The sequence below is a fragment of the Pinus tabuliformis genome, chromosome 1_2, assembly GCF_031772625.1.
Source record: "Pinus tabuliformis cultivar Carrire ecotype Pingquan chromosome 1_2, CPIR1, whole genome shotgun sequence".
In the NCBI taxonomy this organism is placed as follows: domain Eukaryota; kingdom Viridiplantae; phylum Streptophyta; class Pinopsida; order Pinales; family Pinaceae; genus Pinus; species Pinus tabuliformis.
Window position 1 is genome coordinate 689,965,242 of NC_142298.1, and position 288,358 is coordinate 690,253,599.

The following is a 288,358-nucleotide window of genomic DNA, read 5'->3' on the forward strand; positions in this document are numbered from 1 at the left end:
AGGAGAACGGAATTAACAAGATTTCTTTTGAAAAATGGGTAAAACAATGATTTATAATGCATAGGTTTGTAGGTAGCACCACGTTTTAACAAAAATTTTAGTTCCCCAGCCGATTTTTACAGAGAAATCTTGGAAAAACAGGGTTTATGAGCAAGTTTTGGGTAAATCCCTGTTCTATGGACGCCTGGTGCGAAATGCAGGTAGAAGACTGAGCTGAGGGGCCGAGCTGCGGAGTGAATTCCCCTGGGTGGCGGACTGTGCAGCGAAAATGGTGTTTTGAACGTAAATAACCATGCAGACCTTGCACAGGGAAACAAAGAGAAATGGACAAAAACGACATTTAAACGACTTTTTAACAAAAATTTGATTTTGGCGGGTTTTTGGCACGCTTTGGTTGGGTGACGTCAGCATGACATCATCTTTGTCGGGTAGCGGGGGTACTGAAGGTGACTTGGCGCTGACGTGGCGGACATGGCAAACGAAACAATGACGAGGTGGCAGCTAATATGGGCAATGACGTGGGCGCTGACGTGGGCAATGATGTCAGTGGTGGGAAGGGAGAGTGGTTTATGGTTTTATCGCACCACTTTATGTACCATGGTGGTTTTGGGCCAAACGGACGCAATACAATATGGTGGCGATGCGTGGATTATGTACGGTGGGAAAACCGCCGATCTCCCGGAGCCTATCGTTCGGTCATCGGGGCGCTTCCGATATCGACGTGGATCGTCCGATGGGAAAGCCCGAATCGGACGGGTGACGGAGGGGTAAGTTGGCGGAGGTTTATGACACGGGGCCCGCCCGATATATTTATTGTTTAACAAGGTTTTTTGGGTTATAACCTTTAGTTATTGTGTTTTTGCGGGCGTGGTTATTTATTTAACCGGGTGTTAAATAAAATCCAAAGTTTATGTATGCGGAGGGGTTATTATAAGGTTCCAAGTGAACCTATAATTCCCAAATGCCATGTTTTATGGCTATAATTGCCGGGGCGGGGAATATTTAAGTATTTTTTGGGGTTTTTATATAGTTTTACATAGTATGGGAAGGGAAATATACATAGGAGTTATATAAATAGAGTTAGGATGTTAATATGAGAGGTAGGTTTACACAAAGCACTAAGTTTGGAAAGTGACTTAGGCTTTAGGGAAACAAGAAAGGAATCCAAATCATGCATTTGTAGAGACTTAGCATAAAGGAAGAAAATATTTTTACACACGAAATGTGGCTTGTTTTGGCTAAGTAAACATAGAGTTCCACTTAGTAATTTTCATGAAATGAAGTGAACTAGGACCACTGAGCAGATCTCAATGACCTTGAGGGAAGTTAGTAAATGTTCTTGAAGGAATGGGAGGGAAATTAGTCATGCTCCAACTGTTTTACAGCCATTTTTCCATGGTACCTGTGATATCCATGAGACAAGTCTTATTCAAAAAGACAAAACTGATCAAAAACTTGCTTCTGCAACACCAAACTGCCTACCCAACCTAATACACCTAACATTTTTTCTTCTTTCTCCTTGGGTGCATTTGAGCTAGCAAACCCTTTCTCTCTTTTGTTTTCTTTTAGCTGTCCTCCTATCTAAGTCCGCCTTTATCTCTTTTAGGGGCTCAGATTCAGCTGTTGAGCTCCCTTGCTTCTCTACCTAACTAGTGATCTGCCAAGCTTAAACTGTTTGAACAGACCTTATTCGCTAATGCTAAAACAAGAAATTTAAACATGAGAAGGCCAAGTTTGAGCTGTTGGGCCATCCATGAAGTGTGACAGAAGTCACTGATTGCATAACTTGAATTTGTTTGCAAAGAATAGGATAGTAGTGGCATTTTGACTAGCACACTTTCTTGGTCTTTTCTTTGGGGTTCATTTTCTTTCTTTCGTGACCAATTGATTCTTTTGCCCTTTGATTATTCTTTTAGGGCATATCCTCTTTACTTTTTTTAAATCTTTGATTTTTTGAAAATATGGAATCTTTACAGGATGGAAAAGATGATCATATTTGGCATTTCCACAGTCAATCATGAAATATGAAACTTATTGGTATAGGAACCTAACACCCCCAAATTCAAATCTTTCATCGGTGTTTCATGCAGTCTTATTGCAATCTCCAAGGCCTCTGCCTATGTTGTAATCCTCTGTTGTGACAGTGCAACCCTTAGGTGAGGCAGGAGCGAAGCCACAAACCACTCGCGGTGCTGTCCATATTTTAAGTTCATATTAGCTTCACTGATTTTACACTTCAATCTTTGATCCAATTCCCAAGGTGTCTCACCTGGTTTCATCGTGATTTTGTTGAACCCCACAATCGACCGTGCCTTGGATTTAGGCCTACTGAACTCTTTATTCAGGGCGGTCTAGATCTCTACCAACCCAGCATTTGGGTTATAATTAGAGTACTTGATGTACCAAGTTAGCGTGCAATCTTGTAAAGCACTAACCAATGTTTCCTTCTTCATGTGATCGTCTGTGATGCCCTAAGCTTCCCATTTAGCTTTTACGACAAACTAGCACTGGTCTGGGTCCTCATTTCCCAAGCCCTTAAACAAAGGCAGCTTCATTGAATTCGCCATGTTGAACTGGGGTGGAGGTGGTGGTGGTGTGGGTAAAGCCACAAGTGGTGATGGTGGTGAAGGTGGAGGTGGTAGTCACAGTAAAACTCGTTTTATCAACTGAACTTCACTTCGCAGAGAAGCCTACGCTACTCCCTCTTCATCACTCAAAGGAGGGGAAATCAGTGGGTTATATTCAGGACCCTTTCTTTCTTCGTTCCTGTAAGACATTCCACTTCGTGTAGCTTCAAACATCAAGGTAGCTGCATAACCCATTTTTCACACAACAACATCTTAATCTAAGTGTTTAAAGACTTCAAGTACTTACCTCACGGACCTTTGAAAAAACGCCGCTCTGCCTCGCTGTAACTGATTGAGGTATCGACCGCAAATTCTGTCAAAAAACACCCTATGATACGATCGAGCCAATGATTGACAACGCGGGTGATCTTATCCTCAGAGGCTTCCAATCTCTGTACTAACTCTGGGGTCCAGACAATAGGACCGCCAAGTGGTGGGCTCCAGTATTGTAGCAATAATGCTACAACTCCTGGAGCTTCCTTCTCTAATTTTATCAACCCGGTAGTTCGTAACAAACTTGGAAGCGACGGTGCTGTATGCACAAGTACTAGTTCTTGTCGTAGCTGTCACTTGGTCAGCTGGCAGAAGTCCGCTAGGGCTCAAGCCAACTTCTATATGCTCTCAGAAGAAGCTTTTTAAGTGATGAACGAAAGCTATCTCAAAGGAAATTAACCTACTTTGCAAGAATGAACTGAAAGCCAACAAAACATGGAAACCCTAGTAAACCCTAATCTCACCAGCTTAATCCTTACGATGCAATGGTGGGAATGCAACTTCTAAAAATGATGCCATTACTTCTAATGAGATGAGATGCATGAGTCTAAACTACTTTCATCTGAAGAGAACATGTTTTTTTATTTTTGCTCAAGTTGTTGGAGTTATTATGACTGTGCTTCTTACTGGGTCTTGACTGTGCAGGGGTAGATCAAGGGGAGGAAGGCTTGGAAAAGGTCAGGAAGGCTTAGAGAGGGTCTAAGGGATCCCTAGCATCATTCCACAGAAGTTCACAAGGTTCAGATGCCTCGCAACCGTGTTTGCAAGCTTCTACAGGATGTCTGCAGGGGATTCTACAGGAAGTTCAGGATTTCTACAGGAAGTCTGCTAACTTCTACAGGATGTTCTGCAATAGGATTTTTGGGTGATGGATGGGTGAATGAGCTGTATGGGTAGATAGGGAGGATGAGAGGGGAACTTGTGGTGGCTTATGGACAGAGAGATGAGATGGAGAGGGGGTGTGTAAAGCTGGTTGATCTAGAGGAGGTTAGAGGCAATGGAAGGCCGAAAAGATAAAACAACGTGGATGATAGAAGAGTTGGGAGGCAAATGATCGAACTGGGAGGTAAGTAGATGGCTTAGGCACGGCTCAAGAGGATAAGGGAATGATAGAGTGGTGCTGCGCAGTGTAAATGAAACAAATCACCCGTATCTTGCACAAAACCGAAATGTCATCAGCCTACTCTAACTGTTTTATTAGAAACCAAAGAACAACAATGTAGTTTAAAGAGAAATCGTGCATGGTGCTGAAACAAAGAGTTATTTCTCAAGATCTAAATGCATGGACACTTCTACCAATGGAAATATTACTTTAAAGCTTGCATGAACATGTAAAACTGCGTTTTTTTGGTGGTTGGCACGGTCTACACTCCCAATCTCTAAACAGAGGTGGAAGTGAGTGTACAATCAACCTTTTCTTGGAACTCTGATGAATTCTAATCCTCCTACTCTAATCTAAACTGCTGAAAGCACTTTATCCATAAAACTAACCTACTTAATCACATCAAGAAATTCGAATCAGCAAACTGTGTTTTCCAAGTGCATGTCAAGGCAAAGAAATGAAATGCTGAAAGGAAAGACAAGTAACAATACAAAGAAAGGAGGCCTATTGCTCTCAGGTTGGGCCCAAACCTGAGAGCTATAGCTCCTCTAAGAACTCAGAATTGAACTCAAATCTGCCTGCCTTTTATTAAAAGATCATAGTCAAAAGTCTAACAACATGCCAAAAATGGCTTACAAAGAGCAAAAACAGAGCTATCAGCTCGTAGTCTAGGATAAATAACAAAGTTTTCAAAAGCTTCCATCGAAGGCTACAGCCTCAATATTTATACATTATGAGGGCCAAGCTGGCCTCCTAAATTAGTGGGGCTTGGCTGTCCAACTAAAAGTAAACTGTTGTTCCTTTAGAATCCGTTGGCTGCCTTCTAGCTCGGTGGTGATAGCTGTTGGAGCTCGGAGTTGGGGTGGAGATCACGAGGAAGGTCATTCAAGGCTGTGGACAACCTTCCTACAAAACCGCAATGCCACCTTGGCTATCTCCTTGCCCTCATCTGCGTGGTTTTGCTCTATTTAATGTCAAAAAACATGAAATAAACATGTATTAGCCACATAGGCATAATGACTGCCCTCCTTCCTACAAATAACATGAATATACTAAGAAATGATGCATAAGTGATAAAAAATGAAGGGTTGAGCAAGGTAAGTAGGCCAAATGAGCACAAAATGTTACCAAAATTTGGGGCTCATCATCACCCCCCAGCTAAAATATTTGCTCATCCTTGAGCAACTAGTCCAGCTCTTCATCCTTCATTGCCTTTACTGCCACCCTTACATCCCAAGCCTCTGTAGTAGTGTCCTCCTTGCTGATATGGAGCCCAGCCTTTCTGTTCACCTCTTCCCACTGTTCATTATCATCTTTCTCTGTGATGCCTTCCATCAATCCTAGCAGCAGTGGTGGGCTTAGCTTAAGGCCAATCCAACTAGCCTGGAGGTTTTGCATGGATTTCTTATAGAGGGCCACCCGTACTAGAGCTTCCCTCATCCGAGTTGGGGTATGATACTCTCGGATTTTCAGACTGTGGGCCAATGTATTCCATCTGCGGGTGCATGCTTGGACAACGTTTTCTCCTAACAGTCTCTCCATGTCCTCAAAATGAGCTATGGCTTGGGCCTGCTGATCCATATATCTCAATGAAGCTTGAGGGCCAGTGGACAAATGTTGGTGTGCCGAGATTAGTGCAACTGGATCCCCTGGTTCTGGTCTGATGAGCAATGGCTCATTCAGCTCTCGGTTCATGACCGCTTTGGCTTCTGCTGCTCTTTTGTCCTCATGGTTCAGCCATGAGGCAAATGCCATTAATTGCATATCTCCCAAGGCCGTATTGGGATCCCATGAAACTACATTAGGCAGGGCCAGATTATGGAGGTAGAACTCCGCTAATTTGGCCTTATCCTCTGATGAACTAGTACTGCATACTTCAGTGAATTGCTGCGGGTCTTGGAGCTGAGAGATACCTCTTTGCGCCAAGGTATTGATTTGAAATTGCAGCCATTGGTCTTTCAAGTACAGGCCATAGGATTTGGCCGGCTGTCTGCATTGGATAGCATCCATGGCCCAACTGGCCATGCAGGGCAATTGTGCCTCTTTCTGCTGCAGCTGTTGTTTGAGAGCTTGCACCTCAATTTGTGCTTGCTGCTCTGCTTCCTATAGATGTGTGGTTGGCTCTCCAAGGCCAGTGTTCAGTTCCTTTTTGCCTTGCTGTTCTGCTGTGGTGTCATTGGAGGGTGTACCTGTTCCTGTCCTCAGCTCCTGTAGCTGCAATCTAAGCTTTTCGTTTTCTTCCTGTAGGAACACTCTTTGTCAATTTGCCACGTGTTTAGCCATGGCTAATTCACTTCTGGCCTCCTTAAGTTGCTCTTGCAAGGGGCCTATGTCCGCCACACCCTTTGACTTGGCTATTTTCATCCACGTGTGCGTACGTACTCTCTCTTCCTCCAATGCAAAGAACAGTGGCATAGTGAATTTCTAAGGTATAATTTTGCCAGCCTCTAAGAAGTTGTAATATGAACTCAGACTTGGCTGAGGGCTAGGCTCTGGAATGTGCTCTTTTTCTACTTCTCTTGTTGGCTCTACTTCGCCCTCCCTCAGTGGTGATAAGGGTGCTTCTCCTTCCATTCTCTCTGTTTATTTAAGCTTGGCTAAGGTTTCCTGTAGAGCATCCTCAGCATCCTGTAGCCGAGCTTTTGTAGTCAATTGGTCTAACCTTTCTTTCCAAATAGTTTTCTTTGGGCTCCCCCTCTCATAGGTGACTGATATCCTTGAGGGGGACCTCTTCTTGGGCGAAGTAGGGGCATCATCTATAGTGATTGGGCTGCTGGACGGAGGCTGTGGCTTGCCCGTCTTTATTCTCACACTTCTCCTAGCTTTAAAATATAGAGGGGTCTCCCTCTTTCTCTTCTCCTTTGGCTTAGGAGGTGTGCTGAGGGTAGCCAGCACAGCTGCTGCCTCCCTTGCAAGAATGTCAACTTTCTTCTCCTTGGGTTTCACTTTTTCAGGGCTTCCTGTAGAAGACCCTGTTTTAGTTAATTTCGGGCTTCCTGTAGAAGCCGGTTTCGGTTTTCCTGTAGAAACAGGTGTCACCGCTTTGGTTTGTTTTGCTGCATGAGTTTTACTTTTTGACTTGGTTGCGGTTGCTGTCGAGGCACTTTTGCTGATGTGGACCTTCTCAGCCTTGTCCACTCTGCTTTGCAATCTTTTCTCTCTGGCTGTCAACATGGGTGTGTCATCCTTCTCTTTGGCACCCTTTTTCTCTTGTTTCTTCTTTTGCTCTTTCTTCTGCTCCGTGGTCGTGGTCTTCTGGCCTTTGTCTTTCTTCCCTGCGGGCACGGACTCCTTCTCCTCACTGCTAGATGAACCGAGCTCTTCGGTCAGCATCTTTATATCACCATCCTTGGTCAAATTTCTGAAGGCTTCCCATGAGAGAGGAACCTTGTATGTGTGGAGCGCATCCTCCACGAGGAGTTTGATGAGTCCATGGTGGGCTACCTAGTCTGGTGTGCCTTCTTTCAACTTGGTGGCACACTCAATCAGAGACTGTAGTAGAAAGTAGGGGAGACTGAGTTTGTTTTCTACAGGTAGGTCCATCTGATGCCTTAATTCCGTGAGTAACCGAAAATGGTACCCGTATACAATGCTAAACCGACCTTCGCAGGTGATGTACTTCATAATCTGCAGGCTAACTTCACTCCACAGTGGCAGTAAGCTGGTTCTACGAACCTCATTTTTATCTTCTGAGAATTCCTCCTCTCGTGGAAAGAACTCTTTTTTAGCCTGTTGGCCCAATTTTCTTTCTTCTTTATCCCATGGTAACCCCATTGGGAGCTCAGTAACTCGGCTGATAAATTGTGGGGTGAGTCTGAGACTCAAACCCCTGAAGTTGACGGTGGCCAATGTTTTGGATTTCGGCCTCAGAGCTTGCAAAAACTCCTCTGCCACCTCGTCGTCATAGCCCTGCAATTTGTCACAGAATGATATCCATTGCGCTTGCGTGAACAACTCCACCACCTCAGGATTTTCTCTTAGCTTTGTGGAGTCGGTTGGTTCCCTTCTGATGAACCCACCCGGCATGGTGAAAAACCGCTGCGTTAACTGGAGGTGGCGGGTGCGGAAGAAAATTGGCTTACTGGGACAGAGCGTAGAATTACGCCTCTGCCACGCATACAATTCACAAAACTTATCTCCCGACGACCTTAACACGGCTTAACTATAACTCACATCCTGTAGGACGACAATTCATGCAACAACAGACAATACTTGCAATTTTTTCACGACCAGACTGTAGAACGTCGACTCTGCCACCCTCGAAACCAATTGCATGGAAGGTTCAGGCTTACCTTGTTAATCCGCCACCTTTTGATGTGAGGAACCCAATTTCATGTAGAAACAACTTTCCTGTAGAAGCAGCGCGCGAATTCCAGAGGATACTGCAGTGGGTCTGCGCTCTCTGTGCTGCTTAACAGGCATTCGAACGGCCAAAGACTTGGAGTGTCGAGCTGCAGAGGGATCCGGATGATCACTCGACTTTCAAACGGTGAATGATAAATGCGTGGGGTGGCAATCTAGCTGATTAGATTTGAATTTGGCGGAATCCGTGGCGCGGGGGTGAGCTGTCCCTGCCGGACCGTTGGACGACGTCACTCCATCATTCGTCTGCGAGTTCCCTTACCACCGCATCATTCCCCGCAGATCCGCCGCCGTCACTTCTGTTAAAACTCGTTTTTCCCGACTGGATGGCTCTCACGTGTGCACTGCCCGTTCCTTTTTGCCACGACCACCGTTCAAACATCCGACTAGACCACTGACTAGTCAACGTGGCCAGTCGAATGGCCATACGACCGCTCAACCCATTCACTTCATACTTCGCAAACATTTTCAAAGTAAAATTCATGCAATTCGACGGAAGAAAGGGTCGAGGCACTTACCTGTGCGGCCGCGACACGATTCTTCAGGCTTTTGGATGATGATGAGTCGATTTGTTTGCTGTTGCGTGATTGCACAGGTTCGGAGGTTCCTCTTTACATGCCGCTGACGATGAATTTGATGCTTCGGCTGCATGCGCCCGCGTGATCCTTGCATGTTGCAGGCGGTGGAATGGTGTGCACTCTAGTTGGCTTAACTGCTACGGGACTCCTGCAGGATGTCCTGTAGCAGTTTTTCCTCCTCGGGTGCATGCTGCACAGTGAAGACGGTGGCCCCACGATCATGGTCTAATGAGCTCATGGATAGCTGGGATGGATATGGTATGGCATCTCGGCGTTTTTTCATTTAAAAAAATTTCTTTCTCTTGATAACTCAATGATCTGCTTTGATGGTGCAGGTATCTTCATTGCATGTCAACAGGGGTGGTAGAAAGAGGTGACAGCAGTGTGTGAGGGCGAAACAGGTAGCTTGCATGCGTCCATATCAGACCTTGGTCGTTAGATCTCCTCATATAATGAATTCTGGGCCGTCCCGAATTTCTACAGGAAGTTTCCTGTAGAAATACAGAACTTCCTGTAGAAAGTTTGCACCTTCCTGTAGAAAGTCTGCACCTTCCTATAGAAAGTCTGCATCTTCCTGTAGAAGACTTAAGCTGTGATGAAATCGTGCCCATACCTTGGAGAGGATGAGTATTCTTGGAGGAGGTGCTGGTGAGGTCTCCTGGCAGCATGATAAGGATCCTTGACTTTGAGTTGAGGGACCTCCTCTCCTTCATAGAACACCTGCAACCTGCATGCATTTCCACATTATAAACTTGCTGTCCCTGTCTTTTTTTCTTATTGTTTTTTTTTTTTTCTTTTTTTTTTGAAAGATAGCAGGGGCGCCTCAATGAGGTTTTCACCCTTGCCATCTGCCTTAAGCGCCTCAGAGAGGTTTTCACTTAAGGATCTTTTTCAAATTTCTCTCTTTTTTTTTTTGAAAGACAATAGGGGCGCCTCAGTGAGGTTTTCACCCCTACCACTTGCCTTGGGAGCCTCAGAGAGGTTTTCACCCAAGGATCTTTATTTTTTATTTTTTATTTTTTATTTTTTTAGATATTTCAGGGTATGCCCAAAGCAGAGGCAGAACCCTTCTCTATGACCACCACTGATTTCTCCATAGTTTTGATGAACTCTTGTCTTGAGAGAGGTTTCCTGTAGATCTTCAGTCGATGCCCATTGACAAGCATGGGGATGGACTCCTCATCAATGGTCCGAATAAGAACAGATCCATTGTCGTGACATTTTTCCACTGCATATGGTCCGAACCATCTGGTTCTCAGCTTCCCCTTGAAATATTTGTGCCTGGAGTCATACAACAATGCACAATCTCCTGGCTGGAATTGCTTGTCATTGAGGTGTTGGTCATGCCACACCTTTCTCTGAAGTTGAACCACTTCTGAGTGAAGGAGGGCCTGCATTCGGTGCTCGTCCAGTCCATTCAGCTGCAGTAACCTTTCTTGTTGTGCATGGTTGAGATATAGGTCCAGCTGAGCTGCCATCCTCAAAGTGTTGTATTCAAATTCAATGGACAACAAAGCTTTCTTCCCATAGACCAGCTCATAAGGTGTGAAGCCGGTGGTGGTCTTCCAGGTGGTGTTGTAAGCCCATGTGGCCTCAACCAGGCGATCTGCCCAATCTTTCCTACTGCTGCTCACCACCTTAGTCAAAATCCCTTCCAATGCTCTGTTGGTGACCTCCACTTGCCCATTTGCCTATGGATGATAGAGGGTGGAGGTCCTATGCTTGATTTTGTGATGAGCTAGTAGGTCTGCAATTAAGTTGGATGTGAACTGGCTCCCTTGATCGGTGACTAGCTCTCTTGGGTAGCCAAATTTGTAGAAGATGTTCTCTCTTAAGAACTCGGCCACCTTTTCTTCTGTTGCTGCTTTGATTGCCTTAGTTTCCGCCCACTTTGTCAGGTAGTCAGTGCACACAATGATGTAAGACCTTTGCCTCGAAGGTGGGTTAATTGGACCCACAAAGTCCATACCCCACTTCTCAAATGGCTCAAGAGTCACTTGAGGTTGGAGAGGCATCTCATCCCTTTGAGTCAGTTTCCCCATTCTTTGGCATCGGTCACATTGGCTGATATACCTTCTGACATCTTGATGAAGTGTGGGGCAATAGTAGCCTGCCTGCAGGATTTTGAAGGCAGTCCTTTTTGCTGCAAAATGTCCTCCACAAGGCCCATCATGACAGGTGAGGAGGATATCAAAGACTTCCTCCTCCCTTACACAATGCCTTAAGATCTGATCAGGGCCAAGCTTGAACAGGTTGCCCTCGATCCAAGTGAATGAGGCACTTTTTCTGATGATTTTGCTCTTCTCTCTTGAAGATAGGTGCGGAGGGAACTGTGCTGAAACAAGGTAGTTTGCTATATCAACAAACCATGGAGAGAGTACTGAGATAGCAAACAGATGTTCATCGGGCATCTGGTCATCCACTGTTCCATCCTCACCTGCAGATAAATCCAATCTAGATAAAAAGTCAGCAACAACATTTTCTTTACCTGGTTTGTCAACAATGGTCAAATCAAACTGCTGCAACAAAAGTAACCATCTAATAATACGAGCATTCACATATGGTTTATTCATTAAATATATAATTGCAGCATGATCAGTATATACAAATGTTTGATACCCAGTGATATAATGTTGGAACTTGTTCAGTGCATGGACCACAGCCAAGAATTCTTTCTCGGTTACAGTGTAATTCAGTTCTGCTTTGGACAAGTTTTTGCTGACAAAGTAAATGGCATACGGAAGTTTTTGTTCCACTTGTCCTAAGGCTGCCCCTATGGCTTTGTTCGAGGCATCAGTGTGGATGTGGAAAGGTAGGGCCCAGTTGGGACCTCTCAAGATCAGGGTAGACACCAACTTGTCCTTTAATTCATTCAAAGCCCTCTGACATTCGTCAGTCCATTTAAACTCCACATCTTTTGCCAACAAACCAAACAATGGTGAGGCTAGCTTGCTGAAGTCTTTAATGAATCTCCTGTAATACCCCGCTAATCCTAAGAAACTCCGAACATCCCTTACCTTTTGGGGAGGTGGAACCTTCTTGATGAGAGCAATTTTGTTAGGATCCACCTGTAACCCTTGGCAAGAAATGGTGTGGCCTAGCACGGTCCCTTCAGTCATCAGGAACTCACATTTTTCAAGACTAAGGGACAGGTTCATCTCAATGCATTTGGTTAGGACTTTTCCCAGATTGGACAATGCTTTCTGGAAGTGGGACCCATAAGGAGTGAAGTCATCCATATAGATTTCCACCACATCATGGACCAGCTCCGAGGAGATGCTCAAGACAGCTCTCTAGAAGGTAGCAGGAGCATTGCATAGCCCAAAGGGAAGAACTCTGTAGGCAAAGGTACCTCAAGGACAAGTGAAGGTGGTCTTATCTTGGTCTTCCGGGCTGATTTGGATTTGGTTGTACCCGCTAAACCCATCTAGGAAAGAGAAGAACTTCTTTCCTGCCAGTCCATCCAACACTTGATCTATGAAAGGTAGAGGGAAATAGTATTTCTTGGTAGCTTTGTTCAGTTCTCGGTAGTCCACACAGATTCTCCACTTCCCATTTTTATTGGGAACCAACACTAGAGGGGACACCCATTCGCTATCTGAGATGGGGTAAATGAATCCGGCATCCAACAGTTTCTGCAATTCTTCCTTGACAATGTCCTTAAGGGCTGGGTTCATTCTCCTCTGGGGTTGCCTAACCGGTTTACAATCTTCCTTGATGTAAATGTGATGGGTATAGACTGAAGGATGGACTCCTTTCATCTCCTTATAGCTCCAAGAAAAAGCATCTAGATGACTGGCCAGCAGACTACACAGCTCCTTTTCCTGGGAAGGAGATAAGGAGGAGCTGATCTTTAACGTTCTCTCAGGGCTGAACTCCACATTCTTGACTCTGGGAGTGACCGGGTTGGTTGCACAAAGGTCCACTAAGGTGCTAGCTTGGGCATCCTCCACCAATTCCTCTAAGGTCAGTGCACTAGGAGGTGGATTCTGGATCAAGGTCTCAATCAAATCATCCTCGGTTTGGGGGTCTCCCCTAGTGGTGTCTAAGGTACACAAAGGTGCTGAGTACACCTCATCTTCTTCTCCTTCTTCTAACCAAAGTGGTAAGTCATGCTCTAAGGAGGGTTGGGCAGGAGGGTATAGGACTAGCTGCTTGGACATAGGACCATTTTTGATGGTCATGTTTCCTGCACGGCAACTTATGTAAGCATCTGCAGTGGCTAACCAAGGCCTTCCCAAAATGAGAGGGTATCCAGTAAGCTTTGCCTTTGGTTGCAGAACCAAGAAATCTGCAGGGTATTCCCAAGAGTCGACAGAGACCAAGACATCCTCCACAATCCCTTCAGGAGTCACAGTGGAGCGATCTGCTAGTTCTAGGACTGTCGAGGTCTTCCTCAAGGAACCCTGAAGGTTGAGTTTGAGCATGGTATCCCTGGTCATCACATTAATGGCAGCCCCCAGATCAATCAAAGTGTGAGGTATAATGGTGCCATTGATGTGGACATCTACTACAGGACTCCCAGGATCTAGGTACTTTGGGCAGATGACTTGTCCTAGCATAAGGTCAGACAGTTGTCCTATGACATTGATGGTTGAAGCATCTCTCTTTCGCCTGCCTGGGTGTTTGAAACACTTTTCCTTAACCAGTTTGTTGTATATTGGCACATCCTTGATGGCTTGGAGAAGTGGTATTTTCACACACAACTGCTTGAGCTCTCCCAGAAGCTCATCCTCCTCTGGGTTGGGTTGTGTGGTGGCTGTTAATCTCTCAGGAAAGGGTGGAATAGCCTTTGGTTCACTTTCCTGTTTGTCTTCCTCGTCCTCTGGGGGAGGAGGTTGGCGATCCGGAAGAGTCTTTCCAGATCGAAGATTGATCTCCTGGATCTCCACAGCATAGGTAGGGCATGATGTTTCCTTAGTGTATACCTGCTGGGCCTGTCTGTTGTTGGGGTTCGGGTTCAGTTGAGCAGGCATTTGAGGTTGCCTTGGAGGAGCAGGAGGTAATGGTTGAGGTTGAACTGGTGGTGGAGGCAAAATGGCGGGAGGAGTGTTGTACTGGGGCCTCCACCCCGGCTGAGGTGCATTCCACTGAGGCTGTGGCTGGGCATGTGAGTGATATGAATGAGTAGTGGGTTGAGTAGGGTACTGAGGTGGATAAGACCATGGAGGAGGCATAGACCATGAAGGATGGTCTAGGTCTAGGTCCTTGTGGCCTCCTTTGGTTCAGGAAATAGAGAGGTTCAGTGGGGGCTTCTGTCCCTTGGTACATGGCTTTAAGCCCATGTAAGGTTGGACATTGATTTGTGGGATGGTCCTCCTCACAAACGAAACATACCTCAACCGAATGTAATGGGCATTCGTTCTTAGGGTGTCTCCTTGTACATCTAGGGCAAAATATAGCCAAAGCCCTCTCAGCTTCTTCCTTCTTCTACTGGATCCTGAATATGTCAAGTTGCACGGCAATGGTCTGTCTCACCTCACTCTTGAGATCTTATAATTGATTTGCAAACTCATGTTTGGAGAAAGGAATGCTAGCAGAGAGGAGGTTTCCTCTACCTCGTTTCTGGGCTGCCCTAGAGTGGTTCCTAAACACAGTCTTGATGTCCTCATAAGGCAGTTGGTAAATATCTCCTCCAGCTAACATGTGAAGGGTATCTAAGAGGTCTTCAGGGACTCCTCGGAGCAGGACCAACTTGAGGGATTCAGGGTCAAGTGTGCACCTGGCCCGTTTATAGCTAAGTTGGAACCTTTCCTCATAATCCTCTAAGGACTCATCATTTCCCATGGTCATCTGAAAGATTTCTCCCTTGGTTTCCTTGGACCTACAGTAGTCCCAGTACTTGGTATTGAAAGCTTGCTGCATCTAAGCCCAAGTGGTGATACTATTCCCAGGTAAGCCCATGAACCAACGTAATGCTGCATCCTTAAGAGTTGAAGGGAAGAGTTTCAGCTTCTGCTCATCTTCAGTATAGTCATAGGTTCGACAAAGGACAACAAACTCAAACAGGAAGGTATCAGGATCTTCAGTAGTCAGTCCATGGAAGTGAGGTAAAGCGGAGGGGCTAATGTTCTTCATTTTCATGTCTCCATTGGTTTCTCGGATGGGGAAGGCACCTTCTATTCTCTCATCTTCTCCTCTATTGTCAGCCATATCTTCAGATGGGATGGTGTCTAATTCTTCTTCTGCTATAGGATCTTCGTATATCTCAGGAGGCTCACCTATAGGTTCTTCTAGATCACTGTCAGCGAAGAAGAGAGAAGGGTGACTCAGTGATGTGGTGGGGGTGTTGGGTAAGAATTTGCCTGTTTTATCTCAATTCCTACGAGGCATGAAATGGAAAGAATTTTTTGATTGCTTTTGTTTTTTTTTTTTCTTCTTTGGTACCTGCAAAAACTGAAACAGATTGATCTACAACTAACTATCTTGCTGAAATAAAAATGCAGAATCGAAATGAAAGCAGGAAAGAACTAATCTACTTTTCTCAAATGGAATTGCAGGAATGGAAATGCTAGTCTACGCTTGCAGAATTGAAATGCTAATCTACGCTTGCAAAATTGAAATTGCGGAATTGAAATGCTAATATATGAAAGCAGGAAATGTCTATGCTACTTTTGCAGAATGGAAATGAAATAAACTACTTGGCAGAAGGCGAGAGTAGGAAAATAGAAGAAAAGCAACAATTACTAATACTCTGACGCTTCCCCGGCAACAGCGCCAAAAAGATGGTGGGCTCCAGTATTGTAGCAATAATGCTACAACTCCTGGAGCTTCCTTCTCTAATTTTATCAACCCGATAGTTCGTAACAAACTTGGAAGCGACGGTGCTGTATGCACAAGTACTAGCTCTTGTTGCAGCTGTCACTTGGTCAGCTGGCACAAGTCCGCTAGGGCTCAAGCCAACTTCTATATGCTCTCAGAAGAAGCTTTTTAAGTGATGAACGAAAGCTATCTCAAAGGAAATTAACCTACTTTGCAAGAATGAACTGAAAGCCAACAAAACATGGAAACCCTAGTAAACCCTAATCTGACCAGCTTAATCCTTACGATGCAATGGTGGGAATGCAACTTCTAAAAATGATACCATTACTTCTAATGAGATGAGATGCATGAGTCTAAACTACTTTCATCTGAAGAGAACATGTTTTTGTATTTTTGCTCTAGTTGTTGGAGTTATTATGATTATGCTTCTTACTGGGTCTTGACTGTGCAGGGGTAGATCAAGGGGAGGAAGGCTTGGAAAAGGTCAGGAAGGCTCAGAGAGGGTCTAAGGGATCCCTAGCATCATTCCACAGAAGTTCAAAAGGTTCAGATGCTTCGCAACCGTGTTTGCAAGCTTCTACAGGATGTCTGCAGGGGATTCTACAGGAAGTTCAGGATTTCTACAGGAAGTTTGCTAACTTCTATAGGATGTTCTGCAATGGAATTTTTGGGTGATGGATGGGTGAATGAGCTGTATGGGTAGATAGGGAGGATGAGAGGGGAGCTTGTGATGGCTTATGGACAGAGAGATGAGATGGAGAGGGGGTGTGTAAAGCTGGTTGATCTAGAGGAGGTTAGAGGCAATGGAAGGCCGAAAAGATAAAACAACGTGGATGATAGAAGAGTTGGGAGGCAAATGATCGAACTGGGAGGTAAGTAGATGGCTTAGGCACGACTCAGGAGGATAAGGGAATGATAGAGTGGTGCTGCGCAGTGTAAATGAAACAAATCACCCGTATCTTGCACAAAACCGAAATGTCATCAACCTACTCTAACTGTTTTATTAGAAACCAAAGAACAACAATGTAGTTTAGAGAGAAATCGTGCATGGTGCTGAAACAAAGAGTTATTGCTCAAGATCTAAATGCATGGACACTTCTACCAATGGAAATATTACTTTAAAGCTTGCATGAACATGTAAAACTGCATTTTTTTGGTGGTTGGCACGGTCTACACTCCCAATCTCTAAACAGAGGTGGAAGTGAGTGTACAATCAACCTTTTCTTGGAACTCTGATGAATTCTAATCCTCCTACTCTAATCTAAACTGCTGAAAGCACTTTATCCATAAAACTAACCTACTTAATCACATCAAGAAATTCGAATCAACAAACTGTGTTTTCCCAGTGCATGTCAAGGCAAAGAAATGAAATGCTGAAAGGAAAGACAAGTAACAATACAAAGAAAGGAGGCCTATTGCTCTCAGGTTGGGCCCAAACCTGAGAGCTATAACTCCTCTAAGAACTCAGAATTGAACTCAAATCTGCCTGCCTTTTATTAAAAGATCATAGTCAAAAGTCTAACAACAGGCCAAAAATGGCTTACAAAGAGCAAAAACAGAGCTATCAGCTCGTAGTCTAGGATAAGTAACAAAGTTCTGAAAAGCTTCCATCGAAGGCTACATCCTCAATATTTATACATTATGAGGGCCAAGTTGGCCTCCTAAATTAGTGGGGCTTGGCTGTCCAACTAAAAGTAAACTGTTGTTCCTTTAGAATCCGTTGGCTGCCTTCTAGCTCGGTGGTGATAGCTGTTGGAGCTCGGAGTTGGGGTGGAGATCACGAGGAAGGTCATTCAAGGCTGTGGACAACCTTCCTACAAAACCGCAATGCCACCTTGGCTGTCTCCTTGCCCTCATCTGCGTGGTTTTGCTCTATTTAATGTCAAAAAACCTGAAATAAACATGTACTAGCCACATAGGCATAATGACTGCCCTCCTTCCTACAAATAACATGAATATACTAAGAAATGATGCATAAGTGATAAAAAATGAAGGGTTGAGCAAGGTAAGTAGGCCAAATGAGCCCAAAATGTTACCAAAATTTGGGGCTCATCATCAAGCCTCCACCTTCCTTAGCTATCTGCTAGCTTCACGATCCACTTGTATAACTCAATTGGAAATGAACAGAAGAAGATCTCGTGGATTTGTGTATACAGGTACCTGTCTAGCCACTGTTCCTTTGTCAGCCATGGATTTCTGTTCTCCTACATCGCACATTCGTGGATCTTCCTATCCAACTAGTCTTCGACCTATTTCTTAGTTGGATTCCAGTGATATGATATCACACATCTCTCATGCAGATTCTGGTCCCGACAATGGAACCTTTTTTTGGCTTTGTGGGCCCTGACCCTAGTTCAGCATTAGTCAACCAAATAAATCCCTACACTACTGGCCCTTTTGGCATTTGCCTGCGGAGTGTGGATCGAAGTCTCACTCGAAGAAGTATGGGGGGATTCTGGAACCAAGTTTCCCCACTCTGAGATGGTTGTGATGTCGGTTTATACCCTCTGCCCCTACTTTCGCTGAGGTCACTAAGCCTTAGGGTTCTATCAATATACCCTTTATTCTGCCCTTTAGTACCTCTGCAAAGGTGTATGATTGACCTTCGCATAGCCCTAACCCATGGTCCAGGTACTTTCACGTAGCTATGACAATGTATTGTATAGGTTCCCAAGTTATCTCAAGTGTTTTCCTTATCTTACTAGTCAATCATAGTTAGTGTCGCGTAAACTGATATCCTTACTGGCGTTCAATTAACAGATATAATCACATACATTCATGCATCAAATAAACATTGTAAATTAAACCCAAAATGCAATATAATCAGATGCATTAACAAAGACTAAATACATAGTAATTTCAGAATATTTCTCTATATTGATATCTTCCAGTTTAATACAAACTTTATCCGCCCTGCGCACACAGCTGTAGGGGTCCGCGCACTCAGCTATGAACTTCCACTCTAGGCCTCTATGCACTTAGCTGCAAAGCCTCTACTTATGCTAAGACCCGAAAACACTTAGAATTCTCTGCCAAAACTCCAATACTTTCTTCTTTACAACTACTTAGAGCTTACTTAGCTCTTTTTTATACAATCCCGTCGTTCACGGACCATGGGTAGATATTTACAGCCGGCTTGACACTTTACAAAATAAGGGCGGACAACCCTTTATGACTCTTGACACCTTCGCGCTCTGCGACCATAAAATGCGAAGACTTTACAATTTTATTACAAAATTGACCCAAAATATGGGATTTTAGCCCCAAAACTGCTCTTGGGGGAACCCGTTCCCAACATCCAGTTGCCAACGAGAGGAGTCTCCATGGGTTTACAACTCTCCATACAAAATCTTTTTAGTATCTCATTAGCATACTTTCCTTGAGATATAAATAACTCCTCATCTCCCTACCATACCTCCATGCCAAGAAAGTAATGCATGAGCCCCATGTCTTTCATCTCAAAATCTCTTGCAAGGTCCTCCTTGCAAGATTTGATGAGCTTCTCGTCACCTGTCAGTATGAAATCATCAACATAAAGTAAAATGATCAACAAATTACCTTTCACCACAATGTGGTACAGGTTCACATCCACTTCACTTTTCGTGAAGCCCAACCCAATGATGTAGCTATCTATCCTGGTGTACCAAGCACATGGTGCTTGCTTCAGCCCATACAATGATCTCTTGAGTCGGCACACATGTGACTCACGGTCTAAGGTTTCAAAACCTTCGGGTTGCTCAATGTACACCTCTTCCTCAATCATGCCATTGAGGAAGGCAGTCTTCACATCTATCTGATGGATCTTCCAACCCATCTATGCTGATAATGACAATATAGATCTGATTGACAAGTACCTTGTAACAGGTGCAAAGGTCTCATCATAGTCAATCCCCTCTACCTGTGAAAAGCCAAGGGCCACAAATATAGCCTTATGCTTCTCCAAAATACCATCTGCAGCTTGCTTTACCTTGTAAATCCAACAGGAGATCACAACTGACTTGTCCTCTGGTCTCGAGACCACATCCCAAAAACTGTTTTTAACTATGGAGTCATACTCTTCCATCATTGCATCAACCCAAACCAGAAGCTACACTGCTCCCTGAAAGGAAGATGGTTTTGTCACAAAACATGCACCCATAAGTTCCATGTATCCAGTTTACCTCTCAAGTGACCTCATCTGTCTACACTGAGAAGTGGGTGCTCCCACATTCCCCCGTGCATCATTCAACAATGTGTCAACCTCTCTAGTGCGCTTTCATTCCTCTCTAGAAGACTCTGCCTAAGTGGATGTCTCCACTCTCCGAACCTCTGCATGTGGCTGCTCGACATCAATTTGAGGCCCCTCAATCCTAGGAGCTAAAATATCCTCATTCGCATGTAGCTCAAGCTCCCTCTCAAGGGAAACTCGCATGGCCTTCTCCTCATTGAATCTGATATCCCTTCGAACCACTGTCATCTAACTAGTCGGAATGTACACTTGATAATTGTGAAGTGTATCAATGTACCCCACAAATATTCCCAACTCTATTGTTCGCTCAAGCTTCTTTGATGCATCTTTGGTCACATGGCAATATATCGATGACCCAAAAATCCTGAAGTAACCAACATCTATCCTGTTATCGGAATAAGCCTCCTCTAGTGTCTGCATCTCAAGTATCCAATGTGGGCTACAATTATGAACAGAAACCGCTGTGTTGCATGCCTCAACCCACAAGTGTAATTGTAGTCCCTGATCTTGCAACTTTGCCCTTTCTGCCCCTAATATACTCCTGTTCTTCCTCTCAGCAACTCCATTTTGTTGAGGGTTATGGGGTGCTGTCAACTCTCATTTAATCACTTCCGCTGCATAGAAGTTCTTAAACTCATTGGAGACATACTCACCATCGTTATCACTTTGTATGGCTTTAACCTTCTTGCTAGAATCTTTCTCTACCAATGCTTTGAACTCAAAAAACTTTGTGAAAGTTTGATCCTTTTTCTGCATAAAAAATATCCAACATTTACGAGAATAGTCATCAACAAATATAACATAATACTTGTGTTTGGCCATGCATGCTGTCGAGAATGGTCCACACACATCTGAATGGACTCTATCTAGAATAGACTCTACTCAACTATCTCTGTCTCCAAAGGAAGACTTGGTGTATTTTCCCAAAGTACAACCCTTGCGTGTATCAACTTGCTCAAGCATACCTTTGGGAAGACTGATAGAGATCTGCTGCAATATCTTCAAAGCCCCATGATGCAAGTGGCCCAATCGCCTGTGCCACAAATCACCAACTTCTTGGCTCTCCATCTTTTCTGCTATTGAACTCAAAGCAACACACTCCTCTACCTCTAGCTTATAGAGATTCTTAACTTGAATCCTTATCTTCTTTACTTTCCCTGTGGCTATGTCTCTAAGGAACGCCTTTCCTTTTGAGAAGATCACATCATAGCCTCTATCCCTAAGCATGGAAATGGATACCAAGTTCTTCTTCAGCTCGGGTACATTCATAACATTCTTCAAGGCGAATGGAGCCCCATGCTCCCTCTGAAAAGTAATAGTGCCCAATCTAGTAACACTATACTTACCATCGTCACCCATCTTGATATGCATATAGAGATCTTTCTCCTCCAGGTCACTGAATAAATCTTTGTCTCCAGTCATTTGGAACGAAGCTCCACTATCTAAGTACCATACACTTCCCATCATTGATGACGCCATGCATGAAATGAGGGAAAAGTCCAATTCGAATTGAGAGGCCAAATCCTCATCTGCTGCTCCTCTTGAGAACTTCTCCTTGGAATTCTTGAGTGGACAATTTGTAGAAAAATGGCCCATCTTATGAAAATGAAAGCATTTAACTTTCATCATATATTTCTTCTTACCTCCATGATAAGAATCTGATTTGGAATGGGAATTTTTACCTTTTCCATTCCTCGACTTAATCGCTAAGGCACAGTTCTCTTCATCATCAGTGTTTTATGAAGAGCCATCCCTGGTGTTCCTCCTGATCTCATCCTGCATAAAATCAGACCATATTTGTTCCCAATATTGCAGCTTATCCCAACCATTGACAGAGTTCTGATAACTATGCCAATTCTTTGGGAGTCCAAGAAGATCAAGACTCACCATATCCTCCTCAGCAACCGTGATTCCAACACTTCCAATTCCATCACGACATTGAGTGAACTTGGTTAAGTATTTTGGAATCATCTCGCCTTTCTCCATTTTGATTTTACAAAGTTTATCCTTCAATGCCAACTTCCTTTGATCACTGCTATTCTGATACAAGTCTGTCAATTTTTTTCCACATAGCATGCGGGGTTTCCTTCCCATGTAGACTCGGGACAATGTGGTCTCGAACTCCCTCAAGGATTATCCGCCTTGCATTTGCCACACACTTCTTCCATTCGACCAAGTTATATGCATTTGTAGATGCTGGCTTAGGAATTTTCTATGCAACAAATTCCTTCAAGCCATTGTCCTCCAACACAACCTCCATCATGTCCCTCCAGGCTATAATATTCGAGTTGCCTTCCAAGGCATACTCAAACCGAAACCCATAGAATGCCATTTTCCGATCCTGAAGTATGTATAGCAAATTCGACTTTCACCTATAACCCAGAAAATCAAAACTTTGAAATCTCCTTTAGCATATTTTTCTCAGCACCGATACCATGTATAAAATCCTATAGATTCACAAGCTCATGTAATCTACTAAAACAAGAGACAAGAATCTACTTCTACTCTTTACAGCAGAATCACATAAAGATTGAGCAAAACAATAATCGATAAAGGAAGAGAATAAAAGGCACATAACGCAATAAATATCCGGGGAAGGTGACAACTCGAAACCCCACTATTTGCATTGTATTAATCGAAAAATCAAGTAGTTTATCACTGAGTGCTAACACCAACGTTTATCATCCCTGTTGTCACTTTTTGAAAACAAATTTCTAGTTGTACCAAGAATACCAAAGGAACATAGAAGTTTGTAGCCACCTTCCAAGCCACAAAAGCTCTCAGATCTAAATCAAACCCTCTCCATTGCATAGTGCTTGGAAATAGCTTTCCAGTAGTATGTGGAAGTCTGAAAATGGAATTCTGGATCAGAAGATAAGGCCTGTTGAAGTTACCCTTTGAAAGCCAGAAAACAAAGAGAAAAAGACCATAAGTAAGGGCTCATCGCAAATCGCATATCGTAGGTCTGGGAGTTCATCACAATCTTAAATAGGCGGCTTTTATAAAGTAGCAACAAGGCATGCAGTGAAATCAACGATCAATTGATCACTGATATCGCAAATCGGGCATATCGGCGGGACCAGGCTTATCAGCAATCGACAGGCTGTGTGAGTTCATCGAAATTGACAGATCAGCGGGGGTACCACTTTAAAACCTTTCAATATCACGATTTTGCAATAATAGTGTAAAGCATCGAAAGGGATGAGAAAATAATTAACAAAGAAAAGAAAAGAAAAACCAAGGGCAGGCGGCCCCTTTCTCTCTCCTTTAGGGGGGGCATGTAGCGGAATATCGCTGGTCCCACATATTAGGATTCTCCAAGATTGGCGATCAACGATGTTGAATGGGACTTGGGTTAAATAGGCCGCGATTTGGGGAAGCGCCGATATAATGTTAAATCGTTGGGGAAGGTCGAAAACCTTTAACAAAGAAAATAAATGCAAAAACAGGGACAAACGAGCCTTTTTCTCTCTCCTCCAGGGGACCACATGGCAGAATATCATTGGTCCTTATGAATCCACATGGCAGCTAATGTCATCCTAATGTGGCAGTATGGAGCTGACGTAGCGGTACAGAAGACACGTGTCACGCAGATTCGACATTTTGGGGGTCCAATGGGAGCATTTATGGGTGACAAATGTCAACACTTAGAGGGTGCACATGAAAGTGATGATGGCACCCATTGCAAATCCCATATTGACGATCAAACAATTCAAGGCCCTCCTACATTGTAGTCCCTCCAAGCTTGCAATTGCAATATGCGGGGGATTTTCTTGGATGCAAAATTTTATTTGTCATATCTTATGAAGACTTCGCATTCGAGTAGTCATCCTGCACTATGAAAAGAGGTGAAGGGGTCTATCTCTCCTGTATTGCAATTACGATGCCTTCGGTGGACCTGACCTCGCAGATCAACGATCACAGTGGTCAAGAGGAAATATAAAGGGCAAACATCAGAAATGACTGAAGTGCGAGATTTCACGTATTAAAGGAAAAAGGCCCCTGATTAGGCTTTTAAAGGCTCTAAGGCCTTCGGGCTAAGAACCTGGTATAAGCCCCCGGTCATATAAAGAAAATTACAGAAAGGGGCCGAAGTAAAGGGGGCTAAAAGGGATTGGGACTCGCATGTTTCACAATGTTTTAAGTGATAAAGGCCAACACTGGAAACTCCTCCATATTACACCATGAGCGCATCACCAAGCATATTAGGGCATTGATAACGTAGGACGGGACTTTAAAGGCGTGATGGGTTGGCAGCTGTGGCTTTTAAGAAAACAGGTGGTGCATTCAAACCTGACATGAGCTAATATAGAAAGGCTCATTGTGATATAGAATCAAGGTCGATGCTGGCATTAGTGAAAAGGGACTTATTAGCTTGAGAGGATTTAATTATCAGGAATGGTGTCCCATACAGAGGGAAGATGAAGTACCGCCCAAGGGTCTCCTGTTTCAATATTCCTACATGAAACTGATGGCGCCGACTCCCAACTTTAAAAGATGAATAGTTCAAGTAGTAATGGCTGAAGCGATGGGAGTCAGATGAGTAACATAGGAGACCAGATTGCGAGCACAATCCAACCTGAAGTAGAGACGATCACGGGGATGGGGATGGAGATATATTCTTATCATGTTCATTTGGTTTTGACTTGTTGGTTGTCTTGTAATGTGCCTCCCTTCAATGAGGCAATTAATTCTGTAACGTTTTTGGGACCCATGCGATCCCTAGTTGATAGATCTAGTCAATCTAACAGCTGAGACTCGGCCGAAGATAATTTTAATGTAATGAATGTTCAACGCTCCCCCTCTCTAGATAAATAGGGGGAAGCAACACTTCATGTTATTTTCAGAGTGTATAACTTCATAATACAAATCTTTCAGAATATGAAGAGATGGTGGTGATTCCCCCTTCAAGTATTAAAATATGTTATCCCTATGTTAAAACCCATTATGTTTATGTTTCTTCTCTGAATTCATGCGATCATAACAGCTAGAAATATTTCAAGCTTCATGACATATTCATTTGTATTGATATGTTAATGCATGTGCTTGTAGGTTTCTCACAGATTCATTTGTATCGACAATGCTAATGCATGTGCTTGTATGGATTATTGAAATTATAACTTTAAATATGCACTACACGAATCATAGTATTCAGTCCCTCTCTTATCCATTACATCTACCTATAACTCAAATAAGTATAGAAATTATTAATGCCTCGAGCTCTGTGTGTTAAGTGTAGAATTTTTTATTCTTTAAGCTTTATATGATGAGTTTCTCTTTCTCTTTATCCTCTCTCATTTTCTCTACAAAATATTATTAAACTGTAAGTCCTTAAACGACTCGGCCTCCATTGTTTCATGCATATATTTCTGCGATTTGTACATGTGAATAAATACCCAAGATCCATGTCTTACTCCTTTAGATGAATGAAATAACCCATTCTCTTCAATATATATATATATATATAAACTATATTTAAGGTCTTCCTTTACTGAGAATCATTTGAGACACTCCATATAAGATGTGCCCATGAACTGGTCTTGTAAGCAATCTGAGGCTGTCTTTGGGAGCGCCAACATCTTTTGGTGTCGTTGCCGGGGAGCTTATTGAAGGATTTTTTTCTTGGGATACGAAAAATTGAACACTCTTTGTGTAGTGAGAAAAAACGTTCTGATTGCATCCACATCACCTTTGCGACTCCACAACCCCCCATTATCATTTATCATACTGGATTTTAAGAAGCCCTAAACTCACTCAGATACCTCTCAGCAGAAAGCCCCATTTGTGTCTGACCCACAGAAAATAATTTTCAGGAAAGTCTAGAAGGAGAAAAATCCTACTGCCAGCACTACCATCTCATCAGTCTTTGAAGCCTCCTCATCTAGCTCTCAAACTGTTGTTACTCACTAGTCAAGAAGTAATCCTAAAACCCTTACATACCATGCTTTCAGTCCAGTCACTCCAATCACTGTGGTTGTGGCCCATGTTCCTCTGGAAAATCTCAGTCCCCCTCTATTAATCCAGATGGCTCTTTCAGGTCTTTTTCTAAATACATATGCCCCTCTTAATTTACTTCAGCCCCTAAGTGCTATGCCCCAACACTACCTAAAGCTTTTGCCTAGGTTCAATGGGGAGGATGATAACATTGCACAGAAACATATCGAAATATTCTATGCTTTTGATGAGAATATTAATGTGGAATAGCTGGATGTGGTCATGAGACTTTTTGTACAATCCCTAGATGGAGAAGATGGAAAATGGTTTAAAGCCTTACCCAAAACCTCCATCACTACCTGGGAGGAATTGGAAAATTATTTCACACAAAAATGGGGTGAAAAGAGAAATCATGAGTACCTCTTCACATAGTTTAACGCTATAAGGAAGAAGCCCAAAGAGGATATCTGAGAATTTATCAAAAGGTTCAATAAGCAGTATAATAACCTACCAGTTGAGATAAAGCCTCCTCCAGCAGCTGCTCAAGTAGTTTTTTTGGGAGCCTTTGAATTCGACTTTGGTTTTACTCTAAGGGAAAGGAAGTCCCTCACTTTAGATGAAATCCAGAGTGATGCTCTTGAGGTGGAAGAAAATCTCACGTCAGCCAAGAAGTTAAGAGGAAAGCAAGGACCTACTGAAAATAAAAGAGGGAAAGAAGAGGCATCATCCTCTGGTCGAGATAGAGAATCACCAGACCTGAAGTTGGATGAACTGGAAAAAGTCATCAGGGGTTTATCATAGAAGGTTTGAAAGATTGAAATTAAGAACAAGAGCCTCTCCAAGTAGAATGCTCAAGTCAACAACCGGAGTTACAACCCATAGTATAGAAGACCTCCATTGTAAATAATTCCAAGGGAGAGAAAGGACCAACTCGACCAAATCCCTCATCCTCTATATTTAGAAGATGATCCCGATGAACAATCATTGGATACACACGAGATGCATGGAAACCTGTATTATGCTTTCTCCGAAGAAGAACATGAGAATATGGCTCACTAGGAGGCCAGTCATGATAAAGAAGCAACAAAAGATGAGAAAGATATACGTTATTATTGCAAACAATTTCAATTTTCATGCAAGCACAACCACAACATAAGTATGATCTAAGATCTTCAAAGAAGAGGTCAAGATAACTAGAACAACAAGAGGGAACTTCTCCCCAAGTTATTCCTCCAGTACTAGAGAAAGGGAAAGGTAAGCTAAATATTGATCTTCCAAGATAAAAGTCTCCTCTAATAAGGAAAGCAATAGTTCAAAGGGACACATAGAAAAAGAGGCACCAGTTCTGCAAAAAACTATCAGCGGTAAGGAAGAAGGAGCAGAGCTAGGAGGTACAGAAAAAGTTCAACCTACATTCAATCTTCAGAGCGAGCTTGAAAAGGTAAAGATTAATGTTCCTTTAATTGAGCTTCTAAAGAAGCCTATGTATAAAGCTCAAGTCTCTCAATTCATGCATCCATCCACCTCAGCACCAAACCATGATAGTTTAAACCTTCAAGAGGAGAGGCCAATGGTTGTTTTTGGGCCACATGTGGAATAAATTGATCCTTCTACTACACCCTTCTATGTGACTCTGGTAATCCATGACCCCTTGTTGTACAATTTCATGTTGAATTTCGGAGCCACACAACCTCATGCCCCTAGTGGTGATGGAACAACTGGGCTTGCAGATCATTGGGCCCTACAAGGACCTGTACTCCTTTGAATCTAAGATTGTCAAATGATTGGGAATGATAAAGGATCTGGTGGTAAACCTGGCTCAGATCCCTCTGAAGAGCATAGTAATGGACATAGTATTGGCAGATGTTCCCCCTCGATTCGACATGCTCTTATCTAGATCTTGGGGTTCCAAGGTGGGGGGCTCTATCAAGTTAGATTTGACTTACACCACTATTCCCACTTTTGGAGGCAAGAAAAGGAGGCTGTACATAGAATTGAGGTTTGTAAAAACTGCGACCTCAGCTAAAGCCTAAGAAAATTCCCTAATGCATGGGAAAGAAAGTGACCTCTCCTGCATATTCCTAGAGAAATATGAAACCTTCTTAGAGGAAACATCAGTACACCTAACAAGGTAGTTAGAGCACCAACATACAAATAAAAATGAATTATAGAAAGTATAATTCGATAAAGTAAACTAAAAAAAGGGAAATAGAGTTGGAATATTGTTGGTATCTCGGGAGGGTAGCTTGATACCCCTCTCTTTTAATCTGGAGTTTGAGGTGACCAATAACGTGGTGGAGTATGAAGCTTTTCTCCTTGGGTTACAAATGGAAATAAATATGAATATTGTATGCCTAACGGTCTATGGAGACTCTGAGCTAGTCGTAAGGTAGATCAGAAATCAACACCAGACCAAACACCCTAGACTAAGGAAGTACCAGAATGAAGTGTGGGATCTAATTGATAATTTCTTCCTGGCCTTTAATATCCATTTTCTGCCCAGTGAAGGAAATAGGATGGATGAATCCATTGCCGTAGCAGTGAGCAGTTTTAGGCCCCCTCAAAATCCGCTCCTCAGATATGAGGTAGAATTCAGACATAGACCCTCAATACCTGATAATGTCAAGCAGTGGCAGGTATCCGAGGATGACGAGCAAGTGAAACGATTCATAGAAGTCGTTGGGGAGTTTGCCCACTACACCATTGATCAAGAAGAATAAGAAGTAGATCAAGAAGCCACTTTGTGGAAATACATAGTGGTTGGGCACAAAATTTTACAACTAAAAGAGAATACCATCCATCGTGGACTCGTTCCACTGGAAACACTTATTAATAAGGATGGCATAGTCTCTAAAATAATGGCTCTAGAGATGGACGATCAAGTAGAAGAATGCAACATCAGTTAAGAGGATGAACCCCAAATGATTAGGCCATCAAAAGGAATCACCTTGCAATACAAACGAAGGTACTTAAATCTATTCAAAATTTACAAAGATGTTTTTGCTTGGTCTTATGAATATTTGAAAGCATTTGATACGAACATCATACAACACAACATTCCTTTGAAGAGCGGAATAAAACCATGCAAGTAGAAACTCAGAAAGATAAATCCGCTCTTACTCCCCTCCATTAAAAAGGAGGTAAGGAAGCTACTACAAAAAAAGATCATAGTACCTTTAAGATACTTTGAGTGGGTAGCTAATTTGGTCCATGTCCGGAAAAATAATGGAGAGATAAGGTTATGTGTAGATTTTCAAAAACTAAACAGGGCACCATTGAAAGAAAACTACCCACTACCCAAGATGGATAATATATTGCAGAAGTTGGTTGGCTCAGCCAGAATGTCCATGATGGATGGGTTCTCTGGAGAAAACCAAGTGGCAGTCCACCTTGAGGATCAGGAAAATACTACTTTCACCACCCCGTGGGGAACATTCATGTATGTTCACTTGCCTTTTGGGCTAATAAATGCAGGGGCCACATTTTAGAGAGCTTTGGAAATAGTCTTCGTAGGGGAGCAAGCCAAATTCATGGTGGTATCTTGGACGACATCATAGTCTTTTCCAACACCGATGAAGAGCACATCCTCCACTTAAATCTCACCTTTGAGAAATGCATGAGGTATGGTCTCTCTCTGAATTCTAAGAAATATCAGTTTTCCCTAAGTGAGGGGAAGCTACTTGGACACCTAGTAACATAGAAAGGAGTAAAGATCGATCCCGAATGAGTCAAAGCCATCAGCCATATTCCCCTCCCCAGAAATAAGAAAGAGGTTCAATCCTTTCTAGGGAGAATAAATTTCTTGAGGAGGTTCATACCCAACTATGCAAAAATTGTCAAGGGTATTACGGACATGCTTAAGAAGGAAAATGAAGTCAAGTGGAGCCCTTCCCCTCGAGATTCATTCATTATAATTAAAGAATCTTTGGTTGAAGCTGCAGTACTAGTCAAACCTAACTATTCAACGCCTTTATACATATGTTCTTTCACCTCCCACATACTATTGTTGCAGTTCTGCTACAGAAAAATAAGGATGGTTATGAACAGCCCATCACTTTCTTCAACCAAGTCCTAAGGGATGTTGAGTTGAAATATAACATATTGGAGAAACAAGCCTATGCACTAGTCAAGGATTTGAAGGCATTTCGTATGTATGTGCTGCAATCAGAAATGACAACGTTTGTCCCAAAGACAATAGTCAAGGACATCCTAGTGCAAGGAGATAATGAAGGAAAAAGGGGTAGGTGGATAGCTAATATACAAGAATATGAGCTAGAAAAAAATCCTACCAATCTCATAAAAGGCCAAGGGTTGGCGAAGGTTTTATCCGAATATAATTGCCAATCTTTAGGATAAACTTGATCATAGAGGAAGGTAGACCAGAGGATCATCAGAGCAGAATTAAAACATCTGAGCACAAAATCTATGCCAAATATGAGGGATCACCCTGGTATAATAGCATCGTTCATTATCTCTTATTCTTGAAGTGCTTGCTAGGGCTGGATAAACCCAAATACCAAACTCTAAGACTACAAGTGCATAAATACATCATATTGAATGGCCTACTCTATTGGAAGGACCCGACGAGTGTATTGTTGTTATGTTTGGTGGAGGGTAAAACCCATAAGGTGATTTAGGATTTTCATAAAGGAGTTTGTGGAGGACACTACAGTTGGAAGACACATAAAATCCTCAAGGAGGGATTCTATTGGCCTACATTATTTGGAAATTTTCATTCTAAGGTCAGGTCATGCTAGAAGTGCCAAGTGTTTGCTGAGAGGAAAAATCTTTCTCCTCTTCCCCTGATACTAGTATATGTGGAAGAACTTTCCAGATAGTGGGGACTAGATTTGATAGGAGAAATAAACCCACCATCTAGTGGCCAACACAAGTGATATTGACAAATACATATTATTTCACCAAGTGGGTAGAGGCCATCCTAGCCAGCAATGCTACAAACCTAGTGGTAATCAAATTTATGGAGGAGAACATATTGTCTCGTTTTGGTTGTCCCTGCAAAATTATCACTGATAAGACTTAGGTCTTCAAATCTGCCAAGTTCACTAGCTTTCTCCATAAGTTCAATATCATCATCAGGCACTCCACTACCTACTATCCTCAATGTAATGGCTTGGTTGAGTCCTCCAACAAAATTGTGGTGAGGGTGCTGAAAAATGCAATCGCCGAAAATAAGAGGAATAGGGACTCCCAATTGAAGTTTTCCCTATGGGCCAACTGGGTAACACCGAAACGATCCATGGGGAAATCAATTTTTGAGCTAGTGTATGGTAAGGCAATAGTCTTCCTGATCTAATTAGCGATGCCGGTGGCAAGGTTACTATAAGAAGTAGAGGAAGAGCCAAGTTCCTTAACGCAAAGGATAAATTGATCGGTCGAGCTTCATGAGAATAGAGAATAGGTGGGGGATAAATTGCCAAATTACCAACAAAATATGAAATATATGTTTGACAAGAAGGCTAAGGATCAACCACTTCAACCAGGAGATTTAGTTCTCCGGTGGGACTTACAACGGGAAGAAAAAGACAAACATGGAAAATTTGATCTACTATGGTACGACCCCTTCAAGATTGCAAAAGAGAGAGGAATTAATACATACCTACTTGAAAACTTGGATGGACAATCATTGGAACTGCCAGTAAATGGTAAATTCCTCCAATTTTATTTTCAAAATTAGAGGTACCTGTCTTGCACGCATTGTAAATATCGGTATGTCACTATTGTAATTATTATATGAAATTTCCAGTTTATTATAAAAATTATACTTTCACGAAAATTATGTTTTGTTTAGAAGAGACTCCTTGCCCAAAGAAGTAGTTTATAATGTGCAGGTTCTCAACAATTTTCTAGCAAGGCACTGTCCCCAGGTGGAGCCAATGTTGTCACCTTCTGAAAACAGAGTTCTAGTTGAGCCAATAATACCAAAGGAACATAGAATTTTGTGGGCACCTTCCAAGCCACATAAGCTCTCATAGCTAAATCATACCCTCTCCATTATATAGTGCTAGAAAGAGCTTTCCAATGGTATGTGGAAGTCCAAAAATATACTTCTGGATCAGAAGTTAAGGCACGTTGAAGTTACCCTTTGAAAGCTATAAAACAAAGAGAAAAATACCATAAGTAAGGGCTCATCGAAAATCACATTTCAGAGGTCTGGGAGTTCATTGCAATCTTAAATTGACAACTTTTCTGAAGTTGTAACAGTGCATGCAATGAAATTAGTGATGAACCGATTGCCAATATCGCAAATCGGGCATATTGGCGGGACCAAGCTTATTGGCGAGCCCTGAGAGTTCATCAAAATCAGCGGATCAATGGGGGTGCCACTATAAAACCTTGTAATATCACGATTTTGCGATAATAGTGTAAAGCACCAAAATGGCTAAGAAAAATATTAACAAAGAAAAGCAAGGAAAAACCAAGGTGAGGCGGCTCATTTCTCTCTCCTCCAGGGGGGAGGACGTGGTGGAATATGGTTGGTCCCATATATCAGAATTCTTGCAGATCGATGATCGAGGATGTTGAATGGGACTGGGGTTAAATAGGACGCGATGTTGGGAATTGATGATATAATGTTAAATCACCGGGGAAGGCTGGAAACCTTTAACAAAGAAAATCAACACAAAAAACAGGGGTAGGCGAGCCTTTTTCTCTCTCCTCCAGGGGGCTACGTGGTGAAATATCATTGGTCCTTATGAATCCACATGGCAGCTAACGTCATCCTGACGTGGTGGCATGGAAGTCACGTGTCACACAGATTCGGTATTTTGGGTGTCCTATGGGGGATTTTTTGGGTGACATGTGTCACCACTCATAGGGTGACACATGGCAGTGATGATGTCACCCATTGCAAATCACATATCGACGAACGCACAATTGAAGACCCTCCTCCACCGTACTCCCTACAGGCTTGCGATTGCGATATGTAGGGGATCCTCCCTGATGTGATATTTTATTTATCATATCTTATGAAGACTTCACGTTCAGACAATTGGTGTGCCCTATGAAAAGAAGTGAAGGGGTCTATCTCTCCTGTATTGAGATTGTGATGCCTTCGGTGGGACCAACCTCGCAGATCGACGATCGGAGGGGTCAAGAGGAAACATAAAGGGAAAACATCGGAAATTGCCGAAGTGCGGAATTTCACATATTAAAGGAAAAAGGTCCCCAGATAGGCTTTTAAAGGCTTTAAAGCCTTCACTCTAAGCACTTGGTTCAAGCCCCCAATCATATGAATAAAATTACAGAAAGGGGCTGAAGTAAATGGGGCTAAAGGGGATCAGGACTCACATGTTTTGCAACGTTTTAAGTGATAAAGGCCAGCACTGTAAACTCCTCCAGATTACACCATGAGCGCATCACCAGGCATGTCAGGGGGCCGATAGTGGAGGACAAGACTTTAAAGGCATGATGGGTCGACAATTGTTACTTTTAGGAAAACAGGTGGTGCATTGAAACCTGTCATGGGCTGATCTAGAAAGGCCCATTGTGACACGGAATCAGGGTCAACGCTAACAGGAGTGAAAAGGGACATAGTAGCTTGGGAGGATTTAATTATCAAGCATGTGTCCCATACAGAGGGAAGTCGAAGTACCGCCCAAGGGTCTCCTGTTTTAGTACTTCTGCATGAAACTGATAGCGCCCACTCCCATCTTTAAAAGATGAATAGTTCAACAAGTAAAGGTTGAAGCGATGGGAGTCATCTGAGTAACATAAGAGGATGGACCGTGAGCACAATCCAACCTGAAGAAACGGAGATCACACAAATGGGCGCGAAGATATCTTCTTATCATGTTCATTTGATTTTGAATTGTTTGTTGTCTTGTAATATGCCTCCCTTCAATGAGGGAATTAATTATGTAATGTTTTTGGGACATAGAGCCATCCCCAGCCGAGACAGCTAGTGAATCTGACGGCTGAGACTCGGTCGAAGATATTTTTTATGTAATGAATGTTCAATGCTCCCCCTCTCTATATAAATAGGGGGAAAAAACACTTCAGAAAGGTTCAAAAATCCTAAAGAAAACTCTACATGTTATTTTCAGACTGTATAACTTCATAATATAGACATTTCAGAATATTAATAAATGGTGGTGATTCCCCCTTCAAGTATTAGAGTATGTTATCCCTCTCTTAAAACCCATTATGTTCATGTTTCTTCTCTGAATTCATGGAATCATAGCTGCTAGAAATATTTCAAGATTCATCAAAGATTCATTTGTATCGATATGTTAATGCATATGCCTATAATCTTCTCACAGATTCATTTATATCAACATTGTTAATGAATGTGTCTATATGAATTATTCAAATTATATCTTTAAATCTGTGCTACATGAAACATAGCATTCAATACCTCTCTTATCCATTGCATCTACATGTAACTCAAATAAGTAAAGAAATTCTTAATGCCTCAAGCTCTGTGTGTTAAGCGTAGAATTCTTGATGCTTTAAGTTCTATGTGATGAGTTGCTCTTTCTCTTTATTCTCTCTCATTTTCTCTACAAAAGCTTATTAAAATCTAAGTCCTTGAACCACTAGGCCTCCACTGTTTCATGCATATATTTATGTGATTTGTACATGTGAAGAAATACTCGAGATCCATGTCTTACTCCTTTTGAATAAACCATTTGTGAGGTCTCCCTTTACTGAATCATTTGAGACACTTCAAATCTAGATGTGCCCAAGCACTAGACTTGTAAGAAATCTGAGGCTGTCTTTAGGAGAGACAACATCTTCTGGCACCATTGACAGGGAGCTTATTGAAGGAATTCCCCCTGGGATATGAAAAATTGAACACTCTTTCTGTAGGTGAGCAAAGAAATCTTGATTGCATCCACATAATCTTGGCGACTCCACAACCCCCCATTATCATTTATCATCTTGGCTTTTAAGAAGCCCCACACTCACTGAGATACCTTTTAGCAGAGAGCCCCAATTGTATCTAACCCAAAGAAAATAATTTTTAGGAAAGTTCTGAAGGAGAAACATCCTACTTCCTGCACTACCATCTAATCAGTCTTGATGCCTCCTCATCAAAATCTCAACCTGCGATTACTCACTACTCAGGAATTACTCCTAAAACCCTTACATACCCTGTTTTTAGTCCAATCACTCCAACCACTATGGTTGTGGCCCAAGTTTCTCAGGCAAATATAAGTCCCCCTCCATTAATTCAGATGGACCTTCTGAGGTTTTTGCTAAATAAATATGCCCCTCTTAATTTACCTCAACCCCTAAGTGTTATGCCCCAAGGCTACCTAAATCTTCTAGCTAGGTTCAATGGGGAGGATGATAACATTGCATAGAGACATATCTAAATCTTCTGTTCTTTTGCTAAGAATCTTAATGTGGAACAATTGGATGTGGTCATAAGAATTTTTGTACAATCCCTAGATGGAGAATCCAGAAAATGGTTTAAAGCCTTACCTAATGCCTCCATCACTACCTGGGAGGAACTGGAAAATTATTTCACACAAAAGTGGGGTGAAAAGAGAAATAATGAGAACCTCCTCACAAAGTTTAATGCTATAAGGAAGAAGCCCAAAGAGGATATCTCATACTTTATCAAAAGGTTCAATAAGCAATACAATAACCTGCTGGGTGAGATAAAGCCTCCTCCAGCAGCTGCTCGAGTAGTCTTTTTGGGACCATTTGAACCCAACTTTGGTTTTAATCTTAGGGAAAGGAAGTCCCTCACTTTAGATGAACTCCAAATACATGCTCTTGAGGTGGAAGAAAATCTCACCTCAACCAGGAGGTTAAGAGGAAAGCATGAACCTACTGAAAATAAAAGAGGGAAAGAAGAGGCATCCTCTTGTGGTCGAGATAGAGAATCACCAAACCTGAAGTTGGATGAACTGGAAAAACTCATCAGAAGTTTATCACAGAAGGTTGGAAAGATTGAAATTGAGAACAAGATCCTCTCCAAGAAGAATGCTCAAGTAAAAAACTAGTGTTACAACCCACAATATATAAGGCCTCCATTGCAAACACTGCCAAGGGATAGAAAGGAACAACTCGACCAGATCCTCCATCCTCTATATTTAGAAGATGATCCCGATGAACAATCATCAGATACACACGAGATGAAGGTAAACTTGTATTCTAATTTATTCAAAGAAGAACATGAGAATATGGCTCACCAGGAGGGCAGTCATGATAAAGAAGCAACAACAAATGAGGAAGATATAGATTATTATTGTAAACAGATTGTGAGTTTCATGCAAGCACAACCACAACTTAAGTATGATCTAAGATCTTCAAATAAGAGGTCAAGAGAACCAAAACAACAAGAGGGAATTGCTCCCGAAGTTATTCCTCCAGTACTAGAGAAAGGGAAAGGTAAGCTAAATCCCGACCCTTACAAGATAAAATTATCCTTTAATAAGGAAAGCAATAGTTCAGAGGGACACACAGAAAAAACTGCCAATGGTAAGGAAGAAGGAGCAGAGCTAGGAGGTATAGAAAAAGGTCACCCCACATTCAATCTTTAGAGGGAGTTTGAAAAGGTAAAGATTCATGTTCCTATGATTGAGATTCTAATGGAGCCTACGTACAAAGCTCAAGTCTCTCAATTCATGCATCCATCAACCTCAGAACCAAATCATGTTAGTTTAAACCTTAAAGAGGAGAGGCCAATAGTTATTTTTGGGCCGCATGTGTAAGAACTTGATCCTTCTACTGCACCCTTTTACGTGACTCTGGTAATCCATGACCTCTTGTTGCACAATTTCATGTTGGATTCTGGAGCCTCACACAACCTCATGCTCCTAGTGGTGATGGAATAGTTGGGCTTGCAGATCACCAGGCCTTACAAGGCCCTGCACTCCTTTGATTCTAAGAGGGTCAAATGCTTGGGAATGATAAAGGATCTGGTGGTAAAGCTGGATTAGATTGCTGTGAAAAGTGTGGTAATGGACATAGTAGTGGCAAACATTCCCCCTTGTTTAGGCATGCTCTTATCTAGATCTTGGGGTTCCAAGGTGGGGGGATCTATCAAGTTAGATCTAACTTATGCCACTATTCCCAATTTTGGAGGTGAGTAAAGGAGGTTGTACAATGAATCTAGGTTTGTAAAATCTGTGAACTCAGCTAAAGGCTAAGAAATTTTCCCAGTGGATGGGAAAGAAAGTGACCTCTCCTGCTTATTCCTAGAGGAAGATGAGACCTTCTTAAAGGAAACATCAGTACACCTAACAAGGCAGTTAGAGCACCAGTGCACAAATGAAAATGAAGTGTGGAAATTATATTTCGATGGAGCAAATTAAAAAGAGGGAAATGGAGCTGGAATATTGTTGGTATCTTTGGAGGGTAGCGTGATACCCATCTCTTTCAAGCTGGAGTTTGAGGCGACCAACAACGTAGCGGAGTATGAATATTTTCTCCTTGGGTTACAAATGACAAAAAATATGAATATTGAATGCCTAACGGTCTATGGAGACTCTGAGCTCATCGTAAGGCAGATCATAAATCAATTCCAAGCCAAACACCCCAGACTGAGGACATACTAGAATGAAGTGTGGGATATAATCGATAATTTGTTCCTAGCCTTAAATATCCAATATTTGTCCAGGGAAGGAGAAAACATCGCTGACTCCCTTGTCGTAGCAATGAGTAGTTTTAGGTCCCATCAAGATCTGCTCCTCATATATGAGGTAGAAGTCAGAGACAGACCCTCAATACCTGATAATGTCAAGCACTGGCAGGTATTCGAGGATGACAAGCAAGTGAAACGATTCATAGAACTCATTGGGGAGTTCACCCACTCCACCATTGATCAAGAAGAAGAAGAAGCAGATCAAGAAGCTACTTCGTGGAAAGACACAGTGGCTGGGTGCAAAATTTGCAACTGAAAGGGAATGACATCCCTCGTGGACTGGTCCTACTAGAAAGAATTTTTAATAAGGATGATGTAGTATCCAAACCAATGGCTCCAGAGTTGGACGATCAAGTAGAATATTACGACATCGGTTCAGAGGAGGAACCCCAAATGATCAGGCTATCAAAAGTAATTGCCTTGCAATACAAACAAAGGTACTTAAATCTATTCAAAATTTATAATATGTTTTTTCTTGGTCTTATGAAGATTTGAAAGAATTTGATACTAACATCATACATCACAAGATTCATTTAAAGAGCAGAATAAAACCATGCAAGAAGATACTCACACAGATAAATCTGCTTTCACTCCCATCCATTGAAAAGGAGGTAAGGAAGATGCTACAGGCAAAGATCATAGTACCTTTAAGATACTCTGAGTGGGTAGCTAATTTGGTCCCTTTTCGGAGAAAGAACGAAGAGATAAGGCTATGTGTAGATTTTCGTAATCTAAATAGGGAATCGTTGAAAGGAAACTACCCGCTTCCCAAGATGGATAATATATTGCAAAAGGTGGCTGGGTCAGCGAGAATGTCCATGATGGATGGGTTCTTTGGATACAATCAAGTGGCAGTCCACCTTGAGGATCAGAAAAATACTGCTTTCACCACCCCGTGGGGAACATTCATGTATTCTCGCATGCATTTCGAGATGATAAATGCAGGGGCCACACTTCAGAGAGCTATGGACATAGATTTTGTAGGGGAATAAAACAAATTCATGGTGGTTTACTTTGACAACATCACAGGCTTTTCCAAGATTGATGAAGAGCACATCCTCCACTTAAAACTCACCTTTGAGAAATGCAGGAGGTATGGTATCTATCTCAATCCTAAGAAATCTAAGTTCGCCCCGAGTGAGGGGAAGTTAATTGGACACATAGTACCAAAGGAAGGAGTAAAGATCAATCCTGAACGAGTCAAAGCCATTAGCCATATTCCCCTCCCCAGAAATAAGAAAGAGGTTCAAGCCTTTCTGGGGAGAATAAATTTCTGGAGGAGGTTCATACCCAACTACGTAGAAATTGTCAAGGGTGTTACAGACAAGCTTAAGAAGGAAAATGAAGTCAAGTGGAGCCTTGCCCCCCAAGATTCATTCATTAGAATTAAACAAGATTTGGTAGAAACTCCAATACTATTCAACCCTGACTATACAACGCCTTTCTACATCTTTTCTTTCACCTCTCCACATACTATTGTTGCAATGCTGCTACAGAAAAATAAGGATGGTTATGAAAAACCCATCGCCTTCTTCAGCCAAGTATTATGGGATGTTGAGCTGAAATATAACATATTGGAGAAACAAGCCTATGCACTAGTCAAGGATTTGAAGGCATTTCGTATGTATGTGCTGCAAGTGGAAATCACAACATTTGTCCCAACGACAGCAGTCAAGGACATCTTGGTGCAAGGAGACAACGAAGGAAAAAGGGGTAGGTGGATAGCTAAGATACAAGAATATGAGCTAGACACAAATCCTACCAAGCTCATAAAATTCCAGAGGTTGGCCAAAGTTTTATTCGAATCTAATTGCCAAGATTTAGGGATAAACCTGATCACAGATGAAGGCAGACCAGAGGATCATCAGAGTGGAATTAAAACATCTGAGCAGAAAATCTATGCCAAATATGAGGGATCACCCTAGTATAAGAACATCATTCATTATCTCTTATTCCTAAGGTTCCTGTTGGGGTTGGATAAACCCAAAAACTGAACTCTGAGACTGGAAGCGCAGAAATACATCATATCCAATGGCTTATTCTACTGGAAGGACCCGACATGAGTATTTTTGTTATGTTTGGTGGAGGGTGAAACCCATAAGCTGATTGAGGATTTTCATGGAGGATTTTGTGGAGGACACTATAGCTCGAAGACCACAACACATAAAATCCTCAAGGAAGGATTCTATTGGCCTACACTATTTGGGAATGTTCATTCCTAGGCTAGGTCGTGCCAGAAGTTCCAAGTGTTTGCTGGGAGGAAAAATATTTCTCCTCTCCTCTGGATTCCATTACATGTGGAATAACCTTTCAGATAGTGGGGACCAGATTTATTACGAGAAATAAACCCACAATCCAGTGGCCAACACAAGTGGATATTGACGGGCATAGATTATTTCACCAAGTGGGCAGAGGCCATCCTAGCTAGAAATGCTACAGACGAAGTGGTAATAAAATCTATGGAGAACATATTGTCTCGTTTTGGTTGTCCCTTCAAAATTATTACTGATAAGGCTTAGGGCTTCAAATTCGCCAAGTTCACCAACTTCTTCCATAAGTTCAATATCATCACTGAGCACTCCACTACTTGCTATCCTCAAGGTAATGGCTTGGCTAAGTCCTCCAACAAAACTGTGGTGAGGGTGTTTTGAAAAAGACCATCACCAAAAATAAGAGGAACTAGGACTCCCAACTAAAGTTTTCCCTATGGGCCAACTTGGTAACACCTAAACGATCCATGGAGAAATCACCTTTTGAGCTAGTGTATGGTAAGGAAACAGTCTTCTCGATCCAATTAGCGATGCTAGTGGCAAGGTTACTACAAGAATCAGAGGAAAAGGCAAGTACCTTAACGCGAAGGATAAATCAGCTAAGCTTCATGAGAATAGAGAACAGGTGGGGGAAAATTTTTCAAATTACCAACAAAAGATGAAATCCATGTTTGACAAAAAGGTTAAGGATCTACTGCTTCAATCGGGAGATTTATATCTTCGGTGGGACATCTGACAGGAAGAAAAAGGAAACATGGAAAATTTGATCCGCTATGGTTCAACCCCTTCAAGATTGCAGAAGAGAGAGGAAATAACACATACCTGCTTGAAAAATTGGATGGAGAATCATTGGAACTACTGGTAAATGGTCAATTCCTCAAGTTTTATTTTCAAAGTTAGAGGTACCTGTCTTGCACTCATTGTAAATATCAGTGTGTGTATTGTAATTGTTATATGAAATTTCTAGTTTATGTTAAAAATTCTACTTTCACGAGAATTATATTTTCTTTAGAAGAGACTCCATGCCCAAAGAAGTAGTTCACAGTGTGTAGGTTCTCAACACATTTCTAGCAAGGCATTGGCCCCATGTGGAGCCAATGTTGTCATCTTCTGAAAACAGAGTTCCAGTTGTACCAAGAATACTAAAGGAACATATAATTTTTCAGCTACCATCCAAGCCATATAATCTCTCAGAGAAAAATATGATCCTCTACATTTCATAGTGCTCGGAAAGAGCTTTCCAACGGTATGTGGAAGTTCGAAAATGGACTTCTAGATTAGAAGTTAAGGCTTGTTGAGGTTACCCTTTTAAAGCCAAAAAACAAAAAGCAAAAGACCATAAGTAAGGGCTCATCACCAATCGCATATCGGAGGTCCGGGAGTTCATCGCAATTGCAATCAATAACTTTTTTGAGGTAGCAATAGGGCATGCAGCGAAATCAGTGATCAACCGAAAGCCGATATCGCAAATTGGGCATATCAGAGGGACTAGGCTTGTTGGCAATTGGCGGGCCCAAGGAGTTCATCGAAAGTGGTGGATCAACCGGGGTACCACTCTAAAAGATTGCAATATCGCGGTTTTGCGATAATAGTGTAAGGCGCTGAAAGGGATCAGAAAAAGATTAACAAAGAAAAGAAAGGAAAAACCAAGGGCAGGCAACCCCTTTCTCTCTCCTCAAGGGGGGGCATGTGGCAGAATATGGTTGGTCCCACATATAAGACTTCTTGCAGATCGGTGACCGACGATGTTGAACGGGACTAGGGTTAAATAGGCCGCGATGTGGGGAACCGCCTATATAATGTTAAATTGTTGGGGAAGGCCAAAACCCTTCAACAAATAAAATTAACGCAAAAACAGGGATAGGCGAACCTTTTTCTCTCTCCTCGAGGGGGGCATATGGCAGAATATCATTGGTGCTTATGAATCCACATGGAAGCTGATGTCATCCTGACATGGCAGTATGGAAGACATGTGTCATACAAGTTCAACATTTTGGGGGTCCTATGGGGGCATTTCTGGGTGACATGTGTCACCACTCATAGGATGACACATGGCAGTGATGACATCACCCATCGCAAATCACATATCAGTGATTGCACAATTCAAGGTCCTCCTCCACCATAGTCCCTCCAGGCCTGTGATTGCGATATGCGAGGGATTCTCCCAGATATGATATTTTATTTGTCATATCTTATGAAGACTTCGCGTCCGAATAGTTGGCCTGCATTATTAAAAGTGATGAAGGGGTCTATCTCTCCCGTATTGCGATTGTGATACCTTTGGTGGGCCCGACCCCCGCAGGTCGACGATTGCAGAGGTCAAGAGGAAATATAAAGGGAAAACATCGGAAATCACCGAAGTGTAGGATTTCATGTATTAAAGGAGAAAGGCCGCTAGACAAGATTTTAAAGGCTCTAACGCCTTTGGGCTAAGCACCTGGTTCAAGCCCCCAGTCATATGAAGAAAATTACAGAAAGGGGCCGAAGTAAAGGGGGCTAAAGGGGATCGGGACCCGCATGTTTTGCAACATTTTAAGTGATAAAGGCCAACACTGAAAAATCCTCCATATTACACCATGAGCACATCACCAGGCATATTAGGGTGCCAATAGTGTAGGATAGGAATTGAAAGGTGTGATGGGTCAGCAGCTGTGGCTTTTAAGAAAATAGGTGGTGCATTCAAACCCGACATGGGCTACTCTAGAAAGGCCTATTGTGACACGGAATCAGGGTTGTCGCTGACAAGAGTGAAAGGGGGCTTAGTAGCTCAGGAGGATTTAATTATCAGACATGGTGTCCCATAGAGAGGGAAGATGAAGTACCTCCTAAGGGTCTCATGTTTCAGTACTGCTACATGAAACAGATGGCACCCACTCCAAGCTTTAAAATATGAATAGTTCAAGAAGTAAAGGCCGAAGGGAAAAGAGTCAACTGAGTAACACAGGAGGCCTGACCGTGAGCACAATCCAACTTGAAGTGGTGGCGATCACAAGGATGTGTTATCACTCAAAATTTTCTCTAGAAGTTATTAGAAGAAAGAAAATGAACGAGGTAACCACAAACCAACTTTTGGGCATAGGCTCTAGCCAACCTATGCTCAGAGAGAGCTCTCTTTGTGTGATTTGGCTTTGTTTGCTCGGATTTCACGATAGTTATGAATGTTCATGGGGTTTTTTGATTTTTATTGAAGATTGGTTGGTGGGATCCTTAAGCAGATGGATAGAATGATGTCTTTAGACCATTAGGCTATGGAGTTAATAGAAGGGAAACAGAACTGGATCAACTCACTAAAGGGAATGTTCAAAGGGCAAGATAGTAGAGTAGAGTGCAGGTCTTTGGGACAGAGGGGTGAAATGGTTTGAATTGGGGTGAGACAACAATTCAGAATTCTCAAACTGGGACTTAAATGAGGAACAAAGGGCAATAAAAAACAAAGGGAAATTAAAAATCCTTTTCTATAGATTATAAAGAGACAACCTAAACTAAGGAGAAATTAAGAATTCCTTAACTTAGATATCAGTAGAAATCATTTATATGTCTAACTATTAAAATAGAGTGTAATTAAACAAATTTTGAGGTAATATTCAAGTTATAGCATACAATTATTTCAGAAATACATTAAAGATTGTAGAAAAACTTTAAGAAAGATAACAACAACATGAGAAAATACTTGTTTGCACTTCGCTTAACACATGATTCCTTTGAAATATCTTGTCTTTATTCATCAATCCAGCTTGCTGGTTCAGTCAATGATCCAATAGATTTATAGTTTTTTGATCAAGAAGTCTATAGAAATGTCTAGGAATCCACCCTATATACTTCGAATTGTGAAGTATTTATACAAAAGTTTTATTACAAAATATCTCAGACTAACTTGATATTTAATCTAGGAAATAAAAATATCTTCTCGTAAGAAGATAGAGACAACTATTGAATTGCTTTTATGCTGTCCCATTTATTGTGCTACTACTGGCCTTTATGGTTTGGTTTTAGCCCTTTATGCTCTTTGTTGTTTGGACTTTCACGTTGGAAGATTCATTCACATCAGGTTTTCATCTGATACTCGTTTACACTGATACTCTTTGACTTTGATGGCCTGTCAATATCGTTTACTGTGTTTTTTCCTTTACTGTAGATTTTAACTATTTACTGTATGTTTCAACAGTAAATTATTTAGTTTTTATGCGTATCAGCATCTGGTAGTGGATATTGGTCAAGTTTCTGTATGTTTTATCTGTTTGTTTTCTAACAAGATTCTCTGTCTGGTTCCTCTGTTTTGACAATCAATGTTTCTGTGTGAATGTTTTCTTCTCTGTTCGGTGTATAATTGTGTTCCTTTTCTGAATACAGGTTTTTAAATTAGTTTCCTGTTGATTCTTGGAGTAAACAAGATTTGTGACTAGTACCAAAACTATTTATCCAAGCTCTGGTCTTTTGCAAAATACAACAATTTGTCAATAAAACACAGGCTGGCAGGAAAGGCAATTGATGGCTTTTTTGCACAGGGATGTCTGAGGAAGGAGTCGTGGCAATGTTTTGAAAGAAATTGGAGGTCAAATTGTGTTGCTGAGGTTCAGGGTGGCGTCGAAGGGTTTGATAGGTTTTACTGTGAAATGGGCAAAATGAATGAAAACGAGGTTTTTCAAGGTTTAATGGGAAAACTTTTAAATTTGGCGTGGAAATTCATATTATGAACAGTAGGTGGTTTATCGGGTTGAGTGGGAAGGCAGTAATGGAGGCCGTCGCATCGCTTATGAGGCGAAGGCGGTATTTAGGAGGGGTCACCCAATTTACTCCAATGCTTGACACGTAGCCTTTGGGGTTCGGGGGAAACTGCTTTATCGGGCGGGTAACGATTGGCCATTGGGCGCAGCCGATATGGCTGTGGAATGTCAAATGAGGGGCACAATGACTAGACAAAAATCAAGTGAGGGAGGTGCACGGGTGATAAAAGCATGGGATTTGGGGGGGCCCAGAGCTTTAATCATTGGCGGTTTGTGATTATTTAAGACTTTAATCACGGGTTTAATCAATCGGGTGGGGCTTAATGAAGGTTTAACTTAACTCCGGGTAAAGGTCGAGCGTCAGGTGAGCCCGATATGGGTGTGCATCGGCATATTTGGGCGCAGATGATCGGATGGTAGTCCGACGATGAAATAGCATGGACGAGATGGGGAAAAAGTTTAGGGGGCCCGAGACTTTAATCACAAGTGGTTTATAGGTTAACTAAGGGATTAAATTGATCGGAAGGGTTTTAATGAAATGGGACCATGGGTTTAACTAGAGGGATTTTCATAACTTTGCCGAGGGTTGGTGAGTTAAGAGGGGTTCGTCGGGATATGGGGGAATTGTATAGTTTCTATTAAAACTAAAGGTTGGGGGTATTTACTTATGAGATTTAATTAATATACGAGAAAAGGTTTTATAGGGGAATTATATAATAAAATTAAAAATTAATATGAAATGTGATGGGCGGAGTGGATATCCCCCTAAGCATAATGTAAAGTGTAATGTTTTTTCATACACTTTATACTTAAGATAAAATGTTTTTTTTTGGTTTTTTGGGTGAAATAGGATTTACATGGGAGTTTTCACTTTTCCTAGGCAAATGAAGTTTCTTCTTAGGAAAAAGGGTGCTATTAGGAAAATGAATGGGGAATGAATTTTATGAAGGGGATTCTAGCACTTGATATCCATAAGTCATTAAGCCAAGGGTCCGGTCCCACCAAAAGTCAGAGAAATGCTCTGAGCCTCTTTGACTTGAAGGATTTGAAGAGCTAGAATATACTTGTGGATAGGAAATTAGTAAGTAAAGCGGAACAGTGAATGAGGGGGAGTTAATCACATTAACTTGAAAACCTTTGCTTTTTCCTTCATAACTGATCATACATGTTGAAATATGTGTCTAAGCATGATGCATGTGTTTTGATCCAATCAACTTTGAACTTCCACAACCTTTCTTCTACTTACCAATTTCTTACCCTAACATGTTTTCTTCATTTCTTTGGGTGCATTTAGGCTAGCAAACCATTATCTTATATTTTCTTTTATAAACCAAACTATCTATTTCTAACCTTATATCATCCAAGGGCTTAGGTTAAGCATATGAGATCCTTTTATTTTCTCTACCTATTTATGATCTGCCAAGATTAAATTGTTTGGTCAGATTTTATTCTCTAACTATAAACATAAAATTCAACGCATGAAGTAACCAAGATTAAACAATTTGATTACCTTGGATTGTGGCATGAATAACACGCTGCACACAATCATTATTATGCATAAAAGTATATAGCGGTGGCATTTAGACTTACACAATTTCATGGTCTATTTTTGTTTTTTGGGTTCATATATTTTCATTTTTTGACCTTCTCTTATTCTTTTTGTCCTTTGGTTTTTCTTTTAGGACATACCCTCTTTACATTTTTTATTTTTTTAATATGGAAAACATTTGCAGAAAGAAAAGGTATGTACAATATTACAAGGCTTAACCTTAGTAATTCAAAATTATGACTCCTATTGGTATAGGAACCTAACAGTGGCTCCACTTGGGGATGGAATTTCTTTGTGAAATGTCAAGAACTTTAAGGATCAGTAGCCTTTGAATTGTTGCTGATGTTGCCTTGCAAAGTGTCCCTGTATAGATCTGCATTATTGATAATTATGAAGGTGAATCTTTTAAAGCTTAGGGCCTTTTCTTCGGGCTTCAACTTCAAATATCACCATCCATTCCAAACTGAAAATTTGAAAATAGAATACGTACAAATGGGAAATGAAAAGTAGTAACTTGGTTCAAAGTAATGTTTTAGCATTCGACCATTCATTAGCCCACCTTCTACATTTGTACCATCAATTTCTCTCAAGAAGAAACCATTATTTTCTCAGTAAGTATAAATGACATAGGGACCTTTCCATAGGAAATCAAATTTCCCATGTTTTCCTTTATCCTCCTTCCTTGATTTCCACTTGAGCACTTTTTCACCAATGTAGAAATCTTCAGCTTTGGTTCTCTTATCAAAAATCTTTTTAATCTTTTCCTACACAACTTGAGACTTGACATAGACCTCTTCTCTGGTTTGTTGTAGATGAATAGTTTGGTTGATTCTTCTTTGGATACTATTTGGTTCAATCTGCAGTTCTTGAAGTATCTTCATTACTGGTACTCCCAAAGAGGATGGAAAGATAGATTCCATTCCATAAACTAGTTGATAGGGAGAAGTACCAATTGATTTCTTAGTAGTCAATCTATCTGCCCATAAGGCATTGACTAGCTTTTTATTCCAAGTTTTCTTATTATCCTCTAGTAACTTCTTGATGATGTTTACTAGGCTTTTGTTTGAGGATTCTGCCAGTCCATTACCTTGAGGGTAATATGCTATGGAATGGCTAAGGGTGATATGGTATTTATTGTAGAAATCTATCATTTGTTTGGATTTAAAGGTTGCTGCATTATCAGTAATGAGCTTAATCGGACATTCAAATATTGATAGTATATTGGTTTCAAGGAAGGTTATGATAACAGTGTCTGTGGCTTGCCTTGAAGGTATGGCCTCTATCCATTTTGTGAAGTAGTTTATGGCTGTGAGGATCCATTTGTGCTGGGCAGAGGAGGGTGGGTGAATTTCACCAATGAAGTCTAAACCCAATTGTTGAAAAGGTATTTCAGCGGAGATTGGCTTGAGGGGTAAAGGTAAGAGCTTTTTATTCCCATCAAAAATTTGACATTTGTGACAGAAGGTGACATATTTTTTGACAACAACAAACAAGGTAGGCCAGTAGAAACCAACTCTAAGGATTTTATTTGCAGTGTTCTTCCAGTAAAGGTGTCCTCCACAGTCACCTGCATGAAATTCTTCCAAAACTTTGTTAGATTCATCATTTAATAAGAAATTGAGAAGAATACCTTCATGATCTCTCCAAAACAAAACATTGTCTAATATACAAAATCTTAAGGATTTCATTTTCAAAAATCTGCTTTTAGTCCTAGATAATTCAAGAGGAGCTTGTAAATTCAGTAAAACGTAAATAATATCAGCATACCAAGGTGATTCAAGAAAGGCCTGGATGATTAGTGGAGTCACCATCTCCTCTTCATTATCTATTGCTGCAATAAAATTTATATCCAAGGCCTGACAGATCGATTCAGCTATGAGCTTGGATAAACCTTGGCCCTTAATTAACTTAGTAGGTTTTATTTCTATATCATACTCTAAAATAGTAGCAATCCACTTTCCCCTCTTTCCATCAGGACCATCTTGAGTTAGGATGTTTTTAACTATTGAATTGGGAACATAGGCTACTATATGAGAATATAAGATGTATACCCTAAAATCCTTAATGGATTTGACTAAAGCCAAGGCTTGTTTTTCCATTATGTTATATTTCAAGGGGGCATCTCTTAGGGCTTTGCTAGAGAAAGAAATGGGTTATTCATAGCCATGGTCATTTTGCTGCAATAGAACAACAACTATTGTGTGCTCGGAAGCAAAGGAAAACAAGATGAAATCTCTATCAAATTTAGGACTGATTAATACAAGTGTTTTAGTTAAGGCAAATTTGATGTCTTCAAAGGATTTTTTAGCCTCAACAGTCCATTTTATGGTGGAGTCTTTTTACAGCATGTTGTTTAGTGATCTAATTAACTCTGCTAGATTACATATAAATCTTCTAAGAAAATTAATTTTTCCTAAGAAAGCTTGTAAATCTCTAATGTTCCCGGGGTGTCTTATTTGCAAGATGGCTTCTATTTTCGCAGGGTCTATTCTTATACCATCTTTTGAAATTATGTGATCTAACAACTTTGCTTCTTCTAACCCAAACATGGAATTTTTGGGGTTTTAGGAGATTCCAAATTTCCTGCATTTAATAAAAAATTGCCTTAGATGATCCAAATGTTGATTGTCAGATTTTGAAAATACAGTAATATCATTTAGATATATCACAAAGAAATCATGAATTTCTTTTGCAAATGCTATATCAATAGCCCTCTGGAAAATGGCTCCTGCATTCATTAGCCCAAAAGGCATTTTCTCATACATAAATGTGCCCCAAGGAGTAGTAAAGGTAGTTTTGGGTTGGTCGTCTCGATGAACCAAGATTTGATTGTAACCAGAGAACCCATCCAACAATGAGATTCTAGTTGATCCAACTACTCTCTGTAAAATGTGGTCCATTTTGGGGAGAGGGTAATTGTCTTTTAGTGACACTTTGTTGAGGTTTCTGAGATCCACACAAAGTTTGATCTCACCAGTTTTCTTTCTAGTTGGCACCACGTTTGAGACCTAATTAAAAAATCTGATTGGTGCAATTATTTTGACATCACACATCCTCTGAATTTCTTTTTCAATTGCAGGTAATAAGACATGATTAATCCTTCTAAGTTTTTGTTTGAAAGGCTTTTGATTTTCTTTAATAGGAATTGTGTGCTGGATGATGTTGGTGTCATAGGATTTAAGGTCCTCATAACTCCAAGCAAAGACATCCCGAAATTCTTTCAACAACTCAATGTATTTCACTTTTTCAGTTGGGGGTAATGATTTCGAAAGTTTGATCAGTTTAGGATTTTCATCAGTGCCTATATTACATTCCTCTATATCAGACCTTAAAGGTTCCATTTTAGGTTTCCTAGGAACATCATTTGAATCAAATAAATCTTCTAGAGGGGTTAATCCCTTTGGTAAGAAGTTATCCTTGAGATTAATTACTTTGGTTTCTTCACTGATTATTTCATCAATCTCAATTTTCTCTAAGTTATCTACATCTGATTTGGTAAATTTAGTTGGGTTAAATCTATCTAGTTCGTCACCTTCTATCTCATTTATTTCTATCTTATCCTTAGTGTCAGGATCTATTGATGTATCAGTATCTATATTGTTATTTACAAACTCTTCTTCTGAAATTAAAAAGTTATTTATCTATTTATCATTAGAAAATATTTGCCAATTCTTCAAATTATCTAGAATTGCAGGTTTGTGCCTAACTTCAGTAGTGTACTGATGGTTAGGCTGGAAGGGTAATTTGGAGGTGCTGGCAAACATTGCTAAACTATGGGCTTGCAAGTTATGTTTTCTAGGGATTACTACAAGCTTTGTTTCTAGGAGAGTGTTAAGTATTTCTATGATAGTGTCCTGATAACAACTTAATCTAAGGTCTTTTGTCATATATGCAACATCAATATGTTTTACAATTAGTTCAGATTCTCCCATGATAGAAACTCTTTTAGCTCGTAGATTCCCAACTAACTTAAGACCTAAAATTAATGCTTCATATTCGGCCATATTAATGGTACATTTAAAATTCAATCTATATGCACGACCTTTTGAGTAATTATTTTCCAAATTATATATCCACACTCCTGCTCCTGCTCTTAACCTATTGACTCATCCATCAAATTCTAAATGACATAATATCTCATGATCATAATTTACACTATTTGGTGCAACAACATTTTCATCATTTACAGCAATTTGACCTTCTCGTTCATTGAACAGTTCTGTAGTTTGGTTAGTTTCATTTTGTGTAGAAACTGCAATTTATTTTGGTTTTGCATTAGTACTATCTAAAAGTTTTTCTTGTGTTTGATCAAAATTATACAAGATAAAAGAATCGATATCTGAGTGTATGGAGCAGATGGGAAAGTTTTGAGGCCGATCCTGGCTACTTACCATATATTTCATTAAGGTTTCTCGGCATAGTTTCTTAGGTTGTCCAAAAACAGAGATTGTTGCATATGACATATCTAGTTGTAGAGATCTCTGAAGTTTGGCTCCCCATGATCTGGATAACAACATGACATACTTTGGTGGGATGTCAACGACTACAATATCCATAAGGATGCTTTTGGCAGGATATTGGACTAAAGTGACACACAGGTCTTTAATCAATCCTAGACACTTTACCTGACTAGAGTAAAATGAAAATAAGTCTTTGTAAGGCCTTGTAATGTCTAAGCTCAATTTCTCTATTACTGATTTGGGCATTAAATTGTGGGAGGACCCAGTATCCAACATTTCATCGTGTAGAATTTTTTTATGGATACTAAGGCTCATGTAAAAAGGTGGAACTCCTTCTAATGGTTTTCCATTAACATAAGGACCAAATATGAGTTTTGGTTGGTCATCAAACAAGTTAACCGAATCCTTATTTTCAACAATGTTTAGGGTCTGGTTTATCTGTGATTTATAAGTTTCATTCTTGATTAGTTCTGTTAAAGGAACTAAAATCTTTAGCTTTACTATCTCTGTTCCCAAATTGAATGGAAAAGAGAATTTTTTTGTTTGAAGGTTTTGAATTTTCGCAGCAGGGATTTGAGTAGGCTTGTCTTCTTTTTATTTATTGGGGATCTCCTTATGTGGATTTTCAAATCTGATGTTTTGAGGTTTTCTAATGGCTCTGGAATTGAAGTGGATGGTTGATTAGCAGAAGGTTGATTAGAGGTTATATCTACAATTGTGGGGCTAGAAGGATTTAGGTTTTGCATAAGGAGAATTTGGAGGATTTTTGAAACAGGGGCTTCTTTTATTTTCTTGGGTTGATTTTGTGTTGTTTTCTTAGTTTGGTTAGGGCATCAACATTCTTTTTGCTTCTTAGATTATACTGTTTATGAACTTCAAAGATGTTAGAGTCATATCCTTGTTTTTAATCAAATGATTCCTCAGACTGTACTTGTAATTGTTGCAGCATATACAATTCCTACTCATCTTGGTTTAGAAAAACAACGTCCTCATCATTTATTCCCATTAGGTTAATTTGTGTATCTTGCTCTAGATCTTTCGGATGGGATGTCTCTGCAAAATTTTCTTGAAAAGGAGGCCTAATGTTCTGATCTGGTCCATTTTTCCCAATGTTTTGTTTGTTTCTGAAATTTGGGTTTCTAACTGGAGGTGCTTGTTGGTTATCCCATTTGGGTTTCCTTTCCATGTTCTCTATTCTATTCATTAGTATTTCCATACTTTTTGGCTAAATTATCTATTTTAATGTGAGATGGTGAAGTTTCATCCTTTGCAGTTCCTCTCCTTTCATTTCTAACTCTAGCCCTTTTAGCTAACAAATTAGCTTCTACACTAACAGCTACAATTTGCATTTCTTCTAATGTTGGGGGTTTCTTTCCATAAGTTGGTATGCCATATTTGTGTCAAAACCATAAGGGAACTTTATTAACGCTAAGTCAGGTGGGGGTCTAAGGTTAACTGGGATTGCATTATATATATCATTGAATCTAGTGCAATAATCCTGAATAGTTTCATTAGGTCCTCTTCTAATATTCTCATATTCTGAAAGGATTTGTAAGGGATTATTTTTCTTTTCCCACCTATCAATAAATAATCTTTGGAAATTTTCTAGGTCTGCTATGTGGTTGGCAGGAAAGGCTTTAAACCACTTCTTGACATCATGAGTCAAAGTTTGGGCAAAGAGTCTCATCTGGACATCGGCTTCATCTAGTTCATGTAGTCCAAAAAAATCAGACATCTTGTTTACATGTTGCTAGGTAGTGTACTGACTAGTAGCATCAAACAGGAAAATGTTACTCTGATAATCTACAGGCATAGCATGAAGTTGGGCAGGTGAAACAAGAGGAGCATATATGTTTTCCATTGTTATAAGTTGGGAGGGGCTAAGATGTGGGGTTGAGGTACTTGGAAATAATGCAGTAGTGGATGAAGAACCAGAACTAGTAGGTCATGAATGAGTAATGATAGGTTGGTGAGGGAGTGAAGCTATAAATGGTGGTGAAGAATGGACTTCAGAAGGTATTATTATTGAAGTTGAAGGGAATAATGGTGAACTCAAAGTAGTGGACAATTGTTCAGAAAGCTCCGGGGTAGTGGTAGTGTTAATGGATGATTGTGGAGATTTCAGAATGTATTCATTAATTGATTTGTTGGCCTGTTGGACTTCAAGGTCTGCGATAAAATCAAGATCTAAAACAGTTTCATCGATTTCACTTTCAGATTTTGTTCTAAATAATGAAAGATCAAATAGCACATCAAAGGGAATTTCTTCTAAAAATAACCACTCATCAGGACATGAATTAGCTTTAACTAATGGTAATTTGCTAACTAAAATTTCTTCTTTTTTAGATTTTCTTGAAATTAGGTTGGGATTATCAACCACTGGGGCAGGGTTTGGATCTGGATTAGCCCTAGTAAAATGAGTCTTCTTGGAAGTCAGAATTTCAAAATTTTTAATTTCTTTTGTGAGATTTTTTCAAAATAACTTCTAACAAACGATTTTAACAGGCTCAAAATATAGAATTACAATTTTCTTAAAGCTTTATTAGGACCGAGGAGTTGTTGGTTCCCAAGTGGAGTCGCCACTATGTTATCACTCAAAATTTTCTCTAGAAGTAATTAGAAGAAATAAAATGATCGAGGTAACCACAAACGAACTTTTGGGCATAGGCTCTAGCCAACCTATGCTCAGAGAGGGATCTCTCTGTGTGATTTAGCTTTGTTTGTTGGGATTTTAGGCTAGTTATGAATGTTCAGGGGGTTTTTTTATTTGTATTGAAGATTGGGTGCTGGGATCCTTAAAGCAGATGGATAGAATGATGTCTTTAGACCATTAGGCTATGGAGTCAACAGAAGGGCAGCAGAACTGGATCAAATCACTAAAGGGAATGTTCAAAGGGCAAGATAGCAGAGTAGAGTGCAGGTCTTTGGGCCAGGGGGGTGAAATGTTTTGAATCAGGGTGAGAGAACAATTAAGAATTCTCAGATAGGGACTTAAACGAGGAAAAGAGGGTAATCGGAAACAAAGGGAAATTAAGAACCCTTTGCTATAGATTATAAAGAGGAAACCTAAACTAAGGAGCAATTAAGAATTATTTAACTTAGATATCAGTAGGAAACATTTATATGCCTAACTGTTAAAACAGAGTGTAATTAAACAAATTTTGAGATAATTTTCAAGTTATAGCATATAGTTTCAGAAATAAATTAAATATTGTGGAAAAACTTTAAGAAAGATAACAACAACATGAGAAAATACTTGTCTGCACTTCTCTCAACACATGAATCCTTTGAAATATCTTGTCTTTATTCATCAATCCGGCTTGCTAGCTCAATCAATGATCCAATAGCTTTACAGTCTTTTGATCAAGAAGTCTATAGAAATGTCTAGAAATCCACCTTGCATACTTTGAATTGTGAAGTATTTATACAAAAGTTTTATTACAAAATATCTCAAACTAACTTGAGATTTAATCTAGGAAATAAAAATATCTTATGGCAAGAAGATAGAGACAACTATTGAACTGCTTTCATGTGTTAGAAATTATATATTACGGAGCAATGGAACACATAAAATATTGCAGAAATATAAACATAGAGAACGCATAAAACAAGAGAGACACAAATATACGTGGTTCACCCAGTTTGGGCTACGTCCACCCCGAACAGCCAGTCCTTCCTTTATATTATCCAGCAAAATGAAGAGACACAACCTACAGAAAATCCGCTGTAATATTCTCTGTTTTCTCTCATAGTCTCACCTCTTAGTTTCTCGCTCACAGAATACACATCTATATATCTCAGCCTCCAATACAATACCCTCATACAAAAAGAGGGGTTGCCTTCTAGGGCAAAAAACCCTAAACTAAACACAAGTTCTACCGTCAGATCATCTGCCTAATGAACGGCCCAGATTGACTAGAAATTACTATACTTTTACAAGGAAATTTTACATTTGTTTTTAGCTTCGGGGGCGCTGCCCCCGAGCCCCCGTCGAGGGACCGCTGGCCCCCGAACCCCCCAGCTGGGGGGGGATTAGCTGCCCCGGACCCCCCCGCAGCCCCCGCGTGGAGGGGTGTACAAACTTCCTAGGGTATATATCCGGCTGAAACAAAGACCTCTGAACAATCATGCTCCACACAACAATCTCCCACTTGGAGAATGATTGTAGAAACTCCACCACTGCTTCATTTTCTGGACAATGCCTCCTCTTTGGACCTGGCTGTTCATCATCTTCATCGTCATCCTTGAAGACCAATTGAAACTGAGCATATTCCCAGTTTCTCCCTGGTTACAACTTTTGTTAGCATATCTGCAGGATTCTGGCTAGTGTGTATCTTTTCCAGCTTCAACTCTCCATCTTCCAACACTGATCGTATGAAATGGTACTTGAGTTGTATGTGTTTAGTCCTGGAATGAAATGCTGAGTTCTTTGCAAGATGAATGGCACTTTGGCTATCACTATATAACGTGCCCTTATCATGCTCCTTACCCAATTCACCCATAAACCTTTTTAACCAAATCATTTCTTTACTAGCCTCTGTAGCAGCAACATACTCTGCTTTTGTTGTTGAAAGTGCAAAAACACTTTGGATTTTTGAAACCCAACTGACAGCTGTTCCTCCAACAGTAAATACATATCCTGTAGTGCTCCTCCTGTTATCTCTGTCACCTCCCATATCTGCATCAACGTATCCCTGTAGAGAAATTTTTGCACCACCAAAGCATAATGCTTGATTTGTGGTACCTTTCAAATATTTGAGAATCCATTTCACTGCCATCCAATGTTCCTTTCCTGGATTGTTCATGTACCTGCTTACAACTCCCACTGCATGTGCAATATCAGGCCTTGTGCAGACCATTGCATACATTAAGCTTCCAACTGCTGATGCATATGGAACTTTAGACATATAATCCATGTCTTCTTGGGTCTTTGGGCACAGTTCCTTGCTAAGTTTGAAATGGCTAACAAAAGGTGTACTAACTGGTTTTGCATTGTGCAAGTTAAATCTTTTCAACACCTTTTGTATGTACTCATTCTGAGACAATGTTAATTTACGATTTTTCCTGTCTCTAGTTATTCTCATACCAAGGATTTGTTTTGCAGCTCCCAAATCCTTCATTGCAAATGAATTTGCCAATTTTCTTTTGAGAACATTTATTTCCATCATGTTAGATCCTGCAACAAGCATGTCATCTACATACAATAACAATATAATATAGCTGCCATCATTTTGATTTTTCAAATAAACACAATGATCAGAGTGACATCTAGTATAACCTTGTTCAGACATAAACTTGTCAAATTTTAGATACCACTGCCTTGGAGCCTGTTTTAAGCCATACAAGCTCTTCTTCAACCTGCACACTAGTTTCTCCTTCCCTTTCACCTCATATCCTTGTGGCTGCTGCATATATATCTCTTCCTCCAAATCCCCATGGAGAAAGGTTGTCTTTACATCTAACTGCTCAAGATGCAAATCTTCAGCTGCTACAAGACTTAAAATAGTTTTGATTGAAGTCATTTTAACAACAGGAGAAAATATTTCATCAAAATCAATACCTTTCTTCTGTGCAAACCCCTTCACCACAAGTCTAGCTTTGTACCTCTGTTTTCCTCCATCTTCTTCCTTCAGCCTGTAAACCCATTTGTTCTTCAATGTAGTTTTTTCTGCAGGCAACCTGACTAAATCCCAAGTCTGGTTATGCATTAAGGATTCCATCTCTTCTTCCATGGCTACCTCCCACTTCTTCCTGCTTTCAACCTGCATTGCTTCTTCATAACATTCGGGTTCACCAGAATCAGTCAACAATAAATAATATAATGAAGGAGAGTATCGTTCAGGGGGTCTACTTATCCTGGTAGATCTTCTAACACCACTTTTAGGTGTTTGGGGTGCCTGTTGCTATTGTGGTGGTTGCTGTTGTTGATTATTATTATTTTCAGGCACCTTTACCTTTTCACTAATTTCATCAAGAACTGCGTATTCCTTGTTTTCTTTTTCCTGCAACTGATTCTTATACAAGACCTTTTCATTGAATATTACATCTCTGCTCCTAATGATTTTGTGATTTTCGTAATCATATTGCGATAACCAAAATCATTAACACCATATCCAATAAAGGTACATTTCTTTGACTTTGCCTCAAGCTTTGTTCTATTTTCTTTATCAATATGGACAAAGGCCTCACAACCAAAAGGCTTTAAAAAAGAGTAGTTTACCTTTTTACCTGTCCATGCTTCCTCTGGAACGCCACCATCCAAGGAACTTGAAGGCCCTCTGTTTATTAGATAAACAACAGTATCTATAGCATCTGCCCAAAACTGTAAAGGCAATCCTGCATGCAATCTCATGCACCTTGCATGCTCCATGATTGTTCTGTTCATCCTTTCTGACACACCATTTTCTTGTGGTGTTCTTGGAACTGTCTTCTCTCTGCGAATTCCATGCTCTAAACAGTGCCTATCAAACTCTTTGCTGCAATATTCACCTCCATTGTCTGATCTAAGACACTTCAATTTCTTTCCTGTCTCAATCTCAACCAAAGCTTTCCATTTCTTGAAAGTATCAAATACATCAGATTTATTCTTAATACAATAAATCAAAGTTTTTCTAGTTGCATCATCAATAAAAGTAACATAATAACGAGAGCCACCGAGAGATGATACCTGAGCAGGTCCCCATACATCTGTATGCACAAGCTCTAATTTTTCATTCTTCTTTTCTTTCCCAACTCTGAGAAATCTGACTCTCTTCTGTTTTCCATAAATACAATTCTCACAGAAGTCCAAATCAACATTCTTCAAACCTGGCAACAAATTCCTTGAGTGAAGACTCTTCATCCCCTTTTCACTCATGTGTCCGAGCCTATGATGCCATAATGCTGCATCTGCTCCTTTGGAAGTTAAAGCATTAACAGAGTTAGAAATACCATTCATAAATACAATGTACCAACCTTTTCGCCTTTTGTTATTACCAGGGCTCCTTTGGTGACCTTCCAAGCTTTATCTGTGAAAGTTGTCACACAACCTTCACCGCCTAACTGCCCTGTTGAAATCAGATTTTTCTTTAGATCTGGAACATGCCTTACCTCCTTTAATAGCCATTGGTTTCCATTCTGCTGTTTTACAAGAACCTTACCCATTCCAACGATTTTACAGGGTTTATCATCACCTAGACGAACTTGTCCAAAATCTCCTTGAACATAGTCATGAAAGTATTTCTTATCAGGTGTGGCATGGAATGAAGCCCCTGAATCTACCACCCAGGAATCAGTAATATTTTCAAAAGAAAGAACCAAAGAATCTTGTAACACCTCACCTGTCACATTTGCTTCATGATTGTTTTCTTGCTGTGCATCTCCTTCTTTTCCCTTTCAAGATCTACAATATTTCTTTAGGTGTCCTTTCTTTCCACATTTCCAACACACTATCCCCGATCTGGACTTGGATCTGCCTTTCCTTGATTTACTGCGATATCCTAAGCTCTTTCTTCTTTCCATTTTTCTTCCTCTAGACTCTGCACTCAAAGCATTTCCCGATGTCTCACCGGAGCTTTTCCGTCGCATTTCCTCGCTAAGGATAGCACTGACAACATCATCAAACTTTAAAGTACTAGATCCAGAAACGGAGTTACTAATGGCCATTACCAAACCATTCCAACTTTCTGGTAATGAGCACAAGAATAACAGAGCTCTAACTTCATCATCAAAGTTTACCCCTACAAAACTTAACTGACTTGTAACTGTATTAAAATCATTTAAATGGTCTGCAACAGATCCACCTTTCGACATGTTCATATTAAATAACCGTTTCATAAGAAATACCTTGTTTGAGGCCGAGGGTTTTTCATATAGTTTCGCAGCGTCTGAATCAAACCCTCTGTCGTGGTTTCCTTCGAAATGTTGAAGGCGACTGACGCAGCAAGGCAGAGCCGTATTTTTCCGAGTGCCTTTCTATCGAGAAGGTTCCGTTCTTCGTCTGTCATACTCGTCGGCATATTTGATTTTCCGCCCAATGGTAGGTATAGATCTTTCTGATACAGATAATCTTCCATCTGCATCTTCCACAACGAGAAGTTTTTGCCGTTAAATTTCTCGACCCTAAACTTACCATCTTCCACCATTGCTCCCACTTGAACCAGGAACCCTTCTTTCCTGCGAGTTTATCAGCCAAATAGACCTTTGGCTCTGATACCAGTTGTTAGAAATTATATATTACGGAGCAATGGAACACATAAAATATTGCAGAAATATAAACACAGAGAACGCATAAAGCAAGAGATACACAGATATACATGGTTCACCCAGTTTGGGCTACGTCCACCCCGAACAGCCAGTCCTTCTTTCTATTATCCAGCAAAATGAAGAGACACAACCTACAGCAAATCCGCTGTAATATCCTCTGTTTTCTCTCACAGTCTCACCTCTCAGTTTCTCGCTCACAGAATACACATCTATATATCTCAGCCTTCAATAAAATACCCTCATACAAAGAGAGGGGTTGCCTTCTAGGGAAAAAAACCCTAAACTAAACATAAGTTCTACCATCAGATCATCTGCCTAATGAACGGCCCAGATTGACTAGAAATTACTATACTTTTACAAGGCAATTTTACATTTGTTTTTAGCTTCGGGGGCACTGCCCCTGAGTCCTCGCTGGGGAACCGCTTGCCCCTGGACCCCCCAGCCGGGGGGGATCGGCCCCCCCGGACCCCCGCGGGGGGGACAAGTCCCCCTCGCACCCCCTCGCATGGAGGGGTGTACAAAATTCCTAGGGTATACATCCAGCTGAAACAAAGACCTCTGAACAATCATGCTCCACACACAACATCATGGTGTCCCATTTATTGTGGTACTGCTGGCCTTTATGGTTTGGTCTTAGCCCTTTATGCTCTTTATTGTTTGGAATTTCTCACTGGAAGCTTAATTCACTTCAAGCTTTCATCTGATACTCTTTTACACTGATACTCTTTGACTTTGATAACCTGTCAATATCCTTTACTATGTTTTTGCCTTTACTGTACACTTTAACTATTTACTGTGTGTTTCAATAGTAAATTATTTAGTTTTCATGCGTATAAACATCTGGTAGTGGATATTGGTCTAGTTTCTGTATGTTTTATCTGCTTGTCTTCTAACTGCATGCTCTATTTGGTTCCTTTGTTTTCATAGTCAATGTTTCTGTGTGAATGCTTTCTTCTCTATTCGGTTGTGTTCTTCTTTTGAATATAGGTTTTTAAATTGGTTTCCTGTCGAGTCTTGGAGTAAACGAGTTTTGTGACTAGTATCAAAACTATTTATCCAAGCTCTGGTCTTCTGCAAAATACAACAATTTCTCAATAAAACACAGGTTGACGGGAAAGGCAATTGATGGATTTTTTGCACAGGGATGTCTGGGGAAGGAGTTGTGGCAATGTTTTGAAAGGAATCAGAGGTTGAATTGTGTTGGATAGGTTCAGGGTGGCACCAAAGGGTTTGATAGGTTTTACTGTGAAACGGGAAAAAGAAATAAAAACGAGGGTTTTCAAGGTTTAACGAGTAACTTTTTAAATTTGGTATGGAAATTATTATTATGAACAATAGGTGGTTTATCGGGTTGAGTAGGGAGGCGGCATTGGAGGCTGTCGCACTGCTTATGAGGTGAAGATGGTATTTAGGAGGGGTCACCCTATCTACTCCAGCACCTGACACGTAGCCTTTGGGGTTCAAGGGAAAACCTCTTTATCAGGCAGGTAACGATCGACCATTGGGTGTGGCCGATATGGCTGTGGACCGTCAGATGAGGGGGACGATGATTGGATGACAATCAGGTGAGGGAGGTGCGTGGGTAATAAAAGCGTGGGCTTCGGGGGGGCCCAGATCTTTAATCCTCAGCGGTTTGTGATTATTTAAGACTTTAATCACATGGTTAATCGATCAGGCGGGGCTTAATGAAGGTTTAACTTAACTTCGGGTAAAAGTCAGGTGTTGGGTGAGCCCGATATGGCTGTGCATTGTCGGATTTGGGTGCAGATGGTCAGACGGTAATTGGGTGGTGAAATAGCACAGATGGGATGGGGAAAAGGTTTAGGGGGCCCAAGGCTTTAATCACAAGTGGTTTATAGGTTAAATAAGGGATTAAACTGATTGAAAGAGTTTTAATGAAGTGGGACCATGGGTTTAACCAGAGGGATTTTATTAACTTTACCGAGGGTTGGTGAGTTAAGAGGGGTTCATCGGGATATGGGGGAATTGTATAGTTTTTATTAAAACTAAGGGTTGGGGGTATTTACTTATGGGATTTAATTAATATACGAGAAAATGTTTTTTTGGGGAATTATATAATAAAATTAAAAATTAATATGAAATGTGATGGGAAGAGTGGATATCCCCCTAAGCATAATGTAAAGTGTAATGTTTGTGCATATGATTTATACTTAAGATAAAATGTTTTGTGGGTTTTTTGGGTGAAATAGGATTTACATGGAGGTTTTCATTTTTCCTAGGAAAATGATATTTATCCTTAGGAAAAGGGTTTTTATTAGGGAAATGAAGGGGGAATGAATTTTATGAAGGAGATTCTAGCACTTGATGTCCGTAAGTCATTAAGACGAGGATCCGGTCCCACCAAAAGTTAGAGAAATGCTTTGAGCCTCTTTGACTTGAAGAATTTGAAGAGCTAGAATATAATTGTGGATAGGAAATTACTAAGTAAAGGGGAAATGTGAATGAAGGGGAGTTAATCACATTAACTTGCAAACCTTTTCTTTTGCCTTCATAACTGATCATACATGTTGAAATATGTGTCTAAGCATGATGCATGTGTTTTTATCTAATTAACTTTGAACTTCCGCAACCTTTCTTCTACTTATCCATTTCTTACCCTAACATATTTTCTTCATTTCTTTGGGTGCATTTAGGCTAGAAAACACTTATCTTATATTTTCTTTTATAAAACAAACCATCTATTTCTAACCTTATATCATCCAAGGGCTCAGATTAATCTTATGAGCTCCTTTTATTTTCTTTACCTATCTATGATCTGCCAAGATTAAACTGTTTAGTGAGATTTTATTCTTTAACTATAAACATAAAATTTAAAGCATGAAGTAACCAAGATTAAACAATTTGATTACCCTGGATTGTGGCATGAATAAAATGCTATGCACAATCATTATTATGCATAAAAGTAAATAGTAGTGGCATTTAGACTTGCACACTTTCATGGTCTATTTTTGTTTTCGAGGTTCATATATTTTCATTTTTTGACCTTCTTTTATTCTTTTTCTCCTTTGATTTTTCTTTTAGGACATACCCTCTTTACATTTTTTATTTTTTAATATGGAAAACATTTGCAGAAAGTAAAGGTATGTACAATATTACAAAGTTTAACCTTAGTCATTCAAAATTATGACTCCTATTGCTATAGGAACCTAACAGGATGGGCGCAGAGATATTTTCTTATCATGTTCATTTGATTTTGACTTGTTTGTTTTCTTGTAATGTGCCTCCCTTCAATGAGGCAATTAATTATGTAATCTTTTTGGGACACAGAGCCATCCCTGGCCGAAACAGCTAGTCAATCTGACAGCTAAGGCTTGGCCAAAGATATTTTTAATGTAATAAATATCCAGCACTCCCCCTCTCTAGATAAATAGGGGGAAGCAACACTTCACAAAGGTTCAGAAATCCTAAAGAAAACTCTACATGTTATTTGCAGACAGTAGAAATTCATAATACAGATATTTCAGAATATGAATAAATGGTAGTGATTCCCCCTTCAAGTATTACATTATGTTATCCCTTTGTTAAAACCCATTATGCTCATGTTTCTTCTCTGAATTCATGCAATCATAGCTGCTAGAAATATTTCAACCTTCATCACATATTCATTTGTATCGATAAGTTAATTCATGTGCCTGTAATTTTCTCACAGATTCATTTGTATCGAAATTGTTAATGCATGTTCCTGTATGGATTATTGAAATTATATCTTTAAATTTGTGCTACATGAATCATAGCATTCAGTCTCTCTCTTATCCATTACATATACCCGTAACTCAAATACGTACAGAAATTATTAATGCCTCAAGCTCTGTGTGTTAAGTGTATAGTTCTTGATGCTTTAAGCTCTATGTGATGTGTTTCTCTTTCTCCTTATCCTCTCTCATTTTCTCTACAAAAGCTTATTAAACTATAAGTCATTGAACCGATCGACCTCCACTATTTCATGAATATATTTATGCAACTTCTACATGTGAAGAAATATCCGAGATCCATGTCTTACTCTTTTAGATGAATGAAACAACCTATATATATATATATATATATAAAAGAGATGAATGAAACAACCTATATATATATATATATATATATATCTATATATATATATATATATGAGGTCTCCCTTTACTGAGAAACATTTGAGACACTCTAAATATAGATTTGCCCTTGCACTGGTCTTGTAAGCAATCCGAGGATGTCTCTGGGAGAGAAAACATCTTATGGCACCATTTACAGGTAGCTTATTGAAGGATTCCCCCCTAGGATATGACAAATTGAACACTTTTTGTGCAGGAGAGAAAAGACGTTCTGATTTCATCCACATAACCTTGGAGACTCCACAACTCCCCATTATCATTTATCATCCTGGATTTTAAGAAGCCCCACACTCATTCAGATACCTCTCAGAAGAAAGCCCCATTTGTATCTGACCCAGAGAAAATAATTTCCAGTAAAGTATGGAAGGAGAAAACTCCTACTGCCTGCAATACCATCTCATTAGTCTTCGATGCCTCCTCATCTAGCTCTCAACCTGCTGTTACTCACTACTCAGGAATTACTCCTAAAACCCTTCCATATCATGCTTTCAGTCCAGTCACTCCAACCACTGTGGTTTTGGCCCAATTTCCTTAGGAAAATCTCAATCCCCCTCCATTAATCTAGATGGCTCCTCCAGGTTTTTTGCTAAATAAATATGCACCTCTTAATTTACCTCAACCCCTAAGTGCTATGCCCCAAGACTAACTAAATATTCTGCTTAGGTTCAATGGGGAGGATGATAACACAATAGAGAGACATATCTAAATATTTTGTGCTTTTGATGAGAATATTAATGTGGAAAAATTGGATGTGGTCATGAGACTTTTTATACAATCCCTAGATGGGGAAGCCATAAAATGGTTTAAAGCCTTATCCAATGCCTCCATCACTACCTGGGAGGAACTGGAAAATTATTTCCTCCTCATAGAGTTTAATGCTATAAGGAAGAAGCCCAAAGAGGATATCTCAGAATTTATCAAAAGGTTCAATAATAAGTACAATAACCTACCTGGTGAGATAAAGTCTCCTCCAACTGCTGCTTGAGTAGTTTTTTTGGGACCTTTTGAACCCAACTTTGGTTTTACTCTAAGGGAAAGGATGTCCCTCACTTTAGATGAACTCAAAATCGATTCTCTTGAGGTGGAAGAAAATCTCACCTCAGTCGGGAAGTTAAGAGGAAAGCAGGAACTTACTAAAAATAAAAGAGGGAAAGAAGAGGCATCCTCCTCTAGTTGAGATAGAGAATCACTAGACCTGAAGTTGGATGAAATTGAAAAAAAATCATCATGAGCTTACCATAGAAGGTTGGAAATCTTGAAATTGAGAACAAGAGCCTCTCCAAGCAGAATTATCAAGTTAACAACTAGGGTTAGAACCCATAGTATAGAAGGCCTCCATTGGAAATACTCCCAAGGGAGAGAAAGGAACATCTCGATGAGATCCCTCATCCTCTATATTTAGAATATGATCCTGATGAACAATCATCGGATACACATGAGATGTAGGGAAAACTGTATTCTTCTTTATTTGAATAAGAACATGAGAATATGGCTCACCAGGAGGGAAGACATGATAAATAAGTAGCAATATATGAGGAAGATATATATTATTAATGAAAGCATTTTGCAAATTTCATGGAAGCAAAACCATAACGTAAGTATGATCTAAGATCTTCAAAGAAGAGTTCAAGAGAACTAGAACAACAAGAGGGAATTTCTCCCCAAGTTATGCCTCCAACACTAGAGAAAGGGAAAGGTAAGCTAAATCCTGACCCTTCCAAGATAAAAGTATCTTCTAATAAGGAAAGCAATAATTCAAAGGGACACACAAAAAAGGAGGCACCAGTTTTGCAAAAAACTGCGAGTGGTAAGGAAGAAGGAGCAAAGCCAGGAGGTATAGAAAAAGGTAAACCCACATTCAATCTTCAGAGGGAGCTTGAAAAGGTAAAGATTATTATTCCTCTGATTGAGCTTCTAAATCAGCCTACATATAAAGCTCAAGTATCTCAATTCATGCATCCATTCAACTGAACACCAAACTATGATAGTTTGAACCTTCAAGAGGAGAGGCCAATGGTTGTTTTTGGGCCGCATGTGGAAGAAATTGATCTTTCTACTGCACCCTTCTACTTGAATCTTGTAATCGATGACCTTTTATTGCACAATTTCATGTTGGAATCCAGATCTTCACACAACCTCATTCCCCTAGTGGTGATGGAACAACCGGGCTTGTAGATCACCAGGATCTACAAGGACATGTACTCCTTTGACTCTAAGAGGGTCAAATTCTTGGGAAGGATAAAAGATCTAGTGGTAAACCTGGCTTAGATCTCTGTGAAGAGCATGGTAATGGACATAGTAGTGGCAGAAATTCCCCCTTGGTTCGATATACTCTTATCTAGATCTTGGGGTTCCAAGGTGGGGGGCTCTATCAAGTTAGATCCGACTTACGCCATTATTCCCACTTTTGGAGGCGAGCAAAGGAGGCTATACAGGGAATCCAGGTTTGTAAAAACTGTGACCTCAGCTAAAGGCTTAGAAAATTTCCCAGTGCATCGGAAAGAAAGTGACCACTCCTGCCTATTGCTAGAGGAATATGAGACCTTCTTAGAGGAAACTTCAATACACCTAACAAGGTAGTTAGAGCACCAGCACACAAATGAAAATGAAGTATGGAAATTATACTTCGACAGAGAAAACTCAAAAGAGGGAAACGGCGCTGGATTATTTTTGGTATCTCCGGAGGGCAGCCTGATACCCCTCTATTTCAAGCTGGAGTTTGAGGTGACCAACAACATGGCAGAGTATGAAGCTTTTCTCATTGGGTTACAAATGACAAAAGATATGAAAATTGAATGCCTAATGGTTTATGGAGACTCTGAGGTGGTCATAAGGTAGATGAGAAATCATTGCCAGGCCAAACACCCCAGACTGAGGACGTACTAGAATGAAGTGTGGGATCTAATTGATAATTTCTTCCTGGCCTTTAATATCCAATTTCTACCCAGGGAAGGAAACAATATGGTTGACTCCCTCGCCGTAGCAGTGAGCAGTTTCAGGCCCCCTCAAAATCTTCTCCTCAAATATGAGGTAGAAGTCAAACACAAACCCTCAATACTTGATAATGTCAAGAACTGGTAGGTATTCGAGGATGATGAGCAAGTGAAACGATTCATAGAAGTCGTTGGGGAGTTTGCCCAATCCACCATTGATCAAGAAGAAGAAGAAGAAGATCAAAAATCCACTTCCTGGAAAGACACAGTGGATGGGCATAAAATTTTGCAACTAAAAGGGAATACTATCCCTCACAGACTGATCCTGCTGGAAAGGATTTTTGATAAGGACGATGTAATATCCAAACCAATGGCTTTGGAGATTTAAAATCAAGTAGAAGATTTTAACATTGGTTTAGAGGAGTAACCCTAGATGATTAGGCTATCAAAAGGAATCCCCTTGCAATACAAACAAAGGTACTTAAATCTATTCAAGATTTACAAAGATGTTTTTTCTTGGTCTTGAAATCATTTGATACTAACATCATACAACACAAGATTCCTTTGAAGAGTGGAATAAAACCATGCAAGAAGAAACTTAGAAAGATAAATCCGCTCTTACTCCCCTCCATTGAAAAGGAGGTAAGGAAGCTGCTACAAGATCATAGTACCTTTAAGATACTCTGAGTAGGTAGATAATTTGGTCCCTATCTGGAAAAAAAACGGAGAGATAAGGCTATGTGTATATTTTCAGAATCTAAACAGGGCATCGTTGAAAGAGAACTACCCGCTGCCCAAGATGGATAATATATTGCAGAAGGTGGTTGGCTCAGCCAGAATTTCCATGATGGACGGGTTCTCTGGATACAACCAAGTGGTAGTCCACCCTGAGGATCAGAAAAATACTTCTTTCACCATCCCGTGGGGAACATTCATGTATGCTCGCATGCCTTTCAGGATGATAAATGCATGGGCCACATTTCAGAGAGCTATGGACATAAATTTTGTAGGGGAGAAATACAAATTCGTGGTGGTCTACTTGGAAGACATCACAGTATTTTCCAAGACTGATGAAGAGCACATCCTCCACTTAAAGCTCACCTTTGAGAAATGCAGGAGGTATGGTCTCTCCCTGAATCCTAAGAAATCTCAGTTCGCCCTGAGTGAGGGAAAGCTACTTGGACACATAGTAGCATAGGAAGGAGCAAATATTGATCCTGAACAAGTCAAAGTCGTCAACCATATCCCCCTCCCCATAAATAACAAATACTTTCAAGCATTTCTAGGGAGAATAAATTTCTTGAGGAGGTTCATACCCAACTATGTAGAAATTGTCAAGGGTATTATAGACATGATTAAGAAGGAAAATTAAGTCAAGTGGCTCCATGCCCCCCGATATTCGTTCATTAGAATTAAAGAGGATTTGGATGAAGCCCTGGTACTAGTCAGCCCCGACTATTGAGTGCCTTTCTACATATTTTCTTTCGCCTCTCCACATAATATTGTTGCAGTGCTACTACAAAAAAATAAGGATGGTTATGAATATCTCATCACCTTCTTCAGCAAAGTCCCAAGGGATGTTGAGCTGAAATATAAAATATTGGAGAAACAAGCCTATACACTAGTCAAGGATTTGAAGGCATTTTATGTATGTGCTGTAATCGAAAATCACAACATTTGTCCCAACGACAATAGTTAAGGACATCGTAGTGCAAGGAGACATAGAAGGAAAAAGGGGTAGGTGGATAGTTAAGATACAAGAATATGAGCTAGACATAAATCCTGCCAAGCTCATAAAAGGCGAGTGGTTGGCCAAGTTTTATCCGAATCTAATTGCCAAGCTTTAGGATAAACCCGATCACAGAGGAAGGCAAACCAGAGGATCATCAGAGCGGAATTAAAACATATGAGAAGAAAATATATGCCAAATATGAGAGAGCACCCTGGTATAAGAAAATTGTTCATTATCTCTTATTCTTGAGATGCCTGCTGGGGCTGGATAAACCCAAATACTGAACTGTGAGACTACAAGCATAGAAATACGTCATATCCAATGGCCTACTCTACTGGAAGGACCCGACGGTGGTATTGCTATTATGTTTGGTGGAGGGTGAAACCCATAAGGTGATTGAGGATTTTCACCAAGGAGTTTGTGGAGGACACTATAGCTGGAAGACCACAACACATAAAATCCTCAAGGCAAGATTCTACTGGCCTGCACTATTTGGGAATGTTCATTCCCAGGTCAAGTCGTGCCAGAAGTGCCAAGTGTTTGCTGAGAGGTAGACGCTTTCTCTTATCCCCTTGATTCCAGTACATGTGGAAGAACCTTTCGGACATCGGGGACTAGGTTTCATATTAGAAATAAACCCACCATACAATGGCCAACACAAGTGGATATTGACGACCATGGATTATTTCACCAAGTGGGCAGAGGCCATCCCATCCAGAAATGATACAGACGCAATGGTAATCAAATTTATGGAGGAGAACATATTGTCTCGTTTTGATTGTCCCTTCAAAATTATCACTGATAAGGCTTAGGTCTTCAATATTCCAAGTTCACCAGTTTCTTCCATAAGCTCAATCTCATCATCGAGCACTCCAATACCTACTATCCTCAAGGTAATGGCTTGGCTGAGTCCTCCAACAAAACTATGGTGAGGGTGCTGAAAAAGACCATCGCCAAAATTCAAAGGAACTGAGACTCCCAACTAAAGTTTGCCCTATGAGCCAATTGGGTAACACCTAAATGATCCAATCTTCCTGATCCAATTAGCGATGCCTATGGCAAGGTTACTACAAGAAGCATAGGAAGATCCAAGTTCCTTAACATGAAGGATAAATCAACTAGTCGAGCTTCATGAGAATAGAGAATAGGTGGTGGCCAAATTATCAAATTACCAACAAAAGATAAAATCCCTATTTGACAAGAAGGCTAAGGAATGACCGCCTCAACCAGGAGATTTAGTTCTCTGGTGGGACATCCAACGGGAAGAAAAAGGAAAACATGGAAAATTTGATCTGCTATGGTTCAAACCCTTCAAGATTGTAGACGAGAGAAAATAACAGATAATTACAACATAAATTAGATGGAGAATCGTTGGAACTATCAGTAAATGGTCAGTTCCTCAAATTTTATTTTCAAAATTAGAGGTACCTGTCTTGCACTCATTGGAAATATCGGTGTGTGTATTGTAATTGTCGTATGAAATTTCTAGTTTATGTTAAAAATTATACTTTCACGATAATTATCTTTTGTTTAGAAGATAGTTCATGCCCAAAGGAGTAGTTTATAGTGTGCAGGTTCTCAACACCTTTCTAGCAAGGCACTATCCCCAGGTGGAGCCAATTTTGTCACCTTCTGAAAACAGAGTTTTAGTTGTACCAAAAATACCAAGGAACATAGAATATTTCAGCCACCTTCTAGGCCACAGAAGCTCTCAGAGCTAAATCAGACCCTCTCCATTGAATAGTGCTTGGAAAGAAATTTCCAACGGTATGTTGAAGTATGAAAATGGACTTTTGGATTAGAAGCTAAGGCTTGTTGAAGTTATCCTTTGAAAGCTGGAAAAAAAAGAGAAAAATACCATAAGTAAGGGCTCATCACAAATCGCTTATCGGTGGTCCGAGAGTTCATCACAATAAAAAATCAGCGGCTTTTCCAAAGTAGCAACAGGGAATGCAGTGAAATCAACGGTTAGCTGATTTTTGATATCAAAAATCATGCATATCGAAAGTTCATCAAAATCGGCGGATTAGCGGGGTACCACTCTAAAACCTTGCAATATCGTGATTTTGCGATAATAGTGTAAAGCGTAGAAAGGGCTGAGAAAAATATTAACAAAGAAAAGTAAGGAAAAACCAAGGGCAGGCGGCCCCTTTCTCTCTCCTCTAAGGGGCACATGGAGGAATATGGTTGGTCCCACATATCATACTTCTTGCAGATCGATGATCGACGATGTTGAACGGGACTAGGGTTAAATAGGCTGCTATGTGGGGAAGCACTGATATAATGTTAAATCGTCGGTGAAGGCCGGAAACATTTAACAAAGAAAATCAACGCAAAAACAGGGACACGCGAGCCTTTTTCTCTCTCCTTCAGGGGGCCACATGGAGGAATATCATTGGTCCTTATGAATCCACATGGAAACTGATGTCATCTTGACGTGGCAGTATGGAGCTGATGTGGCAGTACGGAAGACACGTGTCACGCAAATTCGACATTTTGGGGGTCCTATGGGGGCATTTCTGGGTGACATGTGTCACCACTCACAGGGTGACATGTGGTAGTGATGACATCACACATCACGAATCACATATTGGTGATTGCACAATTCAAGCCCTCCTCCACTATAGTCCCTCCAGACCTGCGATTGCGATATGCGGGGGATTCTCCTAGATGCAATATTTTATTTGTCATATCTTATGAAGACTTCGCGTCCAGACATTCGGCCTATGCTATGAAAAGAGGTGAAGGGGCCCATCTCTCCTATATTTTGATTATGATGCCTTTGGTGGGCCCAACCCCGCAGATTGACGATCGCAGAGGTCAAGGGAAAATATAAAGGGAAAACATTGGAAATTGTCAAAGTACGGGATTTCACGTATTAAAGGAAAAATGTCCCCATACAGGCTCTTAAAGGCTCTAACGCCTTCGGGCTAAGCACGTGGTTCAAGCCCTCGGTCATCTGAAGAAAATTATAGAAAAGGGCCAAAGTAAATGGGGCTATAGGGCATCAAGACTCACATGTTTCACAACATTTTAAGTGATAAATTCGAGCACTAGAAACTCCTCCATATTACACCATTAGCACATCACCAGGTATATCAGGGTGCCGATAGTGTAGGATAGGACTTTAAAGGTGTGATGGGTCGACAACTGTGGCTTTTAAGAAAATAGGTGGTGCATTCAAACCTGACATGGGATGATTTAGAAAGTCCCATTGTGACAGGGAATCAAGATTGACACTGACAGGAGTGAAAAGGGACTTAGTAGCTCGGGAGGATTTAATTATCAGGCATGGTGTCCATTACAGAAGGAAGATGAAGTATTGCCCAAGGGTCTCCTATTTCAGTACTACTGCATGAAACTAATGGTGCCCACTCCCAGCTTTAAAAGATGAATAGTTCAAGTAGTACGATGCGAGTCAGTTGAGTAACATAAGAGGCCAGACCATGAGCACAATCCAACCTCAACCAGCAGTGATCACAGGGATGGGCGCGAAGATATGCTCTTATCATGTTCATTTGATTTTTACTTGTTTTTTGTCCTATAATGTGCCTCCCTTCAATGAGGCAATTAATTCTATAATGTTTTTGGGACACAGATCCATCCCCATCCGAGACAGCTAGTCAATCTAACAATTGAGACTCGGCTAAAGATATTTTTAATGTAATGAATTTTCAATGCTCCCCTTCTCCAGATAAATAGGGGGGAGAAACACTTCACAAAGGTTCAAAAATCCTAAACAAAACTATACATATTATTTTCAGATAGTATAACTTCATAATATAGATCTTTCAGAATATGAAGAAATGGTGGTGATTCCTCCTTCAAGTATTACAATATGTTATCCCTCTGTTAAAACCCATTATGTTCATGTTTCTTCTCTGAATTCATGCAATCATAGCTGTTAGAAATATTTCAAGCTTCATCACAGATTCATTTGTATCGATATGTTAATGCATGTGTGTTGGGATGAGGTCCCCTGGGTCAATTTTAGGGAAAAAGACCTATTTTTGATGTAAAAAGATGTAAAGTCTCCGCAAGTTGTGGTCGTGGAGCACGTAGCTAGTTAAGAGTCAAAAAGGGTTTTTACCCTCCTTTATGTAAACTTGAGTCAGTTTTTGAGATCTACCCATGGTCGCGGACCATGGAATTATATAAAAAGGGTGTGTCTTAGAGAGTCTAAGGCACAATGTATATAGTCTATGGGTATGGAAAGAGAAGTTTAACACAAAAGTAGAAGTCTTAGAGGAGGAAGAGGCTCTGCAGTTGAGTGCGCAAAGGCCTAGAGTAGTGTCCACAACTGAGTGTGTGGACCCCTGCAGTTGAGTGCGCAGGGAAGGATTGAGTCTATAAACTTACACTAGATATCAATAAAGAAGATCATTACAAAAATTCCTATGTTTATCTCTTTACTTCCGTTATGTATGATTACGATATATGCTGTGATGAATAATTCCTTTACGAAATATCAATGTATTGATACGCGGTTTTACTTGATATGTACTATTATCTGAATGCAATTGATGTTAAGTGTTTACGTAGAGATATTAATGCTTTCTATTAAAGTATCAAAAAACTTGGGTAGATCTGAGTGAATACCAATCTAAAGGTAATATAAGACACACGTAAGTAGATAATCTGCCTATTCAGGGTCTGCAAAAGCTAGTAGTAAACCTTCGTGAAGGTCTAAGAGCCAATTAAAGGAAGTTATAGTGATAAGCCTTAGAGGCTTATAGATCTGTGCAGAGGCAGATCCAGACCTCAAGAAGACATCACACTCATCTATGGGTGCAGAAACTTGGTTCCAACATCCCCCCATACTGCATCGGGTGAGATTTCAGTCTACGCATCGCAAATTGATGCCGAAAGGGCTAGTGGTGTAGGGATTTGTTTGGCACAATTAAACTCTGAACCTAGGTCAAGACCCTCTAAGCCAACAAATGGTTTCGTTGCCAGGATTGGGATCTGCATAAAGAGATGTGTGATGTCACATCACTGGAATCTGACCAAAAAGGAAATTGAGGATTGGCTGGATAGAAAGATCCACGAATTCACGGTGCAGGAGAACAAGAATCCACGCCTGTCAAAAGAATAGTGGTTGGACAGATACTTATACATAGAGGTACATGAAATTTTCTTCTGCACATTCCCGATCGAATTATACGTGTGGATAACTAAATTTGTAGATGACCAAGGGAGGTGGAAGCTTGATGCTCCAATAGTGTGGACTCCAAAACTAGTGCGGAGGTTGGAAGCTTCTGAAGATAAGATCGCACACGTTGTTGACCATTGCCTTGATTGTGTTGTAGGAGGATTTGTGACAAAGTTCGTGGTTGACACCTTAGTTAGTTACAACGAAGCTGATCGACACTTCTTCAAGGGATCACGAGATAAGCATTTGAAATATTTGAATACCTGGATTAAGATGTTGTGTGTGAGAAATGAGTTATGCCATTAGCTTGATGTTTGGAGCTATGTGAAGTGGGAAGCTCTTCAGGGATAGGGGAAGAACAGGACCTGAATATAGCCTGTTGATTGCACCTCCTGTGAGCGACGATGAGGAAGCAAGACAATATTCACCGCAGAGCGCTGTCAAGTTGATAAGACCAAGTTTTTCATGAAAACATCATTCGTCCACACCACCTCCACCTTCACCTCTATAGCATACACATTTTCCCACACTGCCACCACCACTGCCGCCGTTCAACATGTCGAATACAATGAATTTGCTAGTTTTTGAAGGTTTAGGAAGTGAGGATCCGGATCAGTTTTGGTTTGTTGCGAAGGCTGTGTGGACAACACAATAGATTACAGATGATAACATAAAGAAAGCGCAATTGGTTACCGTGCTGTAAGATCGTGCGCTGACATGGTACACTAAATACTACACTGATAGTCTGTTGGCATCATTGGCAGACACTCAGGCTGCTTTGAACAAATAATTCGATAAGCCTAAGTCTGCCTCACAGTCAGTAATCAGATTTAAGAAAATCATGATGAATCCCAATGAAACGCCATGGGAGCTCGATCAAAGGTTGAAGTGCAAAATCCGTGAAGCTAATATGAATCTCTCAGATAGTAAGCACTACAATTGGTTTATAGTTGCACTCCTACCCCACTTAAGGATTGCTTTATCTCAGAAAAATATAAGAAATCAAGCGGAAGCTCTAGAAATCACGATGAGATTGCATGAGACACCTATTCAGGACGTGTCTTTGGGAGTCCAACAAATTCACTCGCAGTTGTAGAACCTCTGTCTGGGGTTGCAGAGCTTGAAAAGAGAAAAGGAGACCATGGCAGAGGTGCACGAAGAAGTCTGGTGCCTCAAGTGTAAAAGCTAGGGGCATGATAAAGATCATTTCCCTGTCTTCATGAACTACATAACAAGAGGATCGCTGATGCCCCTAAGATAGAATCTCCAATAGGACCCAGTATGGGGCCCACGCTATGGTGCGCCATTTGTGAAGTAGCCGAAAAACATGTCACAGATAATTGTCATTTGTTACAAAAGTTTGTATAGACACAACAATAGTTATTCTGCGAGTTCTGCAAATCAGTAGGCCACGATGAGCGCCACTGTCAGAGCTATGAATTAATGATGGAGAGGATTCCTATGTATCGAATGCAAGGGGAAACTCAGGCTCTGGATCACAGTGATGGGGGAATCCATGGAGGATATCAAGGGCGCAGATAAGGCCGATGAGGAGGAGGACCTGGTATGGGTCGGGGGCAGGTCATTTGTTACAATTGCGAGATGCCAGGACACTATGTGCGGGAGTGTACGAATCATACATGCTTGTCATGTCAATACTACACGTAGTTTGAGCATACAATCAAAGAATGTCCTGTGTTGATGGCTAAGATGCAGGAGAAGAAGGCACAACCTCAACATCCTACCCAAAAACTATAGATGATGAGGGCCAAGCCCCGCGAAGAGGTCTCGAATGTAAATATCATGCTACGAAGCGAAATCTCGATGGGTGATGATAAGGGAAAACAACCTGAAGAAGGTGGATGGGTTCGCAAGGTCCCAGAAAAAGAGACTAGTTTTGATTTGGAGCGTGTAAAGGAGACATTCCTGGAGGCAAAGAAAAGCTTCACTGTGGCCTCTACCTCAAGAAGCCAGAATAAATTGTCAGAAATCAGTGCACCTAAGAGTGACCCATCTGTGCTTAACACCTTCTTGGAGGCTTGTATGAAGCTATTGTGCAATAGAAAGGCTGTAAAATGGCTACAAGCGCTGATAAATAAGTGCGTGGGTAAGGAAAATTCTCTTGATGGACCTTGCGTAGTCAGAAAGATTGATAAGCATAAGGCAAGAACAGGGCGCTAGATGAGGTTTACCACGCAAATATGAGACTATAAGATGGAACAAGTTATTTTGAATTTGGGGTCTGACGCGAATGTATTGCCTAAACAAACCTGGGAAAGAATGGGGAGACCTATGTTGCAGTGGTCTTCAATTCAACTGAGGATGGAAAACCAGCAAAAGATTATACCCATGGGACGATTGCAGGGAGTTACCGTAGATATCGAAGGTGCAAGCGTGCTGGTTGATTTTGAAGTGATAGAAAGTGTTGATGAAAGCAATCCATACCCCATGCTCCTTAGAATTGATTGGGATATTGACATGAATGGGGTCATCAATCTGAAGAAGCAGATGATGTTTTTTGAGAGGAAATCTCTTTGTGTTGTAGTGCCATTGGACCCTGCAGAAGGACTGCGCTATGCGGAACTAGTCTGCGACTATGAAGAATGTGGTGATGATTTAGTTCAAATCTACAAAATAATGGTGTGAGACCAGGATTGGATTAATCCAATGGGTGATGGGTGAATTGCATGGGACCGTGAATTCTCCTGTACGTCGGATTCGGATGAAAAGTTGGAACATTGGAAGAATAGGTTGCAAGAAGTATCTACATTGCACTGCAACATGATGACTAAATTGATGCATTTTGTGTCCTCAAAGGTAAGAAATGTGCCTTATTATGATGTATTAACTGATGTTGATAAATTTTTGGATGATTTTGAAAGAGAAGTAATAGAGGATTATCTCTTCCAAGCATTGGATTGGGAACTACGCGCTACGCCTGCATGGTGGTGCACACAAAGACAACTTTGATAAATGGCACAATTACAGGAGGATGATGAGGATGCTATTTGGTCATCCTAAAGTACGGTTAACAGAGAAATATGATGGGAGAAATGATATGCATGATCATTTAGCTAAATGGACTGAAGCCTATGGGACAAAGTCACAGCCAGAGTGGGTGCATTTATTCTGTCACACTCTGGATGTAATCCCTATGAATTGGTATTTGGAAACGGAACTCTGCCACGACACCGCAGAGTGGGATATCTTGAAACAAGGATTCTTGATGACCTTCACTTTTGAATATTGGTTTGAAAGAATTGTTGAAGCTCTACAGGAGGTTAAAGTAGCAATATTTTGAATTCCGCAGGATCCGTTAGAATTAGTTTAGCCAGATTGGAGAACCCAATTGTAGCATGCGCTGGAATGCTATAATGTGACTGTTGAAGGGGAGGACGAGGATCCAAGGAATGTCAATATCCTAGAAGCGGAAGGTCACTGCGAGGTCGAAGGTCCGTAGATAGAGAACCCATATATCATCGCTTTGCTAAAAATTTAGGTAGGTAAACATTGGTATTGAAGCAGAGCCTAAATTCACAAAGATCGGGGATTATTGGGATGATGCCACAGTGGATAAAGTTGCTGAGCTACTACGCGAGTACCATGATATTTTTCCTACAAATTTTTTGGACATAAAAGGCATCGTAGGCAACTTGGGAATGATGAAAATAACTTTGAAGCTGGATGCAAAGCCCGTCAAGCAGAGACCATATCGCCTTAATCCCAAATACAAGGAAAAATTTCGCTTGGAATTAGACAAGATGCTTGCGGCTGGTATTATTGAACCAGTGGAGGAATATGATTGGGTGAGCCCAATGGTAGTTTAGGAAAATAAGCAACAAGATGAAATAAGGATTTGCGTAGATTTGAGAAAGCTTAACGATGCCTATGTTCATGATCCTTTCCTGACACCGTTTATAGATGAGGTATTGGAAAATGTTGGAGGGCAGGAGGCCTACTCATTTACTAAAGGGTTCTCTGGATACCACCAGATCAAGACCACACTAGAAGGCAGGAATAAAACAACCTTCACGACGGAATGGGAGTGTTTTCAATATACGATGATTCCCTTTGGACTCAAGAATGCGCCTACGATATTCTCGCGCATAGTCATCGCGGCGTTCAAAGAGTTTATTCAAAAATTCTTGGAGGTATATTTCGATGACTGGAGAGTATTTGGGTTGGTAAAACGCAATGTAGCCAGTCTGCGATTAATGTTGGATACATGTCGAAGGTATCATATCGTGCTGAAACTAAAGAAGTGCTTATTTTGTGTCCCCTTTGGAATCCTGCTAGGTCATGTGGTGAGCAAGCAAGGACTAATGGTGGAACCGGTTACGATGGCAGTAATAATCAATTTGCAAGCCCTGCGGAGTGTCAAAAAGTTGTGCACGATGTTGGGCCATACGGGATACTATCGAAAGTTCATCAAAGATTATGCTCAGATTACCGTGCCTATGGAAAATATATTGAAGAATGTTACGAAACCAGCTCACAAAAAGATAGAAAAGATAGATCAACGCCTTAGAATTCAGCCTCTTTGAGGGGGCAACCTCCTTTACATTACATAAATGAACAATTCTTGGATGATACAAATGAAAATACCTCCTTTCTATATATAGGAGTCTAAGAGGTCATAATATAATCAAAGCCGACATAACAATAATAATGTAAGGGCATAATAATAACAATAGTGGGCTTCTATGGGGCACAATAGTAACAATATGGGAACTACATGGGTACATCAATATAATAAGGGGGTTGCACTAATAACAATAAGGGGTTACACTAGTAGTATAGGGGCCTAACATGCCCCTCTCCTTCAAAAAGTGTTGTCCTCAATGCTTGAGTAGTTCTTGATGCTTCTGTATAAAATTCTTGTCCTCCCATGAGGAATCTTCAGCGGGTAAGTTCTTCCACTTGATGAGATACTCTGAAATTAATCGATTTCATAGCTATCGAGTTCTTGTTTCTGTGACTGCTCTAGGTTTCAATATAATTTTTCCTTCCTCTTGAATTTATGGCAATATTGTTTGAATTGGGATCTTTTGCAACTTTTGAATAAGTGGCCATACTTCTTCGTCCTTCTTCCATTCATCCCTTGCTTCGTTTATCCAATCTGGTTGGATAATAGAAATAGCACAAAACAATGCTTCCACATCCTCATCCTTTCTTGAGAGTGCATCTGCAACAAAATTTTCCTTCCATTTTCTATAGATGATGTCAAAGTCATAACCCAACATATTTGTGACACATTTTTGCTGTTCTTCTAAAGATAATAGTTTTTCTAAAAAGTATTTAAGACTATCATGACCCATTTTTACCTTGAAGTGTCTTCCCATTCGGTAAGGTCACCATTTCTTAAGTGCATGTAATATTGCCAACATTTCCTTCTCATAAATAGCTTGCTTGAGATGTAGAAATAAAAATACCCAATAACCTACATCAAAACATTTTTCACTACGATGTTGATCTACCTGTTGTTTCGTTCAATTTTGCACTAAAGTGGCGTTATCCTTTAAAAGTTGGAGAACTTGTTGTTGATGCTTGATGTGATCTTTCACTGCTTGAACCTTTTTCTTCTTGATATGTCCTTCTATCTTTAGAGTTTGAGGAGTGGTAATTTCTTCCAATATTTTACAAGATATGGTCGGATTCATTTCTTGATGCTCGATGTGATCTTTCACTTCTTGAACATTTTTTTACTTGATATGTCCTTCTATCTTGATAGTTTGAGGTGTGGTAATTCCAACGAATGAATTACAAGATATGGTTGGATTCATTTCTTCTTTCTCGTTGTGATCTTTCACTTCTTGCACCTTTTTTTTCTTGATATGTCCTTCTATCTTGAGAGTTTGAGGAGTGGTAATTCTTGCCAATGCTTTACAAGATATGGTTTGATTAATTTCTTCTTTCTCTGGGGTTGGGTCCTAGTGTATATCCTCTTCTTTTGATGTTTCTTGATCCTTTTCTTCCTCCTCTTCATACTCTATGTAAAATAATTTCTTCTCAGCACACTTATGACCTTTAGTGCATTTGCTATCACAATTGTAACAAAGCCCTTTTTTCTCTTTTTTCTTCCAATTGTTGTGGTGTAACCCTTGTAGGTTGTGGAAGGCTAGGAGAATCAACACTTCCATCTTTATAGTTTTGAGGGGTAGACTTCCTTGTTGCCATAATTTTACTTTCCACTAAGTAACAACGCCCTTTTGCTCTTTCCAATTGTTGTGGTGTTGCTCTAAAGAAGGTGTTTCTCTTTGTATCCTCATAATGTGCTATCATTTTCTCCGTGAAAATTGACCACGTAACAAGATTTTTACGAGAACAAAGCCCTTTATACCATAAAAATTGATCTGGTTCTAAATATGAAGATGCAATACATACCTTTTGTAACATTGGTACACCATGTAGATCAAAATATTGCTCCATTTGAAGTATCCAATTTACCAGATCCTTGCCATCAAACTTCCTCATATCGCCTTTTCTTGATTTTTAGGAGCTTGATATTGAAATGACTATAACTATGTAATTTCGGCTGTTCTAGTTCTGAAATTGTGACCTGTAGTAGCACTCTGTGTCCTCTTTCCAATGCCACTAGTTTGATTGAATTTTAGATTCTCCAAGAAATAGTTATGCACAGTCTCCCAAGATGACCTGATTATATACCTTTTCAGAAGAGCGAACTTGTAGGAAGTTCCACGTGTCACTGTTTCAACCTTAGGATTTGAAAAATATATACAGGAAACTATAGTCTGTCCTCTTTATGTAACTTATGAAATTTCAATCTGATGCTAAAAAAAGTTATGACTATTTTCCCCATGTCACCTATTTGGAATGTAATTCAAGAGTATGCAAAAAGACCGACTTCCTCAGATCATATCTCTACAAATATTGCGCGAAAAGATTTGAAATTTGGACTCAAATTTCAACGTGATTTCTTCTCAAATGGGTTTTCTTTGTAGCATCTGAAACGTCCCAGAAAAAAATTATAGTGCAAATTCCACGATGACCTGTTTGGAGCAGCGAAACCCTAAAATTCAAAGCTTTGATACCAAATGTTATGAAAGCAGCTCACAAAAAGATAGAAAAGATAGATCAATGCCTTAGAATTCAGCCTCTTCGAGGGGGCAACCTCCTTTACATTACATAAATGAACAATTCTTGGATGATACAAATGAAAATACCTCCTTTCTATATATAGGAGTCTAAGGGGTCATAATATAATCAGAGCCGACATAACAATAATAATGTAAGGGCATAATAATAACAATAGTAGGCTTTTATGGGGCACAATAGTAACAATATGGGCACTACATGGGTACATCAATATAATAAGGGGGTTGTACTAATAACAATAAGGGGTTACACTAGTAGTATAGGGGCCTAACAAAGAAGGATGCTACGTTTTGTTTGAGTGAAGAATGTCAGCACAGTTTAGCTGTATTAAAAGAAAAGATGGTCACCACACGGATATTGGTCTTCTCGGATTGGAAGAAGGAATTCTACGTACATGTTGATGCCTCGTGTATTGCACTCGGAGCAGTACTGACATAGGTTGTGGAAGGAGAGATCGATCATCCTATCACATTTGCAAGCAGGAAATTGTCGAAAGAAGAGAAGAATTACTCAATGATAGAGTGTAAAGGATTGGATATGGTGTACGCGCTCCAAAATTTCAGACACTATTTGTTGAGCAGACATTTCAAGATGTATACAGACCATTTTGCATTGAAGTACCTAGTCAATAAGCCTGTGTTGGGGGGAAGATATGCTGGTGGTTGTTGTTGTTTCAGGAATACGATTTTGAAGTCATTGTCAAGCCTAGAAGGTTGAATGCAAGACCTGACCACTTGTCACGCATTGAAATGGGGGAGGAGCCTACTAATTTGGAGGAAGGGCTGCCTGATGCGCAAATCTTCATGGTGCGCATAGCAGACAACTATTTTATGGATATTATCTAGTTCTTAACTATTGAGACGACCCTAGAAGAATACACCAGCCAACAAAAGGAGTTAGTAGTGTGGCGACAGACTTCTCAGTTGCAGGACATTTGTATAAGATGGGCGCTGATGAGATACTACGACGATATGTGCTAGAGTTTGAACAAAATAAAATTTTAGCGGAATCTCATGGAGAGGCTGTAGGAGGGCATTATGCAGGGAAAGCGACAATGCAAAAGATTTTGTGTGCCGGTTTATGGTGGCCTAAGCCGCATAAAGATTCTAAAGCATATTGTAGGGTGTGTGACGCATGTCAAATAACGGGAAGGCCATCGTAGAGGGATGAGTTGCCTCTGAACCCTCAGGTATTATTGCAACCATTTAAGAAATGGGCTATTGACTTTGTGGGGCTGATTCAGCCCCCAGGCAAGAAGACGGGGGCACGCTACATCATCACTGCGAAAAAAACGCTGACTAGATGGGCGGAGGCACGACCGGTGAAGGATTATATAGGGGCTACGACTGCAAAGTTCCTATTTGAATATGTTATAACCAGGTTTGGTTGCCCAAAGGTGTTGATGAGTGATCGTGGTACACACTTCCTCAATGAAACGATCATCGTGCTGACAGAAGAGTTTCAAGTGTATCATCAGAAGAGTATGCCTTATCACCCTCAAGCGAATGGAACAGTTGAGGCCTTAAATAACATATTGGAGAATGCGTCGACAAATATTTTCAACACGCAATGGAATGATTGGGGCATGCGCGTACCAATAGTGCTGTGGAAATATAGGACTACTTGCAAAAAGATGACAATTCAGACACCTTTTTGGTTGGTCTATGGTGTAGAAGCTGTGATGCCCAAGGAGTATATCATGCCTAGTCTATGCATAGCAAATTTCACAGGAATGGCAGATCGTGGAGCCTTGGAAGAGTGGCTTTCACAGCTAGAAGAAATCGAAGAAGATAGATTCCTGATTGGATTCCATCAGCAGCTTCAGAAGGGATGTGAAAAAGCTTGGCACGATCGTCATATCAAGATGCACACATTCAAGGTAAATGATTTAGTTTTATTATATGATATTAAGTTCGATAAATTTATAGGAAAGTTTCAAATGCACTAACTGGGGCCATGTGTTATCAAAGGAATTACAGATTGTGGCATAATTCAGCTCGCTAAGTTGAATGGAGAACTATTTCTGGGAAGAGTGAATGGGAGCTGATTGAAGATGTATACGAGGGATTTGGCCCAATGACTACATGACAGTAGCACAGTCTTAGTGATCCAGGTAGTTGCAAGGGAGCGCAGGACTATAAACTACACTGCCCGATTGTAGGATCCACATGCTAGAGGGGCTGCGCTTCAAAGGGTGATGTCATAGTGTCAGGAGTGGCACAGAGGAAGTTGCGCTATGGGGAGAGATACTACACAACATGGCTAGAAAGTGACCGTTGGGGTCACTGTTCATGAGGTGACAACTCAAAGACGTTTAAGAGGAGCGGATGACCAAACTTTAAGGCTGAAATCTTTGGAGATTTGCCGCTAAATCAACATTTGTGAACGCATTTTGGGGGGAACGATCAAATTTGAATTCAAATTGGCCTATAAATTACACGTGCTAGAAAACACTTTTCATTCTGAGAATTTTTGAGCTGTGTTTTCTATTGCTGATGAACCCTTAGGTTTATGCAGAATTGATCGCAAGCTCATTGTTTTCTACCCTACCCAGGCATACCCAATAGTTCATTAGCAACATTATGTCCAGACCAGGAGAGACAGTAAGTATCGGAGGAACCATTGCCTCTGAAGGAGCCACCCACAACGTAGTAATCATGGAGGCTTTGGCTATTGTGCCTATGTTTTCAAGGTCACCTAGGCCAAATCCTACATCAATGCGTGAACCCAGAAGCCGAAGAAAGATAGGGAGAAGAGGTCGGTGCCAGTGTGGGAGTCACTGCGGAAACACTCTACTACCCAGGCATAGAGGGAGGACAAACAACCTGCGAAGGTTGTTGATTTAGAGGGCGAAGAACGCACGAAGCATATAGATGTCGAGGGTGTAGTGTCCATCTCAAAGTTTCTGAAGTATATTCTTCCGCGCAAAGGAAAGGAAAATGTCACCAAGGACCCGGACGCAGACAGATTTGGTATTCACATGCCTCTACTACCAGACAAGATCCCCTTTGAAGGTCTGCGCCTGACAAGGGTTCCCCTTTTGAAGATGGAGGGCTAGGACTTGGTGGATCATGAGAGGTTCCCCCACCTTACGACGACAAATTACATGAAACGAGTATTCTACAAGGAATCTAGTGTCACTGCGTTGGAGCCAGTTGAGTGGATTCATGGGGTGAATTAATCAGGGTCGTTGAACCTACTGTGGGTGCCCCACTATCACCACTCCAAAATCAACATTATCTGCATCAAGAAACTACTGGTGTTATTACATGATGGGTTTTTATGGCTTGGCACGTCGATCCCCATCATGGATATGCTGATCCACTGGATCACGCTCCTGCCAACTAAAGGCTTGAATCCAGCTAAGGAGATTGGCGAAAAATAAAATGAGTGAGCTTTGGCAGAAAGGATGAATGAAAAATTTGCGCTCATCAAGAAGCTGCGCAGGTACTCCATCACGTCCATCAGTGACCCCGCGGTAAAAATTGCTACATAGATATTAGTCAGGAAATTTATGAGGAAATGCTATGCGGACGAGGTTCCATCACTCGTGATCTTGTTAACTGCACAGTGCGTGCAGTTTAACTGGTCGCGCTACTTATGCAGTGAGTTCCTCACGATTTGTTGCGAGGCACAGGATGATAGCAAAACATTCCACTACACGTGGTTGCTACCTTCTATTGTGTTGGTCGCGTGGGAGCTGCTGGAGGATAGTTAGTTTCCTCCCGTGGAGAATATTTGCTGGAGGCCACATAATTTTCCTCCCTTTCGGCGATGAAGGACCCCGCGCGGGTCACAGAGTCAAATATTTTCTCGGTTTTGATGGACGCAAGCATTCATATGGCCATCAAATAGTAGCCACAGTTGTCCCTAACCATGTTTGAGTAGTTGTCGGAGTACACGGAGTTCAAGGCCGACTTCCACCGCATCTATATCAGGGCACGGAAGGATCGACAACAGAAGTGTTTTGATCTTCCTTATCTTTCCACAAATGATGCTATTAAGGAAGTCGTTAAGCATTGGCTAACATATTGGCACATTCCATCCGATCTGGTTGTAGGAACCAACAGAAGTACAGGAAAAGAGAAGAAGGATGCAAGGAAACTAGCGGTGCAAAATTTGGTCGCACAACGAAGAAAAGAGGCTGAGGAGAAGGCCCAACTAGAAAAGGAGCGCTCTAAAAAGAAGGAGGCCGAGCAGGAGCAACACAACTCCGAGCGAAGTGATAAATCCCCTTTGCCCTAGACATAGGAAGAAGAGCAGTTAGAGCAGGGCGATGGAGGTGATGCGGGGGAGACCCTCCCTTTTCGAGTAAAGAGTTACAGAGAAAAGTAGCAGGAAGGATCTCGAAAGAAGACTAAGGTGACCAAGCCATTGCTGGATCCCATTATGTTAATGGAGGGCGATCTCGAAGAGAGCAGAGATAAGGTACATGACACTACCTCTGAACTATTGCAACAATTCAAGAAATAGTATATACAGTGCTAGGACTTGTGTAGAAGGATTTGTGCAAGCTGTAGATCTAGACCAGCAGGACAGAGGTGGGCGCAGGATAGGTGAGCACTGCACAAATGAGCTTGGCCCTGGGGATGAGCCAAGCTACAACAATGGTCAAATCTGTGGATCTCGGGATAGTCGTGCCACCAGAAGGATCCTTGACTGCGGAAGCGACCGACGACAAGATCATTGTCAGTGCTCTGAAGAGCATCATTCTGAACATTGCAGAGCTCCCTAATGGATATCTTCATACGTTGCAGACAAGTATTACAATGGAGTTACGAGCGCAGGAGAAGCACGTTCTCAGTCTAATCAATGAATACAAGGCAAGAAATGAACAAATGTTTGTCGAAAAAACGGAGGCCTTGAAGGCTAGGGACACCGTTTAGGCACAAAGTTCTGAGTTGGCAGCTGTGGTTGCAGAAGCATGTAGAACAGTGTCGAAGTTGCAAATACCGGAGGAAGCACTGCCAAAAGCCAAGATCATAAAATTAGCTGTGGGCGTCCACGATGCCAAGGCAGAGGTGGCCAAAGTTCAGTTCGAACTAAACATGAAGATCATGGAGATGGAACTTAAGTCCCAGCCTTCGACTCCACTAGAAGTGAGGGAACAACGCGAAGCTTCTGTCAAGGAAGGGTTAGCGACGATGGATACCGCAGTCGGGGACTGCACAAACTTGTTTGAGCAGGCCATGGAGTTGGTGACGATGCTACAAGAAGATCCTAACCTATAGAGGTTGAAAACAGAAAACCGCGAGCTTCAGAACTAGTACAATGAAGTAAGGGCGATGTCGCATACAGTGGCTACAGCGCAGCGCCTCACTAAGTTGTAGGAGGGAAAGTAACTTCTTGCACGGGTAGAAGCAATGCAGAAAAGGGAAGCAGTCCTTAAGGCATGGTTGGATCCTTTAGAATAATCCTACCGAGTCTCCACCAACATACAGGACAAGCTGATGAACTTTCAGCTGATGCAACATAATATCAAGTGAGTCGGAGAAGGACCAACCATAGAGCAGTTGGTTGAATAGGTGCAGCAGGCAGCCACGCAGAGCGCGGCTAAAGCAGTAGTATTGCAAGTGGAGCTGGGGGATCTTCGCGCCAGCTGAGTGACTCGAGGGCGAGTCATGATCTTTGTGTTGGGGGCATGTTCGGATGAGGTCCCCTGGGTCAGTTTTGTGGCAAAAGGCCAAGTTTTGATGTAAAAAGATGTAAAGTCTCTGCAAGTTGTGGTCGTGGAGCGTGTAGCTAGTTAAGAGTCAAAAAGGGTTTTTACCCTCCTTTATGTAAACTTGAGTTGGTTTTAGAAATCTACCCATGGTTCGTGGAAGATGGAATTGTATAAAAAGGGTGTGTCTTAGAGAGTCTAAGGCATAGTGAATATAGTCTATGGGTATGGTAAGAGAAGCTTAGCGAAAAAGTAGAAGTCTTAGAGGAGGAAGAGGCTCTGCAACTGAGTGCGCAGAGGCCTAGAGTAGTGTCCACAGCTGAGTGCGCGGACCCCTACAACTGAGTGCACGGGGAAGGATTAAGTCTATAAACTTACACTGAAGATCAATAAAGAATATTATTACAGAAATTCCTGTGTTTATCTCTTTACTTCTGTTATGTGTGATTGCAATATATGCTGTGATGAATAATGCATTTATGAAATATCAATGTATTGATGCACGATTTTACTTCATATGTACTGTTATCTGAATGCAATTGACGTTAAGTGTTTATGTGGAGATATTAACACTTTCTGTTAAAGTATCAAACACTTGAGTAGATTCGAGTGAATACCAATATAAAGGTAATATAAGACACGTGTAAGTAGATAATCTTCCTGTTCAAGGTCCGAAAAAGCCATTCGAAAACCTTCGTGAAGGTCTAAGAGCCGATTAAGGGAAGTTATAGTGATAAGCCTTAGAGGCTTATTGATTTGTGCGAAGGTAGATCCAGACCTCAAGAAGACATCACACTCATCTCTGGGTGCGGAAACTTGGTTCTAGCATCCCCCCATACTACTTCGGGTGAGACTTCATTCTGCACACCATGGATTGATGTCGAAAGGGCCAGTGGTGTAGGGATTTGTTTGGCACACTTAAACTCTGAACCTGGGTTAGGACCCTCTAAGCCAACAATGTGCCTGTAATTTTCTCACAGATTAATTTGTATCGACATTGTTAATGCATGTGCCCGTATGGATTATTGAAATTATATCTTTAAATATGCACTACATGAATCCTAGCATTCAGTCCCTCTCTTATCCATTACATCTACCTATAACTGAAATAAGTATAGAAATTATTAATGCCTCAAGCTCTGTGTGTTAATTGTAGAATTATTGATGCTTTAAACTCTGTGTGATGAGTTTCTCTTTCTCCTTATCCTCTCTCATTTTCTCTACAAAAGCTTATTAAACTGTAAGTCCTTAAACCACTCGGCCTCCAGTGTTTCATGCATATATTTCTGTGATATGTACATGTGAAGAAATACTTGAGATCCATGTATTACTCCTTTAGATGAATGAACTAACCCATTCTCTTATATATATATGTAAACTATATGTGAGGGCTCCCTTTACTGAGAATCATTTGAGACACTCCAAATGTAGATGTGCCTAGGCTCTAGTCTCGTAAGAAATCTGAGGTTGTCTCTCGGAGTGAAAAAAATCCCCAAGGCTACACTCAGTGTTTATTAGTCCTAAATCATACCCGAGTGTGTCAGTTTGACCTATGTTTTGTCAACCCAAAAAGCTTCCTAGTGTTTTATCAACCCTAAAGCTAGACATTTCTAAGGTGTTTATGTATGAGCAAGCCTTTATATCTTTCTCAACCCAATTAGCACCTAAGTGTCACAATTCCACTGAACACTCTCTTGAAATCAAGTCATAGGCACACACACAATCCTCAACAAACATAGGGACTCCATACCATAAGCGCATAACACAGGCTTAGAGAAACATTAAATCTTTTAGGGAAATTCATGACCATTGCCAAACTCAAGCTATATGTTCTCCTACTTCATGCGGTCGTTGTTTGTCTTACTCGATTAGTTTTTTCCTCCTTTTTTGATGAGGTGCTCAAGTTTATGCCCAAAAATCAAAGTGTCATAATTTTTTTCAAACTCAGCTTCAGATCGAAGAGCTCATCATTCTGGATCCAATGGTGTGAACGACACTCAAATCCGAGCTCGTATGCAAAAGTTAGAGCAAGTAAAATTTCAAGTTTAACTTATCTAAATGGCAGGATTAAATGACATAGCAAAGGTCCCAACGAATGAGGAGGCGCCAAGTGGCAGGCTTCCATTGGGCCTCGCGTATCACATATCACAGTTTACAAGTTGATTGGGATAAGAATCAGCCCCTAGGAAGTGCCGATTGCGATTTACGATATTGCATATTGCAATCACAGGAAAGGAGGAGTTATAGAATCGACCCCCGGCATAGTCAAGATTGCAATGCGATATATCACAATCGCATATTACACCCAGTACCCGTCGATACCGCTGATTATGTTATGCGTCGATTTCTGATTGCGATGAGCGATAGTCTGCCCAGATGTGAGATGTTATGAATTCTAGTTTATACTTTCATCGGGTCTGCGGTATTGCTATCGCAATATTCCACAGTGTTAACAAGACCTTCAGCTCACCAAACCTCACCAATTGTGAAATGCGATAAGTTCTCACATGCGATACATTTATGAGCCACAATTTAATTTCCCATTGGGTCTACGATATCACAATCACAAATTGCCGATTTCTCTTCACACACCATAAGAGCCCGCAACACTTGCTGATTGCGATTTGTGATATGGCTAATAGGTTATGGCCTGCAGCATGGCCAAATTATTTCTCAGTTAGTGGATTTTGGAGTGAATATGTGGGATTATGTCAGGTTTGGATCAATTTGTGGAACAAATAGTGGGAGAAATAGGAGAAGTCATAATTTATTCAGTCCTTATCCAAATTGGATGCAAAAAGAGGCTAGATCACCATTTTAGAGTATTGTGAACTCATTGAGATAGGATTCAGAGGAATTTGAGCATTGTAAACACACTTTCATTGTAATTTTGAGCATAATAGAGAGGACCAAGCATTGGAAGCTAGACTAAGGAGATGTAGCCTAGGAGTGGTGAACTCATCATCAAATCTCTATGTTATGTGTTGTGTGTGGTATTTTGATGTTCTTTGCTATTATTTTGTTGATGTTCATCATATGTTTTATGTTAAATTGTTTATAACATTTACATAAGAAACTCTCATGGTAATCAATTAATTAAGCAAACATGGTGAATCCTTAAGCACTTGATAAGAAAATGATAAGCATCTTGGGTTTTATATTGAATGGGGAATTAGCACAACATTAATAATTTGCTCCATTTCAGATCAAGTTGGTATTGGAGCACTAGTTTTTGCTTACTAATTTTCTTTGTGAAAGAAGGATTTAATTGTTTGCAAGTTTGTGTCATGCTAACAAGGTTAAAACCCAAAAGAGGAGAAGGGAAACTAGTTGAAAGCCCTATAGTTGTCGCATGGGGAAGAAGAGCAAGGTTGCCAAATTACTCTACACCATTACATCCTCAAGTTGCAGAAGTTGCAGTTGAGTCTTTAGAGAGTATGTCTCATGGAGGAGAACCTACCATAACAGAAGATGAGAAGACCTTTAGAAAGGATTTATTTGATATGACAGAGATGGTGAACGTCCTTTATGAAGAGAGGAATAGAAGATTGTAAAGAGAAAGTTCCAACATCCCAAAGGAGAAGGCTCTTCAGAAGGAAGTAATGGAAAACGAGGTAATGGGAATGGAGACAAGTCTCCACCATCTTCTTCATCTTCTACTTCACAAGCATCTTCACACTCTTCCACTAATACAACCCTTACTCATTCTCATCATCATTGTGCAAAAGGAACTGGTAAAACACTTTTTCTAAAGCTTGATGTTAAATTCGAGTTGCCTATGTACAATGGATAAGTTAATGCAGAAAAGTTGGATATCTAGATTCGTCAGTTGGAGGTTTATTGTAGAATTCAAAACCTTCAAGAGGATGATATAAAAATTTAGTTGGCTTCATTGAGAATGGAAACACTTGTATGGTGGGAAGCAAGGACTCAAGATGAGATCAAAAAACATGGTAAGATCTCTATTACCTGGTCTGATTTCATTGCGGCTATAAAAAGACAATTCTACCCTTTAGCCCATAAGAAAAAAGCTATCATGGATTGGAAAAATTTCAGACAGTTAAAAGGTCAAAATGTGCAAGAGTATACTTAAGAGTTTAGGAGAAGAGCTCTTATGCTAGGAGTAGACTTGCAGTCACAAGATACTTTGCTAAAATATATAGGAGGTTTACATATCTATATTCGACATACCATTCTTAAGTTTAATCCCACGAATCTTGATGAGGTCTCTGTTCAAGCTACACACCTCGAAGAAAGAGGGACAAATGTACAAGAAGAAGGTAAGAAGAAGCATTCCAGAGTGGTGGAAAAAGAGATAATTTCAAGGGAAAGCAAAAGAAAAATTCCTCTGTTAAGAAAGAAGGGGAGAAACCTGTGTGTAAGAATTGTTCTAAAGACGGTCATGATGAAGCACATTCCTGGAAGCTTCATCCTGAATCAAGACCAAAGAAATTTAACAATAAAGGGAAACATAAGACAAACATTGTTGTACAACAAGACTTGGATTTTGACTTAGGTGATGAATAAATATTGCGGTCATAGTCACTAAGGGAAAATCTATGGCAAAAGAAAGCAAAGAGGAATCCATGGCAAGCACCAATGCAAAAAATATTTTTAATAATGCTTCAAATGAGGAAAAAATAATTGATTTGTTCCATATCCAAGTTATTAAAGACACACCAGGATTTATATGATGTTTGATGATGGATCTAAGGAAAATTTAATTTCTACAGACTTGGTCAAGAAACTGAATCTGGAAACCATGCCTCGTAATAAAATGTATCCATTAGGCTGGATAACCAAGGATGAAAATCTTTAGGTCACAAGGAAATGCGTTTTTAGGTTTTCTATTACTCGCAATTTCGTTGATGAAGTCGAATTAGATGTAGTGCCACTGGATATTTTTGGAATTGTGTTGGGAAGCTCATATCTGTATGACAGGAAAGTCGTTTTCCATAGATTTGAGAACAAATATAAATTGTTCAAAGATATAGTGTAGTATATTGTGGGAGCCCATCATAGGAAGCTTAATTTGTCCTTGGGAAGGGCAGGGAAAATTAAGTGACTTGTCAATTCCAACAAGAGTCTCGTGCTCCTTATGATCAAGCAGAAGAATGAGATGGAGCATGAATCCTTTGAAGGATGTGATGTGAAGTTGAAAGCTAAATTGGTTGATCTAGTCAATCAATATGGAGACACGTTTCAAGAATCAAAGGGATTGCCAACTAAAAGGGTAATTCAGCACGAAATTCAACGACAACAAGATTGTCAACTCCCAAACATCGGTATGTAATGAATGTCAATTCTGGAAAGTTAAGAAATTAAAAAAAAAAGTCTAGGAATTGTTAAATAAATGTGTAAGTCATCCCTCTACTTCGCCATGTGGTTAACCAATTGTTTTGTACTCAAGAAATATGGAACCTGGTGCACGTGTGTAGATTATCGAGCTTTGAACAAAATTACCATAAATAATCGATATCCACTACCCAGAATAGATGATTTGCTAGATCAGTTAAAGAATGAAAAATATTTCACTAAATTAGACCTGAGAAGTGGATATCATCAAATTAGAGTAGCTGAGGAAGATATTTGGAAGACTGCTTTTAAAACCAAATAGGGATCGTTTGAGTGGCTAGTTATTCCTTTCAGTCTTTGCAACACTCCAACTACATTCATGAGAGTTATGAATGATGTTTTAAGATACTTTCTTGATGAGTTTGTAATTTTCTATTCAGATGATATTTTGATATTCAACAAATCATGAGAAGAACATGTCAAGCATGTGAGGAAAGTGTTGGATGTCTTGAAAAAATAACTATTATTTCTGAAGATGTCTAAATGTGAATTCGGGAAAATTTCTTTAGTGTATTTGGGCAACATAGTTGGAGGAGGTGAGCTGAAGAGTGAGCCCTCTAAAGTTTCGGTCATTGTTAATTGGCCAATACCCAAATCAGTCACAGAAGTAAGGATTTTTTTGGGAGCAGGGAAATATTGGAGGAAGTTCATTGCCAATTTCTCTTCCATAGTGGCTCCACTACATGCTTTGACTAGCGTAAAGGTTGTCTTCCAGTGGGGAGGAAAACAACAAAAAACATTCGATGCTTTAAAACAAAATATCAGTTCAGCCCCAGTTTTAACATTTCCATATTTGAAACAACCATTTTGAAATACAAATAGATGGAAGTGACTACTCCATGGGTACAGTTCTTTTACAACATGGTAAGCCCATTTCATTTCATTCTGAGATTTTTAATGGTGTTGTTATTAACTATCCTACATATGATAAAAAGATTTATGCATTGGTGCAAAGTGTGAAGAAATGGAAGCATTACTTGATGGGTAAAGAAACCATTATTCACATCGATCATCAACTTTTGCAATATCTACAATCTCAAACAAAATTGCAGCAATCAAGGCACTTTCGTTGGATGGGATTCTTACGGCAATTCCACTTGGTAATCAGGTACAAGAAAGGTATTTATAACAAATTTGTTGATATGCTTTCTAGATTGGTTGTTAATGTAGCCATTTTACTCAAGAATAATTATGTTTTACCTGAAAATTATGTTGAAAATACGTAAATGATGCTGAATTTCAAGAGTTATATTCAAACTTGAGTCAAGGCCACCAAGTTGATGAATTAGACTACCATGTACATGATAATCTATTGTATCATTTCGGAAAAATTTGTGTTCCAAAGGGAGAGAGAGTAAATGTCATAGGGGAAGCGCACACTTCTCTTATTGCTAGACATTTCAGTGTAAGTAAAAAATGGCGAATCTTCAAAGGTATTTCCACTGGCCTCGTATGATTGAAAGTGTGTCATGTTTTATCAAAGGTCGTTCATTGTGTGTAGTCAGTAAGCCTAGTAATAGGAAACTAGGATTGTACATGTCACTTTCAGTGCCTTCATGTCCATGGGAGAGTGTTCCTATGGATTTTGTAAGAGGTCTTCCTTTATCAAGAAAAGGGCATGATTATTTGTACATAGTTGTGGATAGGTTCAGTAAGATGTGCATATTAATGACTTTTCAAAAACAAATTACAACTGAAAAAAAAATTCAACATTTCTTTCAAAATTTGTGGGTTCATTTTGGACTACCTACTTATGTTGTAAGTGATCACGATTCCTGATTTGTTGGGAATTTTTGGTCATGTTTATGGAACTTGATGGACACCAAGTTGAAGAAAAGTATAGCCTTCCATCCGCAAAAATATGGTCAAACTGAAGTGGTTAACAGGATATTTATTCATTTGCTAAGAGGATATTGCAACAAACATCCTAAGTTGTGGGATGAACAATTGCATTAAATTCAGCATGCCTACAACCGAGAAAAACACTCTTCTACTCTAAGTTTTCCTTTTGAGGAATGTCTTGGTTATTTGCCTACATCACCTTTGGATTTCATCTTTGAGAGGGATATAGCTTTAGATGGACAAAGCGACATAGATAGACCAAATAAATTCATTAAGAAAATTTAAATGATTCATCAAACAGTTCAAGAACAACTAGAAAAGAGTCAAGGCAAGTATAAGGAAAGACATAATAAGCATCGTGTGGATCATCATTTTAAAGTAGGTGATGAAGTTTGGCTATACATTAGCAAGGAAAGGCTACAAGGTGAAGGTAAAAAGCTGAAACCAATCTGTTATGGTCCATTTAAAATTTTGGAAAAGATTGGTAATAATGCTTTCAAGCTTGATTTGCCTTCATATATGCAAATTTATTCTGTTGTTAATGTTGAAAATTTGAGATTGTATGAGCCTACTTTGATTGAAGATCAAAGAGAAAGTGTACAAATTCCATCAATTGAAGATTTTCTCCAGAATTTCTTGATGGGCTCCAGCAAGACACCATACTTGACAGAAGAACGAGGTCATCAAAGAGGGGAAATTTTGATTATCTTTGAGTGGGTATCAAAGGTACAAATCCATCAAAGGCCAAATGGATTGAAGAGGGGAAGGTGAGGGAAAAATACCCTCATCTATTCAATATCTGAATATAATCTTTTGGGGTCCAAAAGACTTCCAGTGGGGAGGAGTGATCAAGTGCTCAAGTTTATACTCAAAAATCAAAGTGTTAGAAATTTTTCACGAGGAGCTTTAGATTGAAGAGCTCATCATTCTGAATCCAACGGTGTGAACGAAACTCAAATCCGAGCTCGTATGAAAAGGTTAGAGCAAGTTAAAGTTCAAGTTTGACTTGTCTACATGGCAGGATTGGATGACGTGGCAAAGGTACCAGCGAATGAGGAGGTGCCAAGTGGAAGGCTACCATTGGCCCTCGCATATCGCATATCACAGTTCGCAGGCAGGTCGGGTTAAGAATCGGCCCCCAAGCAGTGCCGATTGCAATTTACAATAACACATATCACAATCGCAGGAAAGGAGGAGATATAGAATTGACCCCCGACACAGTTAGGGTCGCGATATGGTATATAGCAATTGCATGTCGCACCCAGTACCCGCTGATACTACCGATTATGTTTTGCACCAATTTTCAATTGCGATGAGCAATAGATTGCCTAGATGTGAGATGTTATGAATAGTAGTTTATACTCTCGTCGGGTCCGCGATATCACTATCGTAGCATTCCGCCATGTTAACAAGACCTTCAACCCACCAAACCTCATCAATTGCAAAATGCAATAAGTTCCCAGATGCAATACGTTTATGAGCCACCATTTAAGTTCCCATCGGGTCTACGATATCGCAATCACAAATCGCTCATTTCTCTTCACAGACCATAAGAGCCCACAACACTTGCCGATTATGATTTGCGATATGGTTGATAGGTTATGGCCCATGTCGTGACCAAATTCTCACTCAAGTGGAGCGAATTTGTGGGATTATGTCGGTTTTGGAGCAATTTATGGAAAAAATAGTGGGAGAACTAGGAGAAGTCATAACTTCTTCAGTTCTTATCCAAATTGGATGCAAAAAGAGGCTAGATAGCCATTTTTTAGTATTCTAAACTCATTGAGACAAGTTTCAGAGGCATTTGAGCATTGTAAACACATTTTTGTTGTAATTTTGAGCATAATAAAGAGACCCAAGCATTGGAAGCTGGATGAAGGAGACATAGCCCAAGAGGGGTGAACTCATCAAATATTTGTGTTGTGTTTTGTATTTGTATGTTCTTTGTTGTTATTTTGCCGTTGTTCAACATATGTTTTATGTTAAATTGTTTATAACATTTACATAAGAAGCTCTCATGGGATTCAATTAATTAAGAAAACATGTTGAATCTTTAAAAACTTGATAAGCAAATGATAAGAATCTTGGGTTTTATTTTGAATGGGGAATTAGCACAACATTACTAATCTACTCCATTTTAGATAATTTTCTCTTTTGCGCTCTATGTATGCAAATGTATTATCATAAAGACCTCTTTTCCCCATCGTCCTATTGTGTGTTGTCCATGTTAACATGATTTATGACAATAAGGCTATATAGCCCCTTCCATACTTAGGCAGTCCATACCCCCACTGTCACCCTTTTTCCTCTTTTCCTTTTTTGACATGTTGATCAATCTAACATGAATTGTAGGGATAAGGACCTTAGGTATCATCCTCCACTCAAGAATCCCATTCCCTCACTTTAATGTTTGCACAATAGTGCCATAACTTCGACAGGGAGATAGGTGGTGGAATAAGCACAAAGGCTTTACAAGCAACTCCTCCGCCTTAGTCCTCTAAATATGTGTCCACTTCCTACAGCCAATCAAAATTTATAATTTCATATTTATTTACATGAATTTATAATTCATATTAATTTTCAAAAGAGGGATTAGCAAAGGGGTTGTTACAAAAGGGGCATGACATCATCATTTAGAGGCTTATGACCCACACATGTGGGTCTTTTGTGCCATAGTTTTACATTGAGCAAGTGGTTGGCTTGTAACCCTATAATTATCTTATTTTTACTCATTGTCAAACTTGTTGAGGGGATTCTGAGACTAATATTAAGTAAGGGTAGACGTAATATAAATAAAGGTCACCAAATTTCTCATTTCATCATCACTTGTGGACTATTTTGACCTCCTTAGATATTTTGGCCTAGCTCTTGTAGCCTATTTCTCTTATGGAGATGTGATCTTTGTGGATATTTTTGCTATTGGAGACTAGCCCTTGTTGTGGAGACGTCACTTTGGGATAATGAAAGATTGATCATGGATATCTTGAGATTATTTATGTTGAGTATCTTTTAATGGTTATTGCATGCAAAGTATTTGCTACGGTTTTTTATGTTCTTGTTCAATTGTATATATTTATATGAATTTTTCGTTAAATATTGGATACTTTAATGAGATAATCTTGGAAATCCATTGAGGGCCTACTTGAGATATTTCCTCTTGATCTTATCCCCTCACAAAGTGATAGTTAGGTTTTTGAAAGTAGAAAACTAGGTTTCCCCCTTACTCCCTTCTAGGGTTTGATATCTCCATAATGATTTTTCCCTTAGAATCCATCACCCAAGAGGTAGGCATTGGTTTCCACATGATGGTTAAAAAAATAAAAAATAAAAAAAAATGTCTTTCTTTTCTTCTCTTCCTAAACTTCCGAACCTAAAATTTTGTAGCACCCTCCTCCCACATCTACCCAAGTAACCAACCAACTGGGGTAAACACATGACAAGAAGTTACTATGATATGAATCGACTCCTTATGTGTTAGTTAAGGAAGTGGAACCGACAAAAACACACCATACAGACCTTCAACATTAGCAACAAAACTCCGAAGAGCCATCCCAACCACTCAGGTAACCAACCCTTGGGTCCTACTGAGTTTCTAGACTATTAAACCCCCATACACTCCCATGTTATGGAGAAAAAACATGCATCTAGGACGCTCCAGACTCACCCACAACATGGGTATGCATGCACTTGGGGACTTTTTTGCCCAGTGTTGAGCCCACGTCTCTGAGATTTTAGCCACTTTTTCATGCCCAAAGCCCAGAACTGAAAGATAATACAGAATAATGATACAAATGAAATTACTTAAACAAGGAACTAACTGGACCCCTACTAGCCATGAAAAATGTTTCGTCAAACATGTCAAAAATATGTAATCTACAAGTTTAAACAATATATCTGAGCATAGGGGTCTCGTACTCATATGACAATCACTAAGAAGAATTGATTCCTCAAAGCATTAGCTACAGTTGCATCCATTAGGCCATTGATACATTGTTCATTATTTTACAAGTAAAAACATGATGAGAGCTATACATAACCATTGTCATAATACAAGTTCACTATAACACCCTCCTCCCACATCTACCTAAGTAACCATGGCAACCGGGGTAAACATGAGACGAGAGCCTACTATGATCATATTCGACTTCCTATGTAACATTAAGGAAGTGGAATTGATAGAAACATCACACACAGTCATCTAACATCATTAACAAAACCCTTACGTGATAAGTCAGCCACTCAGACAACCTGTCCCTAGGTCACACTGTTGTTCTGGATCTCTTAGGCCATAGCCACACTCATGCTATGGGAAAGGGAGTGACCAACAAACTAAAATCGCTCTCACAGGATTGCCTGCTAGCAAACATGGACCAAAATTTTCAGTTCTATGCCAACAACCCCGAGATTTAAGCCATTTTTTGAGGACTAGAGCCCAGGCCACTGCCCAGAATGGAGTGATAGCATAGAATCAGTAAAAATACAGGGAAACAATGGTGCAAAAGAAATAAGATGAACAAGATCATAACCAGACCCCTACTAGACATGATAGGCATTTTGTAAAACATATCATCAACATGTAACCTACAGGTGTAAACAACATAATTAAGTGTAGGGATCTCATACTTATCCGAGAATATCTATGAACCATTGTTCCCTCATCTCATTTGTTTCATTATCCTCTATTAGGTCATAGACACATTATCCATTCATATACAAGTAAAAACATGTTGAGAGCCATACATAGTTGTTGTCATAAAATGTACATATAACCAACATAATAGGAACAAAAATACCATAAACATATCAGCCATCAAAATCCACATATACATCGATAAATTTACACATGAAAATCAAGGGAATGAATTTATCATTAATGAATGCAATGAACCAAATGGAGATGGACTACAACGTTCCACCTGACCATAGATTGGCTAAGCCAAGTCTCACTTCAGCCAATCAACCCTGTGCCATATTCCAAGCATGAATGTGGGACTCATTGAACACATCTAAAACAACAATCAACATGGATGCCACTAGAGTTCTCCACCTACACCATGAGGAATTTGAGTACCTCTTAGTCTCTCAGGATTTACTCTGCATCCACAATCTGATCCACGGATCACTAGGCCCTACATCGAGACATATTGTCCATGCTTTACTGTGTGTTGTAGTGTTTTCTTCTCAAAGAAGTACGAAAAGAACCCACTTAAGATTGTGGATGACAAACAATTTCAACAATATGAATGGCTGCTAAAAATTGTAGATTTGTAGCAACTGATAGAAACAAAACTTGGCTCTGTAAGGCTATGACTGGCTGTGTCTGGCTGTATGGCTATGTCAGTTACTTATGTGCATCTTGTATGGCTCAGGCGTATGACCCTCAAAAGGTGAATTGCATATAACAAGCAGTAGTAAATCGCTCTTGTTGTGAAGGTATCGCTAACATAGCTATGGTCGCATGCGCATAGCCTTCATTCACTGCACATAGTGCCTTCCCGGGGTATGGGGGAAACCTCCTCTATCGGGCATGTTGTTAAGGGGGACTTCTCCTCACTCGGGTAAGGTGTATCGAAAGGGGACTTCTCCTCTCTCTGGTCTGGCAGTGCGGACTTCCCTTTCGATCAGCAGGCGGGTAGTTTTGTGATTCAAAGTGTCGATCATAGTGCCGTGTGCCATCCCTGCCGTGTGCCGTGCCGGGGCTGTTTCGACGCGGTCTGTTGGAAACTTGGCTCTATCTAATCAGTTGGAGAACTTGGGGGACATCTCTCCTCATCTGGTGGCGGTAAGGATGCGCAAGCAGGCTCGACCATAAGGGAGAGGACTTGACTCTCCTCTGGTCTGGCGGTGCGGACTTATCTTATTTAGATCGAGCCCCTTTAGGGGGCTCGACTGATAAGGATGCGTAAGCAGGCTCGACTGTTAAGGAGAGGACCTTTAGGTGCTCGATCATAAGGATGCGTAAGCAGGCTCGACTGTTAAGGAGAGGACCTTTAGGTACTCGACTGTTAAGGACCCTTTAGGGGGCTCGACTGATAAGGAGAGGAGAGGGAGAGGAGAGGACCCTTTAGGGGGCTCGACTGATAAGGAGAGGAGAGGTACGTTAGTGACTTTTTTAGTTACTTATTTGAGAGGGGCCACCCAATAAGTAAATTGAAACGTAGTTGCTTGCTTTCAAAGGTAGGATCGACCGCGTCAGGTCAGGTGGGTGAATCTTACGGTTAAAGCATTGTGATGGAGAGGAGATCATTAAGAAGATAGAGGAGGATAAGACACACATTCCACTACAGCCACCCACTAAGCATAGAGTAGTAGATCTAGCACTCATTTCCTATGACCTTCCATCCTTCCCACCACAAGTAAAGTCTCATAAAAATATTCTTATGATTGTATTACCTAGGCGGCCATCTAGAGTAGCAAGACTCATATAGTGTAAGATAATGATCGAGGTTTAGGGCCAGTGAGGCTAGCATGTAGATGATTTTGCATTATTAAGATAGGAAGGGATACTAGAGGCCATGTGATGGAGTCAGATATCTATATATAGTGCAAAAGCAATTGAGAGAGGTGCTTCTTAACTAGGATATAGAGTCACACATGTTAGATTTTCATAGGATGCGCAAGCAGGCCCTTTTTTTGACTTATTTGAGAGCCCAATAAGTAAATTGAAAAGAGAAAAGGCGCCTACTTATTGAGAATTTATCCTACTTCCGGTAAAGGAAAGACCCTTGGATGAAGGACACTCCGTATTCCAGCGGGAACTAGAGGAAAGACCCGGTTCCGTGGGCGTTAAGGATTGGATGGAAAGACTCTTGAGAGCCTGAGGAAAGGCCCGAGGATCCATTGCTTCTATAGATCCATTCCACTAATCCAGCTCAAGTTATTGGAAGGACTCCAGCGTGGTCCCCATCCCAGCGACTAATGCCTGGTTCCGTACATATTGATAAGAAAGTAAGAACTTGAATATGAATGTAGGGGCAACTCTAAAGGATCCATTCTCTTTTCACCCTTTAGTAGATTTGTGAATTAGCAGCTTATATTGGAGCGGTAGGTAACTGACTCTGGTTAGGAATGGCGCAAAAAATAGGGCCTTAGGGCATCGATCGTACCCTATATATCGTATACAAATAGATATATCTCATTATCAAAGCCCTAAAGCAAGCACTTGAGCTAGCCGTAAGAGCGCGGCAAAGCAAGCCTTCCTCGATTGAAGCATGGGTCGCATGCAACCAAGCCCTGCCTTACATGCCCCACCCCCTTGCACACGCTACAGTTTCCAACCCATTGACCTCCATCAAACCAGTGCCCTACATGTTCAACTGCAATCAAAGGAAGCACCATCAAGGCTGTTGACATTCACTAGGCCAAGCAACGCTTCAACGCAAAAGGGACTTCCAATATACCAATTCAATGGCAGGGAAGGAGGGTCTCCATCACATCAAGGAAGCATTTCAGCTTGTTATTCTAGCACATTTCTTTGCTAACCTTACTTCACCTTCCTACCTACCTTCTGACATTCAATGGAACGAAGCACATTCATTAACGCCCATTTAGGCTCTTGACATTCACTAGGCCAAGCAACGCTGTCAAGGCACCATTTTGACCCTTAGCAAAATTCAATTGCAGGGCAGGGGAACAGGAAATTCTATCCCATCAAAGCAAGCGGATCGGGTGAAACGAACAGGCATTCTCAAAGCGGGTGTTATAAAAGCCGCCAAAGTCCGTATCTATGCCACAATCATAGTTAAACAACAAAATTAAAGAGTAATAACTCCAATCATCCAATGGAAATCATATATGTAAAGAATAATTTTATTATAAAACCTGTGAAGAGAACAGATAAATGTTATCATTCCCCCTCTATGGGATGGGTTCTTGGCTATCCTCAAATGTCTTCATCTTGTGTAGAGTCTCTCTCCTCTATAATGTGAAAACCCAACAAAAATATGGTGTGTGACAGTGAAAATAATTAGAGTTACAACAATGAGTGCAACGATGAAAATAATCAAAAGTGAATAATGAATGGAAAACCCTTCTATTTATAACAAAATATTGAGTTATCTTAGAATAATGAGTCATAATAAAATATTATTGATCCCATTCTTGGAATAACCACCTGGAATATTTTATTATATTTTTTAGGAGGGAAAAAGTATTTAAACGTTTATTTAGAAATAATAAATAAATAAATGATATATTTATCATCTCAAGGAATTAGTTATTGAATAATAAACAAATAATGACTTATTTAATTATTCCTAAGGGATTTAGTCAAATTTGACAAAGAATAATAATTAATTAGTGATTAATTAATTATTCTTAGAGAAAAATGAGATAATTAGTGATTTATCTGTTTATTTTTCATGATTGGATCAAATTTGACAAGGAATAATAATAAAACAATGGTTTAATTAATTATTCCTAAAAGAAAATCAAATAAATAGTGATTTTTTTTTAATTATTCTTCATGGGTTTAACTATAAATTACTTAACAAAGGTGGTTTATGAAGTAATTTGTCACAGTGAAAGAAATTTTACTATGATAAAATTGGCTTTACACGGTGTACTTCGATCTATCTAGTAAATTAGACTAGATGATCAATTTTTTGGTGTTAACACCGTGCCTCCCATCCCGGGACCACTATGCCCAATGGAGAGAAAATCTACCTCTTTGCTTTACTGTATATCCTTCCATTCAATGGTAAGGATTCCTAGGCCCACCAAGGCACACAATTTGGCATTACCGCAACCCATAGTCTGGTTCAGGGGTTACTAGGTCAGTGGCTTCGTGATCGTTAGTCTGTTCCAGAGACCACTCAAACCATGTGTTTATCAATTCAGAGAACCACCCCACTCAACTTCGAATCCAATCTGGCCATCCCACATAAACTGAATGAGAGAACCCATCTCATCAAAGCTATGAGGAAATGGCAAGGCTAGGTTGAAAATACTGTCACACCTGGAAAAACCCATGCCATGGTAGAAAAGAAACACATGCAATTCCATGCATGCCAAATATAGCAAGGAAAATACACATATAAGTTGATACCTATAATGAAACCTGTTGTAGTTTCTTGATCCTACCTTTCCCTGCTTGATCTTTTACTTCCTCTTGCCTTCTTTTCCTTTCTTACTCCAATGCTAAAATCCTCCAAGAAACCCTAAGTGTCAAGAGTATGAGAGAGAGAGAGAATAATGAGAGAGCTCCAAAACTCAACTGACAAAATGTTACCAACTGATCCTAAAAAGACTTTTTATGAATGAGGCCTCTATTTTCTTCATTTTCCATTATTTTCCTCCATTTTTCTCCTCACATGCAACCTATAACATTTCAACTCCCTTTTCTCCTAATTTCCATTATTTTCATAAATAAATGTGCCAAAAATGCTATTTTTCCTTTCCAAATCTTCAGCCATTGTCTTTGCCAATTTCCTTAGCCATAAACAACCAAATGAACTCCCCTAGGATGTTTTTCCCAACATTCAGCTTAGAATAAGTGTCCCATCGATCGTGGTTATTGTTTTTAACTTTTATTACATGGAATTTTCACTAGGGTTGTTACATAACCCTCCCCCTTGTAGGACACCATCCTTGGTGTTCAAACACACATATGCCTTATCAACCTACTGAAATAAGACATACTACTCATGTAGCTTTATAACACAAATCGATGTAGTATTTACAATGAAATAACTGCTAAAAAAACATCATGACAACATGATATGATACCGCATAGTGGATCTTTATAACACATATCATCGTGATATTTACATCCATATACATTTGTACATATAGAAAAATCACCAAAATATATACCAAAACATATAGCAAATCATATACCAAAATATATATCAAAACATATTCTAAACACCATATCTAATCATATATCGAAACATCATATAGCATATATTAATCACCATAAAGCATATACCAAATCACCATAAAGCATATACCAAACAACCATAAATCATATACCAAACCACCATATCAAATCTACTTTGCCTCAACTGGAAAACAAGGAAGGATACATAGCTCGCATTTGATACGCCATCTCCCATGTAGCTTCATTGGGCCCAAAGTGCTTCCATTGCACTTTAACTTGCTCGATTGCTTAGTTTTGGAGCATGATAACCTTTTTATGCAATATACACTAAAGCTCCTGTTGGAATTATCCATCTAATTCCACCTACAATACAAACCAGTCAATCACATGATCAACATCCTTAACATACTTCTTAAGCAACGATACATGGAAAACATCACAAACTTTCATTATCGGAGGCAATGCAAGTCGATAGGCTATTGGCCCAATCCTCTCAATGATACTGAAGGGTCCACAAAACCATGGTGCTAGCTTAGCACATGATCTAATCCACAAGGATCTCTTCTTTGGTTTGATACGCAAGTACACCTGTTCCCCAACTTGGAAGTCCTTAAAAAACCTATTCCTATCTACATATCTTTTCTGCCTATCCTGTGCTACCATAAGACTTTTCTTAATCACCTGCATCTCCCGCTCCATGTCTGACAGCATATCTGGTCCAATCAATACGTTGCTAACCAGATCACTCCAGCTAATGGGAGTGTTACAACTTTGCCAATGCAATTCCTCAAAAGGACTCATCCTCAATGACTCTTGATAACTATTGTTGAATGCGAACTCTACGAAGGGGAGATAATCTTCCTGCTTCCATTGCTGATGCATCACATACATCCTCAACATGTCCTCCAATATCTTGTTGACCCTCTTTGTTTGTCCATTTGACTGCAGATGATAATTTGTGTTGAAGGCCAACTTTGTGCCCAAACCCACAAAAAAATCCTTCCAAAACTTGGAAGTGAACTTCACATCCCTGTCTGACACTATATTCTTTGGAACACCATGCAGTATAACCACATCCCTGATGAATACCTAGGCCACATCGCTAGATGAGAATGTAGCCTTCACTAGAATCATGATGTTTCACTATCTTCAGAAACTCTGTGATGAAATCCATGGAAATGACCTCCCATTTCCACTTTGGGATCATGATTGGCTCTAGTAGTCCACCTAGATGTTTACACCCTTCTTTCTCTTGCTGATATTCAAAACACATTGCCACAAACTATGCTACATCCCTCTTCAAATTCGACCAATATTAGAATTTCTTCACTGCTGTTAGGTTCTTCTGATAACCTAGGTGACCAAAATATGGTTTCGCATGAAACTCCCTCAAGCTCACCTTCTTGAGCTCATCGTTGTCTGGCACATATATTTTGTCTCAGAACCTAACCAATCCATCTCTTGTAAGACAATAATCCATACCCTGTGCACCTGCACTTGTACTTGTACCTATACTTCCATCTGTACATGTACCACTACATGTACCCGTACACACACCTGTACCTGTACCTATAATATCACATGTACCTGTACCAACACCCTGCTACAACCTATGCACAATATCCATATACTTGACATCTTGTTGACTTGCCTGCAAAATCCTATCCTGTAAGTCTATCCCATAGGAGCTCATAGTTGCCAAGTGATGTACCTGTACCCGTCTGCTAACAGCATCTACCACCCTGTTCTCTTTACCTTTGATGTATCTGATATCAAAATCAAACTCACTGATCGTGGCCAACAATCTAGCTTATCTAGCGTTCAGATTCGGTTCAAACAAATACCTCAACCCAATATGATCACTCGTAAGTAAAAACCTCCTACCAAGAAGATAGTGTCTCAACATATTCAATGCATGTATGATCGCTGCTAACTCAAGATCATGTGTTGAGTAGCTCTTTTTGTGCTCATTTAGTTTCTGGGATTCATAGCATACCCCCTGTCCATCTTGCATAAGGACTACACCAAGCCCTCTCTTGTAAGCATCAGTGCATACCACAAACTCTTTGTCCATATCTGCAATCTGTAGCACTGGTCCATGTGTCAATGATTCCTTAAGTTGCTTAAAGCTAGCCTCACACTCCTCTCTCCATTCAAACTTCTTTCCTTTTCTTTGCAATGATTTGATGGGATAAGAAATCTATGATAAATTTCTAATAAACCTCCTATAATAACCAACCAAACCCATGAAATATCTCACCTCATCCACAATCTTAGGAGCTACCCATTCTATGATGGCTCTTATCTTCTTTGGATCTACTGCAATGCCCTCCTTGGAGACAACATGGCCCATGTAGCCTACCTCACTCTAAAAAAAACTACACTTGTTGAGCTTAGCATACAACTGATGCTCCCTCAACAACCTCAACATTATTGCTAAATGCTTCGTATGATCTTCCTCATTTTTATAATATACAAGTATATCATCAATGAACAAAATAACAAACTTATCCAAATATGGACGCAACACACTATTCATCAAACACAAGAATGTAGATGGAGAATTAGTTAAGCTAATTTGGACAACAACAAACTCATAATGCCCATATCTGGTCCTGAACGCAGTCTTGTAAATTCCATCCTCTTTAATGTTTACTTGATGGTATCCAAATCTCAAATCAATCTTCTAGAACATTGCTTCTCCCTTTCGCTGATCGAACAAGTCATCACTCCTAGGCAAAGGGTACATGTTCTTGATAGTCACTTTTTTCAACTGCCTGTAGTCAATGCATAATCTGGGAGTAACTTATTTCTTCCTCAGAAACAAGACTGGTGCACCCCAAGGTGATACACTTGGCCTAATGTATCTCTTGTCCAAAATTTCCTTCAACTACAACTTTAACTCAACCAACTCAAGTGTGCTCATCCTATAAGTTACTTTTGATGTTGGAGTTGCCCCTGGCACTAACTCAATAGAAAAGTCTACCTCCCTATGAGGTGGCAACTCTGTAATGTCCTTAGGGAATACATCTTTGAACTACTATAAAACTAGATACCTGTTCAACACATCTTCATCCTTAGCCTCCTTACTCTTATCACTAGTAATATGTACTACAAATAGCTTGCACCCCTTCTTGCAACTACACTTTGCTTACATAGTTGTAACCATCCTAACAAATGTGGCTTTCTTCTTACCCTGTAATACTCTTGGTTCGCCATTTTCATCAATGCAGTCAATAGCTTTATCATAGCAGTCTATGTTATGAAACCAGCTCAAGAAAAGATAGAAAAGATAGATCAACGCCTTAGAATTCAGCCTCTTCGAGGGGGCAACCTCCTTTACATTACATAAATGAACAATTCTTGGATGATACAAATGACAAAACCTCCTTTCTATATATAGGAGTCTAAGGAGTCACAATATAATCCAGCGGACCTAACAATAATAATATAAAGCCACAAAAATAACAATAGAGGGATTCTATGGGGCACAGAAATAACAATATGGGGGTAATAGGGGCACAACAATATAAATAAGGGGTATAACTACAATAGTAATGGGGTAATCACTAGTATTATAGGGACCCAACATGCCCCTCTCCTTCAAAAAAGTGTTGTCCTCAACGCTTGAGTAGTTCTGGATACTTCTGCATAAAATTCTCATCCTCCCATGTGGAATCTTCAGTGGATAAGTTCTTCCACTTGATAAGATACTCTGAAATTGATCGATTTCGTAGCTGTCGAGTTCTTGTTTCTGTGACTGCTTCCGGTTCCAATATAATTTTTCCTTCCTCGTCAAGTTCTGGCAATATTGTTTGAATTGGGAGCTTGTCACCTATAACCTTCTTTAAACATGAAACATGGAAAACTGGGTGCAATCGAGAAGCTGCAGGAAGCTCCAATTTGTATGCCATAGTACCAATCTTTTGCAACACCTTGTACGGACCATAATACTTTGGTGATAATTTATTATCCTTCTTAGCTTGCTTTAGGGACATTTGCTTATATGGTTGTAGCCGTAGGAATACCCAATCACCTACATCAAAACTTCTTTCACTGCGATGTTGATCTGCCTGTTGTTTCATTCTATTTTGTGCCAACACGAGGTTATCCTTTAAGAGTTGGAGGACTTGTTGTTGATGTTCGATGTGATGTTCCACTGCCTGAACCTTAGAATTTTCTCTTAAATATGATGTGATGGATGGTGGTTGATACCCATAAAGTGCCATAAATGGGGTCATTTTTGTTGCTGTATGGAAGGAAGTGTTATACCACCATTCAGCCAGAGGCAACCATTTGACCCATTGTGTCTGTTTATCAGATACAAAGCAACGAAGATATCCTTCCAAACATTTGTTTACTATCTCAGTTTGCCCATCAGATTGAGGATGATAAGATGAGCTATGAGCTAACTGAGTACCAAGACAAGAAAATAATTCTGTCCAAAAATTTCCAGTGAAAATGGGATCTCTGTCACTTACAATAATCTTTGGGTTTCCATGTAGCTTTTGAACTGTTTCCATAAATGCAGTAGAAACTGTACTGGCTTTAAATGGATGTGATAATGCACAAAAGTGTGCATACTTGGTAAGTCTGTCAACTACCACCATGATGACACTCTTTCCCTCAGACTTGGGTAAACCTGTGATAAAATCCATTGAAACCTCCTCCCAACGTTGGCTTGGAATGGATAAAGGTTGTAATAGACCCGATGTCTTAATTGTTTCAACTTTATTTTGCTGGCAAACCAAACATTCCGCCACAAACTTTTGAATATCTGATTTAAGGCCATCCCAAAAAAAATCCTTCTTAACCCTGTGGTAAGTTTTTAAAAATCCTGAGTGCCCTCCTAAGGGAGAAGTGTGCAATTCCATAAGAATCTTTTGTTTTAGCTGGGAATTCTTACAGAGGTATAAGCGATCTTTGTACCATAACGAATCATTTTGCCAGCTAAATGTATCAGAAGTACTGGAATCTTGTTGTAGCTTTCGAATAAGTGCCCACACTTCTTCGTCATTCTTCCATTCCTCCCTTGCTTCGTTTATCCAATCTGGTTGGATAATAGAAATGGCACACAACAATGCTTCCACATCCTCATCCTTTCTTGAGAGTGCATCTGCCACCACATTTTGCTTCCCTTTTTTGTAGATGATTTCAAAGTCATAACCCAACATCTTTGTGACCCACTTTTGTTGCTCTTCAGAGGATAATCTTTGTTCTAAAAAGTATTTAAGGCTATCATGATCCGTTTTTACCTTGAAGTGTCTTCCCATTAGGTAGGGTCGCCATTTCTTAAGTGCATGGAGTATTGCCAACATTTCCTTCTCATAAATAGCTTTGCTTAAAAACTTTCCCTTGATTGGACGACTTTCAAAAGCAATGGGTCTTTCATCTTGCATTAGAACAACACCAATTCCATTTCCTGAAGCATCACATTCCACAATAAAGGTTTTTGTGAAGTCCGGTGTAGCTAAGACCGGTGCTTGGCACATTGCCTCTTTAAGATGTTCAAAGGCCTTTGTTGCTTCCGGAGTCCATGAAAATGAATCTTTCTTCAATAATGTTGTTAGAGGTGCTGCTATTCTCCCATAATTCTTAACAAACTTGCGATAATACCCTGTCAACCCAAGAAATCCTCGCAGATGCTTTATGGATGTGGGGATTTTCCATTCCTTAATGGCTTTAATTTTGCTAGGGTCTACCTTAACTCCTTCATGAGATACAATATGACCCAAATATTCCACCTCCTGGACTCCAAAGAAACATTTGGATCTTTTTGCATATAATTGTTTCTCCTCCAATAGTTGTAGCACCCTGTCAACATGTTCAACATGATCCTTCCAAGACTTGCTGTAGATTAGTATATCATCAAAAAATACTAACACAAATTTTCTAAGGAATGGTTTGAAAATTGAATTCATCAAACCTTGAAATGTTGAAGGTGCATTGGTAAGGCCAAAAGGCATGACCAAAAATTCATAATGACCCTCATGAGTTCTAAATGCTGTTTTCGGAATGTCTTCAATCTTCATTCTGATTTGATGATATCCCGAACGAAGATCCAACTTGGTGAAGTAAATTGATCCATGCAATTCATCCAGTAATTCATCAATAACAGGAATGGGGAACTTATCTTTAATAGTGAGCTTGTTGAGCTCCCTATAATCCGGACACATGCGCCATGATCCATCCTTCTTGTGCACCAATACTACTGGAGCTGAGAAAGAACTTTGACTCGGTTGAATTATACCAGCCTCTAGCATTTCTGCAACCATACGTTCAATTTCACTTTTTTGGACATAGGGATATCTGTACGGCCTGATGTTTGGAGGAACACTTCCTGGAATCAGATGAATAGCATGATCATGATCACGCATAGGTGGGAGACCCTTGGGAGTCTCAAATACCTTGGAATGATTGTCCAAGACTTTTTGGAGATCTGGAGAAATAGATGATTCCAATGTGGAAACATCTAGCGAGCATAATTGTGCAATTACACCTCTTTGCTCCTTTTTTAGAAGCTTTGTCATACCATTAGAGCTGATTATCTTTCCTGGTTTCCCTGCAATACCCCTTAATTCAACTTCCTTTCCTTCCGTAGAAAATTTGATGAAAAGTTCTTGAAAATTAAAAGCTATTGTACCCAAGGATTGTAGCCATTGGACTCCTAGTACAACATCAGCACCTCCCATTGGAATGGAAAGCATTGGGCTAGTCAATACATATTCTCCCATGGATAGCTTGATATTATGGCACTTTCCAGAGCAATTTATTGTTCCTCCATTTGCAATCATCACTTGACACTCTGGTGCTGGATATAGGAAGCAATTCAATTCTTTTGCTACCCTACAATGAATAAAATTGTGGGTGCTTCCTGAATCAATCAACACTATTACCTTTTTCTTCTTGATTTGTCCTTCTATCTTGATGGTTTGAGGAGTGGTAATTCCTGCCAATGCATTACAAGATATGGTCGGATTTATTTTTTCTTCATCTAGGCTTTGTTCCTGGAGTATATCTTCTTCTTTTGACCTTTCTTGCTCCTTTTCTTCTTCCTCTTCACAATCTATGTAAAATAATTTCTTCTCAGCACACTTATGACCTTTAGTGTATTTGCTATCACAACTGTAACAAAGCCCTTTTGCTCTTTTTTCTTCCAATTGTTGTGGTGTCAACCTTATAGGTTGTGGAAGACTAGGGGCAACAACACTTCCGTCTTTATAGTTGTGAGTGGTATGCTTCCTAGTTGCCATAATTTTTCTTTCCATTTTTCTTGCTAACCTGAATGCCTTCTCTAATGAATCAGGTTCCCAAAGGCGAACATCATGTTGGATATTATCCTTTAAAGACCCTATGAACACATCAATCCTATGCTCCTCTGGAATATCTTTTACCCTTATGTTCAATTTTTGGAACTCCTCAATGTGCTCCATTACTGAACCCTTTTGTTTGAGACTTATCAATTGGCTAAAAAAAGTGTTGCTTTTTGTATCTTCATAATGTGCTATCAATTCTTCCGTAAAAATTGCCCAAGTAATAAATTGTTTACGAGAACAAAGCCATTGATACCATACAAACTGATTTGGTTCCAAATATACAGTTGCCATACGTACCTTTTGTGTGTTTTGCACATTATTGAGATCGAAGAATTGCTCCATTTGTAATATCCATGTTGCGGGATCCTTGCCATCAAACTTCCTCATATCGATTTTTGGAATATGGTGATTCTTCGATCCAACATTTGCGTCTATGGAATCATGATTAACATTTCTTTTGTTCTCATCATGAGTTTCCTTTACTACCTTGTCACCATTAGTGACCCTTTCTTGTAGCAACTTCTTCAATTCTTCCATGTCTGTCTTCAAATCTATCTTCAAATCTGCCATGTCTCTCTTCAAATCTGTCTTCGACTCATCCATCTTAGCTTCCATGCCCTTTATCTTAGATTCCACACCATTTACCTTAGATTCCACTCCACTTATCTTAACTTCCACGCCATTTATCTTAGCATCTGTTAACTTTTGTGAGCGTGACATTTGTTGCACTTGTTCTTGTAATTTTGATATATCATGTAGCATTTCTTCCTCTTCTTCATGAGTCATGCTAGAGCTTTCAGGTTCCTTACTAGGTGTTTGCATTTTCTTTCCTCGGGGCATCAGTTACCGATAATAATGCTTTACTATGCCCTTTGAATTCCGTTAAACCAAGCTTACACAAAAATTTAAAAAAAAACTACACACCTTTTTTTCACTTTATAGAAGCCTGATATTGAATCTGATGTATCTCTATAATTTTAGATCATCTAGTTCTGAAATTGCTACCTGTAGTAGCCTTCTGCATCCTCTTTCCAATGCCACAAGTCTGAGCCAAAATTGGATTCTCCAAGGAAGAGTTATGTGAAATCTCCCACAGTGACTTGCTTTTAGACTGGTTCAGTAGAGTGAACTTGTACGACGTGCCACGAGTCACTGTTTCAACCTTTGAATCTGAAACACACACACAAGAAACTACAGTCCGTCCTCTTTCTGTACCTTCTTACGAAATTTCAATCCGATCCCTAGAGAGAAAGTTATGACGATTTTCCCCAGGTCACCTGTTTTGAATGTAATTCAGGAGTCTGCAAAAAGACCAACTTCCTCAGATCATATCTCCGCAAATATCGCGTGAAAAGCTCTGAAATTTGGACCCAAGGTTCAGCGCGATTTCTTCTCAAATGGGTTTTTTTTGCGACTTCTGAAACGTCACAAAAAAAAGTTATAGCGAAAATTCCACGATGACCTGTTTGGAGCAGCGAAACCCTAGAATCCAAAGCTCTGATACCAAATGTTATGAAACCAGCTCAAGAAAAGATAGAAAAGATAGATCAACGCCTTAGAATTCAGCCTCTTCGAGGGGGCAACCTCCTTTACATTACATAAATGAACAATTCTTGGATGATACAAATGACAAAACCTCCTTTCTATATATAGGAGTCTAAGGAGTCACAATATAATCCAGCCGACCTAACAATAATAATATAAAGCCACAAAAATAACAATAGAGGGATTCTATGGGGCACAGAAATAACAATATGGGGGTAATAGGGGCACAAAAATATAAATAAGGGGTATAACTACAATAGTAATGGGGTAATCACTAGTATTATAGGGACCCAACAGTCTACCTTGGTTCTATGAAGATAAAACCAATCCATGCCCAACAACATATTGTATGATACCAATGGTAACACATTTATATGTGTTGCGATAGGCATACTGTTGGGTCTAAAATGCGGATGCAAATTATAGTTTCATTTACTATCAATCAGGGTAAGTAAACTTCGAGGATCATCCAATATATATGGATTTAGAGACAAACTAAACTAAGCTAGGTGAAGAAATTCCAAAGCTCCCTTACATAAGGTTTTTCATTGGGATCTCCAACACCTATTTAGTCATTTAACAAAATGAAATCTAAAAGTTAAAAGACATTATGACAAGTGTAAGAAATATTGAAGCTCCCTTACAGGAGACTATTCATTAATATTTCTAACTATCTTAATAAATAAATTAAGAAATGAAGGCATTTAAACATAATTCAAATTGATTACAGGAAATATTAAAGCTCTCTTACAAGAGACTATTCATTTATATTTCTAGCATCAAAATATTTAAACTAATGAAATTAAAAACATAAATTAAAGATTAATATACCAAAACAACTATGCAAGTGAGGCAATGGGGGCCCTCCATAGATCCACAAGCACACCTAGAAAGAAGTCAAATGTAGAAGAAAATCCAATCCACTTTATTTATCATCAATTGCAAATTGCAATTACAAGCTCCAAGTTCTACATTCCAAGAGATTCTAAATCTCCATTATAATGATCCTAAAATCTACAATTATAAATGAAGGACTAAGTTTCTAAATTCTAAAAAATTAAGATTACAAATGAAGGAGATACCACTCCTATTTATTCAACAACATGAGCTAACAAACTCATAATGATAATCCACTATTCCCTCCTTTGATCCACGTATTTCTCAACCAATGGTGACACATAATCCTATCCTCCATGATCTTCTCCATGAGGTCCATGATCTTATCTATGAGGTCCATGCTCTCCTCAAATTCGAATTTGAACATAGAGTGCCACATAAGGGTGCCTTAGAAGCTTCCTTTGTACCTACACATGTCAAAAAACTTGTTCTAATTGTTAGGTATAAGTATATGGATATTATTTTCTAAAGTTTAAACACAAATTCTCTTAAAAATACTAAGAATTAATAATGTTTTGGAAAACACAATGATAACCCATTTAATGATGAAAGTGAAGCTAATGTGATAACATGGTGGTGGAATAGTTGTGAGAAAATGTGTGAATGGAGAGAAAGTGGATGTATTTTAAGGATAATTCTTAGGCCCAACACATACCGTTCAAGTCAAATTCACAAGCTCTTACTCAATGACAAACTCGCTTGTTTGTAACTGTATCCAACTACACTAACCAAGACTCTCCATGCAATTCCTTACTCAAACCACACTTATCCACCAAGTCAAGACTAACATAGCTATAATTAGATCCATGGTCAATCAAAATAGAAATAATTTGATCACAAAGCTTACCATCCATCTCAATGATAGATGTCTGGTGTTATTCCTACTTGTTATCCACTGCTGCATATATACGTAGAACACTATGACCAACATTCCCAACATTCTGCTCCTCCTATGCACTGTATATCTTATGCCTTCCACCCCGATGTTGCGGACAATCTCTCCTAAGGTGTTCCTCACTACATGTCCAACACTCCAATCGACCAGTGCCATTACGTTTATGATGTTGCGGCTATGACCCATGTATATGTCTAGATGCTTTAAAATTCTTTTGCGGTGCCATATTTTCTTTCCCATCTGTATGTTGAGGCCTTGTTCTCTTAGGTTGTCATTTACCTCTACCTTTGTCTTTTCCCTTCCATCCATGCTGAGATTCATTCTTACACTTTCACTATTCATAACAATGCTTCAATTTCCCAATGACTTCCTCAAGTGACCGAGGCTCATCATACTCAATCCGATCTCTAAATGCTAATGAAAAACCACTAACAAATATTTGAACTTTATCCTTCGCATCACTAAGATATGGTACATACCTCAATAGCTACAAAAATTTGGTCATATACTCTTCATCTGTCATTGATCCCAACTTTAGTTTAGAGAATTATTTAGCCTTAATGTCGTAGTACCTCTCTGACAAGTATTTCTTACTGAAAATCCTCTTGAATTCCCGCCAACTCAAGCCATCCATCCTAATATCTCTGACTCTCTTAGCATCTTCCCACCAAATGTTTGCTTTAACTTTCAAGATGGAGATAGCTATTCTATCCTTCATGTTATATTTGTACTCATGCAACTCAAAGAATTTGTTCATCCCAATTCTCCAAGCCTCTGCATCTTCCGGCTTCTTCACATCTCCATCAAAAGTAGGTGCTTTTACTTTCTTGAATTCATCTGGCAAGTATCCCCTATAATTCCTCCTATAAGGATGATAGCAATGACAATCATGATGTCTATTAGAACCAAAACTAGAATAGTACCTGTACTCATCACCTCTCTTATCTGGAGTGTCCAACAACATGCCATCTCTCACTGTGTCAGATCTATCCAACCTGTGTCTACCAGGAGACCTACTACCATATGCCCCATTAGTTCCATCCTCATGTCCATGTCTGATCTGAAGCGACCCTTGTCATTGTAATTCCGACAAACTCTGAGGAAATATAGCATTAACCTCTACCTGCTTCTATTGTGCCTGTATGATCTGGTCATTATCTACCTTACAACTCCTTATCTCTTCCTTTAGGCTCCTCAGTGTAACTTCCAAATCGAAAGGATTTCCAACACCATACTACTCTTCAGATTCATAGGGAGAGTCTTTGTAGTCAACCATCTTGCTAGCCATTTGATATTTCTTCCTGCAATGCATAATATGTCAGGTAAACCAAATCACAATAAACTAATGCACCTTAGTATAGCTCGAGAATGATACCTTGTCTGTAAGATTACCAAATCAGCGTGATACATGTATAACATAATCATAACAACATATAGACATACACAAATAAATGTATTGACACATAAACATCACTCTAGTTAGGGTCCAGTCATCAATGCAAGGCCATATCAACAATGCATGCTATGACTTCATGCATGACAACAACCATTACTCTATTGTATACACTACCACATGCAACCAACAATATGCATAAGCAATGCCTAATCAACTACACATACGCATAAACACATGTAGTCGGACATAAGTGATCAATTATTGTAATCAACTTACAAGACTGGTACATGTAATCAACATATTCAAGAATGTAACCTAACATACAAAGATATAACTAGGCAACATAAAATAACCATGTAAGCGACATATAATCCATATGCAACCTGTCACATACTCATGAAAAATACATTCTGAAATATGAATATAAAATACTCCATATCAACCATAGTACAACCATAATCAATGATCAAGCTAATCTAACAAGCACATGAAATGCAAGTGTAAGAAACACACATGCAACTGACATGCATGCATGACCAACACACATCGCCCATCCAGTTCAAGAGTTAAACCATGCTCTAATGCCACTCTGTAACACCCTCCTCCCACATCTACCCAAGTAACCATTCCAACCAGGGTAAACATGAGATGAGAGGCTACTATGATCATATTTGACCTCCTATGTAACCTTAAGGAAGTGTAATTAACAGAAACATCACACACAATCATCCAACATCATCAACAGAAATATCAGGGAACAAGTCAGCCACTCAAACAACATGGCCTTGGGTCCCACTATTTTTCTGGATCTCTTGGGCCATAGTCACTCTCATGATATGGGAAAGGGAGTGACCAAAAACCTAAATTCTCTCTCACAGGCTTGCCTACCATTGACCAGGGACCAAAATTGTCAGTTATGTGCCAGTGACCCGAGGATTTAAGCCCCTTTTCCAGACCCAGATCCCAGGCCACTGCTCAGAATGGAGTGATAGCTTAGAATTAGTAAAAATACAAGGAAATGATGATGCAAAAGCAATAAATTGAACAAGACCATAATGAGACTCCTACTAGCCATGACAGACATTTTATAAAACATATTGTCAACATGTAACCTACATGTGTAAACAACAGAATTACGTGTAGGGATATCATACTTATCTGAGAATCCCTATGAACCATTGTTCCATCATGTCAATTGTTGCATTATCCTATATTAAGTCATAGACACATTATCCATTCATATACCAGTAAAAACAAGTTGAGAGCCATACACAACTGTTATCATAAAATGTTCATATAGCCAGCATAATAGGAACAAAAATGCCATAAACATATCATCCATCAAAATACACATATACGTAAATACATTTACATGAAAATCAAGGGAATGAATCTTATTAATGAATGAACTGAACCAATTGGAGATGGGACTACCACGTTTCACCCAAACATATATTGGTTGAGCTAAGTCTCTCTTCAGCCAATCAGCCCCATGCCATATTCTAAGCATGAATGTGGGAATCGTAGAACACATCAAAAGCACCAATCAACATGGATGCCACCGGAGTTCTCTGCCTACACCATGAGGAATTTGAGTGCTTCCTAGTCTCTCAAACTTTACCATGCATCCACAGTGTGATCTAAGGATCACTAGGCCCTACACCGAGACATACTCTCCAAGATTTATCGTGCCTCCCATATCAGGACCACTAGGCCCAACAGAGAGAAAATCCACCTCTTGGCTTTACCATATATCCTGCCATTCACCGGCAAGGATTCCTAGGCTCACTGAGGCACACAGTCCGGCTTTACTACAACCCATAATCCGATTCAAGGATTACTAGGCCAGTGGATTCATGATCCCCAGTCTGGTTTAGGGACCACTCAGACCATGTGTTTGTCAATTTAGAGATCAACCCCACTCAACTTTCAATCTAATCCGACCATCCCTTATAAATCGAATAAGAGAACCCATCTCATTAAAGCTATAAGGAAATGGCAAGGCTAGGCTAAAAATATTGTCACACCTGGAAAAATCCATGCCATGGTAGAAAAGAAACAGATGCAATCCCATGCATGCCAAATCTAGCAAGGAAAATACACATGCAAGTTGAAATCTACAATGAAGCCTATTGTTGCTCCTTGATCCTACCTTTCCCTACTCGATCTTTGCTTCCTCTTGCCTTCTTTTCTTTTCTTACTCCAATGCCAAAGTTCTCCAAGAAACTTTAAGTGTCAAGAGTATGAGAGAGAGAGAGAGAGAGAATAACGAGAGAGCTCCAAAATTCAACTAACAAAAGGTTACCAACTAATCCTTAGAAGCCTTTTTATGAATGAGGCCTCTATTTTCTTCATTATCCATTATTTTCCTTTATTTTCCTCCTCACATTCAACCTGTGACCTTTCACCTCCTTTTTCTCCTAATTTCCATTGTTTTCATAAATAAATGTGCCAAAAATTCCATTTTTCCTTTCCAAAGTCTTATCCATTTCCTTTTTGTTATAGCTCCAAATACCACCTTATGTATTTGTGATGCTTGGTTTATGGCCTAGGGCAACCCCTCCTTCCAGAATTGGTCCAAATATTCAAAAAACAATGTTTTACTTCCTGTACACGACTTTGCCCTATATTAAACACATGTACATGTGGGTCAGTCTATACCCAACCTGCGTATATGTCTTAAAACACATTAAAAAAATTAAATTTACTTAATTATGGGCGGAGATCACAGGTTTTACCTATTGATTACCTATTAGTGCTCGTGGCCCAACTGTTCCCAACTATTTCCCAACTAAAAAACTACTTTGGGAGAAGTATAAAAAGACTTCAATGTGAAGGCCTTAAGGAGGAGAGAAAATAGAGAACTACTCTATTGAGATTATCCCCTGACCAAGTCTGAAGATCCCCGTGCTTTAAGCACTTCCCCAAGTTCAGGAAACCCTTGTTTCCTTAAGAGTTGATATCCTTTCACTTGTGGGAGATATCCTTGTGTTGGTTATGGAAGGAGCCTTTTGAAGACCGGGATTGGACGAAATTGGAGGATGGTTCCTCTTGGAGCCGGAAGAGAAAGACTTAGGTGAACTCTTTCTATGTTTTGATTATAGTTATCTGTAATAAAAGAAACACTGTCTTGTTCCTGATATCAACTTTGTTCATGCATATGATGTTATTGTTATGGTTTATGTATGAATGACTATTTCAATGTATAACTAATCATCCATTTATATGCTATAAAGTTGATTTCACTATAATGCTTTATCTATATGATGTTGTGTGTCTTTGAATTGGTTGTTTTGCAAGTTCAAAGATCGAGAGGAGTTGCAGAGGGTTTGAACCTTGATTGGAACTCCCCGAATGAAGGACCCCCGGGTATGTACATCCTCACATAGTTTTCTCGTTTAAGCATTTTGCCTGAGTTATTTGCTTGTTTCTTGTTGTGGATTACTCATGCTCTGCTAGTGTTCTGACCCAAAGCCCTAGGGGACTTTATCCCTTAACTGAATTGGCGACTCTGCTAGGGAAAATAACCTTGTTGTTCCTAGTTTGGGTTATTTTATGCCAATTAGGGCTCAACTTTCAGTTTGCTTGCTGTGATTGTATTGTCTGCTCCTATAGGAACTCAGACTTCAGGTCTGATCCTTTTCATTAGGCCTCATTTTTTTTTTCTTATAAACTTTTATATACGCACCTTTGTCAGGTTACAGAAGCATATACATGCTAGTTTCTCTAAACTGAAGCCAGGTATACGCGGGTTTCCTTTGGATGAAACGCGTCTACACGCAGCTGTGTAGAGACAGTCACATATACATTTGTTTTGCATGATTTTTTCAAGTCTGTTTATCTAGAAAGTTTTTTTTTGGCCTGTTTGCTTCCTGAGTGGTCAATTTCTGCTTTCAGATTTTAGTTTTTCAGTGAGCCTACTATTTCGAGTTCTCTCTTGCTACGAAGAGTTTTTGGTCTTCGTTTGCTTTATAGTGAGTGTTATCATTTGTGTTTGAACACAAAAGGCTTCTTTTAGAGGCTCTTGATTGTTCTGGTTTTCCAGAACAAAAGATTGTTTGCAATCTTTGTGTCAAACTTCATTTTTATGGTTTGCTTGCTTTGCTTCCCGTTAAGGTTGTGGCCATTCACTTCTTCTTGCTTTTCGAAAGTTGTTGTTGACAAATTTGAAAGTGTGCTTTTCCTGATTTCTTGATCAGTGTCTTTAACCTCTTTTTGCTGCTTTTGGGATCATTTAGTGCATCTTGAAACATCTATTTTGTTAAGTTTTCATTCGTGTTGAATTGACAAACTTGCAAAGTTTCCTGGTGGCTTGCTTTCAATCTTTGAGTCTTTCGTAGCATTTTGAGTACTTTTGAAAAGTTGCTTTTATTGCTTTTTTCAAAAAGAAAAGTCCTTCAAAAACATTGTTTTTGCTTTCTTTACCGAATTTGTGTTTGGTTTCTTTTGGTTTTTGAAAGTGATTTGAGATCTTTGTGTTTATTCCTTCTTGTTTCGGGAAAGATTTTGTGTTCAAAATTTTCATTCCTTTCAAAACACTTAAGTTGGATTATAAAACAAATTACTTTCATTTTCTTTTTAGAGTAATCTAGAATTTTTGCATCATCATGTACATCTTGCATTAGGGTAGTTTTCATTATTAGAGCATCAATAGTTTTTTAGTTTTTGTGAGTGTGGAGTCCATTGCAAGGAAAAAAAGGTTTATTGCTTTAATAGAAGTTTCTTAGAACCCAAGTAGAAGTTGATTTTCATTGAATAACAAACAAGTGCATTGCATATAAGTTAGTTTTTCATTAATTTCTTTTGCATCTAAGAACACCATCAGTTTCACTTCTGTATTGTCCCTTTGACTTAAAAAGAACAGCCACTTAAAATCAAGTGCTAATAAAATAAACTAGAACTTTTTATATTGTCAATAAGTATACCAACAAGTTTTAGGTTATTTAGGGCCTTGGATTAGGCGAGAGGAAAGTAAACTCTCCAAGGTCACTCCAAATTGTCAAACATAGAAGTATGAATAGAGAGTGAAAATCCAATAGTGTTAGGGAGACCGGGAAAACTCCATGACTGGGAGTTAAGCATGAGGGTTTTTGAAGATAAGGACGAGAGATACCCCCTCTCTTACTTGTTGGATCTTACCTCATGACTGTTCTGCCCGACTTCTGATACGAGTTGGTATCTTTAGTTGCCTATCCTAGGGATCTACATAGGTGGTTGTGGAGGGAACCTCATGACACCTGAGGTTGATGTTGCATCACTTTCAACGGTACTTCTGGAGGGCACCCTTGCAAAGCTTGGGGGCTTGCACTGTCAAAGGCTGTTGTTTAGAGGTCAGTGTAACTTCCTTTGATACCTTCACTAGTAGACCTGGGGCGTAATTACCCCAGTCTATTTTCAGAGGGCCCTTATTATTCACTTTCTTGTATTTTGGTGTTCGGTCGTAATCACCCAGAGTGGAAATACTTGAAAGTTGTTTGACTGCTTAATTCTTTTAAGGACATTTTTAGTGTGTGTTCTGTGCTTCTAGTTGGCCTAGCTTTCAATTTCTCAATTCTTTAAGTAGATCTTATTAAATAATTCAAAGTGGCTGACCGTTTGCTTAGACGGTCTCGAAGACTTCGTGGGCTTTCACCTGCAAGTCCAGAGCCTTCTTCCAAAAGGCGTAGGAGTGATACTACTAGTGGGTTTCACCCAGTGGCAGCCGACGCATCAGGGATTAATCCTCCGCTTGGGGGCAGTAGTGTACAAGATAGGCCTGGTACTACCACAGAACCAGAGAGGAACACCCTAGTTCTTTCTCGAGTTCTCTTCCAGTTAGAATATAATATTGAGGTAGAAGAACTCTCAGAGCTGTTAGCAGTTCCGAATTCTCCTCTGCCTTCTGATCATCCAGACGTAGTGTTATACGTTGGGACTCCGACACATAGATATTCAAGTCCAGGTCCACACATGCACATCTCTTCGATAACCACTGCTAGGAGCATGGCACCCACCACAAGTGCTACAAGTATGCAGACTCCTATATCAGTACAAGGGGGAGGAACCATTTCTATCCCTTCTACATCTTTATTTGGGTCTACTGCTGGCAAATCCTTGTTTAGGTCTACTTCCATTCCGTCAACGAGTGGAAGTCCCCAAGCGCATGCATCCAGTTTTGGATTATTCCCTTTTAGTATGCCTTCTCTAGGTATTCCTTCAGTTCCATCAAGTGTACCTTTAACTACCTCCACATCCATGATGAGTGGATCAGCATCTTTTTAGGGTTTTCCTTTTGGAAGTGGTCATATACCATATTCCAATCCGATGATAGGATCTATGCCTTTTTCTTTCACGAGTCAAGGCAGCAATCCCTTTCAGGGTTGAAATAATCCTGCAGTTAGTGGCACAGGAGCTAGGAATTTGTTTTTCAGACAACAAGGGAATATGTCGTACTCCTCGGTCAGTTCATTTCGAAGTTTTCCACCCTTGGCTAATGCATGGAATCCTTACCAAGGGTTGTCCACTCCTTATAATAATTTGTTAGGGGGGAAATTTGTAGGTTACGAAGGTGTTTTGGCTGGAGTTGGTCAAAATCCGAGTTTTGTTGGACCATAAGGCTCACCTTTTGGCTCAGCAAGTTCTACTAGTTACTTCGGACAACCTGGTGCCTTTCAAAATCCAGGCCATTCTTTTTAGACTTTCAGGAACCCCGACCAATCTGGGTGGAATCCCTAAGGTCCTCCGAGACTTCCATTTTTGGCCACATTCAATCTGCTAGACTTGACTAAGTTAATGAACGATCCAATCAGATACAATCCGGCTTGGCCTTCGGTCCCAACCAAAATTCCGTCGGATATTCCAAAATTCAAAGGGAAGAGTGGGGAAGACTCGGGAATTCATGTAACCACATTCAAAGCTAAAATTCCACCTGAATTCCATCTCAAATGGTTTTTAAAATCATTACAACCCGAGATCTCCAAGGATGTTTCTATGTCCGAAGTATATTCCAAAGAGCAGGCTATCTTCCGTGCCCAGCAGTTAGAACTGATATATTCCCAGTCTGGGACTCTTCAGAAGATCTTGCCTGATGCTCCTAGATCCACGTTTGATATAGCCAAACTGAAGCCAGGCCTGCATGCTGATGGTATTGTTGGATCGATTGATGCAAATGCGGTGAACCTTCTGAGCTAATTGCAACAATTTTCTATACAGAATTCTTCTTCTAATTAGGTTGCACCGTCTACTACTCCACCTTCTCAACCTTCTTCTGTAAATGTCATTCAGGCTTCTAACCCCAAAGGAAATCAAAATTCCGAGGGGAAGAAGAAGGGATGAGGAAAAATGAAGAATCATAATGGGAAGGGTAATGCGAACAATCCCGGCAATGTTGCTAGTGAGGGTGGAAATGAGTATAAGAAGAAAGTTAAGTTTCCATGTAAGTTATGCAGTGGAGACCATTTGAATCATCTCTGCCCGAAAATTCAAGATGCTCATCGCTTGTTAGGGCAGCAAGGGTCTTCTAGCTCCCAGGCTATCTTAACTAATCCTTTCCCCCAAGGGCAACAGTTGCTTGCTGGTGTGAATTCAAACCCTGGTACCTCTGCTGGGGGCAACCAGGAGGGGGACCATTCCTCAAATGTTTTCATGATGGGTTTTCACATCAATGTGGCCACACAATCACGTGATTATGGTGAAGCAGAACATCCAAGGATAAATTTGTTCCCAGAACTACGAACCCACTTCATATTGAGCGACCCTTTGTCGAGTCTATACCTCAAATACCGAAAGGTTCCACCAAGAACGCTACTATTAACCCTAACGCTAGGACAACCCAAAACTACTCCATTGTAGAAGATCTGGCTTAGAGTCCAAGCACGATGTCTGCTTTAGAGGTACTCCAGTTGTGTCTAGCTCAAAGAAGTTCTTTGCTTTCGGTAATGGAGGTAGTAGATCCGAATAATTCTTTAGCTCTCACTTTTGATATGAACAATGTCAAAAAGAGACTTCCTCATCATATGGCTTTCCAGATAAAGTCTACTTACTGGAAAACTAATATTTTTGAACAGTTATAGATGAGGGAGATTCCACATGCGTAATGTCTATGTCATGTTGGAAGGCCATTAGATCGCCTTTGGCTGTTCCTTCACCTGCTCTTCTGATAGCATTTGACGGTCATTATCATAGGCCACATGGGATCATTCCAACCTTTCCTATATGTGTTGGAGGAAAGGTCGTTAACGTCAAATTAGAAATCGTTGATGCTAACCTAGATTACAATATCCTCTTAGGACAGAATTGGATTTATGAAATGGATGCTGTCATTTCGTCTCTGTTTCGAGTCCTTTTTTTTTCTCATCAGGGGAAAATTGTTAAGGTTGATCAATTGGATTATTCTTTAGCTGACCCCCAGGCAACTTCAGATTCTATTGTTCTGATGGTGGATAACACCCGTCAACCTGTAGAGAATCTAGGAGTCGGGATGTACTCTTCCTTGATGGGTGTATTTGATCTTCCCCCTCCTACAGCTAGAATCAATACAATTTCATCCTCCAAGGAGCCTTTATGGAAAGAGTTTGTTCGAACTCACTATTTTTCGAATCCTTGGACCTTACCTTCATCTACGACCATATCAGATGAAGGGAAGGTGGGTGGAATAGAATCTCCTATATCTTCAGTAGAGCTTAGATATGAATTTATAGATAACTCTGCCGACAACCATCCGACTCCTTTTTTAGAGGAGAATTTAGATGGTGATGTGGCTCCTACTTGGACCCTCAACTCCAATTCTACTTTGGATTGCTTAGATAAAGTTTTTCCATTTGACGAAGCAATATTCAAAGCAATGATGGCTGTAGATCGACCATCGGAAGATTTACATCATCGTCCATATTTTCGTCCTCCTTTGCATGAAGGCGAATCTAGGTCCTCCAATCTGCTTACTAGCGATGTTTGTACAGTTCCTTTGGCTCCAACATAGTTCTCTGTCGGAGGTAATATATTGATTGGCTCAATGACTATACCTATAAACATTGCTAGGAACAAGATGGCAGACCCCCCTAATGGGCTCTACCTCAAGAGGCATTTTGCTTAGGTTACGGCCGAGCAATGGCTTCTTTGTATATTTTGTGTTTTTGTACATATCTTATTGGGAGTTTTCATGATATCGACACTTTTTGATTTTCTTTGGCAGGTGTTGATGGATGACTTGGTCTATTTCAGATTCATTGATGGTGTTAGTCGGCACACTCGGAACCTTGCTTCTGTAGCTTGGGTGACTTATTATCCAACTGGTCAGTTGATGGTATCAAGGGGAGTATGTATTGGTCCAGCATCAAATAATATGGCCGTGTATACTGTCATCATTAATTTACTATCCGAAGCTATTTCTTATGGAATCGATTCGTTGGTAGTCTATCTTGATTCACAATTGGTAGTGTCACAATTGAATAACATCTATCGAGTTCGGGATCCTTGTTTATATCGCCAATATTTGAGAGTGAGGGTGTTGCAAAGATCATTTGTTTATATTACTTATTTGCCCATTCCACGATCTGATAATTCATTAGCAGCTTTTATCGTTAATCAAGCTTTAGATTGGCACATCATTCATTCATCAAGATAAAATCAAACATCAAAAAGTCGAAACTGTATATATATATATATATATATAGATATAGATATATCATAAAATCGCCCGTGTTTACATAAAGTGTGTCAAAAATAATATACAAAATCAAGACTAAAATGCCCATAATCATGTCCAGTACATCTAATGACCCGGCTCAGGATGAGTGGCTAAGTATGTGACCACTGCTTTGGCCACACGCTGAAAAAGGAAAATCCAGTCGCGTGGCACTTCTACCACGCGGCATTACATATCCTCTGGTAGATCTTCTATAGCTTCCATTGGTACCCGGTGGGTCAATATCACCAAGTTTCGCTGGACTGCGTATAAGACTCTCTCAGTCTCTGCAGCTGCCTCTTCGGTACCTCTTCCGTGACGCCTGTGTCGCAGAAATCCATCTGGTCGTACTAGACTCACATCTGGAACATGATCATTATATCAGTCATTTAATCCCATCAAAAATATCTTTAAGTTCATTTTCATATTTTAAAAACACATAAAAATCATAAAAAATGACAAAACTTTAAGAAATGGTTACCTATCTCTCCCCATGTTGCGTCTGGTGGCAATGCCAGATCTAGATCTCCCCTGAAATCCATGCCAACATAGGGATAGTCATCTACAACAATGATTTGCTGCTCCCACTAGGAGAAGAAATCATCGTCAAAAGCAGTTCGCGGTACGTCTCCGCCTCCTAGGCATTTCATCAGGTCGGCCCACCTGCCCATTCGTGGATCTCGCAGGCTATTGATAGGAAGTAATACTTTGGGACGTAACCCTGAAACCTTCTTGAAGAAGAAGGAGCACAAAATGGTTCTGTATCCAAAGTTCTTGGTCTGTCCTTTTTGAATGGAGGATAGTTGACTCTTCATATTGGTCAGAAGAGGTGTACACCAGTGGAACACAATAGTGAGACAATCTACAGCCAAGCTCATGGATAGTCATGATGCTTGGTGCAATGAGGCTGATCCATTTACCCTGGCTATGGTGAATAGAATGATCCTCAAGGATAAACTCTCTACATGTTTGATTGGAATTTGGCTTCCAATCTTCTCCAGATGCCCCAGACAATATATATGCACATAGTCTTCCACTAAAAGACTACCTCGTGATCGTCCTGTCGAATGCACCACTTCTCCCCACTGGGAGAGTCCAGTAATAAAGTAAATATTTTCTATCTCTATCCTTAAAGGCATTTGATCAATAATGAACGCATCATCTTCGATACTCCAGTAATGGATCAACATTTCAAGCAAGCAGGTGTTTGCCTTCATATTTGACATTTTGAAATTTTTTAATAAACCGCATCCTCTCAAGGCATCCAAGGCCTGTTGATCATTCATAACCTCATCATCAACAGTAGCATGCTCCCTTTCCCTCCAGGTGATTGTCATCCTGAAAGAAAATCAAGTTTAACCGTTAGATTTTTATGTTTTAATTTCAAACCGCGTATACACGGGTCTAGTTCATACACAGTCGCATGTAGGGCCTGTGTATATGCGGGTTTCTCATAACCAACCAATGTATACGCCACATTGGAATTTTTGACATAATTTCCAATGGTAAAAACTCAATTTAAATTTCTAAAAACAATCACAAATTGATGCAAGCTAGATTTGGGGGTTACCTGGTGATTTTGAGACAATTTGAACGGTCGAATTCTTTAAGGGGCAAGATTTCTTCTTTTTCTCCACAGTTTTTGCTCTCACCACAAATGGTAACAATGGTGAGTCAAAAAGCTATTTTATAAGCTTTGAAAATGTCAAATTTTTTCAAAACTTGATTTTGTTTTGTCTCATGTATCTTTTAACTTGGGAGCTTGAAGTGTTGGGAATGGATTGTTTTTCATGACATTTTGGATGCTTTTTCGAAAATTTCAAGTTAGTTCCATGACTGCTGACCCATCATGGCAGGTATCGTTTACTCATTGGCATATAGGTTAGGGAATCCATTTTTCTGTTGCATTTTGCATACTAGCCTCCATTTGTCGATACAATTGCCATAGGGTCGATCCCATCGTGTTATGATTCGTAAACCATCTTCACTCGCCCATTTTTTAAATCATGACACGATGTTAGAGCCATCCTTTTCATGGGAATCGTAGTTAGCACCTTACTGACATTGGTTGCCCATGCTGCTTCATTGAGTAGGCTCGGGAGTCCTCTCTAGTTCCGCCATGACTTGTGCATTGAAGACTCATTCCTCTTTGCTTCTTCGCTTCGTTTTGTCCTTATACCTTAGAGGCTCCTTTGTGTTGAGTTGTAGTGCTGCATTTCATTTTGACCATTTGCATCTTTTGGCCTTGAGCTGGCTTCACTTGGACTCGTGTTTAAGCCACTTTTTGACCATGTCTTTGCAAAAGTCAAACTTGCAATCCCTTAGCTTCTGCAACTTGACACACCTTTAGACCCGTGGAAGGAACATCCCTTTGAGTATCCTTGACCAGTTTCGCCTCCCTACATTGAGCATAGGAATGTTCCCATCCCAGGAACTAGATCATTTGTTTCATTGACACTCATTCTTTCCACTGTATTATAGAATTCTTTTATTCTTTTTCCAACTTAAATAAAAAGACAAAAAAATTATATATTCCAAAAATAGCGGGAACGGGACAACATTTCCATTTATTGTTGGCAGCTAGAGTCAGTCATGTCGCCCTTGAACAAAGCACTCAAAAGAAAGTCTCTCCTCCATTTGGGTGGGATTTAGTTTGACTTAGGTAAGCCTTAACCTCGTTATTGAGTTAGTTCTCCTCCGATTGGTTATCACTTCTAATCATATGGAGAGTTCGTTCGTGCCTCCTGCATGACGAACTTATACAGAGTCATCATATGCTACCACATGGTCATCATTGAGTTATGCTTTTGTTCAAGGGAAGTAAGCCTGATTCAACCTCTCTACGGTATCTCTTGACCTATTTTTCAGTCGGCCATCCCTGGTTGTCAGTGTCTTGTCTATCATCACATCAGTTATATTGGTCCTTTACTCGTGCCGGTTTGAGAATGTCCCCATTGACTTCTTGCTGGTGGGTCTTGTCCTTATCGACGACAACATCTTGCTCTAAGGATAGGCATAGAGCCGCACCCTGGCCCTATTTTCATTATTGATAGGTCACCTTGTGCTCAACATCGATCGATATCATGGGTCTTTGACTGAGTGGTTTCCCTTGTGTTCGACATCAACTTTCATTATCACACATTGGGATTTGTGCAGTGCCTTGGTTTCCATTTAACCCTATTGGTGGATTCCTCGTCTCTGTGTCATCTTTCATTATTGGTTGGTTCAGAGGGTTTCTATCGTGCGCTAGCTACATATTGTGTATGCCGGAAACATGCTTCGGTTGGGTTACTACATCTTTTTCATTCGATTCCTTCCACATTATTGGCCTATAGGTTACACTTGCACTAGATTGATGAAGGATGCCTTAATGCCTTCCTTCTAGAGGATCTTTCCCTATTGACTACTACTCATTGCTCTGGGGCAAAGGTATAGAGTCCATTTGGGAGTACCATGGGGTTTGCAGTCATTAGTGGTAGATCCTTCGCTATCAACAGTGGGAAACCATCATTTTCTCATTATTGATAGTTTCTTACAGGTGTTCGACTTCAGCACATCTATTCACACTTGTTAGATTGTACTGGGTACCTTGACTCTCATTATCATTATCGGTGAGTAGTCTCGCGTTTGTTAATGGTATACATCAATGATCGGTAATCAAACTATTTCTCACATAGTCGACTTCAGATCATTTATTCCCATTGTGTAGAAATCTACCATGGCAGTCAGTGAAGACCTCGAATTGCATCAACATTCTTTGGTTCACTTGTTAGTTGCTCCAGTTGCTGCTAGTTGACACCATTCCACATTATATGTTGTAGTCTTTCACAATGACATCTTATATGCTGGCATCCGAGTTGCGATGTAGTACCATCTTATTCCATCATGTTCATTTGGTACTATTGGGATCAGTTTTTGAGATCAGTGGTCAGCTCCATCCTTCAGCTTCATTGATCATCATCTTATATGTGATATTCATACATGTACTTGTTTGATTGTGATCAGATGATCCATTATGTACTTTCAGTTCCTTATACTTGTATACACAGTGGATCCGCTTGTACTTGATGTGCAGACATGCTTTACTTTCTCTGAGCATGGGTATCCCTGCCTCAGACAATTGTTTCTTTCTGATCTTCTTTTGCTGGCTTGGCAGGTTGAAATCTGGTGAAGTCCTTCCTGGTTTTTGACAGGTTTCCTTTCCGTATACTTAATACATTTCGACTATCATGTTCCCCTTCTAACCTCACATATTAGGGGGCAACTGTTATAGCTCCAAATACCACCTTATGTATTTGTGATTCTTGGTTTATGGCCTAGGGCAACCCCTCATTCCAGACTTGGTCCAAATATTCAAAAAACAGTGTTTTACTCCTTGTATGTGACTTTGCCTGTATTAAACGCGTGTACACGCGGGTCAATCTATACCCAACCCATGTATGTCTTAAAAAAAATAAATTTCCTTAATTATGGGCGGAGATCATGAGTTTTACCTATTGATTACCTATTAGTGCTCGTGGCCAACTATACCCAACTATTTCCCAACTAAAAAACTACTTTGGGAGAAGTATAAAAAGACTTCAATGGGAAGGCCTTAAGGTGGAGAGAAAATAGAGAATTACTCTGCTGAGATTATCCCTTGATCAAGTCTGAAGATCCCTGTGCTTCAAGCACTTCCCCAAGTTCAGGAAACCCTTGTTTCCTTGAGAGTTGATATCCTTTCACTTGTGGGAGATATCATTGTGTTGGTTATGGAAGGAGCCTTTTGAAGACAGGGACTGGACAGACCTGGAGGATGGTTCCACTTGGAGCTGGAAGAGGAAGACTTAGGTGAACTCTTTCTATGTTTTGATTATAGTTATCTGCAATAAAACAAACATAGTCTTGTTCCTGATATCAACTTTGTTCATGCATCTGATGTTATTGTTATGGTTTATGTATGAATGACTATTTCAATGTATAACTAACATCCATTTATATGCTATAAAGTTGATTTCACTATAATGCTTTATCTATATGCTGTTGTGTGTCTTTGAATTGATTGTTTTGTAGGTTCAAAGACTGAGAGGAGTTGCAGAGGGTTTGAACCCCGACTGGAACTACCAGAATGAAGGACCCCCAGGTATGTACATCCTCGCATGGTTTGCTCGTTTAAGCATTTTTTCTGAGTTATTTGCTTGTTTCTTGTTGTGGATTACTCATGCTCTGCTAGGGTTCTGACCCAAAGACCTAGGGGACTTTATCCCTTAACACTTTTCCAATTTCCTTAGCCATAAACAACCAAATGAACACCCCCTAGGATGTCTTGCCCAACATTCAGCTTGGGATAAGTGTCCCATCGACTGTGGTTATTTTTTTTAACTTTTATTACATGGAATTTTCACTAGCGATGTTACATTCACAACCAACATAATAGAAACATAAATACCAAGGAAACATCAACCATATCATCTACATATAAAATTGTACAATACTCATTAGGTACAAGGAGAAATAACCTCATATTAATGATGCAAAGGACAACCAGTTGTGGGACATCCACGAACCACATGACCATTGACATGATTGAGCCAAATATCTATTCAACTAGTCACCCACATGCCATATTCCAAGCATGAATGTGGGATCTCATAAAATACATCACTGAAATCCATCTAGGGCTTCCAGAGGGAAAAGTACCTCAACCCATCAAACAACAATTCCACCTCATGGTCGGACATCACAAAGCCATCATCAGATTGGTCTCTAACCAAGCCTTCCAAGACTCTAGAGCATTTTTTCCAACCAAGGCTTCCAGGACTAGTAACTCAACCCACAATTGTCATCAGGATTCTAGAGCATTTGTCAAATCAGGGCTTCCAAGACTAGTAACTCAACCCACCAAAGGTTTCTAGAGAAATTTTCTAACCAAGGCTTCAAAGACTAGTAACTCAAACCAAGTTGTTACAGGGCTTCCACAGTGTTTTTCCAACCAAGGCTTCCAGGAACGAATAACTCAACCCAAGCTAAAGGAATCATTAGAACCAATTAGAAAAATGAAGAAATGAACCCACAACACCATGGATATCTAGGAGATGGCAAGGCTAGGAAAATACACTGTCAATCTAGGGAATCCTCCATGTCAATGATGGATCATGACCAATAAACCACATGCATATGACATGCATGCCAAAACTAGTGAGGAAAACATACATGCAACTCTGCACCTGTAAGAAAAACCCATTGCAGTAGACGAGCCCGATTTCCTCTTGTGCTTTCCTTCTCTTCCTTTTCCTTCTTACATGAAAATACCAAGTATGCCACACTCTCCAAGAGTGGTCGAAGAAAGATCTAAGTGTCCAAGAGTATGAGAGAGAGAGAGAATAGAGAGAGAGAGCTCCAAAATTGAACTGGAAAAAGTCTGTGAATTGATTCTCAGAAACCTTTTTATTAATGAGGCCTCTATTTTCTTCATTTTCCATTATTTTCCTTCATTTTCCTCCTCACATGCAACCTGTGAGCTTTCACCTCCCTTTTCTCCTAATTTCCATTATTTTCATAAATAAATGTGACAAAATGCCATTTTTCCTTTCCAAAGCTTTTTCCATTGCCTTTTTCAATTTCCTTAGCCATTAATCAATCACAATGATCCCCATCACTATGTTTTTTCCCAACATTCAACGTGGAATAAGCATCCCATCAACCATGGCTATTATTTTGCCTTTATTAACTTTTATTACATGGAATTTTCACCAAGGGTGTTACAAATTTCAAGCCCTTTAAGGCAATCCTCTAGGGATAGTTTTTTAGATGGAGTTCAATGAGGGCCTAGCTGTTGACTTGATTTGACATAATTTCACTTTGCTAAGCGTTAAACATCAAAATCTAGCAATTTTGATTATTGAAATTGCTTCCTTAGGGCTGCTATGATTAACCCTAGGCAATTCTAAGGCTAGAAAAGCCTTAATTTTACACTAAGGCTTCAACTTAGGGTCACTTGAAGGTTTGTGGCTCCTATTGTTGATTATATCATTATAACAAGATTTTTCTCTCTCGTGCATGCCTTGTTGTGCTAATTCTGAGTCATACATCAAAACCCTTGGTTACAAGTTCTTTATAAGCTACTTATAAGGTATGGTATTCCTTGTCTAGTGAAATTGAGCCTTGTGCTTAACCTGAGTATCTTGGGAAAGCCTATTTAATCACCTCTATAGATTCATTTGAGGGTACACTTCTCCTTGTTACATAGAATTGAGCCTTGTTCTTAGTCTGAGTACCTTGTTTTAGCCTATTCAATTGTCACCTTTAAACCCTACACCAAGAATATCCTTTAGGTAACCTAAACTGAGAAGCCTCATGTGTGGAAAATTTCCAGTAAAGAGCAGTGAGTGTACTTTTGAGGTGATAGTGGCATCCACCTCATCATTGTCTCTTGGTCTAACTCTCATCTTGTGAGGCCTCTCATAAGACCCGCTAGATATTGAAGCAACATTTTGGGTGCCATTACTAGGGACGATTTGAGTCAACCTCCTTGCTATATGACATATTAGCTTCATTTTCTTGATTGATATTATCCTATAGACAAGGATATATCCACTCCTTTTGATCTAGGAGGCTCTAGGAGACCTCAAAAATCAAAGCGCTCAAAATTTAAGGGAAACAATTCCATGTCAAAGAGCTCAATGAGAGGATTTGAACACAACTTGAATCACATCAAATAGAGTTTGTATGCAAAAGATATGGTAGCCTAAATTTCATGGAAAACAATAAAAAGGAGTCGGTAGAGCTACCATGTGGTAGCACCAGAGAGTGCCACATGGCACAACATGGAGGTGACGTGGTAATGTCTGAGCATGACACATGGAATTATGTAGCTAACAAGGTGGCATTGACTGTGTAGCAGTGGACCGATTGGGTGTTGACACGTGCCCATTAAGAAAGTGCCATGTGGCACCTCATAATGGGCTAGACAGTTCATAGGTCAAAATTCATTCACAGTTGGAGACCATGGGGATTTAACCCTTAACTTATGCAAAAACATTTCAACACCCACCCAATGGGGCATGTGACTATTTATTATATTTGTGGCACAAAGTTGTATTTATGTTATTTTTGAACTACCATGCCAAAAGGAGGGGAGGCCCATCGGCTTGACCCAGGAACCTTCACGCAAAAACCAAGACCAATGATCATTAAGGTTAGACACGCCAACGAACATGCCACATTATGAATGGTGATTGGGCCATGATGCACATGGATGAGGTCATACTATATTAGGTTCGATGGTTAATACAGGTTGGAATGACATATTGGAAAGGCCATACTAAGATATGGCTTGAAAAAATACACCATATATATAATAAATGGTATGGTTATAACACGTCTGCCAAATAAATGTCATACCAATTATAATGTTGGGATATAATATGGTCATGCCATGGGTTAGAACTTTACGCCATTTTGATTATACGTGCCAATGAACTTGGTTGTAAATTCTGCCCACCAAATTTATTTAACCTTTGTTTATTCATCTACCAAGGGGGGTTATGTAGGAGGGGGGTGTGCCCATCCTCGAGCATGTTTTACGAGTCTGGTCTACAATTAATGTACAGGTTCAATCTGCTTGGCATAATTTTCGAGACGGAGGAGCCCAGAGGGGTCCTGAGGTGATGGTGACAGAAGCATATGGTGTTTATAGTCATTCTTCATGATTTTTCAAGACAAGTTCACTGGTGCATACATAATTTGGATCTAAGCAAAGGATATGCAGGCTAATGGTTAAAGCCCATATGTTTCATTAATGCTTGGCACAAATTTTTAGATAGAGATGCACTTTTCAGAAGTTGGCTGTGTTTACAATCAAAAGTTGCAGAATGGTGAGACAAACCTACTAGTGTTGTGTTTGTTGAGTTTTGATCAGCAAATCTGAGGGTTCATGGTTAAATCCCACATGTGTCATTAATTCTTGGCACAAATTGCAAGACAAAGCTGCACTTTTCAAAATTTGATCGTGTTTACAATCAAAAGTCATAGAATAACAAGGCATACCTATTGGTGCTATTTTTGTTGAGTTTTGAGCATTCCATTGAGCATTTTGGCATGGAAACTAATGTAAGTCTCATTTATTATTGATTCTCCCTCTTACAAGAAAACTTGTACTTTCAAATTTTGTATGGTATTTCTATGCTGCAACAAGGAAACGAGATTTGAATCATTGTAGAGGACCCTTTGTTTGAGCATGTTCACACAAACCAAGGTCATGTGACACTGAAAAGGTGATTTTTCCACTTGAAGTGAGAGTTTGGGAGAATGTCCCTTTGAAGGAGAGACATTGCTACTTGAAGTGATCATTTATTAATTTTGTATGGTTGAAGTAGAACATCTTGAAGGAGAGACTTGCCATTTGAAGTGAGAGTTCAACCTTTTTGTATCGTCAAAGGGGACTGTCTCTTTAAAGGAGAGACATTGCCACTTGAAGTGAGAGTTCATTCCTTTTGTATTGACAAATAAGAGCATCTCTTTGAAGAAGAGATAATGAAGCATGTACACAGGTGAATTCCATTGGTGATCTCTTATCTTATGTGATTGATCTCTTGTCTCATGTTTTTGCATGCATATTATTTCTAAAATTATGATCATTAAATGCATTAAGTAATTAATTTGGGGACTATCAACACATTGAAAATTTTAATTGGATTAAAGCCTATAAATGCAATCAAATGAAAAGATCATTATTAAAAATCGGGTCTTGTTTAAGGGGATTTCAACCAGAGCAAGTTTGGGATCAGTTTCCCTTCAGATCCAGATCAATTTTGGTATTAGAGTGGTATTCTTTGATGTGAATTCTGAGTGTAGATTATCACCAGAGTTAATCTCAAAGAGGGTGAAGGAAAAATTAATACATTCAACCCTGAGATTGAATGTGAAACTTGCAGAAAAAAAATTTGAGAATGACAAAGTCCAAAAAGAGAATGAGAAGGATTTCCACAAAGCTTTCTACTAGATACCAAACATGGTAGAAAAATTTTTTACAAATTATCAAAAGAGAATGACAGAGAAGAAAAAGAAAAAGGAAGCTAAAACAGAGGACAATGATTTAATGAACCAAGCAAATTGAGGAGACCCTCTTGAATCTCCATCTCCATCTTCAAGTTCAATTTTTTCTTCTTCCTCTCATTCTCATCATTCAAATGGTCATTAGAAAATGTTCCTAAAAAATCATTATTAAAATTAGATGTAAAATTAGGACCTGATATATTGAGATGGTGGAAGAATCACGCTGGAATCAAAAGGTGTGTCCTAGCTTAAATGCGATGTTCATTTCTTTAATTCTGAAATCCACTAAATCGGAAGACCCTAAGGTTTTCAACCCATCTCACTTTGCAATGTCACTTATAAGGTCATAACCACGATGATTGTCAAATTCCTAAAACCTATGGTTCCTCTTGTAATCTCCCTTGAGAAAACAAGTTTCATGGAATTTCTACAAATTATTGATGGATTTTTCACCTCCCAAGAGATTGTGCACTCTCTCAAATCCTAGAAACTCCTGAGTATGATGATCAAATTAGACCTCTCCAAGGCCTATGACCGTATAAGCTGGGAATACCTAAACAAGGTCCTCAAGGATTTTGGGTTCAATCAGAGGTGGATTAACTGGTTTTATGCTTTAGTGTCCTCCCCTTTGTTCTCCATTTTTCTCAATGGCTCCCCCTCTCATACTTTTAACCCCTTGCGTGGATTGCGCCAGGGCGATCCCCTCTACCCGTTCCTCTTTATTATTGCTGCTGAATGTTTGGGCCGATACTTAGAGACTGAAGCTAGAAACTCCCAGATAAAAGCATTGAGGCTATGTGGAAATGACCTCCTCATTACCCACCAACAGTTCGTAGATGATATTATGCACTATTGCCATGTGTCATTGTGCGAAGCCCACCGCATCAAAGAGGTTCTCCTCATTTTCATGGAGACATCGAGACAATGATTAACAATGACAAATCATGCATTTTATTTTTCAACACCCCTGGGAACATTCAGTTATATCTTGCTTAGGTTCTTGGGTTTGGTATTGGATATTTAAATTCCAAGTTTATGGGAATTCCCTTGACAATGAAATCTTTAAAGACATCATGTTGGCAATTCCTGCTCCTAAAAATCACTGGGAAACTCAGCAGCTGGGCTTTCCAGTGGCTAAATTTGGTGGGCCGGACAATCCTTCTTAAAGTTGTTCTACAATCTATTCCAATCTATTAGCTCTAAGGGATGGCCATGATAAAACCTCCTATGCAAAGATGGTGGAAACATTCAAGAAGTTCTTATGGGGAGGGGCTTAACAAATTAAGAAATGGGCACTGGTATCTTGGCCCAACTTAACGAAGCACAAGATGGAAGGAGGCCTTGGCCTACGAGATCCATATATCCTAAACCAAGTAATGGGGGCTAGGATATGGTGGAGTTGGATGGGAGGCGAGCTAGATCTCTGGAAACAAATATGGATGTGCAAATACAACATGATTTCTAGAAAAAATATTTCTTAACATACCGGGATCCCACAAAAGAGTTGGCTATCTGGAATATGGCAGTCCAAAACAAGGACCTTATTCAACAACACGTCTTCTTGGAAATCAAGAATGGGAAACTGACATTGTTCTAGAAAGATTCCTGGTAGCAACGGGATAAGATTTTGGGAAGACAAGACTTAAGGGATCTCTTTATACACAAGAATGAGAGGAATTTTTATATGGTGGAACAATTCTGGAAAACATACCAAGCTAGGGAAGGTTGGAGGATATGGAAGGAGAAATCGGACTGGCCACAAGCCCTGAAATTTGTTCAATGGAGCCAACTAGACAAGGAATTAGACTCAAGAAAGATAACTATCCTAAATGGACCAGATATCCTCAGGTGGGGCTACAATACCAAAGGGGCCTTTACAATCAAGGAGGCTTATGATCTAAGAGAAAGTTGCGATCTAGGAGGCCAGAACCTGATTTGGAAGAGGACATGGAAAGGGGGGTGGTGGCCAAAAGTAGCCTATTTTCTTTGGCTCGTATGCAAAGGTCGCATTCTTGCTCGGGATTATCTCCAAAGACGGGGTTTTTATGGGTTGTCACTCTGAAAGATTCACAATAAGCATAACGAGGATCTAAAACACATTCATAACACTTGTCCATATGTTGAACAATAATGGAGGTAGATGGAGATCCCTTCAGAAGAATAGATCGGGACACACAAATTATTCAAGAAATCATCCCTTTATGGATAACAAACATTTTCTCTAGCCCGATCATCAAAAGGGCATGGGGGCTAGCCCTATGAATAACACTTTGGATGATCTGAAAAGATCAGAATCATCGAATATTTAAGGATAATATTCCCCCCTAAGAGGTTGTATGGGAAGGGATCTTACAAAACATTAGGGAAACAATTCTGGTAGAGAAGTGGCATATAGAGGACTGGCATACCCCCCCATGAGGCTATAATTATGTAGAGATTGAGCACATAACTGACAATGATAGCCTAGTCCTATTGGAAATTCACATTGAGGGGAGAAGATTTTCTCAACTACTTCACCACCCCCATGGATGGATTTATGAAGTTGAGCTTCGACGGAGCTTCAAAGGGGAACATGGGTCCAATAGGCCTGGGAGGACTATTCCGATACCCAACAACCAACACCACTATTATCTACGCAGACCATTGTGGGTATGCTAGAAATAACGAAGTAGAATTTGCGGCTATCAAATAAGGCCTACAAATTGCAATCAAAATGAGGTACAAGAATATTTTAGTGGAGGGAGATTCTAGGCTTGTAATCAAATCGGTGAAAATATTAAATCAAGGAACTAAATGGGAAAATCTCAGCCACAGAACAACAAGGTTAATCCAGGAGATAGGAGACCTCCTCATCCACTTCAACTATATAATGACTAACTAGGTAAGAATGGATTGTAACAGAGCAACAAAATTCCTTGCAAATTGGGGTTGTAGTCCTCAGAATGCACATTTGGAGAAAATATGGTTGGGTCAACCAGGGGAAAAATGGATCTAACCCTTGAATGAGATCCTAGAGCATGACTGGATACATAACTCCTAGGACATACAGACCCCCAATCAGGGTGTGAGCTGTCAGATAGTGCCATCAAGGCCGTCATCATGTTAAGGTCATAGTGGAACGTTGCCACCACCTCTCACACACTTGAAGCATAGGGAGTGGTGGCCTTCGATATGCTTAACGCTATAGGAATTAAGGAATGTGACATAAGTAATTAGTAAATTTTATCGACGATGGTGAAGGCTAGAAGGGACAAGGTTGGAAAGAACAAAGGTACTAAAGGCATGTCTGGAATAGAGGCTTCGGAAGGGACAATGGCTCCTTCGACTCCAAATGTTGGTTACCAGGTATGTTAACTGACTTTTCCTTCACTACACCATGATTCCCTGTGTTTGGTTTGATAATTGGAGTATGTATGGGGGCACTAGGTTTGTGGGAGAGAGTATCTTAGGTTGGGAGAGAAGCATGGTGTTGAGAGTCTGCTAGAATAATCTCAGCTCCATGCGTTCCTCCTTGGTGTCAATCCATTATGGGATTTACCTCTCTTGCATGGTGCTTATCGGGTTTGGTGGGGAGGGGATTAGTCCATGGGATTACTTTTGTCTTGTATGCATGGAAATTCTAGGGGTTGGGGGCTATGAGTTTGTTAATTTCTATGTTGGGGTGAAAGTTTGTTTCTTAGTTTGCTATGTGGGTTCTGAGGATAATTGGCAGAGATGGCTCCAGAGGGAAGGTGCCAAGTACCTGTGGAAAGATTATAGTGGGGAGGTGGTTGTGGGTAGGAGTATTTTGATGTCTAGGAAGTGGAATGAATTGAGTGTTGTCCAAGCCAGCATTGACCGGAGGAGGGGAGGTCAGGAGGCAAGCATAGCTTGGGTGAGGGGCCTCTTGAAGCCTAGGGTTAGCTTTCGTGCTATAGTGCTAGTCAGGGCAAGGCTAAAAAGGTGATGATTTATGAGGGATGGGAGAATGGTCAGACAGAGGTGGGTAAGGGAGGTGCGTGACTTGAAACCCGTCAACTTGGATACCAAGCTATAGATTTTGTAGTTGGCCAGCTACTAGCACCTTACTCCCAAGCCTGAGGTCGAGGCATTTGCAAGGGCATGGCCATGTTGGGGTGTCTGCTGGGGCATAGTCACCAGGGTGTGGGTCATGGTCAAGCTAGGTGGGGGATCTTGCATTTTGGGGGTTACACAAATGAACCAAGGGTGACAGAGTTTATGAAAAGGAAAAGCTTTCAGGTGTTGGAATTACCAAGCGTAATGCTACGAAAATTATGGTTGCTTGTTCCCATAGAAGGTCTTAAAAACGATAAACATTCTCGGATAGGAAGAGCACCGAGACTAGTTTTGATCCATCCTTAGGCGTTGGCTAGCAAGTACCATGACAGGGCGACAATGGGTAGAATGAAAAAAGATAAAGGTCGTGGAAATTGTCCACAGAGGGTCAACGCAAAGGCAGAACCGAGCACCTCAGGTAAATGTCAAGGTAGAAAAACAATGGCCAACCTACTAGGTGAAGTGAAAACAACATAAAAGGAGGGCACCCAAGTGGAGATAAAGCGACTGATAGTAGAATGGGAGGAAGACATCAACCGATAAGTGAGCATGGATGAAGTTGACTTGGAGGACTGGAAGCTCCTAGTTCCAGATTCAGGAAACACTAGAGGAAGAGGGACTTAATATAAATAGACCCTTCATATTTACTGGCTGATGAAATGCCTCCTCAGCAAGGCCATGGAGAAAATTTGGATGATTGTTGTCTAGGATTCTTAAAATTTAAACAATAATTTCAGAAGTTACAATTTCAATTGCATAAATAGGATGGTCACCTTGGACACATGTTGAGACATTTCCCTTACCTATTCTCGCAGACAGAGATGCTAGGCTCCAAAGTGAAAGATCTAGCCTCGATCGCTTCGGCCTTCATTGAGATGGATGGATAAAAAACTTGTTTTCAGTTAATTTTGATTAAGTTTTTCATGCATATAGATTTTAATTTCAAGTTTGCAGTCATATATATATATATATATATATATATATATAGATATATATATATATATATATATATATATATATATATATACATATATATATATATACATATATATATACATACATATATATATATATATATATATATATATATATATATATTATATATATATATATATATATATATACATATATATATGTATATATATATGTATATATATATATATGTACATATATATATGTATATATATATATATATATATATATATATATATATATATATATATATATATATATATATATATATATATATATATATATGAAAATAGAATATGGATGTGGACATGACAATCAGACTTATCTAGCTTGGATAGATAGATTTAATATTTTTTGTTATGGTATGGTTTATCATGTGGTCAGGTGGTCAACGGACTTGGTTTCTCGACGGGCAAGTTGAGACCACCTAACCTGTCTCTATGTGGTTACAACTTGTGTATTTTATAATGAAAAAGAAGGATCTACCAAGCATAAAAGAAAAAAAAATTTAGATGTAAAATTTGATTTTTACATGTTTAGTAGAGAAGTTAATGCAAATAAATTGAACAATTGGATTAGACAAATTGAATCTTATTTCCATGTACATGATCTGAAATGGATCAGATTAGTAATGCTGTGCTAATTCCCTATTCAGAATAAAACCGAAGATGTTTGTCATTTTCTTATCAAGTGCTTAAGGATTCACCATATTTGCTTAATTAACTGATTCCCATGAGACTTTCTTATGTAATACATATGCTGAACATCAGCAAAATAACAACAAAGAACATCAAAATACAATACACAAAACAAATATTTGATGAGGAGTTCACCCCTCCCGGGCTACGTCTCCTTGGTCCAACTTTCAATGCTTGGGCCTCTCTATTATGCTCAAAATTACAACAAAACTGTGTTTACAATGGGACAACTTCAACAAATATGATGACACCTTCAAAAAACCAAAAAATTAGATTTTGGGCAAGAGAAAACCTAATTTTTAAAAAAATTCTAGGAACTCCGTAGGCCAACAATATCAACCAGTGCACATGTGCTAGTTGTTGAGGTAATAAATGTGCATATCGACACTCTGTTGATGAATATAAACCACACAGATCTAGGAAGTCCAATAAAAAATAAAAAGAAAGCAATCAAAACAAAGGATCTGAAAGATCATAAATTTGTTAACACTCATATCTAGCTAAACCAAAAAGAAAGGAAGTCAAAGCCAAGAAAAGAGAAGAGAACAGTAACGTTCCCTAGTACGGTTGTGAATTTGTTAGGTGGATAAATCCCTCTTGCTCACATGAGCGATCTCCATAGATCCTAAAGGAAACTAGAAACAAATAGACAATTGAATAACTCTTTTCCTAAGCTTACTTCGTTTGAATTGTAAATACAAGAGAAGGAGAATAAGCCTCTTACCTATTTGCGAAATTCTTGATGAAGATCCTTGCTATATCTTGATGTAGCTTCTTAATGCTCGAAAAGACCTACAACCACATACATAAGAAAGATTAAACGCATATTTAGCATAACAATTCAAACAAGCTTATCCTAATGATCAAGGAGATTAGAAATTGAAATCATGTTAATGAATATCAAAAGAGACATAAATCATTCATCTTTTTAGTAAGACAAAAAAATGGAAAAAATGATTCATTTGTATTAATTCAATGATAAGGAAGGCCTTATAACCTCTGCCTTGATATCACGAGGTTCCTCCAAATTTCCCCCAAACCTCTCCTTAGATGGTAATCCTTTGAATCTAAATCCAACAACATAAGTGTATCTTCTCTGAACTCTCTAATCCCTCTAACCTGTAGTCAATTTATAGACCAAGAAGAATAAGTTTCAGATCCAAAAGAGAAGGATGAGATTCTCTAATTGGGGGATTACAGTTCCTTGATGAGAGGGAATTAGCTCCATGATCTGAGGGGTATGGCTCGAATAGGCATGACCTCAGAAGCTTTTAGTTGGGATATATTTGCCCAATAATTCTTCTGGAATTCAGTTTTAATTTTTACTTTCCTTTGAGTTCAATGCGCAGTGTATAATGGAAGACAACACATATTTCTGCATAGATTTCAAGGATAGAAATTGCACATGTGTGGAAACTGACTAGGAAAAACCCGCAGGTCATACTTAACATGTCATAAAGCCTATTTTACCCAAAATTCACATGTTCTTCAAGGGTTTTTTATTGTTTGAGCTCTAAGGGAGTGCAATGGGATATGTTTCTAGATGGTGAGAGATCCATTTCACTAGTTAAGTGTCATGGTGAACAAATGACATGTAACACCAATGTCACAATATGAGGAAAATTGTCTGAATATGAAAGTCAATCATGATCAATGATGGTTCAATGTCACATTGTGGTAAAAACTGTTTCAATGTGAAAATAAACAATGGTGAACTATGTTTATTTTAGGGTTTATAATATTTATCCTAGTGTTTATATATATTGGGTTTATAATATTAATCCCTTGGGTTAAATATTATTCCCTTGGGTTTATAATCCCTTGGAGTTTTAGAATTAATCCCATAGGTTTATAATATCAATCCCTTGGGTTTATTAATCTAAGGGTTCTTATTCCTAGGGTATAATATTATTCGTCAGGTTTAATTCGAGGGTTTAATCATGGTCAACCATGGTTCAATGTCACATTGTGGCAAAGCTTGTCTCAATATGAAAATCAATCATGGTCAACCATCATCAACCATGGTCAACCATATCTATTTTACCCTTTATAATATTTATCATTGGGTTTATATACCTTGGTTTATAATATTTATCTTAGGGTTTATCGTAGGATTTTATCAATATGAAAATCAATCATGGTCAACTATGGTGAATCATGGTCAACCATGATCAACCATGGTCAAAATTGGTCAAACATGGTTGATCGTTGCCAATTATGGCCAATCATGGTTAACCATAGCAAACAATGGTCTAACATCACATTGTGACATTGGACCATTGGTCAATCATGGTCCAACGTCGACCATTGGTCAATAATGGTCCAACGTTGCATTGTGAGAATGATTATTTCAATATGAAAATCAACCATGCTCCAATGACGCATTGTGATAAAGATTGTCTCGATATGAAAATCAGTCATGGTTAACCATGGTCCAACATCACGTTGTGACAACGATTGTCTCAATATGAAAATCAACCATGGCTAACCATTGTAAACCATGTTTATTTTAGGGTTTATAATATTTGTCTTAGGGTTTATATTCCTTGGGTTTATAATATTAATCCTTGGGTTTAATATTATTCACTTGGGTTTATAATCCCTTGGGATTTTAGTATTAATTCCTTGGGTTTATAATATCAATCCATTGGGTTTATTAATCTAAGGGTTCATATTCCTAGGGTAACATATTATTCATAAGGTATATAATATTAATCCTATGGTTTAATATAAATCCCTTGGGTTTATAACCATGGTCCAATATCACATTGTGACAAATATTTTCTCAATATGCAAATCAACCATGGTCCAATGTCACATTGTGACAAAGATTGTCTCTATATGAATATCATTGATGGTCAACCATGGTTCAACATTACATTGTGGCAAAGATTGACTCAACGTAAAAATCAACCATTGTTAACCATGCTTATTTTAGGGTTTTTAATATTTATCATGGGGTTTATATACCTTGGGTTTATAATATTAATCCCTTGGATTTATAATCCTTTCGGGTTTTACAGTGAATCCCTTGGGTTTATAATATCAATCCCTTGGGTTTATTCATTTAAGGTTCTTAATCCTTGTGTTCAATCATGGTCAACCATGGTCCAACATCACATTATGACATAGATTGTCTCAATATGAAAATTAACGATGGTCAATCATGGTCAACCATGCTTATTTTAAGGTTTATATACCTTCAGTATATATAATATTAATCCATTGGGTTTAATATTATTCCCTTAGGTTTATAATCCGTTGGGCTTTTTAATCTAAATGTTCATATTATTAGGGTATAATTTATTGATAGGGTTTATAATATTAATCCTAGGGCATAATATAAATCTCTTGGGTTCTTAGTATTAATCCTTTGAGTTTTTAATATGCAATCCTTGAGTTTTCTCAATATTTATTATATTATTCATAATATCAATAATATTATATTCATAATAATAATAATATTATCATCATATTATTATAATAAAATATGATAATATAATATATCATATTGGTTTTAGTGGACTTTAATCATCATCATCATAATATAACAATTATTATTATAAATATTATAATATTATAATATAATATAATAATAAGTATTACAAATATTATAATGAATGAGTTTAGGCTTTTTTGATCCATATTACATTATAAGAAAAAAATTCCATAATGATGACATCTTGTCCTCACGATGAACCACACTGGTTGGTTTGAAATGCGTAAGCATAATTTTACTTGATGTGATTATTTCTGAATTTTTTTTCTTATAATGAAATATTATAATATAATGTATAAATTTAGGCATGGCCCATTTTTTTTAATATTGAGAAGATATTTATATGATTATTGGCCAAAACAAAATCAATAATATAATATGATAATAATGATTACAAATATAATAATTAACTAGTTTAGGCTTTTGTGATCCATATTGCATTATAAGAAAAAAAGTCTCATATTGGTTAATCTTGTGGTGATGATGACCACGAAACGAATGAGCATAATTCTACTTGATGTGATTATTTCCAAAAAATTTCTTATAATGAAATATTATAATATAATGTATAAATTTAAGCATGATTTTTTTATTATTATTATTGAAAAGATATATTATAATTATTGCCCAAAAAAAGCATGATTTTTTTATTATTATATAATAATATTTATATAATTATTGCAAAAATAATAATAATATAATAATAATAATTAAAATAATAATAATAATTTTTATTAATATCATTGTATTAGTTAATTTATAATCTTATCTTTTGCATACAACCATTATTTCTGGGTATTTCTAAGAGCATGATTTAAGATGTAGGTAGTGCTACTTTATTTCTAATATTATCTTTTTTAATGTTATTATTTTATTTTTTAATCATAAATCCAAATTATTTATGGCTAAGGGCATGATTCAAGATCTAGGTAAAAGACGAACGGCTAGCCTTTGATTTGAGATTATTCCAACACCACCTCATATAGCCAAGCAAGAAAACGATTGATCTCACCATAGTTCTTTTGGATTCCATTACAAGCTAGTTGGAATACTTCAAACTTCCCTTTGGCTCAGCAGTTATAATATCAAGCTAATGGGATTAACAATCTTTACTAATATTCCTTGCTAATGTCAAATCTGAATAAAAAAACGACAACTAAGTTCTTCTTTGCAGAGATCATAAAAAATTTAACTCGTCATTTCTATTTTGTCTTGACGGTGATTATATTTGTTAGATCTAAGACTTTTGTGATCCATAATGTAGAAGAAAATATTTCGGTGATGATTAGATTTGTTGGTTCAAAACTGTCCACAAATATGAATTTATTTTGATATGATTATCACCAAAGACATGTCTCAAAAACATTTATTTTTATTAAGAGCCAGTGCCCTGAAAAATGTAATCAACGTTACGAGGTGCGTCTGTAGAGTACGGGTTGCCAGTCGCTATCAAATTACGGGTGCCTCTGAGGAAGGAGCCCACGCCTCTCCATTTTGGGATCGCCCTCGCTGGGTTTTGTGCCTCTTCAACCCTCCTTGAGGGTGATATTTTATTTTTTATGTATTTATTTCTTTAAATAAAATATGTGAATATGATGTTTTCAGAATTTAATTTATATCAAATAAATAATTATTAGGTGGATGGTAGAGATTTAACCTCCACACAATATTCTAGAATATGCATAGTAGTATACACAAATCAAAGGTCAAGATTTATCTCCAAAGTAGTAGTATTACACATGTGACTCTTGTACTTCCACATAGTTGCATTTTGTCATTTTCTTGAAAATACATATTTATATCCACAAATGTTGTGGCAACATGATAACTTATATGAATATTGAGATGACACATTGACAAGACATGACTTGAAACTGAGGACATAGAATTTATGGTGATGTGTCAATGCCAAGCTTCTCTTCTTGCTGTTATATTTGTGTCTTCATGATATATGCTACATGTTCTTCCTATTTATCCTCCAAAAGTCTTGAAGATATGGAGTCTTCTATGTGATCTAGATATTCCAACTTCTTTCGAAGCCTAGTGTCCCTTCATCTACGTATTTAGTGATTGTCCTGTTTTACAGTCTTCTTGACTGTCACCTTGCATAATATCCTTCTCCTTCTTTCTGAGCATCATCCTGTGATGTTAAAAAATGGTACCTACAAATGAAATTCACTAAGAAAAGATGGCATCAGTTCGGAAATATCCTAGTCTAACTTTCTTCTTGAGAATCACTATTTGGCCTAGAACTGAGTACTGGACAGGGAGAAAGGCTCAGGGATTACACAGTGCACAGTTACAGAGGAGAGGAGTAAGGGAATGATGATTATGACTGTGCAATTCATAGTAAATGGAGGCCTAAGAAGCAAGATTCCACAGTTGAGGGAGCTAAGGAGACAACAGTGAGAGCTTGCTCACTGAAACTACACAGGGCGCAGTTCTGGGAGACAAGGAGGGACAAGACTATGAAATTGGGCAAGTCAGTGAGATAGTAATGAAGGCTTGCTCACTATGAATGTGAAATGCGTAGTTTTGGGAGGCTAGTGACTGATGATTGTGTAGTTGAGCAAGTCAAATAGCTAGAAAGGAAAGGCTTGTTCACTGTGATTACACAATTCACAGTTCAAGGGAGACACTAAGCCACTGGATTACGCATTTACACATTTCAGAGAGATAGAGAGTTAGAATGTTGACTGAAACTGCGCAATGCACAGTGAAAGACTGATTAAGAGGAAAGATTGCACAGTTTATGAGGTTAGGAAGGCCTGACTTAGAACTGTGACTGTGCAATACACAGTTCTTGAGGGAATGATAAGCCTTTTATGGTTTGAAACTGCATAATGCGCAGTTCAAGGAGACAGTTTGGGAGGAGGTTAACTGAAGAAGGATTAATTACAAAAATGACTAAGTGTGGGATCCAAGAGGTGAGATATGGAACCAAAACATGACTTGAACATGACCACACACTTGAAAATTACTAAGCACTTGAAAATGAGGCATTCACCACCCAAAATTAACATGTCCTCATCGAAATGACAACAAGACAACACTTACCTCCAAGTGCGACACTTAAGATACACTTTGAGACATAAGTGATGACATTAATGAAACAATGCTCAAGACTTGGGGAATGTATCTAATGCATGTAGGTATGATGGATAGAACATAGTAGTCCATGAGAATGCATCAGAGCTACCCTTCATGAATATACTAATGACTCCCTTTTACTAGGTGAATTACTTGCCTTACCAAAAGGTGATAGTAAGAAAAAGTAAAATGACATGTGAAAATGCTAACACAAGTGAAAGAGACACATATTATAGCAAATATAACACAAAAGTGTCACTTTTAAAAGTCAAAAGCAAGCAAAAATGAAAATCAAAAACATGAAAGTGGCACTTATGAAAGCAAAGGTGTGTAAAAGCGGCAGTGGGGAAAAATCACGTGATAAAAGAACAATTGCAATGAAAGTGAGGGGGATTATCAATGGAGAGTCCGTACTAATGATCAACATAGGTTGACCATTGTGTAGGCACTATTTTTATGGACTGCCATATGCCTGTTCAAGCTTGCGTAAAGGAAGTGTGCTTATTAATTCATCAAGGACTGAGCATGTGTGAGAAAGTGACTTTGACACTTAGAGTCTGAGAAGAAGGCTTAAACACTTAATAAAACATCAATTGATAATGAAGTGACTATACAATGACAGATTGTAAGATCCTTAGTAGGCTCAAAAATTCAAGTGTAAGAAAAATATTGGAGGGTTTTGATCGCAACGTCACCAAAATTGCATGTGATATTAATAAGCCATGGTATTGACCCATCATCACAGTATTAAATTTTAAAAATATATATTAACCCAACTATTTATTGGTAAGGTGATAATATTTTGTAAAAATTTTCATGTACATTATGTAATTAAATGTTTCCATTGTTGAAATTAACTTTGTAGGTTTACATTTCATCATAGAAAAGCAAATCTATATTCAACATATGATGAAAGCAATATATCTACTAATGAGTTATAAAATTTAGTTGTGTTCTTTGTAAATCAATGCATCATCTCTCTATAAATCATTGCCTATATGATGTTAATCTGAAGGTGAAGGCTTTTTCTTTAGGCGTTCTTCATGCAATCCCTATAAAAGAGAAAAACGCTTGGTGTACAACAAGCTCAGGCTTGTAAGGTTGGGAAGCTCAACAAAGTTGAATGACTTACCTTAGGTTCAGAGACTTTGAAAGAGTTGTTCTCCAATGAAATAAACTTGATAAATAATGGAAATGTTCACTTATTATTCCTATCAATAGAGATTATATCAATGAAGCAACAACATGTTTTGTAACAATTCCATTAGAAACAAAGGGAGACGCCTAAGTACTAGAATAAAAATTGATAGATCTAGGTATATCTCTCATTAAAAACCATAAATATCATTAACAGAGGTAGTCACTATACGATAAAGAGTTTCATCATCAGATAATAGGCTATAGACAATACTCAAGTGACATTTGGATTTCCTAGTAAGATGAGATGGCAAGTATATAAAATCTTTTCCTATGTTATATTTGAAACTAAGGTTGGAATATAGGTAGGAGCCCTAAAAAATAGGCACATAATTAAGGGTATTCTTTCCAAGTTTTGTTTCACCCAACTTGAATGAGGTAGGTAGTTTATATCATAGGAAACCAATATTTACTGTGTTAGGTTAGAGGTGAAAAAAATCTCCCTCTCCACCTAGTTGATTTTTATATAATCGAACCACATGAAATATCTTAAATAAATTTAGATTTATATAAACAAATAGATAAAAATATGATGAAGAAGGTGGTATAAAAACATTCACCATCACCAAATTGGTTATTTAGATCCAAAGAGTTAAAGTTTAATAAATGTCCTAGTTAATACCCCAACTAATGCATTCATTATACTTACAAAGAAATATAACGTAGTATATTTCAAAATAAAAATTAACTATTTAAATAGTTTCTAAGACTAATATCTCAATGTCAACAATATCATTTAAAATCACAATATTCGTGCACACAGAAAAACATAAAATCTTTCCCTAATTTAAACTTTAAATAATGAGAAAGAAAACTTGAATAAATCCCTAATTTAATATTTCCCTATTAATATGAATTCATTACTAACCATTCCTACTAAAAAAGAAAAATAGTAACACACACACACACCCTAAAATCCTTTCCAACCATTTGTTAATAGGAGATGGTTACTATGTTGACCCAAGTTCCAAGGTTTCATTATGGAAATGGGGTATAAAAATTTCAATCTTTTCAACTAATTTAAAACCTTGATTTATCATTACTATTGTGTTTGTCTCATCAAGATGATTTAGGTGATATAAAAACTTGCTTCAATCCGACCTCCGAATTGAAAGTCATAACTAATTGAGTTCAAACAAATCAGAAGGTGCCATGTTTCCCTTATGCCACATGGCATCCACATGGCAGTCCTAATCAACCTCTCAACGCCACTTGGATTGTGCATTAGTTGCGTATATATTTATTTATTTATTTAACCATCCAACCCATTCACGCTCACCTTATATTAAAATATGCATTTATACGGTTATTCGATAGGCATCAATTGATGGCAACATTACCATTACCTGGGCTTTGTACCCATCCCTTTCCATTCATACATTCAAAGTTTTCTCCAAGGGTGGCCTTTCAGGCTGACCTGTAAGGTGGGTCTACCCTCACACCAATGGTTATAATGTCAGGCTTACATGTGTGCCACCATATCCCAGGCTTACGTCATCCTGCTCCCTTCAAAGCTTATTTCACCTTTTAACTTTCGGGAACAGGGATCTCTGGGCCTATGTGCATTGTGGTCCCACACCTATCTACATAGTCGTTGCTCAATATTCATACCACTCTTTCTCCTACCATGATAACCCAACCCTATGTCATCCTAAGCATCTCCTCCAGAGCTCCTTTGGATTTCCTTCAGGGAGAGTCTTCTAGGATGAGTTGTCCCATGGGGACCTTTCACTTTGAAGCTCCACCAATTACTAGATCTTTCATTTCCAACTCTTCCTGGGCTTGCATCATCCAAAGTGTTATCCTTTGTGTGCGACTTTATATGGCTTCCAAGATGAAACCCTTTGGGATTACTTCATATTCTGGATTTCTTGTGAGCCATCGATCTTCTAGTGCTCAATCTTAGCTACTTGATTATGCGACGCCCAATCTTGGCCATTGGCTATGGTTATTATATGTCAAACAATTGGACTAAGATAAGGTTGTGTATTAACGATAGGCATCCATATAACGTTCCATCCCATACACCTTCTCACGCTATAATGATATAAGTTTGGGCTACGATACAATAATGGAATCCTATTGCACTGACACATAAGTATGCCTGGTCGAGGCTTTGGTAGTACTGTCTAAAGCATGGATCACAAAAGTTGCTTAGAGATGACTACCAAAATCTTGATCATGGTTTGGCCATATTTTTTCTATAAGAGTTTGGACCTGTGGCAAAGTTTGATTCTTTCTCTTGGGGTCCTATGAAGCATGCACAATGTTATTGATCCGGATTTAGACAGGAACACAATAAAATACAGAGATAACCATAAACACAAATATGCAGCGGAAATAATACTTCATTTCATTACTGTAAAATACCGAAATATGCTTACAATAGAAATGGAAATAAACCAGCTAGGGCGATCGTAGCTTATCTCTGAGAAGAGATGTGGCGGCTACATGCCTCTGAACTGTTGTGAACTGTGTTACAATGAGGCTCGAAGGCCTATTTATTGTTGAGAAACAATGGAAAACCCTTCACATCCCGAAACCTAACCCTAGAAGATGAAACGCCAAATTGTGGGCCCCGTTTGGGTAAATTGGTACATCAATTTCCCGGGGTCGTAACTTTGGCATACGATCTCCGTTTGACGCGTACGATAGCTCGTTAGAAAGATCTATCCGAGTACTACCACTTTGGGAGGCAAAATCGGTCCATGGACCCATGTTGCCCCAGATTCCCAAAAAAACGTCGTTTAGGGCCTCAAAACGGCTCCGGAAGTTTAGGACCCGAAAAACTGCTAAAAATAGTAAACTGTGCTACAATTTAGGAAACTGAAAAAGCTGAAAGAGACAGTTGTGGGGGTCCAAATGGGATAGGTGGGTGGCCACCAACATCCACTTGGATCATTCCTCCCCCCTTAGGAAGCAATGGTCCCCATTGCGTTGAGTTCCTCCCTGAGATGAGGAAGCTTCTGCTGAGCTGGGTCTCTGGTGAGCTGTTCTGCAATCTCTGATGTGTCCAAAAATGGTGGAAAGCATGGTCGACAATGGTCCATATTGAACACTCGGTGCAAGCGAAGGAATGGAGGAATGTTGTGCTTCAAAGCATTGTTGCCCGTAGCCTTGGTACTGGTGTAAGGACCATGTCGGAGTGGTCTGAGTTTCTGATGGGTTTTGGTAAGGTGCTCCCTCTGCAGATGTAACCAAACTTTGTCACCCACCTGAAACTTGTGTGGTACCCCTGTGGGTGAGGAGAAGTTGTTCCTGTGTCTTGTCATGACTGTATCCCTTTGCTGCTGCTGCTGCATGGAGGAACCCTTCGCGGGGGTCATAGATGTGATGGCAATCTTCCCCTTACTTTGGGAGTGAACCAAACAGATGAATTTCCTGGTCTGTGAGATGAGCTTGCTGCCTTTCTTAGCGGTGATCAAAGATGTGGCGGTAGGTGGGGCTACCTCCGGTATCCTGTATAATGAATTATTCAAAGAAATAATGACAGCACGAGGCCTGGACTCATACACAACATGTCGCCTCCACAAGTATGGTTGGCCTAGTAATACATCACAAACATCCAGAGGTATAACATCACACAATACCTCGTCTGTGAAGGGCTTGATGCTGTAGGGAAGGTGACACTACTGGCGAACTTTGAGATCTCGTCCTTCATGAAGCCACCCAATACTGTACGGTTGTGGGTGTGGTGTAGTCGGTAGGCCCAACCGCTTCACGACCTCTGCTGAGACGAGGTTCTTTTGGCTGCCACTATCGACAATGAATTGTAGCGGCGAACCCTTCACCCACATCTGTGAGTGGAAAAGACGCTCCCCTTCCTCTGGATTTTCGGGCTCATCTTTCTGGATCTTGGCGGTGGCAACAACGGCGCTGGGATCCGCATCAATGATCTGCTTCCCTTTTCCATTCCCCTTGTCGGGTTCTGGCTCAAGGTCGGAACATGCATCTGATTCGGAAGCCTTCAACTCAGCCACCAGCGACTGCTTGGTCCGACACTCACTTGTGTTATGAGTGGGACTCTTGTGGAACTCACACCACTTCCCTGTGTCCTTCTTCGGCTTCATGGTGTTGTTCTTTTCTTGCGGCTTCGACGGGTTGTCTTGGGTCACCCCGCCTTGGCTTTGTCCTTTGGGCTTCGGATTTGCAGATCCAAAGTCTCGCTTCTTCTGTTTGAAATTTTGCTCGATTTTGACAGCGTATCGGTATGTTGTGCCGAGTGAGGAGATGTTCAAGAACCCCATCTCTTCCTGGATGTATCTGTGTAGGCAGCCACGGTATTTGAGTACTAGATGCAGCTCAGTATCTTTGATACCTAACTGTGTGCGAAGGGTATGAAAAATGTTTGTGAACTCCGGCACATCTTGGTCTCGTCCCTGCCGCAGTGTGGTCCATTTGATGTATTTGTCCTCATAGCTTCTGACAGGGTAGTACTGCTCCTTGATGGCATCCTGGAAGTCATTCCAAGTGGGTGCGGCTGAAAATAGGGAGCCTGTACTTTCATCCTTCTGCTCGCAGTAGGTTTCCCACCAGTCCTTGACGTGGGGGGCTGCTTTGAGAAGAGCGAAAAAAATCTTTTCCCGACTTGAAAATTCATGAACAGAAAAATACCCATCTAGCAGATTTAACCATTTATCTACGGCATCTGCGTCTATTTTACCCTCGAAGATGGGGATTTCAAAATTCACTTGTACCTTAAATGATGTGGCGTTTCCAGAGTTGCTATTGGAAGCCGATGCGTCGCCTCTGGGTAGCCGCTGAAGGATCTGCGCAAAGCTATCCATCATAGCGTTCCTTTGCCGCTCAAGGGCTTCTTCGAGCGAGATTTTGATAGGATCTCCTGCCCCCCGTCTTTCTTCTCATCCGCCATGGGAGGCCGTCGGGATTTTCGAGGCTGGTCTTGCAAAGGTTCGACCAGTTCAAGCCCTAACTCCTTATATCCTGACCTCGTTGGGGACATGCAAAGAAAAACAGAGAAAAAGCAGACCACTCTGATACCACTGATCCGGATTTAGACAGGAACGCAATAAAATACAGAGATAACCATAAACACAGATTTACAATGGAAATAATACTTCATTTCATTACTGTAAAATACCGAAATATGTTTAAAATAGTAATGAAAATAAACCAACTAGGGCGATGGTAGCTAATCTCTGAGAAGAGATGTGGTCGCTACATGCCTCTGAATTGTAAAGGCTACATTGTGGCGGACAAACTGTCCTTTTACAAAATGTGACTTGTTACTTATAGTATTTTTCAGTTACAATACCACGGGTCAATTCCATGGGTGAATGAATACCATGGGTGGATTTTACAATACCACGGGCGGATGCCATTTACAATACCATGGGTAAATTCCATGGGTCGATGAATAATATGGGTGGATGAGTACCATGGGTGGATTTTACAATACCACGGGCGGATGCCATTTACAATACCATGGGTAAATTCCATGGGTCGATGAATAATATGGGTGGATGAGTACCATGGGTTGATGCCATTTTCCATTCGAATCTTAGGTCCTCCCCCAAGATTCGAATGGAAAATGGCATCAACCCATGGTACTCATCCACCCATATTATTCATCGACCCATGGAATTTACCCATGGTATTGTAAATGGCATTCGCCCGTGGTATTGTAAAATCCACCCATGGTACTCATCCACCCATATTATTCATCGACCCATGGAATTTACCCATGGTATTGTAAATGGCATCCGCCCGTGGTATTGTAAAATCCACCCATGGTATTCATTCACCCATGGAATTGACCCGTGGTATTGTAACTGAAAAATACTATAAGTAACAAGTCACATTTTGTAAAAGGATAGTTTGTCCGCCACAATGTAGCCTTTACAGTTCAGAGGCATGTAGCAACCACATCTCTTCTCAGAGATAAGCTACCATCGCCCTAGCTGGTTTATTTTCATTACTATTTTAAATAAAAGTTTCTTTGTGGTTTTTGTTTATTGGGCATTCTCCTTTTTATTTTTCTTCTGGCAATTTCAATTTTTTTCAGATCTTGGGGTCTTTCCCCCAAGATCCATTTCAATCTTTTAGATCGTGGGGGCCTCCCCCCAAGATCCGGATCAGTTATCCCTCTAGAGCTTTCTACAAGAATACCATCTTAGGGTGTTATCCCTCTAGAGTAAATTTTCAATGAGATAACATAGGGACTTGCTCCCTACTATAGGGTGGACCAATATTGGATAATAAACGAACAAAATATCATGAAATTATTAACAAATTATGGAGCTCCATTGATTGAGAAAATCTAGGAATATGTTCCCTCTCATTTAATGGATATTTCTAGTGTTGGGAACTAGATCCACTATTTGGTGGATTTTGGAGGTGGAAACCTTCCTCCTTTCAAGGAAAATGCTTCCTAATCACTTTGTATAAGTAAAATTTCAAATTTCCCTCTAGAGGCATGTAATTTTTAGTCTTCTTGTAGAGAAAACTTGTTATTTAGCAACTCCACTTTCATTTCTAACAGGAATGTACTTGGATTTATTTAAATAATGTAGTTTGGTGCAATTTTTAGCTTCTAAAGTTTGGTTTCCTTCATAGGACTCTGAGTATCCTTAGGCTTGGCCATCCCAAGAGCCTCAGAGCCCTCTTGTACAATTTATTTATTTCCCTTGAATGTTTTTTTCACTTGCATATCTTATTTTTGCATTTACTATTCATGCTTCTTTTATTCTAGGTTACATTGGTTAAATGATTGAAGTGAGTCTTTTTGTAAGTTATTTATAGATTCTCAAGCATGATGCATCCTTAGAATTGTTGGCATTATGATACGGGTTTTGTTCTTGATGGCAACTCACACAGATGACAGTTCATAATGCAACAATTTAACAATAAATGATTACAGATCAGACTCCAGAGATTGAAGAAAGAGAGTGGTTTAAGAAGTATACGTTGGTTCACTTTTTCCAAGCAGCATATACACGCGGGCTAACAAAAAAAAATAAGCGTATACATATACACACACTTTCACAGAAGGAAAAGTGCGTATGGGATGAAAAATCAAGGTTTTGGTTCAAGGTATTCGTCTGAGGTATTTGGTCCAACATATTTGGTCCGAGGTATTGGTACGAGGTATTTGGTCTGAGGTATTTGGTCCTAAATGGTTTTGGTCTGAGGTATTGAGAAAGGCCTAAAACTATATAAGGAGGAGAAGATCATTAGGCCAAGGTGTGCAAGTATTGAATATCTGATTAAGTGTTAGATCAAATATGCAGGTTATGGGTTTTTTATGCTTTGCTTGAACTGAACTAAGGATGCGCCTATGTGTTGATGATGGATGATGGATCAGGATCTTAATGAATAAAATGAATTATCATTATGTGGTTTGATCATGGATAGTATAGATCTGAATACTGATGCATGTTTTATTTTGTAAATGTTATGATCTCGGTATGACTAAAGTCTCGAATAGCTGTGAAGTTTTTAAGTTAGTATTTGCAGATTTGTACGCTGGCTCACTTTGATAAAAGAACGTATACACGCTGGTTTGACACATCGAAGTAGCTTATACAGTATGAAATATGATGTTTGAAGTTGCAGTTGGTTATGGTCGTTGACGCAGAGTTTTGGGTTCTGCTTTGTGTTTTGGTGATAGTGTTTTGAATGTTCAGATTGATTGATTGTGATTTACTTCAGTAATGATGGGTTTTCAATGATTGATTGATTTAGTTTTGGTTGATTTAGAGATTGATGATTGAGTTCCAGTGATTGGTTGATGCAGATATATTTGATGGTTTTATTGCAGTTGTGATTGATTTTGAGCTTCAATGTTGTTGATGGGTCCAGTATGAAAATTAGATTAAAAGAGGCCTTTAGATTATGGTGGCATGTTCCAGGAGTATCCAGTTTGAAAATTTATGAAACATGGTCCCTAGAGGAATAGAGAAGGTCATAGCCTTCTATAGTTCGGTGCCTATGTACTGGTAAAAATATCGGCCATTACAAGATCCAGGGGGTTAGAGCTCCCTTCCAGTAGCAACTAGAAAATGAGTGAAGGTTAGAGCCTTCTGTAGGCTGGCGCCTAAGTACAAGTAAATGGATCGCTAATACAAGAGCCAGGGGGTTGGAGCTCCCTTCCAGTAGCAGCTGGAAAATGAGTGAAGGTTGGAGCCTTCTATAGGCCAGCGCCTACGTACTAGTAAGTGGATCATCTAGTACAAGAGTTATGGGGTTGTAGCTCCCTTCCAGTAGAAGCTGGAGAACGAGAGAAGGTTGTAGCCTTCTGTAGGTGGGTTTCTATGTACTTGTATGATTCTGCACCAGTACAAGATTGTAAATAGGATTTTCTTATATTCAAAGAAGATAGCAGTAGGTAGTTTTTGTCCCGTATTGGGTTTCCACCTTAAATCTTGGTGTTCATGTGTGTTTCTTATGTGTGATGGTTTATTCTGTTATTACTGCACATGTTTACTTTTTATATGGTTAATGAAGTACTGATGTATGATCAACATATGATGAATTAATTGAATCATTAGTCTGCTAGATATACGTTGGTTGCTTTAAAAACAGTTGCGTGCACACATGAGTTACCTTCATTGAAGTAGCGTATACAAATCTGAGTAAGAAATGAAAAAGTTATTGATTTTATAAATACTAATTCACCCCCCCAGTATTATTTCCAACAAGAATAACACTGAAAATTCATATACATCATTGATCTATTTGGATTGGTCTACTAGTTCAAAAATCTAGAATCTCTGGAAACCCCTTGTAGCAAAATAGCGGTAATTTTCTGTTATCTTTTAGAATGTGTTAATGAGCTTCATTTTATTTTACTCCTCTTGTATTGGGTCATAAAAAATTCAATTTAATATATTTTTTTTTACCTCATGTCATTTTCACTTGATTAGGTTAGGCATTTGGTAGGTTAACTATCTTAGTAGTTCTTGAATTTCCAATTTTTAGAGTAGTAATTTTCTACTTTTTTTAGCATGTGTTAGCAAGGGTATTTTGGAGTGATTCCAATTGGAATGGAGTCCTAATATATCCTAATTAATAAAAAAAACATCCCATCCCATTTTCATTTGATTTAATTATGCATTTGGCAAGTTATCTCACTCTTGTATCAAAACAAGGCCTCCTCTAGCACCTCTTATAGCACTCCTCTAACATGTCTAAAATTGACCATATTTTCTCCAAAAGATTGTTTTTTGTCTCTTAGGATTGAATCATGAACCCTAGGATCTGAATCCATGATTGAGTAAGACCAAAATACCTCTTTAGCCTTGCCTCTTCTAGATTTCAATTCACCTATGCAGTTTGGATTAGTGGACAGGTTCATGACTTGAAGAGAATAATGATGATTTCATGATTACTTTATGAAGAACCTTGTGAAATCAATTTAAAAAGTATATCTTGAGTGTAGTGATTGAAAAATTATTTAATTCTTTTCATACATCTTAAGTTGTGGTTTCCATTTCCAACATTGTTATTTCTATTGCATAAAATAGGATTCCTTTTGATGTACCATTTACATTCTGAAAATAGGTTAATGTGTACATTTCTATAAATAGGATTAGCATTTACATTCATGCAAAGTAGAATAGCCTTTCCTTTCTTCAAAAGTAACTAGGATTTCCTCTCTGAAAAAGTAATTGGGTTTCCTTTTTGCAAATAGAGTAACATTTCCATTTTTAGCATTAGTTTAAGCTTGGATGTCATGGAATTCACTTCATTGCATCATATCAATGAAAGAAGGACACATTTCATGTTGCACATATAGTTATGACACTTCTTAAGTTTGTAAAAACACCGAGTTGATAATTTAAGTTGGTAGCCATAGGAGTTGCAACATTCTTGATGAAATACTGAGGCTCATCACTTTTTGGTGTCGTTGTCAGTGGGGTGTCAAAGTATACATTTTTATTCCATATTTTATTAATTTATTTTACATTCTAAAAGAACAAAAAAAATCATTATGCATATTTCATTCCATTGCATTAACATTTTTATTCAAAAAATTAAAAAATATAAACAAAAATATACTTATCCAACACCAAACCCCCCCATTTGATCACGTGGTGCAGAAAGAACCACGTCACCATCCACTTTTGCAGGTAGAAGAAGAAGTTGTGTTAGAGAACGTAGAAAAATAGGATGGAGATGATGACAATTAAGAAGATCCTCTTAGATTTCCCATTCAAGATATTGATATCAATGTTCATATGAAGAACATCCCTACATCTTTCCTTCCAACTTCCATGGTATGAGATTATAGGATCCGAAAACATTTCTCTTTGAATTTGAAATCCTTTGCAGATCTTATGGTTACTTACCAAACACTCAAAAATTGAGATTGTTTCCTACAACATTGAAGGATAGAGCTCTTAAATGGTTCATGAGTTTAGGAACTAATTCAATAAGAACATGGAATGATATGAAAAAGATACTTTTAGAAAAATATAAAGATCATGATCTTAAAGAAGAAATATTTAGAATGAATCCAAAAGAAGACAAGAGCCTTGAGGATCTCATAGGCAGATTTATGTATAATGTTAAGAGGGAAAAAATACATCATTTAGGGTTTGACACACTAAAAAACCTCTTACTTAGAACAATTATGGATGAGAGGATTGATCTCTTTGATCTCATGAGTAGAGGTGATGTATACCAATTATCATTTGAATAAATTTGTGAAACATGCAAGTGCATCTCAAGAGGAAGGGAAGTGGTAAGTAAATCAACATCAATATCGGTAAGTCAACATGGAATTCAAAATTTTCTTGATACCTTTAAATACAAAAATCTTGCCAATCTAAGTGAACAAGTAGAAATGTTAAGAATGCAAAATGAGAAAAAAGAGGATGTTGATATTTTTGTTATCCATACAAAATCACATGCTACTAAATATTTCCCATCATTAACAAGGTTGAAGGAAGCTTACCAACATGACAATGGAGCAATTCAATCACCAAAGTAGCTATATTATGTAGCTCAAAGAAGACCATGGAAGCCTAGTCAACCTAATATGATGCAAGAACCTAATTCACAATTTATGGGTTATTCACGTCCATCTCAAAGTAATTGGAACACACCCTTTCCTTGGAAAACTCGGCCATATCAACCCCAAAACAATCTTGGCAACAAGGTTGGAAAGAATGTTATGGGATAAATCCACAATATCCTCAATGTTTTCCTCAATATCCTCCATACCCAACTCCATGTTATCCCTACCATCCACCTCCACCACAACCACAACCCTAACCACATTCATCTCAAAGATCCACTCCCACTCAACTACCTATACGACCATTTCCAAACCCAAACAATGAATTAACTCAACCCACTTGCAATGCTAAGGTACAAAACTTCCAAAAAACTCCTCTTGATCTAAATGGTATTCATATTAGCTCGGGAAGAGTATTGCAAAAAAGAGATTTTCCTAATGTATCAAATTTTATGGAGACCAACTATTGGAGCCTGAGATTGGGGAGTTTTTGTTATGCTTACCATCATATCCTTTACGTGTGCAAGGGACTAATCAGAAAGAAGTAGAAGATTTGAATGCACAAAAAACGAATACATGAAGAATGATCTAGGTGAGCAAGCAAACCAAGGGCATCAAAACTATATTGAAGTTTTGTTCTAGAAAATCAACAAGATGGAGCATCACTCTCTTATTCAATAGTGCTTGATATCAACAAGTTCAAATAATTTGGCCTCTAATATTTAGGTACATGTCAAAGCATATGTTTCCAACATACACATGATTTTATCTGTTATCTTGTTATGCACATGGCTCCATTGGAAGTATTCCTACACTTGACAAAGATTTTGTCTTTTATCAAGTAGAGTAGGATAGAAAAAAGAAATAAAAAATGGAAAAAAAGAGAAAAAAAAAAGAAAGAAAAAATCTGAGGTGAAAACCTCCTTTGATGTGCCTAGATTGGCTCACTAATTGAAAATGTCCTTGAGGTGGTTAGTGGGTTGGAAAGAAAATAGAAAAATATCCTTGGTTAATACCTCCTTTGCGGCGACTAGGAAGACCTATTAGTTGAAAACTTCATTGACAGAGGTAGTAGGCCTAAAGAATAAAATGAAAAAAAAAAGAGAAAAAATGGAAAAAACATGAAAAAAATAAATTGTTTTTCAATTTGAATATATATGTTTTCATGTAGGTACTCCTCCCCTAAATAAGGAAAATAAATAGGTTAGCGCCATAAAAGGAAAAAATAAATAAATGAGTAATGAGGTAAGCAAAAAGTAAAAAAGAATCAACCGTGGACTTCTTACCTTCTATGAAAAATGTTCAAGAAGGACCAAGGACACATAAATCCATCACCCTCATCCATTTCCAACATCCACCCATTATTTCCAATCATTTCCCATTCATTTTCCTCGCTGTCCTAAAATATAACAAGAAGGTTTTGTTTTGCTATAGGAGGCCAAAATACACAGGTCAAAAATTGTTTCTACCATATCTCAAAAACCATGCATTCATTGGCCGAGCTATTTCATGGAGATATGAATATGGATTGTGGTAACACGTTCAAGGAATTTCAGTAAATTTCGGCGCACATTTTTTGAGAAATTGACCTTCATCACATACAACTATTTTTAATTTTTATCAAGATTTGTACATATGTTCACCAATATTTTTTTAAGGAAAAATACATAATGATGATGCAACATGCTTACCAAATTTCAGGTCAATCCAATCTACCGCTTGAGAGATATGGATAAAACAATTCTGTTATAGGAGCATTCCAAAATTGCTACATGAGTGACTACAATTTCTACAGGAGCGTGATTGGAATGGAAAAAGGGTTCATATCTTATGTTTTTCATCTAGTAACAAGAGTAGGGGTCCACCATAGCTTCATAATTCATTTTCCACGCCACTTGACCTCTTCTCCACTCCCATTTTCATCCTTTTCCATGAAAATAACCCATTTTCACCCCTTCTTTCATTACTTTCACCACAAAGAAGCTTCTAATCCATCTCCATGATTTTAACATGAATTATCAGAGTTTTTGGATGCATTTTGTGAAGTTTATGATGATCATAGAGAGGTTTATGTGACTTCTATAGGAAATAATCCAGATTGGTAGCAGTTTGCATAAGCCCTCTAAAACCACAATAAAAAGCACTTGTAAGCATCAAAATGAATAATTTACCATCATGAAGAATTGAGGATTCATCTCCTTGATATTGGGCATCCAAAAACCTTTTGCAATGCTACTACAGGGTCATTGTTCATCTCCAACAACAACCTTTGATCCATGGTGACGCTTATATTTTGATCAAAAAAATGAAAATATTCCATTCAATGGAAAAAAATTGATGAAGGTGACATTTTGTACCCCAGAGGGAATTTCAACAGTCACATCAACCTTTTAGCCACTACATCTAGGTTCCAACAATAACATCAGGAAGAGTTCCAATAATATATCAGGCTCCAACAATCATATTAGTGTTCCAATGGTCACATCAATAGATCCAATAGTTGCATCAATAGCTCCAACATCACCTGCAAAAACACACCTACGGGAAGGCTTACGTATGAAATCCTCTAAAGATTTCCTATGACCTTATTTTAGCTTGATAAACGTTGCAAGTGTATGAAGGAAAATGATTTTTTAATAACCAAAATGAGTAGCTTAACAACCTTGACCTTATCTAGCAAATAACTTCACCTTTCCACCAACACACCCACATGCGTGGGAGAGGAACAAGACAAAAGTGAAGAGGACTTGAGACAGTGGGTTGTAATCATTTAGTAGTGATGGATGACAAGGAAAGTGAAGGGGTAAGTGAGGGCCAACTCAGTTAAACTAAAAGTACTCTGAGTTTATTTTTCATGCAATGAAGAAAGAGAAAAAAATTGAAAAAATAATAAGAAAAAAAAAAAGGTGGACCCACCACCTCTTCGCATGAAAATATTAGTTACTACAGGATTTGGGTTGCGTGCAACAAGAAGAAAAAGAACCACTATAGGATCAATAGGGACTGCTATGGGAGAAACATGAAATGCTCCAAGAAGGGGCAACCACATAAAAATGGAGAGAAGAAGACCTCCAAGAACTTTAGGAGCCTGATCCATGACTTCACCTTGGATCATACCACAAATTCATTGAGGTTGGGAGAATTATACCCACCAAATTTTCAATACCACTCTTTTTTGAGTTGGAAAGGGAAATAGGCAGAACTCATAGATGGATGAAAATTTCAAAATCCAAGAAGGTAGAATATGTGGAACTCATGGAGAAAAAAGTGCAACAAATGGGTAAGGAATTGGATGACATGAGGCTAAAAGAAGTAGTCATGAAGGAGAAGTTGTAGAGGCTTAGAGAGGAACTATAGGAAAAGGAGGCACAACTTGCCTGTTAAAAATAGTAGCAATAAATTAATTCCTTGATTTGTGCCTTAATTCAAGGAGTCAAATTCGAGTTCCTTCTTGTGCATGCTCAAGTTCCAAAAATTTAGGAGTTTCCCTAAAAATTAGGAGTCCATGAGGCAATTAAATCATGTGTTGAAGTTGAAGGTCGAGTTTTATTTTCTAGTGAGTTAAATTGGGAATTGAATGCTTAAGTGGAGTTGGCTTCCTAAATTTTAGGAGGATCCATTTAACTAGTTTTGTTGACTTTTGTTAAGTTACTAGAAAAGCTCCATTTCAATTCCTTAAATATAAAACTCACTAATTTTAACCATTCGAATTACCCTTAAAAGGAGGAATGAAGGCACAATTTTAATCATTGTTTTGGTGAGCACAAATTTGTGAGAGCAAGCAATAGGAAGCATGCATTTGTGCGTGGATCTTGTGAGAGGAAGAGTGTGCAAGAGAAGATTGTGCATAGGTTGATAAAGGAAACACAGATCAATAGTCTTGCAAGTGTTTCAAGCTTATATCAAGCAAGAAAGACAAGTGTGTCTTTCAAATTGAAACAATTTCATTTTGTAAGAGATTATTTGCTCAATTTTTGCTATCAATAAAATTTTTATCAAGCAGAGGGCTTTCCCCAGTTGGGTTCCCTAGTAAAAAAATTGTGCCTTCAATTGTGTGACTTTGTTTTATTTATGTTCCTAATTCCACTAAAAATTGAGTAGAGAAATTATGTGTTTGTAAGAAAAGAAATTTTTTTTTTCAGATTGTTTATAACAACATATCAAAATTTTCTGGAAATTCTACATTTCCAACATGGAAATTTTGTCTATGAAGTCCATCAAATGCAAGAAACCATCGAAATAATATTCCATTGAGTTAAGGAAGGGAATTTCATGAAGATACTTCTGAGGAAAAAATAAGAACAACATGGCAAGAATTTGGATAGGTTTTCGAGAGGATGAGCAACAGTTTTAGTAAGGGGTATGATGGGCCTCCAAATTAGACAAAAATTAAGGCCCGTCTAACTTTTCTTAGGCACATGAAGGCTATTTTAAACCTCTCCTTCTACACTTAATACTTTTTTTTATACTTAATATTTTCTTAGGAAGGTTTATAGATAATTTCATATTATAAGCCTAATATTATTTATTTTTGTAGAATACTGAGAGAATATGGAGTAAATTATGAATGATATAATATAGGGATGTGCTCCCTACTATAGGATGGACCAATATTTGATAATAAATGAACAAAATATAATGAAATTATTGAAAAATTATTGAGCTCCACTGATTGAGAAAATCTAGGAATGTGTTCCTTCTCATTTGATGCAGATTCCTAGAGTTGGGAACCAAATCCACTATTTGAGGGATTTCGGAGGGGAGAGATTCCTCCTTTAGAGGATAATGCTTACTCATCACTTTGTGTAAGTACCAATTCGAATTTCTCTCTAGGGGCATGTATTTCTTAGTCTTCTTGTCGAGAAAACTTGTTATTTAACAACTCCACTTTCATTTCTAGCAGGAATGTACTTCGATTGATTCAAATAATGAAGTTTGTTGCCATTTTTAGCTTCCAAAGATTGGTTTCCTTCATAGTAATTTGTGTATCCTTGGGCTTGGTCATCTAAAAAGCCTAAGATCCCTCTTGTACAATTTCTTTATTTCCTTTGAATGTTCGTTTAACTTGCATCTATTATTTCTGCATTTACTATTCATGCTTATTTTGTTGTAGGTTACATTGGTTATGTTATTGAAGTGATTTGTTTTGAAGATTATTTACAAACTCACAAGCATTATGCATCCTTATAATAGATTTTAAAATTTATATTCATCATTGAGGTAGTTGGATGTGTCTACTAGTTCACAAATCTAGAATTTCTAGAAACCCCTTGTAGCAAAATAATAGTGATTTTATGCTATTCTCTAGAATGTGTTAATGAGATTAATTTGATTTGATTCCACCTTTATTGGGTAATACAAACATTCAAGTTAATAACAAAATTTACTCCATGGAATTTTCACTTTATTAGGTTAGGCATTTGGTAGGTTAACAAGCTCACTAGTTCTTGAATTTGTAGCTTTTAGAGTAGTAATTTTCTGCTATTTTTTTAGCACATGTTAATAGGGGAATTTTGGATTTATTCCAATTGTAATGGAGTCCTAAGACACCGTACTTAATAAAAAAAATCATCCCATTTTCATTTTATTTACTTGGAAATTCGGCAAGTTATCTCACTCCTGTAGAAAAATTGGGTCTCTTGTAGCACCTCATGTAGCACTCCTATTACATGTCTAAATTTAAAAAAAAAAATCTCCAAAATATTTGTTTTTGTCTCCTATTTCCACCTATTTCCTTGCACAATCCTTGAGGAAATTATCCCATAAAAATAGGAGAATTCCTTATTTCCTTGGGGAAATCTTGAAGGAATTGACAACCTGCTCCAATGCAAAATGTGTACACTCAACTAATATACAATTGACAATTACTGTTGGTTTGAGGGGGCTTAACCCAGGTTCAGAATGTGTTGTACACCAACAAAACCCCCAATTACTGGCCCTTTCAGCAACGACCCACAAGTAGATCACGGTATCACCTGAAGAAGTTATGGGAGGTTGCAGAACCAATTTTCTACAACTAAAGGGATATCCGCACAGTTGTGCCATGTATTTACTTCTACTTTACATTGATATTCTAACTTTGCATGCATAAGGACTTCATGAAGATGAAAAATTTAACAAATTCATATTAAACCCATAAAATCTAACAAATAATTGTATATCTTATAGTTCTTTGCACAATTCTATGAAAATCATGCATAACCAGATACACAACAATAGACAATAAACACATAAAGAGATGCAACACTTCGCCAAAACTTTCTTATTTATTAATAATGATATTCAATACATGCTCCTTCCTAACCTGTGCCCCTAGTTGCAGGTGGTCTACGCACTCAGATGCAGACTCTTCAAGGCCTCTACACACTAAGCTATGGAGCCTTCCCCAAAATACGGACAAAAGTCAGAGAATACGAACAATTTACGATTCTCTCATGATGATATATTAAAAATTATTACATCTCCTTATATACATTACATCATTACAAAAACCATGGTCCATATACCACTTCAACAAAACCATGACTAATACCCGAAACCCATTACAAAATAAGGGGCTTTGACCCACCCTAAAGCCCCTAAAACATTGCGCAATGAATATAACTTCGTCAGCTCCACACGCTCCACTCCTCAAAATACAGAGTATTTGACCCAAAACTTGGACGAAGTTGGGCTGCACACAACAAGCCCCCAACACTCACCTGTGACTCGTCCCAAGTCACTCATCTTTGGTTCCCTTGATCTTTGTTGCAATTTCATTGTATACTACATTATACTATTGGACCATTTCTGCTAGTTTCTTCTCATGCTTACGCGTTTCCTCGAGAAATTCCTCTGTGGTTGGGCCAACAACATTTTGCAGTATCTTTGCCTCCATTTTCTTTAATTCTTTGAGCCTGTCATCCACTACCTGAGACAGTTTGAGCACCTCATCTTGCCATGGTTGAGTCCTTGCTTGTAATATTTTCTCCTTCCTCTGAAGCTCATCTATCTACTTTTGGAGGTTCTTCCCTTCCGTAATGTTGGTGAGTCTCTGCAAGACTGGTAAGATCTTTACAACTTCCAGGATCTCGTCGCACTGATTCTGCTTCACCTGTAATTCTTCCTCGATTTTCTGGATGTTTGGATCCTCCTGCAGTGAGGTCCAAATATGCATCATGTCATCCAATAGCTTCCTGTAGTCTGCCAATGTGTCAGAGATTCCTTTGAATGCTGACTTTAAATCTTTCTATCTATGCTACCATACTTCTAATGGCATGGCTGTTTGCAACCTTATTTGCAACTCTGATATCTGCACTTCACAATAAAATTTGAACTTCGCCAATGTATTCTTCGATTTCACAACCTTTTTTGCTGGTGGTTCCTCATCACCAATCTTCACATCTGGGACTCTGCTACAACTCTCTTGGATGGATTTTTCCAAGTGATTTTGTCATTGAATTACATCATCTCTATGCTTAGCCACCTCCTCCAGCTGCTTCTTCAGTGCAACTTTCTCCTTTTTCGCCTGCATTGTCATCGTTGAGGTTCGTTGCTCTTGCTCCTTCAACTCGGTTGTTAAACTTTGATCGAATTCATGTACCATTTCAATGGGCAGTGCAACAATATTTATGCTGAAATTATTTCATAATTTATCTCACTCTTTTCCCCCTAGTGAGTACTAGTGAAGTGCCCCAACTGGAACATGCACAATTCTAATGCCAAATTGTGTTTCTATTCTTTGTTCTATCTGTAGTGACTGATCTCTTTGTTCTGGTTATTTTGCTACTTGCGGAAATGCCTACAGCTCTGCAATGCCTTTCTATACTTCAGTCAAGATCATTCTATATCAATCATCAATTTTGTCCTAGGTCTCTATCGTGATCGCCTGAACCTTCTCTCTGATCTTGTCGATGTCCCCATCAATTAGGACAAGTGTTTCTACGCCCTTGGACTTAACTGTGTTTTCCTTTTTCCTCTTACCTCCGGGAGTTGTGTTTCTCCTTCTGAAAATTAAAGGTGACTCCTCAAATACTCCTACATCACTAAGGGGTTCCTCATGCTCTTGCTATGTTTCCTCTGTTTCCACCTCTGCATCCTTTCCTCTTGTAACTGCATCCTACGAGATACCCTTCTTTGTTCCAACTGATCCACCAAGTGGAGTCATCCATTCTTTCAGCCATTGCTATACTAGGGTGAGATTATCATCTTCAGTTACTAAGTATGGCAATGGGTGCCATGTCTCATTTTGGTCCTTTTTCACCTTCACATAAGCTTCGTGGAAGTCTACTTTGAAATCTACAATGTGACAATACTGCTTATAAAATCTAGGTGACAACCTTGGATGCTAATTCACCACCATGTGTAGATCCATTGCCATCACCACAAAGAAAAACCTATTTTCTCTTACGCACGTTGACTCCTTAGTAAACCAGAGGGAGGCATACCTCACTGCCTCACAAACATAATCTCGACATATGTAAACTGTGAGTCTTTTGGTTCCTTCCACACGATCATCGCGATGAGTATTAACAACCAAGCATAGTGGAATGGCTTCCCTTCTTCCTGTGCTTCCCTGTAGTTTATAAAAAATTCCTCGCATAGATATGAAGCCCAATTAAACTAGACTCTTGCGCAGCCAAAGATATCAATAACAACATAAATGAATACAGAAAGGTACACAATATTTCACACAATTCAGTAAAAAACATGCATAACGATATCAATAACAACGGAAATGAATACATAAAGGTACACAATATTTCGCCAAAATTTCTTCTTTATTAATAATGATCTTGAGTACATGCTCCTTTCTAACTTGTGCACCCAGCTGCAAGTGGTCGGGGCATTCAACTGCAGACTCTTCAAGGCCTCCCCGCACTTAGTTGCGGAGTCTTCCTCAAAATACAGACATAAGACAGAGAATACGAGCAATATATGCTTCTATCATGATGATATCTTACAATGTATTACATCTCCTTATATACATTACATCATTAAAAAAAACCATGGTCCATATACCCTGGATTCAAGAAAACCATGACTAATACCCGAAACCCGTTACAAAATAAGGGGCTTTGACCCACCCTAAAGCCCCTAAAACACCGCACGATGAATATAACTTCATCGACTCCCGCGCACTTTGCTCCTCAAAATGCGGAGTCTTTGACTCAAAAGTTGGAAGAAGTTGGGCTGTGCCCAACAATTATAATGTGCCTTTTCCTCCACTCCTACTAGGGAATTCAAATTACGTGCATGACTGGGACTATTTTTTGTAAATTGATCAATTAACTTAGATATCAGTGAGTTAAAAATTGTTATAACCACTTAATTTAACTCCTGCTGACTCCACTAAAGACTAGAACTCAACTAACTCAGTTTAACTAACAATAACTTGACTAGATTGCTATATTTGAGCAATCAACCCATGCACAACTCTACTTCTAGCGTACAAACTCAAATTTACTAATTTAACTAGGAGACAAAGTTATGTCACTCCAACTAACTGCAATCGAAGTCATCCTGCTGATGTGGAAAATCAAATTTCTCCATTTGACTAAGGCACAAGGCAAATGAAGTCTTTTCTTGCTACAATTTTAACAGGTTTATCATAGGGTTTTCTTAATATGAAAACCAATCATGGTCAACCATGGTGAATCACGGTCAACCATGGTGAATCACGATCAACCATGATCAACCATGGTCAAGCATGGTCAACATTGGTCAAACATGGTGGACCATTATCAATTATAGTCAATCATGGTTAACCATGGTCAACAATCATCCAATGTCACATTCTGACGTTGGACCATTGGTCAATCATGGTTGACCATGGTCAACCATGGTCCAATGTCACATTGTGACAAAGATTGTCTCAATATGAAAATCAATCATGGTCAACCATCGTCAACCATGGTATAGCATCACATTGTGATAAAGATTTTCTATTTACGAAAATCAACCACGGTCCAATGTCGCAGTATGACGTAGATTGTCTCAATATGAAAATCAACCATGATCCAATGTCGCATTGTGATAAAGATTATATCAATATGAAAATAAACGATGGTCAACCATGGTCAATCATGGTGAACCATGTTTATTTTATGGTTTATGTTACACAAAAATATCATCACCGTGATTATTTGCAGTCAATATGGGTCTATCATCACTTGTACTATCCTCCTAAGCAAGTCTAGAACCACAGCTCTTCAAATCAAGCTTTGGAAGTGGGAGAAAGACATTAGAAATCAATGTAACTCTGGTTTCGCACTTTCTCCCATGGTCACCTGCGGTCCCGCACCTTCTGTGTACAAAAGCTGCGTACCTACCCGCTCTGTTCCTAACGGTGCAGGTGCGGACCCCTGTGAAAGTCAAAAGGCAGAGTTTTTATCTTAAAAAACTCACTTTGGGTTAATTCTAGAGTTTTCTAGAAGGAATTTTGACGTGGATTGTTCGCTCTGAGGTGGTTCATGCATCCCAAAAGAGAAGGAGCTAATCCCTTGACTAAAGGAGCTATCCCTTTGAAGGAGGGCTTTATCGCTTTGAAGGAGGACCTAGTAACTTCCCTCCATTGCACTATAAATACAGGCATTGGGGTGAGGACTAGGGGGGTTAGAAGCTGAACATTTTGAGGGTAAATGCTGGTGAAATCAAGACTCTTTGGTTGAGCTTGAGAGGAAGGATTACATACCTCTTGGTTCCATTGGAGAGTGAGTGAAGCTTGTCAAAGTAGAGGAGACATCTTGTTGGACCCTGGGAGGAGCTTGTACAATGTCAAGGAAAAGGTTGTAAAGTTCTTCTTCTTTTGAATTAATACAATCAAAATCATTTTTCTCAACAAGTATCTTATGTTATTTGTTTCATGGACTCCTTGACTTTCATGTTAAATATGTTTCATGCAATTAGTTTTTCAATTGGTTTTTCAGGTGCTATTTAATTTGTTTGCCTTGTTTGTGTTTGCAGATTCGCGAAGAGGAGCTCATTTGGATCGAAAGAGCGAGGGCATCCACAAGCTTGCGTTGGACCAAAGGTAGGCCTTAGAAACCTTTGTTTGCTATTGTTTATTGAAGCATATTTAGAGAAAGATAGTGTCTGGTTGGTTTGCTTGTTGTTAGGTCTTCTTTAGATTCTAGGAAGGTCTATCTTGTCCGCAAGATCAACCCATTCCGCGCGACAGTTTATAATATTTATCTTAGGGCTTATATACCATGGTACAATGTCGCATTGTGAAAAAAATTGTATCAATATGAAAATCAACCATGGTCAACCATGTTTATTTTAGGGTTTATAATATTTATCTTAGGGTTTATGTACGATGGTTTATAATATTAACCCCTTGGGTTTAATATTATTCCCTTTAGTTTATAATCCCTTGGGGTTTTAAAATTAATCCCTTGGGTTTATTAATCTAAGGGTCCATATTCCTAAGGTATAATATTATTCATAAGGTTTAATCCTAGGGTTTAATCATGGTCAACCATGGTCTAATGTCACATTGTGATAAATATTGCCTCAATATGAAAGTCAACTATGGTCCAACATCGCATTAAGACAAAGATGATCGCATTATGAAAATCAGTCATGGTTAACCATGGTCTGACGTCGCAGTGTGATAATGATTGTATCAATATGAAAATCAACCATGGTCAACCATGTTTATTTTACGGTTTATAATATTTATCATAGGGTTTATATATCTTGGTTTATAATATTTATCTGAGGGTTTATCGTAGGATTTTCTCAATATGAAAATCAATCATGGTCAACCATGGTAAACCATGGTCAATCATGGTCAAGAATGATCAAGCAAGGGCAATCACAGTCAACGTTGGTCCAACATAGTCAACCATTATCAATTATGGTCAATCATGATTAACCATCATCAACAATGGTCCAACGTCACATTGTGATGTTGGACCATTGGTCAATCATAGTCAATCATGGTTAACCATAGTGCAACATCACATTGCAAGAAAGATGGTCTCAATATGAAAATAAACCATGGTTAACCATGGTCGACCATGGTCAAATGACACATTGTGACAAAGATTATCTCGGGATTAAAATCAATCAAGGTCAACCATGGTCCAACATCGCATTGTGACAAATATTGTCTCAATATGAAAATCAACCATGGTCAACCATGTTCATTTTAGGGTTTATAATATTTATCCTAGTGTTTATATATCTTGGTTTTATAATATTAATCCCTTGGGTTGAATATTATTCCCTTTGGTTTATAATCCCTTGGGGTTTTAGTATTAATCCCTTAGGTTTATAATATCAATCCCTTGGGTTTATTAATATAAGGGTTCATATTCCTATGATATTATATTATTCATATGGTTTATAATATCAATCCTAGGGTTTAATATATTTCCCTTGGGTTTATAGTAATGGTCAACTATGATAAACCATGGTCCAACATCACATTGTAAAAAATATTTTATCAAAATGAAAATCAACCATGCTTCAATGTCACATTGTGACAAAGATTATCTCTATATGGAAATCAACCATGGTTCAATGTCACATTCTGGCAAACATTGTCTCAATATGAAAATAAATCATGGTCAACCATGTTCATTTTAGGGTTTATAATATTTATCTTAGTGTTGATATACCTTGGGTTTATAATATTAATCCCTTGGGTTAAATATTATTCTCTTGTGTTTATAATCCCTTGGGGTTTTAGAATTAATCCCTTGGGTTTATTAATCTGATGGTTCTTATTCCTACGGTATAATATTATTCACAGGGTTTAATCATGGTCAACCATGATCCAAAGTCATATTGTGACAAAGATGGTCTCAATATAAAAATCAGTCACGGTCAACCATGGTCCAACATCACATTGTGACAAAGATTGTATCAATATAAAAATCAACCATGGTCAACCACAGTCACCATGGCACGCCTTTTGTTTGGTTGGGTTAGGTAGACATTCCTTTCATTCGTGAATACCTATTTGGAAATGGTACCTTTTTTTTGTAAGTGAAGAAATGGTGCCAGGCGCAGGTTCTTAGGCGTATATAATTCTGCTCTAGAATTAAACCACAAGACTTGTAAAAACCAAACTTTTAAGCTAAACAGTTACACCACAGTCTTTGGAGACCGAACCTTTAAGCTAAACAGTTACACCAGTCTTTGGAGACATTGCAGAGTGTTTTGCGCCTTGTCTTTGAAGACCGAACCTTTAAGCTAAAAAATTACACCACAGTCTTTGGAGAAGTTACAAAGTGTTTTGCGCCTTTGGTAGACATGCAACGTCTTTTATTTCGCCAACTTATGGTACAAATTTTGTTTATTTTTTTGGGTCCCTCCATCTTGGAAATTATAGAGATCATATAACTCTTTCTGTATGGGAGATGTTCTCTATGTAGAGATAAAAAAAACTCTATATGTGTGGGAGAGGTTCGCTTCCAGAAATCAAAAAACTCTTCGTGTGCGAGAGAGATTATCTTTACATAGAAAAATCATTTTCCTATTGAAATTTGAGAATTTTAAATATCATTAATCTTATATACATTAAATCTCAATATTTATTAAAATTTAATTTAATTAAAAAATACTCTAAATAATACTTTAATAATACTATATAAATATAAATTAAATACCTTTATATAACCTATATAATTATTATTAGATATATTTGTAATTATTTTAGTTAAATAAAAATCCCACCGTTCAACAAGATATTATAAATCACAAGGAGAATCACGATATTAAGAATCACATGGGCATAAAGCATTCCCAACATAATTATTGTCATAAAAAATGATCATCCATCTCATTTATCGGAAGTCATTAAAAACATAAAATTTGTGGACAATTTTTTAATAATCGGATTGAGTAATGTATTCTACTGTTATAATAATAATAATGACCATAAATCAATTTTATTTATGGGATAACCATTTTTTATATTTTCTTTTCAATTTTAACATATTATATAAAAGTTAAAATAATACTGTTATGATAATAATTATCATTATCATATAAATCAATTTTATTTAGTGAGATAACCATTTTTGATATTTTTTATTTTTATTTTTAACATATTATATAAAAATCAACATATTACATAGAAGTTAAAATCATAGTAATTATCATATTAACCATAAATCCGATAACCATTTTTGACATTCTCCTTTTAATTTTAACATATTACATAAAAGTTAAAATTATGGTAATTATCATAATGACTATAAATCAATTTTATTTAGTTGGATAACCATTTTTGGTATTCTCTTTTTATTTTTAACATACTACATAAAAGTTAACATATTACATAAAAGTTAAAATCATAGCATATTATTGTCGTGTTTTATTTAAAAATAAATATTGGTATAATTATTTAAGTAAAAGGGATTTATATATATATGGATGGATTTTTATTCCTATTTTAAAGTTAAGAAGGTATATATATATGTTTAAGTTATTTTTTTAATTATTTTAACATTTTATCAAAGTTATTAGTTTTAAATTTAATTATTTTCTTATTATTACATTATATTTATTAGTTCTAAGTTATAGAAGTGTTTTAATAGTTTTTTTGAGTGTTCTTTCTCTAGAGTTTCTAAATATGTCATAATCAAAAACTAATAAGATCATGTTACACTGATTTCTAGATGTCAAGGCCTAGTTATATCTTTAACTTTTCTTGATTTTCATGTCATTTCTATCTTTTTCTCAACCTATTATTAAATAATTTGTACCCTAAGTATTATTTTCACATTAATATTATTTTACTAAAATATCTCAATCTTAAATTGTTCTTTTGTAAAGTTAAAAATTAGTCAAAATATAAGCAAATGTCATTAACATAAATTTAGAAATATAATATAATATCCTGTCCAATATAATATAATATAATATCTTATATTAAATGTATAGTATTTATTAACGAGATATTCAAGTTAAAAAAAAAAAAAATTGTTACAATTTCAATGTTTATTATTAATTTTACATTGTTTTAACATAGTTTATTGTTTTATATTTTAGTATTTTAAGGTATATTTTTCATCGTTTTCATATGAAATCTAGAATAAATTAGTTGGAAATATAAGTTTGAGTGGTGTAATTTGCACAATTTAGTATTCTATGAGCTTTTTTGACACGTCGAAAATACAATTTAAACAATAAAAATCTACATTCTCACCAAAAATTATATTCTCAAATTTCAATTAAAAGTACCATAAAATAATTAGAGAGTGTCATATTTTAATTGTAATAATATTTATATTATAATTAGCAGTGAACCATAATACAAGTCTATGCTTTATTTCAAAATGTTAGTAAAATCATTGTTTTTAAAAATTAAGCAAATGCTAATTAAATAAATTATAATTTTATTAAAAATTAATAATAACTATAACCTTTTAATTTTAAATACTTTTTGAGAATTTAGAAGTGTTAAAATCATAGCATATGTTTTTTGACATTGATCATTTTTTGATATCACTATAAGAAATGATTATTTCTATGTGCCCATATGGTTACCAAACTATAACTTGGATTTGTATCTCAAACATATCATAAAACATGCTTCCTCATGGAAGTTAGTGTCATTATAACTCTTAATTACTATAGTATGTTAGTTGTCCTATAACATAGGATTTGTTCTATGTATCTTTGTGATCACCAAAAACTATATCTTAAATTTGTGTCTCAAGTATATCACAAACCATGCTCAACCATAGAAGTTAGTGCCATTTAAAAATCCCAGTTAGTATTTTATGTTAGATGTAAAAAAATAGAAATATAATTTTAAAAGTAGGTTAAAAAATCACTATAAATATAGATTTTTTTTGCATAGTAGTAGTATTATTTGTATCCTAGTTACAATAAGTTTTTCTATTGATTACACATAATAAGAAGGTGTTAAGCAACAACGGTACATATTACAACGCCCATGACTGAGTCTAGTTTCTCTGCATATTTATTATATTTATCGAGGGAATAATAGCCTCGCTGCATATTATAGTTGTGGAGATGTTTAATTAAACGCCCGTGATTGCATCTGGTTTCTCTCTAGCAAAACGTGAGGGAGATTTATTAGCTCGATAGGCCTTCTTTTGGATCAGTTAGTCGTCTACACTTTCATTTTCTGATTGACATTTGGAATAGTTGTGCACCAATATTTCTACGCTTAATTAATCGCACCATATTTATGCCATAGTTTCAGGGATGCCACGATAGAGGCAACCACATCAAAAATTTCGTTGAACTCCATTCACTCTACTTTTTTGTGCACATGGTTGTAAAAAAAACATGCACCAGGTTGCATTTATTTGAAGCAACAATGAAGATTCCAATATGGTAGCCGGAGCCAGATGCATAGCACTGAAGGTGGATACCCTTCACTGCGAGACACTGAGGTACAATTCTTATCTCTATATATACAATGTTTCTTCATTGATGCTTAGGACTAGTGCCTGCAACAGGTTCCATGTTTCTTTATTTTCAAAACATGAAGCCAATAATAGAAATGGCATTGGTAGTAGTAATATTAATGGTGACGTACCTATGGAATCTCGCCTAAAAGTCTACGAATGGCAGAGATCATGTGCTATTATGAATAACCAACTGTAACTTTGGGAAAAGGAAGCTGAGGCAGGGCCATACTTGAAGGCATTGGTTCGTTCATATGGTGCAGAGTCTAATCATTCCATGGGTTCCAAAGATATGGTGGCACTACCCCAAATTCTCTCGATATTGGATGAAACAGTATCTGCGTGTAATCTGCCATTTCCCATTGATGACACTAAATCAAATGTTCTTAATACTCATTTTGATCAGTATGGAGCTTTCTCTACAAACAACATGGCGGCAAATTCTATGCAATTGCGGGGAGTATCCACATATTGTGGCCATATGAAAATGAAAAACCTTTGTAGGGAAGGAACTCCTGCATCATCGGACTTCACAGGTTTAGTGCTTCCGATTTCTCAAAATAAATTCAAGTCCTCCCATAATCATAATGGGTATTCACATGTAAACCTCACAGGAATCGACAATCCACAGATATTTACCAGTGAAAGTTCAGAAGTAGGAAATTCTAGAAGGACATTTCATATTCCATCTGAGAGTCACAAAGGAAATGGTATCCCAAATATATCAATTATAACGAATGGGGGTTCAAGTCTTATTTATTTCAACAAACAAAGTAACACAACTTTATTGCAGCATGTAAATGCTTAAGCAAGATAACTATTTGGGAAAAATTATTGTTTTTTCTCCGCACCTGTGTTGAGGCTAATGGGGAAAAGTGTACCAGTTCAAGAAAAGTGTGGAAATGAAGAATGAATGGTAACAGACAATAGAGACAACATAAATTTCTTCCATCTAACACAGGCTTGTTCACAAAATCATTTCGGTTGGTTTCGCTCACCAGGGGTAACAAAGAGGATTCAAAAGGAAAAACTTTATGGCACTGGAAGAGTGTTTATAAGTTCGGAATCCATTCAATATTGCATTTATATGAATGGAAAAACCCTGAATTCAATAAAATCTATACCTCTTGTTCCAAAGTTTGGGCCTTCTGGGCATTATACCCAAAGTGGCTCTCTGGAATTTCTATGCCTTGTTCCACAGTCAACAACAATTCTGAGGTTGCTCTGGAAGGGACCAAATCTACCTTGAGAGGTACACTATTGTCTGACAAAAAAAGGAAGAAGGAGTTGGGATGTACAAATTCTTATAACAATGGCAATCCACAAATTTTCTTTGCCAACCCTCTTGCTCGATAGAGTACGAAGGTTGTAAAAGGGTCAAGTTCTACAAAAGGCTTAAGATCATATAGGTTAACACCCATGTTTATGCATCCAAAAGGAAACCACATATATTCTCGAGAGAGTTTCCTTGAGAATAGGCACCATCGCTTCCAATCCTCTTGGGGGTTAAGACCTAATCCCCAACAAAAATTAAAAATATAGGCAGAGAAAGAGAACAGACCGAAAGTGAACATAGAAAATGAGTAATATGCTTTCTGTGGAAAAAAGGCTTCCAATTTAGAAATATGCACACTGAATCAAAACTCAACTGAAATCTATGTAGATGTCGAAGAGGATAGATACAGTTTTTGTTATGAATATTTCACTTTATTTCTTAGAGATCTTGGACATGGCAAAAGAAAGAGAGATATGGCAATCCAAAAAGGGAAAAAATGTCGGAGAACCATAAAGAAAAAGCACATGCAGGGATTCATCAATCAGAAGGATGGTTATGTTGGTGATCCTACCAAAAAAAATGTGGACAATTTTGATTATTGGGGCAGGAATTTACTTCTGTCAAAAAATTGTTGGAAACATTGTGATCACCAAAAACTATATCTTAAATTTGTGTCCCAAGTATATCAAAGACCATGCTCAACCATAGAAGTTAGTTCCATTTTAAAATCCTAGTTAGTATTTTATGTTAGATGTAAAAAAATAGAAATATATTTCTAAAAAGTAGGTTAAAAAATCACTACGAATATAGATTTTTTTGTTGCATAGTAGTAGTATTATTTTTATCCTAGTTACAATAAGTTTTGCTATCAATTACGCATAATAAGTAGGTATTAAGCAACAACGTTGCATATTAGACTTGTTTTAGTTGTGGAGACGTTTAATTAAACGCCCATGACTGCGTCTTGTTTCTCTCTAGCAAAACTTGAAAGAGATTTACTATATTAATCGAGGGAATAATAGCCTCGCTGCATATTTTTTTTTCTGAATTTGTCTACTCCTATATTGATACAAAAATATGGTTACAGAGAGGCAGAGGCCTCGAGAGTTCTAGCCCATGAGACGGCATGCTTACAAAAATCGCTTGAGAAATTGACCAGAAGACCTGCATAATGACTTGCTTTGAGACTTGAGATAACTGGAAACAGTAACTGAAGACCTGGACAAATTGAAAGGAACAGCGCAGCCACTACCAAGACAGTGACCAAAGAAACAGGAGATTGCCGCCCACGCAGGGGAAACCGACAAGTCAAAAATTGAAAAAAACCTGATTCTGAGAACTAAAAACATGAAATGACTATGAATCCGGAATGGATTGAGAAACTTCTTTCAGCAGTTGAACAAAAACCAGAATGTGCAGACCTGTTCAGTCTTCATGCAATGTTGGAGGCGATTCTTCAACAATGCGGCAGCCGAATTGGTCTGGGTCTTCAAACTCAGAGGGTAATAGCCTTGCTGCATATTATTGTTGTGGAGATTTTTAATTAAACACCCATGACTGCGTCTGTTATCTATCTAGCAAAACGTGAGGGAGATTTATTAGGTCGATAGGCCTTCTTTTGAATCAGTTAGTCGTCTACACTTTCATTTTCTGATTAACATTTGGAATAGTTTTGCACCAATATTTTTACGCCTAATTAATTGCACCATATTTATGCCAAAGTTTCACGAATGCCATGATAGAGGCAGCCACATCAAACATTTTGCTGAACTCCCTTCACTCTACTTCTTTGTTGTGCACATGGTTGAAAAAGAAAAAAAAGATACATCAGGTTGCATTTATTTGAAGCAATAATGACAATTCCAAGATGGTAGCCGGAGCCAGATGCATAGCACTGAAGGTGGATACCCTTCACAGAGAGACACTGAGGTACAATTCTTATCTCTGTAGATACAATGTTTCTTCCTCGATGCTTAGGACCAGTGCCTACAAAAGGCTCCATGTTTCTGTATTTTCAAAACATGAAGACAACAATAGAAATGGCATTGGTAGTAGTAATATTAATGGTGACGTACCTATGGAAGCTCACCTAAAAGTATATGAATGGTATAGATCTCGTGCTATTATGAATAACCAACTATAACTTTGGGCAAAGGAAGCCGAGGTGGGGCTAGACTTGAAGGCGCTGGTTCATTCAGATGGTGTAGAGTCTAATCGTTCTGTGGGTTCCAAAGATATGGTGGCACTGCCCCGACCGATCTCGATATCGGGAGAAACAGTATTTGCATGTAATCTACCATTTCACATTGATGGCACTAAATCATACTCTTTGTGATGAGTATGGAGCTTTCTCTACAAACAACATGGAAGTAGATTCTATGTAGTTGCGGGGAGTATCCACATATTGTGGCCATATGAAAATGAAAAACCTTTGCAGGGAAGGAACCCCTGCATCATCAGACTTCACAGGTTCAGTGCTTCCAATTTCTCAAAATAAATTCAAGTCCTCCCTTAATCATAATGGGTATTCACATGTAAATCTCACAGGAAATGACAATCCACAGATCTTTACCAGTGAAAGTTCAGAAGTAGGAAATTCTAGCAAAACATTTCATATTCCATTTGAGAGTCATACAGGAAATGGCATCCCAAATATATCAATTAGAATGGATGGGGGTTCAAGTCTTATTTATTTCAACAAACAAAGTAACTCGACTTTATTGCAGCAGGTAAATGCTCAAGCAAGACAACCATTTGGGAGGAATTATTGTTTTTGCACTGCACTTGTGCTGAGGCTAATGGGGAAAGGTGTACCAATTCAAGAAAAGTGTGGAAATGAAGAAAGAATGGTAACAGAAAGTAGAGACAACATAAATTTCTTCCATCTATCACAGGCTTATTCAAAAATTCATTTCGGTTGGTTTCACTCACCAGGGGTAACAAAAAGGATTCAAAAGGAAACACTTTCTCGCATTGGAAGATTGTTTATAGGTTCAGAATCCATTCAATATAACATTTATAAGAATGGACAAACCCCAAATTCAATAAAATCTATACCTCCTGTTCCAAAGTTTGGGCCTTCTGGGCATTATACCCCCAAGTGGCTCTCTGGAATTTCTATGCCTTGTTCCACAATCAACAACAATGCTGAGGTTGCTCTAGAAGGGACCAAATCTACCTTGAGAGGTACACTGTTGTCTGAAAAAAAAAGGAAGAAGGAGTTGGAATGTACAAATTATTATAACAATGGTAATCCACAAATTCTCTTTGCCAACCCTCTTGCTCATCAGAGTATGAAGGTTGTAAAAGGGTCAAGTTATATAAAAGGATTAAGATCATATAGGTTATCACCCATGTCTATGCAACGAAAAGGAAACCACAGATCTGCTCTAGAGAGTTTCCTTGAGAATAGGCACCATTGTTTCCAATCCTCTTGGGGGTTGAGACCTAATCCCCAACAAAAAGTAACAATATAGGCAGAGAAAGCAAATGGACTAAAAGTGAACATAGAAAATGAGTAATCTGCTTTCTGTGGGAAAAAGGATTCCAATTTAGAAATATGCACATTGAATCAGAACTTAACTAAAATCAGTGTAGATGTCGAAGAGGACGGATACAGTTTTTGTTATGAAGATTTCACTTTATTTCGTAGAGATATTGGACATGGCAAAAGAAAGAGAGATATGGCAATCCAAAAAGGGAAAATATGTCAAAGAACCATAAAGAAAAAACACATGCAGGAATTCATCAATCAGAAGGATGGTTATGTTGGTGATCCTGCCAAAACAAATGTGGACAATTTGGATTATTGGGGCAGGAATTTACTTCTGTCAAAAAACTGATTGGAAACATTACTTCAAAATTTTCAAGTTTGTTTTCCAAAACATCAAAGGACTTGTGGTTAGCTAATCCAACTTCACACTACATTCGACTATGGATGATTACCATAGTCTCACAATATTCAATCTTATGCGTTTTTCTTCTATAGTATTGTGCTCATGTTGGACTTCATTAAATACCAATTCGATGTTTCTTCAAGCATGCCAACATGTATAAATGCATGGATCTTGTTTTGAATAACAAACAGAATATGCTTGTAGACAACCATTTTGTAAACAATCATTTATGTATGTTATTTACAGTCAACAAATTTAATTCCTTATATGTATGTAGGTATGAAGTATCTTGTTGAACTGAATTAATTGATATGGAAAACAGAATATTTTTCAAGAGCCTAAAGTAAGGCTCTAACGCTTCTCAAGATGTAAACTCCATCCAGTATTGTGCTCCATATCTTATCATTTAGAGACGTTCGACTGAATTTTCTTCCGTGATGCTGACATCGCCTGACCAAATAAAGTAAAAGATGATTGCATATCTTGACAAACGATCATATAAAGAATGTATTCCAAAGTTTTTTCTAAATTGTTCAATGACAAGCTCAGTGTGAATATTTTATTTTATTTTATTCATTAACATGTCTATGTTATTTTTAGTCTATGCCATTTTGGAGAAGAGACAGTCATGACTATTAACTGTTTGTTTTAATAATAAAATATCTTACCGCTTATATTATTCAAAAGAATTTAAGGTTTTCATTTTATTAGTAATGTTTTATCACATGTTCTGAAAAGCATCAGTTTACAAATTTAAATTTACAAGGAAAAACATTAGTTTACGAATTTAAATTTACAAGGAGAAGCCTTATGCACATACCTCGAACGGAAATAAATCAACTGTACCTCATAGAATATTATTTATATATTTAAAAATATCATAATTTTTTAATTTAGTTTACTTTTTTCTTTTAAATAGAGTGTGTTTTTAATCAACTTATCCTGAAATTGTGATGAAGTAGTCTAACTTATAGACAAAATAGTCTTTTTCACGAGTTAAAAATTTTACGCAAAATAGTGAGGCATAAATGGATTTAACACCTTGAAAAACCCTTTTTTTCTATAAGTTAAACTACAACAATTATGATATTTTAAGAATTTTCAAAACCTTTTGTCATAAAACTTATAAAATTTTAAATTATGACATTTTACGAATTGTAGAAACTTTTTTCATAAAACTTATGAAATTTTAAATTATGACATTTTAGAAAGGAGTTGCCTTTAGTGCGACTTTTTTGAAGCTTTTCTGGTGGGTTTTTCCTGTTTAATTTCTTTAAAATCTGGCAAGAAATTATTGAAATCACAAGTTTCATAGAAATCCCTGCACAATCTAAGTGCCCTAAGGGTTTTCGAGGAAGGTGAATCCATATATACAGTCAAAAAACCAGTTTAAATAACACAAATAAGGATTTCACCTCAATTTTTTCCCCCTGATTCCGGCACCAGAAAATCTAAAAAATTGCACTAAAGACAACTCCTTTTAGAAATTATCAGAACCTTGTGTCATAAACTTATGAAATTTTTATTTTATTTTATTAGTTAATTTTTTTAAATAAATCAAATTAGAATTCTAATATTAAAAATTTTAATTTGCTAAATTAAAATTACTAGCATTTTCATAAAATATATTAATTTTTTTCTTGGATTTAAAATTTAAAAAAAAATGTAAAATTATTATCTTATTTTTAAATATATTTTTTTATTTATTTATAAAAACATTAAACTTTGATATAAAAAATTACTAATGAAATTATTAAAATAAAGATAGTCAAAATTTTCATATTCATATGGATGATAATATAGGAATAGATTTATATTGAATTTAATATTGTTATTGTTATGATTATAGGAGATAAATGAAAGGTTTTTTTTTAAGATATAAATTGTGTGAATGTGCTGAAATTAATCATATTTCATGTTATGTTAAGAACTACATTATCATTTTCAATGGTTATTTTCCTTTATTTTTTTCAATATATCTATATCCTAACACTTATTTCACAGATTTCCATAGGATTTTTTTGTTCTTTAGGTAGGGTGGAGTGTCCACCTTAAACATAAGATGAGTGGACTATACACTCTAATGCCATATGAACAAGTGTCATATGAAATGAGTTATAGTTTTTTGGCATATAGTATTGATAAGCCATGATATTGGCTAATGGTATTGTAATAAAGTCTATTTAGTGTTATAATTTTGTTAATTTTATGTCTTTCTTATTCAGCTGTCATAATTGTTCTCATCTTGTTGTTATTGTACTCAGATAAGTTGATGACAACCAGAACAATCATAAACTAACACCAAAATCTTTTGAAAATGCTAAAAGTCATCTTTTAGTTTCCAATACTTTGGTAGTAATCAACAACATTTAGAGAGAAAATACTTCACCTGCTACACTAGCAAAACATTGGAATAACAAATTTGTAACCCTAAATTAAACAAAATTAGAATATGGAATTGTCAAATTAACAAAAATGAGAAGATAAAGTTGTCAAATTAACCAAAACTATAAGATTAAATAATTTCCATGATAAATGGGTTTGTCCTCCTATTTTATCAAATCTGAATATGCTAATAAAACCCAAAAATATCATAAACTAAAATTATCATCATTTCAAAAATGATGATAGGCTTATTGAAATTTCTAATATTTGAAAAATACCTGAAATTCCTTCCCATAACCCTTTCCATGACCTTGTATCCATGGAAAGAAACAAAAAAATCAAAATTGAATTTAAGATAATATAAGGGGAAATGGCCATTGAACATATGGTTATGTGGGATATCCTATGAAATTAAATTGTGTTTCCATGATGGCTTTGACATGTATATCAAAACCCTTTAGACCACCTAAGGCATATCTCTTATAGATTATTCACTATCACAAGTATAATTCTAATCGTGAGTAATTTTTTCCACTCGTCTTACTTCTTTTGATATCAGGTAACTATAGCTAGAAGTGCTCTTTTAGTGCTTTCTTTGGGGAAGTAGGGTGTGTTCAAGAGAATATATTTGTAGGAACTTCAATTCATTTTTTTCCCTCCATCGTTTATATGTTTATAAATTGAACGTTTACTTGTTTATCTATTCATGTTATCATTCAATAATGCTCGAAAAAAAACCTCGAAATTTGATTATCTTACTCTATTTCTATCGATATTTGATGTTACAATAACGTATATTTTGACAAGACTCTTGTTCAATAATTCCAAAATATGTATGCTTACCCCTTCAAAATTTACATAGACTACATATCATCATGTGTAGCTATTATCCATGTTTGCTTTGTATATCTCATTTTATGTTGTTAAACTTGTATTTGAGCTATTAAGTTGTTTATATTTATATGTAAATCATAGTTTGATTTTCAATCAATAAACATCAACTTTGTGATTAAGATCATGGAGCCTCTCAAGCACAAGTCCAAAATATTTCTATTATATCAAACTGAAAAACAAATTCTTATATTGCCGTCAAACACAAGTTCTAAGGAAAAATTCTAGATAGAACCAAATATTGAAATGACATGTTGAAAAAACCCCTTGCATTCTCCGGGCTGATTTCCCTTAAAAACCATGCCTCCCAGATCTACCTGACAAGCACATAGATCTTCCTCCTAGTATTCACTATAACTCGTCCACTCAGGGTTACAGGTAGTCCTCAGCCTTGTAGCTCTGATACCATGTTAAAAATAGAAGAATTAAATTAATTGAATTGAACCTCAACAGCTCACAAGTGTGGAACACCACTTGGAGACTGCCTCTGTAGAACACGCTCTACAATTACAATCATTACATGAGAAATATACAATTCACACATAATTAGGGAAGTTGAAAAAACACCCTATAAATCAGGAACAAACTCCTAACCTAATGTTCGGTTGAACTGTCACTCCATTAATACATTTCATCATTAATCTTAACACTCCCTGTTAATGGAGAAATGGATTCACAAATACGCCTAACACTTCCCTAAATAATTAAAACTTGATTCTACCAAGAGGTTTGGTAAACATATCAGTTGCATTGTCACAACTATTATAATACTCAATATGGATTTCTTTTGACTGAACTTTCTCCCTGACAAAATGAAACTGTGTATCGATATGCTTTGTGTTCTTATGAAATACTAGATTATTTGCAAGTTTGATGGAGCTTTGGTTGTCGCATTTGATCACTGTTGCAACATTCTATTCTTCTCCAGCATCAAGGAGAAGCCTCCTCAACCAAACTTCTTCACATTTTTCTGCACACATAGCTTGATATTCAGCTTCTACAGAAGACAAGGATATTGTGCTCCGCTTTTTGTTGCTCCATGTAATGACCCCAGATCCAATGCTAAATGCATAGCCTGTTATGGATCATATACCATCTACCTTTCCAGCCCAATCGAAGTCTGAAATACCTGTGAATTTAACATCACATGAATCAGTGTAAACAATACCAAAATGTAGGGTTCTCTGGAGATACGTTAAAACACGTTTGGCTACAACCCAATGGCTCTCAAGGGGCTTTGACATAAATTGGCTCAATGCACTGACAGCATAAGCCAAATCTGGCCTAGTTGTAGTCAAGTAAATTAGACTCCCAACCAGCTGTCTATACAACGTCGCATCTTCATCCTTAGATCCATCATCATTCTGAAGTTTTACATTATGTTGTAAAGGCACTGCTGCAGCTTTGCACTGATCCATTCTGAACTTTTCCTGTAAGCTCCTAACATACTTACTCTGTGACAAAAAAGTTTGTCTAGAATCCCTCCAGACTTCCAGACCCAAATAGTAATGTAGCTCTCCAAGTTCTTTCATCTCAAAGACTTGTGGCATCTGCTCCTTGATTTATTTAATGAGATTATCAACATTCCCTGTAATGATTGGATCATCTACATATAAAGAAATCAAAACAATCCTTCCCTCTTTATCAAACATGGTATAAAGATTAAAGATCATTTTTACTTCTTTTGTAACCATGTTGCAGGAAAAATGAATCAATTTTTTCATACGATGACCTGGGTGCCTTTTTTAGTCCATACAACACTGTCTTCAACCTACAGACTAAATATTATTTACCCTATTTGACAAACCCCTTAGGTTTCACTAAGTAGACTTCTTCTTTTAAGTCCCCATTTAAAAAATCAGATTTAACATCTAGCTGGTGAATCATCCAATGGTGTTTGGTAGCTAAAGAAATTATCATTATGATTATGTTTAGTTTAGCTACAGGGGAAAATGTTTCATCATAATCTATGCCTTCTTGCTATGAATACCCCTTTGCAACCAACCTAGCTTTATATTTATCTATGCTCCCATCTGATTTAAATTTAGGCTTATACAACCATTTTCATCCTATGGGTTGTTTTCCTTCAAGTAGTTTAACTAAATCCCAAGTTTTGTTTTTGAGGATTGACTCATATTCCTCTTCCATAGCAGCCCTCCATTCACTATATTGACTGGCTTCTTTATAACTAGAGGGTTCAACAACATTCATCATACTAGTTATAAAAGCATTTTCCCTATATCTTGCTAGCAACTGAACATTCCTACTTGATCTCCTGAGTGGTGGGGTAGCTTCAAACCTTGTCTAATCATCCTTTTGTGGACTTGGCTTGACAACTACATCATCTTCTTCCCCTTCCTGTTGTTGCTGCTGCTCATTGTTGTCACCTAATTCATCACTTCCTTCTTCCACCAACAAGGGCATGTGCCATTCTTCATTAGCACTCTCATGGCTTCCATCATTAACCTTCTCATGAAACACTACATCTCTGCTTGCAAAAACTTTATGAGTAGAGGGATTAAACAATTTGTAAGCCTTAAATTATGTACAATACCCAACAAAAATACATTTGATGGCCTTTGAATCCAGTTTATTTCTATCTTCCTTTAGGACATGAGCAAAGGCTTTAGAACCAAAAACTCTCAAATGCTTAATTATAGGCTTATAGCCAAATAAAGCTTCAAAAGGAGTTTTGAAATCTAAACTTCTTGTTGGACTCCTATTCTTTAGATATATTGCATTATTAATTGCTTCAACCCAAAACCCATTAGAAAGATTCTTACCTTTTAACATACTGCAAGCACACTCCACAAGGGTTTTGTTCTTCCTCTCTGCAATCTTGTTCTATTGATGAGTGTGGGGTATTGTAAATTGTTGTTCTATCCCATGATATTTACAGTATTTGAGGACACAAGCTTTCTTGTACTGTCCCCCTTGGTCCAACTAGAGAATCCTGATGCATTTACCTGTCTGCTTTTCAACCATACTTCTGAAATCCTTGAAGTATTCAAAAGTGTGACTCTTCTTCCTAAGGAAATACACCCAAGTAAATATAGTACAATAATCAATAAACAATAAAAAAATAGTATGCACCACCTAATGACCTTGTCTGCATAGGCCCGCATAAATCTATGTGTACCAGCTCGAGTATATCTCTCCTCCTTTTATCAACATTCATAGGAAATTCATCTCTGTGCATCTTTCCAAGTGCACATGCATCACAATCAATATGGATAGGCTTTAAAATAGGAATACCTTTGACCATACCTCTTTTCTATAATAGCAGCAGATCATTGAAGCTAATATGGCTGAATCTCTAATTCCATAAGTCCACTGTAGTCATGGCAGATGATGTTAATGCCTAATGTGGTGCACTTTTGACATTTAGCTTGTACAATCCTCCCACACGAATACTTGATGCAATAGGCTTCATACGATCCAACAGGTCTTTAATAACACAATATGATTTATAAAATTCTACCTTGAGATTTTGATCAGTTATCGTAGAGACAGAGATCAGATTCTTTTTTATCCCAGGTACATACATTACATTATGAATATGTCTAATATTTCCATCAGGAAAAACGATAGGAATATTACCACAACCTTTAATTTGGCACCCTCTATCATCGCCAAGATAGATGTTTGCTCCACTGCTAGTCTCTTTGAAGTATTCAAACCACTGTTTGTTCCCTCTCATGTGGATTGATGCACTTGAGTTCACAAACTAGGTATCTACTTCATCATCCTTAGCCAAAAACATCGAGTCATATATGAACAATCTCAGGTTCTCACTCTGTTCCTCAACAGCAAAATGACCTGGATGTTGTTTGTGTCTCTTCCGGCCTTCATCAGACTTCTTCTTCATGCAATATTTGGCTATATGGTAGGTTCTACTACAATAAAAACATTTGGTTGCAGAGTCATTTCTATTGAAAGACGTACCTTGAGGTGGGCTCATATTTCTCTATGGGGTTGCATTGCTCTTTTGTGCTGCATTTGGCTTTTCTCTGAAGGGCTTCTTCTTCGCCATTAAGGCCATATCTGAACTCTGAGTGTTATGGGTCAGTCGCCTTTCCTCCTCTTGCATGAGGATCCCTGTCAATTCTTCAAACACGGGGGCTTTTTCTCTTGCATTCAAGCTAGTGATGAACATATGATACTCGTCAGTCATACCATTCATGGTAATCATGACCAAATTTGTATCTGACACAACTTCATCGATGTCACCTAGCTTATTCTTGAGCTCCTTGATTTGTGAAATAAATGCTCCAATAAATTATTTTTGTTGTAGATCACACGTAGGGTTGAATTCCTCAATGTAGTACTTCTTTTTTCTACCCAAATCTTTTCTCCATACCCGTTTACAAAACTTCTCCATAACAAAACTCTTTAGCTCCTTGCTATTTGTGAAACAGACATTAAGTTAAATAGTCAATTTTTACATCCATATATAATTTTATTTCATCCATATTTTTTTTCTTTCACTCATATTTTTATTAAAAATAATTCTAAACCTTTTCTCTCTCTGCAATTCTCCTGTAAACCATTGTATTAAAGACCTTAAAGAACTTTTGTTTTTATTGTGAAGCACGAAAGAATGTCAACAAAATATTAAGTTTTATAAAAATTGAATTTGTGTGAATTGAATTTAAGGGTTTTGTGCCTCTTCTACCCTCGTTACGGGTGATGTTTTCTTTTTTATATATTTAATTCTTTAAATAAAATATGTTAAGAGAATATTTTTCTTGTTATTTGTGGAGATAATAATTTTCTCATAAAATGGGCATATTTACAGAGTTTTGACTTATGCAACATCAAAATTAATTAAAAAAACAAACTCATCAAATTTCTATTTAAAATATTATTTTATTTTCAAAAACAGCTGTTTCAAATATTAACTAAATATATCCTTTATTTTAAATATTAAAAATATAATTATTTTTATAAAAAAAATTAACGCGAATATTAATTGAATATATTCTCATGCAAAATGTAATTGCCTATTAAAAGAGTTTCAAACTATTTATAAGCATTTTAAACTAGTAAGGTATATTAATGTTGTTGATGTCCCAGCAACCCAATATATTCTCATGCGAAAAAAAATGCTCTCGATGTCTCAACAAAACCATAAAACTAACAAACAATGCCCATAGTGTTTAGAAAAGCTAAATTGAAAATTCAATCATAAAAATTCGATTTATTCAGTAAGTTTAATTGTTATCAAATTTTGTTTCATATATTTTATGAGACATGTATTTAGATAGAAATGTATTTAGATCCTTCCGTGAGAGATATATTTATTAAAATAAATAATAATAATAATAGAGATGAAAAAGAATACATAAATTTATTGTTTACTTATTCATTATTTATACTTATATATAATTTTGAATTTTGAATTTTATTTTAGAAGTATATATTTATAATTTAGTTAATATTATTAAGATTTTTAGTAAAAAGATTAATTGAGTTTAATTTAAATAGTAGGGAGAAATGTTGTTATTTTCTTTATCAAAGTTTAATTTTAAAACACGATATATTTAATTTATATTGAGTATTTATGGAATGGTTTATTGAATTTTAAAATGTGACATTTGGAGCTCATAATATATATTTATTGTAATGGTTTCGAGCTTGTTGAGGTTTTTATAAAAATTACAAAGTTCCATTTTTATGCCATTAGGCATGTATATTTTTGAATAGAGCTTCTAGAATTTTAATTTAATTATCAATAATTACCTATGCTTATAGACATGTCTATTTTACAATATCGTCTAAAGAATTTAATTTAATTATCAATAAATAATTATTAGGTGGTGTTGTAGCGGCTACAACCACCTTCCAAAATTTTGCTTTAGCTTTATTTGGAGCCTCCCTACCAACTTTTCGTAGCACCTTGTTTTGCTTTGTCAAGTACACAAGCTTCAATGTTTTTCTTGCACAAAGGTAGCATGTCGATCACATCTTCATGCATTCCCCTCACAAGTTATTCATCCAAACTTGGTCAAGCTGCAGGCTGAGCAACTTCGCCAAGAAATTGCACATTTCTGGAGGGCAACCAACCTTCCCTCCAGAAATTGCACAATCTTGTCTGGCATCCTACTCGGCTCTAGAATTACGCAATTCTTCCAGTCAACCCTCATAATGAATATTGTGCAATTTTCCCCAGCAGGGCTTCTCAGGCTAGAATTTGCACAAATCTAGGCAGCAGTCATGTGCTCTGCCCAGAAATTGTGCAAATCTCATGTGCAGCCAGCTCAGCTCCTAGCCAGAAATGTGCATTTCCTTCAAGCAGTTGAGCAGCTTCATGCATGAGCAATTGGGTTGACAAGTTCCACCCGGGACCAAGGAAACTTGACTTGCGTGCATGGCTTCCTTTTTCTCGGAATAGCAAAAGGCAACATGCAAAAGGCATCCCATGATTCATGGAGCTATTTTTAGCAGCTAGAGGTGTGGAGTAGGTAAATATCCTCTATTGACATAGGTGATCCCTCTAGCCCTAGATTGGGCTAGCCGCAAACAAAACAACCTAATGAAAACTTCCTTAAACTAGAATCGAATAAGAGGGCCTACCTCTTAGAACGCTACCATAAGAAGGTCGCGGTAACTAAACATACCATTTGGTTGTTGAACTAGTTAAGGTGTGTTGGAAAAGTCGTAACCTGATGGAATCATCGATTAGCGAGTTTGATGTGCACCAAAGATGATAAGTCATAACATGATTTGATGGGTTGTCTCCCGATTTACCTTCAAATTTCTGAATGACATTGGGTAACTTTGTAGGGATTGTCGGCCAAAATGGTAGATAAAAAATGGGATGATTTATTAACTGAGATAGATTCGGTAAGTTAAAAGTTGCAATAAATGGTAACTGACAGTTAGGATATTGTTGCGAGTATTGATAACCTTGAGGGACGAGTCATGTTCCTGGAGAATGATACCTAGGATATCCTGGAATAGCCTGAGCAGTTGGAATTTTCATACCTCCTGGATATCTAGGATGAGCCATACCAAATTGTGGTTGAATTGGTACTTGAAAAGTATGACCAGGGTATGGTTGATTCTAGAAAGGAGGACCCTGACCCATTTGACCTTGGATAAACTATCCCTGAAAGGGTTGAATCTGCAAAGGTTGACCTTGGAAGAATTGATTTTGAAAAGGTTGGCCTTGAAAAAAATTGACTCTGGGGTTGACCTTGAAAATCCTGCCCTTGAAATGGTGTTTGCATATATGGTATACTAGGATGTACCACAAGAATTTGGGGTATAAATTGAATCGTAGAAATAGTTTGATAAACAGATGCCCGAGGAATAGTCTAAGTAGTTGGCTACATTGTTACTTGAGAAGTAATTGGAACAGTTACTTGTGATACTCCTGGGATGGGAGTTTGTGGTGAACTCAAAACTGGATTTTGAATAGAAGTTTACACAACAGACTGAACCAGAGTTTGTGGAGTACTTGGGACAGATTTCTAGAGCGATTATTGAACAAGTGTTGATGGATTACTCTGAACAAGTTGTTGGACTTGTATAGGAATACCTTGAATAGGCATTTGCTAAATAGGTTTTCCAATAGGTGGAAAGGTTGATAAATTGGAACTTGAGGAGAAACTTGGATTGGTTCTTGATTAGATGAAGGATTCCAGGTTGTGTTCAACCCAGGACACAAAGTACCAACAATGGGTTGTGATACAATAGGTTTACCTAAACCGACTTGAGCAATTTGACGATAAGGTGGATAATTTACGGTAGGAGGTTTCCCCCAAGGCAGGTAATAACCGTTTGTTGGGTTGATTTGAGGATTACCTACATTGTCAGAAATCATATGTATATATTGATGAGATGTCAAACCCTAAAGTGTAGGATCAGTTATATCAGTTGACATAGTTGAAGGTTGAATTAAGGGAGAAGCTCTTGAATATGTCCCAGAAAGAGATTGATATCTAGGAGGGACTGATGAGTCACCATATAAAGTTGATTATGGAGGAGTAGGAAAAATAGAATTATCTGATGACATGGCTCCAGAAATCATTCTAGACAAATCTATGTATGGTACAGTAGAATAAGGAGTAGTGTATTGTGGAATGCCTTGACCTAAAAAGTTACAGGGCATAAAATACCAAGGGTCAGGTTGAAAAGAAGAAAATAGAATTTCATGAATATCTATTTGATCATCGGTAAAAACTAGCATATGAGGCCATTCTTCCTCTTCGTCTGAGATAATTTCTTCAATGCTAATAAGACCAGGAGGTAGACTATCGGTAATAAGTAGTTTTACTCGAGGTAAAGGTGGTGGACTAGGAGTAGGGGCTAAAGCAGCTGAAGCTGACTCGGGTTCAGAAACATCAGACATAGGTTCTTCAATATTTGGTTCAGTCAATTCTAAATCCAAATTCTCTTTAGTATCTAATTATGTTCGAATAAGTTAAGTAATTATTGGATCAGTTACTTCTAAGTGTGATTCTAGTGTTTTAGGTTGAGAAAATTCAGATTTTATTACTTCAAGTCCTAGAATAGTAGATATTTATGGTTGATTCAATTAAGTTCTTGTTACATCAGATTCTAAAATAGTATAAGTTTCAGGTTCATCTGTAGTCCTAAATCCTTTTGATTTTTATCTTTCAGCTTCTATATTTTCTAACTGACTCGATGTATATTCAGGGGGTTGACCAAGCAGTCTATGTGATTGTCTCGGTAATTCAGACACGATGAAATCTTAAATTAGTAATTCACACAATATCAAAACCACACCTAAAGTCTTTAAAAAGTAAAAAATAAACAAAGTAACATGTGCTAACAAATCTAGGGATTCAAACCAGACAAACTAACTCCTCACAGAGATCAATAATTACTAGTTGGTGATGAAATCCAACGTCGTAGAGATCAAAGTGAAACATTTTATAAATATGAGTGATTGGAACTAGTTACACTGACAACCTTCTTAATGAAATGATATGGGGTAATTAACTTCACTTGTGCCATCTCGAGTGAACATTACCCTCCAAACAGTCCAACTGAGTTTAGCAAAAGTTTGTTCAAGGTACAACAGGAACTTCCCTCTATCGTCACCTCGGGTAATGATCTTAGGATTATAGTCATTAAAGTTACCAACTACAACAATTCTTCCTAGGGTAACAATCGTAAATCAGACGTACACGCAAGGGAAGAGTAACAAAGCTCAATCCCCTTGAAATCTCCTCATTGTGGTTAATTGGAGGTTTACTTTCAAGTGAACCCAAGTACCTTTTTGCACCATTGCAATACATGCAAATTGATCTATCACAACCAATGGAGTGGGTATGATCACTTCTCCAGGTCTTACATGATGTCGTGCTTAACTCATGTGTTAGAAGAGCTTCCTAGAGAAAAACTGAAATAATTGGGTTTATCTCCCTATCGCAAGATTCTATTGTTTGTCTATAGCTTTGGAAAGTTTACTCACTTTAATATTCCAAATCCCTAAAACTTAAGCTATTGTAGGTGGTAAAAGCCCTAAAAATTGTAAAATTGTAATTAATTGTTATTAACGCTCACAGTTATCAAGTGGTTATTTACTCAATAGGTAATGGGAGTGAAACTTATGATATTAAGACTCGACTCGAAATTCTAATGCAATCGAACATGCAATTTGTAATCTGATATTCAATGAAATCCTAATTATGGGAATGTAGGAGTTTCTTTGATTTTCTTGAAATGAAATGAAAAACTCAAAACTTCACTTAAAATTCTTTTCACAAGCAAGCCAATTTCACTTTGATGTAATCAAGATGCAGAAATAAACTAAGATTTGAAATTTTCCCAAGAGAACAAACAAACACAAAATGTCATTTATCATTAATCACTCGAAATTTTCAAAACACACAGAAGCCAATCAAGAGTTTGGAATTTTTTTCCCCTAATGAATACTTTAACGTAATGATTCCTAAAGTGCAATTATGAAAGACTTCAAAGTTGAAAAGAAATTATTTCCCTTTTATTCTTCATCAATGAAAGCAACTCTTCACAAAAAATCTAATTCCTCAGAAACCCTAATTTGCAATTAAACAAAGAAGTTTATCACAAAAAGTAGGATTAAGTAATGATCTGGTGTATTTGACAAAAAAAAGACAGGAAACTAGTGATCTTGAGCACAACCTATCTCTTTCTAACCAATCAACAAACAAGCCAAACAAAACCCTAATCAATTTTGCAAAAGGGATTGATTCCAAAAAAGACTTCACAAAATCACTCAAACAAGTTCAAAAAAGGTATTGGACAACTGCAACAAATATGATGACACCTTTAGAAAAGAAAAAAGGAAAAAAAGAATAAATAAATAAATCAGATTTTGGGCAAGAGAAAACCTAATTTTTCAAAAAATTCTAGGAACTCCGTAGGCCAACAATATCAAACAGTGCACATGTGTTAGTTGTTGAGGCAATAACTGTGCATATCTACACTCTGTTGATGAATAGAAACCACGCAGATCTGTGAAGCCCAATAAAAAATAAAAAGAAAGCAATAAAAAAAAAGGATCTGAAAGATCATAAATTTGTTAACACTCAGATCTAGCTAAACAAAAAAGAAAGGAAATCAAAGCCAAGAAAAGAGAAGAGAACAGTAACGTTCCCTAGTATGGTTGTGAATTTGTTAGGTGGATAAATCCCTCTTGCTCACATGGGCGATCTCCATAGATCCTAAAGGAAACTAGAAACAAATAAACAATTGAATAACTCTTTTCCTAAGATTACTTCATTTGAATTATAAATACAAGAGAAGGAGAATAAGCCTCTTACCTATTTGTGAAATTATTGATGAAGATCCTTGCTCTGTCTTGATGTAGCTTCTCAATACTTGAAAAGACCTACAATCATAGACATAAGAAAGATCAAAGGCATATTCAACATAACAATTCAAACAAGCTTATCCTAATGATTAAGGATATTAGAAATTGAAATCGTTTAATGAATATAGAGACATAAATCATTCATCTTTTTAGTAATATAATAAAATGGAAAAAACGATTCATTTGTATTAATTCAATGATAAGGAAGAGTCTTATAACCTCTGCCTTGATGTCATGAGGTTCCTCCCAAATGCCTCCAAACCTCTCCTTAGATGGTAAGCCTTCCAATCTAATCCAACAACATAAGTGTATCTTCTCTGAACTCTCTAATCCCTCTAACCTATAGTCAATTTATAGACCAAGAAGAATACGTTTTAGATAAAAAAGAGAAGGATGAGATTCTATAATTGGGGGATTACGGTTCCTTGATGAGAGAGAATTAGCTCCATGATCTGAGGGGTATGGCTCGAATAGGTATAACCTCAGAAGCTTTCAGTTGGGATATATTCGCCCAACAATGCTTCTAAAATTCAGTTTTATTTTTTACTTTCCTTTTAGTTCACTGCGCAGTGTATAATGGAAGACAACACATATTTCTGCGTAGACTTCAGGGATAGAAACTGCACATGTGCGGAAACTGACTAGGAAAAGTGTGCAGGTCATACTTAACAAGTCATAAAGCCTATTTTACCCAAAATTCATATGTTCTTCAAGGGTTTTTTATTGTTTGACCTCTAAGGGAGTGCAATGAGACATGTTTCTAGATGGTGAAAGATCTATTTCACTAGTTAAGTGTCATGGTGAACAAATGACATGTAACACCAATGTCACAATATGAGGAAAATTGTCTGAATATGAAAATCAATCATGATCAACGATGGTTCAATGTCGCATTGTGGCAAAAATTGTTTCAATGTGAAAATCAAACATGGTGAACTATGTTTATTTTAGGGTTTATAATATTTATCCTAGTGTTTATATATCTTGGGTTTATAATATTAATCCCTTGGGTTAAATATTATTCCCTCGGGTTTATAATCCCTTGGAGTTTTAGAATTAATCCCATAGGTTTATAATATCAATCCCTTGGGTTTATTAATCTAAAGGTTCTTATTCCTAGGGTATAATATTATTCGTAAGGTTTAATCTGAGGGTTTAATCATGGTCAACCATGGTTCAATGTCACATTGTGACAAAGATTGTTTCATTATGAAAATAAATCATGGTCAACCATCATCAACCATGGTCAACCATGTTTATTTTACCCTTTATAATATTTATCATTGGGTTTATATACCTTGATTTATAATATTTATCTTAGGGTTTATCGTAGGATTTTCTCGATATGAAAATCAATCATGGTCAACATTGGTCAAACATGGTTGATCATTGTCAATTATGGCCAATCATGGTTAACCATAGTGAACAATGGTCTAATGTCACATTGTGACGTTGGACCATTGATCAATCATGGTCCAACATCACATTGTGAGAATGATTGTTTCAATATGAAAATCAACCATGCTCCAATGACGCATTGTGATAAAGATTGTCTCAATATGAAAATCAGTCATGGTCAACCATGGTCCAACGTCACATTGTGACAAAGATTGTCTCAATATGAAAATCAACCATGGCTAACCATTGTAAACCATGTTTATTTTAGGGTTTATAATATTTGTCTTAGGGTTTATATTCCTTGGGTTTATGATATTAATCCCTTGGGTTTATAACCATGATCAACCATGGTCCAACATCACATTGTGACAAATATTTTCTCAATATGAAAATCAACCTTGGTCCAATGTCACATTGTGACAAATATTGTCTCTATATGAAAATCAATGATGGTCAACCATGGTTCAGCGTCACATTGTGGCAAAGATTGACTCAATGTAAAAATCAGCCATAGTTAACCATGCTTATTTTAGAGTTTATAATATTTATCATGGGGTTTATATACCTTGGGTTTATAATATTAATCCCTTGGATTTATAATCTCTTCGGGTTTTAGAGTTAATCCCTTGGGTTTATAATATCAATCCCTTGGGTTTATTCATCTAAGGTTCTTAATCCTTGTGCTTAATCATGGTCAACCATGGTCCAACGTCGCATTGTGACATAGGTTGTCTCAATATGAAAATCAACGATGAGCAATCATGGTCAACCAAGTTTATTTTAGGGGTTATAATATTTATCTTAGGGTTTATATACCTTGAGTTTATAATATTAATCCTAGGGCATAATATAAATCTCTTGGGTTCTCAATATTAATCCTTTGAGTTTTTAATATTCAATCCTCGAGTTTTCTCAATATTTATTATATTATTCATAATATCAATAATATTATATTCATAATAATAATATTATTATTATCATATTATTATAATACTGGTTGGTTTGAAACGGGTAAGCATTATTTTACTTGATGTGATTATTTCTGAATTTTTTTCCTTATAATGAAATATTATAATATAATGTATAAATTTAGGCATGGCCCATTTTTTTTAATATTGAGAAGATATTTATATGATTATTGGCAAAAAAAAATCAACAATATAATATAATAATAATTATTAAAAATATAATAATTAACTAGTTTAGGCTTCTGTGATCCATATTGCATTATAAGAAAAAAAATTTCATATTGGTTCATCTTGTGGTCACAATGACCACAAAACTAGTGAGCATAATTCTACTTGATGTGATTATTTCCAAAAAAATTCTTATAATGAAATATTATAATATAATGTATAAATTTAGGCATGATTTTTTTTTAATTATTATTGAAAAGATATTTATATAATTATTGTCAAAAAAAACCAATAATATAATATAATAATAACTATTACAAATATAATAATAATTATTTATTAATATGATTGTATTAGTTAATTTATAATCTTATCTTTTGCACAAGCCATTTTGCATAAAGCCATTATTTCTGGGTATTTCTAAGAGCATGATTTAAGATGTAGGTACTGCTACTTTATTTATAATATTATTTTTTTAATATAATTATTTTATTTTTTAAACATAAAACCAAATTATTTAAGGCTAAAGGCATGATTCAAGATCTTGGTAAAAGATGGACGGCTACCCTTTGATTTGAGATTATTCCAACACCATTTAAAATTATTCCACCACCACCGCATATAGCCCAGCAAGAAAACGAACGATTGAGCTCACCATAGTTCTTTTGGATTCCATTACATAGATTTTATTAGAATTCAGTAATTAGAATAACACGCTAGTTAGAATACTTCAAACTTCCCTTTGGGTCAGCGGTTAGAATATCAAGCTAATGGGACAAACAATCTTTACTAATATTCCATAGTTCTTTTGGATTCCATTACATAGATTTTATTAGAATAACAAGCTAGTTGGAATACTTCAAACTTCCCTTTGGGTCAGCACTTAGAATATCAAGCTAATGGGATTAACAATCTTTACTAGTATTCCTTGCCAATGACAAATCTAATAAAAAACGACAACTAAGTTCTTTTTTTGTTTTTGGTAAAAAACAAAGGAGTTGTTTACAGAGATGGAGGAATTGTTCTGACGCTGAAAAGTGATGTAAAAAATTTAAAAAAAAAAATTGTTTTGATGATGAAAATGGATTCAGCACCATAAAAACATTATAGACAACTCAGCTGCCTGTGTCGTCGGCAAAAAAACAAAAAAATCAAAAGACTCCGATTGAGTATTGAAAAATGAAAAATGAAACGTAACTGTCAATCGCAGGATAGGTTTTCTGCCTTCGATTTTGATTAATAAGGTAGACTCCGAGTGAGTATTAAAAAAAGGAAACGTAACTGTCAAGTGCAGGATAGGTTTGCTGCATTCGATATTGATATTAAGGTATTGGGAAAAACGGGTTATTTCAGGCTTTCGATCTCAAGCTTTTGTCATCTATATTGTTTTTTGGAATTATTCACCCGTCAACTAATGGGTTTACTAATATGCTTTGCTTTATGTGGCACATTTATATATATTATATGTCAAGTTCCCTGTGTCGTCAGCCCAGAAAAGAAAAGTCGCCTCCCTTTCGTATGTCGTCAGCCAAAAAACTCAAGCTAGTCTATACTATTTTTTGGAATTGACTTTCTGGGTCATCTATACCAGGCTGTCAACAGCGCAGGCTTTAATGTTCTTTCTCGATAGCTACGAAATCAACATCGGAGACGATATCTCTGCTGCAATACACCACGCAATTGAGCAGAGTCGCATATTCATTATCGTATTTTCCTGCAATTTCGCAGAATCCGCGTGGTGCCTGAAAGAAGCCGCGCTTATCGTGCGCCGACTTCAGAGGAATGGGACACAAAGCGAACGGGCCATCGTCATTCCTGTACTTTATGACGTTACTCCATCGCAAGTTCGGCATCCCCATCATTCTCATGGCAGTCCATTTGCTGAGGCATTCCAAGAACATGAAAGGCGTGGGAAATACAGGCAACAAGAAATCGATGAATGGTCTCCCTACAATCTCTCATCGCCGTGGTCCGTCTTTGCAGGAAGACTGCAACGGGTCTGCTTTCATCTGCCATTTTTAATTTATGCTTAAATTCTTATTATTTTTATATAACGATACGTCTAACCTTAAATCCTTTTCTATGTGCATGTATGAGACAGTGCTGGTGTGACACTTATTTATTTATTAATAGAGTTGTATTTTGTAACGTTTCTTTGAAGTTTTTTTAGTGGATTTTTCCAGTCTAATTTTTCTAAAATTTTATAAGAATTTATTGAACTCACAAGTTTGATGGGTAACCTCTGCACAATAAAAGTGCACTAGGTTTTTCATGATGATAAATCTATATATACAATCAAAAAACAAGTTTAGATAATACAAATCAAGATTTCATCACAATTTTTTAGCAGAAAATTCCAAAAAATCACACTAAAAACAACTCCTTTATTAATAAGCTTATATTTTTGTTTAGTCTTATGCATATGGTTTAACTGTTAGGTTAAGTTAGGTTGGAAAGTTTAGGTTAAATTGGAAAGTTTAGTCATCTGCCATTTTTAATTTATGCTTAAATTCTTATTAATCTTATATAAGGATACGTCTATGCTTAAATCCTTACATTTTCCTATTTGCATGTATGAGGCAGTGCTGGTGTGACCCTTATTAGTCCCTACAATCTGGCAATGGCCAGCGACGATAGTGATCGATTTCGATGAGTTAACATTAGTTCGCCCAAAATATTTAGTAAGTTTTTAGGCATCGATGTGCTATGTCATTTGCAGACCATATTCTAATTTTTTTCGTGGTCTTATTTAGCCTCTTCCCGAGGCGGAGGGGTGATAATCTTATGTTATTTTCGGTTTGTGTTTTTCATATTTCGAAATTGTTTCAAACTATAGACTAATGCTAGCATTAGTCTAGCAATATTAAATGCTAGCCCAGTTTGGAAATGCTAGGGAAGATAAAGTTTCCATAAGCCATTTCTTAATCACTGAAGTTGCGACATGTTCGTGCGGTGTGGCTGAAGTTGCCACATGTTAATGTGGTGTCATCTACGGAACGGGAGCTATCTTCACATTATCCAGGGTACTTGCTTGCAGAGCCTTCCTTCTTAACCAGTAACCCAGGTTCCAGGGCAGAAGAGAGCTGTGAAGCAGAAGCAGCACAATAGGGAGAGCTATGAAGCAACGGGAGCTATCTTCGCATTATCCAGGGTACTTGCCTGCAGAGCCTTCCTTCTTAACCAGTAACCCAGGTTGTCCCTGATGCGGCTAATTGGGGCAGAAAACTGTCTCCCTCTCCATCTCTTCTTGCTTCTTATTAGCCTTAAGGGTATCGAGCCTTAGAAACTCCTGTTGTAGCTCTTCATGATGGCAGTATCACTACTCGAGGGCGAGATTTCTGTGCAAAGGGCGTAGTTCAGTGATGTTTACGTCATTTCATGAAAATTCGCGGCGACATCAAGGTAATCTCCACAGGCTTTATTAGGTATATAATTGTTTCTTTTTAAATTTAGAAAATGTTCTGATTGCAATACAAACTAAGGGTTACAAGTAGTGCTATTCAGTACTAGTTACTTGGTGCCATTATTTAGATTGCATGCAGACAGAGTCAATTTCTTGAATTCCTACTGCTGGACTTGCTCTTGCTACTTTTCCCTCAAAGTAAAAGGCAGATAGAGTCGGTTTCTTAATTCCTGCTCCTGGACTTGCTCTGTGTATATCGTACAGGCATAGACTTCATGCAATTACTGTAACAAGAATTATATTTCATATTAAAATGCACAAATATATTTCATATTAAAATCTGCATTTGAAGTGCAGCGATACAACAAAGTTCAAAAATCTGTACTGATTCTCTTTGACATTGATTTAACAATGGAATGCATAGATAGAGTCAATGCCAATAATTCGTTTAGATAAAACATCTTAAATGAACATGAAATTTACGAATACAAATTTCTATAATTCTTAATTACACGAGTCTTCTGTTAACTAAAAATACACTGGTTCTTTTTATTTGTGATTTTGGCCATTGGCCTTAGTCTGACAATTGACATGGTACCCCAGGACAAGAGCCAAATTCTTGACAAGAAAAGTTATTTTATTTTATGTGGCTTTAGTGTTTTCTTTGGGACTATGCTTTGATGCATTGTTCACAGAAACATTTAACACAACAATCTTTGAATTCCTAAGAGAGAGATTGACTATATCATGCACGATAATGGATTTTTTTTTTCCACAAGAAAAAAACACACCATCTTTTATTAATAAAACAAAAGATAGTTACAATTGCATGGTTCTGAGACCCAAATTTCTAGTTACAGAGCAGATTGAATAAAACAAAAGATAGTTACAATTGCATGATTCTGAGACCAAAGTTCTGGTTACAGAGCAGATTGAGCGAATAGATCTATTAGAACTTGGTCATCACTAAATAACTGTGGCTAAATGGTACCCAAAATAAGATTACATAATAGATGTATATTTTATCTGCTATTGCTAAATAACTGTAAAAGATTAACTGTTCATTTCCAAGACCTAAAATAGCAGGAAAAAAAAACAAAAAATAACCTTACTCCTGGGAGTAGACTGGCAGGAGAAAAACACCACTCTTTAGAGGATGACCTGGCAGGGATATCCTCTTGAATTGCTCTGGTAGTGTGTTGATACATTTAATTCTCCCCAATGACTATTGTTGCATATTAGATGAATCTCCATTATCTGCCATGTTTTTTGAGGGTTCTTTTTATAATAGAATTGTTTTAGTCATCTGAGAGAAGAAAAGCTCCACTTAAATCCTCTAGTCTTGTAACATCTGCAAAGAAGATAAAGAACAAGACTACCTTCAAGCTTTTATAAGCAGCACTGTGGAAGCCTAGCAAGATCTGAGAAGTCACACTAGCTGAAGAGCAAGGCCTCAAGTCTCAAAGATGAATTCCACACTTACATGGAAAGTAGATTGGCAAAGCTGGGTATCTTAGATTAAACACTCAGTCAACATGCCTTTGCTCGCCTTGCTAATTAAGACACAAGATAGGTATTGTCATTGGAGTTTATTCAGCTCAGGAGTCCAGGGATATTTGTTAAGGTTGACTCTTATTTTTCATCTTGGTAACCTGAACTCTTTATTTTTGACAATTTCTAAACCCAAACCCATAATTATATTATGGTTTATTAATGAAAATACAAAAACACAGTGTGCGTGAGGGTGAAAATGCATATCAAATGCACGATTCTTCCATGCGGTCGAAGGATTTCTGGAAAATTGATGATTGTTTTGAAAAGTTTTTGTTTTATTTTTTACTAGGGTTTTGATGGCCCTTCGGGTTTACAATTTATAAGGCTATGTCATGTTGTGTTTCATTGTCTCTCTTCTTTGTAGGTGGATCAAACTTCTCATATGAATTATGTCTGCGGATCAAACTTCTCAAGTTAATTACATCTTCAGATTTCCTAGGACACATGTGCTAGCCATTGTCCAGAACCCCTTTTTGAAATCTTCGGCCCTCATCAATGGCACATGCTCTGATATGTTTGCTGAGGGTTCTTGTGGAAGAGTATTGAAATTACTTATGGTTATATGAATCTTTTGGTAGATCTGATGAGAAGACAAGGGTTTCTGGTATTTTTGGTTTCTTCATAAAGGGTGTCGTTGGGTTTCAATTTGCAAGATTATTTTCCCTGGAAAAATGCTGGTAGCACGGATCTGTAGTTGTTCTCCATATTACTCAATTATCACGATGATTTTCCTCTGAAATACTCTTTGGTGAATTTGAATTTTCAATGTTAGATTTTGCTGGTGATAAATCTAACAACACTAATGGTTACAGGGGTTTGATTTGTCATTTCTGAAATCTAATCATCTTTGCCAAAATCTGAGGAACGAGGTTTTTTTTCAAGGCCCTTCTACCACGAATCCTTCATAAGAGAATGAATTATATAGAGGCATAATAATTGAAATCGATTCCTGATTCCGTGAGTTGAAATTGTTTGAAGCAGATTGTCCATTGAAACTCCCATCTCCATCTTTGTCTATTGAATATCTCCAGCTCTTGTTTCTCAATAAGTCTGAACATTATATTGACCTCAGAGCTTACTGTTTTAATATCACAAGTGGCTACCTAGAGTGTACATTGCCCCTCAGAAAATAGAAAGGAAGCAATGTACAATTTTGTGTTGTCATGCCTCAGTAGCAAACTTAGAAGCACCATTACTTGAGAAGACCGAGCTTTTCTTTGGGTATCTGTGATATTTATCTTTAGATTAGGAGGCTCTACCAGTTTCTTCTCTTCAAGTTGTGATCCTAGGTCTGAAGCTTCACCAATAGCACTAATAGCTAAAGACCTTGACACAGGACAGAAACCTTGTGTGACAGATCCTTGACGATTTGTTGATGTTGTAAGAGTAACACTGATTTCATGACATTGACTTATGCGTGACTGTAACAATGATAGCAATGAGCATCCTATTGATTGGTTGTATATCAGTGAGAAAATAACTTGTAATCAGATATGCCAATCAAGAACAAAGAACTGGCTGAAGGTTGAACACTTTCCCTGAGTGTGGACAACCAAAGAAGAACCTCGTGAGTAAGCCCCAACTGAATCATGGAATTCGAAAAGGATGAATAAAAAATAGCTGCCAATTTTCATCTTCTACCAAATCCCCCATTCTTATTATAGATGTCTTCGCAACTCCAATTTCTGGTAGGACTTTGCGATTTCTTAAACTTACAACAAGTCTTGAGTTGGAGTGGTGGGTTAGCAGCAACAAACCAAATTCTTCCATCAACTGGGAACCATCTCTCCAAACTTCATCCAGAAATAAAGCAAACCTCTGAGTCTGCAATCTCTGACTCAACCACATCTTTGCATATTCATCACCGTCATTTCTATCTAATTCTATCTTTGTAAGCGTGGCTATTTGCATACACAGTTCATTTCTAAGATTGTAAAAGATGGATTATTGGAAACAGTGAGCCAAAGCAATAAGTCATCTCTGAAGAGATTTCTCACCTTTGGACTGTGGAAGACTGATATGTTTGCTGAGGGTTCTTGTGGAAGAGTATTGAAATTACTTACGATTATACGAATCTTTTGGTAGATCTGACGAGAAGACAAGGGTTCCTGGTATTTTTGGTTTCTTCATAAATGGTGTTGTTGGGTTTTCAATTTGCAAGATTATTTTCCCTAGAAAAACGCTGGTAGCACGGATCTGTAGTTGTTCTCCATATTACTCAATTATCACGATGATTTTCCTCTGAAATACTCTTTGGTGAATTTTAATTTTCAGTGTTAGATTTTGCTGGTGATAAATCTAACAACACCGATGGTTACAGGTGTTTGATTTGTCATTTCTGAAATCTAATCATATTTGACAAAATCTCAGGAACGAGGCTTCTTTCAAGGTCCGTCTACCACGAATCCTTCATCAGAGAATGAATTATATAGAGGCATAATAATTGAAATCGATTCCTGATTCCGTGAGCTGAAATTGTTTGAAGCAGATTGTCCATTGAAACTTCCATCTCCATCTTTGTCTATTGAATATCTCCAGCTCTTGTTTCTCAATAAGTCTGAGCATTATATTGACCTCAGAGCTCACTGTTTTAATATCACAAGTGGCTACTCAGAGTGTACATTGCCCCTCAGAAAATAGAAAGGAAGCAATGTACAATTTTGTGTTGTCATGCCTCAATAGCAAACTTAGAAGCACCATTACTTGAGAAGACCGAGCTTTTCTTTGGGTATCTGTGATATTTATCTTTAGATTAGGAGGCTCTACCAGTGACTTCTCTTCAAGTTGTGATCCTAGGTCTGAAGCTTCACCAATAGCACTAATAGCTAAAGTCCTTGACATAGGACAGAAACCTTGTGTGATAGATCCTTGACGATTTGTTGATGTTGTAAGAGTAACACTGATTGCATGACATTGACTTATGTGTGACTGTAACAATGATAGCAATGAGCATCCTATTGATTGGTTGTATATCAGTGAGAAAATAACTTGTAATCAGATATGCCAATCAAGAACAAAGAACTGGCTGAAGGTTGAACACTTTCCCTGAGTGTGGACAACCGAAGAAGAACCTCGTGAGTAAGCCCCAACTGAATCATGGAATTCGAAAAGGATGAATAAAAAATAGCTTCTAGTTTTCCTCTTCTACCAAATCCCCCATTCTTATTATAGATGTCTCCGCAACTCCAATTTCTGACAGGACTTTGCAATTTCTTGAACTTACAACAAGTCTCAAGTTGGAGTGGTGGGTTAGCAGCAACAAACCAAATTCTTCCATCAACTGGGAACCATCTCTCCAAACTTCATCCAGAAATAAAGAAAACCTCTAAGTCTGCAATCTCTGACTCAACCACATCTTTGCATATTCATCACGGTCATTTCTATCTAATTCTATCTTTGTAAGCGTGGCTATTTGCATACATAGTTCATTTCTAAGATTGTAAAAGATGGATTATTGGAAACAGTGAGCCAAAGCAATAAGTCATCTCTGAAGAGATTTCTCACCTTTGGACTGTGGAAGACTGATATGTTTGCTGAGGGTTCTTGTGGAAGAGTATTGAAATTACTTACGGTTATATGAATCTTTTGGTAGATCTGACGAGAAGACAAGGGTTTCTGGTATTTTTGGTTTCTTCATAAAGGGTGTCGTTGGGTTTCAATTTGCAAGATTATTTCCCTGGAAAAATGTTGGTAACACGGATCTGTATTTGTTCTCCATATTACTCAATTATCACGATTATTTTCCTTTGAAATACTCTTTGGTGAATTTGAATTTTCAGTGTTAGATTTTGCTAGTGATAAATCTAACAACACTGATGGTTACAGGTGTTTGATTTGTCATTTCTGAAATCTAATCATCTTTGCCAAAATCTGAGGAACGAGGTTTTTTTCAAGGTCCTTCTACCACGAATCCTTCATCAGAGAATGAATTATATAGAGGCATAATAATTGAAATCGATTCCTGATTCCGTAAGCTGAAATTTTTCACATCGAAGCTGATGCAAGTTGGTTCTTAATTGAGCAATAAGAACCTTTTCCGTCCACATAATGCTAGCTCCAATGTCATGTTTCACATCCAAGTTGATGCTAGTTGGTTTTAGTTGAGCAATAAGAACCTTTTCCCTCCAAAGAATGCTAGTTCCAATGAACTCTTAGATCACACATAGTGTTGAATTCCTCAATGTAGTACTTCTTCTTTCTACCCAACTCTTTTCCCCATACTAGCTCCAATGAACTCTTAGATTAGACGTAGCGTTGAATTCCTCAATGTAGTACTTCTTCTTTCTATCCAATTCTTTTCCCTATATGGATTTACAAAATTTCTCCATAACAAAATTCTTTAGCTCCTTGCTATGTGTGAAACATACATTAAGTTAAATATTCTATTTTTTCATCCATATATAATTTTATTTCATCCATATTTTTTTCCTACTCATATTATTTTCATTAAAAATAATATTAAACCATATTAAACCTTTTCACTATATGTAATTTTCCCATTGTATTAAAAACTTTACTTTTATTGTGAAGCATGAAGAATTAAATTTATGTGTGAATTGAATTTAAAGGTTTTGTGTGTCTTCAACCTTCCTTACGGGTGATGTTTTCTTTTTTATATATTTATTTCTTTAAATAAAATATGTGAGTAAGTTAAAAGAATATTTTTCTGGTTATTTGTGGAGATAATAATTTTCTCATAAGACGTGGATTTTAACTGAGTTTTGATTTATGCAATATTAAAACTAATCAAAAAAAACCAACTCATCAAATTTTTATTTAAAAAATTATTTTATTTTCAAAAACATTTATTTCAAATATTAACTAAATATATCCTTTATTTTAAATATTAAAAATATAATTATTTTTTATAAAAAAATTAACGCCAATATTAATTTGTTATATTCTCATGCAAAATGTAATTTCCTTTATTATTAGTCCCTGCCGGGGACTATAAGCGATCGATAGATCGCTGACTTTGGGTTGACCGCGGCGATATTGGGAAATATTTGGGCGTTTTCCTAAGTGAGAATAAGGTTTACGGGCCGGAATGGAATGGGGGTCTTATTACACGCTTCGCATGGATCGAGGCGAATCGGAGGTGGCGCGTGTGAGGGGCACGTGGTTGCATGCGCTGTGGTCATCTGATCGCTCACCAGGTGTCCGTCCTCGAGATTGGGGAATGTTGCGGCACTGTTTTACTGTCTTTGCGGCATTTGGGTTGGTATTGTTACTTGCTTGTTCGGCTGTGCAGTCTGTGCGATGGTTGCTCTGCGGTAGAGTTGCGCCCGGGTGATGTTATTTGCAGTCTGTGGGTTTTTTCGTCTGCGGTGGAGCTCCTGCCTGCTGGGTGTGCGTTTGGTAAGTTCGGCTAAGTTAATGGCATTCTGGTTGAATACTGAGGGTGTGTGTTCTGGTTAAATACTGAGGGTTTCTCTTACCTGCATGCAAGAGTCCATGGTTATTTGAGCATTATAAGTTAATGGCATTCTGGTTGAATACTGAGGGTTTGTCTTAGCTGTGGTCGGCATGCGCTGTGGTGATCTCATCGGCGGCCAGCTGTTCCTCTTCGAGATGCTGGAAAGTTCGGCTTGGGTTTTACTGTCTTCGCGGCCTTTGGGTTTTACTGTCTTCGCGGCGTTTGGGTTGGTATTGTTACTTGCTTGTTTAGCTCTGCAGTCTGTGCAATTTTTCGTCTGCGGTGGAGTTCCTGCCTGCTCAGGTGTTGTTACTTGCTTGTTTAGCTCTGTAGTCTGTGCGATTTTTCGGCTGCGGTGGGGTTCCTGTCTGCTCGGTGTGACTTTGGTAAGTGGTTTCTGTTACCTGCATGCAAGAGTGCATTGCTATTTGGGTTTTACCCTGTTGGGGGCCTTTGGGTTATTATGATTGCTTGGTTGTTTAGCTGTGCGGTCTGTGCGATTTTTCGTTTCTATTTGTTCTATTGTCTGTGGTGAAAACACAATGCGGTTGCTGCGTGCTGTGTTAGCTGCATGCAAGAGTCCATGGTTATTTGAGCATTATAAGTTAATGGCATTCTGGTTTAATTCTGGGGGTTTGTCTAGCTGCATGGGTTTTATGCAAATTTGGGTAAATGTCTACGGGAAGCTATGATTGTTAGCTGTATTGTTTAGAGGTTAAGTGCGGCTACTGCATCATAAATTAATGGCATTTGGATTATTATTGTGAATTCTGAGGGTTTGTCTTCTGGTTGAATATTGAGGTTTTCTCTTACATGCATGCAAGAGTCCATGGTTATTTGAGCATTATAAGTTAATGGCATTCTGGTTGAATACTGAGGGTTTGTCTTAGCTGTGGTCGGCATGCACTGTGGTGGTCTCATCGGCAGCCAGCTGTTGCTCCTCGAGATGCTGGAAAGTTCGGCTTGGGATTTAGTGTCTTCGCGGACTTTGGGTTTTACTGTGTTCGCGGGCTTTGGATTGGTATTGTTAGTTGCTTGTTTACCTCTGCAGTCTGTGCAATTTTTCGTCTGCGGTGGAGTTCCTGGCTGCTCGGGTATTGTTCCTTGCTTCTTTAGCTCTGCAGTCTGTGCGATTTTTCGTCTGCGGTGGGGTTCCTGGCTGCTCGGGTATTGTTCCTTGCTTGTTTAGCTGTGCAGTCTGTGCGATTTTTCGTCTGCGGTGGGGTTCCTGCCTGCTCGGTGTGGCTTTGGTAAGTTCGCCTGTATGGCATTCTGGTTAAATACTAAGAATTTCTGTTACGTGCATGCAAGAGTTCATGGTTATTTGGGTTTTACCCTGTTCACGGCCTTTGGGTTGTTATTGATACTTGGTTCTTTGGCTCTGCGGTTTGTGCGATTCTTCCTTTCTATTTGTTGTATTGTCTGCGATGAAAACAGAATGCGGTTCCTGCCTTTTCTGAGGGTTGCTGTTACCTGGATGCAAGAGTACATGGTTATTTGAGCATTACAAGTTAATGGAATTCTGGTTGAATACTGAGGACTTGTCTTAGGTGCATGGGTTTTATGGAAATTTCAGTAAATGTCTGCGTGAAGCTGTGATTCTTAGTTGTATTGTTTACAGATTAAGTTCGGCTATTGCATTATAAGTTAATCGCATTTGGATTATTATTGTTAGTTGGTTGTTTAGCTCTACGGTCTCTGCGATTTTTCCTTTGTATTTGTTGTATTGTCTGTCGTGAAAACACAATGGGGTTGCTGCGTGCTCGGTTAACTCTGTCGCAAACGTTTGGTTGCGGTTCTGTTATTCCAGGTGCGACTTGTATCCCGCAACTTTCTGCTGTCGCTTTGATAAGTTCGGCCAGTGCATTATAAGTTAATGGCATTCTGGTTAAATACTGACTGTTTCTGTTACTTGCATGCAAGATTCCATGGTTATTTGAGCATTATAAGTTAATGGCATTCTGGTTGAATACTGAGAGTTTGTCTTAGTTGCATGGGTTTTATAGAAATTTGGGTAAATGTCTGCGTGAAACTGTGATTCTTGGTCGTATTGTTTAGAGGTTAAGTTTGGCTACTGCATTATAAGTTAACGACATTCTGGTTAAATACTGAGGGTTTCTGTTAGCTGCATGCAACAGTCCATGGTTATTTGAGCATTATGAGTTAATGGCATTGTCGTTGAATACTGAGGATTTTGTGTGCAGACTTCGTTAACCAATTTCGTCATTTGCACATTTTCTCATGGTACTGGCATAGGCTGGCTTGTGCATGCATATGGTCTGGACGAGAAGGAGTTCGAACGCTCGGCTTCATTGCAGGTACGGTGTTATTCTACTAATTTCCTTTTGTGAATAAGTTAAACCTTAGATTAAAATGTCATGTTAGCTAGTTATAACCACATTGATTCTGATATGATGTTTAACTGCCTTGTTCTCCTTACAGAGAAAAAATTGTTTTATTATGAAAACAAAATTACATTTATTATATATGTTTCTGCATTTCACAGATATCCTTAAGCATAGGAAGTGATAAAAGTATTGCTAGCAACATATCTTGTTTCATAAACAGTTTCCAAAAATGTCAATATGACAGGCCTGTCATAGTCATTCTAACATATATCGGAGCTTTGAAACGAGTTTTATCTGATAAGAAATTAGCTGCTAGATATGTCCATAAACAGTCCCATAAAAAAAAATAGATATAGGGATATGGTTAAGCATAGGAAGTGATAAAACTATGGGTGAGAAGATATGTTGCTTGATAACCAGTTTTCAAAAATGTCAATATGACAGCGTTTCATGGTCATTCTGACATACATCACAGGTTTGAAACCAGTTTTGTCTCATAAAGAATTAGGTCCTGGATATGTTCATAAACAGTGCCATAAAAAATTATAGATGTAGATATTGACATTTAAAAGACATTGCATCAGCTCTCCTTCCACTCTCTGTTGAATGGGCCAAGCCCATGCTACCAAGTATAATCTTGCTTTTGACAGTCCATCAGTTTCCATGTTGCTGTCTTTGTAAACATGTTCAAACATGATGTGTTAAATACTCTGTTTAAGCAAGTCAAATCTCCTGAAATATAGGTTGAAGTTTATAATTATCCAATCGATTTGTTCCATTCATCCGATTCATCACAGTTTGTGAATCATCAAAGATCTGTAATTTTTGCGAATCTTCTTTCACATGCCACAATTGCCAACAGTCTTGTGACAATTTGCTTAGGCAGATTGTTGCTGTGTTTGCCAAAGCCGTCCTTTGAACATATTACATGTTCATCATTTATATGGATTGTACCTGCAGTGTCTGATAATATTGGATGTTGTTGAGAAGCGTTATGGAAGTATGCTTATGCACTACTCGTATCTGGTTCAGTTTCCAAAAATGTCGATATGACAGCGCTATCATAGTCATTCTAGCATATATGGGAGCTTTGAAGCGAGTTTTATCTAATAAGAAATTAGCTGGTAGATATGTCCATAAACAGTCCCATGAAAAAATATAGATATAGGGATATGCTTAAGCATAGGAAGTGATAAAAGTATGGCTGAGAAGATATGTTGCTTCATAACCAGTTTTCAAAAATGTCAATATGGCGACCCTGTCATGGTCATTCTGATAGGCTGATAACGAATAGCAGGAAACTTTTTGCCTTGGTATATGTTAGAGTTGCAACCTAACATAAATCACAGACAATACTTTTTATATTTTGACAGTTGAATTGGTGCAGCACTTATCTAAAACTCATAAATAGGTTCATGCTCAATTTATTTGACAAATGCAATTGACAATGGTGTTAGCTTTCAGAAATATTCTTAAAGTTCTGTTGCATTTGTTCATTTTTTCTTTCCATTGCTTCCTTTTGTTAACTTCATTTTCTGTTTCGATTGTTCCCTTTTGTTTACTTGCAGAAATATTCTTAGAATTATGCTCCATTTTTTTCATTATGTCTTTGCATTGTTTGCATTTCCAATTTCTTTGTTATTTACAAACAATGGCGTATCTTTTTAATATACATACATTTTTTTCAAAACAGTCACATTCAGTTTTTGCTAACTTCATTAATTTTTTTTGCAAAGCTGTACAAGACAATTGCAAAAGCCACCTCTGGTAAGCAATTGCAAATGATGGAACAAATAATAGATGTTGACAATTACAGATCCAGATTGCAATGCATTTTGCCTGAAAACATTGATATTGTATTAAAAAGAAATGGTCTTTTCAGACTAAACGCATTTTCATATACTGTAGGAGATTGTCTATTTGACTCATTCGAAATGCTTCTGCATTTTCGTTATACTTCAAATGAATTGCGAAATGGGTTAATAGACCACTTTCTTTTTTGCTTAAAGAACAATGACGTTGAAGTAATACAATCATATCAATATGAACTAGCACCTGAGTTCCTATACGAGTTACATGGTGTTAATGATATTGGTACATATCTTCATAAAATGCGTTATTCTGCATCTACAAATATAAACGAATCTGAACGAGGTTTATGGGGTGATACCTTTTGCATACGTTGGTTAGCTAAATGGCTAGATATATCAATTGCAATTTGGTCATTGACAAGAAAAACGAGATATTTGCTCTTCAATCAACATGAAAATGCAATTCCATATTGCATTCTCTTTCATGATGCAAATCCTGTTAGTGGTCATTATGAACCATTGGTTTACCAAAAGTTTTCAATTTGCATTTGCAATGAGTCTAATATCTACCTATCACCTATTTGCAAAGATGTTGAAAGCAATTGGATGCAGATTGCAAATAATATGCTTTTAAATGGACTGACAATTGCAAAGCAAGTGACATATAATTGTGGTGACAGTCTCTTTAATGCAATTTTCTATTTAGTAGCAACAGAATTCAATGCAGAGTCTTTGCGACTTTACATTGTGCAATCTTTTTGCAATGCAGTTATGCATAAGAATCAAGAAGCATTGCATTGTTTACAGCAATACCTGGTAGTTGATGCAATACACTATACAATGAATAGCAATTGGCAACAATATTTGATAAATATGGCAATGCCATATGAAAAAGGACAAGTGGAAGGCGGACCATTTTGCCTGCAATGGATATCTGTCATATTCAAAGTCAATATCCAAGTATGGTCCTCTGTTACTAATAGCTTTGTCAACTACAGTTGCGCTTATTCAAGATGCAATGATATTGTTAACATCTTGTCATTCATGACAAATACATCGCATATTCACTATCATCCAATGATACAAGAATATGTTCACAATTCTCAACAATTGTCCATGGAAACAAATGATGTTTGTAATCAATTGCATCATGGGCATGTACTAGAAAAAGAGCAATGTATATCTCAAGTACATTTTAGCAATAATATTGCATTTGAGATAGCATCTCATTTAGAGCAAATGCAACCAACTAAGGATTGTAGGCTGAATTATCACAAGCTAAAGCAATTCATACGTGCAAAACGCAAATGCAATGACAAATGCAAAAAACCATTTTCTAATAAGAAGTCAAAAAAGAAAAATGCAATACAAATTTATATCGAAAAAGTCGAAGACACACCTAGGAATATATGTGCAGTTTGCAACAAATTGCATTTTGCAAAAAATATTAGGTTCTTCACTACATATTTGCAAGAAAAGCATATGGATTTGACGTTGAACAATAGGAGCTTTAACAATGAAAACATATGTGTTTCTTGCAAGAAAGCACTTGACAATGGAAAGCTGCCACAATTTGCAATTTGGAAAGCTGTTCACAATTCTCAACAATTGTCCATGGAAACAAATGATGTTTGTAATCAATTGCATCATGAGCATGTACTAGAAAAAGAGCAATGTATATCTCAAGTACATTTTAGCAATAATATTGCATTTGAGATAGCATGTCATTTAGAGCAAATGCAACCAACTAAGGATTGTAGGCTGAATTATCACAAGCTAAAGCAATTCATACGTGCAAAATGCAAATGCAATGACAAATGCAAAAAACCATTTTCTAATAAGAAGTCAAAAAAGAAAAATGCAATACAAATTTATATCGAAAAAGTCGAAGACACGCCTAGGAATATATGTGCAGTTTGCAACAAATTGCATTTTGCAAAAAATATTAGGTTCTTCACTACAGATTTGCAAGAAAAGCACATGGATTTGACGTTGAACAATAGGAGCTTTAACAATGAAAACATATGTGTTTCTTGCAAGAAAGCACTCGACAATGGAAAGCTGCCACAATTTGCAACGCCCGAACAAATAAGACGTAACATTTCATTGCCAACTGTAAATATACTTTCAGAGCTAGAAGAAAGACTTGTGTCATTGAGAATTGCATTTGCACAAATCAGACAATGGGGACATAGACGGTCACAAATTGGCTTAACGGGATCAATTATCAATGTACCAGTTCATATGGACATTGTGCAAAAAGCATTACCACAATATCTAAATGATACAATGACAATTGCAGTTGCATTGAAAAGAAGATTGCAATACAAAAATGCATACCAAACAGGCAAAGTACATCCCACTATTGTCATGAAGGCATTGAACGAACTATGTTCTAGAAGTCTTTATAAAGCTAGCAACATTTGTATAAATGAGAATTGGGCCCATGTTTTACAAGAGGATAATGAATACATTGTACAAAATTCAAACAGTGACAATGAAAGTGATACAGATAGTGATGCAAATAATGAAGCACCTACTGAAACATTGGTGCATGGATTAATAGAATCACAACGCATCTACGATCTGCAAGACAAGATTATTGAAGTCGCCCCTGCTGAAGGACAACGACCATTAGGCATCTTCAAGGACAAATATGCAGAAGAAATGAACTTTCCAACATTATTTTATGGCGATGCACGTGATCATGACATCACAAATAGGTTTACTTACCAAAAAATTGTCCAATGGGAATTGTTACAAGCAAATGGTGACTTCCAATATCATACAACAAATTTGTTTTTCAAGACAATGCGAATAATAATTGATAAAGTGCTTTCTTGCATATGGGTGCGAATAAGAAAGGGACAACTAAAAGGCAGGAAAATATTAGCAAAAGATGTCAAGTATCGAGCAAATTTGGAAAAGTTATTGAAATCTGACATTGGATACATAGATTTCAAAAACATTCGCATATCTTCTGACCATTTGGAACAAATTAGGAAAAACATATTTGCAATGATACGACAACTAGGCCCTCCAACTTTCTTTGTGACATTCACAAGTGCAGAACATCGATGGAAACCATTAGTAGATACACTTGTCACATTGTTTAGAAATAAAGACAAAAGAAGTGCTATTGATATATTAGAAGATGATGACATTGACTACCTTATAAGAAAATATCCAGTCACATGTAGCCAATACTATAGACATAGAATTAATGCTATAAAGCGATTGATATCTCAAGATACTACATTCTTTGGAAAAATATCTGATTACTATTTTGTAACAGAATTCCAAAATAGAGGAACTGAACATGAACATGGACTGTTATGGATAGAGAATGCTCCAATATATGGAAAAGAAAGCAACTCAGAAATTGAGAAGTTTGTTGACAATTACATCACTTGTAATACAAATCATTTGGAGCCAGATGTTGCTAAATTGCATAAACATCGCCATACAAAAAGTTGTAAGAAGCGAAAAAATTCAAATTGCAGATACAACTTCCCCATGCCACCAATGAAATCAACAATGATCATTGAACCAACCAATGCAAAAAATACAAAAGTTGTAGAGAAATCAATATCGTTTTTTGCATTCTTGGGGCAAACAAACTACAATGATTCAACAACACATGACGATTTCCTCCTAGAAATAGGATTGCTACAAAATGAGTACATAGAGCTATTGCAACATACAGTAAAGCAACCAACAATTTTCTTGAAACGAAAACCTTCTCACATTTGGAATAACAGTTTTGCAAACAATATCCCTGCTTTATGGAATGCAAATACAGATGCACAATTTGTGCTGAATGCATATGCTGCAGCATCATATTGCAGTTCATATATGGCCAAAATTGACAAGTCTATGACAAATGCATTTAGAAGAATACGGAAAGAGCATCAAAAAGATGAAATTGATGCTATGCAAATGATTCGTAAACTTGGAAATACATTACTCAATCTACAACAAATGTCAGCTCAACAAGCAGTGCATATAGCACTTTCATTGCCATTGAATTCTAGTTCAAGGGAATGCATATTTGTCAACACGTCTCTAGTTGATGAACGCACGTTTATGCTTAAACCACCTATTCTTTTGAAACAAGAACCTGATGATTCAGAAGATGTTATGTGCCATTCCATTGTTGACTACTACATTGGACGACCAAGTTCCATTAGCAAAATTTTCCTTGCTGAATTTGTATCAAATTACAAGAAAAATGGCAAACCGATATCTAAAAGGAAAAAACCAAATGTTATACGATTTGTCAAATATAACAAACACAATGATATTGAAAACTTTTGTCGAGAGAAATTATTGTTATATGTGCCATTTGAAAATTGTGAAGATACATTGAAACAAGAATTGGCTACATGGCTCTCTGCATATACATTACATGAAAAAACAATTCAAGTTAATGAAGCCAAATTTACATATAACATCAATCCAACATGGGGTGATTTAGAGACTGCAACAAATGAGCAAATTAGTTCTTTGAGTGCTAACGAAATGAATATGCAAAATCAAGAGAACAATTCGCATTATGAGGAATATGATTTGCAATCGGACTTGCAATTTCCAAAACAATTTGAAATGAAGAAAAAAATCAATCTTGGATTTCAAATTACTGCCCATCCATTTTTAATGGAGAACAATGAATATTACAAACTTAGAAGAATCTTGAACAAAGAACAACAAGCAATTGTAAAAGACATTGCAATTAAAAAAAAAAAAACCCCAAGGAACCAATTTACCTTTTTATTACAGGTGGAGCAGGTGTAGGTAAAATGCTCACAGCAAAAGCAATTTTCCAAATGCTTATACGAATTTATGATTCACAAAACAGAACTGATCCTATGAAACCAAAAGGTCTAATATTAGCATACACAGGAAAAGCTGCATATAATGCAGGTGGAACAACAATCCATTCTGCATTGCTAATGCCTTTTAACAAGTCTCAACTGTTCTCGCTGAGCAAAGAAGTATTGGACAACTTATCAAAGCTATATCAAGAATTGCAAGTAGCTTTCATAGATGAGATCTCGATGATTGGAAGTCGGTTCTTATATTCTATTGACAATAGACTCAGAAACATAAAACATGTCCAAACAAAATACTTTGGGAACATTGACATTATATTTTGTGGTGATTTCTATCAAGCTCAACCTATCCAAGACTCTCTTATTTTTGAACAACCAACAATCAACAATCAAACAATAACACATGATTTCTGGAAGGATAATGTCAAGTGCTTCCAATTGCATATGACAATGCGACAAACAAATAAGAGATTCATATCAGTGTTAAATAGAATGCGAACAAATTGTCAAACATCTGAAGATATAACATACATGAATACAAGTTGCATGCGCCCTGTACCAAATGATCCAACATTTCCCTACTTATTTTACAAAAACAAAGATGTTGCAATGCATAACAAGAAAATGTTGATGCTAATGCCTGGCAAAGAAATTTTGATTCATGCAATTGACGAAAATCAAGAGAATAACGACAATTTCACAGCTCATCAACATACAGCTATTTTTCCACCACAGCTTTTGATAAAGTTGAACATGTTAGTTGAAATGTATGCTTGCAATTATGATGCAGCAGATGGGCTAGTGAATGGTGCAGATGGAATAGTTAAAGCATATACCCATACAAATAAGGTCGATGTTCTATGGATTAAGTTCCATGACCTTAACATTGGTCATCGACAATCTAGAAAACTAGGTCATTTGTACACTTCAGAGATAGCGCATGACTGGACACCAATATTGCGAATATCAAAACCAATGCCTATGACATCAAAGATGGCACCATTGAAAATACGAAAACAATTTCCAATTCACCTTGCATGTGCACGCACAATACATAGATCACAAGGCTTAACCTTGGATAGACTTGCATTCGACCCTACTGGAGTACAAGTGCATGGTCTAGTATACACAGCACTGTCACGTGTCAGAAACATAGAATCATTGTATTTGCTTAATCCTCTTAAACATAGCAACTTCAAGGTCAAGCAAAAAGTAAATTCTGAAATGCAACGTTTGCAAACCACTGCAAAATGGCAACTAGAATATGACTGTTCATCAATACAGTCATTGCGGTCCATCTTTATTCTTTCATTGAACACTCGCAACCTTCGTTCGCATCTTATTGACATATGCAATGACTATGACACAATGCAATCTGATATCTTGTGCTTACAAGAAACACATATGTTGCTGTCTATGCAAAATGAATACTTCAAAAATTTCAATTGCATCTCAAGTTGCATTAAGCATGGAGTAATGATATTGATAAAGAAAAATATCATTATCCTTGAACATACCCATTTTGAAGACTGCTTTGTAGAAGCATTGTTTGCAAAAATAAAAGTTCACACATTGCAAATTGCAATACTCAATATATATGCATCGCCACATGCAAACCTAAACAATATCCTCAACGTCATTGGAAAAGCCTTATACCAGTTAGATCTGAACAATATCACAGTTATACTAGGGGACTTCAATATTGATATGGTGCATTGCAATCAAAAAACAAACCAACTAGAAACCTACATGCAAAACAACAATCTTCATTTCCTAGTTGACAAAAGTAATAGCATGCACAAATCATTGATTGACCATGTTTGGGCAAATCTAGGCAATATAAAGTATAGAATTTTCGTATTGGATGCATATTGGTCTGACCATGATGTACTATCTCTTGTCCTTGACCTATGATATACACATGAAACAGTTTACAAAATTCCAAATTTTGGCATTTTTGCAATACTTCATTGGTTTTACCATACCTATTTTACTAAAGCAAACTACAATATCTTTTTGTGGTAAACGACGTGATAACAGGATACATACTATGCATTCTATTCTACATTTAGATATATGGCATTCTGTATTGATCAATGCAACTTGTTCCAAAGACAACCTTTTCAATTAACCAACACAACTATCCTACCATAAATTTGCAGATATGACCTCATCTATTTATGCATGCAGATTCTGCTTGTAAAACCCTTTTCAATTGAACAGAATGACCAAGAAAAAAGAACAACAACATGCAACATAAACAAACAGAGTATATTCTTTTTGCCCTTCCTCTTCTATGGATCTTGTCTTTTTGTTCAAGTTTACTTTTATATGTTCTTTTGACTTGTACTAAATATGTCTTGCTATTCTATAACATAGCATAAATCTTGAGAAAGGAAATGAAACAATTGAAGAAATAGAATGCATAAGCCAATTAGAAAGCGCAAACGAACCACTTGTTTTCCAAAGGTATGTCTATGAGAACCACACAAAAATGGTAATCTGTATTTAGAATATTAATGTCTGCTATATATGCATTCTATTTTTAGTTTTTACATATGTATGGTTCTATGCTTTTAATGTTCTTGTTCAGTTTTTACTTCTGCTTTGCACTAAATATATGTTACTATTCTATAACATAGCCTAAATCTTCAGAGACGAAATGAAACAGTTGAAGAAATAGAATGCATAACACAATTAGAAAGGGCAAGCCAACCACTTGTTTTGCAAAGGTATGTCTATGACAACTATACAAATATGCTGATTTGTATTTAGAATAATAATGTTCAGCAAGACATGTTTATGACAACTATACAAATATGCCAATTTGTATTTACAATGTTAATGTTTAGTATATATCCATTCTATCTTTACACATGTATGGTTCTATGCTTTTAATGTTGCTTGTTAACTGTTTACTTCTATATGCTCTTTGAAACCGAACTAAATATATGTTCCTATTCTATAACATAGCATAAATGCTGAAAAAGGAAAACAAAAAACTGAAGAAATAGACCACATAAGTCAATTAGGAAAGGCAAACCAACCACTTGCTTTGAAAAGGTATGTATGACAACTATACACATATGCTATTTTCTATTTAAAATATTAATGTTTACTATATATATCTCCTCTTTTTACATATCTATATTTAAATGTATATATGTCAGATTAGTGTTTGCTATATATATCTTCTCTTTTTCCATATCTATATTTAAATGTATATAAATTAGAAAATCTTGGACGAGTGAAGAAAGCACTAGTAGTAAGTTCCCCCAAACAATGCAGCAAGAAGACATGTACAGGTTACATATCAGAATTTCTTTATTGATTGCTTATCACAAAATACATGTGATAATATCCACACCATATTGAACCATGCGTTTGCTTGTGTTAGTCCAACTCAAACAATCAGAGCCAAACTTCATTCAACAAACGTGCAAAATGATACATCAAAAAGGTATGCATATGAAACACAATCCTCTAATCTATTTCTAGTTATTCAGTCTTTAGGAGAAACATAGTATTCTACAAATGTTTATAGCAATTTCTAACTAGGCAATTTTAATAGGCAAAAACAGATACTGCCAATTAAAGTATCGATTGAAGATCTCAATAGTCGTAAAACTGGGCAGCTATTTGTTGGAGACATAATGGTTGTCTATAGTGCATTCCTTGATAAAGCAAATAAATCACGTCAAGTATTGCGAGCTGATTTGACAGATGATCAAGGAATGATGACTATAACGTTGAGTGTACCTGCACATTTGGTCGAGCGACATGAACACAAAATTTTGCAAGGCAACAACATCTCAATTACAAACTTCAGGATATTGCCTAAAAGTGTTTATGATCGCGGTGACTGTGACAAAATAATATTGCTTACTGAATCAAGTATCATAGAAACTGTAGCTGAAGTTTGCAAAGAATATCATTTCATTCCCAATACAACCATTAGGCAATTTGCAAACAAAAAAGAAATGTACCCAATTGGCACAATCGCTGCTGCCGTTACACTTGCCAAACGAGTTGGATTGCATTACATACTCCATATCAAAGACGGAGATTCTGAAGACGACAATGCAACTGTATGTATTCAGATGTTATTTATTCTTAATTGTCAGTAAATAACATGCATCACTTCAATAGATAGTTGTTCTAATTTGTCCATAGTTTTTGTAATTTGTCTTCTGCAATTGCAATCTTTCAATGCATACAAACAATGTAGTTGCATATTACTTCTTGTATTTCTCAATACATAGCAATTTCTGTTCTGCAGTTGCAACTCTTTGACACATATGAACAATTTTTCGTTTCAATCGAAAAACAATTGCAAAAAGGACACCTTCCGCTGATTCTTTTCAAAAATTTAACAAAAAAGGTAAACACCACAGAAACAATATTCAGAGCATCAAAGTCAACGTTCATGACTGAACTGAACACAGATGCACTCAACAACCTCACAAAACTAACTACATCTACCCATGCTATAAGTATAGCAATAATAATGTTTTTGCCGCATTTGCATTTGGCATGTAATAATCAAAATTAACGTTTGAATGTTTTATAAACAAGTCGAAGGTATTCTGACCACAACAAATCCATATTCAACTCCTTTCGAACCTGTTTGTGGAATTTGTAACTGTCCAGTGAATTCATCCATAGCAATATCCAATGGAACAATTTTCTGTTCACAATGCAATGATAATTGCCCTTTCGTCTACAAGCATTGTATAAATGCTGTAATAGAATCCATTACAAATAACTTTGTCCAATGCATTATCAGGGAGCCCTTATTACATGACTTGCTTCCTGATTTAAAATCAATGTCATATGAGACATATTTGCAACAAAAAGCTACCACTGTTTACATTTTACGTGACTTCAAAATTCAGAGCAAGTTCACACTAAATGAAGATGACGAACTATTACATGTCAACTAACAAATGGAAGGTACATCAACATATGCCTTAACATGTTTTCTCTCAAATATGTCCTCTCTTCAATTTACAGTGTTATCTTTTTGTTCTAACTAACCATTTGATATACAGATTACAAAATCCAGGAGCATGGCAGCCTTCAGATCCATAACAAATGCAAAAGTAATATGGCCATGTTTCTTCATATTATGCTGTCACGATAATACAAGTATTTGACTTGCAATTTTGAGTCATTTACAAACATAATGTAACGCAACAGTTGATTTTGAGTCATTTACAAAGATTTTGTGTTTGTAATGTTTCTGTTTCTGTTCTCTATCTCAAAAAAGGCTACAAAGTCTTTATCCATATGTGTTTGTAATGTTTCTGTTTCTGTTCTCTATCTCAAATGGAACACATTCTGCATCATGCTTCAAGCTTGACAACGAGAGATTGTCTTGTCAGCTTTTGTATCTATATTTTTGTCGCATTTTAAAAACTGCCATGTTTCGTTTAAACTATATCATTGAATATAGCAAATGCAACATCAGTTGAGCAATAATTTTGTATGTACAGCTGCTGACTGCAAACAGCAAAGATTCCATAGATTGATTAAATGACAAATCGTATATTGAATCAGCTAGTCATTTCTGTCTGCTCGTATGTTATGGCTGAATGCTAGGTTAGTTTTTGTTTCTTGCATAGTGTAGCTAACGGTTCAGGAAACAGACGTAGAAAGTCTTTATACATGTCTATTTGTATTGTTTCTGTTATCTTGTATTTGAGATCGAAGGCATTCTACAACATGCTTGAAGCTAGACTTTATAAATAGCATCAAACTATATGCACTTTAAAATGAATATATGTTGTTTGAAAATGCAATTATGGCATAATGCATTTGGTATTATTACTCCTTACCTGGGGCTATATGCAATCGATCAATTGCTAACTGTTACTTGATATGCATGATTTTTCATTATAATAGCATTATAACCTTAACCCAAATGAAAGTTTTGGGCTCGAAAGGTTTTGTTTTATATTACCTATGTTTCTGTTTACTGTTGGCTGTACAATTTGCTTAAATTTTTTCCATGTTGCTAAACACATCTGATTCAAAGTCAAATGTACAGTTATATTTTTGAAACAAATGCTCCAGGATAACTGCTTTGCATAAAATCTGGTAACATTACGAGGAAACAATTTATCCCACAGACCATGTGAATATGCCATATATCTGGAGACTGCTAACATGATTTGCAGTTTACAATCTGAACAATGCTCACATGGTTTCCAATCTACAACGGACAAAGGACACAATGGCTAATGTACATTTCTGGTAGCTTCCACTCATTCCATTGGTATTCTTCCTCGGAGTCAATGCTGAAATTCAAATGAGTAAGTTTATCTGAACCCATTTCATTTTTTACATCATTTGAAATCGAAACCTTATTTCAGAAGTCTATGGCTTTGTAGGTTCATGCTTTTGATCTCTCCTTGTGCAATGCCATGTTTAACTAGTTAGCATGAATATGGAATTTGTATTTGCTGTTGGTGGAGTTCCTGTTCTGCTTGTCTAGCTTGACATTATTTTGAAATCTTGTTGTCTAATTAGCAGCACTGTTGCAATGACTTCTGAAATGAAACACAGAACAACTGCCAATATTAGAATATTACCTCACAAAAGGCAAGTAGAATCTGCAACTATTTCATGGTCTTTCTGTTTGCAACTATTTCAGGTTTTTTTGGCAAATACCATATCCAGACATCTTTGTTTCATTTATCAATCAAAATATTATTAAATGCAAAATTGAGTTGAGATGTTTTAGGTTACACTTCCATGTTATTTCAGTTTTGCATAATTTGACTACTGTTTTGACTCAACAAGTTTATATGCATCAGCAAATGCTTTTGATGATATAAAATGTGTGGGGTTGTTAATATGCCATGATTATTCTCACTTGAGAAGGTTTATTCCACCCATTTCCACCATTCTTCATCATGACATTTATTATAATTTATCATTTAAATCCATTTTATAAATAATTTATGCTCTCATGGATGAATGTTATTTATTCTCTTTTATTTTTAATAAATTGATTATTATGCATTAATTTATCAATGATAGTTCTAATAAGTTGGTTGTAACATCATTCGCCATTCTTAGCCTCCAAAGTAACTTCCAGATTGAAGATTTGATTTTTAAATCAGCCAACTCAGAAATTCGCTGGTTTAAGGAGTGACAGTTTTGCGGTTAAGATTCTGAGCAAATAAAGACGAATTTGGAAAATCCGGAACATGGGTTTTGTCCAGAACGGGCCCAATTATCTTTTTAAAGAACAGTTTGCCCAAATTCGGCTTGTACAGGGAGAAACGCAGGGTTCTTTGAACACGATTTTCTGGGATTTGTTGTTGCGGCCGCCCTCCAAATCTTAGCTGCAAACCTAAATCCGCCTTGTTCTTGTTGATCAATGGGTTGGAATCAACCTAAATTTGTAAGAGAAATCATGATTGTAATTATCTATACTCTGATCTTTCTCTATTTAATGAAACCCAAGATCAGAGACGGGGGAGATTGGAGAGAGACGTGATGATGGAAGAATGATAGAGAAATGATGGACAACGGTGGTGGATTATTCATGCTGTAGCTTTTGCTGTTGTAATGATTCCAATTGGCTGATTAATAAATGAATTGGGAATTGCTGTTCATTCTTCTTATTCTGAAGTGATCCCGCAGCATCCGCTGGCGGCTAAGGGCCCAGCCTATGGCGGAATACGCTGCTACTACTGTATAGTATCTTCTTTTGTTTTATGCGTGGTTTGCTATCTTTATTGTTCAGTAATCTGATGCATGAATGCTATGTGATCATTAATTCATTAATGTTCTTTCCGAATTCCTTGTGGCGATTCTGCGTTATATCATTAAGTCTTTTCCAGAATTGATTGCATGGTATCAATCTGAATCGGGTATTTCTGTTACAGAGCTTTTGTATTAAACATTACCATCATAAGATTTATTTGAAGTTATGATTATTGGAATCCGGAAGTAATATTGTATTTGGAAACATAGTTCTCATCTCAGATTACTATCTTAGTGTGTTGAATGTATATATGATTGTTGTTCTATTAGTGTGTTTTGTATATATGATAACTGTTGTTCCATAATTCATTTGTGAATATCGCCTCATAAAGTAAATTGCTTTTGAAGATTGTTATTTCATTGCAAAATGTGAGTTTGGTTCAAGTTTACTTTTGACTCGCGAGATTTAGTTCTTTTGATTGCTGTTTCATTTGCTGCTATTCTATTTCCATTTCGCTGTCCCATTTTACTTTCTGCTGATTTATTTACTTGCCTTTGTTGCTTTGGTGTGGGAGGAGGATCAAGGCTGTCGTGAGACACAGCAGACGCTATTATGCTCCCAGAACCATGATCCATACTCTAATTCCTTTTCCTTCATCGATTTCTAGAGGAATGAGTTATTGCTACCATATCCTCGATTGATGGTTGTTTGAATGAATGATTTAGTTTAGAACATTTCAGTTTCTTGCTATCCCAATTAGATTTCTTTTTCAAGCATTCATTTACTTTTGGGTTTTAAGCACTATACTGCGAAACATTACTCTTAAGAAAATAGCCGCCTCAGACAGAGTACACTCTTGGAATAAAAAGTCGTCCCTGGGTTGATAATTAATGTGAAGGTAATTAGGAGTTCGAAAGACACCTTTTTATCGCTCCACATTTTGGCGCCGTTGCCGGGGAAGAGTGTAGCCATTTCTAAAGAGTAGTGTGAATCTGATGAGTGCCTGCTAGGGAAGAGTTGGATCTTAAAAACGGAAGGTAAGAACCTGCGTAAGGAGCATGTAAAAGCCCTGCTCCACCGTCCACTTTCCAGCAGGACTCTTAAAGAACCTAGGGTAGAAATAGATGTTTGAATTTTTGTGAATGATTAGAAAAAAAGATAGGAATTTAAAAAAAAATGAATCACATGATCTCACGCAAGTGGTGATGTAAGCACCACCCATTTCACTAACTAATTGCCAGGAACATTTGAAGAAGGAGCCTCGAAGAAACACATGAAGAACATCTTCTATTATGGTAAGAAATGGCTCACGTTTCTACTTTTGAATTTCCTATCAAAGATCTAGGAGTGACACAAATGCACATAATTCCCCCATCTTTACCAAATTTTCATGGTTTAGCAAATGAAGATCCACATACATTTATGTTTGAGTTTGAAATACTTTGTAGAGGATATGATTATTGTACTAATGATCAAAGATTGAAAGTGTTTCCTCTTACTCTAAAAGGAGCAGCTCTCCGATGGTTCATGAGCCTAGGTGGGAATTGCATCCAATCATGGGAGGACATGAAGAACATATTCTTGAAGAAGTACCAAGACTATTGCAAATCCAATGAAGATATTTTCTATATGATACAAGGGGAAGATGAAATTTTGGAGGACTATGTAGATCGATTTCATTATAACCTTCAAAAATCAAAATATAAGCATTTGGAAAAAGAGATCTTAAAAACACGCCTTCTTAAAGGAATCAAAGATAAATGTTTAGAAACCCTAAATCTGATAGGAAAAGGTGATGTTTTTCAGTTATCATATGATGATGTTTGTGAGTTGTGCATAAGGTATTCAAGAGGAATCTCCAAGGCTGGTAAGAATTTTAGAGATGTTTGTTTTTCCTTTTCCAAATATGCTACAAGAATAGGAGACATAAGAGCTGAAATCGAAGCTTTATTTGAAAATTTTAAATTGGATTTTATTAGCTCTTTAAAAGAAAAATTGGATGTTTTGCAGGTTCATAAAAATGAAGAATTTGATGAAGTGTTTTGTTCTCATGACCGAAAGGAGCATCTCATAGATACTCACTCTTCCTTATCTATGATGGAAGTGGCATATCAAAGAGGTAAGGAAGCTGCAACAAGGTCAAAACCACAGAAATCATGGCCTACAAGTATGGTTCAAAACACTTTTTCTCCATCGTCATACTTGCATAATCCATTATGGAATGCTAATGTGTTAGGGCGGCCATGTCAATATAACCACCTATCTTGTTTACAAGTTGGGCATGGTTCATCTTATGATGGCATGACTACTCTCCCTCATCTTGTAGCACAAGCACATTCTCCATATTCTCCACCAGCTCTTTCACAACACCTTGCGTGCCCATTCACACAACCCAATCAGCCACATCATCAAAATGCTCCTGCTCAACTAATTTCACACCCTCACCATAATAAACCAGTACAACATGCTTACAATGTTGAGCTGGAAAATTTACCCACCCTTCCCACCCATTCTATCTCACATGTGTTATTAGAAAAAACCTACAATGAGATTCAAAATGTTTCAAATGCAAAAATTGTAGAAGCTATGGAAGAAAATGAGGTTTCTTTTACTAGGCATCAACAAGCTATTTTAAAAGCTCAAGAACTTCATGATATGATGGCTATGCAAGATCAAAAAAGTAATGCATACATTGAAGATTGGTTTCACTCCATCATTTATTTGCAACATCACTCCATGCTTCAACAATTTTTGATACCATTTTTTCAAGGGAAGCCACCTTCTCATACCCTAATTTTCATTAATATGCATTTTTCAAATTTGGGTATGTGCATACGTGAAGCCGTGTTTCGAAAATGGCTTCACTGGAAGTATTCATACACGTAGTCATTTTTCAAATCAAAATAGGTTAGTGTAGAAAATAAAATAAAACAAAATAAAGACATAAATAAGTGCATTTTGTTTTTCCATGTAAAACTAGAGTTTTTTGCAACATGCTATGCAAATCAACATCGGTGATAAATTTTTTATAATTTGTGTTTGTAGATGAATCATAATGGAAATAATAAGTTCTACAAACACTCATTTTCATTTTTATCACCAATTTAAAAAAAAAATGCTTGAATTTCATTTTTTTGGCTTGCGGGCTTGATGAACTTTCTGGAAAAACAGTCGGGACAGTCATGTTTTGAGGGACCAAAAGTGAATATTTTTAAAACCTGTTTCTACCCTAAGTATCCCTTGATGTCTACTTTCTAACCCAATTTGAATCACTCAATTTGGATTTGAAACGGAAAAGTTAGAACCAAAACATTGACCGGTTATCTAGCGGGCAGCTCAGGAACAGAGTTGGGACAGTCAGTTTTTGGAGGCCTAAATGACCATATTTTTAAAACCTGTTTCTACCCTAGGTAGCCCTTGATGTCTACTTTCCAATCCAATTTGAATCACTCAATTTGGATTTGAAACGAAAAAGTTAGAGCCAAAACATTGACCGGTTATCTAGCGGGCAGCTCAGGAACAGAGTTGGGACAGTCAGTTTTTGGAGGCCTAAATGACCATATTTTTAAAACCTGTTTCTATCCTAAGTAGCCCTTGATGTCTACTTTCCAATACAATTTGAATCACTCAATTTGGATTTGAAACGAAAAAGTTAGAGCCAAAACATTGACCGGATGTCTAGCGGGTAGCTCAGGAACAGAGTTGGGACAGTCAGTTTTTGGAGGCCTAAATGAATGAATTTTTAAAACCTGTTTCTATGGTAGATTCCCCTATGAATCTAGTTTACAATGCAATTGGAATCACTCATTTTCGATATCGTATGGGGAAGTTATGATCAAAATACTGACTGTCTATCGTAAATCAGCACCCTTAAAACTATGTCTTTCCGGCTGTTCCTTACAATATTTGACCTATCAATTCTTCTTGTCTTCAAAACCTGTTTCTATTGGAGATCAATAAATGAATCTATTTTAATTTCCAATTTGAATCATTTGAATCCGACATCAAACGAAAAAGTTATGCTTGAAATATCAACTGTTGGTCTAAGCCGGGTAATTGAAAATGACTCTATTATGCAGGTTGTTCTAAACAAATTTGACATATCATATCATTGAGTTTTTAAAACCTGTTTCTATTGGAGATAAACCTTTGAATTAGCTCTCATTTGGCTTTGGAATCACTCAATTTGGACGAAAAACAAAGAAGTTGTGATTAAAACACTGCTGGTTAGTATGGTCGACGACTGCTCTCCCGCAGGTACCAAATAAATTTTACTTTGTTATTTTCTCTATGGATTTGTTATACAGAGTAACTACTTGTTGTTTTTTGCATAATTCTTGGATTAGGGGAGCCCGCGCACCTCTCTTTCTCCATGATTGAATGTTTTATTGCAGGTAGACACTCGTTTTTTTGCAGGTCCTGGGAAAATAAAGAAGGTCAACTTATGGACGAGTGATTTTTCAAAGAAATTTTTATAAAACAAAGGAATTTTATCCAAATCATTACCCAACGGATTCATAATAGAACAAATGAAGAATTGATTTCAATTTCAAGATTCATGTCTTGTTACTACTGCCAAAACATTTTTTCAAAAAGATCATTTTTTCAATAATATCATAGCTGTTGTAACTTAATTTACATATTGTTTTTTAAATAACATGTTGTTTCTTTTCTAATTTCTTTTATATTTTGTGTTTCAGGTGTTGCTTCATTCAAACTGTGACCCATCCTCAACTTCAATACAGCGAACAGCTAATTCATTCTTTGCATGCTTGCATTTTATGGTTGTATATTTTGCTGTTCCTTTTCTGAAGGAACAGCATTTGTGTGCATTTTTGTCGTTCCTGCTGTTCCTTTTTCAAAGGGACATCATTTTCGTTTTGCTATTTATTTTCTAAAGGAATAGCACTTTTTGGTTCAGCCATTCATTTTGTTGTTCCTTTTTCACAGTTCATTTTGTTGTTCCTTTTCGAAATGGAACAACACTTTTTGCACTTTCACATTTTGCTGTTCCTTTTCGAAATGGAACAGCGCTTTTTGCACTTTTCCATTTTGCTGTTCCTTTTCGAAATGGAACAACACTTTTTGGCACTTTTCCATTTTGTTGTTCCTTTTCGAAATGGAACAGCACTTTTTGGCACTTTTCCATTTTGCTGTTCCTTTTCGAAATGGAACAGCACTTTTTGCACTTTCACATTTTGCTGTTCCTTTTCGAAATGGAACAACACTTTTTGCACTTTTCCATTTTGCTGTTCCTTTTCGAAATGGAACAACACTTTTTGCACTTTTCCATTTTGCTGTTTCTTTTCGAAATGGAACAGCACTTTTTGGCACTTTTCCATTTTGTTGTTCCTTTTCGAAATGGAACAGCATTTTTTGCACTTTCACATTTTGCTGTTCCTTTTCGAAATGGAACAGCACTTTTTGCACTTTTCCATTTTGCTGTTCCTTTTCGAAATGGAACAACACTTTTTGGCACTTTTCCATTTTGCTGTTCCTTTTCGAAATGGAACAGCACTTTTTGGCACTTTCACATTTTTGCTGTTCCTTTTCGAAATGGAACAGCACTTTTTGCACTTTTACATTTTGTTGTTCCTTTTCGAAATGGAACAGCACTTCTGCACTTTCACGTTGGGTGTGTTTTTGCTGTTCCTTTTTCAAAAAGAACAGCATTTGGTGTGTTTTTTCTGTTCCTTTTTCAAAAGGAACAGCACTTTGAGTTTTTTGTTGTTCCTTTTTCAAAAAGAACAGCAGTTTGAGTTTTTTGCTGTTCCTTTTTCAAAAGGAACAGCAGTTTGAGTTTTTTGCTGTTCCTTTTTCAAAAGGAACAGCAGTTTGAGTTTTTTGCTGTTCCTTTTTCAAAAGAAACAACAGTTTGAGTTTTTGCTCTTCCTTTTTCAAAAGGAACAGCAGTTTGAGTTTTTGTTGTTCCTTTTTCAAAAGGAACAGCAGTTCGTGTTTTTGCTGTTCCTTTTTCAAAAGGAACAGCAGTTCGAGTTTTTGCTTGCATGGATTCTTCTCTTTCAAAAGGAACGACATTTGCATTTTCGCGTTTTCTGTGTGTATTTTTGTTTTTTGGTGTGCATTTTCTTTGATGTTCCCTACACGGAACACCACTTTTTGAGTGTTTTTGCTGTTCATTCAAAAAAGCAACACTTTGAGAATATTTTTGAGGGCAACCCTTTCCTTTCTCTTGTGGGATTATTCATAGTTCAGCTCAACCACATTCTCCTGATTCTCTTTCATGACATGAAGTACACTACTTTTATGAGGACAGGAATTATGGATTCTTTTGAAGCAAAGTTAATATTATTCACGTTATGATCTTTAAAAGGACAGCTCTTTGATGATAGATTCTTTTTAAAAGGGACACAATTATTTATATATTCCTTTACTGTATTGTTTTCTGCTGTACATGATACTGATTGATCATCTTAATACCATGCTGGTTCCACCCTTCCTGGTTATAATCTTCTCTATCTATAATAAATGAGATTATGGGTATATTTTTTTTATATTGACATGTTCAACTTCTTCCGCCATCCCTGCTCTTAAGGAGTACTGAGCCTCCCTCTTTTTATCATAAAAATGTGTAATAATAACAAAATTTTGTTCGCAGATGGAGGATAGGGGGTCTCATTACGAGCCAGCCTACCATGTTCATAAGGCTGTAACAAAGTGACATTCCCATTATGGCCACCACACCAGGGTTATGATCCATTGGATAACCAAATTATCCTTGGAACAGGAGGTCTCATCACGAGCCGGCCTGATCACTTTTGCTACCTCCTAGTGAATGGCAGTGTGGTTATCTGGTTACCACGCCAGCACACTGATCTCTTTTGTAGAACAACACTAAAACTCTCCATTTATAAATTGAGGATCCTGGCTCATATGGGTTAAAAAGCAACCCTGTCGAGGCTATGGACGCCTGCTGGCAGCAGCGGCTCTGCTTAGGGTATTGAAGTTATATCTTTTCGTCAATTATTATTATAATACCCTTTTCTTATTTTCTTTTTATCAGAGAAGTTATTTCCTTAACTTTTTCCCTGTTTTGAACCTTTATGCATGAGCAATTGTTTTATGATCAACCGCATCATTTTCAGCTAGAATACTATCAGCAAAGCATCTTTTTAGCATATTGTTGTCCTTTTTCGTTTTGTATAAACTATCATCAATCCAAAGCGTCCTATCTCTTATTCATAACTCTCTTTACACACTTTGCTCTCAATATCACCATAATTTCACCGTCCTATCATTAATACGTGTACTCTGCTTCACTTATTGATATATTGTTCATTCCATTGCCTTGCCGTCCGCACCACCCCTCTCATATGCTTTATGGTTATGGAACCCTTTTTTTCAATTGGAGGGGGGAATGTATGCATTATGGAATTGCATGCGATATGATTACTACACTTTGCCATACCTTGTTGATTTGACAACATATTACTATTGCATGTATACATAAGTTTTTCTAATTGCAATTTTGCATGCATTTTATCTGTTGCTATTCAAAGCTAACACTATGGATTCAAGAACATTGTATGCAAAATAGTACTTTGTTTACAGGAGAACAACAAGTATGAGCAGAATTCTATTCGTAGCATGACCACACTATTGCACTTCACAGTAGAGGCTCGCGAACGTGAACAATTCTTCAGACATGATGTGCTTCTCTGGATTCCACCTTTTGCATCACTTTCAGCACCAACTCTATCTACATCAGCTTCCACAACTGTCAGTCCATATATGTCATTCCACATTTTTTTGGAGGTAAAACTTGAGGTAAAATTGCATAGTTTTCTAATTTATTATAAATTTAGGAGAATCTAATGCAAATCTATTTTGAGCATTATTTGTCATCCTTCATTCCACATCTTTACCACTTCCCCTTTTTCAGTAGCATGTCATTTTCGAGTGTGGGGGAGTGTTCTTTTCATTCATTTCTTTCTTATACCCACGTCATTCATATTCTTTATCATCCATTGCTATTCTTATCCACTCTCAACACCTCCCTTATTTCATGTTGTTTTACACCAAGCATAGGATTCAACAGCTGGTAGCAACCACCTCTATTTGTTTTCTCGCATCGCATGAGGACATGCTAATTTTTCAGAGAGGGGGAGGAATCGCTACACATGATGGATGTTTCCTATTTCCTTTCTCATTTAAGGCATGCAATTTCAGTCATACAATTTCAGTGTAGAAATTGATTTCCCATATTTTCAAAAACTATGAACTCAATTCTTGTGATCTCTAGGAAACACAAACATACTATTAAAATACACATACCTAGATAATTTCAAGAAATATTGGTTCATAAAATTTGGGAAATCATGAACTCTCACCTACAGCCATTTTGTTTATATCCCATGATCCGTGCATCAAAACGATTTGATTTTTGGATCATAGAGACATTCATGTATTGTAAATTTACTTGCAACATTTCAACAAAATCTGGTTTGTAGTTTTGAGAAAATGCTTAATGAAGTTTGCTGTTATCTATATCATATTTTGCTGCAACTTCATACATATAGTTGAATGTCAATGTAAAAATTGTTATGCCTTCATCAAGATTACTAAAAGTGAAGGAATAATTCATTTGTTCTATCCATTTCATGAGCTGAGAGGAACATATTTTTTATTGCTTGGTTAACACATGGTTTTTGTCTTTGGGTTGCATGAGGACATGCAATATATTCAGTTTTCGTTGCATGAGGACATGCAACATATTGAGTGTGGGGGTGTGTGGGGTCGTTAATATGCCATGATTATTCTCACTTGAGAAGGTTTATTCCACCCATTTCCACCATTCTTCATCATGACATTTATTATAATTTATCATTTAAATCCATTTTATAAATAATTTATGCTCTCATGGATGAATGTTATTTATTCTCTTTTATTTTTAATAAATTGATTATTATGCATTAATTTATCAATGATAGTTCTAATAAGTTGGTTGTAACATCATTCGCCATTCTTAGCCTCCAAAGTAACTTCCAGATTGAAGATTTGATTTTTAAATCAGCCAACTCAGAAATTCGTTGGTTTAAGGAGTGACAGTTTTGCGGTTAAGATTCTGAGCAAATGAAGACGAATTTGGAAAATCCGGAACATGGGTTTTGTCCAGAACGGGCCCAATTATCTTTTTAAAGAACAGTTTGCCCAAATTCGGCTTGTACAGGGAGAAACGCAGGGTTCTTTGAACACGATTTTCTGGGATTTGCTGTTGCGGCCGCCCTCCAAATCTTAGCTGCAAACCTAAATCCGCCTTGTTCTTGTTGATCAATGGGTTGGAATCAACCTAAATTTGTAAGAGAAATCATGATTGTAATTATCTATACTCTGATCTTTCTCTATTTAATGAAACCCAAGATCAGAGACGGGGGAGATTGGAGAGAGACGTGATGATGGAAGAATGATAGAGAAATGATGGACAACGGTGGTGGATTATTCATGCTGTAGCTTTTGCTGTTGTAATGATTCCAATTGGCTGATTAATAAATGAATTGGGAATTGCTGTTCATTCTTCTTATTCTGAAGTGATCCCGCAGCATCCGCTGGCGGCTAAGGGCCCAGCCTATGGCGGAATACGCTGCTACTACTGTATAGTATCTTCTTTTGTTTTATGCGTGGTTTGCTATCTTTATTGTTCAGTAATCTGATGCATGAATGCTATGTGATCATTAATTCATTAATGTTCTTTCCGAATTCCTTGTGGCGATTCTGCGTTATATCATTAAGTCTTTTCCAGAATTGATTGCATGGTATCAATCTGAATCGGGTATTTCTGTTACAGAGCTTTTGTATTAAACATTACCATCATAAGATTTATTTGAAGTTATGATTATTGGAATCCGGAAGTAATATTGTATTTGGAAACATAGTTCTCATCTCAGATTACTATCTTAGTGTGTTGAATGTATATATGATTGTTGTTCTATTAGTGTGTTTTGTATATATGATAACTGTTGTTCCATAATTCATTTGTGAATATCGCCTCATAAAGTAAATTGCTTTTGAAGATTGTTATTTCATTGCAAAATGTGAGTTTGGTTCAAGTTTACTTTTGACTCGCGAGATTTAGTTCTTTTGATTGCTGTTTCATTTGCTGCTGTTCTATTTCCATTTCGCTGTTCCATTTTACTTTCTGCTGATTTATTTACTTGCCTTTGTTGCTTTGGTGTGGGAGGAGGATCAAGGCTGTCGTGAGACACAGCAGACGCTATTATGCTCCCAGAACCATGATCCATACTCTAATTCCTTTTCCTTCATCGATTTCTAGAGGAATGAGTTATTGCTACCATATCCTCGATTGATGGTTGTTTGAATGAATGATTTAGTTTAGAACATTTCAGTTTCTTGCTATCCCAATTAGATTTCTTTTTCAAGCATTCATTTACTTTTGGGTTTTAAGCACTATACTGCGAAACATTACTCTTAAGAAAATAGCCGCCTCAGACAGAGTACACTCTTGGAATAAAAAGTCGTCCCTGGGTTGATAATTAATGTGAAGGTAATTAGGAGTTCGAAAGACACCTTTTTATCGCTCCACAAAATGCAATTCGCGACAGAGCATGATGATGATGTCACTCGTGAGAGGTACACAACATTTGCACAATTTTGTCAATTGCTGCTATCATACTGCTTTTGCTGATCACTATTTCTGTACTAATGTCCTTGGCATTGTATATCACCTTTGGCAGTGTAACAGCAACTGGTCAGCTTATCACAACAACTGCAGTTGAAGTTGTAACATCTGAATGCACAGTTGCAGCCGTTGTAGGAAAGTCTGGAAGTGATCTTGTTAAAATTCAGCACTTAAGCTACTACAAAGAACCATAAATTTCTGCAAATTCCTTGGCATCCCCTTCAACTGAAATTTTTGATACATGCAAAGTTGGAATGAAGTGCTGTCATTGCTGACAAAATCAGATTGTATTGACAGAATGTCAAAATGTTTCAACACAAATCCTATGTTCTTAAATGATCATCTTGTATCTAAACATTCATCTAGTCAAATGTTGTATTAATTATTAGTCAATAAAAATTGCCATTGGCAATTTTTATTTTGTCTCTATGACTGTTGACTCATTATGCTAATGTTTAATGCATTAATTATTAGCCAACAAAAATTGGCATTGGCAGTTTTTATTTTGTCTTTATGGCGCTTGATTCAGTATGCTAATGTTTAATAAATTGGCATCTTTATCTGTTATAGATTTGATTTTATGCAGAAAACCAATGTTATAATTCAATTTGAACAAGTTCCATAAATATAAATTACTATCTGCTATATTTAGTTACTTGAAATCATTTATCTAATATTTGGGTTTGTTTCTTTCTAATATTTGATAGCCATGTTGCTCATGCTTTATCATCATTTACTATTTTCTATCTACTATATTTAGTTACTTGATTGGCCCATGCCTTAGCATCACAACGATGTTAATTATGATAAACACTTTTTACTATTATTAATCATGATACACATGTCAATTATAATTAAATTTCAATATCTCTGATCCAATATAAAAATATTCTTATTATTTATTTTTATTTAATTCTAATATCACACTCTATCTTTAATGTTTAAACAAATAATGCATTTTATAATTTAAATTAGCCATATAATATTAAATACTGCTTATCCATTCATATTTAATTATAACTATTAAACTATTTATAGTTTTAACTAACTATAAATTTCCTATAATATTTTTATTATTCAGTATTCATAATGCAAAGTTTACACTTCCAATCACAAAGAAATAAAATTCCTTGAATAAAAAGATTCCCACATTGAAATGAACTCTTATCTATTTTTTAAAACACTATTAACTGAATATGACTTTCATAATTTATAACATGTAACATTTCTCCTAGTTGTGTTAACATGCAATAATTAGCTTATACCAAGGCAAGCCTTTCTTGTCACCACTTATAAAGTTTAATAACATAATAACTTTTATAAAATCAAGCTGCAAAAACATTATTTCTAACTAAAAAATAGAGTAATTTGAAGTGCTATAGTCAATCTCCATTTTTTTATTATTTTCAATTATCTCAATTTTCGTCATTCTATATGTCATCATACTTCCTATGCCTATGCTATTAAACTATAGCCCCTTATTAAGATAATCACAAAATAGAAAAACAACTATGTTTAATGGCATCTGTTTATCTGTGATGTAAGTCCTTTCACAACACCAAAAGATAATGAATATTTTCTTGCAGATCATGATTTGTTTATTTTAGTTTTTAATTTATAAAATAAACTTATCAAAATTGCTTTGCTATTGTACTTAGATCCAATATTTACTACCCCAAAGATATAAAAAAGACAAAAAGTCATGTCCTTTTGCATCACAACAAATTATTAATTATATGCAACAAATTACTAATTAGAAATTAGATACAAGGTCTATTCTCTTTGCTGATTTGTAATTGGAGAAATTTAAAATTCACACTAAAGTTATGATAAACAATATTTTAGAATAAATATATCTTTTGTTCTCTTGACCATGAAATAATTCGCCAATCATTGACATTAACCTGAATGGTATCGCTTATGTCCAAACATGTTACTAGATATCTAATCTTTCAATCATGGGTCCAAGACTCCATAATTTTTAAATGCTTACGTTCTTCTTTGACTTCCGACAATCGTTTATCTAAATATTGAACACTCTCCACCACGGATTTAATTATCAAATTTATACTCATAATAATGTTTATTTGCTGATTATCATTTTATGAATATTTCCATAATATTCAAATCTAAAAAAATAACAAAATTCTATCTTTTATGCACCATTAAAATACATAAGTTACTTTAACACTCTTTAATTCTTCATACGCATTATTATTACCTTTTATACTTTTTCCCCGTCAAAGTTTCCATGATTCAATCTTAAATTTTATCACATTTTAATTATTAATCTACACATTTTCTAAATCATGACACATTGAAATATTACATCTAAAACTAATCTTACATTTATCACAATTTTTATTTAACCAACTCAAATTTCATTATATTTTATTGTTTGCATAAAGTCAAAAAGTCCATACAACAATTTGCTATTCAATTCACTAAACCTTAATAAAAGTAAACATGCCTAAAACATACTTGTACTGCAAACACGCTCTGATGATAATGCAAACTATATACAAGTTAAATCTCAACCGGTAGGGACTAGCGCCACCACAGTGGCTCCTTGTTAAAATAAGTTTCAAACTATTTATAGGCATTTTAAACCAGAGCGTTATAAAAGAGTAAGGCATATTAATGTCCCGGCAACCCAATATATTCTGATGCGAAAAAAAATATTCTTGAGGCCTCAACAAAACCATAAAACTAATAAACAATGTCCATAGTGTTTAGAAAAGATAAATTGTAAATCCATTCATAAAAAATCGATTTATTTAATAAGTTTAATTGTTATCAAATTTTGTTCATATAATCTATGATAAGTATATTTACGAGAGATATGTTTACTTATGGAAATAAATAATAATAATAATAACGGAAATGAAAAGGAGTATTATATAAATTTATTAATTATTTATATATATAATTTTAGATTTTTAATTTTATTTTAGAAGTATATTTATAATTTAGTTAATATTATTAAGATTTTTATTAAAAATATCAATTGAATTTAGTTTAGGTAGTAGGAAGAAATGTTGTTATTCTCTTTATTCAAATTCAATTTTAAAACATGACATATCTAATTTATATTGAGTATTTATTGAACGGTTTATTGAATTTTAGAATGTGACATTTAGAGTGTATAATGCATATTTATTGTAATGGCTTCGTGCCTTGTTGAGGTTTCTATAAAAACTATAAAGTTGCATTTTTATGCCATTAGGCATGTCTATTTTTTAATAGATTTTTTATAATTTTAATTTAGTTATCAATAATTATCTACGCTGATACACATGTCTATTTTACAATATGGTCTAAAGAATTTAATTTAATTATCAATAAATAATTATTAGGTGGATCATAGAAATTTAACCTCCACACAATATTCCATAATATTCATAGCAGTATACACATTTCAAAAGTCAAGATTTATCTCCAAAGTAGTAGTATTCCCTTTTTTCTCGTTTAATTAAATTGGTTAGTTAAAAATATGTCATATAAACAAGTATCAAATCTGTCAACCAAGGGGGTCTCCCCCATGTGAAGTCCCAATTGGATCTCACACCGTTTGGAGTAGGAGCCCCATCCGAAGTATCGACCTAGCCATCATAACTCTAAGTTTTGCCTTGACTGCAATGAATAACATAAGCAATTATACACATATCCTTTGAAATTAGCAACTAAGTTGACATTGCGAACCACAAATTGCAATGTGTAAATAGAGACTTTCACGAAAGTGGAGATGAGAGTGAGTCTCTGGGAGGAAATTAATAGTACTATCCCAAGAGAGGCACACGAGAGAAAGGAAAGATTCGTTAGTTATATCGCAAAATAATTCACATAGACACAACAATCATTAAAGCAAATACAACACACATTCAACAAGATAAGTACCGATTGATGGTGTTGGACCCACCAACATTCAGGGGATCTCCCCGGTATGAAGTCCCAATTAGACCTCACACCTTTGGTGTAGAAATATCATTTAGTATAAAGGCACAATTGCCAAATCCTTAAATGTTTTCCTTGGCTCTAGCTGTCAGTACAAGAGAGGGATGCAATGGTGTCTTCGAAAAGCAAGGGGGGTGTGTCTGATGAGTGTTTAGTTGTAACTGTGTTAAGTTTCTTCTACTATGGAGGGGAACAAAAGTGAGCCCCTAAGGGAGAGGTAATAGTACCACCCAAGAAAAGACACACATGAATCAAAAAGATTTGTCTGAGATCCAGCGAAATAGTCCATAGCGGATGTGATGGTCATTACAATCAATAAATGAGAAAGATTTGTATAGTATCCCATGGAATAGTCCTCAAGGATGGGACAACATTAAAAACCATTATAACACATTCTCAATAAGATAAGCACTAAAAAAACCAAAATAGTTCAACTATATTAACACCTGTGAAAGAAAACATGAAATACAAGCATCCGCAGAATAGTCTCACAAACATTCATAGTCCATGAATGAAGAATGCGATGGCCTTAAAGACTTCTGTTATTAAGTAAAATTTCCAAGACACATGTTTACAATGTACGTCACTAACCCCAATAATGGGACATTGGAGCCACTCCTTTCTCCTCAAAGAACTACCTAATCTCTCTAATGCCTTGCGGGAGGAGCCAAGGTGAAAAGTCATTTTCTCATATAATCAGGGAGTATATATAACCAAGGGTGACTCTTTGACTACCCTCATAACCATTTGACTTCCTACAAATTTTCAACCTATGTGACTCTTTATATTCCATATGTTTCCTTTGGACTTCCACTTTACAATACATTTGAATACAATATACATGGTCCACAATAGTGATGTGGCATATGACCACTCATGACATGATACTACTAACATAGACTGCGTGATGATATGGAAATGTCAAGTCAATGTTGCTACTAACTATTGGATGTCTTCTTGGATATGCTTTCTCTTCACCTCCACATGGCTTGGTGATGCAGAATCTTCAATGATATTTAGTCTTGGATGGTGGTTTCAAACTTGTGTCCCTTCACTTCCTCTCGATTGATCCACTTGTGAGTTCAACTACAAGAGATTTTTTAGGCACGATTACCTCCTTCTCCTTCTCCATCATCTTGGCATGACATGATAGTGTACCTATTCCTGCAATTCACTCATGACAAGATGACATCAATACAAAAAACCCCTAGTATAAGATGATGCATTCTAATCCATCAATTGAGCCCATGACAAGTGACGGGTCGAGGAGAGAGACTTAGTGACTGTACATTGCACAGTTCCAGCATTTAGGGGGAGAGCTTGAGCTTTGAGAGTATGCAGTGTGGAGCTCAGTGAGGCCTAAGGATAAGACTACGTAGTTTTTGGAGACAGTGGGGTCAATGCTAAGGGAAACGACACTGGAAAAGCCAACTGTGTAGTTTAGATGTCAAGGGAGGTTGGGCTTTTGCGCATTGCGCAGTTCCAACAGCCAAGGGGAAATGTTGAGGGTTGAAGATGTGAAATGTGTAGTTCAAGGCAGGCTGGGTGACATAACTACCCAAATCTGGGGGTCAAGGTTGAAGGTTGGGAGTTGAGCACAAGAATTGCGTAGAGCAACAGCCCTGGGAGACAAGGACTGTGCATTGTGCAGTTCTAAGTAGCAGGGTCACATCTTAGAGGGTTGAGACAGTGCAGTTCACAATTCAGTTGGGGCCCAATGAAGCTAAGTTACTCAGTCGAGAAGATTTTCCAAAAATGGCTAAGTGTGGGATAGGTAATGAATTGTGATGAACTTTGACTATGATCACACCCTTAGCTTACTTTGACGAAACAAAAATATATATCATTGAAAAAAATGAACAAATCATTTCCCTCTGTGTGAGTACATCACGACAATATATGACAAGTGCAACACTTAATATGGGCTTTAGGACGACTGTGACAACACTTGTGCAACATAGCTCAAGACTTGGTGTATGGATGTGAAATATGTTTACATGGTTAGTACAACTCATATACACAAAGACTAACCATCAAAATCATTAGAATAGGATTACAAACATTGCATGAAAACCAAACATGCCAAAAGACTACAGTTAACCCAACATGCAAAAGGGATCAAAGAATTGTAAGAGAACTCATGAAATGAGATCTAATGTTTGCAAAAACAATGTAAAATACCAAGGAAGGCTTCAAAATTGAGTGTAAGCCAAAATTTTGGAGGGTTTTGCAGCAACTACAACACTTGTCAATACACTGGTTGGACTCCCGGCTCTCTGTCTTCGTTAAATTCTTTTGTGCAGGGCCTTGGTTCTTCAGGGAGTATTAATTCATCATGCAGATTACTTTGGCCTTCCCACTTACCGCATAGATAAAAATGGTCTCCTCTATACCTTCTCAGTTGAGCACAACATAAGATTCAATATAATTAGAATGTTTCGAGTTGGGAAGGGTAGTGTAGCTCACGAGCTTAAGATTTTCAGAGTATAATTTTTCATCTTTGGTGTTGCTCTGCTGCTAGCAAGCCTAGATAGTACCCCAGTATCACATGTGCCGAAATATGTTGTTAAGATGAAGAGACGATCAAGACCTTGGGTAGAGGCTTACATCACTCAGCCTTGTTTCTTCTTCCAAGCTGCATATATTATTTTTCGAAGACAACTCATCAAGATGATCCTTTTATGACAGAGTTCCACATTGTGCTTATCAGTGGATACGATCCTCCTACCTCTTTGTTGAGAAATCACTCTGACAGAGCTACTGAGTGTGGGAATGCCGGACTCAAGACATGCTTTTAGATTTTAACATATGTGGTTGTATCAGGTTTCTCGTAGTCCTGAAGCCCTAATCCTCTCTCTCTCTTTTTCAACACGAAAATTCTAAAGTATTTCGGCCATAATCATAATCTCAGATCTCACACTTTAGGGGGAATCTATTATATAGGAAAATGGCCTCCTCATCAGCGCAAAGGAGAAAGACAATTTGACTTAAGGATTTACCAAGTTTGCAATCCTATTTTCTAGGGTAACGCTTCCCAGGAACTAGCAAGATGAGTTATAACGCTCCCCATACATGCACTAGGGGTGTTAGTCCCTAGGTTAACTCTCTGTGTTTCCTTAGGGGAAGCATTAGTCAACTTTTGTGAGGTTCTGGAGGTCAAAGGAGTGGGTTGACTAAATAATATCCCACTTTTTACTGATATGTCAGCCCAAAAATCAGGAAACATCCATCTTCGACCTATTTGAGGGTTGACCAGTTACATGCTTTGCCTTCACTGGCCAGTTGGTCCAACGCGATCACCTACTTCTGCGGGAAGGTCTCCGTGCTCTCTTGGCCATACAAGTGACATGCAAAGATGACCAAGTATCGATACACCTAACATGTTGGGTTGTGTTATATTCTTTCCATGACTATCCCACATAGTTAACTCAGGGGTTAGAGGGGGGGCTCCGCCCCCCCTTTGTTGCACCGATTGCGTAGCGAGGGTGTCACAGGGGGGTTTGAGGGCGGTGGGTAGGCCCCCTCTACGGGATCTGGGGTAGCGTCCCGAGGGAATTTTTTTGGACCCTATATTAGGTTGGGCACAATTACCTATGGTTTTGTGCATGGTTTTCACACATGGTTTTGGACGCAATGGTTTTTGGTCCATGGTTTTGGACGCAATGGTTTTCGGTCCATGGTATTGGATGCTTTGACATGTATAAATATGTATTGTAACATTGAAAGGAACATAATGAAAAATCAAGCTGGTAGTCCCAGTTTTGGGATCTAGGGGAAAATCTCTGTGTATATGTGTTTTCTGTGTTATGCTCTCGCATTGTTTATTTTCGGTGTTTTAGAATTCGTATGCAGGTAATTTCTGTACGGGGTTAAAACCTACATTTGGTATCAAAGTTGTTTTGGCTTCAAGGGGATGCCTTTGTTGCTGAGAGCTTTCACTCAGGCCTATGGTAGACCCTGTTTAGTGGGAGATCTGCGAGATCGATTCTGGTGGTGAAATAAGATGGCGAGTAGTGGAAAGATAGAGGTCAAGAAATTTAATGGTTAGAGTTTTAAGTTGTGGAAAATCAAGATGGAGGATCTGTTGGTGGATAAAGATCAGTTGATCACGGTATATCCGGGTAGTAAACCAACGAGAGTGTCCGATGAAGAATGGAAGAAATTGGATTGGAAGGCAAAGAGCACAATACGATTGTGTGTCTCAGATTCAATATTGTTGAATGTATCAGGGGCAGCTACGACTAAGGCTTTATGGGAAAGTTAGGGACTTTGTAACAATCTAAGTCTCTGGTGAATAAATTGTTCCTACAAAAAAAATTGTATAACCTAAGGATGAAAGATGGAGACTCGGTGACAGAGCATCTGAACGCATTTAATACTGTGGTAAGTCAGTTATTATCTATTGATATTAAAATTTTAGATGAAGATAAGTGCATCAGTTTGTTGTGTTCTCTACCAGATTCATGGGATAGTCTAGTTATTGCAATAGGTAGCAATGCAACTGCCTTGCAGTTTGATGAAATAGTCTCATCCTTGTTGACGGAGGAGATGAGATGGAAAAATATGGAGAGCCAGAATGGTGATGCCTTGTCTGTATGAGGATGGTCCCAGAACAGAAAAAAAAATAATTCATCGAGTGGGAGATCTAAATCTAGAGGAAAACCTGTAAAGGTAGTGTTCTGGAAATGCGGAAAGGAAGGGCACTAAAAAGGGACTGTAAATATAAAAATCCTGACAAAGGAAAGGGATCTGATGATGCTCCTTCTGCAGAGGCGAAAACCATCTCAGATAAAGGTGGGGATGTGTACTTGGCTTCTTTAAGTACAAATGTAGATCATGAGGCATGGTTGATTGACTCAGGTACATCCTTTCACTTCACTCCCCATAGAGAGTGGTTCTGCGAGTATGAGAAATATGATGGTGGTGATGTATTCTTCGGGGATGAAAGGAAGGCTAGAATCGTTGGTCGTTGAAAAGTAAAGTTGAATTTGCAAGGTGGAAGGGTTAAAACACTTCCAAGTGTTTTGCATATTCCTGCATTGGCCAGAAATCTGATTTCCGTAAGCAAGCTGGATGTTGCAGGTGTAAAAACAATGTTCGAGAAGGATACCTGCAAGATGGTTCGGGGAGCACTGGTATTGATGCAGGGAGTTCGGATTGGAGCTTTGTACAAGCTGTAAGGTAGCATTGTTGTTGATGGGTGCAACAGTTCTGTGGTTCCTGAAAGTGGAGCAGAAAATCTAGTGGTCTCTGGAGAGAAGACCATGTTGTGGCATCAAAGGTTTGGACTTATTAGAGAGAAGGGCCTTTGAATACTTCATGGTAAAAGTATGGTAGAAGGTATGAGTAATATCTCTCTGGATTTTGATTTCTGTGAAAATTGTGTATATGGGAAGCAGAATCGGGTGAGTTTCCCCTCTGGTAGTAAGAGGGCGAAACATATATTAGAACTTGTGCACAGTGATGTGTTTGGGCCTGTGAAAGTTACATCACATTATTATTTAGGGCTAAGGGCGTGATTCAAGATCTTGGTAAAAGACAGATGACTAGCCTTTGATTTGAGATTATTCCAACACCACTACATATAGCCAAGCAAGAAAACGATTGAGCTCACCATAGTTCTTTTGGATTCCATTACATAGATTTTATTAGAATTCAATAATTAGAATAACAAGCTAGTTGGAATACTTCAAACTTCCCTTTGGGTCAACAGTTAGAATATCAAGCTAATGGGATTAACAATCTTTACTAATATTCCATAATTCTTTTGGATTCTATTACATAGATTTTATTAGAATAACAAGCTAGTTTGAATACTTCAAACTTCCCTTTGGGTCAACAGTTAGAATATCAAGCTAATGGGATTAACAATCTTTACTAGTATTCCTTGCCAATGACAAATCTGAATAAAAAAATGACAACTAAGTTCTTTTTTTGTTTTCGGGTAAAAAACAAAGGAGTTGTTTACAGAGGTGGAAGAATTGCTCTGACGCTGAAAAGTGGTGTAAAAAAATAAAAAAAAAAATTGTTTTGATAATGGAAATGCATTCATCACCATCAAAAACATTATAGACACCTAAACTTGTGAAATTTAAGAGCTTTTACTTGAATTTACGAAAATCTTTGCCAAATTTTTAAAAAATATAACATAAATTTATGAGAAAAAAACCATAATTTTTGGGCTACTGCAAAAAGAAAAACTCAGCTACTTGTGTCGTCGGCAAAAAAATGAATACCTGGGTAGACATTCCTTTCATTCGTGAATACCTGTTTGGAAATGGTACTTTTTTTTTTGTAAGTGAAGAAATGGTGCCAGGCGCAGGTTCTTAGGCGTATATAATTTTGCTCTAGAATTAAACCACAAGACTTGTAAAAACCAAACTTTTAAGCTAAACAATTACACCATAGTCTTTGGAGACCGAACCTTTAAGCTAAACAGTTACACCAGTCTTTGGAGACATTGCAGAGTGTTTTGCGCCTTGTCTTTGAAGACCGAACCTTTAAGCTAAAAAATTACACCACAGTCTTTGGAGACGTTGCAGAGTGTTTTGTGCCTTTGGTAGACTTGCAGCGTCTTTTATTTCGCCAACTTATGATAAAAATTTTGTTTATTTTTTTGGGTCCCTCCATCTTGGAAATTATAGAGATCATATAACTCTTTCTGTATGGGAGATGTTCTCTTTGTAGAGATTAAAAAAAACTCTATATGTGTGGGAGGTTCGCTTCACAGAAATCAGAAAACTCTTTGTGTGTGAGAGAGATTATCTTTACATAGAAAAATCATTTTCCTATTGAAATTTGAGAATTTTAAATATCATTAATCTTATATACATTAAATCTCAATATTTATTAAAATTTAATTTAATTAAAAAATACTCTAAATAATACTTTAATAATACTATATAAATTTAAATTAAATACCTTTAAATAACCTATATAATTATTATTAAATATATTTGTAATTATTTTAGTTAATTAAAAATCCCAACGTTCAACAAAATATTAAGAATCACAAAAAGAATCACGATATTAAGAATCACATGAGCATAAAGCTTTCCCAACATAATTATTGTCATAAAAAATGATCATCCATCTCATTTATCGGAAGTCATTAAAAACATAAAATTTGAGGACAATTTTTTAATAATGGGATTGAGTAATGTATTTCACTGTTATGATAATAATAATGACCATGAATCAATTTTATTTAGTGGGATAACCATTTTTGATATTTTCTTTTTATTTTTAACATATTATATAAAAATTAAAATAATACTGTTATGATAATAATTATCATATAAATCAATTTTAAAATAATACTGTTATGATAATAATTATCATATAAATCAATTTTATTGAGTGGGATAACCATTTTTGATATTTTTTATTTTTATTTTTAACATATTATATAAAAGTTAACATATTACATAGAAGTTAAAATCATAGTAATTATCATAATAACCATAAATCCATTTTATTTATTGAGATAACCATTTTTGACATTCTCCTTTTAATTTTAACATATTACATAAAAGTTAAAATTATAGTAATTATCATAATGACTATAAATCAATTTTATTTAGTTGGATAACCATTTTTGATATTCTCTTTTTATTTTTAAAATCATAGCATTTTATTGTTGTGTTTTATTTAAAAATAAATATTGCTATAATTATTTAAGTAAAAGGGGTTTATATATATATATATATATATATATATATATATATATATTTTAGGATTTTTATTCTTATTTTAAATATTGCTATAATTATTTAAGTAAAAGGGGTTTATATATATATATATATATATATATATATATATATATATATATATTAATTAGGATTTTTATTCTAATTTTAAAGTTAAGAAGGTATATATGTGATTGTTATATATATATATATAACAATAAAAATGTTTAAGTTATTTTTTAAATTTTTTTAATATTTTATCAAAGTTATTAAGTTATTTTTTTAATTATTTTAACATTTTATCAAAGTTATTAGTTTTAAATTTAATTATTTTCTTATTGTTACATTATATTTATTAGCTCTAAGTTATAGAAGTGTTGTAATAGTTTTTCTAAGTCTTCTTTCTTTCCCTAGAGTTTCTAAATATGTCATAATAAACTAATAAGATCATGTTATAGTGATTTCTAGATGTCAAGGCGTAGTTATATCCTTAACTTTTCTTGATTTTCATGTCATTTCTATCTTTTTCTCAACATATTATTAAATATTAAATAATTTGTACCCTAAGTATTATTTTCACGTTAATATTATTTTACTAAAATATCTCAATCTTAAATTGTTCTTTTGTAAAGTTAAAAATTAGTCAAAATATAAGCAAATGTCATTAACATAAATTTAGAAATATAATATAATATCCTATCCAATATAATATAATAGAATAGAATATCTTATATTAAATGTATAGTATTTATTAACGAGATCTTCAAGTTAAAAAAAAAAAATAAAAAAAATAAATAAATAAATTGTTACAATTTCAATGTTTATTATTAATTTTACATTGTTTTAACATAGTTTATTGTTTTATATTTTAGTATTTTAAGGTATATTTTCATCATTTTTATATGAAATCTAGAATAAATTAGTTGGAAATATAATTTTGAGTGGTGTAGTTTGCACAATTTAGTGTTCTATGAGTTTTTTTGACACTTCAAAAATACAATTTAAACAATAAAAATCTACATTCTCACCAAAAATTATATTCTCAAATTTCAATTAAAAATACCATAAAATAATTAGAGAGTGTCATATTTTAATTGTAATAATATTTATATTATAATTAACAGTTAACCATAATACAAGTCTATGCTTTATTTTAAAATGTTAGTAAAATCATTATTTTTTAAAAATTAAGCCAATGCTAATTAAATAAATTATAATTTTATTAAAAATTAATAATAACTATAATTTTTTAATTTTAAATACTTTTTGAGAATTTAGAAGTGTTAAAATCATAGCATATGTTTTTTGACATTGATCATTTTTGGATATCACTATAAGAAATGATTATTTCTATGTGCCCATATGGTTACCAAAACTATAACTTGGATTTAAATCGCAAACATATCATAAAACATGCTTCCTCGTGCAAGTTAGTGTCATTATAACTCTTAATTACTATAGTATGTTAGTTGCCCTACAACATAGGATTTGTTCTATGTATCTTTGTGATCACCAAAAACTATATCTTAAATTTGTGTCCCAAGTATATCACAAACTATGCTCAACCATAGAAGTTAGTGCCATTTAAAAATCCCAGTGAGTATTTTATGTTAGATGTAAAAAAATAGAAATATAATTTTAAAAAGTAGGTTAAAAATCACTATAAATATAGATTTTTTTTGCATAGTAGTAGTAGTATTTTTATCCTAGTTATAATAAGTTTTTCTATCGATTACGCATAATAAGAAGGTATTAAGCAACAACGCTACATATTACACTTGTTTCAGTTGTGGAGATGTTTAATTAAACGCCCATGATTGAGTCTAGTTTCTTTGCAAAACTTGAAAGAGATTTATTATATTTATCGAGGGAATAATAGCCTCGCTGCATATTATAGTTGTGGAGATGTTTAATTAAACGCCCATGATTGTGTTTCTCTCTAGCAAAACGTGAGGGAGATTTATTAGGTCGATAGGCCTTCTTTTGGATCAGTTAGTCGTCTACACTTTCATTTCTGATTGACATTTGGAATAGTTGTGCACCAATATTTCTACGCTTAATTAATTGCACCATATTTATGATAGAGTTTCAGGGATGCCACAATAGAGGCAACCACATCAAAAATTTCGTTGAACTCCGTTCACTCTACTTCTTTGCTGTGCACATGGTTGCAAAAAAAAGCATACACTGGGTTGCATTTATTTGAAGCAACAACAAAGATTCCAAGATGGTAGCCGGAGCCAGATGCATAGCACTAAAGGTGGATACCCTTCACTGCGAGACACTGAGGTACAATTCTTATCTCTGTATATACAATGTTTCTTCATCGATGCTTAGGACCAGTGCCTGCAACAGGTTCCATGTTTCTTTATTTTCAAAACATGAAGCCAATAATAGAAATGGCATTGGTAGTAGTAATATTAATGGTCACATACCTACGGAATCTCACCTAAAAGTCTACGAATGGCAGAGATCATGTGCTATTATGAATAACCAACTGTAACTTCAGGAAAAGGAAGCTGAGGCGGGGCCATACTTGAAGGCGTTGGTTTGTTCATACGGTGCAGAGTCTAATCGTTCCATGGGTTCCAAAGATATGGTGGGACTACCCCGAATGCTCTCGAAATTGGATGAAACAATATCTGCGTGTAATCTGCCATTTCCCATTGATGACACTAAATCAAATGTTCTTAATACTCATTGTGATCAGTATGGAGCTTTCTCTACAAACAACATGGCGGTAGATTCTATGCAGTTGCGGGGAGTATCCACATATTGTGGCCATATGAAAATGAAAAACCTTTGTAGGGAAGGAACCCTTGCATCATCGGACTTCACAGGTTCAGTGCTTCCGATTTCTCAAAATAAATTCAAGTCCTCCCATAATCATAATGGGTATTCACATGTAAACCTCACAGGAACTGACAATCCACAAATATTTACCAGCGAAATTTCATAAGTAGGAAATTCTAGAAAAACATTTCATATTCCATCTGAGAGTCACAAAGGAAATGGTATCCCAAATATATCAATTATAATGAATGGGGGTTCAAGTCTTATTTATTTCAACAAACAAAGTAACACTACTTTATTGCAGCATGTAAATGCTCAAGCAAGATAACTATTTGGGAAGAATTATTGTTTTTTCTCTGCACCTGTGCTAAGGCTAATGGGGAAAAGTGTACCAGTTCAAGAAAAGTGTGGAAATGAAGAAAGAATGGTAACAAACAATAGAGACAACATAAATTTCTTCCATCTATCACATGCTTGTTCACAAAATCATTTCGGTTGGTTTCACTCTTCAGGGGTAACAAAGAGGATTCAAAAGGAAACACTTTATGGCACTGGAAGAGTGTTTATAAGTTCAGAATCCATTCAATATAGCATTTATATGAATGGAAAAACGCTAAATTCAATAAAATCTATACCTCTTGTTCCAAAGTTCGGGCCTTCTAGGCATTATACCCCAAAGTGGCTCTCTGGAATGTCTATGCCTTGTTCCATAGTCAACAACAATTCTGAGGTTGCTTTGGAAGGGACAAAATCTACCTTGAGAGGTACACTGTTGTCTGACAAAAAAAGGAAGAAGAAGTTGGGATGTACAAATTCTTATAACAATGGCAATCCATAAATTTTCTTTGCCAACCTTCTTGCTCGATAGAGTACGAAGGTTGTAAAAGGGTCAAGTTTTACAAAAGGCTTAAGATCATATAGGTTAACACCCAAGTCTATGCATCGAAAAGGAATCCATAGATCTGCTCTAGAGAGTTTCCTTGAGAATAGGCACCATCGTTTCCAATCCTCTTGGGGGTTAAGACCTAATCCCCAACAAAAATTAAAAATATAGGCAGAGAAAGCGAACGAACCGAAAGTGAACATAGAAAACGAGTAATATGCTTTCTATGGAAAAAAGGCTTCCAATTTAGAAATATGCACACTGAATCAAAACTCAACTGAAATCTGTGTAGATATCGAAGAGGATAGATACAGTTTTGGTTATGAATATTTCACTTTATTTCTTAGAGATCTTGGAAATGGCGAAAGAAAGAGAGATATGGCAATCCAAAGAGGGAAAAAACGTCGGAGAACCATAAAGAAAAAGCACATGTAGGGATTCATCAATCAGAAGGATGGTTATGTTGGTGATCTTGCCAAAACAAATGTGGACAATTTTGATTATTGGGGCAGGAATTTACTTCTGTCAAAAAATTGATTGGAAACATTGTGATCACCAAAAACTATATCTTAAATTTGTGTCCCAAGTACATCACAGACCATGCTCAACCATAGAAGTTAGTTCCATTTAAAAATCCTAGTTAGTATTTTATGTTAGATGTAAAAAAATAGAAATATATTTCTAAAAAGTAGGTTAAAAAATCACTACAAATATAGATTTTTTTTTGCATAGTAGTAGTATTATTTTTATCCTAGTTACAATAAGTTTTGCTATAAATTACACATAATAAGTAGGTATTAAGCAACAACATTGCATATTACACTTGTTTTAGTTGTGGAGATGTTTAGTTAAACGCCCATGACTGTGTCTCGTTTCTCTCTAGCAAAACTTGAAAGAGATTTATATTTATCGAGGGAATAATAGCCTCGCTGCATATTATAGTTGTGGAGATTTTTAATTAAATGCCCATGACTGCATCTGTTATCTCTCTAGAAAAATGTGAGGGAGATTTATTAGGTCGATAGGCCTTCTTTTGAATCAGTTAGTTGTTTACACTTTCATTTTCTGATTGACATTTGGAACAGTTGTGCACCAATATTTTACGCCTAATTAATTGCACCATATTTATGCCAAAGTTTCAAGGATGCCATGATAGAGGTAGCCTCATCAAACATTTCGCTGAACTCCCTTCACTCTACTTCTTTGTTGTGCACATGGTTGCAAAAAAAACATACATCGGGTTGCATTTATTTGAAGCAACAATGACGATTCCAATATGGTAGCCGGAGCCAGATGCACAGCACTGAAGGTGGATACCCTTCACAGAGAGACACTGAGGTACAATTCTTATCTCTGTAGATACAATGTTTCTTCCTCGATGCTTAGGACCAGTGCCTACAACAGGTTCCATGTTTCTGTATTTTCAAAACATGAAGACAACAATAGAAATGGCATTGGTAGTAGTAATATTAATGGTGACATACCTATGGAAGCTCGCCTAAAAGTCTACGATTGGTAGAGATCTCGTGCTATTATGAATAACCAACTGTAACTTCGGGCAAAGGAAGTTGAGGTGGGGCCAGACTTGAAGGCACTGGTTCATTCAGATGGTGCAGAGTCTAGTCATTCTACGGGTTCCAAAGATATGGTGGCACTGCCCCGACTGCTCTCGATATTGGGTGAAACAGTATCTGCGTGTAATCTACCATTTCTCATTGATGGCACTAAATCAAATGTTCTTAATACTCTTTTTGATGAGTATGGAGCTTTCTCTACAAACAACATGGTAGTAGATTCTATGTAGTTGCGGGGAGTATCCACATATTGTGGCCATATGAAAATGAAAAACCTTTGCAGGGAAGGAACCCCTGCATCATCGAACTTCACAGGTTCAGTGCTTCCAATTTCTCAAAATAAATTCAAGTCCTCCCTTAATAATAATGGGTATTCACATGTAAATCTCACAGGAACTGACAATCCACAGATCTTTACCAGTGAAAGTTCAGAAGTAGGAAATTCTAGCAAAACATTTCATATTCCATCTAAGAGTCATAAAGGAAATGGTATCCCGAATATATCAATTAGACTGGATGGGGTTTCAAGTCTTATTTATTTCAACAAACAAAGTAACTCGACTTTATTGCAGCAGATAAATGCTTAAGCAAGACAACCATTTGGGAAGAATTATTATTTTTGCACTGCACTTATGCTGAGGCTAATGGGGAAAGGTGTACCAGTTCAAGAAAAGTGTGGAAATGAAGAAAGAACGGTAACAGAAAGTAGAGACAACATAAATTTCTTCCATCTATCACAGGCTTATTCAAAAATTCATTTCGGTTGGTTTCACTCATAGGGGTAACAAAGAGGATTCAAAAGGAAACACTTTCTGGCATTGGAAGAGTGTTTATAAGTTCAGAATCCATTCAATATAACATTTATATGAATGGGCAAACCCCGAATTCAATAAAATCTATACCTCATGTTCCAAAGTTTGGGCCTTCTGGGCATTATACCCCGAAGTGGCTCTCTGGAATTTCTATGCCCTGTTCCACAATCAACAACAATGCTAAGGTTGTTCTGGAAGGGACCAAATCTACCTTGAGAGGTACACTGTTGTCTGACAAAAAAAGGAAGAAGGAGTTGGAATGTACAAATTATTATAACAATGGTAATCCACAAATTCTCTTTGCCAACCCTCCTGCTCATCAGAGTATGAAGGTTGTAAAAGGGTCAAGTTCTACAAAAGGCTTAAGATCATATAGGTCATCACCCATGTCTATGCATCGAAAAGGAAACCACAGATCTGCTCTGGATAGTTTCCTTGAGAATAGGCACCATTGTTTCCAATCCTCTTGGGGGTTGAGACCTAATCCCCAACAAAAAGTAACAATATAGGCAGAGAAAGCAAATGGACCAAAAGTGAACATAGAAAATGAGAAATCTACTTTCTGTGGGAAAATGGCTTCCAATTTAGAAATATGCACATTGAATCAGAACTCAACTGAAATCAGTGTAGATGTTGAAGAGGACGGATACAGTTTTTGTTATGAAGATTTCACTTTATTTTGTAGAGATCTTGGACATGGAAAAAGAAAGAGAGATATGGCAATCCAAAAAGGGAAAAAACGTCAGAGAACCATAAAGAAAAAGCACATGCAGGAATTCATCAATCAAAAGGATGGTTATGTTGGTGATCTTGCGAAAACAAATGTGGACAATTTGGATTATTGGGGCGGGAATTTACTTCTTTCAAAAAATTGATTGGAAACATTACTTTAAAATTTTCATGTTTGTTTTCCAAAACATCAAAGGACTTGTGGTTAGCTAATCCAACTTCACACTACATTTAGCTATGGATGATTACCATAGTCTCACAAGATTCAATCTTATGCGTTTTTCTCCTATATTATTGTGCTCATGTTGGACTTCATTAAATACCAATTCGATGTTTCTTCAAGCATGCCAACATGTATAAATGCATGGATCTTGTTTTGAATAACAAACAAAATATGCTTGTAAAAAACCATTTTGTAAACAATCATTTATGTATGTTATTTATAGTCAACAGATTTAATTCCTTATATGTATGTAGGTATGAAGGTTCTTGTTGAATTGAATTAATTGATATGGCAAACAGAATATTTTTCAAGAGCCTAAAGTAAGGCCCTAATGCTTCTCAAGATGTAAACTCCATCCACTATTGTGCTACATATCTTATCATTTAGAGACGTTCGATTGAATTTTCTTCTGTGATGCTGACATTGCCTGACCAAATAAAGTAAAAGATGATTGCATTTCTCGACAAACGATCACATAAAGAATGTATTCCAAAGCTTTTTGTAAATTGTTCAATGACAAGCTCGGTGTGCATATTTTATTTTATTTTATTCATTAACATCTATGTTATTTTTAGTCTATGCCATTTTGGAGAAGAGACAGTCATGACTATTAACTGTTTGTTTTAATAATAAAATATCTTACCGCTTATATTATTCAAAAGAATTTAAGTTTTTCATTTTATTAGTAATGTTTTATAACATCTAAAAAGCATCAGTTTACAAATTTAAATTTACAAGGAAAAACATTAGTTTACGAATTTAAATTTACAAGGAGAAGCCTTATGCACATACCTCGAACGGAAATAAATCAATTGTACCTCATAGAATATTATTTATATATTTAAAAATATCATAATTTTTTTAATTTAGTTTACTTTTTTCTTTTAAATAAAGTGTGTTTTTAATCAACTTATCCAGAAATTGTGATGAAGTAGTCTAACTTATAGACAAAATAGTCTTTTTCACGAGTTAACAATTTCAAGCAAAATAGTGAGGCATAAATGGATTTAACACCTTGAAAAACCCTTTTTGTCTATAAGTTAAACTACACCAATTATGATATTTTAAGAATTTTCAAAACCTTTTATCATAAAACTTATAAAATTTTAAATTATGACATTTTACGAATTGTAGAAACTTTTTTCATAAAAATAATGAAATTTTAAATTATGACATTTTAGAAAGGAGTTGCCTTTAGTGCGACTTTTTTGAAGCTTTTTTGGTGGGTTTTTCCTGTTTAATTTCTTTAAAATCCGGCAAGCAATTATTGAAATCACAAGTTTCATAGAAATCCCTGCACAATCTAAGTGCCCTAGGGGTTTTCGAGGGTGGTGAATCCATATATACAGTCAAAAAACCAGTTTAAATAACACAAATAAGGATTTCACCTCAATTTTTTCCCCCTGTTTCCGGCACCAGGAAATCCAAAAAATTGCACTAAAGACAACTCCTTTTAGAAATTATCAGAACCTTGTGTCATAAACTTATGAAATTTTTATTTTATTTTATTAGTTAATTTTTTTAAATAAATCAAACTAGAATTCTAATATTAAAAATTTTAATTTGCTAAATTAAAATTACTAGCATTTTCATAAAATATATTAATTTTTTTCTTGGATTTAAAATTAAAAAAAAAATGTAAAATTATTATCTTATTTTTAAATATAATTTTTTATTTATTTATAAAAACATTAAGCTTTGATATAAAAAATTACTAATGAAATTATTAAAATAAAGATAATCAAAATTTTCATATTCATATGGATGATAATATAGGAATAGATTTATATTGAATTTATTATTACTATTGTTATGATTATAGGAGATAAATGAAAGGTTTTTTTTTAAGATATAAATTGTGTGAATGCGCTGAAATTAATCATATTTCATGTTATGTTAAGAACTACATTGTCATTTTTAATGGTTATTTTCCTTTATTTTTTTCTATATATCTATATCCTAATACTTATTTCACAAATTTCCATAGGATTTTTTTGTTCTTTAGGTAGGGTGGAGTGTCCACCTTAAACATAAGATGAGTGGAATGTACACTCTAATGCCATATGAACAAGTGTCATATGAAATGAGTTATAGCTTTTTGGCATATAGTATTGATAAGCCATGATATTGGCTAATGGTATTGTAATAAAGTCTATTTACTGTTATAATTTAGTTAATTTTATGTCTTTTTTATTCAACTATCATAATTGTTCTCTTCTTGTTGTTATTGGACTCAGATAAGTTGATGACAACTAGAACAATCATAAACTAACACCAACATCTTTTGAAAATGCTAAAAGTCATCTTTTAGTTTCTAATACTTTGGTAGCAATCAACAACATTTAGAGAGAAAATACTTCAACTGTTACACTAGCAAAACATTGGAATAACAAATTTGTAACCCTAAATTAAACAAAATTAGAATATGGAATTGTCAAATTAACAAAAATGAGAAGATAAAGTTGTCAAATTAACCAAAACTAAAAGATTAAAGAATTTCCATGATAAAGGGGTTTGTCCTCCTATTTTATCAAATCTAAATATGCTAATAAAACACAAAAATATCATAAACTAAAATTATCATCATTTCTAAAATGATGATAGGCTTATTGAAATTTCTAATATTTGAAAAATACCTACAATTCCTTCCCATAACCCTTTCCATGACCTTGTATCCATGGAAAGAAATAACAAAATCACTAGATAAAAACATTTTCCTATCACTTCCCATACCAAGCTATATTAGAAACATCAAAATTGAATTTAAGATAATATAAAGGGAAATGGCCATTGAACATATGGTTATGTGGGATATCCTATGAAATTAAATTGTGTTTCCATGATGGCTTTGACATGTATATCAAAACCCTTTAGACCACCTAAGGCATATCTCTTGTAGATTATTCACTATCACAAGTATAATTCTAATCATGAGTAATTTTTTCCACTCGTCTTACTTCTTCTGGTATCTGGTAACTATAGCTAGAAGTGCTTTCTTTGGGGAAGTAGGGCGTCTTCAAGAATATATTGTAGGAACTTCAATTCATTTGTTGTAGGAACTTCAATTCATTTTTTTCCCTCCGTCGTTTATATGTTTATAAGTTGAACGTTTACTTGTTTATCTATTCATGTTTCCATTCAATAATGCTTGAAAAAAAAACCTCAAAATTTGATTATCGTACTTTATTTCTATTGATATTTTACGTTACAATAACGTATATTTTGACAAGACTCTTATTCAATAATTCCAAAATATGTATGCTTACCCCCTCAAAATTTACATAGACTACATATCATCATGTGTAGCTCTATGTGTAGCTATTATCCATGTTTTCTTTGTATATCTCATTTTATGTTGTTAAAATTGTATTTGAGCTATTAAGTTGTTTATATTTATATGTAAATCATAATTTGATTTTCAATCAATAAACATCAACTTTGTGATTAATATCATGGAGCCTCTCAAGTACAAGTATAAAATATTTCTATTATATCAAACTGAAAAACTAATTTTTATATTGCCGTCAAACATGAGTTCTAAGGCAAAATTATAAATAGAACCAAATATTGAAATGACATGTTGAAAAAACCCCTTGCATTCTCCGCGCTGATTTCCCTTAAAAACCATGCCTTCCAGATCTTCCTAATAAGCACATAGATCTTCCTCCTAGTATTCACTATAACTCGTCCACTCAAGGTTACAGGTAGTCCTCAGCCCTGTAGCTCTGATACCATGTTAAAAATAGAAGAATTAAATTAATTGAATTGAACCTCAACAGCTCACAAGTGTGGAACACCACTTGGAGACTGCCTTTGCAGAACACGCTCTACAATTACAATCATTACATGAGAAATATATAATTCACACATAATTAGGGAAGTTGAAAAAACACCCTATAAATCAGGAACAAACTCCTAACCTAATGTTCGGTTGAACCATCACTCCATTAATACATTTCATCATTAATCTCAACACTCCCCGTTAATGGAGAAATGGATTCACACATACGCCTAACACTTCCCTAAATAATTAAAACTCGATTCTACCAAGAGGTTTGGTAAACATATCAGTTGCATTGTCACAACTATTACAATACTCAATATGGATTTCTTTTGACTGAACTTTCTCCCTGACAAAATGAAACTGTGTATCGATATGCTTTGTGTTCTTATGAAATACTGGATTATTTGCAAGTTTGATGGAGCTTTGGTTGTCACATTTGATCACTGTTGCAACATTCTATTCTTCTCCAGCATCAAGGAGAAGTCTCCTCAACCAAACTTCTTCACATGTTGCTGCACACATAGCTTGATATTCATCTTCTGCAGAAGACAAGGATATTGTGCTCTACTTTTTGCTGCTCCAGTGATCCTGGATCCAATGCTAAATGCATAGCCTATTATGGATCGTATACCATCTACATTTCCAGCCCAATCAGAGTTTGAAAAACCTGTCAATTTAACATCACATGAATCAGTGTAAACAATACCAAAATGTAAGGTTCCCTGGAGATACCTTAAAACAACTTTTGCTACAACCCAATGGCTCTCAAGGGGCTTTGACATAAATTGGCTCAATGCTCTGACTGCATAAGCCAAATCTGGCCTAGTTGTAGTCAAGTAAATTAGACTCCCAATCAGTTGTCTATACAAAGTCGCATCTTCCTCCTTAGATCCATCATCATTCTGAAGTTTTATATTATGTTGTAAAGGTACTGCTGCAGCTTTGCACCGATCCATTCTGAACTTTTCCTGTAAGCTCCTAACATACTTACTTTGCGACAAAAAAGTTTGTCCATAATCCCTCCAGACTTCCAGACCCAAATAGTAATGTAGCTATGCAAGTTCTTTCATCTCAAAGACTTGTGACATTTGCTCCTTGATTTATTTAATGAGATTATCAACATTCCCTGTAATGATTGGATCATCTACATATAAAGAAATCAAAACAACCCTTCTCTCTTTATCAAACATGGTATAAAGATTAGGATCATTTTTACTTCTTTTGTAACCATGCTGCAGGAAAAATGAATCAATTTTTTCATACCATGACCTGGGTGCCTTTTTTAGTCCATACAACACTTTCTTCAACCTGCAGACTAAATGTTATTTACCCTGTTTGACAAACCCCTCAGGTTTCACTAAGTAGACTTCTTCTTTTAAGTCCCCATTTAAAAAAGCAGATTTAACATCTAGTTGGTGAAACATCCAATGGTGTTTGGTAGCTAAAGAAATTATCATTATGATTATGTTTAGTTTAGCTACAAGGGCAAACGTTTCATCATAATCTATGCCTTCTTGCTATGAATGCCCCTTTGCAACCAACCTAGCTTTATATTTATCTATGCTCCCATCATATTTAAATTTAGGCTTATACAACCATTTTCATCCTATGGGTTGTTTTCCTTCAAGTAGCTTAACTAAATCCCAAGTTTTGTTTTTGAGGATTGACTCATATTCGTCTTCCATAGCAGCCATCCATTCACTATATTGACTGGCTTCTTTATAACTAGGGGGTTCAACAACATTCATCATACTAATTATAAAAGCATTTTCCCTATATCTTGCTAGCAACTAAAAATTCTTACCTGATCTCCTGAGTGGTGGGGTAGATTCAAACCTTGTCTAATCATCCTTTTGTGGACTTGGCTTGACAGCTACATCCTCTTCTTCCCCTTCCTGCTGTTGATGTTGCTCATTGCTATCACCTAATTCATCACTTCCTCGTTCCACCAACAAGGGCACGTGTCATCCTTCATTAGCACTCTCATGGCTTCCATCATTAACCTTCTCATGAAACACTACATCTTTGCTCGCAAAAACTTTATGGGTAGAGGGATTAAACAATTTGTAAGCCTTAAATTATGTACAATACCCAACAAAAATACATTTGATGGCCTTTGAATTCAGTTTATTTCTATCTTCCTTTGGGACATGAGCAAAGGCTTTAGAACCAAAAACTCTCAAATGCTTAACTATAGGCTTATAGCCAAATAAAGCTTCAAAAGGAGTTTTGAAATCTAAACTTCTTATTGGACTCCTATTCTTTAGATATATTGCAGTATTAATTGCTTCAGCCCAAAACCCATTAGAAAGATTCTTACCTTTTAACATACTGCGAGCACACTCCACAAGGGTTTTGTTCTTCCTCTCCGCAACCTCGTTCTGTTGATGAATGTGGGGTATTGTAAAGTGTTGTTCTATCCCATGATCTTTACAGTATTTGAGGACACAAGCTTTCTTGTACTATCCCCCTTGATCCGACTAGAGAATCCTGATGCATTTACCTGTCTGCTTTTCAACCATACTTTTGAACTCCTTGAAGTATTCAAAAGCGTGACTCTTCTTCCTAAGGAAATACACCCAAGTAAATCTAGTACAGTAATCAATAAACAATAAAAAATAGTATGCACCACCTAATGACCTTGTCTACATAGGCCTGCATAAATCTATGTGTACCAGCTCGAGTATATTTCTCCTCCTTCTATCAACATTCATAGGAAATTCATCTCTGTACATCTTTCCAAGTGCACATGCATCACAATCAATATGGATAGGCTTTAAAATAGGAAGACCTTTGACCATACCTCTTTTCTATAATAGCAGCAGATCATTGAAGTTAATATGGCCGAATCTCTAATGCCATAAGTCAACTGTAGTCATGTCAGATGATGCTAATGCCTAATGTGGTGCACTTTTGACATTTAGCTTGTACAATCCTCCCACACGAATACCTGATGCAATAGGCTTCATACGATCCAATAGGTCTTTAATAACACAATATGATTTATAAAATTCTACCTTGAGATTTTGATCAGTTATCATAGAGACAGAGATCAGATTCTTTTTTATCCCAGGTACATACATTACATTATGAATATGTCTAATATTTCCATCAGGAAAAATAATACGAATATTACCATAACCTTTAATTTGGTACCTTCTATCATTGCCAAGATAGATGTTTGCTCCACTGCTGGTCTGTTTGAAGTCTTCAAACCACTGTTTGTTCCCTGTCAGTGGATGGATGCACTTGAGTTCACAAACCAGGTATCTACTTCATCATCCTTAGCCAAAAACGTCGAGTCATATATGAACAATCTCAGGTTCTCACTCTGTTCCTCAACAGCAAAATGACCTGCATGCTGTTTGTGTCTCTTCCGGCCTTCATCAGACTTCTTCTTCATGCAATATTTGGCTATATGGCAGGTTCTACTACAATAAAAACATTTGGTTGCAGAGTCATTTCTATTGAAAGACGTACCTTGAGGTGGGCTCATATTTCTCTATGGGGTTGCATTGCTCTTTTGTGCTGCATTTGGCTTTCCTCTGAAGGGCTTCTTCTTCGCCATTAAGGCCATATCTGAACTCTGAGTGTTATGAGTCAGTCGCCTTTCCTCCTCTTGCATGAGGATTCCTATCAATTCTTCAAACACGGGGGCTTTTTCTCTTGCATTCAAGCTAGTGATGAACATATGATACTCGTCAGTCATACCATTCATGGTAATCATGACCAAATTTGTATCTGACACAACTTCACTGATGTCACCTAGCTTGTTCTTGAGCTCCTTGATTTGTGAAATAAATGCTCCAATGAATTATTTTTGTTGTAGATCACACGTAAGGTTGAATTCCTCAATGTAGTACTTCTTTTTTCTACCCAACTCTTTTCCCCATACCCGTTTACAAAACTTCTCCATAACAAAACTCTTTAGCTCCTTGCTACTTGTGAAATAAACATTAAGTTAAATAGTCTATTTTTACATCCATGTGTAATTTTATTTCATCCATATTTTTTTTCTTTCACTCATATTTTTATTAAAAGTAATATTAAACCTTTTCACTCTCTATCCAATTTTCCTGTAAACCATTGTATTAAAGACCTTTTAATTTTATTTGCATTAAAGAACTTTTGCTTTTATTGTGAAGCACGAAAGAATGTCCACAAAATATTAAGTTTTATAAAAACTGAATTTGTGTCAATTGAATTTAAGGGTTCTGTGCCTCTTCTACCCTCGTTACGGGTGATGTTTTCTTTTTTATATATTTAATTCTTTAAATAAAATATGTTAAGAGAATATTTTGCTTGTTATTTGTGGAGATAATAATTTTCTCATAAGATGTGTATATTTACGGAGTTTTGATTCATGTAACATTAAAACTAATTAAAATAACAAACTCATCAAATTTCTATTTAAAATATTATTTTATTTTCGAAAACACTTATTTCAAATATTAGCTAAATATATCCTTTATTTTAAATATTAAAAATATAATTATTTTTATAAAAAAATTAACGCGAATATTAATTCAATATTCCAAAATGTAATTGCCTTTATTAAAAAAATTTCAAACTATTTATAAGCATTTTAAACTAGTAAAAAGTTTCAAGCCATTTAAGCGTTATAAACCAGTAAGGTATATTAATGTTCTTGATGTCCCAGCAACCCAATATATTCTCATGCGGAAAAAAATGCTCTCGATGTCTCAACAAAACCATAAAACTAACAAACAATGCCCATAGTGTTTAGAAAAGCTAAATTGTAAATTCAATCATAAAAATTCGATGTTTTCAGTAAGTTTAATTGTTATCAAATTTTGTTCATATATTTTATGAGAAATGTATTTATGTATGTATTTTATTGTTTACTTATTATTATTTATACTTTTATATATATATATATAATTTTGAATTTTGAATTTTATTTTAGAAGTATAGGTTTATAATTTAGTTAATATTATTAAGATTTTTATTAAAAAGATCAATTGAGTTTAGTTTAGATAGTAGGGAGAAATGTTGTTATTTTCTCTATCAAAATTCAATTTTAAAACACGACATATCTAATTTATATTGAGTATTTATTGAATTTTAAAATGTGACATTTGGAGCTCATAATGCATATTTATTGTAATGGTTTCGAGCTTGTTGAGGTTTTTATAAAAATTACAAAGTTACATTTTTATGCCATTAGGCATGTCTATTTTTTAATAGAGCTTCTAGAATTTTAATTTAATTATCAATAATTACTTACGCTCATAGACATGTCTATTTTACAAGATGGTCTAAAGAATTTAATTTAATTATTAATAAATAATTATTAGGTGGTGTTGTAGCGGCTACAACCACCCTCCAAAATTTTGCCTTAGCTTCATTTTGGAGCCTCCCTACCAACTTTTCACAGCACCTTGTCTTGCTTCGTCAAGTACACAAGCTTCAATGTTTTTCTTGCACAAAGGTAGCATGTCGATCACATCTTGATGCATTCCCCTCATAGGTTGTTTATCCAGACTTGGTCTAGCTACAGGCTGAGCAGCTCCACCAAGAAATTGCACATTTATGGAGGGCAACTAGCCTTCCCTCTAGAAATTGTGCAATCCTGTTTGGCATCTTGCTCGGCTCTAAAATTGCGCAATTCTTCGAGTCAACCCTCATAGTGAATATTGTGTAATTTTCCCCAACAGGGCTTCTCAGCCTAGAATTTGCACAAATCTGGGCAGTAGTCAGTTGCTCTACCTAGAAATTGCGCAAATCTCCTGTGCAGCCAGCTCAGCTCCTAGCCAAAAATGTGCATTTCCTCCAAGCAGTTGAGCAGCTTCATGCATGACCAATTGGGTTGACCAGTTCCACCTGGGACCAAGGAAGCTTGACTTGCATGCATGGCTTCCTTTTTCCCGGAATAGCAAAAGGCAACATGCAAAAGGCATCCCATGATTCAGGGAGCTATTTTTAGCAGCTGGAGGTGCAGAGTAGGTAAATATCCTCTATTGACATAGGTGATCCCTCTAGCCCTAGATTGGGTCTAGCTGCAAATAGAACAACCTAATGAAAACTTCCTTAAACTAGAATCGAATAAGAGGGCCTACCTCTTAGAACTCTACCATAAGAATGTTGCGGTAATTAAACATACCATTTGGTTGTCGAACTAGTTAAGGTGTGTTGGAAAAGTCGTAACATGATGGAATCATAGATTAGCAAGTTTGATGTGCACCAAAGATGATAAGTCATAACATGATTTGATGGGTCATCTCCCGATTTACCTTCAAATTTTTGAATGACACTGGGTAACTTTGTAGGGATTGTTGGCCAAAATGGTAGATAAAAAATGGGATCATTTATTAACTAAGATAGATCCGGTAAGTTAAAAGTTGCAATAAATGGTAACTGACATTTAGGATATTGTTGTGGGTATTGATAACCTTGAGGGACGAGTCATGTTCTTGGAGAAGGATACCTAGGATATCCTTGAATAGCCTAAGCAGTTGGAATTTTCATACCACCTGGATATCTAGGATGAGCCATACCAAATAGTTGTTGAATTGGTACTTGAAAAGTATGACCAGGGTATGGTTGATTCTGGAAAGGAGGACCCTGGCCCATTTGACCCTGGATAAAATATCCTTGAAAGGGTTGAATCTTCAAAGGTTGACCTTGGAAGAATTGATTTTGAAAAGGTTGGCCTTGAAAAAATGGACTCTCGGGTTGACCTTGAAAATCTTGCCCTTGAAACGATGTTTGCATATATGGTATTTGGGGTATAAACTGAATTGTAGAAATAGTTTGATAAACAGATGCCTGAGGAATAGTCTGAGTAGTTGGCTACATCGTTACTTGAGAAGTAATTGGAACAGTTACTTGTGATACTCCTGGGATGGGAGTTTGTGGTGAACTCGAAACTGGATTTTGAACAGACGTTTACACAATAGACTGAACTAGAGTTTGTGGAGTACTTGGGACAGATTGCTAAAGCGGTTTTTGAACAAGTGTTGATGGATTACTCTGAACAAGTTGTTGGACTTGTATAGGAATACCTTGAATAGGCATTCGTTGAATAGGTTTTCCAATAGGTGGAACAGGTTGATAAATTGGCACTTGAGGAGAAACTTGCAATGGTTCTTTATTATATGAAGGATTCCAGATTGTGTTCAACCCATGATACAAAGTACCAACAACGGGTTGTGATACAACAGGTTGACCTAAACCGACTTGAGTGATCTCACGATAAGGTGGATAATTTACAGTAGGAGGTTTCCCCCAAGGCAGGTAATAACCGTCTGTTGGGTTAATTTGAGGATTACCTACATTGTCGGAAATCATATGTATATATTAATGAGATGTCAAACCCAAAAGTGTAGGATCAGTTAAATCAATTGACATAGTTGAAGGTTGAATTAAGGGAGAAGCTCTTGAATATGTCCCAAAAAGAGATTGATATCCAGGAGGGACTGATGAGCCACCATATAAAGTTGATTATGGAGGAGTAGAAAACATAGGAGTATCTGATGACATGGCTCCAAAAATCATTCTAGACAAATCTATGTATGGTACAGTAGAATAAGTAGTGTATCGTGGAATGCCTTGACCTAAAAATTTAAAGGGCGTAAAATACCAAGGGTCAGGTTGAAAAGAAGAAAATAAAATTTCATGAATATCTATCTGATCACTGGTAAAACTAGCATATGAAGCCATTCTTCCTCTTCGTCTGAGATAATTTCTTCAATGCTAATAAGACTAGGAGGTAGACTATCGGTAATAAGTAGTTTTACTTGAGGTAAAAGTGGTGGACTAGGAGTAGGGGCTAAAGCAACTGAAGTTGACTCGGGTTCAGAAACATTAGACATAGGTTCTTCGATATTTGGTTCTATCAACTCTAAGTCCAAAATCTCTCTAGTATCTAATTATGTTCGAATAAGTTCAGTAATTATTGGATCAGTTACTTCTGGGTGTGATTCTAGTGTTTTAGGTTGAGAAAATTCAGATTTTATTACTTCAGGTCCTAGAATAGTAGATGTTTCTGGTTGATTCAATTCAATTCCTGTTACATCAGATTCTAAAGTAGTATAAGTTTCAGGTTCATCTGTAGTCCCAAATCCTTTTGATTTTGAACTTTCAACTTCAATATTTTCTAACTGAATTGATGTATATTCAAGGGGTTGACCGAGCAGTCTACGTGATTGTCTCGGTAATTCAGAAACAATGAAATTTTCAATTGATAATTCACACAATATCAAAACCACACCTAAAGTCTCTAAAAAGTAAAAAACAAATGAAGTAACATGTGCTAACAAATCTAGGGATTCAAACCAAACAAACTGAATCCTCACAGAGATCAATAATTACTAGTTGGTGATGAAATCCAACATCGTAGAGATCAAAGTGAAACATTTTATAAATATGAGTGATTGGAACCAGTTACACTGACAACCTTCTTAATGAAATGATATGGGGTAATTAACTTCACTTGTGCCATCTTGAGTGAACATTACCGTCCAAAACGTCCAACTGAGTTTAGCCAACATTTGTTTAAGGTACAATAGGAACTTCCCTCTATCGTCACCTCGGGCAATGATCTTACGATTATAGTCACTAAAGTTACCAACTACAACAATTCTTCCTAGGGTAATAGTCGTAAATCAGACGTACATGCAAGGGAAGAGTAACAAAGCTCAATCCCCTTGAAATCTCCTCATTGTGGTTAATTGGAGGTTTACTTTCAAGTGACCCTAAGTACCTTTCGGAACCATTGCAATACATGCAAATTGATCTATCATAACCAATTGAGTGGGTATGATCACTTCTCCAGGTCTTACATGATCTCGTGCTTAACTCGCGTTAGAAGAGCTTCCCAGAGAAAAATTGAAATAATTGGGTTTATCCCCCTATCGCAAGATTCTATTGTTTGTCTATAGCTTTGGAAAGTTTACTCACTTTACTATTCCAAATCCATACAACTTAAGCTATTGTAGGTGGTAAGAGCCCTAAAAAATGTAAAATTGTAATTAATTGTTATTAATGCTCACAGCTATCAAGTTGTTATTTACTCAATAGATAATGGGAGTGAAACTTATGATATTAAGACTCGACTAGAAATTCTAATGCAATCAAACATGCAATTTGTAATTTGATGTTAAATTAAATCCTAATTATGGGAATGTAAGTGTTTCTTTGATTTTCTTCAAATGAAATGAAAAACTCAAAACTTCACTTAAAATTCTTCTCACAAGCAAGCTAATTTCACTTCGATGCACTCGAGATGCAGAAATAAACTAAGATTTGAAATTTTCCTAAGAGAACAAACAAACACAAAATGTCATTTATCATTAATCACTCGAAATTTTCAAAACACACAGAATCCAATCAAGAGTTTGGAAAAAAAAAATTCCTAATGAATACTTTAACGTAATGATTCCTAAAGTGCAATTATGAAAGACTTCAAAGCTGAAAAGAAATTATTTCCCTTTTATTCTTCATCAATGAAAGCATCTCTTCACAAAAAATCTAATTCCTCAGAAACCCTAATTTGCAATTAAACAAAGAAGTTTATCACAAAAATTAGGATTAAGTAATGATCTGGTGTATTTGATAGAAAAATATAGGAAAATAGTGATCTTGAGCACAACCTATCTCTTTCTAACCAATCGGAAAACAAGCCAAACAAAACCCTAATCAATTTTGCAAAAGGGATTGATTCCCAAAAAGACTTCACAAAATCACTCAAACAAGTTCAAAAAAGTATTGCACAACTGCAACAAATATGATGACATCTTCAAAAAAAAAAAAAAAAATCAGATTTTGGGCAAGAGAAAACCTAATTTTTCAAAAAATTCTAGGAACTCCGTAGGCCAAAAGTATCAACCAGTGCACATGTGTTAGTTGTTGAGGCAATAACTGGACATATCGACACTATTGATGAATAGAAACCACACAGGTTTGGGAAGTCCAATAAAAAATAAAAAGAAAGCAATCAAAACAAAGGATCTAAAAGATCGTAAATTTGTTAACACTTAGATCTAGCTAAATAAAAAGCAAAGGAAATCAAAGCCAAGAAAAGAGAAGAGAACAGTAACGTTCCCAGTATGGTTGTGAATTTGTTAGGTGGATAAATCCTTCTTGCTCACATGAGTGATCTCCATAGATCCTAAAGGAAACTAGAAACAAATAGACAATTGAATAACTCTTTTCCTTAGCTTACTTCGTTTGAATTGTAAATACAAGAGAAGGAGAATGTGCCTCTTACCTATTTGTGAAATTTCTGATGAAGATCCTTGCTCTGTCTTGATGTAGCTTCTCAATGCTCGAAAAGACCTACAATCACAAACATAAGAAAGATCAAAGGCATATTTAGCATAACAATTCAAGCAAGCTTATCCTAATGATCAAGGAGATTAGAAATTGAAATCATATTAATAAATATCAAAAGAGACATAAATCATTCATCTTTTTAGTAAGATAATAAAATGGAAAAGATGACTCATTTGTATTAATTCAATGATAAGGAAGAGCCTTTTAACCTCTACCTTGATGTCACGAGGTTCTTCCCAAATGCCTCCAAACCTCTCCTTAGATGGTAAGCCTTCCAATCTAAATCCAACAACATAAGTGTATCTTCTCTAAACTCTCTAATCGCTCTAACCTGTAGTCAATTTATAGACCAAGAAGAATAAGTTTCAGATCCAAAAGAGAAGGATGAGATTCTCTAATTGGGGGATTATGGTTCCTTAATGAGAGGGAATTAGCTCCATGATCTGAGGGGTATGGCTCGAATAGGTATGACCTCAGAAGCTTTCAGTTGGGAAATATTCGCCCAACAATGCTTCTGGAATTCAGTTTTAATTTTTACTTTCCTTTGAGTTCATTGCGCAGTGTATAATGGAAGACAATGCATATTTCTGCATAGATTTCAGGGATAGAAATTGCACATGTGTGGAAACTGACTAGGAAAAGCGCACAGGTCATACTTAACAAGTCATAAAGCCTATTTAACCAAAATTCATATGTTCTTCAAGGGTTTTTTATTGTTTGACCTCTAAGGGAGTGCAATGGGACATGTTTCTAGATGGTGAGAGATCCATTTCACTAGTTAAGTGTCATGGTGAACAAATGACATGTAACACCAATGTCATAATATGAGGAAGATTGTTTGAATATGAAAATCAATCATGATCAACGATGGTTCAATGTCGCATTGTGGTAAAAATTGTCTCAATGTGAAAATCAACCATCGTGAACTATGTTTATTTTAGGGTTTATAATATTTATCCTAGTGTTTATATATCTTGGGCTTATAATATTAATCCATGGGTTAAATATTATTACCTTGGGTTTATAAGCCCTTGGAGTTTTAGAATTAATCCCATAGGTTTATAATATCAATCCCTTGGGTTTATTAATCTAAGGTTTCTTATTCCTGGGGTATAATATTATTCGTAAGGTTTAATCTGAGGGTTTAATCATGGTCAGCCATGGTTCAGTGTCATATTGTGGCAAAGATTGTTTCAATATGAAAATCTATCCTGGTAAACCATATCAACCATGGTCAACCATGTTTATTTTACCCTCTATAATATTTATCATTGGGTTTATATACCTTGGTTTATAATATTTATCGTAGGGTTTATCGTAGGATTTTCTCAATATGAAAATCAATCATGATCAACAACATGGTCAACATTGGTCAAACATGGTTGATCGTTCTCAATTATGGCCAATCATTGTTAACCATAGCGAACAATGGTCTAATGTCACATTGTGACGTTGAACCATTGGTCAATCATGGTCCAACGTCGCATTGTGAGAATGATTGTTTCAATATGAAAATCAACCATGCTCCAATGAAGCATTGTGATAAAGATTGTCTCGATATGAAAATCAGTCATGGTCAACCATGGTCCAACGTCACATTGTGACAAAGATTGTCTCAATATGAAAATAAACTATGGCTAACCATTGTAAACCATGTTTATTTTAGGGTTTATAATATTTGTCTTAGGGTTTATATTCCTTGGGTTTAGAATATTAATCCCTTGGGTTTAATATTATTCACTTGGGTTTATAATCCCTTGGGGTTTTAGTATTAATTCCTTGGGTTTATAATATAAATCCATTGGGTTTATTAATCTAAGGGTTCATATTCCTAGGGTAACATATTATTCATAAGGTATGTAATATTAATCCTATGGTTTAATATAAATCCCTTGGTTTATAACCATGGTCAACCATGGTCCAACATCACATTGTGACAAATATTTTCTCAATATGAAAATCAACCATGGTCCAATGTCACATTGTGACAAAGATTGTCTCTATATGAAAATTAATGATGGTCAACCATGGTTCAACGTCGCATTGCGGAAAAGATTGACTCAATGTAAAAATCAACCATAGTTAACCATGCTTATTTTAAGGTTTATAATATTTATCATGGGGTTTATATACCTTGGGTTTATAATATTAATCCCTTGGATTTATAATCCCTTCGGGTTTTAGAGTTAATCCCTTGGGTTTATAATATCAATCCCTTAGGTTTATTCATCTAAGGTTCTTAATCCTTGTGTTTAATCATGGTCAACCATGGTCCAACATCGCATTGTGACATAGATTGTCTCAATATGAAAAAACAACGATGTTCAATCATGGTCAACCAAGTTTATTTTAAGGTTTATAATATTTATCTTAGGGTTTATATACCTTGAGTTTATAATATTTATCATTTGGGTTTAATATTATTCCCCTGGGTTTTTAATCACTTGGAGTTTAGTATTGATCCCTTTGGATTATTGTTCTCTTGGGTTTATAATATCAATCCCTTGGGTTTATTAATCTAAATGTTCATATTATTAGAGTATAATATATTAATAGGGTTTATAATATTAATCCTAGGGCATAATATAAATCTCTTGGGTTCTCAGTATTAATCTTTGAGTTTTTAATATTTAATCCTTAAGTTTATTAATTCGTTGATTTTTCTCAATATTTATTATATTATTCATAATATCAATAATATTATATTCATAATAATAATAATATTATAATAAAATATGATAATATAATATACCACATTGGTTTTAGTGGACTTTAATAATAATAATAATCATCATCATAATATAACGATTATTATTATAAATATTATAATATTATAATAATTATTATAATATAATATAATAATAAGTATTACAAATATTATAATTAATGAGTTTAGGCTTTTCTGGTCCATATTACATTATAAGAAAAAAACTCCATATTGGTGACATCTTGTCCTCAGGATGAACCACACTGGTTGGTTTGAAATGCGTAAGCATAATTTTACTTGATGTGATTATTTCTGATTTTTTTTTCTTATAATGAAATATTATAATATAATGTATAAATTTAGGCATGGCCCATTTTTTTTTATATTGAGAAGATATTTATATGATTATTGGGGCAAAAAAAATAAATCAATAATATAATATAATAATAATTATTACAAATATAATAATTAACTAGTTTAGGCTTTGTGATCTATATTACATTATAAGAAAAAAAGTTTCATATTGGTTCATCTGGTAGAGATAATGACTATACTAGTTGGTTCGAAACGAGTGAGCATAATTCTATTTGATGTGATTATTTCCAAAAAAAATTCTTATAATGAAATATTATAATATAATTGTTCATCTTCTCCTGACTAGCATAATTTTGTTTGATGTGATTATTTCCAATTTTTTTTCCTTATAATTAAATATTAGAATATAATGTATAAATTTAAACAATTTTTTATTATTATTGAAAATATATTTATATGATTATTACGAAAATATAATATAATAATAATTATTACACTAATAATAATAATAATAATAATTATTATTATTATTATTATTATTATTATTATTTATTAATATCGTTGTATTATATTAGTTAATTTATAATCTTATCTTTTTGCATAAAGCCATTATTTCTGGGTATTTCTAAGAGCATGATTTAAGATGTATGTAGTGTTATTTCTTAATAATATTATTTCTTTTGATGTTATTTTTTTTAAGCATAAAGCCAAATTATTTATGGCTAAGGACATGATTCAATATCTTGGTAAAAGACGGACTGCTAGCCTTTGATTTGAGATCATTCCAACACCACGGGACTGCTAGCCTTGGATTCGATTACATAGATTTTATTAAAATTCAATAATTAGAATAACAAGCTAGTTGGGATACTTCAAACTTCCCTTTGGGTCAGCAGTTAGAATATCAAGCTACTGGGAGTAACAATCTTTACTAATATTCCTTGCCAATGTTATATCTGAATAAAAAAGGGAGTAACAATCTTTACTAATATTCCTTGCCAATGTCAAATCTGAATAAAAAAACGACAACTAAGTTCTTCCCTGTCTTCGGCCAAAAAAAATGAGCTATCTATCCTTGCCAATGTCATATCTGAATTAAAAAGGGAGTAACCATCTTTACTAATATTCCTTGCCAATGTCAAATCTGAATTAAAAGACGACAACTAAGTTTCTCCCTGTCTTCGGCCAAAAAAACAAATGAGTTGTTTATAAAGGTAAAGGAATTGCCCAGACGGTTAAAAGTGGTTAGAATTTGGGTAAAAAATTTGTAGTTGTAGTGTTTGAATCATGTTAACAATGTAAACTTTGAAACGGGAACTGATACTGTTACCCGTTTCGTAGAGATAGCAAAAAAATGACCCGATTTTCAAAAGTGGTGATGCAGAATACACATTATTTTTTTAGAACATGGTTTTTAGAACTTTAATTTTTTTTCATGTTCAAGGATGAAATCAAGTTTTAGAATGGTAATGATTTTCATGCTGATTTTAAAAAATGAGTATTCTGCATCACACCCTTTTTTTAAAAGACCTATTTTTTGACTTTAAATTTTCTAGTGTGTGAAATATAAATAATTATTTCGTAACCCATTTTTTAAAAGACCTATTTTTTGACTTTAAATTTTCTAATGTATGAAATGTAAATAATTATTTCGTAAATTTAATAATTTTGGAAGTGATCTTCTTCTTCATATTTTCTAGTTTCTATTTTTTTTATTTTTATCTTTGTAGTGGGGCTTTTATTGATTTGCATATTTAAAGAAGAAGGTCGATATTTTACATTTTCGATATTCTACATATTTATAAATCATTAATTTAAATTTTCAATCCACATGAAATAATTGTCTCTAAAAAACAAATATAAAAATATATATAAAAAAGACAAAAACAAAAAATAAAAAATGTTAAAAAAAAATTATATCATAAACCATAAAAGAATTTGGAAAAAAAAAAAAACAATTATAAAAAAAATAAATATATATATATATAAAATTAAGTAAGTAAATATTGAGAAATAATATATATATATATATATATATATATATATATATATATATATATATATTAACAAAAACTAGGAAAAAAAAATAGAAACAAACAAGTTTAAAGAAAAAAATAGAAAAATAACGAAAAAAATTTAAAAAACTAGTGAAATTAATATTTAAAAAAAAAAAACAAAAAATGTAAAAAAAAATAAAATCTCACAAACCATAAAGAATTTGGAAAAAAGAAACAAAATTAAATATATATATATATATATATATATATATATATATATATATATATATATAAGTAGAAATAGAGAAATTAAAAAAAAACATTAGAAAAAACTAGGAAAAAAAATAAAAATAAAAATAAAAACAAACTAGTTTTAAAAAAAAATAGAAAATTAACGAAAAAAATAAAAAAAACTAGTAAATTTAATATTAAAAAAACAAAAATTAAATTAAATTATAAAAAAAATAAACCAAAAAAATGGTTATTTTTTATTAAAAAAAACAAAAATACAATTATCTTTTATTAAATATACTTATTTTATTTAAAACTAAATAAATAATTTTTTTTTTAAATAATCTTGTCTTTTATTAAAAAAAAAAAATTAAACAATTTTTATTATTATTATTTTTTAATTTAAAAATTCAAATTATTAAAATTACATTTTATATTTTCAAAAAAAATAAAAAAACTTAAACCTACATTTTATGTTAAAAAAAATAAAAATTAAATTTACATTTTTTTAATTAAAAAAAAAATTATACTGTTTTTTTAAACAATATGTTATTTATGTCAAAATATAAATCATAAAAAAAAAAAAAAAAAAAAAAAATTAAACCAATTTTAATTTTTTAATCTAAAATTTAAAAAATTAATAATTTTTTTTTTAAATTAATATATTTAAAAATTAATTATAATAATGTGTTGTATAAAAAAATTAAAAAATATTATTAAAGTTTTTTTATTTTTTATTTATTAAAACAAAATTTTTAAAACATATTAAAAGTTTTTAATTATTATTAACGTTTTATTTAAAAAATAATTAAAAAAATTAATTTTTTTAAAACAAATTTTAATTTTTTAATTTAAAATTTAAAAAATTAATAATTTTTTTTAAAATTAATATATTAAAAACATATGAAAGTTTTTAAAACCCACCCCCGTCCCCTCCGCCCCCCCTGCCCCCCGCCCCCTCCGCCCTCCCCAGCCTCCTCCACCCGCGCAAGGCCACCCCCGCGCCGCCCCGCCCCACCCGACGGGCGGGGCGGGGTGGCGCGGGGGTGGCCCTGCGCAGGTGGAGGAGGCCAAGGAGGGGGCGGGGGGAGGGTGGCGTGGGCGGAGGGGGGCCGGCGGAGGGAGGGGAGGGCGGGGGGGACAAGGGGGAGGGCGGAGGGGGGCAGAGGGAGGGGGCGGGGGTGGGTTTTAAAAATTTTAATATGCTTTTAATATATTAATTTAAAAAAAAAATTATTAATTTTTTAAATTTTAAATTAAAAAATTAAAATCTGTTTTAAAAAAATTAAATTTTTTTTTATGATTTATATTTTGAAATAAATAAAATATTGTTTTGAAACAAAGTTATAAAAAAAACTAAAATTTAATTTTGATTAAAATATTTTAATAATTTTTTTTTATTAATTTTGTTTTTATTAATTTTTTTTTAATAAATTAAAATTTAATAATTTTTATTGCTACGGTTTAATGAATTTTTTCTTTCAAAAAAAAAAATACATTGAAAAAAAAAATTGTCTTTAATTCTTTTTCGTTTGTTTTTAAATAAATAATGAAAATTTAATAAAAAAATTTATTTATTTATTTATTCTTAAATCAAAAAGACTTTTTTTTGTAAGTTGAAAATGTTCTTTAATTTTTTTTTATTTTTTTATTGAAAAATACTTTTATTTTTAAAATTTCGATATTTTTTTAGTTTTTTTTTTTTTAATAATTTGAGCTTATTTTTGTCTTTTTATTTTTTCTACATGTTTTTAATATTAATTTTACTAGTTTTTAATTTTATTTTTTTGTTCATTTTCTATTTTTGTTAAATCTAGTTTGTTTTTTTTTTTTTTTTGGCTAGTTTTTGTTAATGATTTTTTTAATCTTTATATTTTTACTTACTTAAATTTATATATATAATTTTTTTATTTTTTTATTTTTTTTTCCAAATTCTTTTATGATTAAACAATTTTTTTTTTAATATTTTTTATTTATATTTTGTCTCATATATATGTATTTTTACATTTATTTTTTAAGTAATCATCATTTTAATCTTAATTTCACTATTTTTTATTTTTTATTTTTGGTTAATTTTCCTTTTTTTCTTTTTTTTTTAAAATCTAGTTTGTTTTTAATTTGAACTTTTTTTAATTTTTTGTTAATGTTTTTTTTAATTTTTCTATTGTTACCTATTTAATTTTATAGTTTTTAAAATGTGTTTTTTCTTTTTTTCCCAAATTTTTTTATGGTTTACATATTTGTTTTTTCCCCAATTTTTTTTAGATATGTTTTTTTTACTATTTATTTGTTTATAATTTGTAATTTTTTTCTAGTTTTTTAATTCTTATTTTTACATTTTACATTTTTATGATTGATTTTATTTTTGATGTTTGATTTTTTTTGTTTTGTGTTTTTTATTTTATGTTTTGTTTTTAGTATATATTTTTATTTATGTTTTGTTATTTTTATTTTTTATTTTTTTGTTTTGTGTTTTTTCATTGTTTTAATTTTAATTTTAATTTTTATTTTTTGAAATTTTAATGTTTTTCAGGGTCATGATAAAATATTTTATGCTATTATTTTGAAATGTTGAAATTTCACCCTTGAAAAAAAAAATTATTATTCCAGCATCAACACTTTTTGTTTTGAGGGTTTTTTTTGCACAAAATTTACCATTGAGAAAAAAAAAAATGTTATTCGATCATCAACACTTCGTTTTCAGGGCGTTTTTTGGACAGTTTTTGCACCAAAAATTGGTTTTCACCATCATTTTTAAAACATGTTGAAAATTTAGCTTGGAAAAAAAATGTGTTATTCCAGCATCAACACTTTTCGTTTTTAGCATTGTTTTTGATGTTTTTTCGGGGTTTTTTTGCCAGAGTTCCCGTTTTGAGTTTATAGTTCTCGTTTCAAAGTCTACATTGTTTGTTTTTTATGATGGAAATAGATTCAGCATTATCAAACACGCCTAGAGCACCTAGAGTTATGAAATTTAATAGCTTTTACTTGGATTTACAAAAATCTTTGCCAATTTTTTTCAAAACATAACCTGAATTTACATAGCTTTCAGGCAAAAAAAAAACAATATTTTTAAACTAGAGCAAAAAAAAAAAAAAAAAAAAAAAAAAAAACATAATTTTTAAACTAGGGCAAAAATAAAAACTCACCTGCCTGTGTCGTCAGCAAAAATACAAAAGATTCAATTGAGCATTGGAAAAAGAAACGTAACTGCCAATTGCAGGATAGGTTTTCTGCCTTCGCTTTTGACTAAAGAGGTAGACTCCGAGTGAGTAATAACAAAAGGAAACGTAACTGTCAAGCGCAGGATAGGTTTGGTGCATTCGATATTGATTAAGTGTAAGATTATTGAGATACACAGATCTAGATCTGCAAAACAATAAACAAGCTTGCAAGAGAAGGAAGGAAGCGAGCAAGAATTGAGAAAAGAATGAAATTGATTCTACAATATTAGTTTTAGAATAAATACATAAAAGCAACTAAGTTAAGCTTAGTTGTACATGCAATAACTAAAGCTAACTAAAGCTAAGTGTGCTTTATCTTATGTTAATGTGTACATGTGCCACATGCAAGCAATAAGTTAACTTGAGCTAATCTAGGTGCATGTACACCAACACAGCTAGTCTAAGTGCATGTACACCAACACCCCCCCTTAAGCATAACTTAGGTGAGTGTGATGCAAAATGAATGAGCCCCGGCAACACGACCATTTTAGGTACCCATATACAATGCATAAAAAAAGGAGGAAAGAGGGAAAACCCAGTGGGAAGAAAACCCCCCCTCAAAATATAATGCAAAAGTAGAGAAAAAACAACTGCTAGGCAGTCGTGTCTTTCACCCCGAGACGATCTCGCAGGAATCGAAACTTCTGCTCAGTGAAAGTCTTGGTGAAGATGTCAGCAATCTGCTAACATTTTTAGATATGAAGAGCCACCCGGTATACGGCACAAATTGAACCTTCGACGTAGACCATGTTCTCTTCAGCAAACCATGATGATCGACACCTGAAGCACGCTCTGCAGATGGCCGACCATTTTCTTCTACCCCTCGGCTCTGAGTTTTGTTATCAAGAAAACATCCGCAAAGCCGTCTTAAAATAGATGTGCCGCCATTATAGAATCTATTACTCATACCTCTAGCGTTGTTTCTGAGACTCGCCATAGACAGCGTCGTTTCGTGTTGCCATTCCAGCTCGCGGCTGCGGCTGAAGAGGCGAGTACCTTCTATCAACAATATAATGGTCACGAACCAGAAGTCCGCCCTTTCTAAAACTATAGCGAAGCCTCCGAGGAGCACGACAGTGGCCCAGATAAAGCCCAGAGTTCCGAGACCGCTGGCTGCCTTCTCGAGAAGCGCAAGCCTGAGGGCAAACAGAGTAATTTTCTTCTCGGGAGCTGCAGAATTATGAGACATGATCAGGTCCAGATCATGTGCCCGCGGCGCTCTCGGCTGATTTACCTCAGAATTATCTCCACGGCCTGCCGGGTAAGTGCTGCTACCACTGCGGCTCGCGGAATCAGACGTTTCCGTTGTTTCAATTGTTGGCTCGAAAGGGGACACCAGTTTACGCGCACCGTCTCCAGAAGGTGCCATTATTATATCCAGTCGGACGCTCGTTTCTGAGCCCTCACCATTACTGATATGGCTCCAGTTCGGTGATTGCAACCCGTTCTGATTGACAGTTGAATAAGGTATCCTCTGTTCGTTTGTTACATAGGAAGCAGCATGGGCGTAAGGTGGACAGAAAACGGGCTGATAATGACGATCTCTGTCTTCCACTTTGGTGACAACAGCTTCGGTAGATTTGCTGAGTTCTTGGCCAAATATTTTCCAATCATGGGAAGGCTTTAGAGGTGGAGCAGCCTTGGCATTCACCCTCATTGGATTTGGGGGGAAGGGTACAACTAGAGAACCCTTCACTGCTTGTTGACCTCGATTTCCATCACAGGAATCTGATTGAGGAACAAAATCAAAAAATGTATACACATGATATTGATCATTTACCTTGCCAGATGCAATCTTCAAATTGGTTTGCATGTCATAAATGCTCACGGAATCTGGAGTAAATTCCACTTTCCTTTCGCTGGCTGTGTGTGTCATCTGATACACTGAGAGAAGATTCACAGAAAGCCTTGGAACATGCAAGACATTTTCAAAACTTCCATCTTCGAATTGCACTCTTCCTTGTCCAGTTGTTGCAACTGCATATTATCCCCCATGAGAATGGGAGGACCTGAGTATGCATGTAGAGAAGAAAAGGATTCCTTTGAAGAAGCCATATGATGTGAAGCTCCTGAATCGATGATCCATTCTTGTGGTGCAGAATGAAGAGCAATCAAAGCATGCCCGTTACCTCTTGGATTTGGTGATTTTTCTCCATACTTCTTCTTAGCATTCTCAGGAATGTGGTCTCCAAGATTGTGTTGCTGGAGTGTCTGTGCCATAAGATCTATAGTCTTCTTCATGCATGCAGATTCAGGATGAAAACCACGGTGGCAATAATTGCACATTGATTGCCCTTTCGTTCCTTTCCTTTCCTTTGAGCCAGATGATCCATCAGGGGGTTTGGGATGTCCTCCCTTTCTTGGATGAGGGTCCTTCTTCCCTTTTCCTTTTTGATGGTCTTTGGAATTTGCCTTTCCTTTTGCATGCACAGTAAGTGCATGCGTTTTGGAATTTTTAAGTGTGCCCATTTTGATGAGCTTATCTTGCTCATGCATCAAAGACTGAATAAAAGAATCCAGTGAGGGCATCTTCCAAGCTGCACTAGTTGCAGATCTGACTGTGTGGAATGTAGAGACGAATACTGCATACTCTGGACCAAGTTTTGATAAAATGGAAAGAATCAACTGCTTTTCTTGCTTGGATTTGTCGATCCCGCATCCTTTTAGCTGCACCAACAAGGCTTTATACCTTGTGAAAAAATCTTGAATGTTCTCAAAGTTTCTCGGATCTAATGAGTTTAAGTCATTTTCGAGAATGTGACCTTGTATTTCATTCTGTTTTCCAAACAATTCTTCCAAAATTTTCCATACTTCATTTGGAGTTGAACATGATTCAACATGAAATAGCAATTCCGGAGAAATAGATAAACATAGGATGCCGAAGGCCTCGTCCATGCGATTGAAATATCTTGTTTTCTCCATTGCCGATGTTGGTTCAACTTCCGTTCCGATGGTTATTCGAAATAAGCCTCTACTTCTGAGATGAAGTTGAATCTTTGGCTTCCATTCGAAATAATTATATGGAATGAGAATTGCCGATTGTGGAAACTCCAATTTAGACTCCATTCTTTGTTGTTGCTTCAATCTTTTGAACCTGCAAATAAAATTGCTTGTACACTGATTACAAATCCCTGTGCTCCGATACCATGTAGAGGTTTGCTATTACACCAAAATTAAGGTATTGGAAAACACGAGTGATTTCAGGCTTTTTATCTCAAGCTTTTGTCATCTATATTTTTTTATGGAATTATTCCCCGTCAACTAATGTGTTTAGTAGCGTGCTTTGCTTGATGTGGCATATTTATTTATATTATATGTCAAGTGGGAATATTATAATAAACAACGAATGCGTTGACAACCGCCGCGTATGAATACCTGTCTTTTTATCTTTATTACTCGTTGCTGCAATCGATGGAAATTGTGATTGTTGGGATCTCATTCGATATTGCTGCCATACCTGGAGATTGTGTGTAAGTTAGATCTTCTTCCAATTAGATAGCGATGGAATAATCACATCATCTGTATTCACCCTGTCGACTAATGTGTTTTGCTTTGTTTTATGTGTCACATTTATTTACATTATATTTACCGAATCTTGATTTATGCAACATAAAAACTAATTAAAAAAACAAACTCATCAAATTTCTATCTTAAAATATTATTATATTTTCGACAACATTTATTTCAAATATTAACTATATCCTTTATTTTAAATTTTAAATATTAATTTAATGTATTATGCTTAAAAATATAATTATTTAAAAAGAAAAATTATAGCCAATATTAATTCAATATATTCTCATGCAAAATGTAATTGCTTTTATAAAAAAGTTTCAAACTATTTAAGCATTTTAAACTAGTAAAAAGTTTCAAGCCATTCAAGCGTTATAAACTTAAGGTACATTAATGTTCTTGGTGTCCCGGCATCCCAATATATTCTTATCTGAAAAAAAACGCTCTTGATGTCTCAATAAAACTAATAAACAATGCCCATAGTGTTTAGAAAAACTAAATTATAAATTCATTCATAAAAGTCGATTTATTTTGTAGATTTAATCGTTATTAGAGATCTGTCTTTGGTCGAGTTTAGTCAAAGCCAGAACTTCAGAAACATGAATGGAGGAGAATTGTCAATTAGAGAAGAGAGAGCCTTGTTTGACGGGTGGACATACCGCATTCACCAACCATGTTTCAGTAAAGAAAACCTACATTTATGACCAATTCGGTATCGATGTGAATGTGATTGTAGGTGTTAGTGTGACCTAAGCCAGATTTGGTTACGGAGCAAGGGAAAATTGCTGAGTGGTTTGGTTACCGCCCATTAAAGTGGGCCGTCAAGTACATATGCACTTTGGTGCACACTTTAGATATAAAGTTCAAAAGTTTTTTTGAGAAATGTATTTAGATGAGTAGATATATTTATTAAAATAAATAATAATAATAATAAATAAATAAATGTTTTCTGGAATAATTATATTATTAAGATATGGTGATTTTTCCATGTGGTTCATCTTCATGACAAGGTTTAAAACGTTGGTTGGTTTGAAACATAGACCAAATCTTAATGATGTGATTATTCCGGAAAACATTTATGTACAATATGAATCACAAAAGTCTTAGATCTAACAATAATAATAATAATAATAATAATGATTGTTGTTGAGGTAAAATAGTATTATATAATTTTAGATTTTAAATTTTATTTTCCAAAATTATTTATAATTTATTTAATATTACTAAGATTTTTATTAAAAAATTAATTGAGTTTAGTTTAAGTGGTAGGGAAAAATATTGTTATTTTTTCTATCCAAAATTAATTTTAAAATGTGATATATCTAACTCATATTGAGCATTTATTGAATGGTTTATTGAATTCTAGAATGCGGCATTTGGAGCTCATAATGCATATTTATTGTAATAGCTTGGAGCTTTGAGGTTTATATAAAAATTTCAAAGTTACATTTTTATGTCAATAGGCATGTCTATTTTGGAATAGGTCTTCCAAAATTTTAATTTAATTATCAATAATTACTTACGCTCATAGACATGTGTATTTTATAATATGTTCTCCAGAATTTAATTTATATCAAATAAATAATTATTAGGTGGATGGTAGAGATTTAACCTCCTCACAATATTCTAGAATATGCATAGTAGTATACACAAATCAAAGGTCAAGATTTATCTCCAAAGTGGTAGTATTCCCTTTCTGCTCTTTTAATTAAATTGGTTAATTAAAAAAAATGTCATATAAACAAGTGGCATATGAAGTTGTTGACTATGCTGGAAATCCATCAACCAAGGGGATTTCCCCAGTGTGAAGTCTCAATTAGACCTCACACCGTTTGGAGTAGGAGCCCCATCTGGAGTATCGGTCTTACCAACATAACTCTAAGGTTTGCCTTGGCTACAATGAATAACATAAATATTACACACATATCCTTTGAAATCAACAAGTAAGTTGACACTAAAACACCACTTGCAATGCATAAACGAAGACTTGCACAAAAGGGGAGATGAGAGTGAGGCTCTAGGAGGAAAGTAATAGTACATTCCTAGGAAAGGCACATGAGAGAAAGGAAAGATTCGTTAGTTTTCTAGCAAAATAGTTCACATAGACACAATGATCATTAAAGGAATTACAACACACATTCAATAAGATAAGTACCAAAGCCAATGAAGTAGTTCAATTTTCCTAGTACATATGAACATAACACATATTGCAAACATCTAAAGAATAATCTTACAATATTCACGATACATGCATGAAAATGTGTTGGCTCAACGAGCTTCTGACTATTAGGTGAAAGATTCAAGTACACAGTTACAATGGCGAACCAATAGCTCTAGTAGTGGAACATTAATTCAATTCTTGCTTCTCCAAGGAATGATATTCTCTCCTATGCCAAGCTAGAGAAGCCAAGGCCATCTCTCAAAAGTCTATGACTCCAAAAGCCATTTTCTTAAGTTATGAGGGTGTATTTATAACAAGAGGAATGACCTTTCATATCCCAATAATGCTTGAGCTTCCCTCATTCTTGTTACACTTCCAAGTGACTTTTGAGCTTCTACAAGGCTCTTAGACTTTTCCTAGTGGCTCTTTAGTTTACATGTGACTTTTCATATTCCATATGTGACTCTTGGACTTCCACATAGTTACATTTTGTCATTTTCTTGAAAATACATAATTATATCCACAAATGTTGTGGCAACATGATAACTTATATGAATCTTGAGATGACACATTGGTAAGACATGACTTGAAACTGAGGATATAGAATTTATGATGATGTGTCAATGCCAAGCTTCTCTTCTGCTGATATCTTTGTGTCTTCATGATATATGCTACAGGGTCTTCCTATTTATCCTCCAAAAGGCTTGAAGATATGGAGTCTTTTATGTGATCTAGATATTCCAACTTCTTTCACAATCTAGTGTCCCTTCATCTACTTGTTCAGTGATCGTCCTATTTTGCAATCTTCTTGAGTGTCACCTTGCATAGTATCCTTCTCCTTTCTGAGCATCATCCTGTCATGTTAAAATATGGTACCTACAAATGAAATTCACTCATGACAAGCTGGCATCAGTCCAAAAATCTCCTAGTCTAAATTTCTTCTTGAGAATCATTGATTGGCCTAGAACTGAGTACTGGAAAGGGACAAAGGCTTAGGGATTACACAGTGAATAGTTGTAGAGGAGAGGAGTGACAGAATGATGATTGTGACTCTGAAATGCATAGTAAATGGAGGCCTAAGAAGCAAGATTCCATAGTTGAGGGAGCTAAGGAGACAACAGTGAGGGCTTGCTCACTGAAGCTGCACAAGGCACAATTCTAGGAGACAAGGAGGGAAAAGATTGCACAATTGGGAAAGTCAGTGAGATAGTAATGAAGACTTGCTCACTATGAATGTGAAATGCATAGCTTTGGGAGGCTAGTGACTGAAGATTGTGCAGTTGAGCAAGTCAAATAGCCAGAAAGGAAGGGCTTGTTCACTGTGATTACACAATTCACAATTCAAGGGAGAGACTAAGCCACTAGATTGCGCATTTACATATTTAAGAGAGATAGAGAGTTAGAGTGTTGACTGAAACTGCGTAATGCACAGTGAAAGACTGAGTAAGAGGAAAGATTGCACAATTTATGAGGTTAGGAAGGCCTCACTGAGCACTGTGAATGCACAATACGTAGTTCTTGAGGGAATGATCAGCCTCTTATGGCCTGAAACTGCATAATGCACAGTTCAAGGAGACAGTTTGGGAGGAGGTTAACTGAAGAAGGATCAATTACAGAAAATGACTAAGTGTGGGATCCAAGAGGCGAGAGATGGAACCAAAACATGACTTGAACATGACCACACACTTGAAAATTATTAAGCACTCGACAATGAGGCATTCACCACCCAAAATTAACATGTCCTCATCGAAATGAAAACAAGACAACACTTACCTCCAAGTGCGACACTTAAGATACTCTTTGCGACACAAGTGATGACATTAATGAAAAAATGCTTAAGACCTGTGGAATGTATCTAATGCCTATAGGTATGATGGATAGAACACATTAGTCCATGAGAATGCATCAGAACTACCCTTCATGAATGTACTAATGACTCCCTTTTACTAGGTGCAATACTTGCCTTACCAAAAGGTGATAGTAAGAAAAAGTAAAATGACACGTGAAAATGCTAACACAAGTGAAAGAGACACATATTATAGCAAATATAACACAAAAGTGTCACTTTTAAAAGTGAAAATCAAGCAAAAATAACAGTTGCAAACATGAAAGTGGCACTTATGAAAGCAAAGGTGTGTAAAAGTGGCCGTTGGGAAAAATAATGTGATAAAAGAACAATTGCAATCAAAGTGAGGGGGATTATCAATAAAGAGTGTGCACTAACGATAGACATAGGTTGAACATTGTGTAGGCACTATTTTTGTGGACTTCCATATGCATGTTCAAGTTTGTGTAAAAGAGGTGTGCTTATTAATTTATCGAGGACTGAGCATGTGTGAGAAAGTGACTTTGATACTTAGAGTCCAAGAAGAAGTCTTAAATACTTAATAAAACATCAATCGACAATGAAGTGACTATATAATGATAGATTGTAATATCCTTAGTACGCTCCAAAATTCAAGTGTAAGAAAAATTTTGGAGGGTTTTGATTTCAACATCAACAAAAGTGCATGTGATATTGATAAGCCATGGTATTGGCCCATCATCACAGTATTAAATTTTAAAAATATATATTAACCCAACTCTTTATTGATAAGGTGATAATATTTTGTAAAAATTTTCATGTACATTATGTAATTAAATGTTTCCATTGTTGAAATTAACTTTCTAGGTTTACATTTCATCATAGAAAAGAAAATCTATATTCAACATATGATGAAAGCAATATATCTACTAATGAGTTAATTAATTCAGTTGTGTTCTTTGTAAATCAATACATCATCTCTCTATAACTCATTTCGTATATGATGCTAATCTGAAGGTGAAGGCTTTTTCTTTAGGCGTTCTTCATGCAATCCCTATAAAAAAGAAAAACACTTGGTGTACAACAAGCTCAAGCTTGTAAGGTTGGGAAGCTCAACAAAGTTGAATGACTTACCTTAGGTTCAAAGACTTTGAAAGAGTTGTTCTCCAATGAAATAAACTTGATAAGTAATGGAAATGTTCACTTATTATTCCTATCAATAGAGATTATATCAATGAAGCAACAACATGTTTTGCAACCATTTCATTAGAAACAAAGGGAGACGCCTAAGTACTAGAATAAGAATTGATAGATCTAGGTATATCTCTCATTATAAACCATAAATATCATTAAAAGAGGTAGTCACTATACGATCAAGATTTTCATCATCAGATAAAAGGCTAGAGACAATACTCAAGTGACATTTGGATTTCCTAGTAAGATGAGATGTCGAGTAAATAAAATCTCTTCCTATGTTATCTTTGAAACTAAGGTTGGAATATAGGTAGGATCCCTAAAAAATAGGCACATAATTAAGGGTATTATTTCCAAGTTTTGTTTCACCCAACTTGAATGAGGTAGGTAGTTTATATCATAGGAAACCAATATTTACTATGTTAGGTTAGAGGTGAAAAAAATCTCCCTCTCCACCTAGTTGATTTTTATATAATCGAACCACATGAAATATCTTAAATAAATTTAGATTTAGATAAACAAATAGATAAAAATATGATGAAGAAGGTGGTATAGAAACATTCCCCATCACCAAATTGGTTCTTTAGATCCAAAGAGTTAAAGTTTAATAAATGTCCTAGTTAATACCCCAACTAATGCATTCATTATACTTACAAGGAAATATAACTTAGTATATTTTAAAATAAAAATTAACTATTTAAATAGTTTCTAAGACTAATATCTCGATGTCAACAATATTATTTGAAATCACAATATTTGTGCACATAGAAAAACATAAAATCTTTCCCTAATTTAAACTTTAAATAATGAGAAAGAAAACTTGAATAAAATTTGAGGGCATTAATGGAAAAAAATGTATATTAATATGAATTGATTACTAACCATTCCTACTAAAAATGAAAAATAGTAACACACACACACACCCTAAAATCCTTTCCAACCATTGTTAAAAGGAGGTGGTTACTATGTTGACCCAAGTTCCAAGGTGTCATTGTGGAAATGGGGTATAAAAATTTCAGTCTTTTCAACTAATTTAAAACCCTGATTTATCATTACTATTGTGTTTGTCTCATCAAGATGATTCAAGTGATATAAAAAATTGCTTCAATCCAACCTATGGATTGAAAGTCGTAACTAATTGAGTTCAAACGAATCAAAAGGTGCCATGTTTCCCTTCTGCCACATGGCATCTGCATGGCAGTCCTAATCAACCTCTCAACGCCACTTGGATTGTGTGTATTAGCTGCATGTATATTTATTTATTTATTTAACCATCCAACCCATTCACGCTCACCTTATATTAAAATATGCATTTATAGGGTTATTTGATAGGCATCAGTTGATGGCAACATTACCATTACCTGGGCTTTGTTACCCATCCCTTTTCATTTGTACATTCAAATTTTTCTCCAAGGGTGGCCTTTTAGGTTGACCTATAAGGTGGTTCTACCCTCACACCAATGGTTATAATGTGAGGCTTACATGTGTGCCACCATATCCCAGGCTTACGTCATCCTGCTCCCTCCAAAGCGTATTTCACCTTTTAACTTTCAGGAACAGGGATCTCTAGGCCTACGTGCATTGTGGTCCCACACCTCTCTACATAGTCATTGCTCAAGATTCATAACACTCTTTATCCTACCATGATAACCTAGCCCTATGTCATCCTGAGCATCTCCTCCAGAACTCCTTTGGATTTCCTCTAGGGAGAGTCTTCTAGGATGAGTTGTCTGATGGGGACCTCTCACTTTGAAGCTCCACCAATTACTAAATATTTCATTTCCAACTCTTCCCAGGCTTGCATCATCCAAAGTGTTATCCTTTGTGTGAAACTTTATATGGCTTCCAAGATGCAACCCTCTGGGATTACGTCATATTGGATTTCTTGTGAGCCATCGATCTTCTCGTGCTCAATCTTAGCTACTCGATTATGCAATGCCCAATCTTGGCCATTGGTTACGGTTATATGTCAAACATTTGGACTAAGGTAAGGTTGTGTATTAACGATAGACATCCATATAACATTCCATCCCATACACCTTCTCATGCTATAATGAGATGAGTTTGGGCTATGATACAATAAGGGAATCCTATTGTGCTAACACATAAGTATGCCTCATCGAGGCTTTGGTAGTATTCTCTAAAGCTTGGATCACAAAAGTCGCTTAGCGATGATTATGAAAATCTCGATCATTGTTTGGCCATATTTTTTCTATAAGAGTTTGGACCTATGGTAGAGTTTGATTCTTTCTCTTGGGGTCCTATGAAGCATGCATGGTGTTATCCCTCTAGAGCTTTCTACAAGAATACCATCTTATGATGTTATCCCTCTAGAGTAAATTTTCAATGAGATAATATAGGGAATTTATCCCTACTATAGGATGGACCAATATTGGATAATAAAGAAACAAAATATCATGAAATTATTAACAAATTCTGGAGCTCCACTGATTGAGAAAATCTAGGAATGTGTTCCCTCTCATTTAATGGTGATTCCTAGTGTTGGGAACTAGATTCACTATTTGATGGATTTTGGAGGGTGAAACCTTCCTCCTTTCAAGGAGAATGCTTTCTCATCACTTTGTATAAGTAAAAATTCTAATTTCCCTCTAGGGGCATGTAATTTTTAGTCTTCTTGTGGAGAAAACTTGTTATTTAGCAACTCCACTTTCATTTCTAGCAGGAATGTACTTGGATTGATTCAGATAATGTAGTTTGGTGCCATTTTTAGCTTCTAAAGTTTGGTTTCCTTCATAGGACTTTGAGTATCCTTAGGCTTGGCCATCCCAGAAGCCTCAGAGCCCTCTTATACAATTCATTTATTTCCTTTGAATGTATTTTTCACTTGCATCTCTTATTTTTGCATTTACTATTTATGCTTCTTTTGTTGTAGGTTACATTGGTTAAATGATTGAAGTGTGTTTTTTTGTAAGTTATTTACAGATTCTTAAGCATCATGCATCCTTTGAACTATTGGCATTATGATACAGGTGTTTTCCCTTATGGCGACTCACACAGATGACAGTTCACAGTGCAACAAGTTAACAACAAAGGATTACAGATCCGACTCCAGAGATTGAAGAAAGAGAGTGGTTTAATAAGTATACGCTTGTTCACTTTGTCCAAGCAGTGTATACACACAGGTTAAAAGAACAAAAGGAGCGTATATGTATACATGCACTTTCACAGGAGGAAAAACGCGTATGAGATGGAAAATCAAGATTTGGGTCTAAGGTATTGGTCCGAGGTATTTGGTCCAAGGTATTTGGTCTAAGGTATTGGTCCGAGGTATTGGTCTGAAGTATTTGGTCCAAGGTATTGGTCCTAAGTTGTTTTGTTTCGAGGTACTGAGGAAGGCCTAAAACTATATAAGGATGAGAAGATCATTAGGCCAAGGTGTGCAAGTATTGAATATCTGATGAAGTGTTAGATCAAATATGCAGGTTATGGGTTTTTGATGCTTTTCTTGATCTTAACTAAGGATGCACCTATGTGGTTGATGATGGATGATGGATCGAGATCATAAGACCTAAAATGAATTATCATTACGTGGTTTGATCATGGATAGTCAAGATCTGAATACTGACACGTGTTTTATTCTGTAAATGTTATGATCTAGGTATGACTAAAGTCTGGAATAGTTGTGAAGTTTTTAAGTTAGTATTTGCATATTTGTACGCTGGTTCGTTTTGATAAAAGTGTGTATACACGCTGGTTCGACACATTGAAGTAGCGTATACAATATGAAATGTGATGTTTGAAATTGCAGTTGGTTCTGGTTGTTGATGCATAGTTCTGGGTTCTTCTTTGTGTTCTAGTGACAATGTTCTAAATGTTCAGATTGATTGATTGTGATT